The following is a 284,485-nucleotide window of genomic DNA, read 5'->3' on the forward strand; positions in this document are numbered from 1 at the left end:
TTTTTCTGAAAGCAAGGGCAAAAGAAGAACCACACTGTCTTCTTGTATGAAGAAACAAGGCTGGGGCTGATTTCTTTGTCGCCCACACTGTAGCTTCATGAAGCCTTTCAGTGACAGTTGTGCCAGGCGATGAAACAGGGTCATATACAACGACTTGGGTTAAACAATATAAACATTCATTTATATTGAAAGGGCGGCACGGTGGTGTAGTGGTTAGCGCTGTCGCCTCACAGCAAGAAGGTCCGGGTTCGAGCCCCGTGGCCGGCGAGGGCCTTTCTGTGTGGAGTTTGCATGTTCTCCCCGTGTCCGCGTGGGTTTCCTCCGGGTGCTCCGGTTTCCCCCACAGTCCAAAGACATGCAGGTTAGGTTAACTGGTGACTCTAAATTGACCGTAGGTGTGAATGTGAGTGTGAATGGTTGTCTGTGTCTATGTGTCAGCCCTGTGATGACCTGGCGACTCGTCCAGGGTGTACCCCGCCTTTCGCCCGTAGTCAGCTGGGATAGGCTCCAGCTTGCCTGCGACCCTGTAGAAGGATAAAGCGGCTAGAGATAATGAGATGAGATGAATTCCGGTACGGTGGTGTAGTAGTTAGCGCTGTCGCCTCACAGCAAGAAGATCCTGGGTTCGAGCCCAGCAACCGGCGAGGGTCTTTCTGTGTGGAATTTGCATGTTCTCCCCGTGTCTGCATGGGTTTCCTCTGAGTGCTTCAGTTTCCCCCATAGTCCAAAGACAACCCAGCAGAAGAACAAAGAACAACAGACTCAGGAGGAAGACCTCCAGAAGACTTTTTTCCTTTTTATCTTTAGTTTCCTGATGGGTTCGGTGGTCCTGTTTTCACAGCTTTGTTTCTTAGAAGATTAGGTCTCATTGTATTTAGTATGGAGGATACGCACCAGGTCCTAGGGCCTGTGATTAGTTGACCGGAGTACCTAATCTGCTTTTTGTTGCTACAGTAATGCTTTTATGGCTGATGACTACAGTTGACTTGCTAACTTTAGGACTGCACTCAAGTTTCCATCAATGAAACTGTCTTCATGTTAAACTGTTAATGTTAGTCATGCTGTCTGTTGTTGCCCAAATGAGGATGGGTTCCCTTTTGAGTCTGGTTCCTCTCGAGGTTTCTTCCTCATGTCGTCTGAGGGAGTTTTTCCTTGCCACCGTCGCTACAGGTTTGCTCATTGGGGATAGATTAGGGACAAAATTAGCTCATGTTTTAAGTCGTCCAAATTCTGTAAAGCTGCTTTGCGACAATGTTTGTTAAAAGTGCTATACAAATAGACTTGACTTGACGGTTAGGTTAATTGGTGGCTCTAAACTGACTGTAGGTGTGAATGGTTGTTTGTCTCTGTGTCAGACCTGCGATAACCTGGCGACTTGTCCAGGGTGTACCCCACCTCTCGCCCATAGTCAGCTGGGATAGGCTCCAGCTTGCCTGCGACCCTGTAGAACAGGATAAGCGGCTACAGATAATGGATGGATAGATGAAATTAATTCTTTAATTAAACAATAATTACATCTACCCATCCATTATCTGTAGCCGCTTATCCTGTGCAGGCTCGCGGGCAAGCTGGATCCTATCCCAGCTGACTATGGGCGAGAGGCAGGGTACACCCTGGACAAGTCGCCAGGTCATCGCAGGGCTGACACATAGAGACGCACAGCCATTCACACCCACAGTCAATTTAGAGCCACCAATTAGCCTAACCTGCATGTCTTTGGACTGTGGGGGGAAACTGGCGCACCCGGAGGAAACCCACGGGGAGAACATGCAAACTCCACACAGAAAAGCCCTTGTCGGCCGCTGGGCTTGAACCCAGGACCTTCTTGCTGTGAGGCGACAGTGCTAACCACTACACCACCGTGCCACCCCACAATAATTACAAGTTTTGTCCAATTTGCAGCTTGCCACAAACAATTCATATGAGCTGCTGCTATCGGATATGAACGATTGCGCAAAGATATGGAGTTTATCTTAGAGTGATGAATGTACAGTATATATCATGAGTGAGTGAAGTGAACGAGTGATATATTTTTCAACATGAGAAGATAAACTTCATATCTCCACGCCACTGTGTAATGTTCTTTCTATTATATGGATACATTCACAAAAAATACGCAAGTTAATCAAAAATAATTTTAAACCAGTTCACCATTTTGACAACACGCGTCCAGTCAGCAGGAAAACATTGGGAGTGATGTAATCGGAGTGAAATATCAGGAAATATGTCACTCAGATCTGGAATGTCTTTAATATGAAAAAATGCAACTTTTTCAATAGGAGAAGATAAAGTTCATGTCTTCAAACCAATGTATGAGTTTCTTTTTATTATATTGACACATTCACAAACAAAAAGGACCCAAATTTATCAAAACAATTCATTGATATCCTCACAAGTGACATATGGAGAAATATGTCATGGTTTTGGTTCTCCATGTCCTGGATGCTGTTTGTATGAAAAATACAAGTGGTGTATTTCCCAGTAAAACACTTGCGTCCATATAATATGGTAGTTATATTAGACCGCAGAATCACTTTGTTTCATGCTTGCAAATAGCTTCGTGTGCATTAAATTCTCAAAACTTTGCACTCTCTGTAAGTTACAAGCACATTCGCCAACACTGTTCCGTGTGCTTTTCTTTACTTTGCTTGGGATTGTATAACAGCTTCAAGGTTTGAATGCATGCATGGCTCTGAAATGAAGTATTCTCATTTTAAGCCATCCTGAAATACACAGTTCACTTGAAAGTAATGTTTATAATGACACAGGGATTACATCATTCCATATAGAGTTGTATGCAAAAGCATGGGCACCCCTGGTCAAATTACATATTTTGCTTATTTTTTGAAGTGAAAAGATTAAAAAATAACTGCTGCAGCAAACTATTTGTAAATACAGTTATTATATATTTAATGAGCTTTAAAATAGGAAAAAAATAGCAACTGGGGAATGTAAAAATATTTGCACGCCCTTCCAGTAAAGTCTTAGAATATGATAGGGCATTAGAATTGAGACATTAATTGACTCATGAGGACTCGTTTGGCAGGCCAAGAATTGTCATTAGTAATAACAATTCCAAAGCATAATAAATCTGACTCTTCAAACCTTGTGTTAACACTCAACAACTATGGGCTCCTCTAAGAAGCTGAGGATCTGAAATGAATCTATTTGATGGGAAGGCGATGGGAAGAGAACGTGATGAATCTTGATTTTGGCATTTAAATCCATTCAGCTACAAGAGCATCAGTGGGGTCAGGTACTGATGTTGGACGAGAACGCAGGGTACTCAGTTAATGTTCTAATTGATTCCAAAGTGTTCAGTTGAGATTAGGCCACTGAAAGTCTTCCACACCAATCATGACAAACCATATATCCATCCATCCATTATCCGTAACCGCTTATCCTGTGCAGGCTCGCGGGCAATCTGGAGCCTATCCCGGCTGACTATGGGCGAGAGGCGGGGTACACCCTGGACAAGTCGCCAGAAAGATATCAAAATCAAAGAACACCTTGCAAACTGTTAAGTAAGGGGGTGGGCCTATTATGCACAGGTAGATAGAAGAATGGTAAATATTAGCAAATTCTGGAAGCAAATGTGACAAGTCCATCAAAGATCCTGAAGCTGAAAAGACATTGGCTTCTACAACAAGCCAATGATCCAAAAACATACATCGAAATCCACCATGAAGTACACAATACAGCCAAAAGTATGTGAATATTTCACTATCACACTTGCATGTGCTTGTTTGGAACATCTTGTTCCAAAATCACGAGCATTAATATGGAATTGGCTGCTATAACAACCTCCAATCTTCTGGGGAGGCTTTCCACTATTTTGAAATGTGATGAATCTTGATTCTGGCATTTGAACCCATTCAGCTACAAGAGCATCAGTGAGGTCGGGTACTGACATTGGACGAGAACGCAGGGTGCTCAGTTAATGTTCTAATTGATTCCAAAGTGTTCAGTTGAGATTAGGCCACTGAAATTCTTCCACACCAATTGTGACAAATCATATATCCATCCATCCATCCATCCATCCATCCATCCATCCATCCATAACCGCTTATCCTGTGCAGGGTTGCGGACAAGCTGGAGCCTATCCCAGCTGATTATGGGCGAGAGGCGGGGTACACCCTGGACAAGTCTTCAAATCATCGCAGGGCTGACACATAGAGACAAACAACCATTCACACTCACACCTACGGTCAATTTAGAGCCACCAATTAGCCTAACCTGCATGTCTTTGGACTGTGGGGGAAACCGGAGCACCTGGAGGAAACCCATGCAGACATGGGGAGAACATGCAAACTCCAGACAGAAAGGCCCCTGTCAACCACTGGGCTCAAATCCAGAACCTTCTTGCTGTGAGATGACAGTGCTAACCACCGTCTCACCACAAACCATATATTTCTAGACTTGCTTTGTGCACAGGGGCATTGTCACGTTAAAACAGTTGCTTATTATTTCCAGTGAAGGAAACCTTAATTGCAGAAAATCCTAAACAATTCAATGCTATTTTTTGTTCCTAGCATTGTGGTAAGAGGAAGGCCCATATATGGATGTAATGGTCTTGTGTTCACATACATTTGGCCATTACTGAAGACAAGCAAAAGTTTTGGAATGGCCTTGATAGGCCCCTGAATTGTACATCATTAAAAATCTGTAGGTAGATCGTCAAGATAGCCCAAGAATATCACAGAAGTGTTCTTCAAGGAAAAGATAGAAAGACTCCTGACTGGTGACAAAGTGTTTGCAAGCTGTGGTACCTTCCAAAGGGCGTATTACTAAATACTGATTTAGTACGGTATCCAAAACTTTGCACTTTAGTTTTTTTCTTGATTTTTTAAAGTAATTGTGCATGAATATTTGAAGAAAGGGGCCTCAACATTTGCACACAACAGCAAAGATACTGGATTTAAAAAGCCTAAAAACACACAATAACCATTTACAAACTGCTGACTGATGTGATCAGGGAACACAAACAAACGCAAAGGGTCTTGTTAAACAAAAACTATTGAGATAATAATGTGTATCTACATTGGACCTGTGGAGACAGCAGTCAGCTTCTCTGCAGATAGCACAGTGTGTCTTTTGAAATTGTATGCAGTGCTTGCGTATTATTTACAGCCGTGTCATTCCAATAACGTCTCATTTCGTGCTATTACCTAATGCAACACAGTAGGGCACAAAGGTTTACTGTAAAAAGGATAGCTGGGGGAAAAAATAGCCTTATTCGTGGTGACAATATTCTTTTTTTTATTGGTAACATATTGATAACATCTTAACACATTTCCTTTAAGCTATACGGGAGAGATAGAGAGAAAACACTGGAAGAACAGATAAGAAGAATCATAAGAAGAATCAAGAGAAACATGGGACTCATAGTAAACTAATTTTCTAATAATAATCATCATATAAGTTTCACATAATCTCAGTTTACATTAAAGAGATTATATACAACATCCTCCAAAAACGAGACCTGAACGATAAATTTTTGAAGGCTCAGTGTTGTAGGAATAATTAAAAAAAAAAAAAAAAAAACCAGTTGACTATAACCAAAAAAGGGAAATTCTGAAAAAGCACTACAAATAGTTACTGGCTTGATGTTGTAAGAGCAGCAAGGTAGCACTGTATGTGAAACATAGAACCAATTCACTTGTGTTTCATTCACTCTTCCCTCCTCAGAACACACACACACACACACACAGACTTTTAGGCCATGAGGTTACGTCATTCATTCCTTAACAGACTCTTTTCTTAACACTGCTTTATCGGAATTGACTGCCTTTTTCAGGGAGTGAAATTGCAAGATTTGTAAATACCAAAAGTAATAGTTTTGATTAGCTGGTGAATTTCTTACACCCTACTGGGATACCATATTAGCCATGGCCTAATGGTTAGCGAAGTAGCTTTGGGACCAAAAGGTTGCTGGTTTGATACCCTGGACCAGCAGCAATGGCTGAAGTGCCCTTGAGCAAGGCACCTAAACCCCAACTGCTCCCCAGGCTGCTCTAGGTATGTTGTATGTTGTTCTGGATAACAGCATTGACTAAATACCTGTAATGTATGTACATAGGATGAATGATTTTATACTGCCACCTATGGGAAATTCTCAAATAGGCATTGCATGTGATTGGGGTGGAAAAACCACAATTTTAATTTGTTACTACACTCAAGTATGATTATTAACATTTATTATTATTATTATTATTATTATTATTATTATGGCTTGGTCGCCTAATCTCTTAATTCTAAGAAAAAGCATACTTTTTACTCCTTATACTTTATTTCGAGCTCAGAGGTCTCCTCTTCTTTCATCTAGTCAATACTCTATGTCAATAGAATGGACTCAGCTTTAGCAATCATTTCAGTTCAACGCATCAAGTCAAGGTCAATGTAGAAAAAAAGTCAATGTAGAAAAAAGTCAATGTCGAAAAAATTAACAATCGTGCCAATCTGTCATCCGCTCTGAGCTTCTCATGTTACACGATAAAAAATAAAGTATCTGTTAGTGCTATAGCTATGTGTGAACATGGGAAAGAGACCAGACTACATTGTTGAACTTGAAGATGAAACCCCTCCCCGGCCCTACCTCAGTAAAATGTTTCAGTATGCTGGAGTAGTATAAAAATACAACCTTATCTGGCTACATTTAACTAAGTTAGCCTGTTTTCTTCCCTAATGCCAGGTTAGACTAGCATCGAGTCTAGTCGCTAACGTAATTGGGAAGCACGTCAAATTCTAGCTAATGGTAAATGCTAGCTATTTACATGGTATTTTACTTCAGATTAATTCTATTACAAAGTACGTAGCGTTAGTTGTGCATATGACCAGCACACGTATAGAATGATGAATGATGTTTTCAGGCAAAATGGCGTTTTTATATCAAAAATTGTGTATAATAATTTTAGATCAGAAAGAAAAGTTAATTCTGATATGAAACCATGACATTACTTAATTTCATCGGTTAAAACATTTACGCTTTAGTTATTAATACTTAAGTACATTTCAAAGGAGGAAGGTTTTTTTTTTTTTTAGTTCTTGAGTACACTTTTGTCAAGATTTTGACGTTTTCGCTTAAGTATAATTTCTTGGTACTTTTTCACTCCTGGATTTCATCCATGCTGAATTATTCCCAGGTCCTATATCCATATGCACACAAATATGAAGAGGTTCCGATACTGCAAAAAGTACACCTAAAACGCGTACCTCATGGCGCACTTCAATTATGATCGGCCAACACTGCTCAGACAACACCAAAACCCTGTACAAAAGCATGCCATACAATCATCAGGACACGGTTTATTTACTGAGATAGTCAGAATCGATCATAATCATCATCTTTTAGAGACAAAAAATAGTCATACCGTATACACTTACAAAACTCTGAAAATCTGTAGCGGTAGCATAATTCACCAGCATTCAGTAGAAAAGAAACCAAGAATCAAATGAAAAATAAAATCACCAAAAAAAAAAACCTGATGCCAAAGTTCATGCAAGTTAATTGCCACCTATATTATATTATGAGCACTACATAGCAGTTTTACAAGATATCTATTTAGCGAAAATTGAACTCTGTTATAGATCGCGAGGATTCCTTGCAATACTAAACACGCAGAAGAAAGAAAGGAAGAACAACAATACATTACAGTACGCTGACATGCTGCTTTGACTGTTTTTGGGGGGGGTGGAGGTCTTGCACAGTTCACCATTTACAAAGAGGTCTTCTCTGAAGTGATGTGTAGGGTTTTGAAACATACAACAAAACCATATTCGCATTTCAGAACAAAATGTGAAAGAATAAAAGAGAAATCAATGAAATAAAAAATTAAATAAATAAATCGGCGGTCTTCCAGTGAATTTCCTTAACAGCTTGAGAATGAAGTGCTCCTCAGACAGGGAGATACCTTAAAAAATGCTATTTAAACTTAATAACAGTATTAAAAATAATCAGCTTCATGCACCCACACACCCACACTTGGTGTATCCCTGATACCCATGCAGTGGCTTTCATAATCTAGGGGAAAACAAATGGTGAATCATTCCTCTGCATATATATATATATATATATATATATATATATATATATATATATATATATATATATATATATATATATATATACACACACACACACACACTCACACACAAACATACACATACATACAGTACTGTGCAAAAGTCTTAGGCACATGTAAAGAAATGCTGTCGACCAAAAATAGCTTAAAAAATAATTAAATGAAATGTTTTAACATTAAAAAAAATACTATAAACAGTAAGCAGTCAGCCATAATAAATGAAACAAAGTCAATATTTGGTGTGAGACGACCCTTTGCTTTAAAAAAAAAATAGTAGTCTCAGGTACAGTGAGTGCAATTTTATAAGGAAAAATAATGAGCTGTAGGTTTTACTGAGCATCTTACAGAACCAGCCACAGTTCTTCTGGACGCTTTCTGTCACATTCGCTTCTTAATTTTGCACCAAAACCCAGTCGCCTTCATTATGTTTTCTTTTTGAATCTGAAAAGTGCTCTCTTGTGTAATATGCTGCTCAGATACAAACTTTTTTTTTTTCACATTTAATTTTGTGTTGGAAAACGAATGGTTTGGAACTCTAAAATGTTTTTGTACCGACTCGATAATGTAGAAGTCATAAAATAGAAATCTATAATAAAGTTTGTACTTTATTATAAAAAAAAATTGGGTGCCTAAGACTTTTGTACAGTACTATATAAATATATGGCGAAAGCGGTTTAGCTTCCCATTTGATTTCATAACTAGGTTCACATTCAAGAGGTCAAATAAAGACTGTTCATCCTCATATTAGTGAGGAACCCACAAAATATGGCCCCATCACACACTTTCTAAAAAGAATGATGAAAAAATCCTCTTATGCTCAAATAAATATAAAAAATGCAACCCCCCCCAATATTAATACCCTGTATATAGACAAATAAAACAAAAATATCGAATGACTAGATTTATATAAATTTCATACACTCTCTTTATCTTACCTGCTAACCTGATTATCTAAATCCATAATGTGCTTTAATAATTCTATCTCTATAAAATCTTCCTCTATGATTGTCCCATACTGTTTAGGCAAGAAATACAGCACACCCAACTCACCACTCTTCTTCCTTAACTTCCAGTAAGGATATGCTTCTATCCTCAATCATGACTTTAGTTTCTAATAAACTGTTTTAAATGTGGACTCAAAAAAAAAACAAAATAAACCTCGACTAAACAACTTTCAGCAGACCAAATAAAAACGCAGGGATATCGGTTAAGACGTACACTGTGACTACAGACGATAGTCACCTAGCTGCATGAACGTGAGACAGAGACGGTTAGCTTCTGTCTGAACGGTGTCGTCCTCTCGTGTTATGTATACGGTCATGGTACATAGTCACGCATCGCATTTATACCTGCACCATGCTGCTGAAGTAAACTTTGTTTGACTCAAATCGACAAATAAAACTCTAAGTAGATAAAACAAAGCATCCTTGCTTCCAGGATAACTCTTCAAATCAATTTACATCAATAATTTGACTATTTGTACATTAGTTTTTGACTATATAAACAATAGAACAACATCAATACTTAAAATTATAGTAATAATAATAATAAGTAGTAGCCATTACAACAATCATAATAATGCTGATATAATACTTTGTTAACACGTGATCTATTATAGTGAGGAGTGCCTGGGCACACAGGTCATAAGGCCAATGGAGACGAGAGTGAGGCAGGGACAAGGGGATTGTGGGGGTAAAAAGGCATTGCACAGGTTATAACACTGAACCTAGTGTCTGTGCTCGGTCTCCTGGACTGATGTATGTATCAATAACTCCAATCTTGGCATAAAAGTAAGTGAACAGTAGTATGTGTGCGCGTGTGTGTGTGTGTGTACTGCTGCCAATGTTGTGTTATGTATTGCAAAGGGTTGAGCTGGAAGGGAAGTATGGCGCGATGCAATTGTGGAAGAGCAGTCCAGTAGGTGGAGACACAGATTTAGGTTTTGCATGCAGGCGTGGACAGCGGTGACCAGAACTGGAAGGCTGAAAGCTCCTGAGCTCTCCAATGCTGGACTCTTCCTGCCGTCCCTGCTGATCCTCCCTCTCGTTCTTCTCCCCAAGTGTCAAACCACGTCCCGCTGCTGTCCCACTCTACAACATACACCCGAATGTCACAGATAATAATCAAAGCACATTATTAATGACGGAACCTAACCCTGGGATTGCGTTGAGTCTGCATAAGCAGTGCTACTACCTGGAGCTCTGCGTCCTAAGTGTGTGTTACCTTCACTGGAGTGGGGCGGCAGGAGCACCCGAGCAGTGGAAGTGCACATTCTGCCATTTGGAGTCGCGGCGATGCCACACACGAGTCTCCTCTGACTGGCTGCTGCGCGGCCGGCCCTGGCCATCCACAAACTGAGTAAGGCGGATGTAGGCGATGCAGGCGGCGTCCTCGCCGATCAGGTGCACGTGAGGGTTCAGGATGGTGGTGTGAATGGGCTTACTGTTCTTAGACAGCACTGGAATAGAAGTGCAAGTCTGTAGGTCATGGCATCATGAACATTCGCAGTACATGTTGGTGTACAGATCATTGCAACAGATTCTATGCAACAGGTTAAACCATAAAGTGTTTTTTTTTTCCTCTTGGGTAACCATTAAAAGTTTTATGTAGAATCCAACCAACCAACCAACCAACCAACCAACCAACCAACCAACCACAGAAGGTTTTACCATCAGAAAAAAAGAAGTTTCTACTTTGAAAACTAGAACCATAGAACAAATTCAGTGACTGAATTCAACAGTAACAGCAACGTGGTATTGTGCAAGGCTCTCATGGGCATTTGCTGGAGTGGGGCTAGTGGAGCGCCAGTGTTTGACTGGGTACTGCCATGGATGAAGGACGCTTGCTACAACTCCTCACAGTCAACCAACAGGCACCAACTTATGACCCCAGTATGCTCAAACCCCTTCCAGTCACTGTAACAACTCCAAAGGGAGCATTCAAGCTGATAAGATTGTAAGTAATGTCCTGGTACACCTTTAATCCTGTCTGTGTTTTTCCATTGCTCCTTCTCGTTCGTTAACCAATTACATTTCGTCAACCAGTACTGGTTGCTGCTAATACTACTACTTCTATGACATTTAGAAGAAAACTTCAGACAGTCCCCATCTTCACTGCCTTTTTTTCAGATGATATGCCTGCTGGCACAGCTGCTTCTACCTTCCATACTGCTCAATGTACATCCCTGGACACACTCTGCCATCTCGAATGATGCATTCCAGCAGCTGTCTGACATTCTCCAGTCTGAAAGAAGCGTATTTTATAGCACTGAGTGAAACTTGAGCAATTCCAACTTGAGATTCTGACACATATCAGGCAGTGTTGGCCTCCTTTATGCTTCTGTTGCCAACACAAAGAAGACCAAGTCTTCTTTCATTATAAGATCACCACATGAACCTTCTCTTCCTTGCTTAACCCCCCCAGAAGGTCACTGATATTCAGACATCCATCCATCTTGCCGAGGTGGAATAAACCCCCACTCAGAATGTGAGTCCAACTTTGCACAAATTCAATCTGTTGCATCGCCCAAGTTTGATGCCCTCTGTTTTCTGTCCTCATCCTCCATGACTGTCTGCTTGCCTTAGACACTGTGAATCACCAGTTCCTTATTATTTCCACCTGTGCTGATTTGGGAGCAAGGATTTGCAATATCACGTGGTTCTTGTTGTGTCTACAAGATCAATCCTGACACCTCTTGAACTTGTACAAACTACCTTTTATATCTTGTTTAGCTTATGAACTTTTTATGATTTCATGTTTTGTATAAGCCCTGCGATGACCTGGCGACTTGACCAGGGTGTACCCTGCCTCTCACCCATAGTCAGCTGGGATAGGCTCCAGCTTGCCTGCAACCCTGTACAGGATAAGCGGCTACAGATAATGGATGGATGTTCTCATAAAAGAAGAAGGACTGAAGGGTTGTCACTATTCAAACCCGCTGAACAGAGACCCAGAGAGAAATTAAGGCCTACCATTACATTTCAGGTGCTTATTTAAGTAGCTAGTCTCCTGTGGAATAAATGACTGTTTTGTCCTATTTCTTGAAAGGGCTGGGTAGCGATACCTACTGCCTGAGGGTAACAGTTCAAAGGCAGTAGAAAGTGGATGGTTTGAGTCTGCTAAAATTTTCTCTGCTTTATTAAGGAATCTGGAGCTATAGATATCTCATCTCATCATCTCATTATCTCTAGCCGCTTTATCCTTCTACAGGGTCGCAGGCAAGCTGGAGCCTATCCCAGCTGACTACGGGCGAAAGGCGGGGTACACCCTGGACAAGTCGCCAGGTCATCACAGGGCTGACACATAGACACAGACAACCATTCACACTCACATTCACACCTATGGTCAATTTAGAGTCACCAGTTAACCTAACCTGCATGTCTTTGGACTGTGGGGGAAACCGGAGCACCCGGAGGAAACCCACGTGGACACGGGGAGAACATGCAAACTCCACACAGAAAGGCCCTCACCGGCCCCGGGGCTCGAACCCAGGACCTTCTTGCTGTGAGGCAACAGCGCTAACCACTACACCACCGTGCCGCCCTAGCTATAGATATGTTTTAGGTTATTCAGCTTGATGCCTAGCAGTTTACTGGCAGTGGTTACTATTTTTATTAGTGTGCGCTTTTGTGCTTCTGTTGCACTGCCGAACCAACATATGATGCAAAATGTTAACATACATTTGTTGTTAAATGTTAACAACATGTAGTTAACATAACTATACAGCTAGGGTTACAATGGGGGCGGGTCCTCTGGTAACCACAAGAGTTTGACTCCCTACGTGCATCTGTATTGCAGTGTGCCTTGCCAGATGGCAATGGGTACCATTTTTATGATGATCTTTGGTATGACCCGACCGTGAGTAGAACTCACGGTCTCCCCATTGAGAGGCGGACACGCTAACCACTAGGCCAGCTGGTGGCAGGATGTCATACGCTACAGCATTAAGATTTCCCTTTACTGGAACTAAGGTGTCCAAGCCAAGCCAAAAAGCCTTTATTTGTCACACGTACACTCAAGCACAGACTTAAGCACACAGTGAAATTTAACTTCTGCATTTAACCCATCTGAAGCAGTGAACACACACAAGTCAGCAATGAGCACACACACATACCCAGAGCAGTAGGCAGCTATGCTACAGCACCCAGGGAGCAGTTGTGGGTTAGGTGCCCTTGCTCAAAGGCACTTCAGCCCAACCTCAGGCCATGGCTGCCCCATGTTAACCTAACCACCACATGTCTTTGAACTGTGGGGGAAACCTACACAGACATAGGGAGAACATGCAAACTCCACACCAAAAGGCCCCCGTTGGTCACTGGGCTCAAACCCAGAACCTTCTTGCTGTGAGGCGACAGTGCTAACCACTACACCACCGTGCCACCCAAGAGGTTGGGTATTTATGTTACATGATTAGGCCTGGTGTACAGCCATAGTCCCGATATAAAGTGAGCTCCATGAAGACATGGCTTGCCAAAGTTGGCATGGAAGAACCGAGAAACCTGCACACAAAACTCTGACCTCAACCCCTCTGAACCCCTTTGGGATGTGCACCAGGCTTCCTTGTGTAACATCAATGCCCAACCTCTTGCACTCTTGTGCCTGAATGGGAACAAATCCCCAAAGTCACCCATGGTCCAAATTCTAGTGGAAAGCCTTCTCAGAAGATTGAAGGCTGTTCCAACAGCACCTCACTATTAATGCCCATATTTTTGGAATGGGATGTTCAATATGCAGGTGTTCACAAACCTTTGGTCATGTTGTGCATGTAAAATGACTAAATGTAAATGTTTACAACATAGTGCCTGTTCTCTTGAACTCTAATTACCTTTACTGTTTGTCCTTTACCTGACTTCCTGCCTATTACCAATCAATAGTACAAACACTCACCTGTTCTATACAAATTCTATACAAGGTAAAGATGCATAAATTCACAGGATCATGGGTAGTGAGACAGCAATATGTGTACTTCATAACTTAACTTACAGTTCTCAAAGTAGAATCGATGGAAGTCCATGCCCTCTACTAGGTTGCCCAAGGCCTCGGGTTCAAACGAAGTCAGTCCAGGATCGCAGATCTTCCTGTTACAAGAAAATTATCATTTATATATTATTGTTGCACATATTCACAATATGACTATTTCTGCACATATTCACAGTATGACTCAGTGTTCCATGATCAGGTCTGAGAACAGGACACACTTTCAATAAGTTGTATCTAATATTGCAGGCTAATTATACCACGCTAGGAAGCAGTGACTCACGCGTAGGCCTCGAAGTCCCCATTGTTCACAGCCTCAATTAGCTGCTCTGTGATCTTAATGATCTCCTGTTTGCGTGCTGGACAGGAACACAAAAACACAGCACTCATAGTCACACAGGACATATATTACAACACCTAACCGCTATCTTTCTTACACTGGAAAAAAAAATCCAGACGGCATATTAGGAACACTTATTAAGTGCTCAGTAGTCTCATAAGCAGCATGGACTTTTATTTTCAGAGACAACGTGTGTTGGAAATTGTAAACAAACAAAAAAAAAATCATTGGTACAGTATCTTCGGTATCTTTCCTATAACGTTTTCAGAATATTATAGGCAGAGAAACAGTTGCAGAGAAACTATTTTAAAAGTATACAAGCTTTGTTTTAATAGGGCAGTGAACTAAAAAAAATAACTACAGTACATTTCCTATTTTTATAAAGCTTGGTAGATAACGCAGTTGCTGCAACCGTTCCAGTGAACAGCCACAGATCCGAAACAGTAAATCGTAGACTCGTGCACTCACCTGACTGCATCTCATGCAAAACACTTGATCCAGGTATTCAATCCTTGGCTCATTCCATCCTCCCCTCACTTCACTATCTTCTACTCATATTTATGCACACATGGTATTCATATATTAACTGTAAAAAAAAAATCTATGTGCCACTCCAGAACATCTGTGGAAATCAAATTCAATCCATAAACCACCTGTACTATAATATGAATGCCTCTTTTTGTGATAGTCCTCATCCATGAATACAGTGCATTCTCTCTCTCTCTCTCTCTCTCTCTCTCTCTCTCTCCTCTTTCTTGTTCCGGGTTTTACTTCCCTTTTAAAGATGAAGCTGCAAGAGCTCAGTGTGCTATTCCTGTCTCTTGCTTCTCAGATAAAGCTTAGGCCCTTTAGTCCTCTTTCCCTCTCTCTATCTCCCGCCCTCCTTTTGTAATTTCCTGTTCCGCAACAGAGGGCTTAGTGGCCGGGTTTCTTGACAAATCTTACTCTTTCTTCATCTCTAGTTGGCAAAGAAAGGGCAGGCTGGATGTTTTAGCAGCCTGTAAAGTCTACTTCACCACTATCAAAAACCAAAGTTGGCAACGACCAAGTGCACGCCCTGCATTTACCCCTGCAGCAGGGTTAAATATCATATCTAACCACTTCCAGCTATGGGAATACCACTCTAGACATTTAAGAAGGAACTGTGGTCTTATCTAGGTGAGTCTACCACTTTGGAAGGTCACTGAAAGAAAAGTGCAATGAAGAAATGGGACTGAGAAGAGGAAGATCGGGGAAACTCCAGGTTGGAGTTTGCAAACGTGCAAGGGAAGTATATAAGGCAACAGTGAAGAGGATGGACATGTGGATTTGGACACACAGAACAGGAAATCCAAAAGAAAAAAGAAAAGGAAAACAAAGGAGACAAGGTTTGGTCAGGGCCGCTGATCAGAAGGGTGTGCGTTCAAATCCCAGCTCAGCCAACATACCATTGTTGCATCCTTGAGCAAGTCCCTTAACCCTGAACTGCTCAGTTGCATCCTAATTCAATTGGAAGCTGCTCTAAAAGTATCATCCAAATTAGCAAAATGTAAACAGAATTTGAAGTAAATGAAGTTGTGGGATTTCTTTTAAACTTTTCTAAGAGATTGGAAGGTTGAATCACTGAGCATGTGCAGAACCTCAAGTCTGTACCTTGCTAGTGAGTAGCAGTGGGTAGGCTCTACTTGCTCCTTGCATAGTGACGGTGTGGAAGGGTGGGGCCAGACAGGGCTCCTCCTTCAGTGCTGGGTGAGGCTGCAGGTCTGGAGGCTCTACACACACAGCCCAAGATGTGGGCATGGAGGGAGTGAGTAGGGGGTTAGGAAGAAATATGTCTAGGCTGAAGGGAAAAGGACAGCAGAGATGCCTCGAAAATTTGATCACATGCTGGCCAAGGGATCCTCAGGCAGTTAAAAGGGCCAAAACACACGCAGCACAAGTACAGTTGGACCATCGTTGAGAGTGTACAGAAATGGAAAGTAGAATGGAAGCGCTCTCAATGTGGCTGGTTAACAAACCAACCTTCTGGCCTGCTGGCAGGCTTAGGATATAGCACAAGTGTTCCTCCAACGCTATGACTCAGTGGAAAACTCTAATCTAGCCCTCATTAAAGTATTCAGGAGCTTGATACTGCGCGAGCTAAAGTGTCATTACATGCTAAGCTGCCTAAGATTACCTAGATCCATCACAGCAAATTTGATCCAGTGACATTTCAGAGTAGGGTGACATGATTAAAACATCCAAAAATATACTATTTCTGAAGTTCAGAAAGGTCTTGTTACTTTTCACAATCCAAAAAAGTGATTGTAGGAGAAGGATGTCTACAAACCAAGCCAAACAGAGCTTACTGATGGAATGTACAGAAAACAGCAGGGCCTGGAGACGACTGGCTGCGTTCTGGGACAGCCTTATGTGAGCTGCTGTCTACATGCTTTATGCTATGGAGCGGCAGGGAATAAAGAATAAAGACAGAAAAAAGACAGCACTGATAAAAGATGACCCTGGAGTACAGGGGCTTGAGATAATTGGGGATGGAGATGGGATTCAGATGTTTAGCAAAAATGACAAAAATTTTGGGTTATGCAAGTCTTGCTATAGAAATGCTGGTCTACATAAGCAACCAGCTCTTCGGCTCGCTAAACACATATGCACTTGATGGGTGTACCAAAATGGGTGTGGCCTACAAAATTTATTTATTTATTTTTACTAAATATGAGCCATACCATACACTATGCCTCTGTAAACACTTGAATTTTTTTTTTTTTAAATTTCCATAAACGGTAGCACTGTTAGCATGGTGTGGGAATTCTGGCTCGGACAGTACCTCAACCTCAGCTACATCACTCGAGTTCATAACTGGTTTCAACTGAAGAGTGTTTTTTAATCATACTCATGCAGTTATACCTGATTCATACCAACAAATTTAGTTGGTTCTGTTTCCCAAAATAGAAACCATTATTAGCCTAATTTGAACCACCATGACCCTGACCAGGCAGTTACTACGGATGAATGAGTGAAAGCTGTAAATGTAGCACACAGTGCTGCACGTACATGTTAATGTATGCAGTCTTTCTTTGTCCCATGAGCTTCACATCTGACAGCTTGCTCAAGCCAACATGAAAGTTAAACCTCTTTTCATGGGATCCCAGTCCTGATACACACCTCTCGTCTCAATCAGATGCCCTGTGAATCTTTCTGGCATGCTTTCCAGAAAGCAAAACGAACGGTCCACCTCATATTCATTCATGTCTGTATTTTTTGTATTTGTTTAGAACACATGATCTGTTCATTATGAATACCGTATTCGTATTCAGTTGCATATATATGAACACATGTGCCTACTCTTACACAGCCTCTTAGTTTCCAAAATTGAAAGTATTACATTCAAGGTGACCTTGTAGTGTTCCTGACTGTCCCTCCTTGGAGAGCAATGTTCAGAGAGGGAGACAGAGGTTTAGCTAACTTTCTGTACTAAAACTGGTTCAATAGCCAGTAGATTTGATGCATTTTGCACTTTATGGCTCAGGACAAAATACCTAAAACTGTAATGTAAAGGCTACTGACATTATATAAGTTTATATGAGCACATTTAAATGGGCAATTTGTTATACAGACAGGCCACTGAAGCACTGTATGTCCAGCTGCAGTGTGATCTAGTTTCATATATTAGTTGCAAAATGTAATTTGTGCTTGCCTATAATTAGGTCCATTAAAGAAGATTCGAAATTACAAGATTGAGCAAGTACCAACGCCACTAAAAAAAAAAAAATTGCAAAATTGCAGGCGTACAAGTCTGTATGAGTATGACATGGTTATTGCTGCACGCTGTTTATTCCCTCATAATACGAGTATAACACTATGAACAGAAACCGAGAAGTATCTGGGCAAAACATTTTTTGTGATTTACCTACACTTTCAGAAAATAAAGTACCTTTAAAGGTACAAAGGCTTGTCACTGGGGCAGTACTCTCTAAGGTACTTATTTGTACCCTTTATATACTGTTTAGGAACATATATGTACCTTTTTGGCCCACACATAGTTACTTTGAGGTCCAATAATAAGCCCTAAGGGGTATATTAGTGTAGACTGTACCATGGGGTACTGAAATGGACTCCTACTGTACCCCTATTTCTAACAGTGTAGCTAATTGGATCTCATCTCATCTCATTATCTCTGGCCGCTTTATCCAGTTCTACAGGGTCGCAGGCAAGCTGGAGCCTATCCCAGCTGACTACGGGCGAAAGGCGGGGTACACCCTGGACAAGTCGCCAGGTCATCACAGGGCTGACACGTAGACACAGACAACCATTCACACTCACATTCACACCTACGGTCAATTTAGAGTCACCAGTTAACCTAACCTGCATGTCTTTGGACTGTGGGGGAAACCAGAGCACCTGGAGGAAACCCACGCGGACACGGGGAGAACATGCAAACTCCGCACAGAAAGGCCTTTGCCGGCCACGGGGCTCGAACCCGGACCTTCTTGCTGTGAGGCGACAGCGCTAACCACTACACCACCGTGCCGCCCGCTAATTGGATCAATTTGTGAATTAGCTAGGTAATTTCTAATTTAAGGGCGCATGCGTCAATATTTTTGCTGTTCTTTCTAGTACCAATATCATGATCAAGGTAATATGTTAAAAAAAAAAAAAAGGTCTATGCGAGACTCCTCGTGTTGTGTTTTTATCCCATCTGTCAATCAGGTTATAGACACACCCCTAACAGCCCTTCACTCCACCCACTACTAAACAGCAGTGTGACAATTTTTTTTTTTTTTTGCTTTTTCCCAGGTGGAGAAACCTGTTCAGCATAGGGATGATGCTTCAGAGTTCAGAGTTTCTGTGAAAAGATAAAGCCTACCTTTAACATCCTCATCCTCGATTGTGGTGTTGCTGCTGTCTGAGGACTCCTACAGGACAGACACACATCAGTGATTACCATCTGCTCCGTCCATTCATAAACACACACACACACACATACATAGACACAACTCAAAACACATGATGACCGATTTAGCACAAGTAATGCTGCTGTACAAATAAATGAGGACCGTCATCACCACAAATGGAGCTGTATACAGACAGCTTCGAGTGAACACGAGAACACCGCAAACATTGACAGTGCTGACAGTAGCAGCTGGAATTCAGTGACAGACGTATAGCTTTATTAAGTGAAGACAGTTATGACAGTTATCCCAAATCTAAATAAGCTCATGATACGTTTGAAAGCTTATTCTCCAGCTGACCATCTGGTGAAGCTTGAAATAAACCCTCTCGCTGTTCTGAAACACTTTCCCCAGATGGCAGCAGAGAACACACAGCTGTTTATCCCCCCACACACACACACCACCACCACCCCACCTCAATGCACCTACCCACCCACCCATTCACACACACACACACACACACACACACAAAACATTCCACGCAGTCTTAAGAGCTCGCATTAATCTTTGACACATACAGCATACTAATGCTTTTGAGCGTCCCCAACCCCAAGCTGGTATCATTATCTGAAAGTTCCTGTGTGTTGGTTATCTGCATCATGCACACACAGCGAAAAGGCTGGACAATACTCAGGCACATTGGCTATCAGGCTGAGGCAGGCGCACAGAGAAACTGAAACACTCCAAAAACCACACCGCTCCTGAAGAAAGCAGAGGCCATACACATGGAGGCCAGAGGGAGTGACATGGACTGTGAATATGGTGGTTATTATGTAGCAGTTAGTGCACTTGATTTGAGTGCGAATAAAGAAACAGCTGACGGTAAGAGGAAAAAGTTGAAAACTTTGGCAAACTCAGAGGCAAACAGATGGACAGAGGACAGTTTATATATTTATATACTTGCTGTGTCCGAAATCACTCACTACTCACTAGTGGACTATATAGTGAGTTCGGCATTTTGTAGTGCTGTTCGAACGTATAGTGAGAATTATTACACCCGATGGAGCACTTGCATGTGACGTCACAGCCGATCCAGATTGTGACAGACGCCATCGTGTCGGTCAAACGCCATATTCCGCCTTCTACTTCTACTTCTGCTTTTACTTCTACCTTTTCTTCTGGAAAACCCTACTATATACAATTCTACTACAACGGCTGCGGCTACAAGTTCTCCCTACCTGTGCAGGTTTTTTATGTTTTTGTGTGTATTTTTGTGTGTTGTTCGTCTGTACCGGACTTCAATATCCACTACAACCGTATGGACTTACTGGACATTGGTTTCCAGCAGAAAATGATGGTTTGTAGCGATTTCCATCGCATGCACAACATTCCGGACGAGAAAAAAAAAACATTCCGGACGAGATAGCGAGACCAGCGGGGTCTCCGGGGATTGTTATCGGAAGCAAAGCGAAGGAGGCGGCGCCGGGAGCGGAAGCAAAAGCGAGGCTGCAGGCAGAGCCGGCCTGTTGACTAAGCTCAGAAAACAGCCACTCAAATCTCCACTGCTAAGCCTCTACCTCTCCAACGCCAGATCCATGTAAACAAGATGGACGATTTGGAATTACCTTATTCTATTCTATAATCGGCTGGTCAGTGCTATACTCAATACTTAAGTGACTTACCCATCCAATGAGGATTCTTGTTTACAAGATGCCACATCTGAGTCGCTGACAAATCCTGAATTTCTGTAAAGATAACTGTCCAGAGATTTATAAGCATGCAGTGCTTCACCACTGAACAGCGAGGGAAAGTTAATGAGGTAATTATACACGTCCGGGTATTCCGCTGGCAGTTCAAAATCCGGTCGTGAAAACTCCGTCCGGTAAGCCATAAGGGTCACAAATCTGTAGATCGTTTATTTTAGACATATATCTAGTTATCTGTTCATTAGAAAAATGAGCCGTGTAGTCCGTCGGTTGAAATTGATCCATTCTGTACACGAGTGCAGCAGTATTCAGCGGTGTTTTTGACCGACAAGATGGCGGTTGTGTACTTTCCGGTCACGTGACTGCAAGATCTCTATATAGTGGACTCATAGTATCCCACAATGCACCGTGAAAAGTAGTGTACAACCGACGGCCACTCTGACCAAGCAATATATATCCCATCATGCATTGCGGTTGCACTGAAAGAAAAAATGGCAGACGACAGAGAGGAGCAATTACAAATAGTAAGAGACTAGAAGATAAGCTAAAATAGAATAAGACAGATAAAATACAAGAATAAAAGTGACAGTACAGCGCGAGGAATTCATCAAAAGCTTCAAATTTGATTTAATAAAAAGGCAGCGGCAAAGAAGAAAGTATTCAGCCTTGATTTTAAAAGAACTGAAAGATGCAGCAGACACAAAATACTTTGCATTTATTAATGTGGGAAATACGCTCAGTATTATATGCATTTATTCTTTTGAAAACCCACCAGCCGACTGATCTGGCACGTTTTAATTGTGCAACAGTAATGACGTAAATAACGGCACGGTGGAGTAATGTCCGAAAGAGTTTTTCATTTTACCAATGAGCTCACTATATAGTCCTATATATAGAATTCCTGAGATAATGAGTAGGGAGTAGTGAACAAGTGATTTCGGACGCAGCAACAGTGTACTGTAAACCCTGCCTATCGTTTAACCTAACATGAGAAGCAAAAGTTGAACCAAAAATGGAATCAGCTATGATATATTTGTCCCTGCTTATGTTTTCCACTGCATCTAATTTGGCTAACAGGCAGTGTGGTTTGCAGAAGTATTTACCCTCCTGTGACCTTTTCCACATTTTGTAGTGTTACGTACATCCTGGACCAGATGACCAGATGAAGTCCATTTCAGCTTTGACTACAAAATGTGGAAATGTTCCGGGTGGGGGGTGGGGGGGGATACTTATGTAAAGCCCTCTAATGGAAGCTTGTACCTATCTGTTTATCATTGTGCAAAATGTATGCCTAAATCACCACAAAAGTGTAAAAAAAAAATAATAACTATACCAATGACTTCTCTACTGTACAATTTCAACTTGGAAGCTGAAGCTTGCAACGAGTGATACCAAACCGTGCGAGAAAAAAGTGATTCCACTTCAAGTGAAAGTTTTTAGATAGATGTCTTTCTGATAGGCTTGTAGTCAAGACCACCACTGTGAAGTCGAAGACAAGTTCAAGTCCAAGACCAAGGCTAGCCAAGATTGCCGCAAGACAGAGTCTTAAGTGGGTTGAGGCCAAGTCAAGATCAAGTCCAAATAAATGCAAGACCAGACCAAGATTGAGACTGCAAAACTTTTCAGGGCCAAGCTTTTTCATCAACCAGTTGGCTTCATTTGTGGATTGTGCCAATGATTGGGTTATGTTTACTAGAAAAAGGAAGTGCTTCTTGTCAAAGTTGATGCATGTGAAAAGCATACATCAGCTTTATTTGTACAAACTATTGATTGAAACCAAGACTATATTTAGTGAGACCATATGCCACCAAGTTCAAAAAAAAAAAAAGGTCTCGAGACTGGTTCAAGAACCTATTGATAGCAAACAAGTCCACTTAGTTTGAAGCAAGTTGGTGATTTAGACATGCCATTTGCACAAGGCTACATTAACGAAAACATTACATCAGCTTTACAAATCCAAAAAAGTAAACCACTACCAAACACCACACATATCTTGGCAATTTGGCTACATATGAAATAAGGGGCAAATTGTTTGCATTTTATTCTAATTTCCACTGAAGCAATGAACAGAAATGAATAAAAGCATCTTGACTGTCTTGCATCTGTATTTTTAATGAAGAGATTACCCTGTTCGTATCTGAGAACAAGGACGATAAAACACTTTCCTACTCCAAAGAATGAACAACTGGCATCAGAAATGACAAAGATGAAAGTGAGACAGAAAAGGGTTAAAAAAACACAACAATCCCAATATAATTATGAATGGAGAGGGCGTGGGGAAGGATGTACCTTGATCCCATCCACTGGGTTATGGATAACAGTGGTCTGAGCCTCCTACAGAGAGAGAGTGAGAAGGAAAGGCAAAGGATGGCCAGACCAAGAGAAACAGAGACAGAGAGAAAAAGGAAGAGAAGAAAGCAAAAAAAAAAAGACACAAAGTGTATATGAGAGATGAAGAGAGTAAAAATAGTAGGTGTTAGCAGAGATAAAACAGTGAGAAAACGCAGAGGAATAGAAAAGCAGTCCGAGTTAGTGTGAGAGAACTTAAACTTAATGAATGAAAGTTATTAACTGGACATGAGGCTCTGGTTTATAATAGAAGAGAGTTACAGATTTAAAGCAGAAGAACGAAAGCCAGTCAGAAAAAAAACCCCAAAACAATGAGTTTCTAGTAAACTCTAGCCCATAAGCACATGACTGAGTGACATGACTAGACATCAAGAATTTCAGCATTACAGGGCCTTGGAAAATTACTCCAACATTTTGAGAGCCAACTATTAACCATGTCACCCAATATTCATAAATCCAAATGGCAAAGCATTTTATTTTATTTTATACCACAACACTGCTGAAGTCACAAATCAGATTACTTTTCTATAACAGCACAGCTCTGAAAAACGACAAACTGTTATCATTTTTATAGTAAAAGTTAAGCTTGTATGGCTATAAACATACATATACAAAGCCATATTGTTATTACACAAACACAATCACTGATATGATGAAGCTTTCTCTAAGGAGACGTCTATTTAACATTAATGCAATAGAGAGGTTTTCCACCACATGAAAGTCTTCAGGACAGAAGATATTGCACTTTGTGGTTTACCTGTAACAAGCTGCAATTTTTTTGTCTTAAAGGGATCCTCCAGCGGATTTATTCTCAAACTTATTTCAAGTAAAAGTAGTTGCAGATTTAAAAAATCAAACTTTCATGTTCGGAGACCAAATAGTGTTTGAGAAAATTTTATTTTCTTTGAAATTCCAGATGGGCTTCCTGCGGTGGTGACGTATGCGATGACGTCAGGTAGTGGTCACTTGGACCAACTCAGCTGTTTATATTCTCTGTTTACATCATAGTTTTGCTAGTTTTACAAGTATTTTACCGGATTTATCGGTTTTTAAATAAGTATGCCTCATTGTGTAGCATATTGATGCCACAATGATGCTAAAAAGAAAGCACAAGCTGGAACTAGACTGCATTTTCACAGAGAAAATGCAAAGTGTGCTTACTCAGTTGTAGCAGAGGGTCACCGACAGAAACTGGATCAGACGAGACCTCGCGCTGCAAAATCTTTTTTTCATATGATTTACAGAAAGTGTGTGTGGCAAAGTGCATGTATTGTGTAGTGTGTGTAGTCTGGCTAACGCGACTTCAAAGCTCTGCGAGCATTTGGTCTGGCAAAGATATTAAGCCCAACCGTTTCCCAAAGTGCGTGGTTGACCCGCCTCCCTGAAATACCTCAGTTTGCTACTGGTCGAAGCCAGAAAAGGCTGTGATGAAGCTTAAACCAATCACATCACTCTTTCCTCTGATGTATGTGACGCGACGGGGCTAACTGGTAGATTAAACTCTTACCGAAGCTGGTCGGGAGCAAGGCGAAAACGTCCTTCCCTTCAATAAATACCTCCAGGGCTGCTCTTTGCTCCGTTTTCAATGAGAACTTCCCGTTGAATGCTTTCAATACAGCATCTACCGCTGTGTCAAAGGCTTGCTGCTGCTCCATGTTCGTAATGTTTCTAGTGAATGAAGCGCTTCCGGCATAGATTCTGTAAACAATCTATGGCTTCCGGTCGCAGTTCTACTACGTCAGTGCCTTGAACACGCCTCTACCCAGGGCCGTTGGAGATGCTCAAAGTTGATTGGCTCCCGATTTTTCGGGAGCTTGGAAGAGCTGTAGATAGCTTGCCTTGCCAGACTAAGCTCGCAACAGGCCCTTGTATTGCGTCACACTTAGGATGGGTGGGCCCAGGCTAAGTGTGTGTGGCTGCGCACTCTAAAACCTTGGTTTAAAACGGCTCAACTCGCAGTGTGACATGATGCTTCGTGGTCTAAAATCTTTTTTTACATGATCTACTAGACTTGGGCGGTATCCATTTTTTCATACCCCGGTATATTGCTGACTAAATACCCCGGTATGCCGGTATTTACGTTTTTGTGTGTGTGTGTGTTTTTTATATATACTATTGTAGGCTTTATTTCATAGCTTCTTCACATTCTATAGTAATTTATGTTTCTTTGTTATTCTATTTTTTTGTTATCTATTCTGTTTTACATATTCTGTATTTGACATTATAAAACAAACAGTTGAAATGTTTAAAGACATCTATTTAAATTGCCAGGATGACATGTTTTTGAACTCAGTGCCAAGCAATCAAGTAGGCCTATATTAATGTTGGAAATAAAAACACACATTAATAAAAATAAGAAGTGCAAACGCCAACAAAGCCAGCAGAAAACAAAACATTGCATGTGAGTTCAAATCACATCTTTTGTAAATCAAAAGAAAATAATTTGCCTAATTCAAGCAATAACAGGTAGCTTTTTTTCCACTCAAACAGGCAAATAGGCTATACAAGTAATGAAATAAAGCTATTTCGGGCTGCTAGTAGGCTGTGCCCATTTAGAAGAAGATTAGGAATGCACTAAAAGCCTCTTTATGCAAAGCAAACGGGTTAGCATCCTTAACTGAGTGATTGGAGAGAACTCGGAACATAATGCAATTCAGGCAGAAACAACAAACATGAACAGAAACCATACATGGGGCCCCATGCTCCCAATAGCCTAAATGAAAATAATTTGCTAACTTAAATTTACATTTCTAGTAGTGGTAGGCCACAAGCAATTCTTAATTTCTATCAGACATTCTTTGCCAAGAACACCAGCATATTTACTTTATCTGGCTTCAGTTGGCAACGCTGTGGTGTTACCGTATTTCCTGCTGTACTGAATACGCGCTCAGATGCAGCGCTTGTCGCGCGTATGCAGAGGTATTTGCGGGCAACTTTTGACATAATTGGCAAACGTGTTTCATTCAGTTTCCACCATTCAAGCGGGTTTTCTTCAGCATGGATTGTGTCCTCTTGCGCATATACTGACAGTTCTGCCTGTGCACGCTCTGCTCGGCTCACCTTTATCATTCGGCAGAAAACCAAAATGTTCCCAGACAACGGCTGAGGCATTGGCCTTTTTGACTAATTCCGCACCGCCATCATTTGCAGTCGCCATCCTCACGCGCTGACTGGGCCTTATGACCGGGCCAATTGTCGCTGCTGACCAAAGATTCTAGAATCTTTGCTGCTGACCCGCAAACTGCCATCTAGTGGCGTGCGCGCGCTGTACCAGAGACGGTTGTACTATAATAAAATGACATTACAGTCGTTTCGAGTAAGTTGGATAAAAATACAAATATATTTATTTTTGACGGTATTAAAAATATATCGCCGGTATTTTGTCGTACCGCGGTACACGATATTTTCACCATACCGCCCAAGCCTATGATCTACATGGTGCTGGGTAAATTAACAAACAGAGTGTGTGACATGGTTTAAAACCGAGATTTTAGAGCGCACAGCCACACACACTATAAACAGCTGAGTTGCTCCAAGCGACCACTATCTGGCATCATCGCATACGTCACCGCCGCAGGAAGCCCATCTGACATTTTAAAGAAAACTACATTTTTCTCAAACGCTATTTGGCCTCCGAAAATGAAAGTTTAATCTTTGAAATCTGCGCCTACTTTTACTTAAAATAAGTTTGAGAATAACTCCGCTGGACGATCCCTTTAATCATGAAAAAACAGAAACTGGTCAAGGAATGGCTGTTTACAGCTGCTATAACAAAAGTGATAACAGGAACTGACCTCTTTCATGGACGTTCCATAACATTAAATGTAAATGTAATTTAAATGCATATATCTATAAAAAGTATGACACCTTATTCTTTAACAACTAACAATATGATAAATAAAAGTTGCTGCGGTATAAGAGGAATAAAACATCATGTTACAAGAAACCCGTTGTTGATTATTTTCCTATTAGAGCACACCCCATTGTGTTTTAATCCAGATATCTACAGCTTGTACTGTTAGATGCTTTAGTGTTACTACCTTAGAATTCAAGTCTAAATAATGCACGTTGTTATTTGGCACACCTACCCAAGCACAAGAACATCATTCTTGACACTGATATCAAATAAAAAATGCAAAACACCACAAAATACAGTACATAAACCTCTATATATAAATATGGAGATAAACATTCACGTCAACGTGATGATGAAGGGTTAACTATGGTGCATGTCGAAAAACCCAACAGCTCTATGGTCACAAAATTTGCAAACCCAACAATCCTGGAGAACACAAAAACGTTCTAGTTCTTCTTCATGCAAAAACAACACCACGTACAACCACACTGTAGAGCCAAAGGCGTTGTTAAGGTTTTCATATCAAACCTTTAAAGAAAAAATGCGATCGAATCAGAATGGAAAGTAGATAAATGTTTAAATATACTGTGCTACTTTGTGAGAGACACGTCATATAGAGACATGCGCAGGGACAGACCAGATGAAGAGAAAAAACAAAAAAACAAACCAGCGGGATTGTGAGAGGAAAAGAGAGAAATAAGGAGGTAAATACCAGAGCAGGAGAGGGGATGTTCCCTTTGGGACTGGTGACTATGCTGTTTTTCGTGCTGTTTGACTGTGGCTGTGCAGAAAACACAACAATGTTATTAAAAAACGGGCTGATGCCGATAGAGAGAGAGAGAGAGATATTCAGATGATCACGGACTTGGGACCACCCCATGCTTAGAGATGTCAAAATCCTATTTGAGTCTACTATAGCCTGGAAAACCTAACAACTCACACTAGGTATGCATCAATACCATTTTTTTTCAGACTGCGTATAAGTACATGTCGTTTGTACTCATCGATACCGAAATGATCGATCCTACTTTAGTATTAAGCAGTTGGGGCATTATGGGACATTTTATTTAGCTGTTTTTGCGCTTGCTGCTGTTTTCTGCTAGTAATGAACTCCTTGTACTGGTTTTAAAAACTGCGTGCGCAGAGCAGTACAGGTGAGCTTGATCGTTAAAATAAGTGCAACTCGAAAGCAAAGTGTAGACGCTGGAGAGCGAGGGGGAGGGGAAGCGGGTATGTCTCAGTACTCAGTGCTCGCAGAAATGAACTTCTCATGTACTACTCTCACAGCACCTTACACCCATTTTTAATATTTTTTAATCAACATGCTCGCTAATACTGCTCTGCATGTGCCGCCCTCACGCTCGCATATCAAAGATACAGGTTTAAATACCATAAGACGTTTTTATCAGGGTGCTTGTACTCAGGGTGCGATTTGTCAAAAAACCAGAAGGGGGGGATGTTGTTTTTTATCATGAAACGTCACAAAATTAAGGTAACAATAGGCTAACAGCTCAGTAACATCCGATGATATCAAATGAATAACACTAAATGAAAACGAACACTAAACCAGAGATAGTAAATTCATCTTCCTATCTCTCTGACTAAAGACACGAACACTAACACACAACAAAGTTCGCATTGCTTGTTGCGTTGCTGTGATGTTTCTTTCCCTCTGGATTAAATGGACAGTGACTCGAAAATCACTAAAATACATGAATACTAAATGAACAGTTTGCTCTGATGGCGCAGTTCACATTGTGCGCAGCTTTCCGATTTAAGCTGTTTTTTTCTCATCCTTATACTTCCTGTTTCATGGACTGTAACGGATTTGCTTATTTAGTAATTTTAATACAGAATTTACTTTGAAATTATAATCAGACACTCCAACGCCCCCCCTAAAAAAAAAATCGGATCTGCGCGATTCAGCCGTGAAAAAGGCGGCATCCGCCAAAAGGCGCGCTGTTTGCATCCCTGCATAGAACGCAAAGATATTGTTATTATCTACAATGTATCTATTTGCTGGGGACGTTCGTGAACATCAAAGCTGCCACTTCGGGTCATTTTGAAAGTGAATGCAATGTAGACCATAGAAAACTGTGTCACAACATGCCTGTCATGTCAACTTTTTTTTGGTTTGTTTGTTTTATTGACGGGGTTGTCCCCGAGGATTTTTTTTCAGCAGAGATAAAAACCAGAGGGGGGGGGGATGATCCCCCCCAGCAAATCGCACCCAGCTTGTACTGTATTTTGAAAAATGTTGGAGTACCCTCTACACAGTATCAGATCAATACCAGTATGAGTATCGATGCATCCCTACTGAGAACTGAGTTAAGATTAAGTAAGTTCTGTGCATGTAAACATTGTTCGAGAGAATATTATCCTTCAGCTAAATTAATATACAGACCCAGTAAAAGCATTCGGTTGAACTAAACCATGGAATGATAATCTGTATTAATATACACATCTGTCCAGAAAGATACAAACTAAGACAGTAGTTTGGGGTTGGACCATGCGTTCTCTAACATTCGAAATGAATTGAAAACTCTTTTTTAAGACACACAGACAGATGATTAAACCCAAAAGCACATGAAAGCGAAAAACAAGACATTGACGTTACAGTAAACGCACTGTGCAGTAAAAATGCTCAGACACACACATGAACACACAAACAACTCGCAGCACCTAACTCATTCTATGGATAAAGTTTTATGGAAGTGGATATATTGACAATTCCAGCATAATACACAAACTTTCCAAAGAAACTGGACATTTCCATTCATTCATCACCAGGGATACAAGTGCTTATACACAGCGCTATATACACCGATCAGTGACAAAATTAAAGAAGGACACCTTTCTGTTCTAGCCAGCAGTTTGTGCTACAGTAGCTTTTCCATGGGGTTGGATCATATGGGCTAGCCTTTGTGTCCCATGAGAATCAATGAGCCTTCGACACCCATGATCCTGTCGCCAGTTCACTGGTTGTCCTTCCTTGGACCACTTTTGGTAGGTACTAACCACTACATACCGGGAACACCCCACAAGATGCGCCATTTTGGAGATGCTCAGACCCAAACATCTAGCCATCACAATTTGACCCTTGTCAAAGTCACTCAGATCCTTATGCTTGCCCATTTTTCCTGCTTCCAACACATCAACTTCAAGAACTGACTGTTCTCTTGCTGCCTAATATATCCCACCCTTTGACAGGTGCCACTGTAATGAGACAATCAATGTTCTTCACTTCACCTGTCAGTGGTTTTTATTTTATGGCTGATCAGTGTATAGTATACATGGCATATTACCTCCCTTAGTCACAATTATAATTATAATCACACTCCTTTATAATTCACAATTATATTTCAATTAATGATCATTCAGTGTCATGAAAATGTTACATTGGCTTTTTAGGGCTGATTCAAAAAATACAAAAACAAGATTTCGGGAATAAAGTCGTAATTTTTCAAGAAAAATTACTAATAATATTACGAGAAAAAAAGTTGACAATATTTCAAGAAAATATTTTGACACCCCCCCCCCCCCCCCACCCCCCCCCAAAAAAAAGCCAAAATAGTCAATTATGGTCAATAGTCAAACTTTACGAGACAAGGCTTTTGTTTTTCATAGAAGTCCGTATAATGTAACACACTGGGACTAGCACAATAATTGTAATTATATCTCGTCAACACACTCTCCTTGAACTGCAGGTGACCATCGGCCCTAAACAGGTGACAGTGGCCCTAAAACACTGAGGTACAACGTTATACAAAATTGTAATGTTTTAAACTTTATTAACTTAATAAGAATTTCCTTTTTCACATAAATCCACCAACCTTAGCAGTGAAAATTTACGTGTTGTTGTAGCTACAGTGCTGTTTCAGAGCCTTATCAATGAATAAGATGTGACAGAAACCCCCCCAAAACTGGTTCATAGTGAACCTTGACAGGATATGAAGATAGATTAAACAGATATTTATTCTATTTTGAAGAGATCATGTTCAGCGACGAAGACGCTTTATTATTTCTCTTGAGGTTATCATTATGCTTACAGGTGTTACAGCTTAGCACGTGATGAGACATTATTCCGGCATTGTCCTAAATGTCCCGAGTCCACACTTTAGTGACGTAGGCGTAAGTCGTAAGCCAAAATATCTCCTGTTGATGTGCAAAAAGTATATTTGGGACACAATGTCGACTTATTGCTCAGCTGGGTGCAGAGTTATACCACTAACACTACAACAGTTTCATTTACTATCCTTAGAGATTAAATTGTGTGACGGCGTGAAAGTTTATGAGGCTAGCTAGCTATGACAGATACAGCTAACAAACTAATAAGCTACTGAATGAGAAGTTCCATTTCAATCCAGATTAAGCCTTGATTTTGTGGTAGCGTTCTCATCCTGTATATACTCAGCTTACCACATTCTTTAACCTTATTACTGGGAATGATTAGCCGCTGCTTCAGTAGAACTGGCTGAGGAAAAAAAACCAAAACAGTTGTGCTAATTGCCTATGAATTTAAATTGTAGTAGTGATGGTATTTCTAAAATGCCATTTTCGCCAAACTCAGCTATTAACAGCAATCAAAACAATATATTCAAGTCCATCACCGACTAATGTTTCGATAGGATTATTAACCAAAAAATTAACAGGGGGTGGCATGGTGGTGTAGTGGTTGGCGCTGTCGCCTCACAGCAAGAAGGTCCGGGTTTGAGCCCCGTGGCCGGCGAGGGCCTTTCTATGCGGAGTTTGCATGTTCTCCCCGTGTCCGCGTGGGTTTCCTCCGGGTGCTCCGGTTTCCCCCACAGTCCAAAGACATGCAGGTTAGGTTAACTGGTGACTCTAAATTGACCGTAGGTGTGAATGTGAGTGTGAATGGTTGTCTGTGTCTATGTGTCAGCCCTGTGATGACCTGGTGACTTGTCCGGGTGTACCCTGCCTTTCGCCCGTAGTCAGCTGGGATAGGCTCCAGCTTGCCTGCGACCCTGTAGAACAGGATAAAGCGGCTAGAGATAATGAGATGAGATGAAAATTAACAGGACTTAAAAAAACCCAAACAAACAAACAAACAAGGTTCTCTATCTCTCAAAGGATAGAAAACAATGACTGAATAAACCAGTTGTTGAATGAAGAGATGAAAAGTGACAAATGATAAACAGATTAAATAAGATCCTCACCATGTACTGAACGGTGGAGCTGGATTTCCGTTTCTGGTGCCGTTTTTTTGAAGGGGTAATGGCAGGACAACGGATGGCAGGATGAACACGGTGGAGGGAGAGAACGGGACAGTGAGTGTGAACATGAACACTGTGGATGGACTTCATGGACATGACTTGGACAAATATTGGTGGACAATAAAAGGATGAAGAACACAGGGAAAAACAATAAGCAGCTAGATTTTTTTTTTAACAGAAAAGCAATGTATTAGTGGCAATGCAAGCGATATCAGCCATAACATTATTACCACTGACAGGTGAAGTGAAGAACATTGATTATCTCATTACAGTGACACCCCATCAAGAGGTGGGCTATATTAAGCAGCAAGAGAACAGTCAGTTCTTGAAGTTGATGTGTTGAAAGCAGGAAAAACGGGCAAGCGTAAGGATCTGAGTGACTTTGATAAGGTCCAAATTGTGATGGCTAGATGACTGGGTCTGAGCATCTCCAAAATGGCACATCTTGTGGGGTGTTCCCGGTATGCAGTGATTAGTACCTACCAAAAGTGGTCCAAGGAAGGATAACCGGTGAACCAGCAACAGAGTCATGGGGATCGAAGGCTCTTTGATTTGCATGGGGCACGAAGGCTAGCCCATATGGTCCAATTTTAGCAAGCATTAACTTTTTCAGCAGTTTGTAGCTCTTCTGTGGGATTGGACCTTCGTGCCCCGTGCAAATCAATGAGCCTTCGACACTCATGACCCTGTCACCAGTTCACCGGTTGTCCGTCCTTGGACCACTTTTGGTAGCTGCATACCAGGAACTCCCTACAAGATGTGCCATTTTGGAGACGCTCAGACCCAATCATCTAGCCATCACAATTTAGCCCTTATCAAAGTCACTCAGATCCTTAAATTTGCCCATTTTAACTGCTTCCAACACATCAACTTCAAGAACTAACTGTTCTCTTGCTGCCTAATATAGCCCACCCCTTGACAGGTGCCACCGTAATGAGATAATCAGTATTCTTCATTTCACCTGTCAGTGGTCATAATGTTATAGCTGATCAGCGTATACTGTATGGTTATTTTCCTTATACATCACTGATGTGACCTTTCCCCCCCACGGAGTATTTTGTATGCTAATATGACACCAAGCTTGGTTACTTTGCCAGCTAGCATCATGCATAGCTTACGTAGGTTATAGCATGCACATAGTACAAGCTGTTGTTTTTCATATTACACATATTATCATATATCTGCCCCTGCCAGCACTCTCCTCAACATCTACACACCTAAAACACTTTTTCTCGAGGAAAATACTGAATACTATAGTGTTTATTATTTCGAGGCATTAGTAATGATCTGTGGCCTTTCAAACACTAGCACCTAAAGCTAATTTCGCAATTAGCACAATACTGTCTTGAATTCACTCTTAATTAGAGTGAATTGAATTTCTGACTGCTTTAAAAATTTCATACACCGGATCATTGATTATGTATTGTTTAGGAAACGTGATCTATTTGCAGGGATGGAAAAAGTACTAAGAAATTATACTTGTGTGAATGTGTTAAGACCTTAATTCAAAGTGGAAGATATCCAGCCACTAAGTAAAAAAGTTGCTACTTTTCAATTTACGTATCAAAAATGTAAAAACGAAATACTTTTAGATTACGAAATTGAATTATTCATGTTTCCTTGTGAAAAGCAACCGTTTGGCAATTTTTCTTTTAAAGCAACTGCTATTTTGACTGAAAACATCATTCAATCTACTTAAGCTTGCTTGTTATATGCATCACCAATGTTACGAAGTTTCCTAATCTATTCATCAGAAGTAAAACATCCTGTAAATAGTTAATATTTATCATTAGCTAGAATTTGACTTGCGATCTAGCCCAGTTATGTTAGCTCCTAGAACTGATGCTAGTTTAATCTGAAATTAGTAAAGAAATCAGGCTAAGTTGGTTAAATATAACCAGTAAACGTTGGGAAATCAGGAAAACGTTTGTTTTTTTGTTAGTTTTTTTAAAATTAGATTACGTTCATGCCTTCTATAGAGATAAACAAAACTCCTCATTTTGTATGAGTCTTTGCTTATTCATACATGTCAACCTATACGGAATGTCCGTATTTTATACGGATTTGATTCAATAAACGTAGTATACAGGCGTACAAATAAAGTTATACGGATTCTTTAAAAAAACTTCAATATTTATTTAGAGCTATAATCAATTCCCATGATGATAAAAGAGCGCATAACATTTACAAACGTACTGTACACCACAGAAAGCACAAACAGCCAGTAAAGAGTCTTATGAAATCGCACGTTATCTTGTGGTAGCGAGACTTCGTTCCACTTTTGATCATGCGCACACCGCATTGCGAGAATCCCGCCAACCCAGAAGTAACATTTTGTTTGAAACGCGTATTTAAAAGATTCTGAATGGGCACTCCGGCAAGATCAACACAGACACTTGCTGTGACATGCAGCCTAGTGAGGTATTGGTGCAGACTGCTAAAAAAAGCTGTCATGGAGTACAATTCAGAACATTAGAGTGACACTTTGTGTTTTTGTCGAACATTGGAGCTTTGTATTCATTCTGAAGGTTTATTGTTATTAATATTGAATAAAAAGTAACTTGGATATATCATTGTTAATTATCATTCAAATTTTAGGTAAATTATTTTAATTTGCATCTTATACGGATTTTATAAGGGAAATACGGATTTTGGAGGTTGGTTATACTGGTTTGATTGACCAAAGGTTGACATGTATGCTTATTCCAGAACAGTTTACTGAGGTAGGGCTAGAGGCACATATCCTCATGTTCAACACTCCAGTATGGTGGTTTATCATTATTTAGAGGCGCATGGATAGCTATAGTGCTAACTACATTGTGTGGAATGAGAAAAAGAAGTATTTTTCTTGGAGATGTAATTCAGTACAAGTACAAGTCTTCAATTTCAACAATACTCAAATATAAATACACCAAAATAATACTTATGTATTGTACAATTACTCAAGTATTTTCTAATTCTGTATGTTTGTTTGAATATTAGTACGGGTTATTGTTTTTTGTTTTGGTTTCATTTTCTCCATGTTCTAGTCATGATTTCAGGACAACATCCTGACTACGGAATAATGTTTCCTTGTGGCTAAGTCATGTATGAGGTATGAAGCTGATCTTCTCTTGACTGACAGAAATTCAGCCTTTTGCGTCAATGTGTGGTGCAACAATTATAATGTTAATAATTATTAAGCAATCAATGAAAAAGGCAAAGCCATATACTAGGAATGTAGTAGCAGCAGCACAAAGTAAAAGAGCAAGAGGGGGGGAGCAAAAAAATCCCAAAATGTCAGGATGAAGAAGTGTGGTGAGCCAGTTACTAAGCAATGAGTGAGGCGCAGTAGAGGTGTCTATTTCTGTCTCTCAGCTCCCAGGGTTCAGACCACCAGCTATTCCTGGAGCAGGAGCTGCATTTCACACCGTGGTGGCCGCACCCTTTGCTGCCTATCATTACACAGCAGCGCACGCACTTAAATCTCATAAGGTGAGCGATGGACTGAGATGGAGCAAGAACATGGAATGATTACAGCATGAAGGTGTAACGATAGGAGATGAGGGAGGTGAAGTGGACGAGGGAAGGCTAAAGAAAGCTAACAGGGAGTTCCTCTGAAAAAATCTCCAGGTCCTTCATGACTCATAGACCAGTTTGTAGGGGCTTCTCAAGTAAATATTTGGTCTCCAACATTTGAAGTTTCATTTTATGATATAAATAAGCATGGCCGTTTAAACATCAAGTATACATTGAATAAATAGGCATGAATATAATTATAAAGATTTAAATATTGCTTAAAAGTGCTGACTGCAAAGTTGAATTCTGGGCAAAATGTTCTATTTCGATTGCTGTTGGAGTTTCGAGATGTTTCGCTGCTGCACACACCGTGTATCCTATGCGTAAATATTTTGCCGAGATAAAATGCGTCACGCATTTTACGATTCCGGAGATTGCCAAAGCAAATGAGCAACAATATCACATGTCCACCGTGGGGCGTGTTTGACCTACTTTTAAACAAAACAAGTCGGCGTGGGCAAACATGGCGGACTCGGCTCTCCTGCCAGCTAAAAGCCAGCGGAAAAGCCTGCTTAGTGAGTGCAACTGCAAGACAGAGCAAGCTTAGATGATGTCATTTTTCTGAACAGATAACTAAACCATTCTAGCTAGCGCTTGGCTATCTTAGCCTAAGAATGAATGGTCTCGACTCCACAGTAGTGAGCATGGAGTTATACCCCTAATATTTTGATCTTACAAAGAAAGAAACGATAACACAAAAGCAGTAACAGAGAAAATATATATTCGTCTTTTGTTTCACGGATCTATTCGCGAATGTTAACCACAAATTACATCCCTGCGACTCAAAACTCTCCGAGATCGATGCAGAGTCACGATGTTTTCCGGGCATCGCCATCTTGGTTTGATGCAGTTCCTTAGTTATGCTAATTAGTTAAAGCTCTTTGAGTTCGGCTGTTTCCGTAGGGTCATACTGTTTACCTCAAGAGGTAGGAAAACGGTCCCAAAATGGAGAAAAGCAACCTTCAGCACATCAAAATGATCACATCTCGTCTGCAAGATATTGTTCTTGCGAGACATAGGAAAATGCCATGCACAATAAAATTTTTTTTGAAAATTTCAGATGACTTTGCAGTCAGGACCTTTAAACCATTTCATTTCTGCATGTATACTTCAGGTCGTCCCTGTATATTGAACTGATTACACAACACAAAATACAAGCCATTAGTCCCTCGCTGTTTTTTCGTGGTGTCACAGAGCAACGTAACACACTCAGAGGAAAGTGCTATTTACCCTCTTCCACATACATGACCTCACAGACACCTGTGATTGGCTAGTGTCACTGTGATTGACAGGGGTGAGAGAGCATGCCATCCCTCATACCCACAGATGGCTTTGGTTTGGTATCATCAGGATTCGACCTTGCGATCTCCTGACAACATGGTGAATGCTTTTTCGCTGCTCCAGGAAGCCCTCATACTGTATATGGATATGTTATTGATTGCGACTCTAGAAAAGTGTGTCGGCTATTCTGTAAACATAAATGAAAAAAAAGCACAATTTCTAGTTGAGTAGCACGGTGCACAAAAGCACAAAGGGAATTCTAGAAGGCTGTTTTGTTTGTTCATTTGTTAAAACAGTGTTGTGTTGGATGTCTCCAGGTACTGTATGTTACATTTTAAAAGGAATATCATTTTTTACTGGAACACAAAAAAACCCAAAACAACGCCCACAGGGGCATGAGGAGAACATGGACACCACAGATATAATTTATTTTGTCTATTTGGTGAAAAAAAAAATGGATTGTTTGATGCTACCTTTATTACTGGACTGACAAAGCTTTATATTGTTTTTATATTCATCTGACCATTTTCTACAGTAAACTAACACCACCTGAATGATTTCCTGAAGAGGTCGTGTACGGAATAATGTGCTGCCAGTGGTTTATGAAGTATGAAGATGCCGTCCTGTTGCTCTGCCTCTTGTACCCCTTATTTAAAGCGCCTATGCTCATGGTGGATGGAGAGTTAGATAGTGCAAGCAGGAAAAAAGAAAAATGAGAATGCAGGGCGAGACAGCACGGTGGGTCTGTAGGCGGAAAGCTCTGCTGAATGAGATACGGCTACAATCAGGCAGCCAAAGGCGTAACAGAGAGAGAGAGAGAGAGAGAGAGAGAGAGAGAGAGAGAGAGCTGTAGATGGGTAGGGAAGTAGAGATTAAAAAGAGAGAAAGGTAAAGACAGAGAGGGAGAATGGGCAAAGCAAACCCGACATGTGAAGCAAGGTATAAAAATGTGAGCTCTCGGTGGCATCTGAGCTCAGAACATTGAGCTCCAACTATTTGGAGCTGCATGTTACAGAAATAAGCCATGAGAGGGGGCAGGAGGGCCAAAATAATTAACTGCACAATTTTCCTCCCTATGTGCATTTCATCAGCGGCATGCTGCTAGATTATGTAAGGTATGAATAATGCTCCGAGTGAGGAATGCACGACTGGAGAGGATTATTTTACAGATTATTCTCCATCCAATCACTCAGAGAGAGCAGAGAAGAGGTTCATTTCTAATTCTGTAGCACAGGCTGATGTGAAAGCCTCGAATCACTTCAAGGGGGATTATGTGCTATCACACCAAATGAAGCCTTGCACAGTGCAGCATACTGTGTCCACATCTGCTCATATTTTATTCCTAAAAAATCCCCCAAAAAACTAAACACTAGCCATTTTAAAATATTAGACACAAAGATGAATGGATCACCTTGAAAATAAAGTTCCTTCGGATAATTCCACAGAAGAACCAGTTGCCTAAAGAATATGTTTGGTCAATGATTTGTGACCATAATAAATTAAATCCTTCCACGTAATGGGAACATTTACAGAGGACATTGTTGTTGTTTTTTCTGTGGCACAAGACCAAAGAATGACATTACTGGCACCTTTACTATAGTATTAAGTGTGTAGAAAATATTTGCCTCCTGCCCTCACAAATAAGTCTGACTGATAAACTAACTGAGTTTTTATATATATATATATATATATATATATATATATATATATATATATATATATATATATATATATATATATGAGTGATTCCACGCTTATGGGTACTGAAATGGGGACATGAACTTATTTACCTAAAACCATTTCTTTTTTTACCATCAGGTCACAAAACATGTAATCTTTAATGAATGATATGTTAAAAGATAACTTTAATTTTCTGAGATGTAATAAAAACATATTTATATGCCAAAGTCAAGCCTATGAGTTCCAAAATGATGTCTGTTACATTACTTCTGTTACGATTGTCCATCTCGCGTCTGTTACAAATTAATTACAATCTAGCTATATACCATGCTAATCTTATTGAAAGAATGTGTATGTTTATTCTACTACACATGTTTATTAATTATATTTGCTAAAACATCACCTTCCTATGTTTCAAAAAGTAATTCTACATTGTTAAAATTGAGAATATATATGTCCACAACACTTCTGTTACGTTCTGACTTTGGCATATAAATATGTTTTTATTACATCTCAGAAAATTAAAGTTATCTTTTAACATATCATTCATTAAAGATTACATGTTTTGTGACCTGATGGTAAAAAAAAAAGAAATGGTTTTAGGTGAATTTTTAAAAATAAGTTCATGTCCCCATTTCAGTACCCATAAGCATGGAATCACGGAATCACTCATATATATATATATATATATATATATATATATATATATATATATATATATATATATATATATATATATGATTCATCTAAATGCACCCCAAACTTAAAATACGTCATTTCAATCAAAATGATTTGTTTATCACTACTCGCTAGTTTTGCACACTGGTTCTCTGGAAAAAAGAAAAAAAAAGTCTTCAGGTACGCTCCTTGTATCTTTATAAAGTTACAAATAGATCTTATATCTCTTCGTATCTCTAATTAGTAAAATCTGACTGCTGCAATGTGCTAACATATTTATATATTTTTTTTTAAAAATTCATTTCCAAACTCATACGAGCGGAGTAAATTAAAAAGTCTGAAATTCTTCTAATATTCTTGAGTACATACTAGTTATGTAGACTGAAGAACCACGCGCTTTTCTGACACCCAAAAGCATTTGAATGAGAATTGAAATGAGGTCAAAAACAAGGTCAAATTGACTCATAAACTGTCTGAGACCTCATCAACCTGACAAGTGGCACCCAATCTATCCCAAGCATTCTTCACTCTAATCAGACGCAGACAGACACACACAGAGTCGTGAGACAAAACAAAAAAACAAACAAGCAAAAAAAAAAAAAAAGACAAAAACATAAGCACTAACTCAAAACTGTCCAACCCCCTCCCGTACAGCGACCGAGTGTCTTTAGCGAAAGGAAGGGACACTAGCCCATTACACTGAAAAAGGCTTGCTGCTAAAGAAAGAAAAAGAGAAAGAGATGTGTAGAGTAGTAGCAGTAGTCAAATCGACCTTACCTTGACATCAGCCTTCTTGTTGAGCAGGCTCTTGGCTGCTGCAGATGGAGAGAGAGGGAAGGAAAACATGGGTATGCAGAAAACAGAATCGCAGTCACCATAACCAGAGTCACAGCATGTATCTAATGCTTTCACGACCAAAATGCCGGGCAATGTCTTTCCTCCGAGAGGATTAACCGGCTTTTAAAATGCTATGTGGGGCAAGCGGAGCAAATCAAGGGCATAAGTATATAGGAGTGATAAAGTTACAACATACCGAAGGCAAAAATCCCTATATAACAGGTACATTATGAGCAGAAAGGGAGTATTGCCTCCTTGAACCAGGGGCATGCACAATGCGGGACGTGCATCGTGCACATGCAGGTACATACATACACCCATTCACTCAATCACTCATTCACACACACACACAGTGTAAAAGCAGGGAGTAGGAGGATCACATAGGCTCCATTTATACCTGGCATTAAAATTTGTATCTGGATACGTTATCAGGATTAGAAAAATGCATGCTAATTGGCAAACTGGGCTGCGATGAGAATAGGATCAGATCAGTAGCCTGCTTCATACTGTGATCGGATCTCAGGTGAGTGTAAATTATACTGTAGATATACATATTAGAGGCCTAGAAAGACAACAGTGTAGCAAGTATGTCCCACAGACATACCCTTATGTTCCTCAACTTTTAAAGGGTCTTTTCTATAAGTTACCGCCATCACATATTTGCACATAGATGTAGGGTAAAATTATATTGCATTACATTACAGGCATTTAGCAGACAACATACAACAAGAGCAAAAGTTAGGTATAAGAAGCGCTGAACTTCTAGACAAGAAAGTTCTAGTGCTAACTGAACAAGTGACAGAATAACACCTAGTGTAATATTCTGTTGAAGTAACAACAATCAGCAAACAGCCAAGGAAACAAGCCAACCATAAATATGAGTTGACAAAGTACAACTAAAAAGAGAAAAATAAAACCCCAAGTCATCACGACCAGGCTCAACAGTACTGTACATAGTCTGGGTTGGTCAAGACCGCTACGCGATTACACAGCAGACAATGAAGCAGGGGAGAGGTGCAGTCTGAAGAGGTGGGTCTTCAGTCTGTGCTTGAAGGTGTTCAGGGAGTCGGCAGTTCTGACCTTGATGGGAAGGTCATTCCACCAACAGGGAGCCAGGACAGACAGCAGTCTTGAGCGGGCTGGGCAGGAACAGAGAGGAGGAGGGGCCAGGTGACCAGTAGCGGCAGACTGTAGGCTGGCGTGTAGGGTCGGATCAGTCTCTGAAGGTATGCTGGACCCAACCTCTTGACTGCCTGGTACGCAAGCACCAACGTCTTAAATTTGACCACTGCGACAGGTAGCCAGTGATTCCCAGTAAAGCCTTACAGTCAACTACATTTGAAACCTGAACACACTTAAAACATTAAAATCTAAACACAATTAAAAATGATCCCCAGTAAGCCTTCCAGCTGATTGTTTATCACAGAAACACCCACAATTAAGATTTTTTTTCTCATCATTTTCAATACTGCCAAGATTAAACTTTAAACATGGGTCCAGAATAGATAACACACAGCAAAAATTCCAACTAAATTATAAACATAAATTTTTCATTTTCAATGAATGAATTCAAAAAAATTTATTTACAGTTATTAGAGTTAACTGATGCCATCATCATGAATAGCTGGATATGCTAGTTAACTAATATTTTGCATGCATTATTTCATATTCAGCGTGTTTCTGTTGCCATTATTTGCTTTTCAAAATGATTTAAAATTGTGAATAGATGAAAAAGTCAGAAACCTTTTATCACCAATAAATATCTAACTGTGTTTCTTGTTAATTTAGAGCTAATGCCATTAATACTGAGAATGACGAGTGTTTAGGTTTCAAATGTAGCTGACAGCGAGTTGGTATGCAGAGCTAAATGCTACTAGATAAGGAAGAACAAAGAGCTCTCCATTCATTTAAAACATAGCATAGTGAAGAGGAAGGAAAATCATCCGATAAGTCCAAAGAATCCTACAAACCTCTTAAGCCCTGAGACAGAAGCAACAACTCTGGGCTCTCCTTGGCTTGCAATGACAATATCAAGCAGTGATCACAAAGATCACCGAAATACAGGATGCAGATATTGCCATCCTGAGGAGCTTTTTCAATACTTCTTTTCTTCCTGTTACTCCATCCAGACTCTTCCTCTGCCTAGCCAGGATGGCACAACAGGAAGACACTGAAGTGTACTCAGACATATCTAAGAGCATGTGGCAGGCCAAAGAATGAATGAGGTCTTTTCATGCAGACTCTGCCGATAGGCAACTGGTGGCCATCCAAAAGCCAACTGAAATACTCCTTGGTGCAAAGAGTCATAGGCCAGGGAACAGTACCGCATTGCTCAGAGGATAGGCAGAGAAAAATAGACAAGGTGTCTTAAATTACCAAAAGCCTTATGTTTACCCCCTACAATCCCCCTAACCTTCTCCATGTGCCCATACCCTTGCAAGCATCCTCCTTTCAGAGGGGCATACTGACAACCAGTTCATACTCATTGGGTTTTAGTGATTTGGGCTGTGTGCAAACCTGTATACATTGTGGCCTGAGCCAATGCAAGGCAAGCTTAGATGTATTTAGTGACGTGAACCTACCTCCAACCTGGCAACTTGTCCAGGGTGTACCCCGCATCTCGCCCATAGTCAGCTGGGATAGGCTCCAGTTTGCCTGCAACCCTGTAGGACAGGATAAGCGGCTACAGATAATGGATGGATGGAACCTACCTCCTAATTCCAATGTCAATCAAATATAAAGAGAAAAATCATAAAATGATGGTGACAGTTTGTCCTCACATTAACCAGCCAGCAATTTTAGGCAAAGGCTTGCCAGGGTTTAATCAACTAGTTGGGTGGGTCTTGACCGGTAAAGCACTATGCAGTATGCACAGCCCTAGAGGTAAACACACTTCTGGAATATGCTTCACTCTGCAGTACATTACCACCCCATGGTCTCACTGGGGCAGTGGACTGGTCATCATGAGGTTTCTGCCTCATTTCAGTCCCCGTGGATTATGTAATTCAGTACCCCAATGCAGTGCCTCTGTGCACAACTTCCAAAGAACATGGCCAAGGCACTGTTTTGCATCTCCCAGGTTGGGATCCTGAAAGAGACCTTAACAGATCTCTTGGCATACATTTCATATATTCCTATATTCACACACTAGTCTCTCATAAGTCCAACCCCCTGTCCACATCATGAGAGATGGAAACAGGACAAAGTAGGGGCCTGCCGCAACAGGTGAAGTATGGTGTGAGTCTGGTCATGTCTCATGGGCTGTTTCGGTAGCCATGAAAGCTGTCACAGGTCACCCTGAAATGTTGCTGGCAAACGGCGTTCTGGTGAAGACAGCACTCGTGCTTTTGGGGCAGCGGTACTGCACAGCATCTGCAGACAGCTGTGGTCACTTTGACCTGCAAGAGCAGACCCCAGTAGGCTGCACCTTGACCTGCCAGGATGCATGTTATGGTCCCCGTACCTGCTTCCACAGGGAGGGCACGGGAAGAGAGTGTGGGTCAGGACAAGCACAAGCCTGCCTCACATTAATCCAATCGTTCGTGCTGGTACATGGACGAGGACTGACTAACTAAGACTGATTAACTGGTGCACATAAGTAGCCAGTCACTCTTCCAATGGTGAGATCTGCCTTCAGAGACAGCTCAATCCACCACCACCACCATAGTCACACACATTATATGAACTGCATAAATTATTGGGCATCAAGTCCATCCAGAGATACTGACAGTTCAGTTAAACATATTAATAAAACCTTTAAAACATGTAAGTTTATGCATAGTGACTTATAAAGAATTGTAAGAACTGCTGATAGAAATTACTGGAGAATCTAATAGTTTCATTTTGGGAAATGCCCAAAACCTCCACGGAGTGAGAAAGGCAAGCTGAGTGGACAATTCAATACCCAGCAAAAATAAGGTTCTATCTATATCATGGACCACAGAGCAAAATTCCATGCAATCACTTATTGCTCCAGACTCTATAATACAAAATTGCTCCCAACAGTTGTCACTGAGGGGCGGCACGGTGGTGTAGTGGTTAGCGCTGTCGCCTCACAGCAAGAAGGTCCTGGGTTCGAGCCCCGGGGCCGGCGAGGGCCTTTCTGTGTGGAGTTTGCATGTTCTCCCCGTGTCTGCGTGAGTTTCCTCCGGGTGCTCCGGTTTCCCCCACAGTCCAAAGACATGCAGGTTAGGTTAACTGGTGACTCTAAATTGAGCGTAGGTGTGAATGTGAGTGTGAATGGTTGTCTGTGTCTATGTGTCAGCCCTGTGATGACCTGGCGACTTGTCCAGGGTGTACCCCGCCTTTTGCCCCTAGTCAGCTGGGATAGGCTCCAGCTTGCCTGCGACCCTGTAGAAGGATAAAGCGGCTAGAGATAATGAGAATGAGTTGTCACTGAAAGATAAAGTCCTCTTATTACTTTCTGGATTCAGTTCACAATTACTCATCAAGTGACAAGGACCCTTTGAGGGCAAATGGTGACAGGTCTGAGAGATCAACTATGAGAGTGGAAACTTAAGGTGGATTTTCCCCCCTAAAATGGAGTGAGACAATGCCTTTTGAAGTGATGTTTTGTACTCCATGTTTAGTCACTCTGGCCTCATAGAACACCTCCACGTGGTTATGCACAGGCCATTGGATAGATTGACTGAACACAAAAGAAAAGCCAGTTTTGTGTGGATTTCTACAGGGTGAATACACATTTACAGCGTGACGCATTTTCAGTGATGCACACTGACGAGTGTATAAAAGATCGGGTTTGGCTTGCTTTGATTCATCGCCTGATTTAACCAAGGACGGATTCCTTGCCTCCTCAGTCCAAGAAAAAAAAAATACAGTTTTCTTCAACCTGTTTGGTTTGCACCAATTTATCACTTTTTTTTTGTTTGGGCTCTTTGGAGCACTGGTTATCTTTCAATGGCTTATCAACCAGATTTTGTGGCCCCACTGTATACATGTAGCAGCCTCATCCTTGAGATAGAAACATCAGGAGTACCACAGATAATACTGGTCTTGCTTTTCGGCTTATTTGATGGCAGCTAAAACATAAGCACACTGAAAGCTGTACATTTCTACAACAAACCTGTACATTGGGCAATCAGTTGCTGGGTATTACTATCAAAGTAACAAGTCCCAATCCCCATGAAGAAGTAAGTACAGGCTGTACAAGAAAACCATCGCTTGTCATCCTTCGCCTTTATTACTTGAATTTAGCTTAGTCATCTTTTTGAATGGCAGATTTGCATATTAAGTGGGAGAAATGAGATCCGATCACAAAGCAGACAAGAATGCACGTAAATTACGACTCATTATCCAGATAATTCTGTCCAGACACAAATTACACATTAATGCATGGTGTAGATGGGGCTGTACAGCGTACTCTCATAAAAGCTTCATAAAATATATCACTGGTAGTCAAAAATAACAAAGACACCTTCATTAAGCATGAATGTCATTGTATAGTAGCTGAAAAACAATTACGTGAAATGATCTTGCTGACAATGATTTCTTCACTGCCAGTGCAGTGGGGTAAAGAGAAAGTGACCATTCCGTATGTATCTAAGCTTCGTTCTTATTGAGACGGAGAGGGGGAGAGAATTAAAGAAAGAAGAACAGAAAGAGAGAGAGAGAGAGAGAGAGAGAGAGAGAGAGAGACTCCTTACCTTGGCACAGATTTTAGAGGCAGAGAAGGAAGGCAAGACAGAAAGGGAGAGATTGTAAGAGAATGGATTAAGACTGAGAGATAATAAAAGGCTCGCTCGGAAGACCTTTCGTCGTTGAAAGAGGGCAGGGGGTTCAAATGCACGTGGACTAGGGAAAGAAATCTAAACAGTGTGAATTTGCATATAATCCAAATTCTAAGTATAACACTAAGCTACTTAAAGGAATACGTTCACCAAAAATGCTAAAACAGGTAGCAAGGTGCGATGGCTAAAGGAGACCAGCTATCAGGATCTCATATTGCTTGCACTAATGAGGTTAGCAACATGAGCATTTCTGGTTATAAAAGCACAAGAAGTCTTTTCTAATCAAGTCCTTTCAAGCCCAGATCCTCATCATGCCTTAGTGGTACCTGGAGGTAATAAATTTAATACCTTGCCCAAATAAACATCTGACGACAAATAAATATACAGTGACAAATACATTGCACAGAAAAATCACCAAAAGCTAGAAAGGAAAGAAAGTCAGTCAGAGCTGAGAGCGAGAGAGAGAGCGAGAGAGAGAGCGCACCTAATCCTTGGTGCTACAGCAAGTTGAATAGAACAGACACACATGGCTTTACACAGGGCACGAGTAAAATACAAAACAGCAAGAATACAACCATATGGGAACATGTTCATTCACTGGAATCTAAGACTAATAAACAGTCATATTTTTGCCCATCAGGTCCATAAATATTTGGTCATCAACAACGTTATTGTTATTATTGTCACTGTTTAGCTGTCTACCTCAGTAAAAATGAATATAAAATCAAAATGCAGATTTTCAGCTTTAACTTGAGTATATTTACATTCAAATCAGGTAACTGGCCCAGGAATTCCATCACTTTTTATACAGTGGTGCTTGAAAGTTTGTGAACCCTTCAGAATTTTCTATATTTCTGCATAAATATGACCTAAAACATCATTGGATTTTCACACAAGTCTTAAATGTACATAAAGAGAACCCAGTTAAACAAATGAGACAAAAATATTATACTTTGTCATTTATTTATTGAGGAAGTATATGAACCTCTAGGATTAGCAGTTAATTTGAAGGTGAAATTAGAGTCAGGTGTTTTCAATCAATGGGATGACAATCAGGTGTGAGTGGGTGCCCTGTTTTATTTAAAGAACAGGGATCTATCAAAGTCTGATCAGGTTTGTGGAAGTGTATCATGGCACAAACAAAGGAGATTTCTGAGGACCTCAGAAAAAGCATCGTTGATGCTCATCAGGCTGGAAAAGGTTACAAAGCCATCTCTAAAGAGTTTGGACTCCACCAATCCACAGTCAGACAGATTGTGTACAAATGGAGGAAATTCAAGACCATTGTTACCCTCCCCAGGAGTGGTCGACCAACAAAGATCACTCCAAGAGCAAGGCGTGTAATAGTCGGCGAGGTCATAAAGGTCCCCAGGGTAACTTCTAAGCAACTGAAGGCCTGTCTCACATTGGCTAATGTTAATGTTCATGAGTCCACCATCAGAAGAACACCGAACAATAATGGTGTGCATGGCAGGGTTGCAAGGAGAAAGCCACTGCTCTCCAAAAAGCACATTGGTGCTCATCTGCAATTTGCTAAAGATCATGTGGACAAGCCAGAAGGCTGTTGGAAAAATGTTTTGTGGACGGATGAGACCAAAATAGAACTTTTTGGTTCAAATGAGAAGCGTTATGTTTGGAGAAAGGAAAACAGTGCATTCCAGCATAAGAACCTTATCCCATCTGTGAAACATGGTGGTGGTAGTATCATGGTTTGGGCCTGTTTTGCTGCATCTGGGCCAGGACGGCTTGCCATCATTGATGGAACAATGAATTCTGAATTATACCAGCGAATTCTAAAGGAAAATGTCAGGACATCTGACCATGAACTGAATCTCAAGAGAAGGTGGGTCATGCAGCAAGACAACAACCCTAAGCACACAAGTCATTCTCCCAAAGAATGGTTAAAGAAGAATAAAGTTAATGTTTTGGAATGGCCAAGTCAAAGTCCTGACCTTAATCCAATCGAAATGTTGTGGAAGGACCTGAAGCGAGCAGTTCATATGAGGAAACCCACCAACATCCCAGAGTTGAAGCTGTTCTGTACGGAGGAATGGGCTAAAATTCCTCCAAGCCGGTATGCAGGACTGATCAACAGTTACGGAAATGTTTAGTTGCAGTTATTGCTGCACAAGGGGGTCACACCAGATACTGAAAGCAAAGGTTCACATACTTTTGCCACTCACAGATATGCAATATTGGCTCATTTTCCTCAATAAATAAATGACCAAGTATAATATTTTTGTCTCATTTGTTTAACTGGGTTCTCTTTATCTACTTTTAGGACTTGTGTGAAAATCTGATGATGTTTTAGGTCATATTTATGCAGAAATATAGAAAATTCTAAAGGGTTCACAAACTTTCAAGCACCACTGTATGTTGTCCACCTATTTTTAAGGGACCAACAATAATTGGACAAACTAACAAAATCACAAATTAAATTATTTTAATACTTCCTTTGTAGTCAATGACTGCCTGAAATCTGGAACCCACAGATATCACCTGTTGTTTGGTTCTTCCCTGGTGATGCTCTGCCAGGCCTTTGCTAGAGTTGCCTTCCGTTCCTGCATGTTCTTGAGCTGTTTCGCCTTCAGCAAATGAAATGAAATGCATGTTCAGTTGGATTCAGGTCAGCTTGACTTGGCCATTGCAGAACGTTCCACTTTTCTGCTTTAAAAAAGCCTTGGGTTGCTTTCGAATTATGTCCATCTGCACTGTCAAGGATGAGTTTTGAAGGATTTGGGTGAATCTCAGCTGATAACATAGCCCTATACACTTCAGAAGCTTTTGAAAGCAGTCTCATTGTCAGTATGTATAAAGGAACGAGTTCCACTGAGAGCGATACACACCCACACCTACATGAGAAAATGAGGTGGTATGCTATGGATCACGAGCAGTTCCTTCCATTCTCCATACTTTTCATCATTCTGGTGCAAGTTGACATTTGTCTCATCTGTCCGTAGGATGTCGTTCCAGATATTGCACAGTATTTTTTTAGATGTATTAACTCTGACCAACTACTGTGAATGGGTTTTTGTTCACCAGGGAAAGAATTCTTCCGTCATCGACGACTGACGTTTTCCATGGTCTTCCGGGACTTTTGGGGTTCCAGAGGAAACCAGTGTGCTCTTTCTTTTTATGAATGTAGCAACTAGTTGGGCAGCACGGTGGTGTTATAGTTAGCACTGTCGCCTCATAGTAAGAAGGTTCCGGGTTTGAACCTCACGGCCGATGGGGGCCTTTCTGTGAGGCGTTTGCGTGCTCTCCCTGCGTCTGCGTGGGTTTGCTCCAGTTTCCTCCACTGTCCAAAGACGTGGTTAGAGTAACTGGCTACTCTAAATTCACACCCATAGGTGTGAATGGTTGAGAGGAAAAAAATCTATAATAATCCAGTAGAAGGCAATGGGAAACCACCACTACTGTAATTCTCCCCAAGAAATATTGATGGCAGTGACGTGCCAAATAGATAGATAGCAAATAGTTGATTTGGCCACATCAAATGTTTTGGTTATCTCTCTGGTGGGTTTGTATTGATTTTTCAGCTTCATTCACTCTTTGGACTTCATATTGAGAGTTAATAGCAACAGAAACCAAATGTAAACAAGTGTTGCCAGGCAAAACAAACCTCGCCCGGTACTTATGATCAATATGAAGGAAGATATCATGAAAAAAATAGGTACCCTATGGGTACATGTGGCTACTGCTTATAAATAAAATTGTTTTCTGATACCATGTCCATACAGTAAATACAGCATATATACAGTATTTACTCTATGAGGCAGTAGCCACAAAAAATGAATCGTAATCCAAAAATGAACAATTTAAAAATCACAGAAGTAAAATATCTCAAGTGTCTGTACTTTATATTATTCTACTCTTACCTCTTACAGTTTTCGAAACTGAAACTTCCAAACCGAGGCTGACATACACACGCTGTCGCCATGACCCAAACTCTTATTTCCTGGAAAAGGCCCGGCGCTAGAGCTCAGTGGAATGCACTTTCCCTCTGTAATAAGCATAAACATGTCTGAAGGCGATTTCTTTAGTCTAGTCCATTTATTTCGAATGTTGAACCGAATTGTATACACTCACCGGCCATTTTAATCGGAACACATGTATGCACATCCACAGCACGCGATCGTTACACTCTTACATTCTTACAGCATGATGGCATAATGGTTAGTGCCTCTATATGAGGCAGTAAGCACAACAAAAATGATTTTGACCTTTTTGGTGACCTTGACCGGATGACCCTCAAAATGTTGGAGGTTCTATTTGAGACCAGTGCCCGTCTATCCTGAAAATTTCATGAAGATTGATCCAGCTGTTTTCCCATAATATCATTAACAAAAAAACAAAGAAATAAAACAAACAAACAAACAAACAAACAAAGAAACCCGACCGAAAACAACACCTCGCCCCCTGGTGGACTCCATCCCGGGCGAGCTAATAAGCTCTAGACCTTTTATCTGCGTAGCTGTAAGTCAAACAATGAGGGAACAATTGCTGCAATTCCTAACTGTAATCGGTCACCTAATTTGGATGTAAATACCCTCAAAGTTTGCACTTTTGGTTCATATTCATTATTTAATTTCAATTCCAGTGTACTGTGGTAAACAGCTAAAATAATAACTTTCTCAGTATCGAAATACTTATTGACATGACTGTATAATGTTATCCTTTCGCATGGTGTCATTGCTTAAAACTGTACTTGCAGAACCTTCGAGATAGGGCATGCAATTTAAACTTCAAAAAGATAAAGGAAACTTAGCAGAGACTAAACTGCATGACTTGATCTTAAACCATGTGGCATTATGTACTGCCACCTTCACATTGAACCCCCTCTCCTTGATGCAAAGATTAAAGTCTTCTCGTTCATGCAACATGATCTGAGCCACCTTCTTCTGCACCACAAATGCATGCATGCGGCCCCGTGCAGCATTCAGCAAACCAGGCACAGGAGCACTGGCAGGGAAAAGAGACCTATCAGGAGAGAAGTGACAGGGAACCAGAGAGAGTGTGAGACAGGAAGAGAGAGAGAGAGAGAGAGAGAGAGAGAGAGAGAAAATGAGGGGGTGGAAAATGAGGGCAGAGAGAGAGAGAATGCATAGCTAGAAGATGGGTGAGCAGCTAAAGGACAGTGATGAAGGAACGTGGTGATGAGTGCAAGACGATGGAGCATGCTGACTAGTGACAGAGCACATTACAGAACAAGAAGATAAGGAAAGAGAGTGACAGTTTGTGGTGTGTGGTAAAGAAGAAGAAAAGGAATGAAAATGGGACAGAGATAGAAATGGGGGGTGGAGAGACGCAGACTAGGTTTACATGCTGCCTAATAATCCATTAATAATCCAAATAATAGCTACCTTGATGTAAAACGCAGAACAGAGTAAAGTGATTGAGGCAAATCAGAAGAAAATATATAGTTCTGAAAACTACAGACTTTCTATCGGCATCTTTTCCCTCCTCTGATCTCTGGTCAATAATCAGACAATGGAGAAATAATCAAATATATTTATGTTTATGCTGAAATAGAGTCGTTACTGTGTATTAGCAGGCGAAAACTAAAATTCTGGTCAAAACCTGATTGCTTGTCATTTTTCCATCAAGAATTTATTCTTTTACAATCAAAGTTTTCGAATGAATGGTTAAGGATTCTCAGCAAACCTTTGCATGACAATGCACAATGACTAACATGACAAGAAAATTGGTCCTGTTATAAAACGTTTTAAAAATGCAAGTTGGGATGGACGTCAAACTAATATTTTGAAGTAGAATTGTTAAGGTTATGAACAATTCTTCTCACTTTTGTTCTTTTGATCTTTTGTTCAACCGCTGCTTTTCAGTGAGTGTAAGGACTGCAAGTCTCAACTTGTCAATGAATCCTGTTAGTTTAATGTAAGTGATTTGTTATACAGTGACAGTACGATGGCGTATTAGGGGTTTGTAATATTCTGAGAACAATCTCAGAGTTTAAAGTTCTCAGTACATACTGTATATAGTTATCAGTACCAGGGCTTTGAACCAGAATTTTTTTCCTATTGGTTCGTTCTGAACAGAAACGGAATTTTAACGTTTCCGGTTTTGGGTTCCACCATTAAATAGACGTTCCCGAACCGGTTAGAACAAAAAAAATTTTCGTTTCTGGAACGGTTAATTACGTTCCCTGTCAGCTGTTTAACAAATGGCTATAAAATTATGTCTCTGTCTCATCCAGCTTAAGCCAAATGTAGGCTAATTCTATTACAACCTTCATTAAATAAGACAAGAAATAATTCAAAACAATTATTATTTCAAATGTTGGCGATTTGGATTCTCAGTATGTCTTCCCATCTACACAAACAGAAAAAGTGCCAAAAATGAAAGATAATTCGTTTAGTGTGTTACCAAAGGCTAGTCATTGATATGCATTGATAGGCTAACAGAGGTTAACGTCATTTAATGTTCGCGAGCCTCTCATTAACGTGGACAAATATATTGATATCGTGTTTGAAATTGACGTTTTTGAATAACGATATACTGCAATATTTACCTCTTATTTAACATGTGGAGACGTGATAGTAGTCCACCCTCCCGCTCTCTCCATTCAGTCAGCGAACGTCACACAGGAAGTGAACCCCAGCGGGTCATAGAAACTTGCGCAGGAGAAGAATGGCTTTTTTATTTGTAGGCTACGGAAACTTTGAGGAATGAAATAAAAACCTGTATTAACCGGTTACCATTATTTTTAATAAGCGTTTCTGTTCCGGAACATAAACAATAATAAAGTTTCTGGTTTCGTTTCTGTTCCATGTGAAATAGAAAAAGTTCCCGGTTTTCGTTTTCGTTCCTTGAACCGGTTCAAAGCCCTGATCAGTACATACTTAAGAGAATATGGTAATGCATTGACCTGACTTTTGATGGCTTTTGCAAACGTATGATGTCAGTCTGTAAGAACGATGAACACGTACTACCACAGGGAACCCGACCGTAAGTGCAAGGCAGCGTACCTCATAAACACTTGACCATTGGACAACGAAATTTGTATCTTAATTTACATAAGATAGATGGGTTTTTATCTGGGGCTTATTTTTAATTTCCTTTTTAAAAAATAACGTGGGATTATTTACTCACACATTTTATACTCATTGGGAGCTCCGCTTTTAGGCAGTGTCTAAATATATATTAAAGTCATAAATTTGCGAGGAAAAAAAAAAACCTTCAGAAATTCCAAGAAAAAAAACTCAAATTCCTAGATTAAAAAGTCACAAATAAACGAGAAAAAAAACTTCTTCCTGGCTGCAGTGCATTCATTAAAGTATTGTACTTCTTCCCACTCCTTTTTCGAACAATGTGCGGTGTATTGTAATGTATTAGCTCTTTATGTTATTTTATTTATTCTTTTTTTTGTCACTTTTTTCATTTTCTTTCTTTTGTATGTACAAATAGTTACATACATTTTTTATACATGTTCGAAATAAATAAATAAATTCAAAAATTCAAAAAATTCATTCTTAGAAATATATAAGAAAACCTCTTCGCGCTTTATTCTTTTATACTGTGCTATTAATGAGGAAAGATTGCATTTCCTATAACTCTCAAGTCAGCTGTTTCAAAGTAACAGAGATTTGGGCAGATGAGAAGAATCCGTGCACTGTAAGTAACAGGAAACTGTACATGTACAATAATTATTCATTTATAAATAGCTAAGACAAAAAAGGACACGGATAAACAAATCTGTGTGGTTTATACATTTGGCATGCATCTCCTTTTGCATCCAGGAAGCATAACAATCGATCATGTGCTTCCGGGCTGCAGTGCATTCTGAGAAATGCAGTCGAAAATCTCTTAGTGCTTTATTCTTTTATATTTCATGATCGAAGAGTAAAGGCTGCATTTCCTATAACTCTCGGCTCAGCCGTGGCGTCTGTGGTGTGATGATGTTGATCCAACCTCGCAAAGTGAAGCGATTTTTATTTCTCGTAAATTTGTGACTTTTTTGTGAGTTTTTTGACATTTCTGACTTTAATCTCAAAAATTCTCAGGAAGTTTTTTTTTCTTCCCCTGAATATTATCCCCACCCTCCTGAACACGCCGTCACAGTGACAGGACTCATTATATGCAGAAACATTTGATGTGCATTAAATGGAACTTACAGGTAACATACATGCCAACCTATACGGAATGTCCGTATTTTATACGGATTTGATTCAATAAACGTAGTATACGGGCGTACAAATAAAGTTATATGGATTCTTTAAAAAAACTTCAATATTTATTTAGAGCTATAATCAATTCCCACGATGATAAAAGCGCATAACATTTACAAACGTACTGTACACCACAGAAAGCACAAACAGGCAGTAAAGAGTCTTATGAAATCACGCGTTATCTTGGGGTAGCGAGACTTCGTTCCACTCCTGATCATGCGCACACCGCATTGCGAGAATCCCGCCAACCAGGAAGTAACATTTTGTCTGAAACGCGTATTTCCACCTGAGCGACTTTCACTAGCGACTGAAAAGATTCTGAATGGGCGCTCCGGCAAGATCAACACAGACACTTGCTGTGACATGCAGCCTCGTGAGGTATTGGTGCAGACTGCTAAAAAAGCTGTCATGGAGTACAATTCAGAACATTAGAGTGACACTTTGTGTTTTTGTCAAACATTGGAGCTTTGTATTCATTCTGAAGGTTTATTGTTATTAATATTGAATAAAAAGTAACTTGGATATATCATTGTTAATTATCATTCAAATTTTAGGTAAATTATTTTAATTTGCATCTTATACGGATTTTATAAGGGAAATACGGATTTTGGAGGTTGGTTATACTGGTTTGATTGACCAAAGGTTGACATGTATGAGGTAAATTTGGAGTTGACTGGGTAAAAAGCTCATTTGTAATTTAGATCGCCAAGAATCTTCACAAGTAAACACAACCATAAAGTGAGAGCACGTAGAAACAATGGAAAAAAGACGATGAAAAGAAAGACAGAAATGAGGGAAGTGAAACACAAGTTGATGAAGAAGAACAAAAATAACTGCACGCCATTCCAAGTGCTCAGCCACACGTTACAATTCACAGTGCAGGTGTCAATATAAGACAGCTGTGATCAGGACATGCTAACAGCTCCATGCTGAAGTGTGGCCTCTGAAACACCAAAGAAAGAGAAAGAAGAAAGAGAAGAGTGGAAGAAGAGAGAAGTAGGCTCCACTGAGGAAGGCTACCTTGTTCCACCAGGCCGGCGGCAGTGCCGGCTGCGGCAGCAGCAGCCACCGCCGAGACCGCGGCCGGAGCTGTAGTCTGCCGGCCCACTGCCAGAGCCACACACACCCACCGTAAACACACCGCACACGCAGTGTGTGAGAGAGAATGCAAGAGGAAGGAGACAAGATCACTGGGTTAACTTGCAGTTTGAACTGCATTAGAAACTGTCATCAGAAACACAGCCATGATTTTAAGGCACCGCTCCTCGGAGAGATCCCTGGTGCTTAACAGTAATTCATATCGCAGTAAGACAAAAAAGGGTTGAGTTTCTTGTCAGCGAACTCTTGGCTAGACCCAAATACTGTAGTATAAGACAAATGGTACAGTCATAACGCTGAGCATGGATTTCGGTACATCTACCGCATTCAAGCATACTCAAGTATATAAAACAAACATTACAACCCCAATGAATAACAATGTCATAATATAACAAGCTACCACATTAGATATTCAGTATAATTAAATTAAGACAGAATATATGAAATAAAACGAAGAAAAAATACTGATAGATCAGACAGATTTTTCAGAACAGCCACAATTCACGTTATTTCATTCAGACTTTCATCACGATATAAAGGCAGCCATTTTGTTTTCATCCAAACTACCAACGAAGCGACGACCATAATGTTAATAATATTTTCTTTTAAAAAAGTTGCTAAGTCATGTTTTAAATTCATCTTTCAGCCAACATGTTTGCTTTTAACATAATCAGACACAATTATTATACTGAATCAGATGTTAATCAGATCGTGCATTGATTTAATTGCACAATAACATCAATCCAGTGTTTTAAAGTTCATTGCAGGAAACAATACTGAAGAGAAAATGTGTTTTGCCTGGAACATTTTCTTTTTAATGCATTTTGATCCCTGGACTGCCGGATCTCTCTTTAATCTCGTATGTTTTAAAATGAATGATTTTGGACTATGGTATTCAAAAGTAACTCTGATGTATGATCTGTTAGCCAGGCGAGTTATTTCCACTACTAAAACGTTTGATGAAATCAAAATCTATTTATAGGTCATTATATGCTGTATTATTATATTACGTTACAGGCATTTAGCAGACGCTCTTATCCACAGCGACGTACAACATGCCCAGAGCAGCCTGGGGAGCAGTTGGGGGTTAGGTGCCTTGCTCAAGGGCATGCCAGCCAGTTCTGCTGGTCCAGGGAATCAAACCGGCAACCTTTTGGTCCCAAAGCTGCTTCTCTAACCATGAGGGCCTGGCTTCCATGCGTACTATGTACTCATTTCTTAACTCTTTACCTCTTAATGACGACATATGACGACCCCGTGTATATCCCATAATGACGACATATGACGCCTTGTCAAAACCTTGTCTTTAGACTTTTTTTTCTTGTAAATATGTTCTAAGGGTGAACAATATATACATATACAAGGGTGGCTGTAGCAACTGCTTTAAGGGGTAAAGCAGGGGTGTCAAACCTGATCCATAAAGGGCCGTGTGGCTGCAGGTTTTCATTCCAGCCATGCAGCAGCACCCTGATTTGGCTTATTCAATCAACTGACACACCCACCCTTTAATCAAGGGTGGGTGTGGCTGCTAGTATTTGACTGTGTGAAGACAGTTCAGTTGATTGAATGAGCCAAGTCAGGTGTGCTGCTGCATGGCTGGAATGAAAACCTGCAGCCACACGGCCCTTTATGGATCAGGTTTGACACCCCTGGGGTAAAGAGTTAAAAGGAATTTGACTGAATGGATGTCGTAGCAGCATAATTAACCATGGAAGCCCCACCCACTTTCTACCTGTTTCCAGCTGATTTTTTTGCCGCCATGATTATGAAAATAGAGCATGGTGGACGACTGGTTCTGTTTACTTCTTATCAAGCAAATGATCCAAAAATGTTCTCAAAATGGTGAACTTCCCCTTTAAGGTTGTGTGTGTATTTGAATGTGTGTGACTGATGTTTGGACACTCCTCCACCTCCTCTCCTGCTGACACACCCCGCAGGATGAGGTAATTACAGTAATGAGAGGACAGAGAGCAAGGAATCGAGACAACCGAGAGAGAGAGAGAGAGAGAGAGAGAGAGAGCGAGAGAGAGAGAGATCATCCAAAAGCTTCCTTAGAACACTGTCGCTGCCGCCCACCAACATGCTGTTTGAAGTGCGAGTGTCTGAAATGTGCGATTGTGTGTGCATGTGTGTGTTGCAGGAGTGTATGAGAGAGCAGATGCTTCCTAAGAGTAGACATAAATCACATGTTATTATAAATGCCAGTTACTGAACACACAAACGCACACGCCCAACAGCCCTGCTTCCCTCCACAACTGTTTTTCCAGACCCAGTGTATGTATGAGCCTACTAAACATCCTGGACACACTCACAAGGAACAAGAAGGAATGGAAAATGCAAAACCCTTGTTTTATGACGCTGCTTTGACTTTGGTCCTATATTCGAGTGATACGTTCCATGTCACATGACTGCCAATCAAACTAGCGCATCACGTCTCGGTCAGGAATCCTCAAGGCGGAGTTTTCATTGTGTTTTGAATTTTTGTGTGTGTGTGTGTGTGTGTGTGTGTGTGTGTGTGTGTGTGTGTGTGTGTGTGTGTGTGTGTGTGTTTTCTTTTCTTGGGGTTTCACATGAACGTTCTGTCGGTGAAGTTCATGCCTCAGGATTAACGTTTACTTACCAGAGAAGTTGCGTGAAACTAGCATGGTGGTGAGAATGGCTCCCTGAAAAGAAAGTTCACAGAGCAATAAGTTACAGAATAAAGGCAATGTGTGTATTAAAAAAAAGGTCTGCAGTCAGCGCTTTTCCACTGACGCAGTACTGGTGCTTAATGACAAATAAATCATTCTGCACTTTCCACTGCAAAACCTGCTCAGTTCCAGGCTTGAAGACGGTATTCATTTTGCCAACGAGCATCAGCTTGTTTTTATCATATCTTCAATTCAACCGAAACTCCAGAGTCGTGCTTTTGATAAGGGCAGATGTTGCCCTCTCATGAGAATATTGTTGCTAGGCAACTGGGAAATACTGTCACCAAGCTTATAATTTAGCTAGCTAGTGGAAGCAAGATGGAATGACTCCAAATGACGAAAAATAGCTTGGTGCTTGAGCGTTGTCTGAACTTTCATGGGCTCATGTGTGAGTTAGAGCTGACCTTTAACCCTTAGCCCTAATCTCTAACTCACACAACATTAACATACAAAGGAGCACATTAAATGCATTTAATACAGCCTGAAACACACTCCAGCCCTTGGACGTTTGGCTAAACTCCGCCCAGTTCTACCCAGGCAGAAGATGTTGGATCAGGTTCTTTTCGTCAGGGTATCCAAAGTGCCTGATGCGTCGATGTACAGCACCAGGCAAAAATTTGGACACACCTTCAAATTCAATCCGGATAATTATTTTAGAAGTCCAGAATTTTGACCTGTACAGGTTTATTACTGAACTTCCACAGCTCTCAGGCAGGTTCTCCAGAAAAGCTTTGGTGCTTCTCTGAACATCTGAACATCCTCCTCCTCCTCGTCATCATCATCATCATCATCATCATCATCATCATCATCATCATCATCTCCTGCACCAGGACCTGGTCAACGGAAAAGGAGAAATCAGGAAGGACACACACAGCCAGACCTTGAGTTTTCTCCTGGCGTTGAACTTCTTCAGGCACTCTACTGTCTCTTGTCTGTGCATCATGGAGGCCACGGTCGAGCGTTGCTGTGAAAGACGGACATGTCGTTAGACAAATGAGATAAGCTGCGTCTTAGTTTTGCAAAACCTTCATAATATCTCTGATGCACATCTTGGATATAATATATACTGGATGTGGTGATTGATTGATTTTGATTGATTGATTCCGAACAGTAAAGTAGATATAAAAACAAACAAAAAAACAAAAAATAAAAATAAAAAATGCAATCATCAAAACATCGTCATAAACAGAATAGCGTAGCCACAAGGCAATAACATAATAATGTTCGGAAAGGATTAGGAAGAAGTAAATAACTTATCAAATCCTAACCTTCTATACCACCGTTAATCAAACGTCATTTTCCACCATAATAAACTATATATACAAAAGAAAGCAAAATCAACAACAAAAACATACCAACATACCAAGACATACCAACATGGTGTGTCAGTTACTGACAACGTATGAGAGATCATTAACCTGTAGTCAGTTGTGTGTTTTTTTTAATGCAAGTCCTTACACACATTTTTAATATTTAACAGTTATTCCACGAAATCGAGTCGTACGTGAGCTGATAGCGCCGAGTTGTCTATAAGCCATATACGACGAGATTGAGTGGAATAACTGCTTTATTCTATCCACATTCACTGGATTTTGAGAAACAGAGCGCTTTTATTTTTATTTTTTGCAAATTCGATAAATAAAAACTTTATACAAAACGTCCAACAAAACCGGCAAAATGACAATAGCAACTTGTGAAAAATGTGATAATAATAATTCTTAAAAAATAAAAAAGATACGTTCTTACCATATTTTGTAGCTTTTTTTTTCCATTTTGGGGTTTTATTTTTGAGTAGAGTTTTTATTTCGTCCTCAGTTGGTTCAGCAGCACGCGACACCGTTTTGTTGTTCTTCTTTTTTAGTTTTTTTTTTGGCGGTTGGCAAACCAACTTAAAGATGCATTACCGCCACCGACTGGGCTGGAGTGTGGAACAGGCGATATTTGGGGGGGAAAACTATATTCTTTTAGCTATTTCTCTTTCTTTTAAATACTTGATAACAAAGCCGCCATTTTGTTTTTCTCTACTCACGGTATATGCGCTGATATCCTAGTAGTAGGGTAGCCAATCAGAAAGCGCGATTGCTCATATCCAGTGAATGTGGATAGAATAATATATAATATATGGTGCCCTTCAGAAATATTAGCACCCTTCATAAAAACGAGCAGCTCAGCCATTTGGCACTTGATCGTTTGTGATTTATGCTCTGAAGAATCTTTTTCTGTAATGTCTAACCGGATAAAACTGATTTAGATGTTATAAAGCACTGATTTTGTGTTCCTTTAAGCATTTCTGTTTGACTTATGATTGTATCTATGCCGAATTCTTACACTCCTGGCATACGCAATCAGGTTTTGGGCTGAAATATGCTGGTACATAACAGAATTCATGATGTCATTAATCTTCACAGGAGCCTCCAAACCACCTGCCACAAAAGAGCTCCAAAGAATTACTGATCCCCCGCTATATTTTGGTTTCATACTATCACATACTGTAATATATGCTGCCAAAGTTGGAGCTAATGACACTTGGTGCATTTTGTGAGATGCTCTCAGGAAAGACTAAAAAATAAAAAAATCTAACAGTGCTATTATCAGCGCCATCAGTGCTTTTATAATGATCAAGTATTTCTGACTGCTCATCTTGTTTGTGTCTGTGATGAGGAAGTAAATGTGTGTGCACTTGGATAACCGTAGACACTTACGCAGACCCATGGGTGTTTAAGAGCTTCCTGTGCAGTGATCCTCTTGGCTGGGTTGATGGTGAGCATCTGGTTAATGAGGTTCTTGGCTTCAGGGGTGACTGTGTCCCACTCTGGAGAAGGAAACTGCAGGACAGTAGACACACAAATGTGCAAGATTGACAGGCGTTGGAGTGGAAGATACAAATATGATATGGCACGTAATAATGTCCGACACTTACATCATAGGCTCCGGCTTTGATCTGCTGGTAGAGTTTGTGCTGGTCCTCATCCCAGAAAGGAGGGTAGCCAACAAGCAGAATATACAAGATAACACCTGTGTAGACATTTACAGCAAAAAAAAAAAAATGCTGTTATTTCTAGAATTACATAAAATTCCTTGCTTGCAAAACTCCAATGTTTTTTAAATACAGTAGTTGCGCTTAATGCTATTAATTTGAACTAGTGTCATGAACTCTGAACAGATGAGACACATGCTAAATGAAATAAAAAATGTACTTCAAAAAAATCCCCAAAAAAGTGAGCTTCCTTCGGCTTATACTTATACATACAGGACGCTTTCTCGATGGAATAAAAACATGTATTCTATTCCCTTCTAGCGGGGTTTACATACATGTCAACCTATATGGAATGTCCGTATTTTATACGGATTTGATTCAATAAACGTAGTATACAGGCGTATAAATAAAGTTATACGGATTCTTTAAAAAAACTTCAATATTTATTTAGAGCTATAATCAATTCCCACGATGATAAAAGAGCGCATAACATTTACAAACGTACTGTACACCACAGACAGCCAGTAAAGAGTCATATGAAATCGCGCGTTATCTTGTGGTAGCGAGACTTCGTTCCACTTTTGATCATGCGCACACCGCATTGTGAGAATCCCGCCAACTGTGAAGTCATAGACATATAAACATAGACGCCGCCTTCGGCGTAGAATCATACGTCATCCTCGCTGCCATATTGGATGTGGTAAAGTGGAGATTCTTCAACCGTCTCTGGTATAGCGTCTAGACAGTAGCCGAGAATAAAGATGCCTCATTCATGTGCTGCGTTTAACTGTACCAACAGGTTTACCATCCAAATGAGATCACATGGGATTACCTTTCACAGGTGAGACTGGAAAAATACTTTTCATTGTATTTGGTCATTATAACGTAATTTTACGAACAGATTTTCCTGACTTTGTGGCTAATGTGAAGTCTCGCGCATAATAGCCGCTCGGTGAAACCTGTCTCCAAACAACGAAGTATTTCCTTCGTAACTACGCTGATAACACTTTGTGTTTTTGTCAAACATTGGAGCTTTGTATTCATTCTGAAGGTTTATTGTTATTAATATTGAATAAAAAGTAATTGGGATACATCATTGTTAATTATCATTCAAATTTTAGGTAAATTATTTTAATTTGCATCTTATACGGATTTTATAAGGGAAATACGGATTTTGGAGGCTGGTTATACAGGTTTGATTGACCAAAGGTTGACATGTATGGGTTTGATAGTATGCAATATTGTTAGCATATCGCTTATCCTACATGTATTATGTCACTCTATCCAATGGAGAATGAGCGTTGAATATGGTTTACAATATTGCATGGTTGTCGAGTCAACATGACGTCACACGTCGGCAATGTAGCGAGCGACTGTGACAATTTGCAAACAAACATGGCCACCAGGTTTGCTTCGTTAAATACGGAAGATTTTGAGAGAATTTCGAAAGACAAAGACGTGTTGAACATCCGAAAGGAATGTGTATGTATAATAATAATAATAATATTGGCTGGCTTTTTTTGTGGTATTTCAAATATATTCCATTCAGCTAGCATGATACTGAACTCCTCTTTGACTCGTTCAGTATCATGCTAGCTGCATGGGATATATCTGATATACCATTCAGTGTCAGCCAATATTATTTAAATTGCATGTAACTGGATGAAAAGCAGCAGAGGATCTTCTACACAAGCCATACTGGTTAATTTTTTTTTTGGAAAAAAATTACCGTATCAGTTTTTTAAACTGCATTTTTTTTTCATAAGTTTGTCAACTCTGCTACAGTTCTTTTTCAGGCACACTGAAATACTTTGCTGAGTCTGTGGTCTGTTAGTGGTTTAAGACATGGGTGTTTTTGTGACTTTCAAAAGCAGGCAAAATTGAGCCAGTAACAGACAAAGTTTGGGTTTGGTGTGTCTTTCAGGCTTGTGTACTACAGTCGAGTCTGACTTGTGCCCTAATTTTAAGGACTCGTGACTTGACTTGGATTTGAGCACTGATGACTTGGACTCGTGCGTTAACTGCATTCGGACTCGTAAATTGGAGACGAGGACTTGGATTTTTTCTTTATTTTTTGTAACGTGCTATAATAACTAGGCATAAGATATTTATATCTACAGTAATTTTTATACTAATTTTGTGCATTCACCTGTTCATATGTCACGTTCAGGAACAAACTAACGTTAATTCACTAAAATGCCTGGAGAGAAGCCCTTAGGATTGTCCGCTTTGCTTATACAGACTTCTCATGCAGTGGAAAAAAATGCACTGCTATGTGTTCCATATGTAGAAGAACTATCGAGGAGACGACGGGGACGACCTCGAACCTCAATCGTCATTTGGCAAGACCACACCCAGAGAAGGAAGTGACACGCTATGTTCATTGCTCTGTTGATAGCGGGGCTTGCTTGCTGAGCGATGAACTAGCTAGTGTTCATGTTATTTGCCCTGTTGATAGTGGGCGGGGCTTGCTGAGCAATGAACAAGCTTTTTATCTGTAGCCTGTTAACTAAAATGGGGCGGTCGAGCAGGAACGTTAGTCCAACACAGCAGCAGAGACGCTTTCACATAAAGGCAGCAACAGCCACCGTCAAATGGTGCGGATGGAGTCTTGTTCTCGGACTCAACTCGAAATTTTCTTTAATGACTTGGACTTGAACACTGGGGACTCGAGACTAGACTCAAGGTTTAGTGACTCGACTACAACACTGGTGTCTATGAAAGAGATATGATGAGAGAGATGACAAAAGGAACATCTGACTCACCACAAGCCCAAATGTCCACAGGTTTCCCATAAGCCTCTTTCCTTAGCACCTCTGGAGACAGGTAACCTGGTGTACCTGCGAATCCTGCACATATGGGGGGAAAAAAGATGACAATCTTAAGACGGCTGAGACGCCGATCAGATATGGCTAGTTTCAATACAGGCTACATACCAAACCAGGCCTGCTGGTCCCCTTGCACTTCAATGGCAAGACCGAAATCGGCTAACTTCACCGCTGCGTTCTTGCATTTGCTGGCCAGGAGCAGGTTCTCTGGCTAAACAAGGACACCGAGGTCTCAGATTACTACTAGATAATAAACAACAACTTATCCACTCTACCTAATCACACACTCAATAGCCAATCCAGTCAACATATGTCCAACTTAGGAACATTTCATGATTATTAGTGTTAGTATGCACAATTGCATTAGTAAAGCCTTGTTTTCGCAGTTGCAATTCACAGTCCTCAGTGACTGGTTTGTTGTTGCACTGTACTGTTGCACTGTGAAGATCAGAGATCCAGCAGAACAGACCACATCAGTCCATCTCATCGGTCTGCGTTTACGCAGCATCACCTTGCTGCTGAGTTCAGAGGCTGCCTGTGGCTGTGAGCTCCGTCATCTTACTCCCACTCACACACTGATAAACACGCAACGGCACAGACCCTTACAGTCATGCATGCACAGATTTTACACTGATGCATAACGGCACGTGGTTTTGCAGACGTGGTAGAAGCTACTGCACATATGTACACACGGATTTTACAATCATCAAAGCTGCAATCTGATGTAAACCTTTAAGCGCAACGATGCACACGAGGCTTACACTACACAGCACTAGATGTTGGGATCTGAAGATGAAGCTAGACAATGAAATTTAATCTCCTTTATTTGTTTATTCAGAAATCTGACAGGAATTTATCAGAAATGATGTGTTGGGAGAAGATACAAGGGAGCATGGATGATAGAGAAACTAGGATATTTGCCATGTAAATTTGTCTTACAAGTGCGACCGAGGTAGTGGTGTGTGTCAGATGTAAAAAAAAAAAAAAAAGAATAAAATAAAATAATAATAATAATAAAAATAAATAAATAAAATAAAATCTTGAATTCTGTGTGACTTAAAAGAAGAGATGAGCGCGTCCCTGCTAGCAGGTTTCGTTATGATTCATAGTGATAGCTGTGAAAGCCTGTATAACAGTTTCAAATCTGATGTTTTTGCTTCCTTTCAGAAACACCAGATAACACTGACAGGTTTCAAAACATACAGGGACAGAAGTAACATATTTCCAGCCCCAGATAACATACGTGTACATGAGTTTGCGTGCGTGTGTTTGCAATGCTGCCGTCTCTCCCTGTATGCTTGGTACGGTGCTAAGTAGGTTAAGTTCCTTCCGCTCTGGTGGAAGCTGGTCTGGGTGAGAAAGTGGGTTAGAAGGCAGAGCAGAAGAACAGTGTGGGTGTTGGAGAGCGATTCCAGTTCTCTCCTGCTCCTCGCTGTCCAACTGCTGCTCCCAGAAGAAAGGAGAGCAGGAGAGGGGAACGTGTAACGCCGTAGCGATCTCCAATCACAGCTGCTATTCGGGGAAATAAGACGTGAGCGTTCAATGTCACGTTCGGGGAGCACGTTAGGGAATAGAAATGTGGAGCACAAGTCTGGGAGGTTAAAAGACCGTAATATTCAGCCTTGAAACCTTTTGTGTTCATGATCTCATTCTGAAATATGTCATAATGTGCTTAAATCCTGCGCTGAACTGACGGGAACGGTTTTTAATATCGCACAGACTGACTTGAGACTTATTAAAGCATTTATATTCGAATGCTGCGAAATCTCTTCTCATCTCATCTCATCTCGTCTCGTGATTACTGAATAAGCATAAGCCGATCACACTTAAACTGCTTGATGACACACTGCTCTAAACCATACTGCTGCAGATATTTTTCATTTTAAGATGTGCCAATGCTGCATTTTTGAAAAGTACACAATAGACCGAAGCCAATAATGTCAGAGGAAGTGCTGTCCCCTGTGACAGAATTAAACTAGTGTTTATAATTCTGAGAAACAGGAGCGGAAACTTACAATGATTTTATTCCACAGCACTGCTGAATTCTCGAATATAATTGGTTTCGAAGGTGAAATTAATTTTCTATAACAGCAGTCTTGACAGTCGTGTCAGCTGCAAGGCAAATCACATTATCGTTCCTACACTAACAACCAATTCACAGGTACTTGTATGCTGCACGCGTCACATAACAAAAGGGACGTGCCGTATAATTAATAGTTATTCCACGAAATCGAGTCGTACATGAGCTGATAGTGGCTATAAGCCATGTACGACGAGATTGAGTGGAATAACTGTTTTATTCTATCCACATTCACTGGATTTTGAGAAACAGAGCATTTTTATTGTTTTTTTTTTGCAAATCTATTAAATAAAAACTTTGTACAAAACGTCCGACAAACTCATTTCCGCTTAGAATGTAAACCAACCGGTGAAATGACAGTAACAATTTGTGAATAAAGCGATAATAATAATTCTTGACAAATAAAAAAGATACGTTTTTACCATCAAATATTTTTATTCCATATGTTGTTGCTTTTTTATTTTTTGAGGTTTTCTTCTTCAGGGTTTTTTTGGCGGTTGGCAAACCAACTTAAAGGAACAGTCCACCGTACTTCCATAATGAAATATGCTCTTATCTGAATTGAGACGAGCTGCTCCGTACCTGTCCGAGCTTTGCGCGACCTCCCAGTCAGTCAGACGCAGTCAGACGCGCTGTCACTCCTGTTAGCAATGTAGCTAGGCTCAGCATGGCCAATGGTATTTTTTGGGGCTGTAGTTAGATGCGACCAAACTCTTCCGCGTTTTTCCTGTTTACATAGGTTTATATGACCAATGATATGAAACGAGTTCAGTTACACAAATTGAAACGTGGCGATTTTCTATGCTATGGAAAGTGCGCACTATAATGACAGGCGTACTAACACCTTCTGCGCGCTTCGGCGCTCAGATATCAATGCGCTGCTGAAGCGCGCAGAAGGTGTTAGTACGCCTGTCATTATCGTGCGGACTTTCCATAGCATAGAAAATCGCTACGTTTCAATTTGTGTAACTGAACTTGTTTCATATCACTGGTCATATAAACCTATGTAAACAGGAAAAACGCGGAAGAGTTTGGTCGCATCTAACTACAGCCCCAAAAAATACCATTGGCCATACTGAGCCTAGCTACATTGCTAACAGGAGTGACAGCGCGTCTGACTGCGTCTGACTGACTGGGAGGTCGCGCAAAGCTCGGAGAGGTACGGAGCAGCTCGTCTCAATTCAGATAAGAGCATATTTCATTATGGAAGTACGGTGGACTGTTTCTTTAAAGGTGCATTTCCGCCACCGCCTAGGCTGAAGTGTAGAACAGGAGATATGGGGGGGGGGGGGGGGGGGGGACTATATTCTTTTAGCTATTTCTGTTTCTTTTCAATACTTGATCATTTTTGGGGTTTTCTTTTCGAGTAGAGTTTTTATTTCGTCCGCGGTTGGTTCAAAAACACTCTCCACCATTTTGTTTTTCTCTACTCACAGTATATGAGCTGATAGCCTAGTAGTAGAGTAGCCAATCAGAGCGTGTGACTGCTCATTTCCAGTGAACGTGGACAGAATAATTAACCATTATTCCACAAAATCAAGTTGTACATGAGCTGACAGCAGCTATAAGCCATGTATGACGAGATTGAGTGGAATAACTGTTTTATTATATCCACATTCACTGGATTTTGAGAAACAGCATTTTTATTTTTTGCAAATTCGATAAATAAAAACTTCATACAAAACGTCCGACAGAATCATTTCCGCTTATGCGGACTTCTTAAAAACCTATCGATGGCTGCACAAATTGACTTTAGTGTTGTTTTATTGTTGAAAGAACTGTCTTGCTGTCGTGCCAAGGTTTAGAATACATTTAGACATTTATCTAATTCTTCCTTGGACATTTCAGTGATCTCATCTCATTATCTCTAGCCGCTTTATCCTGTTCTACAGGGTCGCAGGCAAGCTGGAGCCTATCCCAGCTGACTACGGGCGAAAGGCGGGGTACACCCTGGACAAGTCGCCAGGTCATCACAGGGCTGACACATAGACACAGACAACCATTCACACTCACATTCACACCTACGGTCAATTTAGAGTCACCAGTTAACCTAACCTGCATGTCTTTGGACTGTGGGGGAAACCGGAGCACCCGGAGGAAACCCACGTGGACACGGGGAGAACATGCAAACTCCACACAGAAAGGCCCTCGCCGGCCACGGGGCTTGAACCCGGACCTTCTTGCTGTGAGGCGACAGCGCTAACCACTACACCACCGTGTCGCCCCATTTCAGTGATGTAATTTTCAAACTTTTTTGAGCTTTTGAACCAGTCTAAAAAAAAAATTCAACAAATTTTAATGCTTAGAGAGGAAGAATGGAAACAAACCGGCGAAATGACAGGAGCAATTTGTGAAAAAATGCTATAATAATAATTCTTGAAAAAAAAAAAGATACGTTCTTACCATCAAATACTTTTATTCCATATTTTGTTGCTTTTTGTATTTTTTGGGGGTTTGTTTTCGAGTAGAGTTTTTATTTCGTCCTCGGTTGGTTCAGCAACACGCTCTGCCATTTTGTTTTTCCCTACTCACGGTATATGAGCTGATATCCTAGTAGCAGAGTAGCCAATCAGAGTGCGTGATTGCTCATATCCAGTGAATGTGGATAGAATAATAGTCGATACAGTGAAGTTTTCTGTAAGGAATCATTTATGGAAAGAGTTTCTAATATCGGTGATTTGTAAAGGTCAGTAGGTTTTCCACCACTGGAAAGTCTTCAGGATAGAGGACTTCGCTTATTCCCGATTTCTCAGTAACACAATAAGCTGCATTGTTACCTTTAACTCAACAGTTAAAACGATTAAAAACACATCATATGTCTTTAATCAGTATACCAAAATTATAAATTTTGCAAATTGTTGTGGTATAAAAGGAATAAAACAGTGCTGTTATAGGAAACTTCGTGTTGTCATTACACCACCAGTGTATTGCTTATTTTCTTATAATAGCACACCCCAAAGTATAGTGTTTTATTCCTTACATATCTGGATACTAAAGCATGTAAATACTATCATGCTATCAGAACAATATCTTATTTGATATACTCTCACTGGCCACTTTATTATGAACACCTGTACTGTATGTACATCTACTCAATCAAGTCCAATTAGCAACAGAGTAATGTATAGAATCATCCAGATTATAGAGTTAATGCTCATATCAAACATCAGAATCGGGGAAACGTGATCCCGATAACTCTGACCATGGCATGGGCTGGTTTGAGTATTAAAAACTGCTGTTCTCCCAGGATTTTCACATAGAACAGTCTCTAGAATTTACATAGAATGGTGCAAAAAAAAAAAAAGCATCCAGTAAGCGCCTTGCTCCTGATTGGGCCCAACAGAAGAGAATGGCTAGACTGGCTTGAGCTGACAGGAAGGATTCAGTAACCCAAATAGCCATGTTTTACAACCATGATGAGCAGAAAAGCATCTCAGAACACAAAAGTTAAACTCTGAAGTGGATGAGATACCACACTGGGTTTCACTACTACTACCAGCAAGTACAGATATCTGAGACTCTCATGGACACGCCAAGAGGCTCACCAAAACTGAACAGTCGAAGTTTGGAAAAAACGTCACCTGGTCTGATGAATCTTGATTTGTGCTGCAACGTGGAGAATCTAGGATCAGAATTTGGTTTTAACAAAAAGTCGTCTCAGACTGGTTCCGTGACCATGACAATAGTGGGGGCTCGTCCACAGGGGAAGGTATGTATATCAAATTTCTCATTCTCTCTAGCTGCTTTATCCTGTTCTACAGGGTCGCAGGCAAGCTGGAGCCTATCCCAGCTGACTACGGGCAAAAGGCGGGGTACACCCTGGACAAGTCGCCAGGTCATCACAGGGCCGACACAGACAACCATTCACACTCACATTCACACCTACGGTCAATTTAGAGTCACCAGTTAACCTAACCTGCATGTCTTTGGACTGTGGGGGAAACCGGAGCACCCGGAGGAAACCCACGCGGACACGGGGAGAACATGCAAACTCCACACAGAAAGGCCCTCGCCGGCCACGAACCCGGACCTTCTTGCTGTGAGGCGACAGTGCTAACCACTACACCACCGTGTCGCCCTATATCAAATTTGCTATATATAAAATGTTGCTATTTGACAGATAGTATTTTTAGATGTTGAGTAATCATCTGGGTGGCACGGTGGTGTAGTGGTTAGCGCTGTCGCCTCACAGCAAGAAGGTCCTGGGTTCGAGCCCCGGGGCCGGCGAGGGCCTTTCTGTGTGGAGTTTGCATGTTCTCCCCGTGTCTGCGTGGGTTTCCTCCGGGTGCTCCGGTTTCCCCTACAGTCCAAAGACATGCAGGTTAGGTTAACTGGTGACTCTAAATTGACCGTAGGTGTGAATGTGAGTGTGAATGGTTGTCTGTGTCTATGTGTCAGCCCTGTGATGACCTGGCGACTTGTCCAGGGTGTACCCCGCCTTTCGCCCGTAGTCAGCTGGGATAGGCTCCAGCTTGCCTGCGACCCTGTAGAAGGATAAAGCGGCTAGAGATAATGAGATGAGATGAGATGAGATGAGATGAGATGAGATGAGTAATCATCTACAATGGGAGCTCACTGCCTCATGGCTATTATTACGTTTAGTGGTCAAAAATGGGAACTGCAACAAGTGCTAATAGAAAACCATTGGGGCAAGGATCACGTTGCACCATGGTCACTCTGTAAACGTTTTCAGTGGAGGAACAGCAGACAGCACAGTTAATGACAGGGTTGCCATTTTATGCCAAAGTTTTAACATGGCTGACAAGATCTAGCTTTATCGCAAATAACTGGAAGACATTTCTGCAAACAAAGGCATGATCTACAGATCCATTTCTATTGTAAGATGCAAGTTGCAAAGATTAGAAGAGGGCAAGAGAGAATTATGGAGTAGATAACGTCTGTACATCAGAACTCTATGTGCACCATGTTGACCTTGTATCGCATGCAAAGGCTGAGGAAAGGAAGAAAAATATCCCTCACTTTTCCAGTGCCCTTTTTTTTTTTTTTTAGCAAATTACCTCCGCCAGCTTTGTTGGAGGAGGTTATGTTTTCACCTCTGTTTGTTTGTTTGAGTTTTCCCAATATAACTCAAAAAGTAGTGAATGGATTCTGACGAAATTTGGTGTACAGCTTTCGTACGTTCAACGGATTTGATTTTGATGTTGATGCTTATACTATGTAGCTGGATGGAGGTATGCACTTTCCCGAGTGCCCTTCTAGTTACATGTGTGGTTTCAGGTCTTTTGTTCAGATGGGCTAAAATTTTTGATGAAACCTGTTATCCCTGGTTAATGATATTAGCTAGGGAAAAAAAAGGTACACCTAAAACCTTTCAAAATAAACTGCTATCCTGTATGCTGGATGGGAAAAAAAAATCACTGGATAGTCTATACTGCAAGTCAGACATGACAGTCTGTCGAATTAATTTTGTTTTGAGGTTATATCGTAATTAATCTCATCTCATTTCATTATCTGTAGCCGCTTTATCCTGTTCTACAGGGTCACAGGCGAGCCGGAGCCTATCCCAGCTGACTACGGGAGAAAGGCGGGGTACACCCTGGACAAGTTGCCAGGTCATCACAGGGCTGACACATAGACACAGACAACCATTCACACTCACATTCACACCTACGGTCAATTTAGAGTCACCAGTTAACCTAACCTGCATGTCTTTGGACTGTGGGGGAAACCGGAGCACCCGGAGGAAACCCACGCGTACAACATGCAGACTCCGCACAGAAAGGCCCTCGCCGGCCACGGGGCTCGAACCCGGACCTTCTTGCTGTGAACCGACAGCGCTAACCACTACACCACGGTGCCGCCCTCGTAATTAATCTATTTCCAAAACCGAAAACAAAATAATCATGATGATAAACACTGCTGCATGACTATAAGTTCAGCAGACTTCAACGGCTTCCACGGTCACCAGATCTGAATCCAATATTCAGCCTGGATCGGATTCCAGTGGATTTAGTCTGTAGTAGACCAGAAAATTCACAGCATGAATGTGCAGCTGAAAAGTCTACAGCAATTATGTGACGCAATCATGTCAACATGGACCAGAATCTGAAAACGTTTTTTTTTTTTTCTGACACCTTGTGGAACCCATGCCGTGAAAATTTGACGCAGTTCTAAGAGCAAAGTGGGATCTACCCAGTATTTGTATGATGTTCCTTATAAAGTAGCCAGTGCGTGTATATATAAATAACATCAGTCCCGGGGAAAAAAAGGCAACAATATTTAACCAGAGACAAATAAAATTATGACAGATAAGAAACCGTGTTACTTTATACTAGAAGCAAGCGTATTCCCACATGCAAACTCATGACATCAAAATCATGATTATACATTTTATAAATGAACTAATGGTACAATATAGTGATACTTCCAATGTATCACCTGCATTATACACCAGCAATATAATCTTCATGAGTTGTTCATCAGTATGTACATGGCGGAGGGACACAAACGCAATCAGGTGCACGGTCACGTGTGCAAGCATGCAACCGTGAGGAGGCGGAGCGAAGGGGAAAACAAAAACAAAAACAAGAGCCGTCACTCACCTTGAGATCTCGGTGCACCACGCCCATTTGGTGGCAGTGAAGCACCGCCTCCAGGATCTGCTGGATGCAATGACTGCATGCAAACACCAGGGGGCGTGTGTTAGTTGGAGCAGTGCTACATTCTCTCGTGCACAGGCACAGGCAGGGAATGAAATACTACAGCTGCATGTTAACAAACTTGTCCTATGCATCACACATACATAGTTTTCCTTTTTAAAGAAAAAAAAAGAATGAAGGATTGAATGAAGGAAGGAATGAAGGATTTGCATCTGTTTTTGCTTCACGGCTGCACATCCTGAAGAAATGCAGTGTATCACGCACAAGGATGTCAAAAAAAAAAGTTACAACTAGGGTTGATATGCTGAGCATTAACACTTCTACGTTGTGTTTCTGGCACAGGAAGCTTCAAATGACTCTATACCACTACAGCAAAAAGCCCTCCGACCGTTAGATTGTCACACCACCACCCACAAGAGAGAAAGAGAAAAAGACAGGGACAGGAAAAGAAAGAAAGAAAGAAAGAAAGAAAGAAAGAAAGAAAGAAAGAAAGAAAGAAAGAAAACAACAAAATAAAGCAGTTATAGAGAAAAAAAAGAAAGTCTTAGAGAAAGAGTATGTTTGAGACAGGGAAGGAGGAAACAGGAGACGAGCAATACGAGGAAGCAATGAAATAGACAGACAGAGAGAGAGAGAAAGAGAGAGATGGAGGGTGCAAACGTGGCAGGAGCTCCTGAAAAAATGGCGTCTGGAACTATGGCAATGTGTCAGAATCAGGATGTGGACAGCGTGAGTCAGGATGTGTAGGTGGAGGCTTCTGATTTGCTGATTATATCTCGATTGCTGATACTTATAATGTATATAAACACCTTCCTTCCAACTCTGTATCTAACAACTGTACAGAACACTGGTGCTCAATGATGTAACTGTTCAGACCACCCATGGGGCTGACGCGAAATTCCTCATATATTTATTTGTACTTGACAAATAAATATTCTGGTGTGTATACCGAGAGACACAGGATGTGTAAAGTGTTTCTGGAGCTGTAGGAGGTGAAACCGGCGGATATTCAAATATTCAAGCGTTCACTCTATGGGGTTGTTAAGCTCCGAGAGCGACGAGTTCTTTCTTCTTCAGTTTCCTCACTTCACTGCTGCCATAGCAACAACTAGTAATGCTAACGGAGACATCCATCATGTTATGTCCATTGCTGTTGAAGTGTCTCGCTATGGGAAATCCTTAATTCAGATAAAGGTGTTTGAGAGGGGCCAAATCTGATCCTGAGATATTTTTTCTCATGTTGACTCTACTTTGATTTTAATGGTTGTGTTGATAAATTTGTATATACAACATACAGTGCCTTGCATAAGTGTCCACCCCCCTGGAACTAGTGGTACAACCAGGACATACTGGAATTGGGATTACAAGTCATGAACCAACACAAACCAACACAAAATAGCTTATAGGTGTAGGGAAGGCTTCTGGAAATGTATCAGGTTATACAAATATCGCTTTAAACTTTGTCACAGAAACCCATTAAATTCATCATTGAAATAATAGAAAGAATATGGCACGGCTGTGAGTCTGCCTAGCGGAGGCCTTCCACCAAAAATTAGTGACTTGGTAAAGAGTGCATTAGTCAAAGAAGCAACCAAGAGGCCAAGGGTAACTCTGAAGGAGCTAGAGAGATTCACAGCTCAGACGGGAGAAAACTTTCGCTGATAACCCGACACTTCACAGAGACACTTCATATATGTGGGGGGGGGATTATCTGGTCCACTGAGACTAAAAATTGACCTTTTTGCCCGACATTTGACAAAAGCTCAACAGTACATCATTACCACCATGAAGCATGGTGGTGGTAGCATCGTGTTGCGCGTTACCTTTGGCCTCCTTGGTCAAAGGGTCTGGAGAATTATTCAAGGCACTGTAGCAAGGAAAGGAATGCGAAAAACATGTCTGGTTTCTGTATATTATATGGAAAACAGAAACGTTTGCTGATGCATTTCAGGGTGGACCTTTCCTTGAACATGAATATTCCCAAATGACATTTTTTTGGATAATGTATGCAATATATGAGGGTGATAGTATATCTGTGTGATAGGCAGTGGGATAGTGTAAATCCGAAGCTACCCTCAACAGTCTATACATGACACATTCATATGGCAAAGCAAGAGCCTCTAAATTCCAAAACAGTAAGGACAGACAGATTGGGCTTCCCTTTGCCCTGTCAGCAATGCCACATGTCCTATCAGATATCTCTCTAGTGAGCAAGGGGACGGTGTGGTCCTGCTCCTGCTTTTTCCCTTCTTAGAGACCAGACATGCTGCCAAATCCAGCGCGAGCACACACACACACACACACACACACACACACACACACACACACACACACACACACACACAGGGGCTATATATGAGTGTATGAACAATGGCAAATAAATAGCCATCACTAAATACTGGAAAGTCGAACATATATTAGGACAGGGTTGTGATCTGACTGGCCTCTCTTCTAACAGCAAATACATCTCCGATTGTAGTTCTGACAAACTACAAACTAAATGAATATGAGTGATATGTTGAACTTTTCGATGTGTTAAAGAAAAAGAGAGAAAGTGAGACTTTGCCTTTTAGGCTAGAAAACAAGATGCCTTGAGGAAACTTGAGGAAGTAGTCAGTTGTCCCAGTGCGTCGAATGCAGAAAAAAATAACCATCATCCATACAGGTTAGACAGACAGGCAGACAGACAATGCAGCAGGCATTACGAGTCTCATGCGGAGGCCAGTGCACTCGCTATACTGACCTTCAGGTCCCTGTGCACTATGTCATGTTGGTGAATGTGATTGACACTGTCTAGAATCTGATGGATACAGTGACTGCAAAGACAAGACAAGAAAGGGAAGGACAAAGAATAAAGTGGAGATAAGATGAAGCAGCTATAGAAGGGGACGGGGTTAGTAGTGGTGACAGGTGGAGATACTGGCGTGGAAGAACATTAAAAAAAAAAAGTAGCACTTTGTCATTTTTAGAGCTGACAATTATAACAATCCATCATTCTCCTTTCCTCTTTCAATTCCACTCCGTTTTGGCTGGGGTTGGAGCTTGTTTCTGGGCCAGAAAAATATATTCAGAAGCTGAAAATGAAAACGCGAGACAGGTCGACTGCACAGCTATATTGCAAAGCGCATTTTTCCTCAGGTATCATTGAAACAATGCATTGTATTATAGGCCAGGATATATGTTTAGATATTACAGACTGCAACTTTAAACGGCTTAAAACGTAAAGAGATAATCCAACGCCTAAATCATTAAATCATTGAAGAAGTAAGTTGTGTGTGTGTCTAGTTCTAAAGACAAAACATAACATCCTCCTTGGTGTTATCAGGTTAGATTGAGCTGTGCAATGCACACGTCAAACAAGTCAAAAATAATGATGCCAACCAGACAGATGCACAGCTTAACAGCTTTTGTCTGTGACGTTGGTCTGGTTGTTTAATTTATAATGACACTCCCTCTTATTTGGATTTCTAGAGCTCTTATCTGTTCAGACGAGAGGACTCCAAACAATAGCACTGATGCTTGAAATGGAGATCTATTGTGGCGACACTGCTGAGAAAGAAGCATCTATATGGGAATAAACGAGGTGAATGAAATGCGTGTGTGCATAAAGGTGGAAGCGTGCGCGTGAGCATGTGCATGGACTGAGCCGACGGTACTGGACGTGTGGCAGGGGCTTGAGTCAGAGCTGGCACACTAATTATCTGTGTTAATTAGAGGCCTACTTTCATGCCTCTCTAAGGAAGGCGAGGACGGGCCAGGGGACTCTAAAGCATGGCAGCGTGGACGAGGAGATGAGGCTACAGTATAATCGTACAACATTCTCTGCAGGGGAGTGAAAACTAGTGAGCAGTACAGCAAAGAATATTTGTGGAGGAAAAAAAGAAATGTATGTGATATGCAAATTCAAATCCTGACAATGCCAGAACTTAGGTGGGAGGGAACTTTTCAGCACCTGTCACCCCTGTCAATCACAGCAGCTGTGAGCTTATATGTACAGTTGTGGTCAGAAGTTTACATACAGCGACGTGAATGTCATCTTGGATATGAACGTCTTGGCAATATTTGAGCTTTCAGTAATTTCTTTGAACTGTTCTTTTTCTGTGGCAGAATGTACAGCATACATCTTTAATTTAAAAAAAAAACACTAGAATTTGGTGCACAAGTTTTAATTTTCTTTGGGTCAAAATTATACATACAGGGTCAAAAATATCCATACAGCACACCTAATATTTTAGTAAAATGTCTCTTCACCTTGACCAAACATTTTTGTTTACCATGAACAAGCTTCTGGCAGAATTCTGGTTGGATATTTCATAACTCTTCGTGGTAGAATTGGTACAGTTCAATTATATTTGTTTTTGTTGTTGTTGTTTTTCTTGGCATGGACTCGACTTATAAGCACGGGCCATATATTTTCAATAGGGCTGAAGTCAGAACTTGTTTTAATCCTAATATTAGCCTGCTTTATCCTCCACAACCAGCCCTGATTCGTGTTTGGGTTCATTGTCCTGTTGCGACTCCCAGTCATGTTCAAGTTTCCAATGGTTTGAGGTTATGCTGAAGAATTCTGAGGTAGTCCTCCTTCTTCATCATTCCATCCTCTTTGTGCAATGAACCAGTTCCACTGGCAGCAAAACAGCCCCAGAGCATGATGATCCTACCACCACCACCAGCTGGTACAGTGTCCCTCTGTACATGGTGGTCATTGTGGCCAAACAACTCAATCTTTGTCTCATCTGACCATACAGCTATCCTCCAGAAGGCTTTTTCTTTGTCTGTGTGGTCAGCTTCAAACTTTAGTTAAGTTTGAAGGTGTCGATTTTGGAGCAGGGGGTTATTTCTTGGATAGCAGCCTCTTAGTCCACGGTGAGCTGAACTGTAGACAGTGATCCATCAGCTTCCAGTTCATGTCAGGGCTGTGCCATGGTGGTTTCCAGGTTGTTCCTGACCATCCAAACCAATTTCCTTTCAGCTGAGGGTGACAGTTTGGGTTTTCTTGAAGCAAAGTGGCAAAATGACTACACCCCACAATAACTTGGATACAATTGTTTGAACTGATCTTGGAATTTGCAGTTGTTTAGAAATGGCTCCAAGAGACATTCCTGAGCTGTGTACATCTGCGATCCTCTTTCTCAGATTTGCACTGAGCTCCTTGGACTTTCCCATTTTACTCTGTGTTGGTCAATCCAATGAGTGCTGTAAACAAACCCTTTTTATGAAGGCACAGAGAAGCTACCAGCTGTAGTCAATCACGATCATTAACGGGAAGTTAAGAGACCTCGGCCTTGGCAAGATAAGAGACATTTTGAAAGTTTCAGCACCTCTGATTTAATAATCTAAGTGACTGTATGTAAATTTTTGACCCTGTATGTATAATTTTGACCCTGTGTTGATTTCAGAAAACCCAAAGAAAAGTGAAACTTGTGCACCAAATGCTAGTGAGTTTTTTTTTTTAATCAAAGATGTATGCTGTACAATCATTCTGCCACAGAAAAAGAACAGTTCAAAGAAATTACTGAAAGCCTAAATATTGCCATGACATTCATATCCAAGATGGCATTCACGACACTGTATGTAAACTTCTGGACACAACTGTATGTAGAAGACGGCGGATAACCCTTTCCTCAGAGTGTGTGACGCAGCATGATTGGAGGAAGCGTCTCAGAGGAAGCATGTGGTTGCCCCACCCTCTTTTGGTGAGTAGCTGTCATCTGAGCTAGTGCATGGGAGTAGGCAGGAGAGAAAACGGTGGGGGGAAAAAAACAACAAATCACATGTGACAGCTCTCCATAATGCTCAGAAATAACAAAAGCAGAAAGGTTTCGATCAAAGGTTAGATCAATTGTACAGGGTGTTGTGTGTATTTCCATGTTTTGAACCATGATAGGTATTGAGATTGTTGTAGGAATTGCACAAAGTTTAGTATTTAGTATTTTATAAAATATGATTTTCAGTTTATTATCATATTGACTAGTCTCTCCTCCTCCAAGGCTTCGCTCCTTCTCCTTTTCTAGCAGCAAGTCTTACACCCCCCGCAATACACCCACGCAGTCAAATTGATTAGAGTCCCTCTCCTGAAGGGGACTGCAGTGTGTGTGTGTGTGTGTGTGTGTGTAGCTGAGAAGAGAATACAGATTCTGAAAACAAAGGTGGGGGAGAAAGATGGAAAAAACAGAAGGGGGTACACAGGGAACTGCAGAAGCCGATATCTCCCGTGTGCGCGCGCGCTATGAGCTATGAGACACTGACACAGCTTGGCCGCCCACGCTGGCTTTTATGAGAGAATGGCTGAAAATTTATGAGCTATTTATGAGTCAAAATACTGCTTCAAAATGCCTAATGAGCCACACTACCCCCCCGCCCAAAAGAAATCATTCTTCCATATTAGCATACAAAGTTATGCATGCAGCCTTTAGCCAGAGAAACGCTATGGTGAGTAAGAATGAGAAGGACAGGACACGGGTTTGGGTCTGGGAGGAGTGAAATAGAAGATAGTGCAGAAAACACGTCCTGAGAGACACAGAGAGAGGAGGCAAAAATGCTGAAAGCCGTTTACCTGGCATCGGCTTCGCTGTAATATTCTCGCGCTACTATGTCTTCAAACAACTCGCCACCGGTGACCCTATAGGAAAGAGCAAGAAAAGCGTCACTAATTGCCAATAATTATGGATCATGAATAGCTTGCACATGTGCATTTAAGCATAGCGGTCATGCATCGGATGTACAACAATCCTTTTTTATTATACATAGGTATAATATTTTTTCTAGGTTGGTACAAATGTATGAGAGATAGGGAAAGATGGGGGAATCCTCTAGAAGAGTCATCCTGGGGCTTCAGGGGGGAAAGCCCCTGCTGCAGGATTTCTCTTTAGCTGGGCAGCCCGGCTCTGTTTCCATGGAAACTAGCTCTTCGGAATAGGAGACAGCGAGGGAAGCTGAGGATGGTGGGGTGGGGTGGGGGTGGGTATGGAGGGGGGTCGCTGGTGGGTGAGTACAGAACCAACGAGTAGGAGCCATGAAGCGTGTGGCGAATACAGACAGCAGAGAAAGGGACATATGGCGGCGCAGGCATTTTTAATGGCATACCGCATTATGAACATGCACTCACAAGTCAAACAGGAGGTAGTGGAAGCCTTCTTCTGATATACTGTCATGGAGTCGGACTGGAGAGGAGAAAAGAAAGAGTATTAAGCCTGCGCTCTTTCACGGCCGCCGCCGATCATGCGGTTTCCTTACTGCATAAATAGAAACGACGCTTTAATCAAAGCCCACTTTGATATTTCAGCCAAGTTCTCACCTGCCTGCTGAAAGCTGAAAGTACGCATGGGCTTATCTGCTTTCTTCACTTTCAAACCAAGTGCATTCTTTCTTATGATACGCTCATAAATGGTGCTGCAATCGTTTTCGATTTGAGGATTGCTTCAGGGTAAGAGACTAAAGGTTGACACGTCGTTCGCAAGGACAATACTCACCAATGTTGGGGTGCTTGAGAAGACGACAAATGCGAGCTTCACGTTCAAGCTTCTGGTGATCTGTAAGACAAGACAAAATAAAACCGAATTAAAATAAAAACAAATAACTCAATAAATAGAGACGCAGTCTTGGGAAACTCCTAGCTTACTTAGTTACTTATTCATCTTAAAACATAGCATTCAACAATTTTTGAGACTGTAAGGGACTAAGCTGCATTTACTACATCAGAGCTTATTTGTTGTCTATCATCAGAGGAGACATGAAATTTGCAAAAAAAAAAAACTGGTATAATTTCAAAAAGGTTCACAATCAGACCAACAGACCACCCACACACACACAAAAACACTTCTGAATTGCTGTAAATGCCATCCAAAGTATAATAATAATAATAATTAAAGCCGCAAGCGGCCTCGACGGGCCCTCGCGCCAGCGGCCAAGGGCGGCGGGGGCATGCGTCCCCGCGAAATACCTTCCACAGCTTCTTCGGCAAGAGACATTACTCCCAAAATGGCGTCAAAGCACAGAAATGGACACATGGCAACAATAGGGTCTCGCACTGAACGGTGCTCGGGGGGCGCTATAGAGGCCCTGAGGCCCGCCTGGATCTGGGCTTCTGGTTCTCAGTAGTGGTGGCAGTTGAAGAAAAAGGATCCAAATTTCGTGCGATGTCGACCATGGCAAGCGCCCCAATAAGGGTCTTGTAAAGAGTTTGCTTGCCAAGTTTGACAAATCAGAAGCTGCAATATCATTTTTGCCATAACCAGCACCCCCAGGGGCGAAAGTGCACAAAATTTGGCGTATATGTCAGGTGAGCTATGAAAAGTTTGCGTATGAAGTTTGATGACAATTGAGTAAATAGAAGATGAGATATAGATTTTTGAAGAATAAATTTTTTGGTTTTTCCCATGTCAGTAGGTGGCGCTATGCTGTACATGAGCGATTATGAGTTGGAAAAATAAGTGTCTACAACAGCAACGTACTATCACAAGGTAGTGGTGTGAAGGAAAAGCATTATGGAATTATTTACCAAAAACCCGTTTTGGAGCAATTGCGTCGGCCAAAAACAGCGCCCCCCCATGGACGAAAATTCCCAAAATGTGGTATACATGACATGGGAGGTAGTAAGAGGGTGGCCGTGAAGTTTGACCAAATTTGAGGAAAGATTGGATTTTTTGCCCCAAAATAGCGCCCCCAGTGGCGAAAGTGCACAAAATTTGGTGTGTATGTCAGGTGAGCTATGAAGAGTCTGCGTATGAAGTTTGATGACAATTAAGTAAATAGAAGATGAGATATAGATTTTTGAAAAATAAATTTTTTGGTTTTTCCCATGTCAGTAGGTGGCGCTATGCTGTACATGAGCGATTATGAGTTGGAAAAATAAGTGTCTACAACAGCAACGTACTATCACAAGGTAGTGGTGTGAAGGAAAAGCATAATGGAATTATTAACCAAAAACCCGTTTTGGAGCAATTGCGTCGGCCAAAAACAGCGCCCCCCATGGACGAAAATTCCCAAAATGTGGTATACATGACATGGGAGGTAGTAAGAGGGAGGCCGTGAAGTTTGACCGAATTTGAGGAAAGATTGGATTTTTTGCCCAAAAATAGCGCCCCCAGTGGCGAAATATCACAGAAATGGGGTAACATGTCAGAAGCCCAGTGAGTGATGTGCGTGTGAAGTATGAGCAGTTTTGAGCAATTAGAAGATTTGTTATGAATTTTTAAGCATGTAAAATTTTGCATTGAAAATTGATTGACGTATAACTTCTGAACGGTTTATCCAACATGAAACGTATTTAGTAACTTTTGTCAGCCATGTCTGTAGATGATGTGTATCAATTTTGGTGACATTCCTATGAACGGTCTAGGAGGAGTTGCGCCGTCTTCGTGGCCATGCATTTTGCACAAAAGTGAAATTACCTCACTTCCTGTTGGGCGTGGCTAATGCATTGGCATTACATTTTTGTCCGGCTTAGTGAGATACATATGCGTACCAAATTGCATGCCACGACTACAAACTACATGGCAACCAGGCACCTTAATGCGGGAGGCCAAAATCACAACGACTTAGGGGGCGCTATAGAGGCCCTGAGACACGGCCAAGTTTGGGCTTTTGGTTCTGAGTAGCGGTGGCAATTCTCGGAACTGGTGCCAAATTTCGTGCGTTTTCGCCCATGGCAAGCGCCCCGAAAATGGCCCAACAGCAAACAGCGCCCCCCATGGACGAAAATTCCCAAAATGTGGTATACATGACGTGGGAGGTAGTAAGAGGGTGGCCGTGAAGTTTGACCAAATTAGAGGAAAGATTGGATTTTTTGCCCCAAAATAGCGCCCCCAGTGGCGAAATATCACAGAAATTGGGTAACATGTCAGAAGCCCAATGCCTGATTAGCGTGTGAAGTATGAGCAGTTTTGAGCAATCAGAAGATTAGTTATGAATTTTTAAGCATGGAAAATTTTGCATCGAAAATTGATTGACGTATAACTTCTGAACGGTTTATCCGACGTGAAACATATTTAGTAACTTCTGTCAGCCATGTCTGTAGATGATGTGTATCAATTTTGGTGACATTCCTATGAACGGTCTAGGAGGAGTAGCGCCGTCTTCTTGGCCATGCATTTCGCACAAAAGTGAAATTACCTCACTTCCTGTTGGGCGTGGCTAATGCATTGGCATTACACTTTTGTCCGGCTTAGTGAGATACATATGCGTACCAAATGGCATGCCACTACTACAAACTACATGGCAACCAGGCACCTTAATGCGGGAGGACAAAATCACAACGAGTTAGGGGGCGCTATAGAGGCCCTGAGGCCCGCCTGGATCTGGGCTTCTGGTTCTCAGTAGCAGTGGCAGTCTAAGAAAAAGGAGCCAAATTTCGTGCGTTGTCGACCATGGCAAGCGCCCCAATAAGGGTCTTGTAAAGAGTTTGCTTGCCAAGTTTGACAAATCAGAAGCTGCAATATCATTTCCGCCATAACCAGCACCCCCAGGGGCGAAAGTGCACAAAATTTGGCGTACATGTCAGGTGAGCTATGAAGAGTTTGTGTATGAAGTTTCATGAGAATTGAGTAAATAGAAGATGAGATATAGATTTTTGAAGAATAAATTTTGTGGTTTTTCCCATGTCAGAAGGTGGCGCTATGCTGTACATGAGCGATTATGAGTTGGAAAAATAAGTGTCTACAACAGCAACGTACTATCACAAGGTAGTGGTGTGAAGGAAAAGCATTATGGAATTATTTACCAAAAACCCGTTTTGGAGCAATTGCGTCGGCCAAAAACAGCGCCCCCCATGGACGAAAATTCCCAAAATGTGGTATACATGACATGGGAGGTAGTAAGAGGGTGGCCGTGAAGTTTGACCAAATTTGAGGAAAGATTGGAATTTTTGCCCCAAAATAGCGCCCCCAGTGGCGAAATATCACAGAAATTGGGTAACATGTCAGAAGCCCAATGAGTGATTTGCGTGTGAAGTATGAGCAGTTTTGAGCAATCAGAAGATTTGTTATTAATTTTTAAGCATGTAAAATTTTGCATCGAAAATTGATTGACGTATAACTTCTGAACGGTTTATGCGACGTGAAACGTATTTAGTAACTTTTGTCAGCCATGTCTGTAGATGATGTGTATCAATTTTGGTGACATTCCTATGAACGGTCTAGGAGGAGTTGCGCCGTCTTCGTGGCCATGCATTTCGCACAAAAGTGAAATTACCTCACTTCCTGTTGGGCGTGGCTAATGCATTGGCATTACATTTTTGTCCGGCTTAGAGCGATACATATGCGTACCAAATTGCATGCCACTACTACAAACTACATGGCAACCAGGCACCTTAATGCGGGAGACCAAAATCACAACGACTTAGGGGGCGCTATAGAGGCCCTGAGCCCCGGCCAAGTTTGGGCTTTTGGTTCTGAGTAGCGGTGGCAATTCTCGGAAGTGGTGCCAAATTTCGTGCGTTTTCGCCCATGGCAAGCGCCCCGAAAATGGCCCAACAGCGGAGAAAAATAAAGAAGAAGAAGAAGAAGACGGAAGAATAATAATAGTGAACTCTTACAAGAACAATAGGGCCTTCGCCCATAGGGCTCGGGCCCTAATAATAATAATAATAATAATAGGGCAGCACGGTGGTGTAGTGGTTAGCGCTGTCGCCTCACAACAAGAAGGTCCTGGGTTCGAGCCCCGTGGCCAGCGAGGGCCTTTCTGTGCGGAGTTTGCATGTTCTTCCCGTGTCCGCGTGGGTTTCCTCTGGGTGCTCCGGTTTCCCCCACAGTCCAAAGACATGCAGGTTAGGTTAACTGGTGACTCTAAATTGAGCGTAGGTGTGAATGTGAGTGTGAATGGTTGTCTGTGTCTATGTGTCAGCCCTGTGATGACCTGGCGACTTGTCCAGGGTGTACCCCGCCTTTCGCCCGTAGTCAGCTGGGATAGGCTCCAGCTTGCCTGCGACCCTGTAGAACAGGATAAAGCAGCTACAGATAATGAGATGAAATAAGATGAGATCTCGTGTGACGTGTAATTCACCCCTCTCATTTAAATATGTCGAAAATTTTTCGGCATGCACTTTGCGCATCACGGACCTCTGTGATTTTAAAATGCTGCCTCCGGCCCTGCTCATCTCTGCCCCTTTTTTCCTGAGCAGCAGGGTTTGAAACTCCAGCTATATGCCGCCACATACAGTAGTGCGTTTGTCAGTCGTCAGCAACTTTGTTGCTTCGTTCATTAACCGCAGGTTACCGTATCATTGATTTTATCTGAGACGTTAACGAACGTTCTAAACAATTCTAACATGTTGTCAGAATGTTTATGCAGGTGCTCATGGGAGTTGTAGGCGTGTAATATTACATTGCAATGCGTTTATTATATCAGATGCCTTCAGAGAAAACTACAATTCAAATATATTGTTATACCACAGAATAAACCACCCGCCAAAGTGGCTAGTGGGACTAAAGTCATTACCCGCCAAAGCCGAATTTTACCCGCATTTGGCGGGTGGGCGGGTGCTAATGTAAAGCCCTGGTGTGAATGGTTGTCTGTGTCTATGTGTCAGCCCTGTGATAACCTGGCGACTTGTCCAGGGTGTACCCCGCCTTTCGCCTGTAGTCAGCTGGGATAGGCTCCAGCTTGCCTGTGACCCTGTAGAACAGGATAAGCGGCTAGAGATAATGAGATGAGATGAGATGAGATGAGATGAGATAATAATAACGCAAACCTGGGTTAACAAACAATGACAAATCATGTAACATGATGGTTATAACCCGTTCCAATCCTTCACTACATGAGACACGCAAATGTAATCTGTTAATCCCATACAAAACGATGTTAATACTTGTAGCAATGAATATAAGGTACTGTCATGTTGTGGGTTCGGTGGCATCAGGAAAACTAGCGACACTCATTTATGTGCATTGTTATGCACGTTAGTGTTGTTCAGCGATATGTCTTATCATACAACAGAACCAGTGAAGCCAGCAAGACAGTCGTAGCGGTATAGAGGTTATTGTGGTATAACGGCAGAGCAAGAAAACCACTGACACTGAAGTGTGACAAAACATTTCTGAACTCTGTTCTCTGTGTCGACTCTTTTATCTTTGTTTCTTCTCATGCGTGTGATTTTATTATGCTGACTTGTGATGCAAAATGATTTGAAAAGTTGAGGCAAAAGTTCATATTCTCTTAGAGCAAAAGGAAAATGTCATTTATACCAATAAAATATTTACTGTCTGTTTGCTTACAGATGCTCCTTTTCATCAGGAATGGTCAAAATGTGTATTTTATGCCTCAGAATGAGTTTCATTGAATGAATGAAGTGTTCTTTAACAACATGCATTTACACCTGCCCGAAATCCAAGGTTCAGAAATGGAATTAAAAAAAAAAAAATTCAGTTGATTCACTCCAATCACAAGCACTATTTTTACTTTCTTATCATTAACATTAGATGAGATTCAACTTTACCGTCACTGAACAAGTACAAATACTTAAACAACGAAATGCAGATTAGAGTAAAAGTTCAATGCATACAAAAGTATAACAGGCCTACTGTAATACGAGTATGAAATTAGAATATTAGGATAAATAAATACAGTGGATATAAAAAGTGTACACACCCCGTTAAAATTATCGGTTTTTCTGATGTAAAAAAAAAAAAGAGACCACGATAAATAATTTCAAAACTTTTCCCACCTATAATGTGACCTATAACCTGTACAATTCAATTGAAAAACAAACAAATTTGTTAGGGGGAAAAACATAAATAAAAAACGTACAATAAGCTGGTTGCATAAGTGTGCACAGCCTTAAACTAATACTTTGTTGAAGCACCTTTTAATTTAATTACAGCATTCAGTCTTTTTGGGGTCACACCTGCCGTAAATTAAAATGACTCTGATTAACCCCAAATAAAGTTCAGACATTTACTCAGTTGCATCCTCCGATCAGCCATAACATTAAAACCACTGAGAGGTGAAGTGAATAAATATATGTTATTTACCAGCTGGGAGGTCCGTATCGTCAAATACCGTGACCGAGGTCTTGAAAGTACTGAGCGAGGCCCTCTGGGCCGAGGTCAGTGTTCAAGGCCGAGGTCACAGTATTTCACCATACGGACCGACCTTAAGCTGGTAAATAATATATTTATTTTTTTCTTTACCAAATTCTAACAGAAAACGAGAGCGCCCGAAAGGGAAAACCGAGCCGAGCCGCCATTTTGAATCCTCATTCACGGCTGTAATGCAAATGGCTTCCTCCTCAGTATACAAGTGCACTTCCATGGCAGGAAAAAAACTACATTTTGCTGCCTATGTAGTCCCCTATTTATACAAAATTGAGTCATTCAGGATTCAGCCATGTTTTTGCTTGACGTTAGCAGCAGTTACAGGTTTTTATCTTTCTCCTGAAATGTTTTCTTTTATTTCTTCTTCCTCAGGGTAGTAAAACTCGCTTTCACTGTGAACACTGTCGTTATCGCTATCCATGCTGTAAAATTAATGCTATTCTCCTGAGAAATGCTGGCAAAAATGTATAAGATTTTTGATAATCTTATAAATAAATCTTATTAAAAAAGATAAATGTTGACAAAAAAATTCTACTATGTTTGTTGTTGTTGTGAACGAGCGAGTCGCCAGGGGTCCGTAACCGGGGTCCGTATCGTAGGATACGGACCCGCTCACCAGCCAATCAGAGCGCAGGATTTGGACTGCGAAAAAAATAATATTGATTATCTCATTACAGTGGCACCTGTCAAGGCATGGGATATATTACCCAGCAAGAGAACGGTTAGTTCCTGAAGTTGATGTGTTGGAAGCAGGAAAAATGGGCAAATGTAAGGATCTGAGTGACTTTGACAAGGGTCAGATTGTGATGGCTAGATAACTGGGTCTGAGCATCTCCAAAATGGCATATCTTGTGGGGTGTTCCCGGTATGCAGTGATTAGTACCTACTAAAATTGGTCCAAGGAAGGACAACCGGTGAACTGGCAACAGGGTCATGGGTGTCGAAGGCTCATTGATTCACATGGGGCATGAAGGCGAGCCCATATGGTCCAATCTCCCAGAAGAGCTACTGTAGCACAATCTGCTAAAAAGGTTAATGCTGATACCTTTATGTTTTAGCCAGCATTAACCTGGGAATACCAGGTCCTGGCACAGGAAACCCTTTGAATTTTTTTGAAAGTGGCCAAGGCAAAGTGCCGAGACTGAATGCTCTTGAGAATCTGTAGCACTGTTTGAAAATTGCATTCAGCAAACAACATCCAGCTGAATAACCTGGAGGAAATCTGGCAGGAAGAATGGGCAAAAATTCCTCCAAAACAGTGTGCAAAGCTGGTAGGAACTTACAGTGGCGCTTGAAAGTTTGTGAACCCTTTAGAATTTTCTATATTTCTGCATAAATATGACCTAAAACATCATCAGATTTTCACACAAGTCCTATAAGTAGATAAAGAGAAGCTAGTTAAACAAATGAGACAAAAATATTATACTTGGTCATTTATTTATTGAGGAAAATGATCCAATATTACATATTTGTGAGTGGCAAAAGTATGTGAACCTTTGCTTTCAGTATCTGGTGTGACCCCCTTGTGCAGCAATAACTGCAACTAAAAGTTTCTGGTAACTGTTGATCAGTCCTGCACACTGGCTTGGAGGAATTTTAGCCCATTCCTCCATACAGAACAGCATCAACTCTGGATTGTTGGTGGGTTTCCTCACATGAACTGCTCACTTCAGGTCCTTCCACAACATTTTGATTGGATTAAGGTCAGGACTTGACCATTCCAAAACATGAACTTTATTCTTCTTTAACCATTCTTTGGTAGAACGACTTGTATGCTTAGGGTCGTTGTCTTGCTGCATAACCCACCTTCTCTTGAGATTCAGTTCATGGACAGATGTCCTGACATTTTCCTTTAGAATTCGCTGGTATAATTCAGAATTCATTGTTCCATCAGTGATGGCAAGCCGTCTTGGCCCAGATGCAGCAAAACAGGCCCAAACCATGATACTACTACCAACATGTTTCACAGATGGGATAAGGTTCTTATGTTGGAATGCAGTGTTTTCCTTTCTCCAAACATAACGCTTCTCATTTAAACCAAAAAGTTCTATTTTGGTCTCATCTGTCCACAAAACATTTTTCCAATAGCCTTCTGGCTTGTCCATGTGATCTTTAGCAAACTGCAGACGAGCAGCAATGTTCTTTTTGGAGAGCGGTGGCTTTCTCCTTGCAACCCTGCCATGCACACCATTGTTGTTCAGTGTTCTCCTGATGGTGGACTCATGAACATTAACATTAGCTAATCTGAGAGAGGCCTTCAGTTGCTTACAAGTTACCTTGGGGTCCTTTGTGACCTCGCCGACTATTACATGCCTTGCTCTTGGAGTGATCTTTGTTGGTTGACCACTCCTGGGGAGGGTAACAATGGTCTTGAATTTCCTCCATTTGTACACAATCTGTCTGACTGTGGATTGGTGGAGTCCAAACTCTTTAGAGATGGTTTTGTAACCTTTTCTAGCCTGATGAGCATCAACAACACTTTTTCTGAGGTCCTCAGATATCTCCTATGTTTGTGCCATGATACACTTCCACAAACATGTGTTGTGAAGATCAGACTTTGATAGATCCCTGTTCTTTAAATAAAACAGGGTGCCCACTCATACCTGATTGTCATCCCATTGATTGAAAACACCTGACTCTAATTTCACCTTCAAATTAACTGCTAATCCTAGAGGTTCACATACTTTTGCCACTCACAGATATGTAATATTGGATCATTTTCCTCAAGAAATAAATTACCAAGTATAATATTTTTGTCTCATTTGTTTAACTGGGTTCTCTTTATCTACTTTTAGGACTTGTGTGAAAATCTGATGATGTTTTAGGTCATATTTATGCAGAAATATAGAAAATTCTAAAGGGTTCACAAACTTTCAAGCACCACTGTACCCTAACAGACTTAAAGCTGTTACTGCAGCAAAGGTGGTTCTACCAAGGGGTATTTCTGAAGGGACTGATTGAATTCTGATGCGAGCAGCATGTTTCAGTTTAAATTTTTTTTTTAATCCGTTTACAGATAAGAACTTTGCCTTTAAGAGCATATTGGTTTGCAATAAAATACTGGCTAGAACATTCTGTGTAAGTGTCATTTGTAATCCAGACGAATCTGATGAGGGGGTTGAATATTTTTTAAGGCCTTATATTTATACTGCACATACTGGGAAAGGGGGATTATGGAGTGGGGTAATGTCTATAGATCGGAAATGCGTGTGCACTACAGTGACCTTGTTTCCCACACAAGAAAAACATGGCAACCCTGGCAACCACTCTATGGTTAATGATATTAGCTCTGTTGTGTGGGGAACTCATCTGCTGTATCAAACACAGGCAAATAAAAGCAATAAAGGCAAAGCTGATTTTCACTCATTCTCACAAATGAGATTTTTTTTTTTTAATGTTTAATTGACCTTGTTTCTTCATCCGTGAACTGAAGCTATATAATGTTACAGCCTGTTCTGCATGGTGGGGATAAAATCTTGCAAAAAACATAATGATGTCAGCTTGGAGGTAAGACACAATCAAATACGTACCAGTCAAAAGTTTAATAATAATAAAGTAAGCTAGTTAGTTCCTTGCAAAATAACATTCGTTTACGTTTTCATTTTCGTTCCGCAAACTGCTTCAGAGCCCTGCTCAAATCTCTTTTGTACTCTCTGGACAACCTTTGGACCTTCTTGTAATATTTGTCCCATTTTCTTACTGACACATTTGTTCTAAGTCTGTCTGATTGCTTGTCCAATCTGCTTTTTTCTCTAGACACATCTGTTCTAACCCAGCCAGATGTCACACACGGACTTTATTTTTTAATCATGTCTGCAGAGTGACAGGGTCATGGAAAAACTATTTGCATTTGGTTATTATTATCAAATTGTTCTTCTGCCTATACACCCTAAAAATGCCTAAAAATGTTAACTTTTTGGAATTATTTTAGTTTATATAGTATTTTGTACAAAAACTGTTAAAGCGAGGTAAAGTTTTCTCGGGGGTTATAAACTTTTGCACCCCACTGTATCCAAGAATAAGAGAAAAGCACACAATGCTAGTTATTTACTTGTTTGTCACATTATTACCACTTTCTACACTGATCACTTTGCTTTATGCTTGTTTAATTTGCCTGGTTATTCCTATAACAAAAACATCTCATTATCTGTAGCCGCTTTATCCTGTTCTACAGGGTTGCAGGCAAGCTGGAGCCTATCCCAGCTGACTACGGGCGAAAGGCGGGGTACACCCTGGACAAGTCGCCAGGTCATCACAGGGCTGACACATAGACACAGACAACCATTCACACTCACATTCACACCTACGGTCAATTTAGAGTCACCAGTTAACCTAACCTGCATGTCTTTGGACTGTGGGGAAAACCGGAGCACCAGGAGGAAACCCACGCGGACACGGGGAGAACATGCAAACTCTGCACAGAAAGGCCCTCGCCGGCCACGGGGCTCGAACCCGGACCTTCTTGCTGTGAGGCGACAGTGCTAACCACTACACCACCGTGCCGCCCACAAAAACATCCGTTTATGATTATTATAAGGTACAGAAATGATAATGATGATGGGATGAGGAATATTTTGGGCAGTTGGAAAAAAAAATAGCATTCATAATTTATAATCCATGTCCTGCACAAGCCCCCTGAGGTTCTTTTTTTAAACCGGCTGTTCTGGTGTGACATGTTTCTTCCTCTAAAGCTTCCAGTGACATAAGCAGCTCCTGTCCTGTGCTGCAGGCTCATATTCACACTGGTACTCGATCAGCCTTACCTCAAACCTGCTATTAAATCGATATATGACAGAATGTAGACTTGGATGCATCATCATCATCATCATCACCATCATCATCAAGTCTCTCAGAGCAGGAAATTGATTATAACCGCTAGAAAATTCTGAAAGTGATGTCATTTGGCTGTAGGTTAATGCACACAAATTAAAGAAATCACAATTCCTAGTGAGTTAGAATAGAAGATGGGAAAACACCTGGAGTCTGACACAAAGCATGAATTTTTCCTAACAAAGATGCTTTGCATGGCATAAACAGTTAAAAAAAAAAAAAAGCAGTGATAACAATCTAACAGACACCAGCATTACAGCAACTCATATTATTCACACATTTACTTCCCAGGAAATAATAAACCATTAAAAAAAAGTAAGAATATGTGAATTAGAAACAACAAGCGAAAACGTGTCCTGTCATAATCAATATTTAAAATATGTACAATCATAAGACAAGGAAAAGACAAAATTGTTTTATTATTTTTAAAAAATGCAACGTTTTATTAAAAATAGTCCTAACACAAGTACAGAACATCTCCAAGGATACTTTTCACTGACTTTTTTTTTTTGGTCAAACCATTTTCTTTTGACTTCACTTGTATTACAATGGATGAATGACCTTGAATTCACCTCTGTAATTTCTCTCCAGGCGGCACGGTGGTGTAGTGGTTAGCGCTGTCGCCTCACAGCAAGAAGGTCCGGGTTCGAGCCCCAGGGCCGGCGAGGGCCTTTCTGTGCGGAGTTTGCATGTTCTCCCCGTGTCCGCGTGGGTTTCCCCACAGTCCAAAGACATGCAGGTTAGGTTAACTGGTGACTCTAAATTGACCGTAGGTGTGAATGTGAGTGTGAATGGTTGTCTGTGTCTCTATGTGTCAGCCCTGCGATGACCTGGCGACTTGTCCAGGGTGTACCCCGCCTTTCGCCCGTAGTCAGCTGGGATAGGCTCCAGCTTGCCTGCGACCCTGTAGAAGGATAAAGCGGCTAGAGATAATGAGATGAGATGAGATGAATTTCTCTCCATATTTTGGCCTTTAGAGGTGGTGTGACTCGACTGGATACGCTGCTAAATGATATTTTTTATGCTCATGGAAGTACTTCAACTTCTGCTTCAGAGAGATCCTCATTTTGGCTGTTTAGTGGCCTTTTTATGGATGTTTCAGAGTGTTGCCTTACGAAAATCCACTGTGGCGTGCACACGCCTTGGAAAGATTGTCGTTTATGAAAATATATATGCAAAAAACAAAGAAAATCAGCATTTACAAAACTCTTATAAATCCGTTCCAATGTGGCCCAATGTGTGTTCATTTGTCTGTGCAATGGGATTAATTGCAAGAAAGTTGGTATTATAGATGACTTACAAAGAATATTTGTGTAAATTTCATGATGTGTAAAGTAGAAGACAACATGTGCATTATTATATTAGTAGTGATTATACTGTCATCGGTTTACAACCCCGATTCCAAAAAAGTTGGGACAAAGTACAAATTGTAAATAAAAATGGAATGCAATGATGTGGAAGTTTCAAAATTCCATATTTTATTCAGAATAGAACATAGATGACATATCAAATGTTTAAACTGAGAAAATGTATCATTTAAAGAGAAAAATTAGGTGACTTTAAATTTCATGACAACAACGCATCTCAAAAAAGTTGGGACAAGGCCATGTTTACCACTGTGAGACATCCCCTTTTCTCTTTACAACAGTCTGTAAACGTCTGGGGACTGAGGAGACAAGTTGCTCAAGTTTAGGGATAGGAATGTTAACCCATTCTTGTCTAATGTAGGATTCTAGTTGCTCAACTGTCTTAGGTCTTTTTTGTCGTATCTTCCGTTTTATGATGCGCCAAATGTTTTCTATGGGTGAAAGATCTGGACTGCAGGCTGGCCAGTTCAGTACCCGGACCCTTCTTCTATGCAGCCATGATGCTGTAATTGATGCAGTATGTGGTTTGGCATTGTCATGTTGGAAAATGCAAGGTCTTCCCTGAAAGAGACGTCGTCTGGATGGGAGCATATGTTGCTCTAGAACCTGGATATACCTTTCAGCATTGATGGTGTCTTTCCAGATGTGTAAGCTGCCCATGCCACACGCACTAATGCAACCCCATACCATCAGAGATGCAGGCTTCTGAACTGAGCGCTGATAACAACTTGGGTCGTCCTTCTCCTCTTTAGTCCGAATGACACGGCGTCCCTGATTTCCATAAAGAACTTCAAATTTTGATTCGTCTGACTACAGAACAGCTTTCCACTTTGCCACAGTCCATTTTAAATGAGCCTTGGCCCAGAGAAGACGTCTGCGCTTCTGGATCATGTTTAGATACGGCTTCTTCTTTGAACTATAGAGTTTTAGCTGGCAACGGCGGATGGCACGGTGAATTGTGTTCACAGATAATGTTCTCTGGAAATATTCCTGAGCCCATTTTGTGATTTCCAATACAGAAGCATGCCTGTATGTGATGCAGTGCCATCTTAGGGCCTGAAGATCACGGGCACCCAGTATGGTTTACCGGCCTTGACCCTTACGCACAGAGATTCTTCCAGATTCTCTGAATCTTTTGATGATATTATGCACTGTAGATGATGATGATATCAAACTCTTTGCAATTTTACACTGTCGAACTCCTTTCTGATATTGCTCCACTATTTGTCGGCGCAGAATTAGGGGGATTGGTGATCCTCTTCCCATCTTTACTTTTGAGAGCTGCTGCCACTCCAAGATGCTCTTTTTATACCCAGTCATGTTAATGACCTATTGCCAATTGACCTAATGAGTTGCAATTTGGTCCTCCAGCTGTTCCTTTTTTGTACCTTTAACTTTTCCAGCCTCTTATTGCCCCTGTCCCAACTTTTTTGAGATGTGTTGCTGTAATGAAATTTCAAATGAGCCAATATTTGGCATGAAATTTCAAAATGTCTCACTTTCGACATTTGATATGTTGTCTATGTTCTATTGTGAATACAATATCAGTTTTTGAGATTTGTAAATTATTGCATTCCATTTTTATGTACAATTTGTACTTTGTCCCAACTTTTTTGGAATCGGGGTTGTAAGATAAAGAGGCATACTTGTGATTTGAATATAATTTTGGTAGAAGCCGAATTTTCACAAATTTAATGCGTTTCAATTTTGAGGTAATATGTGCAGATAGTAGGCTTATGTAAGGAATAAAACATTTTGGAGTGTGAAGTGACGTGGACTATTTTTAAATCACATTGCATGCCCAAATGTTTTATTCTTCACATACCACAGCGATTTGCCAATGATTCCAATTTTTATCAGAATCGTCATAGATATTATTTTTTTATCATATATAGTTACATTTAATGTTGTAGAAAGACTGGAAAACATCTTTTTTTCTCCCTTAAAACCCTTTGGTGACTGACCCCTTGAAAATGGTTCCTCCAGGAACGATGACGTTTCAGTTGTCAAGACAACGGAAAAACTAAAATACAAGAGCATTTTGTTTTGTGCACAAGAGCATTGTGACATATCTTTCTGTTTTTGTATTTTAGTTTTTCCGTTGTCTTGACAACTGAAAAGTCATCGTTCCTGGAGGAACCATTTTCAAGGGGTCAGTCACCAAAGGGTTAAAAAGACAAAAAAACGTTGCATGTTGGAAGGCGTGTTCTAGAGAAGTCAGAAAGCTGACACTGGAGACTCCTTCCATAAGTAAGGGATAATGTACAGCGAGCCAGTCTTGAATCATCCTGAAGGGGTGGTTATTTCACAGTAATGTCCGGCTCACTGTACAACCCCAAATCAGAAAAAGTTGGGACCGTATGGAAAAAGCAAATTTAAAACGAAAGCAGTGATTTCTAAATGTACTTTGGTTTGTATTTCATTGCACACAGTATGAACCTGAGATATTTCATGTTTTTTCTGGTCAACTTCATTTCATTTGATAATATACATCCATTTCTGCATTTCAGGCCTGCAACATGTTCCAAAAAAAGTTGAGATGGGGCAATTTAGGGCTAGTAATGAGGTAAAACAATTAAATAATGATGTGATTTGAAACAGCTGATTGTAGTCATGATTTGGTACAAAATCAGTGTCCAGGAAAGGCCTAGTCTTTAAGGTGCAAAGATGGGCCAAGTATCTCCAGTTTGTCAACAAATGCATGAGAAAATTATTGAAATGTTTAAAAGCAATGTTCCTCAAAGAAAAATACAAAAGGATTTGGATATTTCACCCTCTATGTTGCATAATATCATTAAACGATTCAAGGAATCTGGAGCAATTTCGGTACATAAAGGGCAAGGGCGCAAGCCTAAGTTGAACACCCGTGATCTCCAATCCCTCAGATGGTGCTGCATCAAGAACCGTCATTCATCTCTAGCTGATATAATCACATGGGCTCGGGATTACTTTGGTAAACCTTTGTCAAGTACGACAATACAGAGTTACATCTACAAATGGCAGTTAAAACTTTACTGTGCAAAAAGGAAGCCTTATGTTAACTGTGTCCAGAAGCACCGTCAACTTCTCTGGGCTCAGAAGCATCTGGGATGGACCATCACACAGTGGAAACGTGTACTGTGGTCAGACGAATCAGTATTCCAGGTCTGATTTGTAAGAAATGGACACTGTGTGCTTCTGACCAAAGACAAAAAGGACCATCCAGACTGTTATCAGCAGCAAGTCCAAAAGCCAGGGTGTGTCATGGTATGGGGTTGTGTCAGTGCCCTTGGCAAAGGTAACTTACACGTCTGTGATGGAGCATTAATGCAGAAAAGTACTAGTCTGGCTAATGCGACTTCAAAGCTCTGCGAGCATTTGGTCTGGCAAAGATATTAAGCCCAACCGTTTCCCAAAGTGCGTGGTTGACCCGCCTCCCTGAAATGCCTGTTTGCTACTGGTCGAAGCCAGAAAAGGCTGTGACGAAGCTTAAACCAATCACATCACTCTTTCCTCTGATGTATGTGACGCGACGGGGCTAACTGGTAGATTAAACTCTTACCGAAGCCGGTCGGGAGCAAGGCGAAAACGTCCTTCCTTTCAATAAATACCTCCAGGGCTGCTATTTGCTCCGTTTTCAATGAGAACTTGCTCCATGTTCGTAATGTTTCTAGTGAATGAAGCGCTTCCGGCATAGATTCTGTAAACAATCTATGGCTTCCGGTCGCAGTTCTACTACGTCAGTGCCTTGAACACGCCTCTACCCAGGGCCGTTGGAGATGCTCAAAGTTGATTGGCTCCCGATTTTTCAGGAGCTTGGAAGAGCTGTAGATAGCTTGCCTGGCCAGACTAAGCTCGCAACAGGCCCTCGTGTTTCGTCACGCTTAGGATGGGCGGGCCCAGGCTAGAAAAGTACACAGATTTTGGAGCAACATATGCTGCCTTCAAGACGACATCTTTTCCAGGGAGATTTCAACAAGACGATGCAAAACCACAAATTACACATTACAAAGACATGGCTATGGAAGAAGAGGGTGCCTGTCCCCTTTGTCCCCAAAAGAGAACGTGTGGAGAATTTTGAAACGAATAATATTACAACGATGACCCCGTACTGTTGCACACCTTAAGACCTGTTTGCAGGAGGAATGGGACAAAATAACGCCTGAAACACTTCATCACTTGGTGTCGTCAGTCCAGAAACATCTTTTACTTGTTGTGAGAAGGAACGGCAACATTATAAAGTGGTCCCACATTTTTTGAAATGTGTTGCAAGAATCAACATTGAAATGTGTTTATTTCAAAACAAAACAACAAAACGCATAAGATAAAACACAGAATAACATGCTGTTGTATTGTTTTGAGTGTAATACAGGTCAAAGATTATTTACAAATCGTTGTTTTCAATTTTAATTTCAATTTCAACATACTGTCACAACTTGTTCTGATTTGGGGTTGTACACTGTGAGTAATTTTGTTCCTAATAGCACTTTTGTCACAGTTATGATGAGTAATTCTGAGAGACTGGATGAATAAGGACCCAGGTCTGAGATCAGGGAGAAAAAAAAAAAAATCAGCAAATGCAACATGAATACAATAAATATGCTACAAATACAACTAATACTGGACAGTTCCTGTGTAGTTAGTATGTCAACAAAGTCAAATTACAAACTGGTTTAAACCCAAGCTACCAGCTTCGAAGGAAGTCTCATCTCATCTCTCATCTCATTATCTCTAGCCGCTTTATCCTGTTCTACAGGGTCACAGGCAAGCTGGAGCCTATCCCAGCTGACTACGGGCGAAAGGCGGGGTACACCCTGGACAAGTCGCCAGGTCATCACAGGGCTGACACATAGACACAGACAACCATTCACACTCACATTCACACCTACGGTCAATTTAGAGTCACCAGTTAACCTAACCTGCATGTCTTTGGACTGTGGAGGAAACCGGAGCACCCGGAGGAAACCCACGCGGACACGGGGAGAACATGCAAACTCCACACAGAAAGGCCCTCGCCGGCCACGGGGCTCGAACCCGGACCTTCTTGCTGTGAGGCGACAGCGCCAACCACTACACCACCGTGCCGCCCCTTCGAAAGAAGTGTTATACAATAATGTATGTATTTCTACTCATTCCAGGTATTAGAGATACGTAATAAATGTTACTAAATGTGACTGTTTAGGAAACAAGGATTAAATCTACAGGCTGTGTGTCTGTACTTCAGATCTAGGTTATAGAATCTAGAGCTTCAGTTCAGGCGGTGGCTAAGAATTTTTAGCACATTATCCCTAGTGCTCTAAATGTAATTGACCTAATATCTTCTCTTGATGCTTTAGAATTAGTAATCATAGAGGTTGTGATCTAAACTTAGCTCAGTCAGGAAGTTGGTGGTTAGCTCAAATCATTGTGTACTGACTCAGGGAGTACAAAAAATTGAGGGAAAAACAAAAGCAAAACAATAAATCCGCTGTGACAAACAGCAAAGTGTCGCTGATTGTATCTGTGACAGACCTAAATGTCATCACTTAACTCCTCAGTGACCTTTACAAACCACATCATGGACAAACATCAAACGCTGACGGTCTTTTTTGAACATGGAGCACTTGGGAAAGAAAAGGACGAGTGGAGTGTGGTTTGTGTGTCCGTTACAAATGAAATGTATTTCACTTTTGGGAATTTGTCCGTCAAATTCCCAAAAGTGGGGTGAAAAATGGTAAATTCATTAGCGAGAAAGTCAACGCGCACCAATGTGATGCCAAATCCGATATTACATTACTTTAATGGCATTTAGTAGACGCGCTTTTCCAGAGCAACATACAACAGATCCCAGAGCAGCCTGGGGCACAGTTGGGGGTTAGGTGCCTTGCTCAAGGGTACTTCAGCCATTTTTGCTAGTCCAGGGAATCAAACCGGTGACCTTTTAGTCCCAAAGCTGCTTCTCTAACCATTAAGCCATGGCTTGCCAAGAAAGCTAACTGACAAGGTTAAAGAGTGGTAGTTAATGTAATATATGACAAGCTAGTTAGTGAGTTAAGTGCAAGAAAGTTGCTCATGTTGCTCAGAACAAAAATTCAGCAATTCATTTGGCTATAAGATGTCATATTTAGTCTCCGCATTGCAGATAATATTTGTATTCGGGTAGCATCTTAATTTTCCCTCAACATTTTACATGTAACATGTTTTGTGAAAATCAATAGAGTATGCTTTGGTTCATTTTCTGTTTGTTGAACTTGACTACTGGTTTGTCCACCACTGTAACATTAGTCCATTGACTGTCCACATATTTTCGTCTATATCCCGATCTACACTCACCAGCCACTTTAATATGAACTCGTTCTTGATTCTAAGATCCCTGTTCTTGGCTGGCAGGACTGAAACCCAACGTGGTCGTCTGCTGTTGCATGCTGAGATGCTTTTCTGCTCACTACGGTTGTAAAGAGTTGCTATGGGTTGCTATATCCTTCCTGACAGCTCGAATCAATCTGGCCATTTTCCTCTGATCTCTCTTATCAACAAGGGGTTTGTTTCCACCCACAGAACTGTCGCTCGCTCAACGTTTTTTTGTTTTTTGCACCATTCTGTGTGAACTCTAGAGACTGTTGTGTGTGAAAACCCCAGGAGATCATCAGTTTCTGAAATACTCAAACCAGTCCATCTGACTCAAACCAACACCCATGCCACAGTGAAAGTCACAATTTGAGAGATCACAATTTTTCCCATTCTGAAGTTTGAAGTGAACGTTAACTGAAGCTCTTGATTTGTATCTGCATGATTTTATGCACCGTGCTACTGTCAAGACATCAGCTGATTAGAGAAGTGCATTAAATAGCACGTGTATGGGTGTTCCTAATAAAGTCACTGGTGAATGTACTATATTTATTCATAAATTAAAGAACTACATTTTTATCTCTTTAGTCATAGCTATGCATTGTTTTCTGCAATTTAATATTCTAGTATCATATGAATCCGTATCCCAGTCAGAAGTCCAGAACCCTCACCACTGAGCCGCCACTGTACTCACATGAGCCAAACGTTGATATATGTGTATTTATAGTCTCCAGTTTGGAATCCGTACAGATTCACAAAGGATCTGCTGTTTTATATATACAGTACTGTGCAAAAGTCTTAGGCAGATGTAAAGAAATGCTGTAGACCAACAATGGCTTAAAAATAATGAACTGAAGTGTTTCAACATTTTAAAAAATACTATAAACAGCAGTAAGCCATAATAAATGAAACAAAGTCAATATTTGCTGTGAGACCACCCTTTGCTTTAAAAATAAAAAATAAATAGTAGTCTCAGGTACAGTGAGTGCAGTTTTATAAGGAAATATAAGGAGCTGTAGGTTTTATTGAGCATCTTATACATACATGTCAACCTATACGGAATGTCCGTATTTTATACGGATTTGATTCAATAAACGTAGTACACGGGCGTACAAATAAAGTTATACGGATTCTTTAAAAAAACTTCAATATTTATTTAGAGCTATAATAAATTCCCATGATGATAAAAGAGCGCATAACATTTACAAACGTACTGTACACGACAGAAAGCACAGACAGCCTGTCACGGAGTGAGCCGTGACGCTCACGCGCACACACCTTCATACACACCTCTCACGCAAGCGCACAGCGCACAGGCAGCAATCTGCCGGCAACGTTCAAACATCTTGGCTGACCTGTCGCTGTGAGTTGCATTTCATTTCCATTACTGTTTTCTGTATGGGTATTACTGGTTTTCAAGCATTTCATACTCCACCGTTTGCCATAGTTCCTAACGAGAGCAGCATTTGTTGCGAGTGCAGGGAAAGGCCTACCGGCATTCTAGTAACACTTGTTTGGCTCCACTCATATGTAAAACGCATCACACATTACTAAGCATTTTTATCTCCCATCTGTTAAGCATTGTCTATGTAGCCTGGGCCTGCCCATCCTAAGCGTGACGCAACACGAGGGCCTGTTGCGAGCTTAGTCTGGCCAGGCAAGCTATCTACAGCTCTTCCAAGCTCCCGAAAAATCGGGAACCAATCAACTTTGAGCATCTCCAACGGCCCTGGGTAGAGGCGTGCTCAAGGCACTGACGTAGTAGAACTGCGACCGGAAGCCATAGATTGTTTACAGAATCTATGCCGGAAGCGCTTCATTCACATTACGAACATGGAGCAGCGGCAAGCCTTTAACACAGCGGTAGATGCTGTATTGAAAGCATTCAACGGGAAGTTCTCATTGAAAACGGAGCAAAGAGCAGCCCTGGAGGTATTTATTGAAAGGAAGGACGTTTTCGCCTTGCTCCCGACCGGCTTCGGTAAGAGTTTAATCTACCAGTTAGCCCCGTCGCGTCACATACGTCAGAGGAAAGAGTGATGTGATTGGTTTAAGCTTCGTCACAGCCTTTTCTGGCTTCGACCAGTAGCAAACAGGCATTTCAGGGAGGCGGGTCAACCACGCACTTTGGGAAACGGTTGGGCTTAATATCTTGGCCAGACCAATAGCTCGTAGAGCTTTGCAGTCGCGTTAGTCAGACTATTGTCTATGGTCTAGGAAACACACGTACAAACCGGTTATTTCTAACGTCAAGTTTATTTAGTTCTAGCATTTTTATAACACAAAACAGTTTTTAGTAACTCATCACGCGAACTCCACATACTTCCTGTTTGTTGTGAGAAACCGAGGGACTGTACCATTGGCTTGTTATGGAGGGGTTTTGCGGGTGTTTGGTAGAATGGACTATTTTAATGAGGGTGTTTTACTGGTGCTGGGGAAACATGTATTTTACTATGCACTGAAGGGTTTTTGGTTAATTAAAATTATTTTGGATGTTTGTATAGTTTGTGTTTTTCTTTAAATTGTTATTTTGTATTTAGGATGTCATTATTTAGTTGATTGATTAATTTTGCAATTTGGGCTCAACTGTGGGAGGGGCTGCGGGTATGTAAGCTCTGCAGTAGCTCCAGAGCCTCAGTTGTGGTTGGAACGTCTTGTTTGAAGGTACTGTAGTTTGGCTGACTAATAGTTTTGTTCAGGGTCTTTTTTAATTTAGTCTGGCAAACTTGAAGCCTCTTTATTTTTGTGTTTTCTTATTTTGCTTGTATAGTTTTCTTTTTGGCAATTTGAACCTTTGGTTGGTGCACTGTAAATATTTGCACTATTTTAAGAAAAGTTTTGAAAATAGAAAAAATAAAAAATATATTTTTGGAGGAAGAAGTTTTCCGGCTCTCTGTCTGCTCCACCGCCGTCCATCCTTGCAACACAGCCAGTAAAGAGTCTTATGAAATCGCGCGTTATCTTGTGGTAGCGAGACTTCGTTCCACTTCTGATCATGCGCACACCACATTGCGAGAATCCCGCCAACCATGAAGTAACATTTTGTTTGAAAAGCGTATTTCCACCTGAGTGACTTTCAATAGCAACTGAAAAGATTCTGAATGGGCACTCCGGCAAAGAAATTCAAAACACAATACAGCGGTAGGTTTCTCCCTGAATGGAAGGACCTTTTCAATGGCATAATCCAACTGGCAGCCTCCAAAAACGAAGAATACACACACTGCACACTGTGTGTGCGTGACATCAAAGTTGCAGCATCGGGAGTGTATGATGTGAAAGAACATTTCAAATCGAAACTACATCAGCGGAATGCAAGCCAAAGGCAAAATCAGCCACTGATGACAGTATTTGTGCGCTCAAAAACTGATATGCCAACAACTGGAAAAGACAGAAAACACAAGGTAGTGGGCGTTTTAGTTCAAGTTAGGCAGTGCTCTGTTTACCCCACAGTAATGCTGACTGTGAGAGAGTTTTCTCTCAAGTCAGGAAGATACACACAGAGAGCAGAAAGAACCTGAATGCAGACACACTGACCTGGCCGACTGCAGTGTAAGATCAACACAGACACTTGCTGTGACATGCAGCCTAGTGAGGTATTGGTGCAGAGTGCTAAAAAAGCTGTCATGGAGTACAATTCAGAACATTAGAGTGACATTTTGTGTTTTTGTCAAACATTGGAGCTTTGTATTCATTCTGAAGGTTTATTGTTATTAATATTGAATAAAAAGTAACTGGGATATATCATTGTTAATTATCATTCAAATTTTAGGTAAATTATTTTAATTTGCATCTTATAAGGATTTTATAAGGGAAATAAGGATTTTGGAGGTTGGTTATACAGGTTTGATTGACCAAAGGTTGACATGTATGCTTACAGAACCAGCCACAGTTCTTCTGGACGCTTTGACTGTCAGACTCGCCTCTTAATTTTGCACCAAAACCCAATAGCCTTTATTATGTTTTCTTTTTTAATCTGAAAAGTGGTCCCTTATATAATATGCTGCTCAGATACAAACTTTTCTTTTTTTTTCTGTAACGTTTAATTTTGTGCTGGGAAACGAACGTTTGGACTCTAAAATGTTTTTGTACTTGACTCGATAATGTAGAAGTCATAAAATATAAATCTATAACAAAGTTTGTATGAAAAAAAAGGTGCCTATGACTTTTGCACAGTACTGTATATAAAATTCACACCAATGTAATTATAAGGGATTTTGCAATCCCCAATCCTCTATGAGTGAAGAAATGAAAAAAAAAAACGCTACCTCTACTTTTCAATTTATCCATAAAAGTCCAAAAGAAGTAAAAATCTGTCATGACTTTCTCTCACTCTTATAGTTTATTATTAGAGAATATTTGGATCGCATTCAGAAAGAAAGATGACATGTACATATTATACTGATCGCAACTGAATTTCTCGTAGGATTAAGAGCTTAACATATACTATATTTAACCATTTTTATTACTAGAGGAACTGTGAAAAGCGCTAATTTGCTTATGCAAACTAACGAATTGTGTGTGCAGTTAAAAAGCTAATTTGTGGGTAATTTTTTCAAAGAATAATTGCGCAAACCATTCTGCCTAAAAAGCAGCCGAAATAAGGAAACACATCTGTAATTACATGTGAATTACAGTACTGAAACTGGTTTTTGAGGTTTCCAATGGAGCCACACCTTCCTTATTATTGTCCAATTAAATGCTCTATCATATGTCCCACCCCCAGAGGCGGGTCTTGCTCTGAAGTCGCAGTGTGTTTGCTGCAGTAGTAGGTCTGTTGGTGCGTTTTTGTCTGCGTGTCTTCCCGTACACTCTTCCTGTACCTTTTCCGAACGCCGAGTGATGCAGAAAGAAATGGTTGAAATTTATTTATTTTGAAAAGCAAGGAATTCGTACGAGGTCATTTTTAGAGGTGTTTTGTTTTACCAACGTAGCTGGAATGTGTCGCTTCATCAGATTGTTTCATCAGTTGCTTCTTCACTATTGGCTGTCGTGCAAATCAGTCAGGCAGTTCAACACGATGTCACTCTGCCTTTGTGTTTCGGAAGGAAATAAATTCATGTCATTTGAAATTGCAGCTCGGGTGCCATTTCTTACGCTACGTTCACACTGCAAGGCTTAATGCTCAATTCTGATTTTTTTGTGAGGTCGTTCACATTAACAAATATATGCGACTTGTATGTGATCCTCAGTATGAACGAAAAGCGACCTAAAAGTGTTCCGCATGCGCATTGCAGGATACGACGACGTCACACGCAGTGAGCATGGCCAGTGTTTACGGAAGTAAAACCGCCCGGTTGTGGTATGACCCATCCAATCTAGCTTGAATAGCTGCATCCCCCTAAATGGAAATCAGCTCCCTAACCTCTGCGTCCTTCCATTGAGAAGATTCAGAACCTTCACAGCCCGAAGCGTCCCTCGCATTGATGTCATGCGCAGGGGCGCAGATACGTTTTTTGAACTGGGGGGGACAAAAAACTGGGGGGGGGACAAAGCTGCCAGCAAACCAACCCCAACCCCGATATGCCTGTCAAACTTGTTGTGGGTTACCATAGCAACCAAGCTCGAGCTCGCAACCTGTGCAGTCTGCGCAGCTCAACCAACCGAATATCAGTCTTTGTTTTGTTTTATGAGAGTTGTTGCAACTATGTATGTACTGCTGTGCACCTCAATAAACCGAATGGTAATTAGTCTTTTGATTTTTCCGTGAGGTTTGCCTTATGCAAAGAAAAACAGCATAGACGTTTTTTCCTCCCTATAAGTGGGGGGGACCGAGCGAGGTGAATTTAAATCTGGGTGGGACGAGTCCCACCCTCTATCTGCGCCCGTGATTATGCGCCATGTTGTTGTAACTTTTTTTGAGAGACCCGCCGCCTACTTCAGCGCAGAATAGTGACGTTTGTGGCTTGTTGATGACGTGTAAGTCGGATGAATGCGACCTGGCGGTTCAGACTGAAGTCGCATATGAAAAGAGCGGATAGGAATCGTAATTAGGACCACATATCCAAACGGCCTGGGTCGGATTTGAAAAAATCGGATCTGTGTCGTTCATATTGTCAATAAAAGATCGGATACAGGTCACATATGGGCGAAAAGATCGGATTTGAGTCACTTCAGCCTGCAGTGTGAACGTAGCCTTAGAGAGTTGAAATGTTTAATGCTGGCACTGGTAGAGCAACTATCAAAAATAAAGCTTATCATGGTGATAAGCATTTCCTTATTTTCAGATACTAAGGCATAATTTCAAAAAACTTTCTAATTATTATATTAAGACTTGGCAAGTGGGTTTCTGAATTTTAAATACCTGCCCTTCGGTCATATTCATTAACACATTCCTCAGTTCTGTAAGTGATTTTCAGGCTGCACTAATTCACACTGTGGGTGGTAAATGAATATATTTTCTTCGATGCTATCCTGTGTTTTGCACCTTGAGACAGAAACACCCCAAATTGCATGCGCATTAAGCAAACACACAAGACCGACACTGACAAGTTCTACTTACTGTATGTAAGAGATGTAACACTCTGGGTGTTATCTACTTATACACAAAGCTTTACCAACATCATGTTTCTGTTGGTTCTTGCACTCATCTATGTACAACCCTAATTCCAAAAAAGTTGGGACGCTGTGTAAATTGTAAATAAAAACAGAATGCAATAATTTGCAAATCATGGAAATGCTATATTTCATTGAAAATAGTACAAAGACAACATATCAGATGTTGAAACTGAGAAATTGTATTGCTTTTTGAAAAATATATGCTTATTTTGAATTTGATGTCAGCAACATGTTTCAAAAAAGTTGGGACAGGGGCATGTTTACCACTGTTTTGCATCACCTCTACTTTTAACAACACACTGTAAACATTTGGGAACTGAGCAGACCCATTGCTGTAGTTTTGAAAGAGAAATCTCGTCCCATTCTTGCTTGATATACAATCTCCGTTGCTCAACAGTTCGGGGTCTCCTTTGTTGTATTTTGTGCTTCATAATGTGCCAAATGTTTCAAATGGGAGACAGGTCTGGACTGCAGGCAGGCCACTTTAGCACCCGGACTCTTTTACAACGGAGCCGTGCAGTCTTAATATGTGCAGAAAGTGGTTTGGCATTGTCTTGCTGAAAGAAGGAAGGACTTCCTTGAAAAAGATTTTGTCTGGATGGCAGCATATTGCTCTGAAACGTGTATACGTATCTCATTCAGCATTAATTATGTCTTCCCAGATGTACAAGCTACCCATGTCATGTGCACTAATGCACCCTCATACTATCACAGACGCTGGCTTTTGAACTGTGCACTGATAACAAGCCGGATGGTCCCTCTCCTCTTTAGCCTGGAGGACGTAGTGTCCATGATTTCCAAAAAGAATTTCTACTTTTGATTGGTCAGACCTCGGGACAATTTTCCATTTTGCCTCAATCCATCGTAAAAGAGTTCAGGCCCAGAGAAGGTGGTGGTGTTTCTGGATATTGTTTATATCTGGTTTTAACTTGCATTTGTGGATGCAGTAATGAACTGTTTTCACAGACAATGGTTTTCTGAAGTGTTCCTGAGCCCATACAGTGATTTCCACTACAGACACGTGTCTGCTTTTAATGCAGTGTCGCCTGAGGGCCTGAAGATCACAGGCATCCAATGTCAGTTTTCAGCCTTGTCTCTTGCATACAGAGATTTCTCCAGATTCTCTAAATCTTTTAATGATATTATGTCCCATAAATGATGTGATCCCCAAATTCTTTGCAATTTTACATTGAGGAACATTATTCTTAAATTGTTGCACTGTTTGCCCACGCAATCTTTCACAGAGCGGTGAACCCCTCCCCATCTTAATTCTGAGAGACTCCGCCTCTCTGGGATGCTCTTTTTATACCAAATCATGTTACTGACCTGCTGCTAATTCACCAAATTAGTTTTTTTAGGATTACACAATTTTTTCAGTCTTTTGCTGTTCCTGTCCCAACTTTTCTGAAACGTGTTGCTGACATCAAATTCAAAATGAGCGTATGTTTTTCAAAAAACAATAGAATTTCTCAGTTTCAACATTTGATATGTTGTCTTTGTACTACTTTCAATTAAATATAGGGTTTCTGTTTTTATTTATACTTTACACAGTGTCTCAACTTTTTGGAATTGGGATTGTATTACCTTATGTCATTCAGTTACAAATATAGCTCTGAATTATAGACGTGACGAAAACATACTGTAAGTGTGACTGCATCAGTAAGCATGGAAATGACCAAAGCATGCTGTACAATCTTATCCAGATCAGTTATTAAGTATTATGTTTAGTATTAACAGGGTCACACGAACAGGTCATGCAAACGTATAACTGCAAACGTTGTTCTTATAATTCACGTAACACGGAGCGCTTTGTGTGTCAAAAGCTTCAACGGCGCTTATCAAATCATCTGAGCGCACCAGAGCCCTTCCATACTTGTGCAAACTGTTTGGAAAGCCTTCTGGTCAAAACTATAAATCCGGCTTTAGAGGACTTAGTTTAGGCACGCAGTACTTTGGGGCGCGTAATACTCTGCATATGGATCTCTTGGCATTTGCACTTTAGATGGCAGCCTGTCCTATAAATACCCGTTAGGTTACTCGCTTGATGACAAGCTATCATCAGTCTCACACTGAGGAACAAATTAAGAAACTGAGCATCAAATGCCCCACACACACACACACACACACACAGGAATAGGTTTTACAAAAGAGCAATCAGAAGAGGAATTACTATGCAAGAGCATGGTGATGCAGTTTGTGAATTCTGATGAACTTCATGCACATGATCTGGTTTCTAATGGAACAGTATTCTACAGAACAGCTACAGGAGACTATAGAGACTAATCCCAACACAATCGACCATCACGTGGTAATTCTCGAATCTGATTGGTTAGAAGGTTAGAATGTGGTCATTCTAATGCTCTCTCTTCTATAGTAACAGATCATTTGGAATACTTCATTTAAGGCTAATAGCAAAATAGTACAATAATAAAATGGGCTTTTTCTTGTTAACAAAGAAAAAAACATAATTAACGTGGTTTCTGTTCGAAGATGTTTATTTAACTAATTTAATTCATTCAATTTTGACAGGAGTCTAGTGTCACTATAACATGAGCCAAAAAAAAGTTTTATTGGATATTCCAAATCTATAGTTAATTACCTTTAAGTATAATCAGTATAAATACAGAGGTGATGATAGGAAATCGCGTGCGCTGACTGGTCGAGAGATCCGGACTATTTCTCGATAATCACCTCGAGCGGCTCGGCAAAATGGCGGCCAATTGCTTCATCGCTGTAAGTGAGGAAGAATTACAATGTTGTTCCTAAAAGCACTAAAGATGCTACGAAGTTTGGTCTAAAACTATTCAAAGGGAAGGTGGAATTGTGATTTATTTTATCAATTTCAAGACAAAGCACTTTATGTGACTCAGCATAGAGAAGTGACGAGTCTGCGCTGCGCCATTATTACACTTGCATGCCGCTTTTGAAGTTTGAAATAATTTTTTTAATGTTTTTTTTTTTTAATAATCACCTGTGTATTTATACTAAAACAATTATCCACCTCAGTCTCGTGAATATCAGTGAATAATAACCTTGACTTCATCTCGGTTATTATTCAACGATATTCACTTCACCTTCGGCAAATAATTGTTAAATAAAGGGTCATTTGTTAAATTTGGTGCAGCCAGTCCAGGGAAATTAGTGAAAAGGTTGAAGGTATCATCATCTCATCTCATCTCATTATCTCTAGCCGCTTTATCCTTCTACAGGGTCGCAGGCAAGCTGGAGCCTATCCCAGCTGACTACGGGCGAAAGGCGGGGTACACCCTGGACAAGTCGCCAGGTCATCACAGGGCTGACACATAGACACAGACAACCATTCACACTCACATTCACACCTACGGTCAATTTAGAGTCACCAGTTAACCTAACCTGCATGTCTTTGGACTGTGGGGGAAACCGGAGCACCCGGAGGAAACCCACGTGGACACGGGGAGAACATGCAAACTCCACACAGAAAGGCCCTCGTCGGCCCCGGGGCTCGAACCTGGACCTTCTTGCTGTGAGGCGACAGCGCTAACCACTACACCACCGTGCCGCCCAGGTATCATCATCTTAACAGAAAATCAAGTTTGGAGAAAATCAGCTGTGAACTTCATGATGTGAATGTATTCAAATGGCTATATCTCGGAGTGAACTTTTGCAATGCTGGACTCGTTTTATTGTGACACGTCCCAAATTAAATAATATAGATCCTAGTTTGTAGTCTATTGTCTGTATTTGTTGCATAAGTTATATATTGCCCTTCAACTTTCTGTCACTTATCTGACACGAAACCATGTTAAATGTCAAACCATCAAGTCAAGTCAAAGTCCTTCCCGCGCCTACAGTACCTAGTATTCCTAGGCAGTCTCCCACTCAAGTACTAACCAGGCCCAACTCTGATGGTGGCGCATCGGGCGGCGCCGATCTCCGTTTCCGTAGCCCTCGGCCTCTCGCCTATTACATAGCTAGGGTTACAGTGGGGGGCTAGTCCTCTGGTAACCACGAGAGTTTAACTCCCCATGCACATCTGTATTGCAGCGTGCCTTGCCAGATGATAGTAGGTACCATTTTTATAATGGTCTTTGGTATGACCCGACCGTGAATAGAAATTCACGATCTCCCGATCGAGAGGCGGACACGCTACCACTAGTCGGTATGTCAAACCATGGCTCTGGCAAACAATTTCCTTTCATCTGTCTGTGATGAGAGAAAAGACAATTAAACGTATTTGACTCGACAAGGACGATGCATAGCTGAAAACTATACAGCGACCATTTTGAACCAAGGCCTCAGTTAGATTTTGGATTTTTTTTTTTCATTATACAGACTTATTTTACTGCTCTGAAACTGTTTCACAAAATAGCAAACGTCACTTAATGACTCCTGATTATGTCATTTTGTCTTTTCAAAGAGCACTGCATATAAACAGATAAGTACGTGAGTAAATAAGACAAAATTTTTAAAAACTGTGACGGATTCGTTCTGTTCAAATCGAGAACGCAGAGCGGAAATGATTGGCAAGGAACCACAAATTATGCACCCGGCGATCTGCGTGCAGAGAAATGACACACACTGTCATACACACATGAAGACACATGGAGGAGGCCTGGGCTTGGACTGTACGTGTCCCACTGTGGGGGCCTGCTGTCTAACACTCATGAGTCATAAGGAAAGGAGGACAGCTAAGGGAAGAGTAATGCCTGGCTTTCCTACTGACTGGTGAACAGGACTTGAGGCTTCAAAGCACCCTTGAAATCCAATTTGCTGAAACTGCACTTGAAATTGGTGTTTCGGAGTTTGTTTGTATCTGTTCCTTTGTGTTACTGATGCCAGTATGACACAAATACAGTACATCCTTCGGTTGAAAAGAGATGATTGGCGTTTATTGATTTCTAAAAGGACGAACGTTTATGTGGTTATGTGACAGGCATTTTTCAGAGGAGTGTTTTTACTAGTTTCGGGCTGTTCAATGCTAGAACATCTTGCTACCTTGCTACTAGATTGATCAAGAACATGCTTCTGCCTCGATACACTGCTCAGGCTTGTCTATCAGTAAGTCCGTAATATTTTATTTATTTTCCACTCGGATGCCTCCTGGTGACAATTCTGTGGCTCTCTGTCGCCATCAACACCTCTGATGATTGACCTCGGCTCAGACGTGTATGACCTAACTCATGGCATCTTGTCGTCCAGGATATCATCCTCGTTAAAGTTGACAGATGTGGGTGAAGGCGGCAGTGAGAAATCCTCCACGGCTGAAAAACAGCCAGTTCTCACAGTTCTTCATATTGAGCTATTTCACTGATCTATTTTGCTATACAGGTAAATGGGATAATTCAGCGCATTAGTAACATCGTTAACGAATATAAATAAATATATACACTTACCAGCCACTTTATTAGAAACACCCATCCACCTGCTGTTTGTTTTATGCGGTTCTCTAATCAGCCGATCCCTTGACAGCAGCACAATTATGCAGATACAAATCAAGACCTTCAGATAGTGTTCACGTCAAACATCAGAATGAGAAAAATCGCGATCTCTCAAATTGTGACTTTCACTGTGGCATGGGTGTTGGTATGAGCCAGATGGACTGGTTTGAGTATTTCAGAAACGGCTGACCTCCTGGGGTTTTCACACACAACAGTCTCTACACAGAATGGTATGAAAAACAAAAAACACTGAGTGAGTGAGCAACAGCTCTGTCAGCGGAAATGCCTTGTTGATAAGTGAGGTCAGAGGAAAATGGCTAAATTGGTTCGAGCTGCCAGGAAGGATATAGTAACTCATAGCAACTCTTTACAACCGTGGTGAGCAGAAAAGCATCTCAGCATGCAACAGCAGACGACCACATTGGGTTCCACTCCTGCCAGCCAAGAACAGGGATCTTAAAATCAAGAACAAGTTCCTATTAAAGAGGCCGATGAGCGTGCAAACATTATACACATTTTAGTCATACAGCTTAGGACATAGGGTTGAGCTAAAAAATATTCTGGGTTATTCATTCTAATTTCATTCTGGGTTTTTGTTCGTAGTGTAAAAATATTCTATTTTAAGTTGCGATTGTGATTTTGGTTTAAGGAAACCACAATCGCACTGTAAATCAGTTAGCAATTAGCAATGCTAAGACAGAAATCTAGCTTTCATCGACTAGCACCATATCAAGCTTTTATGCTTAAAATTAAACAGTATCATGGTTGTGTATTTATTTCATGCCGTGTGCTGTCTGAAATACATCTGCATGACGAAACACTGTGATTACGATAAACACAGCTCCCTCGGATTTGACACAAACTCAAAGTGACGAGCGCAGCAGGCTTCGCCGTTTCCCCCACAAGCCGCACACCACAGTCCTGTCAGAACCAATTGCTGATCAAACGATCGTTTTATTAGTATTTACTCAGCAGCAGTCACTATTATAATGAAACCATCACAGTAAACTGACTTCGGCTGGACTATTCTGCAGATAGAATGCTACAGAACACACTCTAGTGCTCCAGGATGGGTGATGCTTTGGAAAAATCCAAGTATCTTATATTTGGGCTGCACACAACATCTAATAAGCTGTCTTGATTATGTAAGAGGCGAAGCCTGAAATAATATCACGTTGTGGTGGTGATACTAGTGAATATACACTACCGTTCAAAAGTTTGGGGTCACTTTGAAATGTCCTTATTTTTGAAAGAAAAGCACTGTTCTTTTCAATGAAGATCACTTTAAACTAATCAGAAATCCACTCTATACATTGCTAATGTGGTAAACGACTATTCTAGCTGGTTTTTGGTGCAATATCTCCATAGGTGTATAGAGGCCCATTTCCAGCAACTATCGCTCCAGTGTTCTAATGGTACAATGTGTTTGCTCATTGCCTCAGAAGGCTAATGGAGGATTAGAAAACCCTTGTACAATCATGTTAGCACAGCTGAAAACAGTTGCGCTCTTTAGAGAAGCTATAAAACTGACCTTCCTTTGAGCAGATTGAGTTTCTGGAGCATCACATTATTTTGTGGGGTCGATTAAATGCTCAAAATGGCCAGAAAAATGTCTCGACTATATTTTCTATTCATTTTACAACTTATGGTGGTAAATAAAAGTGTGACTTTTCATGGAAAACACAAAATTGTCTGGGTGACCCCAAACTTTTGAACGGTAGTGTACTCCATACTGGATAGGCAAACACTTGTTACATTTGCTCCAGCTTTCTCTGTCTACACTTTGCCCTTAACGTCTTCATAGGGTTGTTACAGTGTCATGGCTTTGTGGTTGGTCATGGTGTACAATAAGCATGTAACGATATATTGTGCGGTGATAAATCACGATACAAATTTATGACGATTTGAATTGATGAAATAAAAAATGCACTGTGATTATTATCAGGCTGCGTGATCTCTTCGTTTCTCACAGCTGTAATTGAGTTGTTTCGATAGCAGACAGCGCAATAACGTACATTATTATACATATAAGGCACTTTTTCGATGGAACAAACTAGATAGCTTTATTAAACACAAGATCCACTCAGCTGACGCTGGTTTCCATTGGAGATGTGTATAAACTTTTGCTAATGATCCATAGCTACATTATAAAAGTCATAAAATATAACTAATAAAATAAGTAATATACAATATAGTGAGACAAACATATTATTATGATTAAAATGTATACTCCGTTTATAAAAATACATCTAAACACCAGAAAAGTATTACCAGTAGTTCATTCTAAATTTCATCGTAGTCTCAGAATTTTTAACACAGTCAAGCAGAGATTTATACAACATAGCAGCTGAAAAAGCAAACGTCCTGTGTCCTGATTTTGAGTTTATTTTCACGATATGAATATTGTTCTTTGCTCTTGTGTTATATTTATGGACATCAGAGTTTTTAACAAAAATTTTACACAGGTATTCTGGTAGAAGCCTGTTCATACATTTGTACACCATGTACAAATAGTGTACAAATGGAACAAAAACATGTGTTCTATTCCCTTCTAGCAGGTTTGATAGAATGCAATATTGTTAGCATATCACTTATCCTAAGTGTATTACATCACTCTATGCAATGGACAATGAGCGTTGAATATGGTTTACGATATCGCATGGTTGTCAAGACAACATGACGTCACACGTCGGAGCTGATGCGAATATTCAGTGAGAAAGTTTTCTGCTACGCATGCGCAGAAGCATTTCTTGGTTCACTGGCAGCGCCCGCAGTAAACTGTCACAGTGAATTAAAAATGCCATAAGATACAGTGGTGCTTGAAAGTTTGTGAACCCTTTAGAATTTTCTATATTTCTGCATAAATATGACCCAAAACATCATCAGATTTTCACACAAGTCCTAAAAGTAGATAAAGAGAACCCAGTTAAACAAATGAGACAAAAATATTATACTTGGTCATTTATTTATTGAGGAAAAGGATCCAATATTACATATCTGTGAGTGGCAAAAGTATGTGAACCTCTAGGATTAGCAGTTAATTTGAAGGTGAAATTAGAGTCAGGTGTTTTCAATCAGTGGGATGACAATCAGGTGTGAGTGGGCACCCTGTTTTATTTAAAGAACAGGGATCTATCAAAGTCTGATCTTCACAGCACATGTTTGTGGAAGTGTATCATGGCATGAACAAAGGAGATTTCTGAGGACCTCAGAAAAAGCGTTGTTGATGCTCATCAGGCTGAAAAAGGTTACAAAACCATCTCTAAAGAGTTTGGACTCCACCAATCCACAGTCAGACAGGTTGTGTACAAATGGAGGAGATTAAAGACCACTGTTACCCTCCCCAGGAGTGGTCAACCAACAAAGATCACTCCAAAAGCAAGGTGTGTAATAGTCGGCGAGGTCACAAAGGACCCCAGGGTAACTTCTAAGCAACTGAAGGCCTCTCTCACATTGGCTAAGGTTAATGTTCATGAGTCCATCATCAGGAGAACACTGAACAACAATGGTGTGCATGGCAGGGTTGCAAGGAGAAAGCCACTGCTCTCCAAAAGAACATTGCTGCTCATCTGCAGTTTGCTAAAGATCATGTGGACAAGCCAGAAGGCTATTAGAAAAATGTTTTGTGGATGGATGAGATCAAAATAGAAATTTTTGGTTTAAATGAGAAGCATTATATTTGGAGAAAGGAAAAACACTGCATTCCAGCATAAGAACCTTATCCCATCTGTGAAACATGGTGGTGGTAGTATCATGGTTTGGGCCTGTTTTGCTGCATCTGGGCCAGGACGGCTTGCCATCATTGATGGAACAATAAATTCTGAATTATACCAGCGAATTCTAAAGGAAAATGTCAGGACATCTGTCCATGAACTGAATCTCAAGAGAAGATGAGTCATGCAGCAAGACAATGACCCTAAGCACACAAGTCATAGGCTAAAATTCCTCCAAGCCGGTGTACAGGACTGATCGACAGTTACCGCAAACGTTGAGTTGCAGTTATTGCTGCACAAGAGGGTCACACCAGACACTGAAAGCAAAGGTTCACATACTTTTGCCACTCACAGATATGTAATATTGGATCATTTTTCTCAATAAATCAATGACCAAGTATAATATTTTTGTCTCATTTGTTTAACTGGGTTCTCTTTATCTACTTTTAGGACTTGTGTGAAAATCTGATGATGTTTTTGATCATATTTATGCAGAAATATAGAAAATTCTAAAGGGTTCACAAACTTTCAAGCACCACTGTACATATTACACGTAAAACTTCTGTGCTAGCAAGTGCATTGGATATTGGTAAGTAACCCCCCAATTCTTAACTTTTTGTAATATCTATAATTGTTCCATCGAATGTGTATTATAATAATAATAAGAAGAAGAATGGCTTTTTTCGTAATACATCAGATATATTCCATTCAGCTAGCATAATACTGAACTCGTCTTCAACTCGTTCAGTATCATGCAAGCTGAATGGAATATATCCGATATACCACTCAACGCCAACCAATATTATTTAAATCGAGGGAATGTACATGACTTCACTGTAGGCGGAAGTAACACAGCTCTAATATTGTCAAAACACACACAAAAAAAGCCAGATCTAAAATGGGAAAGAGCAGTTCTGTGATTGACTGTACAAACAGACGTAATAAGAAATCAGAGCTCTCTTTTTACAAACTGCTGAAAGCGAAAGAAAAGAGAAGCAAATAAAGGTAGTAGAAATGTTCATAAATTGTTATTTTAACCCTTTGATGCAAAACATATGCACACCCCTTCTAATGCACAACATGGGTCAAAAATGACCCGCATTCATTTTCCAGGTTATTTCATGCTGACTGAGTTTTTATTTGCTGTATCTTTTGAAATCAATTTATTTTATGATTTAATATTCCAAGTATTCTTTAAATATCTTGTTTTTAATTACCACAAATCATTAATTTAATTTTTTCTTTCCTACTTTATGAACAAAAATACTTTTTATATTACTACACATGGGTCATCCAAGTGTGATTTAAAATTAAATGTCTTAATACTATAATAATAATTTGTTTCAAGTCATTACTTTAGCAGTGAATGGGGCCAGTTATTTATTTATTAACTATGTAGTTAGCTAAGCCGACTACAATAAAATTAGCTAACTAAAGTAGAATATGTCAACAGCTAGGTAGCTAATAGTAATTACTTGTAACTTTCTGACAAGTAATCTACTCACTCTCAAGGTAACCTAAACATAATCAATTTTTTTCTAAGGTAATGTTAGAACAATTGAAAAACATTACTTACATGTATTAGATGGGCAAAGGGCGCTGTGCTGAGCTGTGAAATGTCTGACACAAGCACGATTCACAGTTCCCACCAAACGCTGGAGTAAATGCATGCGGGTCGGTTCTGACCCATGTGTGTAAACTTGATGTAGAATTACAAAAGCTGTGCTTGTTCATAACTTAAGAAAGGAAAAATAAAAATGATTTGTGCTAAACAAGATATTTACTGCACATTTGGAAAAGTAAATGACAAAATGAATTTATTTCAAAAGTATATCATAGAAACACTCAGCCATACATGAAATAACCTGGAAAATGAATGCAGGTCGTTTTTGACCCATGTTGTGCATTAGAAGGGTAGTGATACAAAAAGGGTTTTTATTCAAAAAGTAAGAAAGGAAAAAATAAAATAAGGATGTATGATGATCAAAAACAAGTTAATTGAGGAATACCTTGAACACTGAATGATGGAATTAATTTATTGCAAAGATATAGAAGATAAAAACTCAGCCGGGTCACTTTTGACCCATGTTTTGCATCAAAGGGTTAAGAGGCCTAGTTGTTATGAACTTTTTCCATTTTTAATAAAAGGAATATTTTAGTTAATAGGCTATTATAGTTTACTCCAACATTTCCAAACATACAGTGGGTACGGAAAGTATTCAGACCCCTTTAAATTTTTCACTCTTTGTTTCATTGCAGCCATTTGCTAAAATCAAAAAAAGTTCATTTTATTTCTTATTAATGTATACTCAGCACCCCATCTTGACAGAAAAAAACAGAAATGTAGAAATTTTTTGCAAATTTATTAAAAAAGAAAAACTGAAATATCACATGGTCATAAGTATTCAGACCCTTTGCTCAGTATTGAGTAGAAGCACCCTTTTGAGCTAGTACAGCCATGAGTCTTCTTGGGAATGATGCAACAAGTTTTTCACACCTGGATTTGGGGATCCTCTGCCATTCTTCCTTGCAGATCCTCTCCAGTTCCGTCAGGTTGGATGGTGAACGTTGGTGGACAGCCATTTTCAGGTCTCTCCAGAGATGCTCAATTGGGTTTAGGTCAGTCGGGTTCATAACAACTAGGCCTCTTAACCCTTTGATGCAAAACATGGGTCAAAAGTGACCCGGCTGGGCCAGTCAAGAATGGTCACAGAGTTGTTCCGAAGCCACTCCTTTGTTATTTTAGCTGTGTGCTTAGGGTCATTGTCTTGTTGGAAGGTGAACCTTCGGCCCAGTCTGAGGTCCTGAGCACTCTGGAAGAGGTTTTCTTCCAGGATATCTCTGTACTTGGCCGCGTTCATCTTTCCTTCAATTGCAACCAGTCGTCCTGTCCCTGCAGCTGAAAAACACCCCCATAGCATGATGCTGCCACCACCATGTTTCACTGTTGGGATTGTACTGGGCAGGTGATGAGCAGTGCCTGGTTTTCGCCACACATACCACTTAGAATTAACACCAAAAAGTTCAATCTTTGTCTCATCAGACCAGAGAATCTTATTTCTCATAGTCTGGGAGTCCTTCATGTGGTTTTTGGCAAACTCTATGCAGGCTTTCATATGTCTTGCACTGAGGAGAGGCTTCCGTCAGGCCACTCTGCCATAAAGCCCCGACTGCTGGAGGGCTGCAGTGATAGTTGACTTCGTGGAACTTTCTCCCATCTCCCTACTGCATCTCTGGAGCTCAGCCACAGTGATCTTTGGGTTCTTCTTTACCTCTCTCACCAAGGCTCTTCTCCCACGATTGCTCAGTTTGGCTGGATGGCCAGGTCTAGGAAGAGTTCTGGTTGTCCCAAACTTCTTCCATTTAAGGATTATGGAGGCCACTGTGCTCTTAGGAACCTTGAGTGCTGCAGAAATTCTTTTGTAACCTTGGCCAGATCTGTGCCTTGCCACAATTCTGTCTCTGAGCTCCTTGGGCAGTTCCTTCGACCTCATGATTCTCATTTGCTCTGACATGCACTGTGAGCTGTAAGGTCTTATATAGACAGGTGTGTGCCTTTCCTAATCAAGTCCAATCAGTTTAATTAAACACAGCTGGACTCCAATGAAGGAGTAGAACCATCTCAAGGAGGATCAGAAGAAATGGACAGCATGTGAGTTAAATATGAGTGTCACAGCAAAGGGTCTGAATACTTATGACCATGTGATATTTCAGTTTTTCTTTTTTAATAAATTTGCAAAAACTTCTACCGTACATTTCTGTCAAGATGGGGTGCTGAGTGTACATTAATGAGAAATAAAATGAACTTTTTTGATTTTAGCAAATGGCTGCAATGAAACAAAGAGTGAAAAATTTAAAGGGGTCTGAATACTTTCCGTACCAACTGTAGGTAAATAAAAATAATTATTGTTGGTTATCATGAAAATGAAATATAAGTTTTTTTTATTTAACAAAAGGAATATTTAAGTTCATAAAGAATGGGAAAATAAACAATGCATATTTTTTGTGATAAAATTTTCTTCACTTAATGGTTTGGTTTTCTCATCTCATTATCTCTAGCCGCTTTATCCTGTTCTACAGGGTCGCAGGCGAGCTGGAGCCTATCCCAGCTGACTACGGGCGAAAGGCGGGGTACACCCTGGACAAGTCGCCAGGTCATCACGGGGCTGACACATAGACACAGACAACCATTCACACTCACATTCACACCTACGGTCAATTTAGAGTCACCAGTTAACCTAACCTGCATGTCTTTGGACTGTGGGGGAAACCGGAGCACCCGGAGGAAACCCACGCGGACACGGAGAGAACATGCAAACTCTGCACAGAAAGGCCCTCGCCAGCCACGGGGCTCGAACCCGGACCTTCTTGCTGTGAGGCGACAGCGCTAACCACTACACCACCGTGCCGCCTGGTTTGGTTTTGTTTCTTTCAAAAATATCATGGGAAAATTGAAATCGTGAACCCAATATCGTGAATTGAACTGATTTGTTACGTGTCTAGTCTATGATCAGACACTTACCTCGTCACTGACATTTTCAAAATACTAATTTAAATATATTTCTGTCTATTAGTGTCTTTGCACACGAAAAAAAAAATCTTTTACCTCAGAGGTCCACTACTGTAGTAGCGACTAAGCAGCCATCCATTTTTTTGTCTCAGCATGTTGCTTTTCCTCACAGCCATTGTGTCTTATGACAACAACATGATGAATACTGACAGTTTAAAAGCCCTTTCAAAAAAAAATAAAAATGAAAAAAATATTGGATTTGATCCTTTAAAAAAATCTTTGGGGAAAATCGTTTCCTTCGATTTTCACCAGCAGCAACTTGTAAGTCTTTAAATGGAATTTTTCGATGTAAGTGTGATATTTTCACACACGGTTATCCGACTATGACAGACTTCAAAACGAAGCGTTTGTTCAATGTGGTGTCACTTTTTTTAAGGTTACATAATGATAACACATCTACTCTCAGATCACATTATAAATGGCCTGCGCGTAGGCGTGCTCACGCAGTCATGCGCTAAATCAAAACACGATCCATTTCTACGCCAAGATATTACATTGAAAAATGACAACTGAAGCACAGATGGCAATCGGTAGGAATCTGCCTCGGGACAAGACTGCGGTATTTTGACTTCCCTACGGCTTGTGGGGATTTTACAAGTGTATGTTTGTGTGTAATGCTGTACGCTATGCTCTTAATGTCCAGTTATGGTCACATTTGCAGAATATCCAGTGCTGAATTATGACCCTAAACTCCAGGGTGTGTGTGTTTCTATGCGTGTGTGTGTGATCTTGGTCCAGGCATGTTGGGTTCACAGACACACTATCTCTAGTGTGCCAAGGGCTCAAGCTGCCTCAGCAGCCTGCAAACCATCCTGCACCCTCACTCACAAACACACACAAACACACACACGACCAGCAGGACCCTTTAAGACGCTCTCTCAGCCAACACCTAAGTCACACGAATGCTGCCTTGTCATGATCGCAGCCTTGTTACAAAAAAAAAAAAGTTCAAATTACAAATTGTTTTACACCTACCTTGACATTTGCAAATGCAGCATTAGGCTTTGACAAATTATAAATGCATCAACTGACAGTGTGTTTAGTTCACGTTCTTTGAGAGGTTCCAGAAATCAGCTGAGCTGCTTTTCAAAGAATTCAAAGCATGTCTGTGAAGATTCGAAACAGTTGATTCAGCTGATTGCTATGTGAAACGGTATGAAATTCCTGTTTTAAACTTTTGGCGTGCATCAGTACCATTGTTTTTCAAGTGTACGTTTGAACAATACTGATGAGATACTAAAGAGAAAGAAAAACCACGTGTCTCAGTGCTCGCTGAAGTGAAGTGCTCACTTTATAAATACCTTAAATTCACAGCACCTTACGCTCATTTTTATTGACCACTGCCAGGCTTGTAGTACTTGAGACCAGAACTCGGACTCGAGTCCGACTCGTGCCCTAATTTTAAGGACTCGTGACTTGACTTGGACTTGAGCACTGATGACTCGGACTCGTGCATTAACTGCATTTGGACTCGTAAATTGGAGACGAGGACTCGGATTTTTTCTTTATTTTTGTAACATGCCATAATAGTTTGGCAGAAGATATTTATATTTATAGCTACATTAATTTGTATATTAATTTCGTGCAAGAGAATTCACATTCACCTGTTCATACGTCATGTTCAGGAACAAACTCATGTTAATGGCGCTAAAATGCCTGGAGAGGGGGTGTCGTGGCTCAGGTGGCTAAGGCGCCATACCATAAATCCGGGGACCCGGGTTTGATTCCAACCCGAGGTCATTTCCCGATCCCTCCCCGTCTCTCTCTCCCGCTCATTTCCTGTCCTGTCTCTACACCGTCCTATCCAATAAAGGTGAAAAAAGCCCCCCAAAAAATCTTTAAAAAAAAAAATGCCTGGAGAGAAGCCCCTAGGATTGTCCGCTTTGCTTATACAGACTTCTCGTGCAGTGGGAAAAAAATGCACTCCTATGTGTTCCATATGTAGAAGAACTATCGAGGAGACGACGGGGACAACCTCGAACTTCAATTATCATTTGGCAAGACTACACCCAGAGAAGTCAGTGACACGCTGTGTTCATTGCTCTGTTGATAGCGGGCTTGCTGATCGATGAACCAGCTAGTGTTAACCCTCTCTCATGTTATTTGCCCTGTTGATAGTGGGCAAGGCTTGTGTCGGACTCAACTCGGCTCAGTAGTGGACTCGACTCAAAATTTTCTTTAATGACTTGGACTTGAACACTGGGGACTTGAGACTGGACTCGAGGTTCAGTGACTCGACTACAACACTGACCACTGCTCCGCACTGTCAGGTCAAAGGCTCTTGCGCTCTGAATACCAATATCAGATAATAATGAGATTTCTTAAAGGTGACATATTGTACCCCTTTTCCACAAGTTGACACAGTTCCCTGAGGTCTTAATGAAATGTCTGTGATGTACTTTGGTCAAAATACCACAAGCACCACAACTCCTTTTTCACCCTGTCTAAACGGCCCTGTTCAAAATGACCGATTTGAGGAACGGCCTGTTCCTTTAAATGATAATGAGCCACTGCTCACCCCACCCCACCCCACCCCACCTCCTTCTTCCACCAGCCAATCAGACGGCACTTTCCTCATGAATGTTCATTCGCAAAGGCAGTTCTCAAGCTGTGAGTGGAAATATTCAAATGAAGGGGCGGGATCATGCTAATGAGCTCCCCTTGTGACATAGAATGAGGAGGCAAATCTGAACGGCTTGTTGAAAGACATGTTTTCTGAAACAGGAGCCTAAAAGAAACCGACCGGGTGTCTTATTTCAGAGTTTGTGTGTTGCTAGGCACTCCAGATACCCAAATGTATGTGCACAAGCAGTGAAAAAGTGACTTTTAGAATAGAATAGATTTCACTAAACTGCCCAAACCCAAATAAACACAGCTAGGCTTATAATCTTAAGGACCAGCTTCAAGAGGAGGACTACGCAGATCCCCACATCCTCATTTCTGAACGCAGTTTACTCACCCCTGGCTGAGAGCTTTTTGGTGTTGATTATTTTGGCAGCATATTCTTGGCCTGTGCACAGCTTGACACATCGTCGCACGACTGAAAAAGCTCCCCTGAAGGAAAAAAAAAAGATAAGATGAAGAAAAAAATCCCAATATGCACTCTGCAAAAATTCAAATCAAAATACCATCAGGGTTTGTTGCGCTGAGGTGATTTCGCTTCTGGTGTCATTTACTTAAGTGATAAATAACTTTCATATGAATATACTAACAGCTAAGCAAATCTATCGAAACCCAGCTGATGTCTGACATGTAGATCCTCGTTCTGTTGGTTTTCTGTCTACATATAACGTATGTCAGATAAACTGTTACAATCTGGGAATAAATCAGAAGAACAAACCCGTTTTGTCACACCAGAATCTCTTCGCTCCTTGAATCTTTTCAGAACAGCAGGCGTACGAAACCCTGTTGGGACATCAGCGCTAATGCCTGATGTCATCCTTTATGATGGCAGCTAATTTTAGCGCACCTTTCTTCTGTTATACAATACGCGTTGCGTGTCTTGAGTGCTATATCTGCTGACACTCTGGGGAAGAAGTGGCCAGGCATGGAATGTAAAACTAAACCCAAAAGCCCATTGGGCTCTCCGGGTTTGCCCTTTAAATTAGACCTGACCTTAGGATTCGGAAAAACAAATCTTTCAAGACATTATGATAAAACTGTGCTTGCTGGCTGACTTGATTTTGGGACTCGAAGGAGATTGTATACGCACGTTAAGCTTTATTAACCTCATAATACAGCCTTGCTAAAACAGTCCTGTCAGAGAGGCATGAAAATGTATTGTTATATTCAGTATAGTGCCATTGTAATAAATATAATAAAAACTTAACAGACAGGTTCTTTCAGATCTTTGGCCAAGCTCTGAAAAAGTCTGAATCCTATTTTGATAAAAATAAAGCCTTCACTAGCGCCTAAGCCAGGACAACCGGCCTCTGAGGAGACAGAGCCGAATTAGCACATTCTGCCTGTCAGGAGATGTTTGAAGAAGACCAGTCAGTCAGGCTCTGTCAAAGCGAGGCGTTCTGGTTTCACTGGCACAGGATGCCTCGAGGCAAGCGTGTACACTTCACATCCTGAAGAGCACCAACACTTGAGGACAACAAGGTCCACTTTTTCTTAAACTTGGAGCTCTCTGAACAAACAGCAAGTCCGACAGGGCTGCCTGCTTTTCAGCGCTGCTAATCATAATAAAAATCTCTCTCAAAATAAAAATTCAACTAAAACCTATAGTGCATCTAGTTCTACCTGACTACATCAAGTAATACGCTACATTTCGGTAGGACGCACTATTCCGCAGGATTACATGAGATGGGATGGGATTCAAGACATAATTACAACACATTGTAAGATATAATAATGATAACGTGATCAGAAATATTCATGAATGCTATGCTTCTTTTGTACATCCTTCATACTTGTGGAATTCTGGGACTGAGGATGAAGTATAGCTTCCTGGTACAGTATTTTATATTACAGTATACACACACACACACACACACACACACACACACACACACATACAGTACTGTACAAAAGTCTTAGGCACCCTATTTTTTTCACACAAACTTTCTATTTTATGACTTCGACATTATCGGGTTGGTACAAAAACATTTTCGAGTTCCAAACGTTCGTTTCCCAGCATAAAATTAAATGTTACAGAATTATTATTATTATTTTTTTTATATCTGAGCAGCATAACAAGAGAGCACTTTTCAGATTAAAAAAATAAAACATAATAAAGGCTACTGGGTTTTGGTGCAAAACTAAGAAGCGAGTGTGACAGTCAAAGTGTCCAGAAGAACTGTGGCTGGTTCTAGAAGATGCTCAGTAAAACCTACAGCTCCTTATATTTCTAAGAAGAAGAAACCTTTATTTGTCACATGCACACTTCAAGCACAGTGAAATTCATCCTCTGTATTTAACCCATCTGAAGCAGTGAACACACACACCCAGAGCAGTGGGCAGCCACACTAGAGCACCCGGGGAGTAGTCAGGGGTTAAGTACCTTGTTCAAGGGCACTTCAGCCCAAGGCCACCCTACATTAACCTAACTGCATGTCTTTGGACTGTGGGGGAAACCAGAGCACCTGGAGGAAACCCACGCAGACACTGGGAGAACATACAAACTCCACACAGAAAGGCCCTCACCGGCCGCTGGGTTCAAACCCAGAACCTTCTTGCTGTGAGGCGACAGTGCTAACCACTACACCACCGTGACGCCCAATATTTCCCAATTATATATTTCCCAATTATATATTTCCTTATAAAACTGCACTCACTGTACCTGAGGCTACTTTTTTATTTATTTTTTTTTAAGCAAAGGGTCATCTCACGCCAAATATTGACTTTGTTTCATTTATTATGGCATATTGCTTTCTGTTTATAGTGGCTTTTTAACGTTGAAACATACTTCATTATTTTTTAAGGTTTTTTTTGGTGTACAGCATTTCTTCTGCAAGACTTCTGCACAGTACTGTGTATGCACAAGTGTTAATCTGTCCAGTTGTAACTCAGAACAAACGTAAAAACATGTTTTTGTGTGAGAAATTGACTGGCCAGTACAATTTCATCTCATCTCATTATCTGTAGCCGCTTTATCCTGTTCTACAGGGTCGCAGGCAAGCTGGAGCCTATCCCAGCCGACTACGGGCGAAAGGCGGAGTACACCCTGGACAAGTCGCCAGGTCATCACAGGGCCCAGTACAGTTTAAAAAAAAAAAAAAGAAAATACCAAACCTCTCATCCAGGAAGGAGTTATTGCATCATAAAATACAAGAGCCTATCATGTTACGATATGCAAATGAAGTAATTTCATAGTAACCGTTTCCAAGAGAACAGGCCAAGTGTGTATAAGGTTTGGGGTGTTTCTGGATACCAAGGATGAAAAGAAAAGTTTGGTGATTTTAGTAGCTAATGACTAGCTTATATATACAGTATATTCAAATCAAAGACTCTTCACGCAGCCAATCAGAGAGCAGGATGTCCTGGCTTTACGTCTACATCCATGCAGACTTGCAGCTTGTGAACAGGCAAGCCAGGCAACTGCTTGGGGCCCCCTGGCCCAGGGGCCCCCCGAGAGTCGGGGCCCAAGGGCTTATTTATTTTGTTTTACCACTGTATTTTCACACTTGGAATTTAAAAAACTTTGGTTTCATACATTTTTCGTTGGTGTCAGATTATTTATAACATATTGGCGATGAACACTGGTCAGAAGGGCCCCCTGGACATTTTTGCTTGAGGTCACAACAGACTCTAGAATCGCCTCTGCGTCCATGTCGACACCACAGCAAGCGATGAAATGAAACGAACCTTAAGGTTATTACAGTGAGGGTTCTCATTCTGGATAAGAATTCAGGAACGAAACAGAGTGAAGAAACGCAATACTGAGAGAGGAGCGCAAAATAATTCCCTAACGTCAGGGGCCAGGCATGTTTCTCCTCCTCTCCATACTCAGATTATAGACAGCAAGCAGCCGCCTGAGGTTTGGGTTGGGTTTTTTTTTTTGCACAGCCACAAATGTCACTCTGCAGCTGTGTGTGTCTGTGTGTGTATGAAGAAATGATGAGTTCCTAAAATTTACCCTCAACAACTACAAACCCATATGAGCCCATGAGACAAATGTAACTTCATTGACTTTTACGTTATTTCACTTTACACTTAAATGAACCCCCAGAGCCCTTTTAAAGCAGCTCTAATGACTTTGATCATTAAATAATGGCACACAACATCTGCATTACAAACTCAAAACAGCACAGTCTTACTTTCCGAGTTCTTCATAAAGCTGGTATTCGTCGGTAAAGCGTGTACAGGTTGTCGTTGCCATCTCTCTCTCTCTCTCTGTCTCTCCTCCTTTTTGGCTTTGTAGATAAATCCGAGATGTTATTCCTCCACACTGCAGGACTGTCACAAAAGCGTCTGGGAGATTCTGGGCGTTGTGTTGATAACTTCTATGGTCTCTACAGTAAAAACAGAGGGGTGAGTGAGTGAGTGAGGGATGAGTAGAAGGATAAGGCTGAGTGATGAGTGAGTGAGTGAGTGAGTGAGCTCGAGCGCCTTCCAAACCCGCTCACTGAATGCGCCGCGCGACTGCAGTACACTTTGTTTTCCGCGGCGCTGTGTAGCACTGAGCTGGCATCACCGCTAGGGGGCGCAGGAGACAATCAAGACAGAAATCAACTTCACCTCACGCGACTTTTCTTTACATTTAGTGGATGTGTTCGTGTGGAAGAACATTTCCGTCAGCCCCCACAATTTCTCCCCCTTTTAGTTTTTCCTCATTCTTTATTATCTCGAAAGTTTTTTTAACCCTTTGATGCAAAACATATGCACACCCCTTCTGGCCCGGCGCCAGGAACAGTTTAGTACTAAGGGGGCAAAAGAGAAATCGCAAGGGGGCAAATATTTTTCATATAGTGTGTAGTAGTGATGGCGGTCTGACAGCGTGTTTCAAACAATTAACTGCGCCAACCACAAAACCACGGCCCCGAAGGTTGCTTTAGTACGGGAAAATCATGTGACATATTACCAGGGCAGTTGCGCTTTATCAACACCCGTGCCCACCTGTTACCCCTCCCCTCCAATTTTCTCACAGACACGTGTTACAACCGGAAAGATCTCATCTCATCTCATCTCATTATCTCTAGCCGCTTTATCCTTCTACAGGGTCGCAGGCAAGCTGGAGCCTATCCCAGCTGACTCCGGGCGAAAGGCGGGGTACACCCTGGACAAGTCGCCAGGTCATCACAGGGCTGACACATAGACACAGACAACCATTCACACTCACATTCACACCTACGCTCAATTTAGAGTCACCGGTTAACCTAACCTGCATGTCTTTGGACTGTGGGGGAAACCGGAGCACCCGGAGGAAACCCACGCGGACACGGGGAGAACATGCAAACTCCGCACAGAAAGGCCCTCGCCGGCCACGGGGCTCGAACCCGGACCTTCTTGCTGTGAGGCGACAGCGCTAACCACTACACCACCGTACCGCCCCTGTTCATAACTTAAGAAAGGAAAAATAAAAATGATGATTTGTGCTAAACAAGATATTTACTGCATATTTGGAAAAGTAAATGACAAAATGAATTTATTTCAAAAGTATATCATAGAAACACTCAGCCATACATGAAATAACCTGGAAAATGAATGCAGGTCGGTTTTGACCCATGTTGTGCATTAGAAGGGTAGTGATACAAAAAGGGTTTTTATTCAAAAAGTAAGAAAGGAAAAAATAAAATAAGGATGTATGATGATCAAAAACAAGTTAATTGAGGAATACCTTGAACACTGAATGATGGAATTAATTTATTGCAAAGATATAGAAGATAAAAACTCAGCCGGGTCACTTTTGACCCATGTTTTGCATCAAAGGGTTAAATCTCTTTATTTGTTATCTCAATATTTCGACTCATCTCCATTTTATTACCTCAGTCAATTCAAGTACCTGGGGTCAACTGCGCAGGAAAATGGGGTCTGCGATGGTGAGGTGAGAAAGAGAGAGAGTGAAGGATTTCGGGAGTCGTTTGTGATAGGAAAGTCCCAGCAAAAGTGAAAGGTAAGATGTATAAGACAGTAGTGAGACCAGCTGTGATGTATGGATTGGAGACCGTACCCTTAACGAAGAGACAGGGGGCAAAGTTGGAGGTGGCGGAGTTGAGGATGCTAAGGTTCACAATGGGAGGTTGGACAGGATAAGGAACGAGCACATCAGACGGACAGCACATGTGGAGAGCTTGGGAATTAAGCTAAGAGAAATGGTACGGGGACATCCTGAGAAGAAATGCAGAGCATGTTGGAAGGAGAATGTTGAGGATGGAGCTGCCAGGCACACGAAAACTAGGAAGGCCAAAGAGGAGATACATGGATGTGGTGAGAGAGGACATGAAAGTGGCAGGTGTGGTAGAGAAGGATGAGGAAGACAGGGAGCGATGGAGACGAAAGATCCGCTGTGGCAACCCCTAATCGGGAGCAGCCAAAAGAAGAAGATCTCCATTTTATTACCTCAAAAGTCTGACCTGTTTTCTCAAAACTTTGACTTATTACCTCAAAAATCTGGACTTATCTCCAAATTTTAACTTATCTCAAAATCTTGACTTGTTATCTTAGAATTCTGACATATTCTCTCAAAATGCTTACTTGCTACTTTAAATTTTTTTGACTCATTCAAAACTTTCAACTAAATATCTCAAAATTCTGACCTGCTATCTCAAAATGCTGACTGAGCACAAAAATATTTAGACTTATCTCTAAATTTTAACTTATGATCTCAAAATCTTGACTTATCTCAAGATTCTGACATATTCTTTCAAGATTTTGACTTGTTACCTTGAAATTTTGACTTCTCTCCAAATTTCAACTAAATGTCTCAAAACATTGATTTAGTATCTGGGAATTTTGACTCAGTTCTCAAAATCTTGATTAATCCTAAAACTCTGACCTCAAAATCATTGACATAATAACACAAAAAAAAAGACTGATTCCCTCAAAAATATGGACTTATCTCCAAATTTTAACTCATCTCAAAAATCATCTTGACTTATCTTAGAATTCTGACATATTCTCTCAAAGTGTTAACTTGTTACTTCACATTTTTTTACTTATCTCAAAACTTTCAACTAAATATCTCAAAATCCTAACCTATTATCTCAAAACGTTGACTTAGTATCTCAGAATTTTAACTCCTTTCTCAAAATCTTGATTAATCCTAAAATTCTGACCTATTATATCAAAATGTTGACTTATTAACTAAAAAAAAAACACAAAAAAACGACTGATTACCTCAAAAATCTGGACTTATCTCCAAATTTTAACTTATCTCAAAATCTTGACTTATTCTCTCAAGATGTTGTCTTGGTACCTTGAAAGTTTGACTTATCTCAAAATTTCAATGAAATATCTCAAATCCTGACCTATTATGTCCAAACATTGATTTAGTATCTCAAAATTTTGGCTTACATTCTCAAAATCTTGATCAATCTCAAAATTATTCTATAGTATCTCAAAAACTTGATTTATTATTTCAAGAGTCTCACCTATTATCTCAAAAATGTTAATGATAGCTCCATGATATGACATATCACAGTATATGATAGTGTTTTTTTTTTATCTTATCTAGTGCATGCCCCAAAACTGTTGCAAGTAGTTAACTAGTTTGATAAAGATAGCTGTTCAAATGTTTCAGAAGTCATGCTTATTTGATTTGTTATCTCAAAACTTTGACTTAGTATCTGAAAATTTTGTCTTTATCTCAAAATTTTGACGATAGCTCTGTGATGATAGGTCCATGCAAATAATGTCATTTAAAAAAAAAAAAAGCATGTCTAGCACGTAACCAAAAACTGCTATAGGTAGTTAGCTAGCTTGCTAGTTTACAATAGCTGTTCAAATAATGCAACATAAGTCGTATTTATAGTTCAAAATCCAGGCTGTTCCTGTTAAGCATAAACATTTTCTATACACTATCCAACAAAGTATTCAGTTAGCTACATGACTCCCATTCCCTGTATAAATGGAACGTAGACCAAAGTGATTATCTGAAAATGGGATCAAATATCAGGGGCTAGCTCCTTAACCAACTGCAAAATTTCTTTAAAGATTATTTGGCAGTTAGGAAAGTCTAAAAATGAAATACAAGTCATTGTTTTGGTATACCAAATTAACATCAAGTAGTAATAACTGCAAGAAAATAAGTACATATTTTGACACAAATTAAAAGTTTAAGATAAATCAACATTTTGAGGCTAAAAATCTAAATTTTAACATAATACATAAAACAAAATTGAGACGACTTTGTGAGATATAAAGAAAAAGTGTGTTATGCATTTTTTTTTCTTTTCTACCTGGTGGAAATGGGCTTCCATGTTATTCCTGTTCCCATCCCGGCATTCCTAGCTCTGTGCATGCACGCACATGTTACATTTTGGGCACCCATAAAATTTCAGGGTTCGTATATTTTAATGCTGGAGACATTTTCTGATCATTAGGACAGCTTATCAAAATAGGATACATATAGTTTTATGCTGGAGGCATTTTCTGATATTGTCACATATAGATAAAACAGAACACTTTCACACAGTATTGTTTTATGAAATCTTGGCCCTGGGTCACATTTCCTCTCAGAGAAAGGGAAAGTGAAGTATATTAGATGAGCATTTGTAGGTCTGCGGGATTAACTCACCCTGACTGTAGTTTCCGTGAGCAAAACCTGAAAAAAAAATGCTCAATTTGCTACCTTTTAATGGACTTTAATGTAGTCAGCGGATTTGACATGTACATGGCAGCCGATGGTCTCCTGGGAGATTCGCTATAATTTGATCGTTACTCATTCCCTTGTTCTTCAAATGGACACTCATATGACCTAATTAATATGCTCTTTCAAGTCGTGAGGGGATTTTTCAGGAACAGTACTGTAACACAAGATTTGCCTTTTGGAAACGTATAGAGTACAAAAACTGAAATTGGAGAGACAAAAACATTTAGAATACAACATTTAGTCAGTGACTTACAGTTTATTTCCTGATGTGTGTGATGTCATTGTCAGTTAAATAACGTTTTTTTCCCCCCCACCAAAACAGTATTTATATATCAGTATATGGAGGGCAGTGTGAAGGACGCATTATTTTGTAAAGTATTTTTATTGGGCACACAAAACCAGAACACTGAATGAAAAACAGAAAAAAAACCCTTGGTGAAATCTCAGAAAATGCATTAGTCATCAAATGTCTAAACCTGACAAAAATACTCAACAAGGCTCAAGAACATATAATAATGTGCAGAACTGCAGGATGCCACGTATACCCAACCCTTCTCTATCTTTCAGTGTTATGTTCACTTATTCTAGAAAATTCTGAAGTGGTTTATTAGATTTACTTCAGTCAATTATATTACAAAGAACCTATAGAAAAGGATGATCCATGGAGACGCCACGTGAACAGAAGATGCACTTGCAATATCACTGAAATAAAAAAGGTAATACCATGTATGTGTATACACACTCAGGTCTGACCGAATCCTCATACCATTTGCGGAACTGATCTGAGTATTTACAGCTTTAGCAATTCAAATTCTGCAGTGCCATCATGTTGTCCATCATACTGTAAACGCCGGAGTTGTCAGTGCTTGACGCTTCAGTGTATACGATTCAAACAGATTTCTGTCTTCTCTCTCCCAGCATTTACCAAAGATTCTTCAGTTCAGAATTGAACAGCGCTTGGCGGTATGTCGAACATGGATGGATCAAACTGCTGGCCTTTGAACGGCGATCCCTCAGCATCCCAGCCTTTCTTCAGCATTTCGTGTACTTTCTAAAACACACACACAAAACTGTCAGCAGTGCAGCCAATTCACTGGCTCTATTGATCTGTGGTCTTTGTAACATTACCATCTCATGGCTCTGGGGCTTTCCTTGCAGTTTCTGTTGGTAATCAAAGGTGAGTCGGTCCAACACGGCGTGCTCCTCTTCGCCCACCGTGGCCATGGAGCGCTCGCGGTTGATCTGATTTACGTCGATTTCTCGTTCGCCTTTCAGCACGGCGGTCCACCACACTTCCCCGCATTTACTCAGAGACAGCTAAAAGAAAATGTCACAAAATGACCAGCAGCAAGTCTTGTGTTCAACATCCTGAAGATGTTCCGCTCCTTATCAGAAGGGTTTCATCAGATCGGATTTAAATCACGGAGGATATTTTAAAGTCTTCATTAAAAGAAATGACGGGAATTTAGTCAGGAGTTGAATTAAGCCTGTGTAGTGAGGATTTAATACCAATATTGCACGACAGACCTCAGACGTAACTCCAGACTTAAGCGCTATTCACAAAGCGCGATATATCACACTGAAATTCATGCTTTAAGCCGTAAAGACAGCATCTTAATCGGAGGCATTGCTTATCTCCATTTAGAGCTGATTTTTTAACGGAAAATTATGAACTACACTTAGGTAAAATGACCAAAGCAGACAAGCATCGGCCACGTTATTTCTTCAAACCATGGACACTTTTTTTTTTAATAGAAACAGGAGAGTGAATCAAATCAACAAAAACATTGGCATTATTTAAAACAGAGAATTTCACATATTTCATGACCGTGATTTAATCTCATAGCTTTGCTTAGTCACGCACAATATATACTGCTGGAGTACAATATAAAAAAAATAATGTAAAATAGTAGGATGTGCTGGATCAAGTGCTATTTGAGAAGCTGACGAATAACGAGGGTTAAATTAAGCCTAAGGCTACGTTCACACTGCAGGCTGAAGTGACTCAAATCCGATCTTTTCGCCCATATGTGACCTGTATCCGATCTTTTATTGACAATATGAACGACACAGATCCGATTTTTTCAAATCCGACCCAGGCCGTTTGGATATGTGGTCCTAATTCCGATTCCTATCCGCTCTTTTCATATGCGACTTCAGTCTGAACCGCCAGGTCGCATTCATCCGACTTACACGTCATCAACAAGCCACAAACGTCACTATTCTGCGCTGAAGTAGGCGGCGGGTCTCTCAAAAAAAGTTACAACAACATGGCGCATGACATCAATGCGAAGGACGCTTCGGGCTGTGAAGGTTCTGAATGTTCTCAATGGAAGGACGCAGAGGTTAGGGAGCTGATTTCCATTTGGGGGGATGCAGCTATTCAAGCTAGATTGGATGAGTCATACCGCAACCGGGCGGTTTTACTTCCGTAAACACTGGCCATGCTCACTGCGTGTGACGTCGTCGTATCCTGCAATGCGCATGCGGAACACTTTTAGGTCGCATTTCGTTCATACTGAGGATCACATACAAGTCGCATATATTTGTTAATGTGAACGACCTCACAAAAAAATCGGAATTGAGCATCAAGCCTTGCAGTGTGAACGTAGCGCAAGTTGCAGTGGGATAATTACTGACTATTCATGGATATACAGTATATTGACAATATACTAGGCTATTATTAGATGCAGATTTCAGTGCCTGTCGGCTTTATTTGCACATATCAAGAAACTATATCGTATTAGTCTTTTTTATTTTTTTATTTTTATATTGCAGCAATGGAAAAATGCTTTCAAAATAGCTGAATTCTTTTAAAGGCTACTTGTATCTCGATGCTTTTAAAAGTGACCGAGTCCTGTCTCGGATCCTTCTACACAATAAAAATCTGGCGACCTCGGAGGAATGGACAACACACACATCATATTTGTATAATGGGGTGTTCAGAATATCTACCCAAGTACTTGTGTAACCCATTTGAATGGACATAATCTTCCCCAGATAAACACTGACAACTTTCGGACTTAAATCACCAACTTTGAGCAGTCATTTAACTTCTCCGATTGGCGACGGAGTAAAAGATCATGAACGTTGTCTAAAAATAATCCTCACCAGTACACAGCGGCCTGGTTCCAGACTCCACAGAGAATTCTCCGTGTTGATTTTGTGCGTGAACTCGCCTTCCATCAGAACCTTTTCCGACACGCCTTCCTTCGCTGCCACACGCACGCCACCAGACTGAAGACTGACGGACACCTGTGTGCACAAAGAGAACAGGTTTGAGCTGATGATGATGAGCAACAATGGCTCGATGCTGAAGAGGGGGAGTTCAATCGATCCCTTTGAGAGACTGAGAAATGAGCTAAGTGGGCTCAAGCGAATATGGGGCCATTATAAAATGTTGAATTGGGCTTTCTAACACAGATGGTCATTACCATATGAATTTCTGTATGAATAACCAAGGCTGTGAGCGATTCTCTTATGACTGTTAGTCTGAAATTAATGCGCAAAATCCAGGTGATGGCGCTTCACAATTTTTGAATTTTGGACAAAAATTGAACACTTTCAGCTGTAAATCTAATTTACAAGCACATCGTTAGCTATCTCACTGATCTCAGTTTTGCACAATTAATCACGTCAGTTTATCCTGGAAGTATATTAAATAACAAACTCAGGCTACGTTCACACTGCAGGCTGAAGTGACTCAAATCCGATCTTTTCGCCCATATGTGACCTGTATCCGATCTTTTATTGACAATATGAACGACACAGATCCGATTTTTTCAAATCCGACCCAGGCCGTTTGGATATGTGGTCCTAATTCCGATTCCTATCCGCTCTTTTCATATGCGACTTCAGTCTGAACCGCCAGGTCGCATTCATCCGACTTGCACGTCATCAACAAGCCACAAACGTCACTATTCTGCGCTGAAGTAGGCGGCGGGTCTCTCAAAAAAAGTTACAACAACATGGCGCATAATCACGGGCGCAGATAGGGGGGGACTCGTCCCACCCAGATTTAAATTCACCTCGTTCGGTCCCCCCCACTTATAGGGAGGAAAAAACGTCTATGCTGTCTTTCTTTGCATAAGGCAAACCTCACGGAAAAATCAAAAGACTAATTACCATTCGGTTTATTGAGGTGCACGGGAGTGTATACATAGTTGCAACAACTCGCATAAAACAAAACAAAGACTGATATTCGGTTGGTTGAGCTGCGCAGACTGCACAGGTTGCGAGCTCGAGCTTGGTTGCTATGGTTACTAACAACAAGTTTGACAGGCATATCGGGATTGGGGTTGGTTTGCTGGCAGCTTTGTCCCCCCAGTTTTTTGTCCCTCCCAGTTCAAAAAACGTATCTGCGCCCCTGCGCATGACATCAATGCGAGGGACGCTTCGGGCTGTGAAGGTTCTGAATCTTCTCAATGGAAGGACGCAGAGGTTAGGGAGCTGATTTCCATTTGGGGGGATGCAGCTATTCAAGCTAGACTGGATGGGTCATACCGCAACCGGGCGGTTTTACTTCCGTAAACACTGGCCATGCTCACTGCGTGTGACGTCGTCGTATCCTGCAATGCGCATGCGGAACACTTTTAGGTCGCATTTCGTTCATACTGAGGATCACATACAAGTCGCATATATTTGTTAATGTGAACGACCTCACAAAAAAATCGGATTTCACAAAAAAATCGGAATTGAGCATTAAGCCTCGCAGTGTGAACGTAGCGAAAAGTACTTACTATATGAATATATATGACTATATGAATAGTCCTAGTTTATTGAGTGGTGCAAAAGCACTATAATAGTCCTATGTTACTAAAACTGTAGCCAGACGATGGCGCCATACACCGTTACACCGCACCGTGGACCTTGCAGCTCGAGATTTACACTTGCTAATATGAGAACAACAAAAATGCTGCTAGAAGGTACCTGTCTGCCCTTGACGATGTTCGGTGGGACAAGAACTCGCACTTCCACATCAGAGTAGTCCTGTGACCAGCTGTAGTTTTCTCTGACAGCACCGTTGTAGCTGTCTGGGTTTGCCTGGAAACTGGCCTGGCCACTGCAAAACAAACCACATTTCAATTAGCGACAGGTTTAAAGGCGACGACACAACCACTGAACTGTGTGCTTAGTGTCCTGTAAGTCAAGCTACATAATTATGTTCGTGTATAATACGGCTACATTTCTGTACAACTCTTATACATCTGCAATCTCTTACACACGTCATACAAACCACCAGGTCCAAAGATCTCCTACCATGGAATGCCATTTCATCATTCATCAAACAGGAATGCAAAATTACACCCTGTTCATATGTATTATTTCAGAATATGTGATAAAGATTTACTTTATGAAGGCTATTTCACTTAAACTCTGTGGTGATCTGGGATAACTTCTTGAAAACAAGGGGAAAATATGATGAAAAATATTTTTAGGATGTCCGAAAAGCCTGTCGATCGACATAGGTGTTTTTTTTTAAACACAAACACACACACAATGCTGTCTACCCCCTTGTCAAGATTAGCAAAAAGGATTAGAAAAAAAAGCCACTTTTTGGTGAAGATGCTTCATCTCCCTCTGAAAAAATGACAAAAATCCAACCTTTAATTGAAATAAACATATTCAAGAAAAAACTAGTACAAATACAGATACAAAAAACAAGCAGTGTGTTAGTTTAGTTTACTTTGGAAAAGCTTTGTTTTTCAAGGCCTGGGATCCCACCATATGAAACAAAATTGTGCGTGCAACCCTATTTTCACACCAAACTCAGTGAGAGCATCTAAACAACTGGAAGTCATTCGTTTTCTAAGAGAGCTGGCGTGTCTCGGCGGCGAGACCATTGACGTCACATCTTGGGAGGTTGGGGCGTCAGAATAAATTTGAAGTCCGGACAACTTTACGGTAATGAACTATGATAAGGTTCGGCAGCAACCAATTGGAATTTTGAAGTGCTCCGGTCCAGAGAATACGGTGGTGTAAATTTTGGTTCTGTTTAAACAGTTTCCAAGCACAACGGAGGAGAAATTAATAATTATGGTGATGGGTTTCCCCATCATTTATGTATATGGTTTATATCACCATCACAACATGTAAATATGAGAACTCAGATTCCCGCTGGAGCCGTTAAAAGGATTTCTGTAAATGTTACTAGGTCACCAGGAGCTACAGTGGTGCTTGAAAGTTTGTGAACCCTTTAGAATTTTCCATATTTCTGCATAAATATGGCCTAAAACATCATCAGATTTTCACACAAGTCCTAAAAGTAGATAAAGAGAACCCAGTTAAACAAATGAGACAAAAATATTATACTTGGTCATTTATTTATTGAGGAAAATGACCCAATATTACATACCTTTGAGTGGCAAAAGTATGTGAACCTTTGCTTTCAGTATCTGGTGTGACCCCCTTGTGCAGCAATAACTGCAACTAAACGTTTCCGGTAACTGTTGATCAGTCCTGCACACCGGCTTGGAGGAATTTTAGCCCATTCCTCCGTACAGAACAGCTTCAACTCTGGGATGTTGGTGGGTTTCTTCACATGAACTGCTCGCTTCAGGTCCTTCCACAACATTTCGATTGGATTAAGGTCAGGACTTTGACTTGGCCATTCCAAAACATTAACTTTATTCTTCTTTAACCATTCTTTGGTAGAACGACTTGTGTGCTTAGGGTCGTTGTCTTGCTGCATGACCCACCTTCTCTTGAGATTCAGTTCATGGACAGATGTCCTGACATTTTCCTTTAGAATTCGCTGGTATAATTCAGAATTCATTGTTCCATCAATGATGGCAAGCCGTCCTGGCCCAGATGCAGCAAAACAGGCCCAAACCATGATACTACCACCACCATGTTTCACAGATGGGATAAGGTTTTTATGCTGGAATGCAGTGTTTCCCTTTCTCCAAATATAACGCTTCTCATTTAAACCAAAAAGTTCTATTTTAGTCTCATCCTTCCACAAAACATTTATCCAATAGCCTTCTGGCTTGTCCACGTGATCTTTAGCAAACTGCAGACGAGCAGCAATGTCCTTTTTGGAGAGCAGTGGCTTTCTCCTTGCAACCCTGCCATGCACACCATTGTTGTTCAGTGTTCTCCTGATGGTGGACTCATGAACATTAACAGTAGCCAACGTGAGAGAGGCCTTCAGTTGCTTAGAAGTTACCCTGGGGTCCTTTGTGACCTCGCCGACTATTACACGCCTTGCTCTTTGAGTGATCTTTGTTGGTCAACCACTCCTGGGGAGGGTGACAATGGTCTTGAATTTCCTCCATTTGTACACAGTCTGTCTGACTGTGGATTGGTGGAGTCCAAACTCTTTAGAGATGGTTTTGTAACCTTTTCCAGCCTGATGAGCATCAACAACGCTTTTTCTGAGGTCCTCAGGAATCTCCTTTGTTTGTGCCATGATACACTTCCACAAACATGTGCTGTGAAGATCAGACTTTGATAGATCCCTGTTCTTTAAATAAAACAGGGTGCCCAGTCACATCTGATTGTCATCCCATTGATTGAAAACACCTGACTCTAATTTCACCTTCAAATTAACTGCTGATTCTAGAGGTTCACATACTTTTGCCACTCACGGATATGTAATATTGGATCATTTTCCTTGGTAAATAAATGACCAAGTATAATATTTTTGTCTCATTTGTTTAACTGGGTTCTCTTTATCTACTTTTAGGACTTGTGTGAAAGTCTGATGTTGTTTTAGGGTCATATTTATGCAGAAATATAGAAAATTCTAAAAGGTTTACAGACTTTCAAGCATCACTGTAGATTAACGGTTCAACTTTGCCATTTTACTCCCATTCCCACAGGACATCAGAATCAAGTTTATTGCCAAGTATGTTCTCACATACAAGGAATTTGCTTTAGTAGTTGGTGTTTGAACAGTTACGACAGAAGAATTGAGCAAAGACAAAAAGTAGCTATATACGCAGAAAAATCTGAAATATACACATTTGAAAAGTGGACATATTTAAGGGGTATGTGCATGAGTTGTTGGACTCCAAGCCCTCCAGCATGTCCAGAATGTGCAAAAATAGGTCACACGATGATGATGATGATGGAGAAGAGACATGATAAGAGTGCGTGAGAGGAAGAGAATGTGTGTATGGGCGACGTCAGTAACCAAGCTGTACAGTCCGAGCTGGAACGTGCAATAAAGGTTCACAGAATGGAGATGCATAACGTGCAAAACTGCAGTTCAGAGACAAAGTGCATTCAAGTCACAGATTGGAAGTGTGAGGTTGGAGTCAGTCACTACGTTTACATGCACATAGAGAGAATCGAATTTCTGCCGTTGCTCGACTGAAATCGAAGTTCAAAATGCCATGTATACACCTTAATTCGGCTGAAATTGAACCGAACTTGATTTCTCGGAATCGAGCTACACGACCTAGTTTATGCGATTTCTGCCGAGCTACTTTGTGCATGTAAACCCTATCGAGCTAGTTGTCGAGCTGCTTCCGGAAGTGACGAGTGACGAGACCACAAGCGGGAAACACAACAGCCTCGGTCGGCATGACAACGAATCATGACAACGGCATGAATCTTTTCTTTTTGTGGCATTGTTTGCACTGTTAAAATTTAGCTCACTTACTGTATCACCAAATACATCTGTACAGCTGTTGCATAGCTGTGAATTGTGTACATAAACAAGTCATTGTATTTGTGTGTGTGTGTGTGTGTGTGTGTGTATATATATGTCCAACATCTGAAGAATGTCAATAAAAACAAAACAACTGAACTTTGTGTGTGTTTATTAAGACATAAGTTAAATTGTAAGCAAAAAAAAATTTTTTTTTGTAAGCAAACAATGGACTTTAGAAAAATATTATTGTGCAAAATAAGTTGTCTTACAAAACAGTGGTCTGCGCCGGACAGTTTGTAGCCATAGTCTGTTAGAGCAAGCCTAACAGCTTGAACACGGAACTGCTAGTGTTGCCAGATTGGGTGTTTTACGTGCATTTTAGCGGATTTGCACATGTTTTGGGCTGGAATACGTCAGCAGTATCTGGCAACACTATAGCTCTTCTTCATGACGACAACCGGAAGTGTACCAACACGATGGGGCGTGTAGCGCCACATGTGGCTCGGGTGCACAATGCACCTTGCACAATAGCCCGATTTCACTTGTGCACGTAGGATTGGATTTCTCTGGCACCCCTGCTGGGACCCTTTGCTCGATTACCAACAGCAGCTCGATTTGGACGTGCATGTAAACGTAGTCAGTTGAGGGTCTCTGACTTTATCGATGAGGCAGCTGCAGTGGGGAAACAGCTGGCCTTATGGCATGAGGTTTTGGTTCTAATGGACCTCAACCTCCTACCAGATGGGAGTGATTAGAAAAGTTTGCATCCGGGGTGAAAGGGGTTGGCCACAATCCTTTCTGCTCTCCTCAGGGTCCTGGACTCGTCCAAGTCCTGAAGAGACGGAAGGTTGCAGCCAATCATCCTCTCAGCAGAAGGAATGATGCGCTGCAGTCTGCCCTCGTTCCTGGCAGTGGCAGCGGCATACCAGGCCATGATGATGGACTCAATAGTGGTGGTGTAAAAGCGCACCATCATTGTCTTTGGCAGATCGAACTTCTTCAGCTGCCGCAGGAAGTGCATCCTCTGCTGTGCTTTACTACATCCTCTGTAGTAAGTATATCCTCTGCTGTGCCTTAGGACACACTAAGGATGTATTAAGTACACCCTCTGCTGTGCATTACCGTATAACAACAGAAATGCAGAATACAAAAATAACAGAAGCGTTCACTGAGAGTGGGAATAGGGTGCGAGTTAGAAGACAAAGATTTTTAGAAATTTCCTTGGAGAGTCTGGTTCAGAAGTTGAATAAAGTTATGGTCTGTAAATTACTATTTGCATCCTGTTAAAAAAAAAAAAAAAAGATTTTGAGCTTTTTGACCAGATATTGTGATGAATATCTAAAGGCAGTTATTATATAATCAGTGTCTTTCAGTGGAACTGGAATAAAATCTCATCTCATCTCATTATCTCTAGCCGCTTTATCCTGTTCTACAGGGTCGCAGGCAAGCTGGAGCCTATCCCAGCTGACTACGGGCGAAAGGTGGGGTACACCCTGGACAAGTCGCCAGGTCATCACAGGGCTGGCACATGGACACAGACAACCATTCACACTCTCATTCACACCTACGGTCAATTTAGAGTCACCAGTTAACCTAACCTGCGTGTCTTTGGACTGTGGGGGAAACCGGAGCACCCGGAGGAAACCCACGCGGACACGGGGAGAACATGCAAACTCCGCACAGAAAGGCCCTCGCCGGCCACGGGGCTCGAACCCAGGACCTTCTTGCTGTGAGGCGACAGCGCTAACCACTACACCACCGTGCCGCCCTGGAATAAAATCTTGAAATGTAATTATTTTACTTTTGGGCGTAACCAGACTTTCAATTGCGAAAACTTTACCTCTAATCTGTATGCTATATGTGCAAATAAGACCCTCGGGAAAGCTGGTAGTTTTCAAAAACTTTTTATTGTAGAAAATGTCAACACTGCACTAGAGGTCTGCACGGGACAGAATTTTCAGTCCTGCTCCCGCAAAGAATTATGATTTTCAGTCCCGCTCCCGCCCGCCATATTTTGTCCTGCTCCCGCCCGCAAATCCCGCATGATGCAGACGTTCGCGTTATTTCTCACAAAAGTTCTTGTCATTGGCTTGGGGAATTAAACATGCTGAGCTTAGTTGAGCTCTCCACTGACCGATCCTTCATTTATTGTAAGTTTATTGTTTAGACTCTGACATTCTGCTGACACATTCCAAGTTGAGCGCTGCATGCGCTCATTATTGACAGCTCTCGCTTTGATTGACAGGTCTCGCTTTGCGCACTCGCACTCCCACTTCCGAGTCTGTGGCGTTATGATTCCAACCGCGATTTCATTCTCCTCTCATATGAAGTGCTGCGCAACCACAACCAGCTCCTCAGATTATACAATGTCTATTTCTAGCATTAAATTTAACAATCAGTGAGATACACAGTCCTTTTTAATACTAGTTAATACTTTTTATTAAATACTTTTTAATACTTAGGACTAATACTCTTGACTTTTTAAACGGTAAATGTACCTCTTTTTAAAGCAGCACTTACTTCTGAAGCACTGTGAGCTTCACTAGAGGAGCTCTGCTCTTCTGCCATGATCGGAGATCTCAAACACGGAAGAGCGGAAAGGAATCGGAAACATACGCGAGATTAGACCACGTCCGCAAATTTAGGCATCTTAAAATGTTTTTATTAATGCCAAATAAAATATCCAGCACAAATTATATACGATAGACATAAATTAATAATTTATAAATTTTATTTTAAACACGTTTTTAGTTAGCGGGACTGCAGCTCATCACCTCTCCCGCCCGCATTGTGCACTCCCCCTCCCACCCACGCCCGCAATGAGCTTTCAAAATTTGTCCTGCGCTGCACTGCTTTGCGTCGGGTCCCGCGGGACTCCCGCGGGAGTGCAGGGCTCTACACTGCACCATGTGAAGGGTTTTCCCAGGCCACTGCATTCTACTGTGCTCTTAACAACCTGATATTCAATTAGTTCAATACCGTACTGCAGTGTTTCTCAACCACTGCGCCGCGATTGATTGATTGATTCTTCAAATTGAAGCTAATTTTTACTCATAGTAGGGTACAATTACTGGGTTGCATCTGACGTCACATCCGCCTCATTAAACTACGGTCACACTACAGCTCGCGATGCTCTGCGATGGGTTATTGATGAAAATGAGGCAGTTTGGTGGCGATGCGTGGTGATTATGGCGATATACACGTGTGCTAAAAGTTGTGGTCATTCAACATGCGAAGACTTGCCTGTCACGCCCTCGTGCACTTAAGTCTGGCGCAGCTCGAGCGGGGCTCGGTCATTATGGGAGACATCTGATACTGATTTGAGCGCAATCAGTACGTGCAGATACGGAAGCTGTTTTCACAAAGGCTTTGCGAAGGATCATCATTATCACGTTTGTTTCTAGCCATGTTTATAATGCTGTTTAAATACTCTGCTTTGTGATTCTGTTTTGCTTTTATAAATATCAGGCCTGCTAACAAACACTCTTCCTGCACTTAGATCCGTCTACCGCTGTCTATCTTGTAGTGTCCTGATCCACAGACCTTTAACCCAGCCACATATAAAAAGTTGTACTCGTCCATGCTCTTCCAGGTTTTCATCTCTGTGTCCGTATAGAACGATGTCTGCAGCAGCAGGTAGTTTGAGATGTCAGGGAACTTGACGGATGGATAATTTTCCAACTTGTAGGAAAAATCCTTCATTGTTAGCGTGTAAGGATCTAATCCTATTGAGTGGTTTCTATATCCGCTTCTTTTGAGTGTACTTCTTGGTTTTAATAGCTTGACTGTTTGTTGTACTCAAACATGCCAATAAGTTCTTGTGTTAATGGACCAGACTCCACTTTTGAATCATTAATCCCTTTTGACTGAGAATGCCCTGCATGCATGGTTTGGCTTCTGGCACATCCATACAGTTTTCAATACAATACCAACAATTAAAAACAGTTTGTTTTTACTGCATTTATTTAACTCCTGGGCTCCCATCTGTAACACAGAGGGTGATGTTGCATCCCATTATTCGACTTTACAATAGCTTATTAGATTCTAATAGAATAGATGAACCAAAATAATTGGAGAGCTTCTTTAATGGGCCCTGGCTCATTACAAGTATGAATAGGTGGGCCTTAGAGTAGAAAAGGCTGAGAACTCCTGCTGTACTGGATATTTTGCGTTGTTGTTGCAGACAAAACTGCTCAGTCTTTCTCCAGAAAGTTCTATCTACCTAGATTACATCCTAAACTGCATATTACTGCTCTAAATAGTGCACCAATAACTGAAAAAACACAATTTAACGCGCATTTAAAATGGTCAGACAAAATTTAGGATGCAACTCAAGTGTTTTCATGATTGCGTTTGACGAATCAACGGTGTGCACTATATTTAACTCCACGCACAGCTCTATTTAGTGGTCTTACCAAATGCATAGTTATGATACTTGGCAATGGAACTGGATCATGAGCCAAGCTGTACAATGGATCTCTTCGAACATCTCTGACTAGACAGACAGACAGACAGACAGACATGGCTGCACTTACTCTTTAAAACAAACAAAACACTTACGATGCAGCTGCAGAAGAATCCGAACTGGCCGCCGGCGCAGATGCAGGTACTGCAGATGCAGATACTGCAGATGCAGATGGTGCAGACGCGGGAGCTGCTGTTGGCTGTTCGCTCTCTGCAGGCTGCACTTTGGCGTCATTTCCATCTGCGGATGCTGCACCTGCAGGTACTGGTTCTGTGGAGGACACTTCAGCGGACGTGGATTCCTGTGCAGGTTCTGGCTGTGACTGAACTTCAATTTCCTCCACTACAGCAGGAACGGCTCGGGCTTCTTCAGCCAGCTTCATCGCCTTCTCTCGGTCCTGCACTGCCAGCTTCTCAAACAACTTAAAGGTCTGGAGAAATGGGTGAAAGAGGGAGTGTTTACATTTATATACATTCAGTAACAATAATACCAACAGGATGGAACTTACAACCAAATATAATATTTTATAGCAACTTTTACGAGGTTTCAAACTAACGGAGTCGATTCTGATCATCACATCTCTCAGAGTAACGTGGTAAAGCGTTCTGTAAGGAGGCGCTTATTAATGGAGGTTTTTGTTTTTCTGCTTGTATGGTTTGATGTTGGTTCTTTGTTTGAATGTTTTGTCCGCTGGTTGTGGCGTAGCTCCAGACCCACTTTTGGGCGTCCGTTTCCTTCAGGCCTTGGTCCACCATAGGTGATGCCTGTGCTGCTTGCTGTGCACTGCGGCGAGTTTGTTTCTCTTTTGAACATCGGGGTTGTCCAGTGCTCTGGGACTGCACAATGTGGCGGTGTTTCTGTGCTCGCTTCATGGATCCATGGTGCGGTGTTCTGAACAATGTTACCTGGTTGCATCGCAGCAGCTGTGCGGGACATACCTGTGTGCACTTTTTGGTGGGATTGTGGGTAGCTATGCCACTGGAATGACATCCTGACCCTCTTTTGGTGGACTTTTTTTTGAAATTGTAAATTACTATAATGTTTATGGAAGGAGTCTCCAGTGTTAGGAAGTTTTCCACCACGAAAAAAAACCTCTTCAAGACAAAAACAACTTTTGTTGTTGTTTGTTTCTTGGCAACTCGACAAGCAGCATTTTGTTGTCCTAAATTTAAGTGAGAAAAAGCAGAAGCTCTTAATAGAAGGACTCTTTTGTTATAGCTGCTGTAAGGTAAGTGAGAACAGGTACAACATTCAAAGGAACTATAAAGAGATAAAAACTATGACTGGTCCAGTAATAAACTGGATTAAAAGTGGAATGATTTTCATATTGCTGTGGTAGAAGAAGTGAAAACCAGAAATCAGCAAAGAAACAACATCAGATATCCCATGACAGACGACAGTAAACAAAGCAGAAAAAAAGTTTCTCTCTGCAGAGTTAATCAGCTGCTCAGAGCCAGGAGTGATTACCTTTAGGACCATTTTTTCTGCCACTCCAGGTGGGAACCCCATTTTGTCATTGGGGCTGGTCAGAAGGCGATAAAAGTCTGTTTTTCTGTACAAAAAGCCGAAATAGATCTGCAGAAAATTCTGGATGTTTCCAACATGCTGCAAAATTCCCAGTAAGGCGTTATCATACAGCTCTGTCATTTCCATCGGCGAAGACATTGTAAAGCAAAAAACAAAAAAATTAACTAACCAATAAAATTATTTTTAAAAATCCTAAAAGAACGCTGTGACTGTTTTGTTTACTGCGACAAACAATAACACACAGACGAGCTCAAAGAAAATACGAGACCATCAAGCGGACATCCAAACTACTTCCGGTTTCGCCAAAACAAAATAAAAGCCTCCTAATAACACACAGCCGTGTAGACATGTTGATATCAAAGTTTGAGCCTTATTATTTTAGGGGGAAAATGTTACCTAACCAATAAAACTATTTAAAACTAATCCTAAAAGAATGCTGTGACTGTTTTGTTTACTGCGACAAACAATAACACACGGACGAGCTCAAAGAAAATACGAGACCATCAAGCGGACATGGGATTCCAAACTACTTCCGGTTTCGCCAAAACAAAATAAAAGCCTCCTAATAACACACAGCCGTGTAGACATGTTGATATCAAAGTTTGAGCCTTATTATTTTAGGGGAAAAAATGTTACCGAACCAATAAAACTATTTAAAACTAATCCTAAAAGAATACTGTGACTGTTTTGTTTACTGCGACAAACAATAACACACGGACGAGCTCAAAGAAAATACGAGACCATCAAGCGGACATGGGATTCCAAACTACTTCCGGTTTCGCCAAAACAAAATAAAAGCCTCCTAATAACACAGCTGTGTAGACATGTTGATATCAAAGTTTGAGCCTTATTATTTTAGGGGGAAAAAATGTTACCTAACCAATAAAACTATTTAAAACTAATCCTAAAAGAATGCTGTGACTGTTTTGTTTACTGCGACAAACAATAACACACTGACAAGCTCAAAGAAAATACAAGACCATCAAGCAGACACGGGATTCCCGACTACTTCCGGCTTCGCCAAAACAAAATAAAAGCCTCCTAACGTGTTGACATCAAAGTTTGAGCCTTATTATTTTAGGGGGAAAATGTTGCCTAACCAATAAAACTATTTAAAACTAATCCTAAAAGAATGCTGTGACTGTTTTGTTTACTGAAATAAACAATAACACACTGACAACCTCAAAGAAAATACAAGACCATCAAGCAGACATAGGGTTCGCCAAAACAAAATAAAAGTCTCCTTATAACGTGTAGACATGTTGATATCAAAGTTTGAGCCTTATTATTTTAGGGCAAAATTTTTACCTAACTAATAAAAATATTTAAAACTAATCCTAAAAGAATGCTGTGACTGTTTTGTTTACTGCGACAAACAATAACACACTGACAAGCTCAAAGAAAGACGTGTAGACATGTTGATCTCAAAGTTTGAGCCTTATTATTTTAGGGGGGGAAATTATGACATGATTTGTTGTGATAGAAAAATAGTCAACAAGTGTTGTATTCCTCTTATAACACATCAATTTGCCAATTCCTTCCATTTTAAATTTACAAAATAACACGGTGTGCTTTTTAACCATTTAATGTTGTGCAACGTTAGAGACAAGATAGTTCCAGTTATCACTTGTGTTACAGCAGCTATGAAGAATTATTCTCTCACCAGCCACTGTTTTCCCCCTCTGTCTGGTATATCAGATAAGCTGCAGTTTGTACCTACAATGTGCATCTTTGTTGTAGGTGTACGTGATAAAAATGGCCAGGGAAATGTATCTATGTAGTATAAACATGGAGTATAACTTGCATGGGATTTGTAATGTCTGTAATATCACAGAAGCTCCAAAACAAAACTCCAAATTAGATAAAGAAACGAACATTTATGCATTTTGCCTTACAAATGTACAATCCGGTAGATGGCAGTAATGAGCTTCTTCAACCGGCCGCACTCAGAGAGAACGTATGCAAATTAGACATGGGTACGTTTGTGTGATGTCATCACGCTAGCTCGTGACTTCTGATAGAGAAAAATATACGGAAATGTAAACGAAACCAAAATGGCGGCGTCCTTGAGCAGACAGAGAATAATATTTTCTGTAAGCACGGTTTCATTTTATAGTTTGGATATTTTAATTTTGTGTTTAATGATTTCTTTTTTTGTTTGTTTAATTATCTGGTTAGTGTTAAAGTGTGAGGCCTCGTGTGTGTTTTTGTTTCTGAACTGAAATGAAAACGTGTAGCCTGGTAACGAGGGTCGACTCCTAAATGTCTCTCTAATTTCTATATAAGTGCACTACATGTTACTAGGAAGTAATGGATTTTTAAACTCTATATAGTGCACTCGAGCTTCAGTAGGCAGTCATTTGGGATACGGCCGCTGTATTACCAAACTCTTAATTCAGGCTTAATAATTTGCACATATTTATTTCGTCATATTAATACACTTTTTCTACATTTTTATAAATATTTATTTAGATTGTTTATAGCCAGCTGAATTCTGCAGCTTCTCTCAGCGCTGGCTCAAGGTGCATAAACACCAGTGCAGTTTGCTATAAGGTGGGTAATTATGTCTCATTATGACAGAACTCCATAATTATTGGCACCCATGATGAAAAATGAGCAACAATAACATGAAACATTTCTACTTCAAGTTTAAACTAAAATATATGTGGATGCTAAAGTTTTATGAACGTAATGCCTTTTTCTTAAGACATGCAATTTCTTTCTGTTTTCAAAATTATCAGCAGCCCTACAGTGAATAATTTGTGAAGCCTTCTCTGCAGAGAAATACAGCAATGTGAATCACCTTATTAGGGATCCAAGCACCAAAGGTGTTGGAAACCTATTGTTTTTTTTTTTTAATAACTATGCAGCCGGGGCGGCATGGTGGTGTAGTGGTTAGCGCTGTCGCCTCACAGCAAGAAGGTCCGGGTTCGAGCCCCGTGGCCGGCGAGGGCCTTTCTGTGTGGAGTTTGCATGTTCTCCCCGTGTCCGCGTGGGTTTCCTCCGGGTGCTCCGGTTTCCCCCACAGTCCAAAGACATGCAGGTTAGGTTAACTGGTGACTCTAAATTGACCGTAGGTGTGAGTGTGAATGGTTGTCTGTGTCAGCCCTGTGATGACCTGGCGACTTGTCCAGGGTGTACCCCGCCTTTCGCCCGTAGTCAGCTGGGATAGGCTCCAGCTTGCCTGCGACCCTGTAGAACAGGATAAAGCGGCTAGAGATAATGAGATGAGATGAGAACTATGCAGCCAAGTTGTAACCTCCTGCCAGAAGCAACCAGGTTTTGTGCTATATCTTGGAATTTTACAAAATTCATGTCTTCACAAGACACCCCTGAAGCATTATTACAGGTTATATGTAGTATGTGCATCAATCCAATTCTTGACAAAGGTTTAATTTTTTCTGTTATGACCCTGATTGTGGTTAATTAAATTTTTTGTACATGTGTATTTTCATAGCCATCTCCTAAATTGTGTAGCTCAAAAATAGTCATCTTTTGTGCTACAAGCTTTTTGCTTTCCGATTTCATGATTTGATAACAGAATGAACCGTACATGCATGCAGATTCATATTTGGTTAGAAGCAGGAATCAAGTCGTTCAAATTCTAAATTCACATTCGAGAGCAGTGGTTCTCAAACATTTTGTAGCCAGGGACCTCTTCAACCTTAATAAATTCCACGAACCCCCACAGTAGAGTATACAAATATTGAGAGATTTTTGTTGCCAGAGAACTTTCTGTTCCTGAAATTTACACTGATAGAATAGATTAGGTCTGAGATGACTTTGGTGCTTGGATCCCAGAGTAGAATAACTTTTGATAATGTGACATCGTGATGAACACCGATGCAACAAAATAATAATAATTAAAGCCGGGCGGCACGGTGGTGTAGTGGTTAGCGCTGTTGCCTCACAGCAAGAAGGTCCGGATTCGAGCCCCGTGGCCGGCGAGGGCCTTTCTGTGCGGAGTTTGCATGTTCTCCCCATGTCCGCGTGGGTTTCCTCCAGGTGCTTCGGTTTCCCCCACAGTCCAAAGACATGCAGGTTAGGTTAACTGGTGACTCTAAATTGACCGTAGGTGTGAATGTGAGTGTGAATGGTTGTCTGTGTCTATGTGTCAGCCCTGTGATGACCTGGCGACTTGTCCAGGGTGTACCCTGCCTTTCGCCCGTAGTCAGCTGGGATAGGCTCCAGCTTGCCTGCGACCCTGTAGGACAGGATAAAGTGGCTAGAGATAATGAGATGAGAATAATTAAAGCCACTAGCAGCCTTGACGGGCCCTCGCATGCGTGGTTCCACAACCCAGGACGTTCCGCCACCCAACAAAACAGTCATGTCATATATTCATCAAATGTTCAAAGGTGATGTGCATGTTGCAAATGCCATGACTACTTGACGGATGAGAGATAGACAAAGACTGTAAGTGTGTGTTTCTGTGGTGTGAAAATGTACATTTATATATATATGTGTGTATATATGTATATATATGTGTATATATGTATATATGTATGTGTACAAAACTATACATCAGTGTTTTCCCCAGAAAAAAATTAAAGCACTAAATTCTGGCATGATAATGCACAGACAATTGAGTGGCAATGGTGTGAAAGCAAGCGCCAAAGGCGCGAAGCGAAACTAGGGGGGTCCGGGGGCATGCTCCCCCGGAAAATTTTTTGAAAATAGATGCTCTAAGGTGCATTTTCAGGGTCTCTGAGAGATTTTAGATCCATGATTATAGGATAGATTTTACCAGTGTTTCAATGATTTCTGACCTAAATACTATTAATGTATACACATTTGAAATTTCACCTTAAAGTTCAACATGCAAGTTAAACTGTTTTGTTATAGATTACTTAGGTATATGATCGATTGAAAATCTACGGGGATCCCTTAATTACCTATGATCAAGTAGTGTTGTAACAAAAATGTGCATGAAAATATGACCAGTGGTTTGCTCCATCTTATGCAATCCAATGAAGAGAATCGATCATCATGACCTCCTGTTGATCACAAAGGGATCTGAACCTAAGACCTGCCACCTTAAAATAAGTTGCTGTATTACTATAACTGTAATGATTTAGAATGTTTTGGATGCAATTACCGTAATACACTGACAGTCAATGAAAATGTCCAGGTGACATTTATGAAAATAATTTTATTCATAACCTATGAAATCATGTACTAGAAGCTTACAGATCAATATACTGACATTTAACTCGAGATGAATAAACAAAAAATCACAATTGTTGTGAGCTTTGATAATGTACAGTCCGAACAAAATGGATACCCTGTAATTGGAAAGTTGCAGCTTCAGTACCGAGTATTGTCCCCACCAACAGCAATACAAGCCGTCAGTCTGCGACGCATACTGCGTATCAAACGGCGAATCCTGTCTTGTGGAATGGCCTGCCACTCCTCTTGAAGAGCCTGGATCAGTTGACCTCTGTTCATGGGACGAGGAACACGGTTCTGGATCTGAACACCAAGGTGATCCCATAAATGCTCAATGGGATTGAGATCAGGTGAATACGCAGGCCATGGCAGGGTTTGGACATTCAATCGACGCCCAACTTCTGAAAAACTTAGGCTGGCTTGCACCATGCCGAGGGCCTGCCATCTGTCATCTGGATTTAACCGTGGCATCTTGGACATAAGGAATACAAAAGTCGGCTTTTTCATGGCCTTAATAAAGGCTATCCAACCCATCCTTTCAACCGTGTACAAATTTTTGTTTTTCTCCAAAACAGCACTTTGAGCTGATTCCTAAAGACCACTCCCTGAAGACTATTGAAAAATGTTTGGATTGAGTAGAACTCATTAATGACTTCTGTGCACGCTATTCAATAGAAACATCTCAAAACAAACATTTCCCCAACTCCGTATTGCATAATATGTTGAATTATTGACCTGGACTTTTTCATTGACTGCCAGTGTATATGTATAACTAAGATGCACTGAAAAGAAAAGTAAGGCAACTGCATATTATAAAGTTTAAATTTTGGCACTTTATTAAATGGACTAGATTAAGATTAAAACATATATATTTAAAGGAAAAGAAAACTTAATTTCTGCAGTTTAAGTTTGCAGAAAGATTATGCACTTTTAAACACATTTCATGAAGGGAATTTGTCAAATGTAGCATAATTTTGAATAATAATGATAAGCATATTTGGCAGTGTGATGTCACTGTGAGCCTTTAACAAAAGAATAATCCAGAGCCTTCTTTTGTTAACTGGATCCCAGTGACATTATACTGCCAAAAATGCTTATGATTTATTATTTGAAATTATGCTATATTTGACACATTTGGACAACTTCACTTTGTGAGAAAGTGTTTATAAGTACATAATCTTTCTGCAAACCCAAACTAATGAATTAAGTTTTCTACTCCTTTAAAGCAGATTAATTCTCCTTGGCTTTTGCTTTGCCCAATGTTGGGCAACCCTCTCATAGTCCATCTCGCTGTCATCCATGCTGATGTGGATTAATTTGTCCAGCGAGTCTTCTAGCTTATTAAAGTCAGTCGGCTTTGTCCGTCTGGTGGGGGACAACATCGGCAGCCCAATGAGATCGCTTATAATGAATCGGAAACTTCTGGGATGTCTGATGTTTTCTTTCGATGTTTTTATTGGACGGTTTGAACACGTGATCTTGACATAGCCAACAGATTAGTTTGTTTACATCATACCACGCGGACACATTACTTTGACAGAATCAACACAAATGTTGGAAAAAAAGACCGCTTGTTTAAAAGGATAGTTCGGGATTTTTGACATGAATCTGTATGGCATCCCCATTAATAGTGTCGTGCAAACACACTGACTTACCCCTGACAGCATCCTGTGAGTCCAGTTCTTGTCCAGTTTTGGTCCAGACGAAAGTAGTCCGGCAAGTTTGTTGGGGTCACGAAAGTAAAACGTTTTTCGTCTCAAAACAGTATGTGTTCAAAAGAGTGATATATTTGCATCACAAAACCGTTGTCACATAAAAAGTCAGACCTCGAAATCGCTTGCCACTATTTTCTCTCCCTTCTTATCACTGCGCGCTGCCGCCAGGTGACAGCCACGGCTGTTTCATTCATTGTTTAGTGATGGGAATTTCGGCTCTTTTTCGGGAGCCGGCTCTTTTGGCTCTTCTTACTATAAGGAGCCGGCTCTTTCGGCTCCCAAACGGCTCCTGAGATTTTATTTTTGATTTAATTGCTGCAATTAACTAGTTAATTAATTACATTATTTATATTTTATCAATAGGATGTTTTCCATTTTATTTTTTAGTTTTTGTAGCCATTGTAAAGCTTTGTAAAGTATAGCAGTGTAACAATGTTCTAGCTATAGAAATAAAACTTACTTACCAATTAATAAATTATTTTCTCACAAACATAATGCAAAACTGTGTTATATTACCAATATAAAATACACAGAAGACATCAACTGTTTATCCTTTATGGCTTTATTTCACACTCGACCTTGAACAAAATGCCACAAAATAAATTATAAAGTATAAATCAGGCCTAAGAAACTATGAAGCAAAGTTAGAAATTATTTTAACAAAACACAGAACAATGTGCAACAAAATATGTGGCACCTTGAGCGCATGTAAAAAGAGAAAAAAGTGCCGCACTCTGCTCCACCAGTAATGAGAAGCCGCTGGAACAGCAAATATGCTCCTGTTATAATGACTGCTGTCTCGTTGTATACCGCAGATTAATCTGGCCATGCCAAGGCGGTTGCCGACCGAACCTGTCAATTTATGAGTGACAATTTATATCATGAGCTTTAGGAATTCACGGCAACAAAACAATGATCATGGTTGTCAAACAGACAATCATCCTTCAGCTGAGCTGAACTCTCTCTCTCTCTCTCTCTCTCTCTCTCTCTGAGGCACCTAAGGACAAAAAACTGATTCGGTTCCCCAACTCGGCTCCCACTGAAGAGCCGGCTCCCGTCGTTCACTTCAAAGAGCCGGCTCTTTGAACCGGATCGTTCGCGACCGACACATCACTACATTGTTTACTGCTAGCAAAGTTAGCGACAACATGTCTGACTACGACGGTGAAATGTGTGCGGAGATTCAGCCACATCTTTGTTGCTACAGCCTGGATAGTCGCAAGTGCGCACCATTTTCACAAATATATTATTGTATAGGTTATAGAAGGTGATAAATTTGTCACTGTTCTTGCTCTCAAATTAGCTTGTTAGCGCCGCTGATCTGAACTCCTAATCACTGCCAAACAATGGGAAAGGTGTTGATTCCTGCGCAGATGTCAACATGACAGCGCGCAGTGATACCGAGGGAGACACAATAGTACCAAGCGATTTCGAGGTCTGACTTTTTATTTGGCAACGGTTTTATGATGCAAATATATCACTCTTTTGAACACATACTGTTTTGAGACGAAAAATGTTTTACTTTCGTGACCCCAACAAACTTGCCGGACTACTTTCGTCTGGACCAAAACTGGACAAGAACTGGACTCACAGGATGCTGTCAGGGATAAGTCAGTGTGTTTGCACTACACTATTGATGGGGATGCCATACAGATTCATGTCAAAAATCCCGAACTATCCCTTTAACACAAATATCAATCAGTGTGTAAATGGATCTGTTATTTGCTCTCCTATGTATCTAGTTACTTGTGGGTAGGAAATTTAACGTATCGGTATAAATCTAAGCGTATCGGATTTTAACTAAAGCGACTAAGCGTATCGGCAGGCAGAGCAAGCGTTTCGGGCCCGATACGCTAAAACGCTTTGGGGAAAACCATGTACGTGTCTCCTCCTTATCTCTATCTCACGCTGTAACCTTAAGTCATCTTAGCTTTCCTGTGTCTGCAGTGTGTGTGTGTGTGTGTGTACATGCAGTGTTATGTCTGCAACAAAATGCACAATGATGGTAGGTCACTAATATATAGATTTAGGCACTGCCTAAAAGCGGAGCTCCCATCTGTTTCTGGGTTGTAGAATTTTCTTATATCCTAGCCAGTCTCTTTTTTGTTTTATTTCTTTACTGGCTAGCACTGGCCACTAGGCGGTGTATGACTGGTAATTACTAGCACTGGCCACTAGGCGGTGTGTATGACTGGTGATTACTAACACTGGCCACTAGGTGGTGTGTATGACTGGTAATTACTAACACTGGCCACTAGGCGGTGTGTATGACTGGTGATTATTAGCATTGGCCACTAGGCGGTGTGTATGACTGGTGATTATTAGCATTGGCCACTAGGCGGTGTGTATGACTGGTGATTACTAAGACTGGCCACGAGGCGGTGTGTATGACTGGTGATTACTAAGACTGGCCACGAGGCGGTGTGTATGACTGGTGATTACTAACACTGACCACGAGGCGGTGTGTATGACTGGTGATTACTAACACTGGCCACGAGGCGGTGTGTATGACTGGTGATTACTAACACTGGCCACGAGGCGGTGTGTATGACTGGTGATTACTAACACTGGCCACGAGGCGGTGTGTATGACTGGTGATTACTAACACTGGCCACGAGGCGGTGTGTATGACTGGTGATTACTAACACTGGCCACGAGGCGGTGTGTATGACTGGTGATTACTAACACTGGCCACGAGGCGGTGTGTATGACTGGTGATTACTAACACTGGCCACGAGGCGGTGTGTATGACTGGTGATTACTAACACTGGCCACGAGGCGGTGTGTATGACTGGTGATTACTAACACTGGCCACGAGGCGGTGTGTATGACTGGTGATTACTAACACTGGCCACGAGGCGGTGTGTATGACTGGTGATTACTAACACTGGCCACGAGGCGGTGTGTATGACTGGTGGTACACAGACAAACCACAAAAAATCGACTCGATGGGTTTACCATTTTTTCTTAGGTATGGTGCTCTGCTGGAGCTCTGCTATTGTTGTGTGTGTGTGTGTGTGTGTGTGTCTGTTTGTCAGAGGGAGATAGAGAGAATGTGTGTGTGAAAGAGAGTGTGCTCATAGATGTTGCATGTGCATGTGAGTGCATACTTGTGAGAGAGTGTGTGTATGCATAAATATGCATATGACTGTGTATGAGTGTGCACAGAATTGTATATGTTATATCATCAGACTCACGATATCCAATATTTTTGTAAAGTTTCAGATCAATCCATCAATGAATTGAACATTTTTTCCCCATTTCCTGTTTGGCCAGATGGTGGCGCTGTGCTAGGCATCTGAATTACATGTGAATATCATCACAAGCATAATACACAATATTTTGTAAAGTGTCAGATCGATCAGTTAAGGCATTGCCAATTTCTGGCACATTTCCTGCTTGGCCAGGTGGTGGCGCTATAACAGGCAGGCCCATTGGGCGTCAGGTTATCATAATAATCATTATATCTATTGAAGTAAGAAGTGTCCGACTATACAGTCAATGCACTGTGGCTTTCTGACACGTTTTCTGTTTATGTGGCAAGATATTAAAATCATAAGGCCATTTCAACATATTACAAGATATCAATAATCCCCTCACAATTTAACATCAGCAACATCTTGGCATCACGTATAACAAATTTCACATGAATCTCATGAACCGTCTAGCAGGAGCGTGTTAAAATTCATCATGTGTCAAAACACACACATTCAAAACCCTATTCTTTCCTTGGCCAGTTGGTGGCACTATACCAGACAGGCATATTGGGCATCTAGATGTCATAATAATCACGTTCTCTAATAACCTGAAAGGTTTCAGCCAAATCATTAAATGTATTATGACTTCATGACACATTTCCTGTTTATGTGGTGAGTATTAAAATTCATAATATTACCATTTCAACATATTACAACATATCAAAAATCCCTTCGCAATTCAACATCAGCAATATCTTGGCATCGTGTTTGCCAGGTTTGACATGAATCTGATGAACCGTCTAGGAGGAGTACGTTAAAAATGACCATGTATCCAAACGCATATAAGCCCAATTACCTCACTTCCTGTTGGGCGTGCCTAATGCAATGTATATACGAAAGTTGTTTGTCTTGGGACGAACTACATATGTACCGAATTTGGTATGCATAGCTGAAACTATATGCCAATCCAAGGACTCCATGACATTCGGGGGCGCTATGAAGTCCCTGGCCCACGCCCGGGGCCAAACGCCTGTGGCTGAGAAGCGGTTCCAATGACTGATGTGTGTATCAAATTTCATGAGTTTTCGTGCATGGGAAATGCCTCAAAAAAAGCCAAACGCGACAGAAAAATAATAATAATAATAATAATCTTTTGAAAAACAATGGGGTCTTCGCACCGAACGGTGCTCGGGCCTTAATAATTCATGGACCCTCTGGCCATGCTGGAGAACCACTGTTCTAGAGCACAAGTAGAATATTTATTTGCATTTATATGAAATGTCCTTTAGCTGTGTCAGTAGTCTCATCTCATTATCTCTAGCCGCTTTATCCTTCTACAGGGTCGCAGGCAAGCCGGAGCCCATCCCAGCTGACTACGGGTGAAAGGCGGGGCACACCCCGGACAAGTCGCCAGGTCATCACAGGGCCGACACATAGACACAGACAACCATTCACACTCGCATTCACACCTACGGTCAATTTAGAGTCACCAGTTAACCTAACCTGCATGTCTTTGGACTGTGGGGGAAACCGGAGCACCCGGAGGAAACCCACGCGGACACGGGGAGAACATGCAAACTCCGCACAGAAAGGCCCTCGCCGGCCACAGGGCTCGAACCCAGGACCTTCTTGCTGTGAGGCGACAGCGCTAACCACTACACCACCGTGCCGCCCTGTGTCAGTAGTGTTGAAACTTATTTTTGAGACTAAATACTAATGTTTAACAAGAAAATTTATTCAAATTATTTTGGTGCTTTGAAGAACATTTCTTTGAGTGGAAAGTGTTTTATTTTATACAGTCGGTTTTATTTGAGATTTTAGCCTGACTGGAAGTTATTTCTTTTTGCAGTAATAAGATTCAGTGGCTTCTGTGTTAAACTGTGTAAATCGTATATAGTGGAACAATGTGACTCTCGTTTTGAGACAAAGGTTTCAGAGCAGCTGTTGCTCATTGTGAGTTCGTGTCTAAAACCCCATGCCAAGCTTCTGCTTTCGTAATCCGTTTTTTTCTGAATTTGCAGAACCGTGCAGCCCGCATTCGAGTGGGTAAAGGAGACAGGCCAGTGACTTATGAACAGGCTCTGCACCCGCACCACATAGCTCATAGGAAGGGATGGCTCTCCCAACACCCAAGTAAGTCACACTTCTTCAGTCAAGCCTGCTTTCCGTCCTGAATTTCATGTCATGGGTGTGCATCATTTCCATACCACAAGTTGGGACATGCGGTGCGAGGATGAAGAAAAAGAAGATTGAGTAATAGCCACATGGTCTTGGAAGCAAATCATTTTCTCATGATTCATACGTTTTCGGTTCGTTGCGCTTCAGAAAGTAAACAAATGAAACGGCCTTTAAGACTATGGTGAGGATTCTCCTGGAAACAAGAAAGAAGTTACTGATGGCACAAGAACAAACACATGACACAAAACACTATGCCTTATCGTAAGGGGTGTGTATTTAAAAAAAATTATGACTATATAGACACAAGTTTTTTACTGGGAAATACGCCGCTCGTATTTTTCAGACGAACTGCATCCAGGACACTGAGTGACATAAACCTCTGTTACCCCTTTTCCACCAAATCAGTTCCAGGGCTGGTTCGGGGCCAGTGCTGGTGCTGATTCACAACTCGTTCAACTTGCGAGCCAGCTGAGAACCAGTTTGCTTTTCCATAGCTTGGGGTGCTAAGGGGAGCCACGTCATTACGTCACTGTATACGTCAGTTACGTCGCTGCATTTGCATAAACTTTGGCGGGAACATCAAAGCAACAACAACACGGAGAAGAAGCAGCAGCAGCAACAATAACAATAATGGATGACTGCTGCTTTACTGCATCCATGATATCTCATCGCTTATTTAAAAATGGCGACCTTTCACGGTCTTGCTATTGTTGTTGGTCTTAACAACTCTGCCCCCGCTGACGTAAGCGGTTCTTTCCTCTGGCCCAGCAAAGAGCTGGTGCTAGCCTGGAACCGGTTTTTCTGGCCCCAGAGCCAGTTCTTTGTCAGTGGAAACAGAAAACCCGGTTCCAAGCTAAGCACTGGCTCCAAACGAGCCCTGGAACTGATTTGGTGGAAAAGGGGCGTGTGTGTCACTCATGAGGAAATCGATGAATTGTTTTGATAAATTTGGGGACTTTTTGTTTGTATTTATATAATAAAAAGAATATCACACATTGGTTTGAAGATATGAAGTTTATCTTCTCATGTTGGAAAAACTCGCATTTTTTCAGACGAAATACATTGTGGATCTGAGTGACATATTTAAATAATATATTGGTTGACTTCTTTTTTTTTTTTTTGTGATGTATCAGATATATTCCATTCAGCTAGCATGATATTGAGCAAGTCGAAGACGAGTAGCTGAATGGAATATATCTGATATACCACGGAAAAAAAGCCATTATTATTATTATCATTATTATTATTATTATTATTAAATACATACACATTCGTTTCAGGTCTTTAACACGTCTTTTTCTTTCAAAATTCTCTCTCAATCTTCCGTATTTAACGAAGCAAACCTGTTTGTTTACAAATTGTTACGGTCGCTCACTAGTGTGGAAGTTTTACATCTCCGACATGACTCTTTTCCAGTTTTTCGATGTCCGTTGGTATGTTTTTCTCTTGTAAATATGCGTGAAGACTATCTAATGAAGTTTTGGTAGCCTTCAACACGTCTTTCTTTTTCCTGGCAAACAAACAAATGCTTCTGTGCATGCGCAGCAGAAAACTTTCTCATTGAATCTTCGCATCAGCTCCGATGTGTGATGTCATGTTGTCTTGACAACCATGCAATATCGTAAGCCATATTCAACACTGATTCTCCGTTGGGTAGAGTGATGTAATACACATAGGATAAGCGATACGATAACAATATTGCATGCTATCAAAGCAAATGAATGAAACCTGCTAGAAGGGAATAGAACACGTTTTTATTCCATTGAAAAAGTGTCCTGTATGTATAATGATTCCTGATATTTCACGCCAATGATGTCACTCCCAGTGTTTTCCTGCTGACTTGACGCACATTGTCAAAATTAAAATTCTTTTGATTAACTTGCGTATTTTTTTGTGGATGTGTCCATATAATACATGGATTAAAGTTTTCCGTCGCTACGACGGATTTCTGTCAACTGGGAGCGCTAAAGGTCAATAATGAGAGTGATGCAGATCCGAGGAAGGAAAAAAAAGGGAGGGGGGTAGGCCTATAGGTCTGACACCGATGTGATTTAGAACTTCACTAAGATGCTGTGATTGCCTGTTGTTGAACCCTTTCTTGTGCTATGTTTGAGTATATGTAAAGGAATAAGTTGTTGTGCTAGATAGGAATAAATAAATAAATACAGCCTCCGCTACTGTCTAGTCCCGGGGAGGCTCGGCGTAGGCCACTGATGAAACTATTTGGCTGTCCGACTACTAGGCAACTAGGTTACTTGTCTACTACTAATACGAGGCCTTTTGTAGTAGTAATAATGATATTTGCCTATTGAAAGGTGATCAGGTGAAAAAGTTGAAGCTGCAGCAAGACCTATGCTATTAAGCCTTTTGTAGGTTAAACAGGCTTCGGCAGACAACGTTCTGGAAAGGCTGTGTTTTTCTTTGGTTTGATTAGCCTACGATTTAATCTTTAAACATTATGGTTTCAGCAGTTCGCTTAAACATTGGAGGCTGTAGAGTCGGGCTGCAAGATTTCCCGACACTTGTTTAAGATGCCAAGCTTCATAGTGGAGAAAATAATTCCACAGTATTTAGTGCCTCGTCAGTCTCAGAAATTAATAGTGAAGGACCAACGCGAATTAAGTCCCAAAAACCATCTCGTAGGCCTATATTTTACATTCTCAAAAAAGTCCGGAATTGGAAGTCAGTCAGTGGAGTGTAATGAAGTGTCTCATTCACTAAGCACAAAAGGTCGGAAAACAGTGGAGAAAACAGCTATTGCTTAAATAGGCTACTAATGGTTTACATTAGTAATTTAATGTATGTGACAAATAAATTCATTGATTAAATAGATAAAGAAGCGAATACTCCGAAGCTCAAAATTCAGGAAAGTGGCTCCGGTGTCGCAAGTGCACAAGAACAGTTATTTGAAAGTTAACCTAATGAATTTGTGTGTGCACGTGCGATTTCATGAAGAACCGGGACAATTGGCATTCGGTGAAAGATTCATTATATTCGCGCGCGCCCTCTCGCCCACTGTTGCATCGTTTTCCCGATTTACACAAGTGTCTGAAGATGGAGTTTTCAGAAATCTCCACTCTGCCCAGAGTTTGCGAAAGTAGCTGTTTTCAGTGACTGAAACCTCCATATAGGTGTGAATGAGAGGTGCAACCGAATAAATAAATATGCGTCTTTTTTATCCGGCTACATGTAGGCTATCACTGAGCAAAGCCTCTAATGTTGAAATGGTAGTAATATTTGTTAAAATAATAGTAGGCTAATTTCCACATTAATTGGTAAAATGGCCCAAAGGATGTGATGGGGGGATGGCCGTTTTATAAGGGGGATTATTTGAGATTTTTATTTCAGAAGGGGGATGCCTCCCCCCCAACTCGAGTACTGCGTATTGAGGTATTTCACCCATGTGACCAAGTCATGTGATGCTGCCATTTTGGACGGCACGGCTCGAATCAGTTTGAATGCGAGGAAGGCGACAAACGAAAAACATAAAAGAAAAAGGAGCGAGATGCAGAAAACACCTTCACTATCCAGCGACGTAGGGCATTTACAGGGCGAGCAGAGGGAGAGGTATTTGCAAAAATTGAGGTTAGCAGGCTTAGAGAACGACGTTTACCTGCTTCCACCAGGATTGTTCACTGACGTACGGAAGTACACGAAGCCCTCGTCTTTACCTGACTTCGGCCCACATGATCTGTATACCTATGTTGTTAAAAACCCGCTGATGTAGGCATGTTACCCAGCCTGACACAAAATATTTTTAGGCATCCAAACACGTATACACTTTCAGATCAATACCTGTGTATGGCGATATACACAGGTATTGATCTGAAAGCGTATACGTGTTTGGATGCCTAAAAATATTTTGTGTCAGGCTGGGTAACATGCCTACATCAGCGGGTCGTCCCTGGAGCCGGTGGTCGCCATCTTATTACAGCTAAGGTTTGTTCACATTTTCATTTATACTTTCGGTCCTCAGGATAAACAAAATGTTATTAAATGTCATTGAAATAACTTCTTAGTCTGTTGAGACATGGCCCGTTGTAAATTTGCTGTTACCAGGCAATGACCAAGAACTGGTATTATTAGGGTCGATGTAGTTGTAGCAGTGCACTAGCAGCTAGCTGTTAGCACTAACTAATGTCAACAACAGTAGCTGGTATGTTACTGTAGCAATGTTTACGTTCAGTCATTTGGATGACTGTTAAAACCTTTCAGTCTCAAGTTTTTCCTTTACTGGATTTACTAGTTTACTGAGCTAGCGCACTCGGGCAAGCTGCGAGCTAGCGCGCGCTAGCTCGCCGGCGGCCGGCGCGCGCTAGCTCAGTAAACTAATAAATCCAGTAAAGGAAAAACTTGAGACTGAAAGGTTTTAACAGTCATCCAAATGACTGAACGTAAACATTGCTACAGTAACATACCAGCTACTGTTGTTGACATTAGCTAGCTTGACGTTCAAAATGGCGGACACCGGGGCGTCACGTGACCCTGTGACGTCAGGTGAAATACCTCAATAAGGCCACCGGATATAGGCCCTTTGATTTCCATCACTAGAGTGCGTCAAATTACTTTCGGTTTTGCCAGCATGGACGTGCTTCTTTTAAATGAAGGCAGAGATGTGTCAGACATCGACAAAACGGTAAAGAATAAGTGGAGATGGGCTTGGCTAAATGAAATGGGCGATAATGGCAAGCCATTTAAATTTTAGTTCATGGTGCAAAACGATGAAAATGGCAGGTGTGTGCTTTTGTGTAGTTTGCCATAAAAAAAAGTCTATGGAAGCAATGGCAAAAAACTAGATGCCTTTGGCTTCACTGCGAAGAAGCAGAAAAAGTGAACTTTCACTTTTACTTTTCTTGTTTCCTGGTTTTATGTCAACAGATTTTCTTATTTTTCTTTCTGTTCCACTCTTTTGAAAGCATGGTTCAAGTTCGACTGCACTTGCACTTTTCTCTTAACCACTGTTGTGCATTACTAAAGTATTGTTGAAATAAATTTGCATTTTGCGCTGAAAACTTGATGTTTCATCATTTATAGCCAGTAATGACAATGGTAAAGTCTTGCCTTAGCTTTAGTCATTGTTAAAATTATGTAAATGTACTATAAGTAGGGGCTGAGGGGATAATGGACAACACGGCGTTTAAAATTTGATGCATCGCTGACGTGGTGGGGCCAACGACATGGAGCTTTTTTTTCAGTCAGATGATTTTTTTTTTGCTTTAATCCATGATAATATAAAGAACGTTACACGGTGGTGCGAGGATATGAAGTTTATCTTCCCGTGTTGAAAATATTTTCACTCATTTGCTTCACTCACTCGTGAAATATACATTCACCACTCGAAGATAAACTTCATATCTTCGCACCACCATGTAATAATCATACGTATATTATATCCCTCGTCAAAAAATTCCCGTGCAGGGATTGGCCAAGGATGGCTCATGTGATATAAAATAGTTCCACCATTGATTAAGCAATGTATCTCGTGATGTTTAAAAAAAAAAAAAAAAGGATATGGTGTGAGTCAGTCATGGTATATTCTGGATATACCATGAACTGACATCACAATTTCAAGCTATACGGCTGACTCGAGTCACAGCTGTGGCTTCACGAGCATTTCTGTGTGTGTAAATCTACATATGGTCATCCCTTGCGAGGCAGGCGCAGGTCGAAGGTCACTCCGATGTAAACAACAAACATGGTTGCCTCCAGTGAGCTTATACCAAGATTCAATCTTAACACTTTCAGTTTGGAATTTTTTGATGATGGATATAAATCAAATATACCATGCACTGAGAGGGACTGGTAATTATAGATTCTCTTCAGTGACTGGCGTGGTATTATTTTCTTCAGGACTGAGCCGCTCACAAAACAGTCCTGTACCAGTCACCTCAGATAATCCATCATTTCAACCAGAGCCTCTCAGTGCATGGTATATTAGATTTATAAGACAAAATCACAAGATGGATGTCCTGCAAAATCCCCAGATCAGTTTGATATGACGTTTAAAAATCTACAAGTAGCATTTGATTTTTCCGAAAAACACAAGGAGCACTGGAATCTCAGCGTACAGTCTTTACCTGGTGTCTTTTAACGACATTTAATTGCAAGTCTTGCAGAAAAGATGAGGAATCTGGACGGTACAGGAAACTTATCATCCATCATGATATATGGTAACATCTTAATGTGTTCCTGTAGTGTTTAGGGGGAAAATTGCCCATAAGTCTGTGAGAGTCAGATTATGATTTGCATATCCATGTACAGTAGAATTACGTGAGAATCGTGAATCATTTTCTCTCACACACGTTTAGTCCGTATGAAGAGAACCCTGGTGCGTTTCCTCTTGGTGTGGTTTGCTTAGGCAGGTCAGAACACAGCAATCCGGTTCATAGAAAACTCCAGAACAGTTCATTCCCAGTGAGAAAGTGAATCAACTCTGAATCGAACTGCAGGAAGTGAACCAAACATACAGTGTGTTTTGGGTTGCTGGTGATTTTTTTTTTTTTTGGTAGATGTAAGCTGCTAAAATGAGCCAAAGGGCTGTGCTGGAACACTGCAGAAATGCATTAATGTTCTGCACTGACGGAAAAAAAAAAAAGACCAAAATTGTTGGATGCAATACAGTGTTCTAAACAATGTGTTCTCTGTGCTTGGGTGACTGATTTCTACACTGCACTCTACAAAAGTTTTCCCATCACTGTATTGATGAACTAACGAATACGTGTTTTTACAAAAACATTTTCAGCTCTACGCACGCCGCAGTTTTTCGTTTTGTTTAATTCTGTAATGTATGAATCAAACGTATCAATTTTCAAATTCGTCACATGGACTAATCAGTATAAAAGCACTCGAACCGATTTGTTTAATGAGCTTTACTGCTGAATTTCTTTTTTTTTTTTTTTAAACCACGTAGGTAACCTCCAGGGAGAAGGAGGTGCTGCAGAACGGGCTGTAGAAGACATGTTCATCCGCCGTTTCATCTTTGGCACGTTTCACGGATGTCTTGCTAACGAACTGGTTATCAAGCGCAGAGGCAACATGTTGATCATCTGTGCTTTGATGCTGCAGAAACTCCAGCCTAATAAATATTATTTCCTGATCGGCTACACAGAGGAGCTGCTCTCACACTTCTACAAGTGTCCTGTAAAGATGGAGATACAGACGCTGGAAGATAAAACTGTCTACAAATATCTCTAAGACCCTGGAGGGAGAATTGGAACAGCAGCAATGAATATTCTTTGGTATAAAGCTAAATATCGTGTGTGTAATGTATGTAATAAAAAGTTTCCGTGCTATTACTTGCCTCAGTGTCGTGTAACGTATATCTGTTATGATGAGCTTTACAGCTACAACAGCTCTTAATGAGAATAAAGGAAAAATACAAAGAGTATCTTGGGAACTGGTACATTTTTCCAAAAAAAAGACAATTTTAACAGTTCATGAATTGCTCTGTTGAATATCAGATGTGGTAATGTAAAACACAGAAAGAAAAACAATACCTTGCATAAATATCCCCCCATATAAAACTGCAATATTCAGGGAAATCAATATACAGTACCTGTGAAAATTTGACACTCATTATGTACTGTCCCCCCAAACTTTTGACTGGTACTATAGTTTCCAAATAATAATAAATTTGTTGTGTGTGTGTGTGTGTATATATATATATATTCACCCCCATTTCTATTAAACTCCTAAATTAGCTCATAAGTTGTCACATAATTAGTTGACTTAGCGTCAGCTTGTGTGCAGTTAGTGTCACATGATCTTAATATAAAGATACTTGAGACTGGGACAGAGATGCACCTTCCAGCAGGACATCAACACTAAGTATTGTACCCAAGCAAGCTACACTGTCTGCTGCCGTCCTCATAGTCGAGGGTTGGCGATTCTCTTGGGTGATTTTAGCACACCAGAGGGACCCAAATGTCTTTGGACTGTGGGAGGAAATCCACACGGGCATAAGTAGAACATGCAAACTCCATGCACAAAAACCCCAGTCGGCCACTAGGCTCAAACCCAGAACCTTCTTGCTGTGAGGTGACAGTGCTAACCACTACACCATCGTACTGCCCAAGTAGTTAAAAACCAAGAACCTCAATGTGTTGAAATGACCAAATCAAATCCCAGACCTCAGTCTGATTGAGAATCTTTACCAAGACTTGACAAAAATTGCTTTTCACAGAGTCTCAGTCTGTCCTGTCTGACCAACTTGAGAGGAATGAGCAAAAACGTCAAGATCTAAATGTGCAATGCTGAGAAAAAAAAAATCCTTGCAGGTGAAGTCGAAAGAAAGATGGTTTTTACCAAAGTAGTTGAGATGTTTTTTTTTTACCGATATGGACTTGGCTCGGCGGCACGGTGGTGTAGTGGTTAGCGCTGTCGCCTCACAGCAAGAAGGTCCTGGGTTCGAGCCCCGGGGCCGGCAAGGGCCTTTCTGTGCGGAGTTTGCATGTTCTCCCCGTGTCCGCGTGGGTTTCCTCCGGGTGCTCCGGTTTCCCCCACAGTCCAAAGACATGCAGGTTAGGTTAACTGGTGACTCTAAATTGACCGTAGGTGTGAATGTGAGTGTGAATGGTTGTCTGTGTCTATGTGTCAGCCCTGTGATGACCTGGCGACTTGTCCAGGGTGTACCCCGCCTTTCGCCCGTAGTCAGCTGGGATAGGCTCCAGCTTGCCTGCGACCCTGTAGAAGGATAAAGCGGCTAGAGATAACGAGATGAGATGAGATGGACTTGGCTCATTATTGGCATTTGTACTTGGACAATCTTGGGCATTGGTCTCATCGGAGAGTTTGTTAAAAAGAATGCTGCCTTGTTTTTCTTGAAAACCTAGCCTGATTGGTACAATACACAAATTAAACCAACTATTTGAAGTAAAAGCTTCGCTTCAAAAAGGATTTGATGGTTTTCAGTTTCAATCTTGACTCAGTCTTGCTTTCATTTTGACTCGAGCTCAACTAATCATGGTCTTGGACTTACTACAGCCTTGGCCTTATTAAACATAAAATGGTACAAAAAGAAAACCCCTCCTTTAAAATTCCATTTCAGTTACAGATTATATAGCACTATAGAATTTGGGAAAGTTCAATGGGGGTTAATACAAATCACTAGTTCAATTGTACCTTTATATAACCTTAAAAAAAAAAGGATTGCAATATTACCATGGGTCAAGTAATACACTTTTTAAAAAATAACCACTTTATGCCATTAGTTAAAAACAATCCTCAAGTGCAATATACTCCATTCTCTTAATACTCTTCAAATTTAGAGAATTTTTCACTTGTGATAAAGGCAGACATTCCTTTAATGGCCTCTTGCAGACACTCTTATCCAGAACAATGTACAACATACCCAGAGCAGCCTGGGGAGCAGTTGGGGGGTTAGGTGCCTTGCTCAAGGGCACTTCAGCCATTCCTGCTGGTCCAGAGACTTGAACCGGTAACCTTTTGGTCCCAAATCTGCTCCTCTAACCTTTAGGCCATGGCTTCCCCAGATAAATGTACTCAGACTTGCTTTGCATGTTCAAAACTAATAATTGAAGGTCACCAAAATCCTCAAAGTATACTTTTTCCTGTTAATATACAGTATTTCCACAAAACCATGCTGTATATTGGCTGATTGACTACATTCAGGTGAAGTTAAAAAAAAAAAAAAACACACTCAGACACATTCATGTCTCATTCATTTATTATGAATTGTAGAATATTAGCAATTCATTAACAAATGATGTGTTTCTGATAACCCCAGAAGAAACAATGTAGACTGTAAACAATTTATTGGTTGAATATTTTGATTTTTTTTTTCCTCCCGTAAACACAGCTTGACACATAGAAAGCATGACCAAGATAACCTTAAACTACCTGCAAACAAAAGCTGTTTTCCAAAAGACATACATCATTTCAGTGTGTAACTAATAATTATTAGAAGTGACAACAGTTAATAGTTGACATTCAACTTTCCTCCTATTAAAAAAAAAAAAGTGCTACGGCCCTAGTGCATCACCTCAGATATCTGTCCGATTATCAACGGTTTTATCAAACAAAAAGAAGAATTATACATAGATATATGATCAGTGTGTATAGTGACGTACCAGGAAGGGAAAAAAAAATAAGAGAAATGAATAACCTACATCTCCAGGCCTGTGATATGAATACATTCACATTTAAGGGAGTGATTTTAATACATGTCCTATCTAGAGCTGTACAGTATAAAGGCAGGGGTTGGATGAGAATACAATGAAGTGGAGCCCATTTCATTACATGTTTTCTGTAATACATAAAGTTCATACCGTTCTGTAATGCGACTACAGGCCTAGAAAAGGACCGGAGGTATTTTATTTGGACTTAGTGATGTAGGCATTATCAGTTATAGTCATAAACCGATAACGCAGTTAACCCCTTAAATTACCAGGCCCCATCAGCGGCTCTTTTAACTACACACCTTATATTAGTTTCACTGTAGTAACTGATTAACTGAAGATGACAAATAGACAAGTTTAAAAAGTGAACAATTGTACAATTCATCACACTGTGCAGTATTCTTATTTGCAGTCAGTCAATGTAGTGATGTATGCAAGTGTAAAAATGTATACAAAGGGATGTAAATCCCACACTCCATTCCTCCACTACATAAAATCAAATTGACATGAAATATAGCAGCAAGGGCTGAGTGTAAATAAATTATTTTTGGTGTCATGAATAATAAATCCTGGCCCATGAAATTAATCCTTAAAGTACTTGATTCACTAAAAAAAACAACAACAAAAAACACATTCTTTGGTTACCACTTTGGCCTGAGCAGAACTGTTGGAGCACGACTTGAGCTGTTAATAATGTCGACAGCTGTCACCCTTGCATGACTGAAGCTTGATGAGCCTTTGGTTCATGATCTGCAGGAGCGCAGGGTCCACCTTCTTCACAATGTTCTCCAGCTGATGAGGATCAGCCGTTATGTTGTACACCTCCACAAATGCCTGGAGGGAGGGAGGGAGGGAGGGAAAAAAGAGAAAAAAAAAATCGAAGGAAGGGAAAAAGAAAGAAAAGAAGGCATCGTTTTCACTTGCAAGTCTCACCCACATCACTGACTCCATAAAAATAAGAATCTGCAGTATTTGGTCAGACAAGAAAGGTTACTACAACTGCCGTACTAAAAAGTTGAATCAAATTTGGGGGGGGGGGGAGAGACGCTAGCTTGTGCCTGTTAGTCCCTTATTTGCAGGTCATATGCATACCACACATCAATGCTCCAAAGCATGAGCTGGTAATGGCTGACCTGCAGATCTAACTCATCTCTTTACAATGGCAAGATTTCTTTTTTTTAAATATATGGGTCATTCTAGAATTCGGGGTACATGTCACATCTTTGAGATAAACCTTTTATTTTCCACTAAAGAAACCTTTACTGAATCAGTTTTGAACAATAATGCAAATTATGACAAACTTTCACCAATAGCAATGCTTGATAATGTACATTTTAGGCCCAATTTATCCATAAAACATTAACTAATGCCGCTTTTCCACTACCAATGCGGCTGAGTTGGGCTGAGCCGTGCCGTGCTGAGTTGGGCTGAGTCGAGCTGAGTGGGGCTGTTGGAGTTGCATTTCGACTACAACCGTGCTGAACCGTGCTGGCTGGGAGTGGGTGGACACATTGGGTGGAGTTAGCGAAAGTGGGTGGACGTCACGTGATGCCGTTAGGCGGCGCAAACAGTGACATCAGTGACCTTTTAAGCGGTAGTCTCACGACCCGGATAGTAAACAATAAACATGGAGGACATGGAGTCGATAGTGTTGCTGGTCTTGGTGCTGTGGCTTGTTGTCACCGACAACGCCAACAGATACTGGCAAGAGCGTATAGATGAGGTGAGGCGCATAAGGCTTCAGAAATTCTCGTAATTCGTAATTCTTCTTCTTCCGGGTTTACGGTGTTTACAGATCCCAGCGTGCTCGCGGGGCGTGTGTGGGCATGTGAGGACACTCCTCCTCACCAATCAGTGCACAGGGGAGCGTCTCCTCACGCCCCTAGCCCCACTCGGCTCGGTTTGGCTCGCTTCAGCCCTACTCCAAAACTGTGCGAGTTTTGGGTGCTGAGTAGGGCTGAAGCGAGCTGAGTCGTGCTGCTCTGAGGTAGTCGAAACGCGAGCCGTGTCGGGCTGAAGTGAGCTGAAAAAGGGTAGTGGAAAAGGGCCATAAATGACTCCCACCCCTCCCCCCACATTACTGGCAGTCTTCAACTGCTGATTCAGATATTTAACTTGAATAAACATGAAGTGTTTCAGTCTAACAATCTGTTTTTTGGGGAACTTATTCTATTAACTGTTATAAAATCAAGTGTATAGAAAGCCTATTTTCTGTATTATGTGAAATTTCAGTAATTAAAAAAAATAAAATAAAAAATATTTATTTATTATCCATCCCAATGTTCTCGTCAGCTCTGTTAACGCTGTTATAAAACCGCATAAAATCCACAAAGACTTAATAATACGCGCAACACCTGCACCGAGAGAGGTCACTTCCTCTGGCGGGAAACTTCAGAAAGGCACTGAGGTATGCTATGTTTCTTCTTTCATTAATTTGAACAAAATGTTAAGAATACACCAACAGTAGAATAATTATTCATCAACTCTGTTACTGTGATATTGGGGTGAATCCCTCACTCATTTTTTAAAAAACAATAAGATGATTAAAATCCATACAATTCTGTTTTTATACATGCCATGTGGTAGCAAGTTTGAGGTGAGCATGTGGAGTTAAGACACAAAATGGTGGAAAATGTCAACCATGTGATCATCAATTCTGTTAATGGATTGCCCAATTCAGCGATAGAGTTGACGATGACGGAGTCGACACTTGGAATGTACCCGCAATTATAGATTGGGCCACATACACTATCAATTTCATGAATATTTACATTAATACAGCATATGGAGAGACCTGTTATTTGTAGATCATTTTAGACCCCAACATCATCTGTGTAATCATGGGAGTCAGGGGTCATGAAGCGCACAAAAATGACACACTTCCTTCTCTAGGAATGACTAGAACAGATACCACATCCCTTTCACCAGATGTGATGAACACAGAGATCTAATCAGTAATAATTACTAGCCTCAACTTTGAATCAGTGCATCCATAAATATTAAAATAGGTGCACATATTTTTACACCTCCAATAAAGATAGAGAATAATTTGCAAGCAATATAGCAATCAAGAACTCACCTCATCATCAGCAAATTCACAGTACTGCAAATCGTTGTCCTTGAACATCCTAACGCAGGCATACGTGTTGTTGAAGGCGTCCTCACAAACACAATCTGGAAAGCATTGCTGTGGAACCAAAGCGACAAAGTCACAGTTGAAGAAATTATCCTATTTAGTTTTGAGAAATTAAGAAGCCATGAAAGGACACTTACAGCGACTCCAGGGCCAAGTTGTGGGCACTTAGGATCTTTACTCAAGTTGCCCTCACCAGTGTACTCCACCAAGAAGTAGGGACGTGACGTGCCGTTGCGTAATGATGGTGCCTTGCATACAGAATGAGATCACGTTCATAAATCAACATTAAATAAAATTTAAAAAATACAGCCTCTGACCAAACAGCTTTTAAAAAATGAAATCAATATGCTACACCACTTTATTAAAAAAAAAAAAAAAAAACACCACACAACTCAACAACGGTAACTGCTCTAAAACAGAAAAGAGAAATGAGAAAGACAAAACCTCAACCACCCTATTAAGGAAGAAATGTGGTAAAGCTGCTCTGACATCACACCACAAATGCAAACCAGAGAGGGGACAAATGAACCAAAAGAGCACATCGGGGAAAGTAAGCAAGTAAATACGTCAACGTATCTAATGTGTTCAGATGTGGAATACTCGTTTACTCAGAACAGGTAGTTTGATAATATATCTGATGTTCTGGCACAGTTTAATTTGTGTAAATTAGATGTTATGACTTGGACAGGTGTGGTGGATTCTTCCCCAGTTTAGCAATCATCGTTGAGTGTAACAGCAGGGTCAGATCTGAAATCTACAAGACCCTAATCTCCTCTGATACAACAAACACACTCAAACCTTGATGACCAATGAATCACTGAGCAAAAACGTAACAAGCCAAAACACAGTGTGACACCTAAAGTTCCCACACTTCAAAAGAAATGCAATGGCTGGGTTGAGGCATGGACTCTCCAAGACCTCTGAAGAAGGTATGCTGTGGTATCTGTTACCAAGATCTTAGCAGCAGATCCTTTCATTGCTCCAAGTTGCAAAATGGGGTCTCAATGGATCGGACTTATTTGTCCAGCACATCCCATAGATGCTTGAGCAGATTGAGATCTGGAGAATTTGCAAGCCAAATCTACTCCGTCATGTTCCTCAGACTATTCCTGAACTATTTTTGCAGTGTGGCACGGCGCATTATCCTGCTGAAGGAAGCCAGTGCCATTAGGGAATACCATTTTCATAAAGGGGCGTACTTGGCCTGCAACAATGTTTCAGTAGGTGGTACATGTCAAAGTACTATCAACATGAATGCCAGGATCCAAAGTTTCCTAGCAGAACATTGCCCAGGGCATCACACGGTTTCCTCCAACATACCATAGTGCATCCTGGTGCCATTTCTTCCCCAGGTAAGCGACACTCACACCTGGCTGTCGACATGATGTAAAAGAAAACGTGATTCATCAGACCAGGCCACTTTCTTCCATTGCTCCATGGTCCAGTTCTGATGCTCACATGCCCAGTGTAAGTGCTTTCAGCAGTGGATAACGGTCAGCATGGATATTTTGAATGGTTTGCGACTACACAGTCCCACATCCAGCAAGCTGCGATGCACTACATTCTCATAGCTAGTATTAACTTTTTCAGCTATATGTGCTTCAATAGCTCTTTTGTGGGATCAGACCCAACAACCCACATGCATCAATGAACCTGGGCACCCATGACCCTGTCACCGGTCTACCAGTTGTCCTTCCTCACCATTTTGGAGATGAGCAGACCGAGTCGTCAGTCCATCACAAGTTAGCCCTTGTCAAAGTCACTCGGATCCTTACGCTTGCCCATTTTTCCCGCTTCCAACACATCAACTTCAAGAACTGATTGTTCACTTGCTGTCTAATATATCCCGCCCCTTGACAGGTGCCATCGTAATGCGATAATCAGCGTCCTTAACTTCACCAGTCAGTGTTTTGTTTTTTTTTTTTGTTATGGCTGATCGGATCGGAAAATTTATTCAGTATAGGATTTTAGTGCATGTTTCTGTCAAATATCCAAAGATTGCTACATTTACTGAATATAGAATATAAGCCAAAAATGCAAGCTTAGAAAATGTACTCCATACAGAATTATAGTGCAATGTAATGCTTCTGAAACATATTTGATATAAAACTCTTACGTATGAAAAAACGGAAAAAAATTTGTACATTTACTGAGGACTTTGTGGTGTACAATGCTGTCAAAAATGGTGCATATATCAGCCATATATTTAAAGACTGCTACGTTTATTCGATGTAAATCTATGGTGCATAATTCTCTCAAAAATTAAAACGCTACTAAATTCACTGAGTATAGAATTATGGTGTAAGATTCAGTCAAATGTGTAGTATACAATCTATGAGGAATAGAACTGTGGTGTATGTATGCATCTGTCAAAATTATACAGACTGTATTCAGTCTAGAACTATGGTGTATAATGCTATAAAAAAATGTAAAGATTCCTAAAAAGACCAAATTCATTGAGGATGTTGTGGTGTATAATGGTGCCAAACGTATCCAAGTCTATGGCATATACAGCTGTGGTGCGTAATTCTGTCAAACAATTTAAATATTACTACACTTATTTGGTCTAGAACTATGCCGTATTATGCGGTGACAAATTAAAAGATTATACTCAATAAATTCAGTAGTGTAAAAATATCATCACTCACAATCTGTGGTAGAAAAGACTGTCCATCCATATCCAAAGTAGAGATATTAACTCCTGCAATGTCAAGGATGGTCATGGCAAGATCTATATTCAATACTGGGTCCTAGAAGACATTAAGACAAATGTTCTCAATCCTTGCGCATACACATGTTGATGAGAATGTGTCTGAATTTTCAGAACTAACCGGAAGCGTTTGGTTGGGCTTAATCCCGGGCCCACGTACCAAAAGTGGCACACGGATATCAAATTCATACAGTTGTCTCTTGTCAATAGGGAGGGAGAACTGACCTGGAATTAAAAATGGACGTAGTGTAGAGTGTAAAAGTCAAATATGATCATGAGGAGCAGGGAAAGAGTGTGTGTACCTGTGTGGTAACCGTTGTCAGAAGTGAAGAAAATGTACGTGTTATCCAGCTCCTTTATGTCTTCCAGTTTCTTTACCAGCTTCTCCACCATGTCGTCTACAGACAGAAGGGTCTGCCACCTTTAATGAAACCAGACAGCACAGTAAACACACTAATCATGCCAAGTAAGTACTAATGACACTCAACAATACTTTTCAAAACATTTCTCGTTGGCAGCTGTCCATCGCTAGTGATGATGACTGCTTCATTAGGATGCACAGAAATCACCTTTCCTAATGAAGTGCCTTGCACAGTAAGGTAAGACAAACAATGTCGTGCCCCCATCGTGTTGTCTCTCTGGACTTCCAGACCTGATGCCAAGTGGCGCACAAAAGTGCTACAGACCTGACGGATATGGAAGTTGCCCCGCAGTAACAACTGACTTGCCATCCGTTGGCCATTTGAGTGGCTCTTCCGCATGCCATCTGGTGGTGTGCTATTGACCCTGTTGGGTTCATCTGCCACATTGCACCAAAAAGCACCCTGCTGCGAGCACCTTATTGGTGATGTACTATTTAACCAATAGCTGGAACTCAGGCAGGTGCTACCACTCTGGGCCAGAGCGGACCTGGGAGCAATGGTGATTAAGGGCTAACTCCACTTTCCCCAATACTCAAGTCCTCCGGGACCTGAGACTCACTACTGGTTGAAATTTAAAGTCATACCCAGGAGGGTGCATTTGTGCACATGACATGGGTAGCTTGTACATCTGGGAAGGCATCATTAATGCTGAATGATATATATACACATTTCAGAGCAATATGCTGCCATCCAGACAAAATCTTTTTCAGGGAAGGCCTTCCTTCTTTCAGCAAGACAATACCAAACCGCTTTCTGCACAAATTAAAACTTCATGGCTTCGTAGTAAAAGAGTCCAGGTGCTAAACTGGCCTGCCTGCTGTCCAGATCTTCTCCCATTTAAAACATTTGACACATTCAAAACATTTCTATACCTTTTACGAAAAGCATTGTCGAGATAATCAATGGAGCTGTTTGGCATCGGGTTAACAGGCTGACGCAGCAACCAGTGCTTGTCCTGAAGAAAGAAACAAAAAACACGCAGACTGTTCACAAAGCCCACAATATGAAAAAGGAAATATGAACCATGCTAGCAGATAATGCTTTAATTCAGATACATGTCCAGGTTTGTTAAAACTGCCATCACGTGGAGCCTTGACATCACTGAAGCTGTTCCTATATGCAGGAGCTGCAGTCCAGGGAGAGTGAGGGGCTGGAGGGGACAGCATCACAAAAAATGGATGTTGAGGGCTTCGCGAGTCCAGGAAAGTCAGTGATCTATTCAACTAAGACAACAAAACATTGAAACAAGTTACCAAGTGAGTTTTCAAACAATGTTTCTTACATCTACACTCTACAATTTCCACCACACTCATAACATGCATACCTACAGCCCACTACATGATTTATACTCACCATTTAAATTTGATTTCGCACATGTTAAGTGCTAGGCTGAAGCAGATTAGCAAAACAACCAAAATGTACTCGCTATGCATAGTCAATAGTGTCAACCTTCCTTCTGAGCTTCATTTTTCTTCATAACTGCAGGTAGGAACTAAAAGTTATCACCACCAAAGGTTGGTTCAAGGAATCAGCAGCTCGATGACACCCAGTAGGAAATTAATGATCAGCTGTTGCTTTGTCACTTGCTAGTTTGAAACTACAGTAAGCAAAGCACCAATAAAAACTATTTTATTCTACACATGTATTAATAATAGGCTGACACAAATCTACAGCTTCCTCGCTTCGATACTCGACTTGGGCTGTATGGCGTTTCACATGTTCTCCCCATGTGCACGTGGGTTTCCTCAGGGTTCTCCAGTTTCCTCCTACCTTCCAAAAACATGCCAGAAGGTGGATTGTTAACTCAAAATTGTCCCTAGGTGTGAATGAGTATGAACATGCACAGTGTATTCCCAGAATAGGCTTCAGATTCACAACAACCCTGACTAGGATAAAGCGGTTACAGGAGATGAATAAATGAAGAGAGAGACATGTTTTGGTGTGCCCATGGTTGGTAATATGGTACCAAGATTTAGAAAGCACGGCATCATAAGATTACGTGATAACCGAACAGAAGAGAATACGGTCGTCATGGAAAGATATAGCAGGCCCTTTCATGTACAGAGGTTAAAAACCAGACTATACATAGTGCAGAAACAAAGCTCAGCAGTTGTGCAAGTGATTAAAGATGTGCAACACTCTGACCATGACAGAGAAGCCTGCAAAGAAAATAGCTGCACAGGCATGTTTAGTGCAGTTTCAGATTCACTTAAAAGGACAACACCCTTATATCAACATTTATATATTATCACTATCACTACTAAGTCACCCGCTTTAGACGTGCATTACGGAGCACGGACTACTAAAAACGTATACACCAGTATATAAGATTTAGGTTTTTTTTTTTAATCGGTTCATCATCAAGAACTTACAATAAGGTCTGTGAGGTAGTCCTTTCCATAGTCGTCTTTGTGAACCTCTGCTTTCCCGTTGACAGACAGTGTATAATTGTAGTATTGAGAGTTTCCCACCTGCAGAAGAGGGGAAAAAATAAATAAATAAAAAATAACCAAAAATGTAATTCTTTGGAATCTGAAAGACATGTGACAAACATTTAAAAAAAAAAAAAGAAGTTCCCTTTACTGGGGGTATGTAGTTTCGAATGATAACACTGCTTGATTGAGGAAGGAAGTGGGTTATCATGTGTTGAAGATTTTAGCTGCTGAAGGAAGAAAAAAAAAAGGGGGGAGAGTGTGTCTGATGATTAACCATATGACCCACCAGTGCATGCCACTGGTCCCATCCAGGAGGAACATGACCCACACCTCCTGTCTCATTCATCCCATACTGAAAAAAACCCCAGCACAAAAAAATGTACTTATTATAAATCACAGGTAGAAACAAACACATAGAACAAAAAACGTAGAACAAAAGCGCAGACCTGATTAAGGTATTTCCCTCCATAAAAGGTCTGATAATACTTCTTGTTAAGATAGACAGGAAAGGCTTGCATCTCAGGACCAGCTTGCCAGGCTTTGCTACTGCAGTTGCCTGACAAGGAATTGTTGTGGACCATGTGATTGTGTGGATATTTCCCGGACAGGATGCTGCTCCGGCTGGGACAGCACAGGGGTGTCACTGTGTACTGGACACCACGAAAAGAATATAATGGTTAATATTTCAGACAACAAAGAGGCAAACATTAACATTTGTTTGGTATTTTTAGTCACCAAGCATGCCTGACTGAGTTCTTCAACGTTCACATGAAAGGGTGTTTGACTTTATATAAAGCCTAATAATGAGCCAAGCTGAATAAAAGTCCTATCCGATCAAATGTTGCGGGTAAACCTTTTAATAATCTGTTAAATAGAAGAATCTTTTTAACCTCCGTGTCTGATTATTCTACTATCGGATCTGTACAAGTGCTCCTCGTGCAATAAAATAGTCCAGAAAGAAAACTGGGGCACACTTGCTCCACTCTTGGTAGTACATTTTGACTGGGTTACAATACGTGTAAACAAGGGATGTCTGATCTGATCTAATCTAATCTAATCCAGAAAAGGCTGGTGTGGATGCAGGGTTTCATTTCAACCAAGAAACAAGCCAAGGACAACTGACTAAACTGGTGGAATCAGCTGTGGAATAAAAACATGTCCTTTGCAGAGAAGATGAGACACCTCTCATGTAAACAGTTCATTAAGAAAGCAAGAACAATTAATTCTTGCTTACTTACCACTAACTGTTTTTTTTTTTTTTATGAGATGAGATAAAACTCTGCAATGACTTCTAAAGCCAACACTGTGTGAACTTTTTTCAATCCAGTAACTATATGTTGGTCTGAAAAAGCTCTTTGTGTAACAGTGGGTATACACTGGAGCACCAATTCAACTGCAATCTTCAGGATTCTAAAGCACATGGCCAGAAAAGCATACAAACGTTATCAGGTGCTCCATGAGCTACAAGTGGAATGTCTGAGACTGAGATCACCATTTGGCTAACCATTTGCAAAAACATTGCAGCACTCTCAGAAAAAAAGGAGTATGTTTCTTGTCACTGGTCATCTTTTATCTTTAGTATGTGTCTTTTTTTAACCAGAAAAGTTAAAGCTTTACTTTAAAGGCATTACAGCCCGTTTACCTGAAATCATTTTTAAAAAGGTAGGACTATACATTCACTGGCCACTGTAATAGGAACTTGCTCTTGCTTCTAAGATTCCTGTTCTTGGCTGCAGGAGTGGAACCTAATGTGATGATCTGCTGTTGCATACTGAGATGCTTTTCTGCTCACCACGGTTGTAAAGAGTTGCTATGAATTACTATATCCTTCCGGGCTGCTCAAACCAATCTGACCATTTTCCTCTGACCTCTCTTATCAACAAGGTGTTTGTTTCCACCCACAGAACGGTCGCTCACTCAACTCAATGTTTTTCGTACCATCCTGTGTAAACTCTAGAGACTGTTGTGTGTGAAAACCCCAGGAGATCAGCAGTTTCTGAAATACTCAAACCAGTCCATCTGGCACCAACACCCATGCCAGAGTGAAAGTCACACTTTTCCCCGTTCTGATGTTTGACGTGAACGTTAACCGAAGCTCTTGATTTATACCTGTATGATTGTGCTGCTGTGATAACGCCATAAAACAGAAGGTGGATGGGTGGTCCTAATAAAGTGGCTGGTGAACGTATATCTACATTTCCAAGTCACATTTTGCATTTACTCACTGCATGGGAGAAGATGACACCAGCATCACCAACCAGGGCTTTGGTCTTCTTTAATGGTGTCTGTAGTGAAATTCCACATAGAAGTATATTTGGTCAGATATATTTTGGTCACGGTTACGTCCTTATCATAAACTCTCATCTTCGAAATGCTTATTTCTACAGATTACACATTATTTAAAAAAAAAAAAAAAAAGACATGAAAATAAATATCAAACTCACCATTCCACCAAGCTCCACGTCCAGATCATCTGCAACAATGAGAATCATGTTTTTGGCTTTGACACATTCTGAACACCTCAGCAGGCATGTGAATAAGGTGAGGAAAACAAGCAGGAGACCAGGAGCTCCTGTGGTCTCTCTTCTAAGACGGTTTCTGTTTGTTTTTGTGGATAGACTTGAACTTGCCATGACAGTGAGCTTCCAGTCTGGTAGTCCTGTAGAGGTTAGTCTGAGAGCAGTTTTAGTAGCAGAGCTGCACTCACTCACAGTGTAGTGGGATGGTGTGTGTCAAGTTTGAGGAAGTGGAACTTGATGGTCATGTGACTTTCATGTTGTTTGGACAGGGACTTTAACCTGACGTATTGGTTTTGCTGGAAATAAACAGACAGGAATTAAACCTGTAAACACACACACACACACACACACACACAGGTATTTCTTTTAAATATGGAACAGAAACACTTCAAAATATTCATTCTTCCTCTGAGGTGATACATCACTTCCTGTGGCTAAAGTTGACTAGACTTTTTACAGTTTAGTAAGTGTGACAGGTTTGGAGGGATAAATTAAATCCAGTGTGAGGGGAATTAAAATCATAATTTTACTTCTTTTTTTTGAAAATAAGTTTGTAGCATTCTGCTGTCAGGAAAAACCTGTTGTCAGCATGAGTCACAGTAGAACTACGCAGAATCAGGACTTAACCCCCAAAACGGTAGCATTTGCCTTCATGACAAAACAGTCTGAATAAAACAGGAAGTAAACAATTTACTCATTTTCCCCCAACTGGGTTAGACAGCTACCTAATTATTGTAGCTAAGTAAACCCCGCTCATGCTCGAATCACTTGGGACTTCCGTTGGCATCAGGGTTGCCAGATGCAGCAAAAGTGGAATAAAAACCAAGCCAAAAAGCTTTTATTTGTCACACGTACACTCAAGCACAGACACAGGGCTCAATCCTGGGACCATTACTATTCAACCTTTATGTGCTCCCACTTGGACAAATTATTAAGAATAACTCAATAAACTTCCATAGCTATGCAGATGACACTCAGCTTTACTTAGCTATATCACCTAATGACTATGCCCCTCTTGAGTCTCTTCATAGATGCATTGACCAAATTAACAAATGGATGTCTCACAATTTTCTTCAGCTGAACGCAGATAAAACTGAAGCAATTATATTTGGCAAAAAGGAGGAAAGGCTTAGGATTGCCACTGTTCTTGAAACTCATCTCATTATCTCTAGCCGCTTTATCCTGTTCTACAGGGTCGCAGGCAAGCTGGAGCCTATCCCAGCTGACTACAGGCGAAAGGTGGGGTACATCCTGGACAAGTCGCCAGGTCATCGCAGGGCTGACACATAGACACAGACAACCATTCACACTCACATTCACACCTACGGTCAATTTAGAGTCACCAGTTAACCTAACCTGCATGTCTTTGGACTGTGGGGGAAACCGGAGCACCCGGAGGAAACCCACGCGGACACGGGGAGAACATGCAAACTCCGCACAGAAAGGCCCTTGCCGGCCCCGGGGCTCGAACCCAGGACCTTCTTGCTGTGAGGCGACAGCGCTAACCACTACACCACCGTGCCGCCTGTTCTTGAAACTAAGGGGCTTAAAGCAAAGGATACTGTCAAAAACCTTGGTGTCCTTATTGACAGCGAACTTAACTTCAACAGTCATATGAAAGTGGTAAAAAAAGTCTGCATTCTATCACCTAAAAAACATTTCTAAACTCAGGGGTCTCATGTCAAAACATGATCTAGAAAAACTTATTCATGCTTTCATCTCCAGTAGGGTTGATTACTGCAATAGCCTTTTCACAGGTCTTCCAAAAAAGACCATCAAAGAGCTTCAACTAATCCAAAATGCAGCAGCAAGGGTTCTTACAAGAACAAAAAGGGTAGTCCATATCACTCCAATCCTAAGGTCTCTGCACTGGCTCCCAGTGAGCTATAGAATTGACTTTAAAGCATTACTTCTTCTATTTAAAACATTAAATGGGATGGGACCCAGGTACCTACTGGATATGTTTCAATTATATGTACCAACTAGGTCTCTAAGATCACAAGAGAAAAACTTGCTAGTAATACCAGCTGTCAAAACGAAGTGTGGTGAAGCAGCCTTTAGTTGCTATGCTGCTAAGCTTTGGAACCAACTTCCAGATGATATTAAAAATGCTCCTACTGTTGTTAGTTTTAAATCCAGGCTCAAGACAAAGCTGTTTTCAGATGCTTTCACTTGATTAATTTTTACCTAAAGTGTAATTAATTTCCTTTAATATAATTTCTTTTAATTTTGATTTTAATGATTTTACTTTCGGGCGGCACGGTGGTGTAGTGGTTAGCGCTGTCGCCTCACAGCAAGAAGGTTCTGGGTTCGAGCCCCGTGGCCGGCGAGGGCCTTTCTGTGCGGAGTTTGCATGTTCTCCCCGTGTCTGCATGGGTTTCCTCCGGGTGCTCCGGTTTCCCCCACAGTCCAAAGACATGCAGGTTAGGTTAACTGGTGACTCTAAATTGACCGTAGGTGTGAATGTGAGTGTGAATGGTTGTCTGTGTCTATGTGTCGGCCCTGCGATGACCTGGCGACTTGTCCAGGGTGTACCCCGCCTTTCGCCCATAGTCAGCTGGGATAGGCTCCAGCTTGCCTGCGACCCTGTAGAACAGGATAAAGCGGCTAGAGATAATGAGATGAGATGAGATTTTACTTTCTTTATTTTAATTTCTTTTTAATCTTGGATTTTAATGATTTTACTTTTACTTCAATTCTTTGTTACTGTTCTTATGCTTTTATTTTTTGTGAAGCACATTGAATTGCCTGTGTGTATGAAATGCGCTATGCAAATAAACTTGCCTTGCCTTGCCTTGCCTTGCCTTAAGCACATAGTGAAATTTAAAGTCTGCATTTAACCCATCTGAAGCAGTGAACACACACATACTCAGAGCAGTACAGCACCCGGGGAGCAGTTGTGGGTTAGGTGCCCTTAATCAAGGGCACTTCAGCCCAACCTCAGGCCATGGCTGCCTCATGTTAACCTAACCGCATGTCTTTGAACTGTGGGGGAAACTGGAGCACCTGGACGTAACCCACACAGACACGGGGAGAACACAGAAACTCGGCACAGAAAGGTCTCAGTCGGCCGCTGGGCTCAAACCCAGAACCTTCTTGTTGTGATGCGACAGTGCTAACCACTACACCACCGTGCTGCCCACCAGAATATTAAAACCATCCTGTCTTGAATTTAAACAAACAATCAATTTACATTATTAATCTTCTTTCATGTATGTGCTGGCTTGGTTTAAAAATTTCCAACATTACCCACCATGCCATTTGGGGGAAGCTATGGCCTGAAGGTTAGAGAAGCAGCCTTGGGTCCAAAGGGTCACTGGAAAAATGTGAGTGGAGTTGAGTGAATGAACAGCACTTTCCCTCCCTCTGTTTCATGGCTGAAGTGCCCTTGAGCAAGGCACGTAACCGCCAACTGCTCCCTGAGCATTGTAGCATAGCTGGCCACTGGTCTGGGTATGTGCGTGTGCTCATTGCTCACTTGTGTGTGTGTATGTGTGTGTTCACTGCTTCAGATGGGTTAAATGCAGAGGAGGAATTTCGCTGCGCTTGAGTGTAGGTGTGACAAAAATAAAGGAAGAAGAAGCCTTTATTTGTCACATGCACACTCAAGCACAGTGAAATTCATCCTCTGGATTTAACCCATCTGAAGCAGTAAACACATGCATGCACACATACAAGTGAGCAATGAGCACAAACACATACCCAGAGTAGTAGGCAGCTATGCTACAGCAGCTGGGGATTAGGTGTCTTGCTCAAGGGCACTTCAGCCCAAGGCCATCCCATGTTAACCAAACCGCATGTCTTTGAACTGTGGGGGAAACCAGAGCACCCAGAGGAAGCCCACTCAGACATGGGGAGAACATGCAAACTCCACACAGCTGGGCTCAAACCCAGAACCTTCTTGCTGTGAGGCGGCAGTGCTAACCACTACACCACCCATCCATCCATTATCTGTAGCCGCTTATCCTGTTCTACAGGGTCGCAGGCAAGCTGGAGTCTATCCCAGTTGACTATGGGCGAAAGGCGGGGTACACCCTGGACAAATCGCCAGGTCATCGCAGGGTTGACACAGAGACAAACAACCATTCACACTCACATTCACACCTACGGTCAATTTAGAGCCACCGATTAGCCTAACCTGCATGTCTTTGGGAAACCACAGCACCTGGAGGAAACCCACGCAGACACGGGGAGAACATGCAAACTCCACACAGAAAGGCCCTCACCGGCCGCTGGGCTCAAACCCAGGACCTTCTTGCTGTGAGGCGACAGTGCTAACCACTATCCCACCATGCCGCTTTAATTTGAATATGCAAAATGTCCAAAGCAGCATGGTGGTGCTTCCTCACAACTCCAGGGTCCTGATCTTGGGTTTCTGCATGGGTTTCCTCTCGGTTCTCAGATTTCTTCCTGCTTCCTCCTGCTGGCCTAATGGCTAGAGAAGTAGTTTTGGGACCAAAAGGTCGCCGGGTCGATTCCTTGTACTAGGAGGAATGGCTGAAGTGCTCTGGAGCAAGGCACCTAACTTCCAACTGCTCTGGGTATGTTGTCATTTCATCTCATCATCTCTAGCCACTTTATCATGTTCTACAGGGTCGCAGGCAAGCTGGAGCCTATCCCAGCTGACTACGGGCGAGAAGCGGGGTACACCCTGAACAAGTCGCCAGGTCATCACAGGGCTGACACACAGCCCATGTTTACATTAGACCGTATCAGCGGATCATCAGATTAACGTTTTTAAAACGATTAGTGTGCACACAGCAACACCATTACACGATTTGCGTGCACACAGCAACACCAATACACGGATACGCTCGGCTCCGCAGGCATCCTGCGCTCCAAATCACTCCGGCCTGAACAGCGAGTGCCCTCTGGAGGGTGCGCACTCCGGCCGTGCGCAGCTCACAGAGCGCGCGAGTGAAGTGAACAAGCTGTGATTCGGGACTGAGCCGCTGTGCGCAAGTCACTTACCACTTGCAAGTGGAAGGATGGCAAGCCTAAAGACAATCATAACTACACAATGGGCAGTATTTGCATCAGTATTTGCAGTATTTTCATACTTTTATACTCTTTAATGAAAGGTGATACAAGGCGGAAGTCCACGCCGTTTTTCAGCAGTCGCGTCACATGACCAACGCCAGCGAATCAGGAAGGTGGATGTCACAGTGACGTTGTCCAATGACGACACCAGCTAGAGCTCAGCACAGCGTATCCGCGTATTCTCAATGTTTACACAGCACCGGACCAGACACGATCTGGATTGAATATGTGGATCCTGGCGGATTCCCGTTTCCCAGCGTTTCCAGGCGGTTTAATGTAAACGGACAGTGCATCCGCGAAGAAAACGAGACAGATACGGTCTAATGTAAACTTGGCCATAGACACAGACAACCATTCACACTCACATTCACATCTACGGTCAATTTAGAGTCACCAGTTAACCTAACCTGCATGTCTTTGGACTGTGTGGGAAACCGGAGCACCTGGAGGAAACCCACGTGGACACGGGGAGAACATGCAAACTCCACACAGAAAGGCCCTCGCCGGCCACGGGGCTCGAACCCGGACCTTCTTGCTGTGAGGCAACAGCGCTAACCACTACACCACCGTGCCGCCCTGGGTATGTTGTATGTCTGCTAAATGCCATGAATGAATGCTTCTGGAAGCTACTGTATTGGCTACTCTAAAATGCTTCTTGGTATGAACGTGTATGCGACTCTGGCACCACTGGTCAGGAGTGAAATGCTGAGTGAGAAAGGTGGTAAACGCCTGAGGCTGTTCTGGTGGCTTGTGGTGGACAAATTCCTTACTACGGTATATGCCAAACGTGTACAACAGTCGTCAGAGGTTCAGCTGTCCAAGCCATGCTTAAAAAACATGGATCTGGCAACACAGGTCGGAACTGTCTCGAGGTTTCTGACGTCACTGGGCTGCACTTCTGCAACCTCTGCTTTCACAACTGGCCGGTTTGTTGTGACGCTGCAGTGATTAGTGAACTCTAAACCAAAGAAATAACAGATAACAATGCATATGTATCATCTGTATAACTTCCTGTCATGACCCGGAAAGTGTTGCTTTTTTGATTCCACTAATAAGGTGTATGTGTTTTTAGTTAGCAGTGTCACACAGATAATGGTTCCCCTGAAACGCAGGAAAGTGACAACAGAGCAAACTACAAGTCATGACACTAAAGCGTGTAAATATCCTGATATTGCAATATTTATTGTGGAAAGGAAGATGGGTGCGTCCAGAAAATCCTTCCTGACACGTCTTGGAAGGAGTAAAGGATTCCTGATTGAAGAGTCTTTCAGGTAGATATCAAGAAATTGTCTTACTGTCAGTGAACCATCCTTAAAATGGCATTTTGGTTTTTTTAAAGTCAAATAATACTGACTATATTGTTTGCTTTTGCAGCTCTTCCACCACGCATGTAGTGTCAGAAAACAACACTGGAGATGAAATTGACATTTGGCTGAAGAAACAGGAGATCGAAGGAAAAGACTCAACCAGCTCGGTCAATCTGTTGGACATCAGTTGGTTGACTGAGAGCTTGGCAAGTGGAAATCCTGTCCCCATTCAGGACAGACACAGGTTAAAGGTAATACAGTAGTTCGTAGCATTGTATTGCATCAGTATCTTTTAAGAAACATCGCTATGTTGAAACTTCAGAGGAGTTATGTCTTTTACAGAGCAGCCCGAAGCCCTCTGAGATCACTCCTGCGATTCTAATGAAGAGTTACGCCTGTCAGAGGAGAACGCCACTGAAACACCACAACTCATTGCTTACAGTGAGTCCTTTACATCCTGGACTTTCTTGTTCACTTTGGCTGCATTGTACACGCTCTGTCCTGTTATCTGAATGAAAGTGTTTTGGAAATGGTTTGGTGAAAAAAAACAACCATGCACAATTTCATCTCATTCCCAAATATTTTTTTTCATTCATCTCATCTCATTATCTGTAGCCGCTTTATCCTTCTACAGGGTCGCAGGCAAGCTGGAGCCTATCCCAGCTGACTACGGGCGAAAGGCGGGGTACACCCTGGACAAGTCGCCAGGTCATCACAGGGCTGACACATAGACACAGACAACCATTCACACTCACATTCACACCTACGGTCAATTTAGAGTCACCAGTCAACCTAACCTGCATGTCTTTGGACTGTGGGGGAAACCAGAGCACCCGGAGGAAACCCACGCGGACACGGGGAGAACATGCAAACTCCACACAGAAAGGCCCTCGCCGGCCCCGGGTCTCGAACCCAGGACCTTCTTGCTGTGAGGCGACAGCGCTAACCACTACACCACCGTGCCGCCCAAATATATTTTTTTTAAGCTTAAATTACTTCCTTACTTTTGACAAAGGGACATTAAAGTGAAACTTTTGTAATGAATAGCAAAACTACATCAGCAAATCTCTCTCTCTCTCTTGCTTTCTGGGGATTTTTAAAAAATATATTCTTCAAGTGTTTATTATTATTATTATTAGAATTTGCCCCACAAACCCTTCAAGACGTTTTATTCTCTGACATTAGTTTCTTTTCTTTTGCACTTGCATGGCTCAAGTCCAAACCTGAGTGCGATTTTTTTTTTTCATCTTCTCGCCATGTCCTCTTGGGTTTCTTCTGGGTTCTCTGGTTTCCTCCGATTATCCATAAACACAACCATTGCTGGATCCCGGCCAGCATTCCTGGGATTTTTCCACTTAATTTACGAAATGCGTGCAGTGAAAACGCAACACAATGCTGCTCAATTTGTTTGTTTCTCAGGAAGCTTTGGAAATCTTAGCCGAGAATGCAGAGTTTGGTGAGAATGAAGGCAGGAGCGTAGCCTTCCGAAGGTCGGCGTCTGTCTTGAAGGCGCTTCCTTATGCCGTGCGTACAGTGGACGAATTGAAGAACTTGCCCTGCTTGGGTGAGCATTCACTGAGAGTTATAAAGGTCCGAGATATTTCAGGTTGAGCTTCACGTTCATGTAAAGTGCTCTGTTGCTGATATGAACACGTCACTCTTTTAGGAGATTTTAGAAGACGGCACATCAAGTGAAGTGGAGTCAACAAGACAATCGGAGCAGTTTCAAGCTATGAAGGTTAGCAGTTGCCACATTTCAGCGTAGAGCATCGCATGCTTGCTTGTGTAATTCTGATAAAAATCTTTTGTTCTCTGTCTTCAGGCGCTGACTGGTGTTTTTGGGGTGGGAGTAAAAACTGCGGATCGGTGGTTTAGGGAAGGCCTACGGGGCCCGTTAGACCTCATGCACACAGGAAAAACGCTGAACCGTGCACAGCAAGCAGGTACAGGGCTAATTCTGTTCAGGAGTTAAATACATTACAGTTAATCATTCAGTTTATCAGTAGCCTTGTGTTTTTCATTATACATACCTACCCAGGCTTGGAAATGTGTAATGTGTACTGAATGCTCTCTTTCTGACTGTTACGGTAGGAGTGCAGTATTATAACAATCTGAACACACCTGTCACTAAAAAGGAGGCTATGGCTATCAGCGACATCGTAGAGAAGGCAGTAAAAGCTGTGCTGCCCAGGGCAATTATTACACTCACAGGAGGATTCAGAAGGTAGAAACATGTTCGTACAGCATATAGCATCAGGTACAGCTGCATAATGGATAAATAATGATAATTTGCTCACTATTTAAATCATGATGATCACAGGTATTTGACTGATTTAGAAACAGATTTTCCATTTTATTGTACTTGCTGTCAGAACTGCTGTTCTAGAAAATTTATCAACAGCTTCTGACCAATGAGAGTTGAAAAGTTCCACTTAGCTCCACTTTTAATTAAGCTCAGCAATATTCTGATTACCGTAATTAGCTTTCATTACTTGAAGAAATCCTTCAAACACATTTCTACAACCCTAATACATAAATATGGTGTGTATATTTTTAATGTTTTTTTTTTTTCCTTTCCTAGGGGTAAGGAGGTGGGTCATGATGTGGACTTCCTGATCACACACCCAGAGGAGGGGTCTGAGGAAAGATTAATGCCCAAACTTGTGAATTGGTTGGAGGATCAGGTAGTGTCGTGGAAACTCTCCCAAACAAGAATAATTCGAAGTCGAAGAGTTTACAGGAAAGTTTAGACTTTTATTAAATCAATTGACAAAAGCCGAGTCCGTCTGCGGAGTGATCGGACTCCAAAAGTGCATTCATTTTTATAATGTTCTAACATAGTTTGATACGATTTACCAAGTATAATGAATTCTGATTGGTCCACACATCTCACCATACAAGACCTCGTTTCCACCAGTATTTTCTATTGGGCCATATAAACTCTTTCAGTTTCAAGTTTGTCTCCACCAATATTTCCAGTGTGGCACTGATGCAGGCTTGTAGTACTCGAGTCCGACTCATGACTTGACTTGGACTCGTGCATTAACTGCATTTTGACTCGTAAATTGGAGACGAAGACCTGGATTTTTTCTTTATTTTTTTGTATCATGCCATAATAATTTGGCATAAGATATTTATATCTGCATTCATTTTTGTACTAATTTCGTGCAAGAGTGTCACACCTGCATGCCTTGGCGTGTGCATCAGACGGACTCTCTGGTGTGCTCCAGACAGCGTGCACGCCAAGCGGACTCTCGGGCCGTAAACAACTTGCAAAGGATTAAGGTGCAGTCAGCACGCCTATATAAAAACTGTGAAAACACACTTACTTTGCGAAGTATTGAGTTGTGTTGCTGACACATTACCGAGCCTTATTTCCTTGTTTGGTTTCCTAAGCCCTGATTTCTTGTTTCTTGTCTTTGATTCTGCCGAGTCTATGATAGCCTGTTTGTGCCTCGCTCAACCTATTGCCTGTTTCGCTGTTTTATGATTTTGCCTGCCGTTCTGGATCGTTTACCTGTCTTCACTTGCATTAATAAACACCTTCTGCACTTACACCCGTCTCCCAACCATCTCTAAAAGAATACTTCACACTCCCTGACAACGAGAATGCACATTCATCTGTTCATACGTCATGTTCAGGAACAAACTAATGTTAATGGCGCTAAAACAGCCACCGTCAAATGGTGCGGTTGGAGTCTTGTTCTCGGACTCGACTTGGATCAATAGTAGACTTGACTTGAAATTTTCTTTAATGACTTGACTTGGACTTGGGGACTCAAGGTTGGACTCGTAGTCGAGGTTTAGTGATTCGACTACAATGCTGCACTGATGTCGTTTTTTAATAAGATGCATCCAGGTCTCGCTCTACGAATATTTCCAAGGCCACACTGAACTAACTAAAAAATAATCATCCAAACAAGACTTCATTCTGATTTAATACATGATTCAAAGTTATTTCAAAATATAATACAACCCCGATTCCAAAAAAGTTGGGACAGAGTCTCGTCTCGTCTTCTTCCGCTTTATCCGGGACCGGGTCATGGAGGCAGCAGTCTAAGCATGGAAGCCCAAACTTCCCTTTCCCCAGACACCTCAGCCAGCTCCTCGGCCAGCTCCTCGGGAAGAACACTGAGGTGTTCCCAGGCCAGCCGAGAGACATAGTCCCTCCAGCGTGTCCTGGGTCTTCCTCCCGGGGGGACATGCCTGGAACACCTCCCCAGGGAGGCGTCCAGGAGGCATCCAAAAAAGATGCCCGAGCCACCTCAGCTGATTCCTCTCGATGTGGAGGAGCAGCGGCTCTACTCCGAGCTCCTCCCGAGTGACTGTGCTTCTCACCCTATCTCTAAGGGAGCGCCCAGTCACCCTGCGAAGGAAACTCATTTTGGCCGCTTGTATCTGCGATCTTGTTCTTTCGGTCGTTACCCAAAGCTCATGACCATAGGTGAGAGTTGGAACGTAGATCGACCAGTAAATTGAGAGCTTCGCCTTTTGGCTCAGCTCCTTCTTCACCACGACGGACCGGTAAAGCGACTGCATCACTGCGGAGGCTGCACCAATCCGCCTGTCGATCTCACGCTCCATCCTTCCCTCACTCGTGAACAAGATCCCGAGATACTTAAACTCTTCCACTTGAGGCAGGACTTCTCCACCAATCTGGAGAGGGCAAGCCACCCTTTTCCGGTCGAGAACCATGGCCTCGGACTTGGAGGTGCTGATTCTCATCCCAGCTGCTTCACACTCGACTGCAAACCGCCCCAGTGCATGCTGAAGGTCCTGGTTTGAAGAAGCCAACAGGACAACATCATCCGCAAAAAGCAGAGATGAAATCCTGTGGTTCCCAAACAGGATTCCTTCCGGCCCCTGGCTGCGCCTAGAAATTCTGTCCATAAAAATTATGAACAGAACCGGTGACAAAGGGCAGCCCTGCCAGAGTCCAACATGCACTGGGAACAGGTCTGACTTACTGCCGGCAATGCGAACCAGACTCCTGCTCCGTTCGTACAGGGACCGGACAGCCCTTAGCAAAGAGCCCCGAACCCCATACTCCCGAAGCACCCCCCACAGAATACCACGGGGGACACGGTCAAATGCCTTCTCCAGATCCACAAAGCACATGTGGACTGGTTGGGCAAACTCCCATGAACCCTCGAGCACCCTATGAAGGGTATAGAGCTGGTCCAGTGTTCCGCGACCAGGACGAAAACCGCATTGTTCCTCCTGGATCCAAGGTTCGACTATTGGTCGAATTCTCCTCTCCAGTACCCTGGAGTAAACCTTCCCCGGGAGGCTGAGAAGTGTGATTCCCCTATAATTGGAGCACACTCTCCAGTCCCCTTTCTTAAAAAGATGGACCACCACCCCAGTCTGCCACTCCAGAGGCACTGTCCCTGACAGCCATGCGATGTTGCAGAGGCGTGTCAACCAAGACAGCCCCACAACATCCAGAGACTTGAGATACTCAGGGCGGATCTCATCCACCCCCGGTGCCTTGCCACCGAGGAGCTTGCAAACCACCTCAGTGACTTCGGCTTGGGTAATGGATGAGTCCACCTCTGAGTCATCAGCCTCAGTCTCCTCAATGGAAGACATGACGGTGGGATTGAGGAGATCCTCAAAGTATTCCTTCCACTGCCCGACAATGTCCCCAGTCGAGGTCAACAGCTCCCCACCCGCACTGTAAACAGTGTTGGCAGAGTACTGCTTCCCCCTCCTGAGGCGCCGGATGGTTTGCCAGAATTTCTTCAAGGCCGACCGATAGTCCTTCTCCATGGCCTCCCCGAACTCCTCCCAGTTCCGAGTTTTTGCCTCCGCAACTGCCCGAGCTGCAGCACGCCTGGCCTGCCGATACCCGTCAGCTGCCTCAGGAGTCCCGGAGGTCAACATGGCCCGATAGGACTCCTTCTTCAGCTTGACGGCATCCCTTACTTCTGGTGTCCACCACCGGGTTCGGGCATTGCCGCCACGACAGGCACCAGAGACCTTGCGGCCACAGCTCCGAACAGCTGCGTCCACAATGGAGGTAGAGAACATGGTCCACTCAGACTCAATGTCCCCCACCTCCCTCGGAAGCTGGGAAAAGCTTTCCCGGAGGTGGGAGTTAAAGACCTCCCCAACAGAGTGCTCGGCCAGACGTTCCCAGCAGACCCTCACCATACATTTGGGCCTGCCAGGTCTGTCCAGCTTCCTCCTCTGCCAGCGGATCCAACTCACCACCAGGTGGTGATCAGTTGACAGCTCAGCCCCTCTCTTCACCTGAGTGTCCAAGACATAGGGCCGGAGATCAGATGAAACGACTACAAAGTCTATCATCGACCTCCGACCTAAGGTGTCCTGGTGCCACGTGCACTTATGGACACCCCTATGCTCGAACATGGTGTTTGTTATGGACAAACCGTGACTAGCACAGAAGTCCAATAACAAAACACCACTCGGGTTCAGATCAGGGAGGCCGTTCCTCCCAACCACGCCCCTCCAGGTGTCACTGTCGTCGCCCACGTGAGCATTGAAGTCCCCCAGTAGCACAATGGAGTCCCCAGTCTGAGCACCCCTCAGTACCTCTCCCAGGGACTCCAAGAAGGCCGGATACTCTATACTGCTATTCGGCCCGTAGGCACAAACAACAGCAAGAGCCCTCTCCCCAATCCGAAGGCGCAGAGAGGCGACCCTCTCGTTCACTGGGGTAAACTCCAACACATGGCGGCTGAGCTGGGGAGCTATAAGCAAGCCCACACCAGCCCACCGCCGCTCACCATGGGCAACTCCAGAGAAGTGGAGAGTCCAGCCCCTCTCAAGGAGCTGGGTTCCAGAGCCCAAGCTGTGCATGGAGGTGAGCCCGACTATCTCTAGCCGGTACCTCTCAACCTCCCGCACAAGCTCAGGCTCTTTCCCCCCCAGCGAAGTGACATTCCATGTCCCAACAGCTAGCCGCTGTGTCTGGGGATCAGGTCGTCGAGGCCCCTGCCTTTGACTGCCACCCAATCCACACTGCACCAGTCCCCTACTGCTACCTCTGTGGGTGGTGAACCCACAGGAGGTCGGGCCCACATGACCTCTTCGGGCTGAGCCCGGCCGGGCCCCATGGGCAAAGGCCTGGCTACCAAGCGCTCGCATATGAGCCCCAACCCCAGGCCTGGCTCCAGGGTGGGGCCCCGGCTGCGCCATACCGGGCGACGTTATGGTCCTCGATGGTTTCTCCATAAGGGTTTTGGTGAACTGCTCTTGGTCTGGCCTGTCACCTAGGACCTGTCTGCCTTGGGAAACCCTGACAGGGGCATAATGCCCCCGACAACATAGCTCCTAGGATCATTCAAGCACACAAACCCCTCCACCACAATAAGATGGCAGTTCTAGGAGGGGACAAAGTACAAATTGTAAACAAAAACGGAATGCAATGTTGTGGAAGTTTCAAAATTCCATATTTTATTCAGAATAGAACATAGATGGCATATCAAATGTTTAAACTGAGAAAATGTATCATTTAAATAGAAAAATTAGGTGATTTTTAAATTTCATGACAAGAACACATCTCAAAAAAGTTGGGACAAGGCCATGTTTACCACTGTGAGACATCCCCTTTTCTCTTTACAACAGTCTGTAAACGTCTGGGGACTGAGGAGACAAGTTGCTCAAGTTTAGGGATATGAATGTTAACCCATTCTTGTCTAATGTAGGATTCTAGTTGCTCAACTGTCTTAGGTCTTTTTTGTCGTATCTTTCGTTTTATGATGCGCCAAATGTTTTCTATGGGTGAAAGATCTGGACTGCAGGCTGGCCAGTTCAGTACCCGGACCCTTCTATGCAGTTATGATGCTATAGTTGATGCAGTATGTGGTTTGGCATTGTCATGTTGGAAAATGCAAGGTCTTCCCTGAAAGAGACGTCGTCTGGATGGGAGCATACCCGTATGTTGCTCTAGAACCTGGATATACCTTTCAGCATTGATGGTGTCTTTCCAGATGTGTAAGCTGCCCATGCCACACGCACTAATGCAACCCCATACCATCAGAGATGCAGGCTTCTGAACTGAGCGCTGATAACAACTTGGGTCGTCCTTCTCCTCTTTAGTCCGAATGACATGGCGTCCCTGATTTCCATAAAGAACTTCAAATTTTGATTCGCCTGACCACAGAACAGTTTTCCACTTTGCCACAGTCCATTTTAAATGAGCCTTGGCCCAGAGAAGACGTCTGCGCTTCTGGATCATGTTTAGATACGGCTTCTTCTTTGAACTATAGAGTTTTAGCTGGCAACAGCGGATGGCACGGTGAATTGTGTTCACAGATAATGTTCTCTGGAAATATTCCTGAGCCCATTTTGTGATTTCCAATACAGAAGCATGCCTGTATGTGATGCTGTGCCGTCTAAGAGCCCGAAGATCACGGGCACCCAGTATGGTTTTCCGGCCTTGACCCTTACGCACAGAGATTCTTCCAGATTCTCTGAATCTTTTGATGATATTATGCACTGTAGATGATGATATGTTCAAACTCTTTGCAATTTTACACTGTCAAACTCCTTTCTGATATTGCTCCACTATTTGTTGGCGCAGAATTAGGGGGATTGGTGATCCTCTTCCCATCTTTACTTCTGAGAGCCGGTGCCACTCCGAGATGCTCTTTTTATACCCAGTCATGTTAATGACCTATTGCCAATTGACCTAATGAGTTGCAATTTGGTCCTCCAGCTGTTCCTTTTTTGTACCTTTAACTTTTCCAGCCTCTTATTGCCCCTGTCCCAACTTTTTTGAGATGTGTTGCTGTCATGAAATTTCAAATGAGCCAATATTTGGCATGAAATTTCAAAATGTCTCACTTTCGACATTTGATATGTTGTCTATGTTCTATTGTGAATACAATATCAGTTTTTGAGATTTGTAAATTATTGCATTCCGTTTTTATTTACAATTTGTACTTTGTCCCAACTTTTTTGGAATCGGGGTTGTATTTAAACAACTCTATTTGTAATTTCTTCTTAAGTAGAATCACCTTCCTTTACTCTTTACTGGAAATTGACATAATTGGCTTTAAATCAAAATACAATCAACATAAAACAAATTACTGTGTGTGATTATATTAAGGTGTGTGTGTGTAGTTACATATGCATAAAATCACCACAGTGATCAGTGATGTTTAAATTTTATTGAACACATGGATTTTATGCTGAAGGTTCACTGATATGTAATGAGTGTAACTGTATCTAATCTGAAATACAGTTGCACTGTATAGCATTATCATAATGCTATCGTGGTATAGATAAATATAGACATCTCATCTCATTATCTCTAGCCGCTTTATCCTGTTCTACAGGGTCGCAGGCAAGCTGTTGAACATCACGTAAAGGAGTGGTTTAGGCACTTTCGGACCGGAGGAACTTTTTAATAGTTCTTAGAACTATTGGAGGAAGTTATTCCTTTTTGTGTGTCCACACTGCAGGAACTGAGAATGATTAGTTTTTAAAACACTGTTTTGAGGGACATATTTAGCTTTTACTTCAGGTTAGGTACTGTACTTTTCCAACACAAGAGGACCCATGAGTGATGTAAGTGTATGGTGATTGGTCCAGATGTAGATCTATGTTGATTGGTTAAACATGAACAATGTAACACCAGCAAGTAGTGTTTATAGTCAACACCATCAAAACCGAGACCAAGTCATGACCAAGACCAAAGTGTGTTGAGATCAAGTCAAGACCAAGGCAGGGCGAGACCGAGTCAGAACCAGACCAGTGGGTGTGAAGGGGGCAGGGAGGGAGGGGTGACAGCTGTTAACAGGAGGAAAAATTTCAAATTGGCAATGAGTCACGTTATTGGTCGCATTTGAAGCAGGAAATTTTACATCCAATCACAGTAATGATGATAAACAAATAAATCAGACAATGCACAGGCAATTTAGTGAAATCCTCGCAGTTGTGATCTTGACCGTTCTTGAAATAAAATCCAGGGTCTTCTTTTGCCGAGACCAAGACAAGACCGAGTAAAACTGCAGTGGATTCTGAGACGAGACCTTCAAAAAGTGGTCTTGAGACCGGTCTTAAGTACTACAACACTACCAGCAACCACCATTTTTAAAAATATGTGTAAAACATTTGCTGTGTATACAGGTCTTAACATTAGTGTTAAAAAAAAGACAAACGGACCAACAGTGAAGTAGTAAAATGAAATGCACTTCTCTCAGTCGTCATATGCGATGGAGGAAATACAACACGAGTGAAATATAAAAATCTTAATTAAACTAAATGCTTGTCCATGGGCACGAACAATCACCAACAATTTTCCACCACAGCTTTACTCTTTATAATGCAAAATAAAGAATTTACTGTTAGGACGTAACACTTCATGGTCACAGCGCAGTAGAATGATCTGTTTCCATAGAAACGTGACTAAAAAGACAATACACGAAAGTGGATGAATTTAAGCCCTAATGTTGCTAGTTTGCTGTTTTCACAGCAAAACAAGAACGTTGGCGGACAAGATGTACATTCGTATAAAAACCAACATCACTTCAGTGTTCCTACTGGCGGTGCAAATGCAAACAGAAAAAAAACCCACTTGAAGTTATGTAGTTTTTAGGGGAGATGTCAAATGTGTAGTTCCTATGGACGAATACTACGTTTTTGGAGAGCGACTTTTCCAGACTGCTTCACTCTTCCTTCTCTGAAGTCCTTTTCAAAGCTTAAGGGCACCTTCTTATTAAAGATTAATTCTGGCACTGCCATTAAAAATAAGAGGACATAAGCAGATACCAAAATGTAGTTTGTTGTAAAGTTGTTATTATTAAGTGATTTTTTTTAATTATCTTTGCCATTATGCTATTCTAGCTGTAATTTTAATACCACAAACATGGTTGGAATTGTTTAGCTAAATCTGTCTATTTTCATTCCCAGGGTTTGCTGTTGTACCAGAAAACAACTAGGAATTCCTACTTGGAGGGTAAAGATGGACCTGCTCGTCCTCCTAGTAACATGGACCGATTTGAGAGATGCTTCTCAATATTCAAGCTTGAACAATCGAAAGTAGATAGTGACACACAAGTGGAAACTTCTTCGTATAGCTCCAGCACGACAGACGGAGCAGAGGATCATCACTTGGGGTCTTCATGGAGAGCTGTTCGAGTTGATCTTGTAGTCAGTCCTTATAGTCAGTTTGCTTTTGCTACACTTGGCTGGACAGGATCCAAGGTAAGGTATATTACTATATTAATGAAATTATCCATTAATCATCAGATGTGATGATGATTAAAAATTGTTTCACTACTGAAAGTGTTTTCGTAATGCTAAATATAATCCTGCTGATTTCATACTGCAATAGTAGCAGCGTCAATGTTTATAGGTGAAATGCTCCATTAAATGAATGTACTAATCCCAATGAAACACCACATGACTCCTTGTGCAGCTCTTTGAGAGGGAATTGAGGCGCTGGGCAGGACAGGAGAAAGGGATGTCCTTAAGCAGTCATGCACTCTACGACAGCAAACAAGTAAGTCCATGAACGCAGCCCTATGTGTTTGAAAGATAATTAGTACAGGTTTTTTTTCGGACACAAATTATGGTTGAAACAGGATTAGGACGAGGATATTTTAGTCCAAGGCTAGTCCAAATAGCATATTTTCCACTGAAGTGTAGTCCCTGAAATAGGCCATTTGCAGGAATTGGTCACGTGTCAATTTTCCCCATAGCAACAAGCCCGTGGTGGGCAAGCTAACTTGACATTCCTTGACAACCATAAGAGTTTAACTGGCGATGTGAAGCAATCCATTTCTATAATAGCTGTTTTTACCTTTTCTGCTGTCTTTTTTGACCTGAATTTTCATGTGTACTTGGAAAAAGTTTGTGGTTTTACCTTTTATCATCAGTTAAAGCGAATCACTGGCCGTAAAAGAGAGTTTTTTGGACTCAAGTTGGTCGCCGCCGAAAGAAATTCATCTCATCTCATCTCATTATCTGTAGCCGCTTTATCCTGTTCTACAGGGTCGCAGGCAAGCTGGAGCCTATCCCAGCTGACTACGGGCGAAAGGCGGGGTACACCCTGGACAAGTCGCCAGGTCATCACAGGGCTGACACATAGACACAGACAACCATTCACACTCACATTCACACCTACGGTCAATTTAGAGTCACCAGTTAACCTAACCTGCATGTCTTTGGACTGTGGGGGAAACCGGAGCACCTGGAGGAAACCCACGCGGACACGGGGAGAACATGCAAACTCCACACAGAAAGGCCCTCGCCGGCCACGGGGATCGAACCCAGGACCTTCTTGCTGTGAGGCGACAGCGCTAACCACTACACCACCGTGCCGCCCCGCCGAAAGAAATTCACGTGCGAAATGGCGGATTTCTCAGGCATGTTTATAACTTATAATTTCTCCTTTTCTACCTTTTATCATTCGCTTACTGTAGTTTGCACCCTGTCCAGGTTTTTTGACCATGAGATCCTGCACTTTTGGCAGCGACCAACTTGAGTCCAAAAAAACTCTCTTTTACGGCCAATAATTCACTTTAACTTACGACAGAAGTTAAAACCACAAACTTTTTCCAAGTACACACGAAAATTCGGGTAAAAAAAAGACAGTAGAAAAGGTAAAAACAGCTATTATAGAAATGGATTGCTTCGCATCGTCAGTCAAACTCTTGTGGTTGTCAAGGTGGGGTTTAAATTAGACCGTATCAGCGGATCATCAGATTAACGTTTTTAAAAACGATTAGCGTGCACACAGCAACGCCAATACACGATTAGCGTGCACACAGCAACGCCAATACACGGATACGCTAATCACATGACTAATTTGGCACGTAAGTTGAAATGTGTCAGTGCGGCTCATCGCTTCCTCCTCAGCGGCTGCGCTCCAAATCACTCCGCCCTGAACAGCGACTGCCCTCTGGAGGGTGCGCACTCCGGCCCTGCGCAGCTCACAGACCGTGCGAGTTAAGCGCACGAGCAGTGATTCGGGACTGAGCCTCTGTGCGCAAGTCACTTACCACTTGCAAGTGGAAGGATGGCAAGCCTAAAGACCATCATAACTACACAATGGGTGGTATTTGCATCAGTATTTGCAGTATTTTCATACTTTTATACTCTTTAATGAAAGTTGATACAAGGCGGAAGTCCGTGCCGTTTTTCAGCAGTCGCGTCACATGACCAACGCCAGCGAATCAGGAAGGTGGATGTCACAGTGACGTTGTCCAATGACGACGTCAGCTAGAGCTCAGCACAGCGTATCCGCGTATTCTCAATGTTTACACAGCACCGGACCAGACACGATCTGGATTGAATACGTGGACCCTGGCGGATTCCCGTTTCCCGGCGTTTCCAGGCGTTTTAATGTAAATGGATAGTGCATCCGCGAAGAAAATGAGACCGATACGGTCTAATGTAAACTTGGCCTTAAAAGTTAGCTTGCCCACTACGGGCTTGTTGCTATGGGGAAAATTGACATGTAACCAATTCCTGCAAATGGCCTATTGTGTTATGTTGAAGCAAATAGGATTTGAATGGAAGCTTAAGAGCACCAATTTTGTCCCAAAGACATTGTTTGGCTAAATAACTTCGTTTGAGACAAAAGAAGGTGAACCCGTCTGGAAAATTTTGAACTTTTACATAGAAGTTCCAAACAACTACAAACTACTAGTTCCAGTTTTAAAATGGCTGCCACTACAGGTTTCAAATATGAAGTTACTACTTTTTTTTTCTTTCTTTTTATAACTTGAGGTATTAGTGTACATCTTTAAAATTTGAGATACTGAACAACTTGAGTTTGAGGTGTGTAGGGAGAAGCTTTGTAGCTCCAGAACTGAAGAAGCAAATATTTGAGATTGGTGGAAAATTTGTGAACATTTGATTGTTCTGTTAATCCCATGTCTGTAGATGGTTATGAGTTGAGAAGTGGGCTTAGAACTTTTACCTGTTGTTTATTCAGCATTTCTTCTTGCATACTTAGATCTTTGAAGTTTAAAGCTCAATGCTAAAACCAGCATTGTGGTGATAATATCATTAAAAACAGCCACAGTTTTCTTGCATATGCATGTCTGCTAGTAATCCTCATTTCAAACTCTTCCTCGCATGCTCTGTAGCAGCGTTATCTTCAGGCAAACTCCGAAGAGGAAATTTTCGCCCATTTGGGTTTGGAGTACATTCCACCTTCGGAGAGGAACGCGTGATGCACTTCAGTCCCACTCGGGTTACTCACTACAGCAGTTGATGAATCCTGTGCCATGCTTTGTGAGAAACTACCGGTATGAATCTGTGTCACGTACTAAAACTTATTTTAGCTATCGTGTAGAAAGGCAAATTGACAAGTGTGTATTTATTTTTTATCTTCTGTATCATTATGTCCCCAAAGCATGAAATAAAATAAAATATTTTAACATTTTAAAATATTTTCCCGAATCTCGCACTGGTTTTTTGTTTGTTTGTTAAATTAAAAGTACATCATCTGTTGTCTTATGAAGTTCAGATATTCTGTTCTGTGTAATATTCCAGACTTTAGTGATGAACTGGATTGTAGCTGCTGTTTATTTGGAAGCTTTTGTGTTATGTACATTTTGCCGATTGTGCAGTATGCATTTGCAGTGAAGCCACATATGTCAGTTTGTACTTTCTGTATAAGTGCACCTGGCACGTCTTGGCCTCATTTTTCTAACTGCCATTTCTGACAACATCTTTAAATCGTTGCTTCCTCCACCATCACATGCTTTTCATGGTCACCTTAAGATGGTTATTTATCAAACAGTAAATAACTGTTATAATTGCTGATATATTCATAATACGCTTATCACGGTTACATCCATTTATATTGTAGGTAATAGTAGTTTTGTTCTGTTTAATGTGTGCCATATGAGCCGGAGGGTTTTTTTAAACGTTGAATCCCTGGTTTAGGGAGCCCAAAACTGTCCTGTATTTTCCTCATTTCAATTAGAGAAAACATTCCCTTTTTATCATGACTTGTTTTGTGTGTTTGTGGATTTTGTTGATCCTCACTTATTCATGAAACCAGTCCGAATGGTTAAAATGGTCATAAACTTCCATCCACCTTTCGCAAGCGACCTAACTGACGTCCTTTGAACTTCAAAAGCCAATCTGACACCTTGTACTGTTCATTACACCACCCTTTAACAGGAAAAGGAAAGCCCCAAATGTAGCTAGCCCCCCCCCAGTATAGTCTGTCCCGACACTCTTTTCATACCCCATTCACAAACATGTCAGCAGTTCCTCGGCTCCTCCACAACCTGTACTGGGAGTTTCAAATGTGGATCCGTGTGAAGGGTGGGTGGGAGATCAGTGATGCTCCATGAAGCTTAATCCCTTCTTGACACTTTTTTTTTCCTTTCCCAGACCATAAGTGTGAAAGCAAAAGTCTTGTGAATAGGAGACGACAAGGGTGTGATGTCTTTGTAATCCAGTAGGGACAGGCAGAATTCGTCTGTAGTACAGGGGACGCAGGTCTGAGTGGATTCTACCTCCTTTCACCACCTCTTTTTTTGTTGTTGTTGTTGTTGAATAACCATATCTTTTTTTTTTCTTTTTTTTTTTTTAATGAGACCACCTCCTCCACTGGTTACGTCTTTAAAGAGGTTCCTGCTGATTAGAATCAATAGGGGAGGGTTAATGAGGGTATTGTAGTCAAAATGATGTGATTATAAGATGAGTTGAGAATTGGAGGAAAAAGGTCCAAGGAGACCGGCTCTATGGGCTGCTTTTAATTAACCCAACAAAATATATCAAATTAAGTACTTCCAATATAAACGAGCTCTCGTTTGCATACAGTCAGATTCAAAATGGCCCCAAACCAGTATTTTAAGCGATATGCACCATGTCAGAGATGTGCCAAATAATAAATATTTCCAACATTCACAACTCTGGTTTTGCTGGACAGTACAGAACAAACATTTTATTTACTGCTCAAGAAATTCTGTAAAGCAAAGCTGATGTTGTCTATACAATATCAGAATCAGGTTTACTGGCCAAATATGTTCACACACACACAAGGAATTTGGTTCCAGCAGTTGGTGTCTCTCTAGCGATACAGGAGGGAAAAAAAAATGTGAATATATGTCTATGTAATTTTTGTATATGTAATTTAAGAAAAATTGTATATATGTAATGTACAATATGGATAATATAGACACACAATATAATATGCAACCTACAATAACTATTATATACAATATATTATGCATAAAAATCTATAATACAGTATATAATATAAATATAATATAGTATAGGATATAGTGTAATAAGCGTGTACTAAAAGATAGTATTTACTAATCTATAATTTTGACACATTACTATATATGAGCATTAACAGGAAAGAAAACTTTAGCTCTCCAAGCCACAAACAGCTGTGATGTGGATGCAATCACACCCTGTGCAACTCTCTATGGCAGAACATAACCCTGATTACCTTCTTGCATCTAATAAAGCGAGACGGAGGTGTTCCCATCCTGTGTGAAATATGACGGCTCCGGGTTGCTTGACAGAAACTCAGGTGTCTTCGGTTACAACAGTACTTTCAGGACTGGCCAGGCAGGGAAGGGATGATACATTTTGCGTCCCTAACTGAGCAGCAAACAGCACCCATTAGAGATGAAAGGGGATTAGTGAAGGCAATCAAAGGCAATCACGGCTGGAGCCCATTTACTTTGAGAGACTGTCGTCTGTACTGGCTCTAAAGACTGACTGGGAAGGAGGGGTCACCTTTTGAGTGACACTTTTATAACACTGACAGGGTCAAATACTAACAGAGTTGCATTAAGTAATAGATTTACAGAAATAGAGACACAAAAGCAACTCGTGAGTGGTCAAATTTCAACTTGATTACAAATACAGTACTATATATTCTTGCGAAAGGTAGTACCGTACATCGTGATATTTGTAGGCATACTTTCTGATAGTAGCCTTCCAAGTATAGAGTTTGAATCAGTTGGGATAAAACATTAGATGCGCCCTAAAAACACCTGTTTTCTTCATTAAATTAGTCAGACACCTGCTTAGCAGCCTCATTATCCTGACCATACAATATCAACCCAGTAGCAGACAACACACACAGACTGTAATCTTCACTTTGATGGCTAGATCACGGGGACAGGAGATGGACCTGGCGTCTCCTGCTCCTCCCGTCTGTGTGCCATAAAACCAAGCTGCTGTCTGTACTGTATCCCCGTCTCTCTGTATTTCTCCGTATCTCTCTGTGCGACCACTCACATCAAAGTCATTCCACCTCTTTATCACATCTGACGACCTGAGGAAGCAGGAACCGAGCTGGGGACTGTCCCCCTCACTACGCATTCCACTTGGGAGGATAGAAACTCCCCTGCAGCGTCCAGGCGAGATCAGCAGCAGATACAGACAGGCATGAGATCTGGGTTTTGTTGAGGCCTTTAACTGAAAAAGCAGGAGTGAGATAGCAGCGTTAGATATGGTGAGAGAGAGAGTTAACATGTTATCTACCCTTTGAAGTTATAAATAGGGTGTTCATTTGCATGATGGAGCAATCTGGAGCCTTGTTTTGTAGATTAACCTGGAAGAGCAAATCATTTCGCAATAAAGGAAATAATTGTTTGCCTTTTTATTTCAGAACAGGGCTTTTTATAGAACGAGGACTTGATATCAGGGGTTCTTAAACTTTTTGCAGACAATGTTTATAGACCCTTTTAACTGCAAAATAAATGCCACATGACATTATTTTCAATGAGAATAGTCCAAGTAAACAAATATTATTAAAATATGTACCGTAATTTGTTGTCTGTTTATTAGACCCATAGAGCTTTTTATTTCTGGAGGTCCACCAACAAAACTCAATAGATTCAAGCTGATTTGTTTGAAAATTAAAGCCATTACTGGTTTGAATTAAAGCCATTCACTTCAAGAAACTAGTCAAACTGACTAATAACTACTTAACTTAATGACTAATACAATAACAGGAAAAATAATGAGCTGCGATTTCCACCAGTGGACCTTGGACTCTGCTTCACAAACCGCACTTTAAGAATTACTGACATATTACAGTATTAAGGTCTTTTATGAAGAGGTTTCTAAATACTAGAATGACCTAATAATATAGTTGTTAGCATTCTTTCTAATACAGTTTAATGGCTAAAACAAGAGCTTCACAACTTTCATTTGTAAAAGCATAAATACACGATATGGTCAAAATGTTGTGAACAGCTTACCATTACATCCCTACGTAGGCCTTCCTGAAACTTCCTGAAATCACAAAGTTCGAAGCACACAATTATATATTTAGGATGTCTTTGTATGCTGTAGAACTACAATTTCCTTTCACAGAAATTAAGAGTCCCGACCATGTTCCAGCACGACAATGCGCCTGTGCATAAAGCAAAGCCCATGAAGGCAGAGCTCTCACCTCAACCCATTGAACACTTTTGGGATGAACTGGAACACCAACTGCACCCCAGGCCGCCTTGCTTGACATCACTGCCTGACCTCACGAAGGCACAAATCCCCACAACCACACTCCAAAATCTAGTGGAAGGTCTTCTCAGAAGAGTGGAGGCTATTATAACAATAAATGGGGACTAAATCTGGAATCGGATCTTCAACACGGACATGTTTGATGTTTGTGGATAGCTGTCCGCAAACTCGAGGCCATATTCTTTGTTCGTGACGTCATAGCTAATTACTGTATGCATGAGGCTTTGAACTGGAAGTTGGCCATGTTGGAGGATATACAAACTCACGCAGCGCACATTTACTATAGAAGATGTGCTTGAGACGTTGTTACGCTTAAGAATTCCTTTTGTTTCTTCGCCATGCCGAATCTTTGGGCTGTAAATGGATGCGGGCAGAACTCTATTTGAGACAAGGGGACTTATAAGTTCTTTAAAATTCCAGCAATTATAAATAATCAATGAGAAAAGAGAGAGTGTGGTTCACGGAGCGTAGACGTCAATGGCTGTCCAACATAAACCGGGCTGATCTAAGCAATGAGGAGGCAAAAACCACACAAGTCTGCAGTGAGTGAACATTTTATCAACAGTAAGTGCTACAAACTAGTTATTAATAAAAGATTGCAATATATATATATATATATATATATATATATATATATATATATAAGAAACATTGGATCGTTTAATAGCCTGGTTGTGCAGAAACCCGCTGCTGTCAAATGTGACAAAGCCATGATCACCGAGTCTGTGATCCGACAATCAAAGGCTTCTGCGATTATTTCATTTTAAAAAGACCTGTACATAATTTTTGATGACGCTGCTTTTATTTTGCTTTTTCTTTCCATTAGGGAAACCAGCTGATCTCAACAATCTTATGGATTCAGACTGGGCTCCAAGACAAAATATGGGCCACAACAAAATCAAAGATGGTACTAAAGCAGTAGCTCGAAATGCTAGGCTTACAGAGCGCAGAAAGAAATGAAAATTATTGAAGAATCTTCCCAAACGATCACAGAGTCAATTGAACAAGATTCATGTCAATCTACTACCTCAAATACTGCAGCCTCCTCACTCGGTGAGTGCTCTTTTGTAACTAAATATGTTATATAGTGTGTTAGATACCGATCTTTTGAAGCAGTCAAAATGATTGTTTTTAAAATAGATTTGAGAAATCACTACAAGCTTTTAAATGTCACTCCTCTTTACCTTCCAGTCTGTATTACCACTGCACCAGATATAGAGATGGCTGATACTGTAGTTCAGAATGATACAGATAAATGCTTACAGAAGCTGTTTACCGACACTATATTGTTTGATTGTATATCCTCCAACATGGCGGCGGTCAGTGATACAAGCAGTTTTGGTCATGTGGTTGCAAACGAAGAATAGTGTCTGATGTAGGTGTCTCTGAAGAAGTGGAACATTTAAAAATCTGGCATTGCATCCAATACATGAACCATATTATCATAAAACATTATACAGTACTGTGCAAAAGTCTTGGCACCATTAAAAAAAAATTTAAGTACAAACTTTGTTACACATTTTTATTTAATTGAGTCAGTACAAAACATTTTACATTTCCAGATATTTGTGCGTTTTTTTTTAAATAAGAGACCACTTTTCAGATAAATAACACAATGAAGTCTGCTGTGAAAATAAGAAGAAAGTGTGACAGTTAAAATCTCCAGAAGAACTGCGTCTGGTTCTGCAAGGATGCTCAGTAAACCCTACCAGATAATTTCCTTATAAAACTGCACACATTGTACATGAGACTACAGATATTGACTTTATTTCATGTATCACTGTTTAATACTCTTTATAGTGTTTTAAATGTAAGGTAGAAACATTTAATTTCATTAGTTTTGAAAGCATGTTTGCTCTACAGCATGTGCCTAAGACTTTTGCACAGTACTGTATATCAGTGTATAACGTTAAAAACATTAAAAAATGTCACTACGTGGAGACGAACACACTGCAAAAGTGCATGGTCTCTATGGGGCTCTGGTTTACACCTCAAATCTCCACCCATGGCGCCATCTTTTCTCTCCTTTGTATTTTTCTGTCGGATTTTAAAAGGATCAAATCAAGTCAATCAATCAGTCCCAAACAGTGATGGAGCTTGGAATTTGCAATCAGACCTGTACTTGACTTTGTGCTGATGAATTGATCATTTTAATCCTATGATAAACATTTGAGGGAGATAGTGAGGATTAGTGACATATACTCATTTTGTTAGCCACAGTGGCTATGGTCCATTCACTTTGGGCTAGGGAATAGGGCTGTGTTTATCTGGATGAAAGGTCAGATTGAGCCAGACTGCTGTCTCGGCACTACGTGTAGTGTTTCTGTAATCGGCCGTTAACTACTTACTGGCACTTCAAAGGAAGAGTGGGCTTTGATACCAATACCGACTTAAAGAGCGCATAAAGCAGGGGCCAACATTTATAGCTACTCACTGTGTGTGTGATCTGGGTTGTGTATTTCTCTCTTTGTGGAAGTACATGATGATCCCCATTATTATAAAAAATACTTAATGATCTTGATCTTGCAGCTAAGACCCAGCTTATATTTTGAGGTTTTGTAAGGTAATATCACTATACCGGTAACAGGTTATACAAAGTTAATGTAATTACTTCAAATATAGTATTACATTTGGACCCAGTGGAAGTAAGTCATAGCACACATGTGTATGTCCATTATTATGGGCATTCTTTTTTTTAATGGAATTCAGATTAATTGTCATTCTATCATCATCATCATATCCTTTTTTTTAAATATTCCATTTGAGATGAGAAGCAAAGGGCATGAATAAAGAAGACAGAAAAGGAGGGAGGGGATGGATGGATAGACAAATAAATAAATAAATCAAATCAAATCAAATCAAGTTTATTTGTACAGCGCTTTTAACAATAAACATTGTCGCAAAGCAGCTTTACAGAATTTGAACGACTTAAAACATGAGCTAATTTTATCCCTAATCTATCCCCAGTGAGCAAGCCTGTGGCGACGGTGGCAAGGAAAAACTCCCTCAGACGACATGAGGAAGAAACCTCGAGAGGAACCAGACTCAAAAGGGAACCCATCCTCATTTGGGCAACAACAGACAGCCTGACTATAATATTAACAGTTTTAACAGATATAACCCTCAACTGTCCTCATGGGGCCGTCCTTCACAGGAGTGGGGCGATAAAACTCCGACCAGACACAGGGCACCAGGATGGATCAAGCAGGTCCGAGGGGCAGAAGAGGCCAGCATCTCAATCCCAGGATCAACATGTAACTCAGAGGGACAGATGGGGGGGGGGAAGAGAGAGAGAGAAAGAAAACACGTTGTTAGGTATGCCCTAAAAATGACAAGTATTAAATCTGTGTGGTAGGCTCGCAGAGACGAGAGTCTTTACATCAGGCATAACACACAATGGCATGTTAATATGGTAAAAAATATTAAAATAAATGGCACATGCTGTGGCGTAAAGATGCCTACAAAAAATAGTGAAATTAAACGTTTCTACGTTTAAAAAAATAAGTAAATATTTAATGTGGTAACCCTTTCCTTTAAAAATATAGTACTTTCATGTACTTTTTGTGCTGGTAGGTATTACTAAACATTTTGCAAAACCAGACACAGTTCTTCTGGAGGTTTTGGCTGTCAAGAAGAAAAAGAAAGAAAAGAAAGCACAACTTCATTCATCACACACTTGTGAAATTTCCTCTCTGCATTTAACCCATCTGAAGCAGTGAACACACACATACGTGAGCAATGAGCACACACACATACCCAGAGCGGTGGGCAGCCATGCTAACAGCAACCGGGAAGCAGTTGGGAGTTAGGTGCCTCGCTCAAGGGCACCTCAGCCCAAGGCCGTCCCATTTTAACCTAGCCTGCATGTCTTTGGACTGTGGGGGAAACCGGAGCACCCGAAAGAAACCCACGCAGACACGGGGAGAACATGCAAACTCCACACAGAAAGGCCCTTGCCAGCCGCTGGGTTCGAACCCAGAACCTTCTTGCTGTGAGGCGACCGTGCTAACCACTACACCACCGTGCCGCCCAATTTTAATTTTTTTTATTTTTGCAGCAGCATTCATTATGTTTTTTTTTTTTTTTGGTCTGAAAAGTGTCTCTTACCTAACCCTTGTGTTGTCCTCATATTCTGTATACACTCCTTGTCCTCCGGTTCAAAATGACCCGCCTTGACGAAACTCCCAAAATAAAGCAGCTTAATTGAATTTTAAACAAAAAATCTATTTTTGCCTGAAGAAACATGTCATTCACCACAAATTGTGTGAATACCTGAGTTTTCCCTCTTCACGTGGCAGAAAGATTGCATTTATTCAGGAGACACCACTCGTGACACTGTCAAATGTATTATTTTTTACTGTATAGGTGGCAAGCAAGGGCAGCACGGTGGTGTAGTGGTTAGCGCTGTCGCCTCACAGCAAGAAGGTCCGGGTTCGAGCCCCGTGGCCGGCGAGGGCCTTTCTGTGCGGAGTTTGCATGTTCTCCCCGTGTCCGCGTGGGTTTCCTCCGGGTGCTCCGGTTTCCCCCACAGTCCAAAGACATGCAGGTTAGGTTAACTGGTGACTCTAAATTGACCGTAGGTGTGAATGTGAGTGTGAATGGTTGTCTGTGTCTATGTGTCAGCCCTGTGATGACCTGGCGACTTGTCCAGGGTGTACCCCGCCTTTCGCCCGTAGTCAGCTGGGATAGGCTCCAGCTTGCCTGCGACCCTGTAGAAGGATAAAGAGGCTAGAGATAATGAGATGAGATGAGGTGGCAAGCAATATTTGTATAGTATTTCTATAGCCTAAGAAAGTAGCGGAAATGTGCAAAAAGTTGTTTTGAATGCATTTTATTCATTCCAGTAAGTCAGTTTTTTTTGTTTTGTTTTTGCCAGTGAACAGTGTAATGAAATATACAAAACAGAAATGTGAACATGTGAATCAAACAACATAACTCAGGCAATTACAGTAGCACATGTAGGGCAGTATGCAAGTGCACAGCCTTTGCAGATATATTTCTTACACCTGCAGCACACAGTATGTGTTTTACAGTCCTTCTTTGGTGGGCAGAATTGACACCTCTTCCTCTTACTTGCCCCAGCTGGGACAGTGGCTGGGGCAGCTGGATCTTCAGGTTGATCACAAGATCCAGTCATCTGAACTGCTTTCACAACTGCTGCAGAGGCTTCAGTATGGGGGAGATGCTCCCTTCTTTCGATGAATGGAGTTACCTTTGAGAGCCTTTCCCAGCTGCTCCAGGAACACCCTCCTCTTGTTGTGCTTATGAGGCATCCAAGTAGGGTTGATCTCTCTCCATATCACAAAGGCATTGTAGGAGGAAACATCAATGATGTTGTGGAAGATGACCAGGGGCCAACGGGCAGTCTTCCTTCTGCAGCTGTATGTTCCAATTACCTTATCTAGGTTGTCCACACCTCTTTTGTTGCAGTTGTAGTCTAGGATGATGGCTGGCTTCCTGTCCTCATGATCGCTAATGTCAGCCTCTGTGTGCAGTGTGCTCAGAAGTACCACATTCTTGTTTTTCTTTGGGAGGTAGGAAACCAGAGGGGTGGTGGGTGTGAAGGCAAACTTTGATGAGAATACCTCTCTCTCCTTTGATACAAGCAGTGCAGGTGGGAGCTCAGGCTTGTTCTTTCGAACTGTGCCAACCATGGTGATCTTCCTCTTCACGAGCTGCTGTCCCAGTTCATAAGAGGTGAAGAAATCGTTACATGTGACATCAGTCCCTCTGTCACATCAAGCACAACCTGCATCCCCTGGTTCTTCTCTGGGCCTCCACTGGTTGGCTTCCTGGTGTAGACTTGCATCTTCCAACCGTAGCTGGATTTGGCGTCGCTGGCCACCCATATCTTGATCCCATATTTTGCTGGCTTGCTGGGCATATACTGCTGGAAAGGACAACAACGTTTTGACAGAAGAGATTAGCATCAGTAATTAGTTTCAGTGTCACAGGAAACAGTCACATAAATCAATAGGGGAAATCACTTTTATTACAGAAATGAAAATAAACATTTACCTCTGAATGGAACCAGTTGCTCATCCACCGTTATGTCAGGCCCAGGGTTGTAGAGGTATGGCAGCTGCTCCACCCACTTGTTCCAGACCTCTCTTATGGCTGCCAGTTTATCTGTCACACATCTTGCAGGCCTTGACTCACGGTTATCAAATCGTAGCAGTCTTGAGTAAATGTGAAAAAGTTTGAGTGGCATTGTGGCACGGAAAATTGCCCTTCCACTCTCTGCATCCCATAGACTAGCTGCAGCCTCAACTCGGGACCTGTAAACACCTGCTAAGATTAGCAGCCCTATGTAGGCATGCAGGTTAGTCTCATCCATCCTTTTCCAGCTGTCTCAATATTTTCAAAAACCCTCCAGATTTGTCATCTCCAGGATTATTTTTTCCATTGCTGGTGTGATGAACAGGAAAAATGTTGAGGTAATGTCATGGGCGTGGGAAACGGCATACCTTGTGGGTCCTGGGGTCATCTTCAAGACATTTTGTGCTGCCATCCTGCCCTGTTTGTCATATGCTGCTGAGGACCAAGCTATTTTGCTGTTTTTTGACAGGAAAGTCTCTCTTTCAGCTTGAAGGATTTCTTCTTCTTCTGAAGATCATGAATCATGCTCTGGATTGTATTCCTCCCCATCTTCTTCTTCTGATACCTCCTCCACTTCCTCTTCTGAATCAGAGTTGTCTTGCTGGACATCTGAAAAAAATCAGTTCTTGAGCCTCTTCGGCAGCGTAACGCGCACTCATGGCTTCAGCACAGAGAGAATTTGGGGTGCTGTCATCTGCAGCACCTTTATAGCCTCTGAAAGGCCACACAATATTGTTACCTTTTGATCATGAGAGCCTGTCTGTTCCCACACCTGCTTTCCTACACTTTTTACCTTTTTAGGGTTTGAAAGTTTGTCTGTTCCCGCATGCCAAGACACTCTATAGTTCCACCCCCTTGGGTTAGATCTGGTCACAGGCAGTGCACTCTGCTGGAAAAGACTTTGATTTTAGACAGAACTAAAGCATTCTCACATTTTTGGGGTGTGTACCTGACAGAGGTGGACAGTAACGAAGTACATTTACTTGAGTATTGTACTTAAGTACACTTTTTGAGTATCTGTACTTTACTCAAGCATTACTTTACCTAGAACCCATGTTTCAGTTTTCTGTACAGATTAAAGAGTCGTTTCATTTTAATTGTTCGTTTTGTTTGCCTAAAACAAACCACATCACAGCCTACAAAAGCTCGCTGCTCAACCTGTGGAAGCACATTGATCTATATACACGTTTTATTCCAAGAGAAAGCTTGTAATGAAGTTGTCTGTGCTTTTAGAGCTAACGATAACATTGCAATAGCTATGCAGTCTGGTTAGTCAAATGACTTTCTATGGATTTGCCCACCAAGTTGCCATCGCCTTGTCCACGGCTAACATTAACACATAGCTAGTTAACTTGGACCCTGTTAAGCCTAGGTCACAACCGGACGTACGATTTTTTTTTGGCTGTGCGGTTTTTGGTGTTTCCCAAATCGCTGCATTTTTTTTGTTCGTGGAGAAAGACGCATGTTGGCCGTAAGTTTGTCTTGCAACCTGAAAAAAACGTAAGCGCCTGTAGAATTTGTTTGACATGACAAAGAACCTCTGTGGCCGGTCTGCGGCCAGTCTACAGCTCGAAAATCAGCACGTCACAAACGCGCCCTCCGTGCGTTTCTTGCGTTTTTTGCACGTAGACTGGCCGTAGGAGCACGTACGGCCAGTTGTGACTGAGGCTTTAGTTAGCATGTAAAAATGGAGTTATGCTAATATGAATAACGTTAACATATCTGAAGTCCTTTCAGAAATATGTTTTAGCATAATCTTGCCAAATAAACAGAAAGTAGAAATCTGTGTCTAAAGGTGTTTATTCTACAGGTTCTACAAGCTAGTCAGTAAATCTAGTCGATTGCTTCAGAGGCGTTAGGTTTTGTAAGCGTTGTGGCAATAATACAACAACGCAGTGAAGAAAATGTACTTCTAATACTTAAGTATTTTTAAAAGCAAGTACTTCGGCACTTTAACTTAAGTCAAAATTTGACCGTACAACTTTCACTTGTATCAGAGGAACATTTGACCAGTGGGATCTGTACTTTGACTTAAGTAATGAAGTTGGGTACTTTGTCCACCTCTGGTATCTGACTCTGTGACAGTCAGTGCGTTTACATGCACATAGAGAGAATCGAATTTCTGCCGTTGCTCGACTGAAATCGAAGTTCAAAATGCCATGTATACACCTTAATTCGGCTGAAATTGAACCAAACTTGATTTCTCAGAATCGAGCTACACGACCTAGATTATGCGATTTCTGCCGAGCTACTTAGTGCATGTAAACCCTATTGAGCTACGTAGTCGGGCTACTTACTTCAGCACTGCCCCTTCCGGAAGTGACGAGTGACGAGACCACAAGCGGGAAACACAACAGCCTCGGTCGGCATGACAACGGCATGAATCTTTTCTTTTTGTGGCATTGTTTGCACTGTTAAAATTTAGCTCACTTACTGTATCACCAAATACATCTGTACAGCTGTTGCATAGCTGTGAATTGTGTACATAAACAAGTCATTGTATTTGTGTGTGTGTGTGTGTGTGTGTGTGTGTGTGTGTGTATATAGATGTCCAACATCTGAAGAATGTCAATAAAAACAAAAACAATTGAACTTTTTGTGTGTTTATTAAGACATAAGTTAAATTGTAAGCATAAAATGGACTTTAGAAAAATATTTTTTGTAAGCAAAAAAAAAATTTTTGTAAGCAAAAAATGGACTTTAGAAAAATATACAATTGTGCAAAATAAGTTGTCTTACAGGGCGGCACGGTGGTGTAGTGGTTAGCGCTGTCGCCTCACAGCAAGAAGGTCCTGGGTTCGAGCCCCGGGGCCGGCGAGGGCCTTTCTGTGCGGAGTTTGCATGTTCTCCCCGTGTCCGCGTGGGTTTCCTCCGGGTGCTCCGGTTTCCCCCACAGTCCAAAGACATGCAGGTTAGGTTAACTGGTGACTCTAAATTGACCGTAGGTGTGAATGTGAGTGTGAATGGTTGTCTGTGTCTATGTGTCAGCCCTGTGATGACCTGGCGACTTGTCCAGGGTGTACCCCGCCTTTCGCCCATAGTCAGCTGGGATAGGCTCCAGCTTGCCTGCGACCCTGTAGAAGGATAAAGCGGCTAGAGATAATGAGATGAGATGAGAAGTTGTCTTACAAAACAGTGGTCTGCGCAGGACAGTTTGTAGCCATACAGTCTGTTAGAGCAAGCCTAACAGCTTGAGCACGGAACTTGTGAACACAGAACTGATAACTTTGTTTATACTCTTGAATAGCTTTTCTTCATGACGACAACCGGAAGTATACCAACACGATGGGGCGTGTAGCGCCACCTGTGGCTCAGGTGCACAATGTACCTTACACAATAGCTCGATTAACCTGTGTGCATGTAGGATTGGATTTCTCTGGCACCCCTGCTGGGACCCTTAGTTCGATTACCGACAGTAGCTCGATTTGGATGTGCATGTAAACGCACTGTGTGATTTCAACTCAGTTTGACTGTTGGGATATTTCGACCCAAAGACAATATTAGTATACAGCTTACATGGAAATGTGAATAAAGGCAACATTTCACTTTTTCTAATGTTGGGGTCAATCTAGGAAAAGTCATCAAATTTCAAGTTGAAAAAATATCATTTAGGGGATTTTTCACGGCTGTTAAACACAGTAGTGGGTCATTTTGACCCGAGGACAATACAAGGGCTAATATGCTGCTTTCTTTACTGACATACAAACATTTTTTGTAACATTTAATTTTGTGCTGGAAGACTGTTTGGAAATCTAAAAATGGTTTAATACTGACTTGATAATATAGAAATCATAAAATAATAAAATAAAATCTATAACACAGTTTGGACTAAGAAAAAAAATAGGGTGGCTAAAACTTTTGCACAGTACTGTATCTATCTTGAAGGATCAGGTAGGTTGCTTCTATGTAACATAAGACACAGAACATGCAAACACAACCCCCCCCACCCCCCCACACACACACAACACACACACAAAACACAAGAGCTTAAGTTAAAACAATTGTAATTATTAATAGCATACAATAAGTACAATATGAATGCAATATACAAAATACAATATATATTGTAGTGTATGTAAGTGGGGGGAAAAGAGTTGAGTAATGTGAACAAGACATACGTAGTATTGCACCGTGTTAATGTAAAGTGTAAAATGACCAAAGAATTATCGGAATTAATTATCATTTTGGTCTTTGGATGTTTATTTAGGTTTACGTTAAGGTTGTAGGGTTTTTCAGTTATAGTCAAATACAAGTCAATTAAATTATTTCCAAATTAGTGTTGCATGACTTCTACGAGTCAGAACACATCATCCAAGTGTATATTATTTATAAGCCTCGTCCTTTTTGAGTTATTGACATTTGGATAAATTCAAGTGACCGCAGTACTAGCAGCTTCGATCATGGAGTTTTATGACTTTCACTAATGTAATAAACAAATTGTCACAGACTCCGTTTAGAAAACCTGGTGCTGTATGCTATTGAATATATTATGCAGTATGTTAGTTAGCCATTTTTTCCTGTTAAACTACAGATGTTAGTATTTGTTGATGAACTATATAACCTACTGCATAGTAGTTTAGATTTATTTACCAGAAGGATCTTAGAATGACTTTAATCTGAATAAAAATCAACAATTTTGAGCTTTTTTTGGGAAAAACACATGTATATCAAGCTACTATGTATATAATATTTAACAGTGGAGCTCAACTGAAAATTTGAGTATACATAAACACAGACAGACGTTCTACCATCAGAGAGGAGACAGGATCAGAGATGGTTTTGGAAGTTGGGAGGGGGATCTTGGTGCATCACCAGACTTACTGGAGCCAGGAATTAATGGGCTCATTCAGAGGCGATTGAGACGTCTTAATTACCACACTTGTGAAAACTCAAGGGGTGGGGACCAGAGTAGGGAGGATGTTTCCTTTGATCCTGGCCTACAGTCAATTGTAAATGAGCCAGGATTAGCCCTATAAATACCCCAAGACCTGCACTAGAGGTGGTTATCACCTATCTGAAGACAAACAGAACTCTACCTCATTCACTCAGTCTCAGGGCTCCATCTTCTTGCCTGCAGATCCAGACCCAGGACCATCAGGAATCTTAGAAGACAAAAAGCATTTTTACCCATTTTTGTTTCTTGGATTTTTTTTTTGGCTGGACTACAAGTTGGGATGATGAAGGGACACTTTTCTGTCGAATGGCTCTCTCAAAGTAGCCAGAGCAATGCTAGGAGTGCATCAAGTCCTAGTGCAATGAGCCATTCCATTTCCTGCATCTCCATGGCCTCTAATAGAGCCAGCACCTCTGGGACTGTTCCAGAAACTCTCCCTGGTTTCTACAGCAGGAGAGCGGATAGCACGGAAACCCAGCAGATCCAGTCTGAGCCAATGGGACCAGCACAAAGCTTTATTACTGTGCCGAAGAAAGAGCCTGTCACAAACAACACTGAGAGCCTCGAGCATGGTAAGCTCTTAATTCATCACATCTATAGTAAAATTGCTAGCTATTGCTATTGTAAGCAGGTCAGGGGTCCTTTTTTAAAACTTTTAGACATTTTCTTTCATTCACCCTAACCTATATCAGCATTAAATCAAGGATTTGGTTTCAATCTGTGTTTGAAGTTAAAGATAACATTCAAAGCTTCTTAAATTTTATTAAATCTTAAGAACTAAAAATATATGACTATATTAGTAGGAGATTATGCATCATTGCAAATGTGTAAGTTAGTTGGATTTTATGTTACCTTAATTTTCATGACCTGTTGATCTCTATTTCTTAAATGTTGGTCAATAATATTGATCCAACTAAAAAAAAAAAAGATTAAAATCACATTCCTTTGTACATTTTCTCCATTCCAGCACCAGAGTTAGGCTTTAGCAGTGGGACGGAGGAGGAGGAGACGTCCGGGTATGAGAGCGAAGGCGGACGTTCTCTCTCACCCATGGCCTCCAAGGAGCCAGCAGCTTCAACCTCCCCTGGCACGGGGCGGCGAGCTAGAACAGCCTTCACAGCAGAGCAAATCGACAGTTTAGAGAGAGCGTTCAAGAGGAATGCTTATCTGGGAGCCCAGGACAAAGCTGAGCTGTGCAAGAAGCTCAATCTCTCTGATAAACAGGTGAGTAGATTTGCCTGAAAGGAGTAGTTCCACTATCCAGGCAGATATGCTAGTATGGTGGTATAAGAGGAATAAAACACTTCTGTTATTAGAAAATCACAGCTCTGATACATGAGCCATTATGATGAACAAAATAGTATGAACCTAATAATTATTATATTGTATTTCCACACAGATCAGGAACTGGTTTCAGAACAGACGAATGAAGCTAAAGAGGACGGTACAAGACGCCATAGCACATGCCTGCCAGGCCAATGTGGCATCACAGCTCATGCATTACCCTGAGCTGCAGTCCTTCAGACCAGCACCGTATCCAAGCTATTACCCAGGACAAGAGAGCCCGAGTCCCTACATGTGTCCCCCTAACATCCATTACACCCCTTCTGTCGTGCCTACCTTGCCTGCCAATACTCTCTACCAGTACAGATGTCCTCAAGGTCTTCCTGTTGCCCCTAGCAACCCGGCTCTTATGCAGCCATACCAGCCGTACTCTCACCAGTACTTCAGCTCACAATGAACATGGCCAGATCGTGCCACGTGGGCTGCTCGTTGATCTTAACGAAGCATCTCTCAATTTTGTAATGCATTTCCAAACACAGGGTGAAGTGCAATAATGAATGTATTGTTCCTTTTTCATACTGTTGAGTATTTAAAGACACATTTGTAAATGCTTAAATGTGTAAAGCTATATTTTGTTCAACTTTATACGTACCAGAGAACTGTATAATAAATGTTTACGTTTATTTGGATTTCAGTTTTTTCATTAGACAACGTGTTTCACTGCTTTATAGTAGTACAAAAATGCTCCAAGAGCAAATTGAACTGTTAATATAGAATCTGCATGCAGTACAAAGTAAAATATATACTTACTCGCACCCACAATATACATGAAGTGCTGCTGAATTCCTGAATCAGAATTTTCTATAACTTATTTCTAGAATGACATAAAAATCTGTGTGTTAAGCCTGAAAGTTGTACATGCTCAGAATTCTGTAATATTTGTATATCAGTGACTGAAAGAAGTAGCTTTGGGACCAAAAGGTTGCTGGTTCAATTCTCTAGACCAGCAGGAATGGCTGAAGTGCCCTTGAGCAAGGCACCTAACCCCTAACTGCTCCCCAGGCTGCTCTGGGTGTGTTGTACATCGCTCTGGATAAGAGCATCTGCTAAATGGCATTAATCAATGCAATGTATTGAATTCACAGCCAAAGTAGGAGTACTAGGATGAGTAAAAATCATAATTACTCAGCCTATTTAAATCCTAATATTCTTAATATGAGTATAAAGGCAATAAAAGCCAGTGTTCGTGTGTATCAAATAACTTCAGAAACACAATATTTAAGAAAAGTCTTTATGTATAAAATAGATGGAAGGCACATGGAGATATACACCGAGAAGCCCCCTCATGTCCCTTCATTTAAAAAAGATTAACTATCCCATTATTCCCCTCCCACTCCAAGAATAGTACATGAAAATATGGATAAAATAGTTGTGTTCATTCTATGCTTATAAAAAAATAAAATAAAAAAAAACAGAAAAAAGGATACAACATAAAACAACTGCTCTCTCTCTATATACTGACTGACAAAATGGCTTTCTATGCAGTTTTCTGCTGGCCCTTCTTTCCAATCAGGGATTTGTGAATGTGAGGAATCACACCTGTCAAGACACAAGAAAACAGACGTTAAGAAATCCATGATGTGCATGAAATGGATTAACATCATCACTTTTAATGTATCTTTCAAGTGGCTGTAGCATTATGCAGAACTGCTTTATTAAACTGACCTCCACCAGCAATTGTGGCTTTGATAAGTGAATCCAGCTCTTCATCACCACGAATGGCCAGCTGTAAATGCCTGGGAGTGATGCGTTTCACCTTCAAGTCCTTTGAAGCATTACCAGCCAACTCCAACACCTATTCACACACACATGCATGGGAAAGCTGACATGAGATCAATGTAATATAATATATACAGTGTACTGTACATTATATTTAAAAAAAAAAAAAAAAACACCCATGTGTAAGTAGGAACACAGTCAGCGGCTCACAAAGATAAGGAATTACCTCAGCAGTGAGGTACTCCAGGATGGCTGCGCTGTACACTGCCGCTGTGGCACCGACACGTCCGTGGCTAGTTGTCCGCGTTTTTAAATGTCTGTGGATACGACCTACAGGGAACTTCAAAAACAAACCACAACCATCACAACACACGCTTTCAAACGAGTCATAGCACATAGTGCAGCAGTGCGGGTTTTAATCGTGTGTTAGACACACACTCACCTGAAGACCAGCCCTCTGAGACCGGGACACCGCCTTAGCCTTGGCTTTGCCACTGTCTTTCCCAGCCTTTCCTCCTGCCTAATGATCAGGGAATTTAAAAAGAGTTTAAAAAAAATAAAAAAAAAAGACATCTGATTACAATTTCTCACATTACAACACTATGAGGTTTCCCAGTTGAACTGTAAAATGTTTAGCAACTTTACAATACAAGCTCTATCTCTCTACAAACTTTCAGCTGTCATTATGATTGTTGTCATGAGCTGCATCTCAAATCGAAACCTATGCCCTTACATTCAAAAACATTAACTAATATACAGTGGTGCTTGAAAGTTTGTGAACCCCTTAGAATTTTCTATATTTCTGTATAAATATGACCCAAAACATCATCAGATTTTCACACAAGTCCTAAAAGTAGATAAAGAGAACCCATTTAAACAAATGAGACAAAAATATTATACTTGGTCATTTATTTATTGAGGAAAATTATCCAATATTACATATCTGTGAGTGGCAAAAGTATGTGAACCTCTAGGATTAGCAGTTAATTTTAAGGTGAAATTAGAGTCTGGTGTTTTCAATCAATGGGATGATAATCAGGTGTGAGTGGGCACCCTGTTTTATTTAAAGAACAGGGATCTATCAAAGTCTGATCTTCACAACACATGTTTGTGGAAGTGTATCATGGCATGAACAAAGGAGATTTCTGAGGACTTCAGAAAAAGCGTTGTTGATGCTCATCAGGCTGGAAAAGGTTACAAAACCATCTCTAAAGAGTTTGGACTCCACCAATCCACAGTCAGACAGATTGTGTACAATTGGAGGAGATTAAAGACCATTGTTACCCTCCCCAGGAGTGGTCAACCAACACAGATCACTCCAAGAGCAAGGTGTGTAATAGTCGGCGAGGTCACAAAGGACCCCAGGGTAACTTCTAAGCAACTGAAGGCCTTTCTCACATTGGCTAATGTTAATGTTCATGAGTCCATCATCAGGAGAACACTGAACAACAATGGTGTGCATGGCAGGGTTGCAAGGAGAAAGCCACTGCTCTCCAAAAGAACATTGCTGCTCATCTGCAGTTTGCTAAAGATCATGTGGACAAGCCAGAAGGCTATTAGAAAAATGTTTTGTGGATGGATGAGATCAAAATAGAAATTTTTGGTTTAAATGAGAAGCATTATATTTGGAGAAAGGAAAACACTGCATTCCAGCATAAGAACCTTATTCCATCTGTGAAACATGGTGGTGGTAGCATCATGGTTTGGGCCTGTTTTGCTGCATCTGGGCCAGGACAGCTTGCCATCATTGATGGAACAATGAATTCTGAATTATACCAGCGAATTCTAAAGGAAAATGTCAGGACATCTGTCCATGAACTGAATCTCAAAAGAAGGTGAGTCATGCAGCAAGACAATGACCCTAAGCACACAAGTCGTTCTACCAAAGAATGGTTAAAGAAGAATAAAGTTAATGTTTTGGAATGGCCAAGTCAAAGTCCTGACCTTAATCCAATGGAAATGTTGTGGAAGGACCTGAAGCGAGCAGTTCATGTGAGGAAACCCACCAACATCCCAGAGTTGAAGCTGTTCTGTACGGAGGAACGGGCTAAAATTCCTCCAAGCCGGTGTGCAGGACTGATCAACAGTTACCGGGAACACTGAGTTGCAGTTATTGCTGCACAAGGGGGTCACACCAGATACTGAAAGCAAAGGTTCACATACTTTTGCCACTCACAGATATGTAATACTGGATCATTTTCCTCAATAAATAAATGACCAAGTATAATATTTTTGTCTCATTTGTTTAACTGGGTTCTCTTTATCTACTTTTAGGACTTGTGTGAAAATCTGATGTTTTAGATCATATTTATGCAGAAATATAGAAAATTCTAAAGGGTTCACAAACTTTCAAGCACCACTGTAGAAAATTCAGATGATGACCGGTACAGAAAACGGACCATTCGTTAGATTGGAAGGCTACAGTAAAATACAAACACTAATCGTAATTGGAAAGCCAGTCTGTATTATTACTCAATAACAGTATAGATTATTATATAAATAACGTGTTCTGAGACAATATATAGAGGATATTACATGGTTGCGGTTGATCTTCAAGTGATATATTTTCCAACACAAGAAGATAAACTTTATATCTTTGTGCCACCATGTCATGTTCTTTATATGAACAGAGCCACAAAAAAAAAATGCAAGTTAATCAAAAGAATTTTAATTTTGAACTGGTTCGCCATTTTGACAACACGTATCTAGTCAGTGGGAAAAAGGGAAAACACTGGGAGTGACATCACTGGAGTGAAATATTGGGAATTGTTATACATACATACAGGACACTTTTTTGATGGAATAAAAACATGTATTCTATTTCCTTCTAGCAGGTTTCATTCATTTGGTTTAATAGCATGAAATATTGTTAGCATAATCGCTTATCCTACTTGTATTACGTCACTCTACCCAATGGAGAATACAGTAAGTGTTGAATATGGTTTACGATATTACATGGTTGTCAAGGCAACATGATGTCATACGTCGGAGCTGATGCAAATATGCCGGTGGTAACTAACCCCCCTGTTCTTAACTTTTTGTAAAATCTATAATTGTTCCATCAAATATGTATGCATAATAATAATATTGGCTGTCTTTTTCTCATAATATATCAGATATATTCCATCCACTCGTCTTTGACTCGTTCAATATCATGCTAGCTGAATGGAATAGATCTGATATACCACTCAACGCCAGCCAATATTATTTAAATATGTCACTCAGATGCGTGATTTATTTTGCATGAAAAATGGGAGTTTTTCAACAAGAGAAGATAAACTTCATATCTTCAAGCCATGTGATGTTCTTTTTATTATATAGACACAGTCACAAACAAAAAGTACTCAAATCTATCAAAACAATTAATCAATTTCCTCACGAGTGACGTATAGAGATTTATATCTCGTATGAAAAATATGAGTGGTGTATTTCCCAGTAAAATGCTTGTGTCCATCTCATCTCATTATCTCTAGCCGCTTTATCCTGTTCTACAGGGTTGCAGACAAGCTGGAGCCTATCCCAGCTGACTACGGGCGAAAGGCGGGGTACACCCTGGACAAGTCGCCAGGCCATCACAGGGCTGACACATAGACACAGACAACCATTCACACTCACATTCACACCTACGGTCAATTTAGAGTCACCAGTTAACCTAACCTGCATGTCTTTGGACTGTGGGGGAAACCGGAGCACCCGGAGGAAACCCACGCGGACACGGGGAGAACATGCAAACTCCGCACAGAAAGGCCCTCGCCGGCCCCGGGGCTTGAACCCGGACCTTCTTGCTGTGAGGCGACAGCGCTAACCACTACACCACCGTGCCGCCGCTTGTGTCCATATAATATACATAAATACATGATTTGTTTAGCAGCGGCACAGTGGTGCAGCAGTGGTGCAAACCTCTGGGGCCTTTCTGTGTGGAGTTTGCATGTTCTCCCCATGCCTACGTGGATTTCTTCCCACAGTCCAAAGACATACAGATTAGGTCAAGTGGGTACTCTAAATTGCTCACAGGTATGAATGTTGGTAGCTGGTAGAGCAGAGGACTGTAGGTACTTACACTGGCCATCATTTGTTGGGGAAGCCATGGCCTGATGATTAGAGAAGCAGCTTTGGGACAAAGACATTGCTGGTTCAATTCCCTGAACCAACAGGAATGGCTGATATGCCCTTGAGCAAGGCACATAACCGCCAACTGTTCCCCAGGCTGCTCTGGGTATGTTGTACGTCGCTCCGGATAAGAGCGTCTGCTAAATGCCATTAATGTAATACAATACAACGTGAGTGTGCATGGTTGTTCGTCTCTGTGTACCCAGGGTGTACCCAGCCTCTCACAGTTGAAACTGGTTCCAGCTCACCCACGACCCTGACAGATAAGCAGCATAGATAATAGCCGGAGGGATGGATGTGTTTCGTGGAGACAGATGGACAGGAAAACGTGTCCATTTTTTCACTGCTGAACTACACTTCTGCAGCATGTCAGGGCAGTGAAAACGACTAAAACAACATGTCTAAATTTTAATCATGGCTTGTCTGAATGCGACTCCCAGGAACATTTAAAAAATATTAGCACACAATATCCACCTTTGATATTTCTAACATTAAATTCTGTAAAATAAATGAAACAAAAAAGAAGAATGTGAGTTTCTCCCGAGGTACAACTTCTAGTTTGGGAGCTTTTGTTCTAACTTGTCTCATGGACGTTCCACAATGTGTAGCTATAAATGGATAAAAAAAAATGTGTTGTTTGTTATTAAACTATTCATTATAATTGCAATCACTGGGAAATAGTTGTACTATAAAGGAAATAAAAAAAAAACACTGAGAGGTGTTTTATCATACAGGACAAATATCACATTTGATACACCTTTTGATTAAGCCATTTACAACCATAAATGCTTTTACAGGCAAATTATCCTGACTTTCTGACAGACAATAAATAAATAAACAAACAAACAAACAAACAAACTGTATTTACTAGCTACAGGTCGAAGAGTAGAGCTCATAAATGAATGAGGTTCAGCTTGTAATAACCAAATAACAGCAAACACTAAACACACATCTGGAAAGTCCACTGTTAACCAGTTAGCTAACTAGTTGTGACGGCAGTTCACTGAGCTCAAAAAGTTTAATTAGCCAGAAAATAAATAATTAAACAAAAATAATCAAAGTATGAATGCTTTGGGTAAATAATAGCGAATTCGGCGAATATGATTAACCATGCATCTAGTTTAGTTGGTTAATTAACCAGGTAAACTCGGTTAAAAAGGCGAATTGATTTCTGCTTAGCAGGCTAGCTAGCTAACATATAAGATAGCTGTTAGCCAGAATTTTAGTTGGAGATTACCATATATGGTAAGTAGGGGGGAAAATGCAATAATGGACAGTTCTGGTGTAATATGCATAACAAAATATAAATATAAAAACTGTTTTACAACTCTTACCATGACACCAACAGAGAGTTAGAGAATCGGAAAATAACACATACATAAACATACATACACGTTGTGCATGGCGACACCTGCTGGTAAACTATTGCACTACATGGGGTACAGAAAAAAAAATTCTATGTATTTTTCTTTCCTTCCTTCCTTCCTTTCTATCTATCTATCTATCTATCTATCTATCTATCTATCTATCTATCTATCTAAGTTGCAGGGTTTTTTAAATAGCACAGGTTAAAATTGAGTGTACAATCAAACCACAAACATACAAACATCAGTTTACATACAAAGAGGGGAAAGAAAGAAAGAAAGAAAGAAAGAAAGAAAGAAAGAAAGAAAGAAAGAAAGAAGGCGCATTGGGTAATAACTTTTCATACACTATATGACCAAACATTTGTAATCACAGCCATGTGGGTCTCCAAACTGTTGCCACAAGAAGAAGAAACCCTTATTATTCATCACATGCACACTTCAAGCACAGTGAAATTCATCCTCTGCATTTAACCCATCTGAAGCAGTGAACACACAGTGAGCAGTCAGAGGTCAGATACCTTGCTCAAGGCCACCCCACATCAACCTAACTGCATGTCTTTGGATTGTGGGGGAAACCAGAGCACCCAGAGGAAACCCACACAGACACGGGGAGAACATGCAAACTCCACACAGAAAAGCCCTCGCCAGCCGCTGGGTTCAAACCCGGAACCTTCTTGCTGTGAGGCGACCGTGCTAACCACTACACCACCGTGCTGCCCCAAAGTTGGAAGCACACAACGGTCTTTGTACGGTATGCTGTAGCATTACTGTTAGGTTTTGATCTGTGTGTACCGAAGGAAGTTGAATTGACAAAGTATGATCTAGGAATGTAGACCTCTGCCACCTAAGAGATTCTGACTCACGGATCGATCCGGGAGCAAACAGTTACTGATACAGACACAGCTCTTCTGAGATGTTTCTCGGTTTATTGTAGAACAAACATGAGTATACAGTATATTCATATTCAAGAGTGTGTTGTAGCTATGTGATTGGTTGATGATGGTGATGATGATGTGATTGATGAAATTAAGTTATCTATGTATGACAGGGTAATGTAAATGAGTGATGAAGCATTACATCACTGGTTTAGACTACACTACTGTATGAAAGAAGAGAGACATTATGTACCATTACATCACCTGTCAGGATCATAATCTGATGAAAAGAAGAAAGACATTACTGGTCAGCATAACCTTCATTAAGCAGAGAGCAGAATGTGCGAGCGAAGATAAAGCTCAAGGATTTACATAACCAAAACAAGTAGCAATCAGAACAGTCTGTACCAGTTTCAAGCATGTCAAACATATATTTCTATCAATTACAAATGTACAATTTCCCTGCATTGGAACCAAGGGGTCCAAACCTGTTCCTCCATGACAGTGCCCTGTGCACAAAGCAAGAGTGCACAAAGACATGGTTTGCTGAGGCTGCACGGATCCCTGACCTCAACCCCACTGAACATCTTTGGGATGAATGGTGACTATGTGCCAGGTCGCCTCACCCACCATCCGTGCCTGACCTCACTAATGCTCTTGTGGCTGAATGGGCAAAGCCTACAGCCACACTGTACTGTGAATGTGCTGAAGCCAGCCCTGTGCCTACTGAGGTCTCTCAACCGTTATGTGGGACTGATTGCTGGCCCTTGCATTTATGGCTGTGTGTTTTTGGGAGCACTGTAAGTAGTTTCACTAATTTCACAAGTTGCTTATTGGGTAAAGGAATTTATTGCACAGGTTACTTGAACCCATATAAAAAAAATCTCCAGAGAAACAAAAAATAGCCAAAGGCAACAGCATAGTTCATGCACATAAATAGATACAAATATACCAGTTTGTTTGTATTTATTTAATATTTCTTGGTGCTGATAATTTCGCACATATATTTTTGAGAGAAAAGTTCAAAAGAGAGTGAAATTTCTTAGAAGAAAGATAGGTAGCGTTCCTATATTGTGTGAGTGGAAAATCAGAATTATTCATAATGTGTAATGATTTATATATTCGTTTCCCTATTATTGTGTAGGCTGGCAAAAAAGTTTTACATTTTCTGTATTTTTCTGCTGTTAGAACTCATTCATCTCATCTCATTATCTCTAGCCGCTTTATCCTTCTACAGGGTCGCAGGCAAGCTGGAGCCTATCCCAGCTGACTACGGGCGAAAGGCGGGGTACACCCTGGACAAGTCGCCAGGTCATCACAGGGCTGACACAGACAACCATTCACACCTACGGTCAATTTAGAGTCACCAGTTAACCTAACCTGCATGTCTTTGGACTGTGGGGAAACCCACGCGGACACGGGGAGAACATGCAAACTCCGCACAGAAAGGCCCTCGCCAGCCCCAGGGCTCGAACCCAGGACCTTCTTGCTGTGAGGCAACAGCGCTAACCACTACACCACCGTGCCGCCCGCTGTTAGAACTATATAAAAAAAAAATCAATGCATGTGGCAAAGTGCAGAATTAATAAATATAAATTATATAAATCCAAATCAGAAAAAGTTGGGATGCTAAATTGAAATTAAAACTGAAAAACAATTTATAATGCATGCACTTTTATAATGTTGCCATTCCTTCTCACAACACTTAAAAGAGGTTTAGGGACTGAAGACCCGAAATGATTAAATGTTTCAGGTGTTATTTTGTCCCATAATGTGTGCAACAGTACAAGATCATTGTTGTTATATTTTTATTTCAAAATTCTCCACACATTCTCTATTGGGGACAGAGGGGACAGGCGCCCTCTTCTTCCACAGCCATACCTTTGTAATGTGTGCAGAATGTGGTTTTGCATTGTCTTGTTGAAATCTCCCTGGAAAAGATGTCGTCTTGAAGGCAGCATATGTTGCTCCAAAATCTCAATGTACTTTTCTGCATTAATGCTGCCATCACAGAAGTGTAAGTTACTTCTGCCAAGGGCACTGACACAACCCCATACCATGACACACCCTGGATTTTGGACTTGTTGTTGGTAACAGTCTGGATGGTCCTTTTCGTCTTAATTCCAGAGCACACAGTATCTATTTCTTACAAAACAGACCTGGAATACTGATTCGTCTGACCACAATATACATTTCCACTGTATGATGATCCATCCCAGATGCCTCTGAGCCCAGAGAAGTTGACGGTGCTTCTGGACACATTTAACATAAGACTTCCTTTTTGCACAGTAAAGTTTTAACTGGCATTTGTAGACGTAACTCTGTATTGTAGCTTGACAAAAGTTTGCCAAAGTAATCCCGAGCCCATGTGGTTATATCAGCTATAGATGAATGACGGTTCTTGATGCAGTGCCATCTAAGGGATCAGAGATCACGGATGTTCAGCTTAGGCTTGAGCCCTTTCCCTTTACGCACCAAAATTCCTCCAGATTCCTTGAATTGTTTAATGATATTATGCAACATAGAGGGTGAAATATCCAAATCCCATCATATCTTTCCTTGCAGAACATTGTTTTTAAACATTTCAATATTTTTTCCCACACATTTGTTGACAAACTGGAGATCCTCGGCACATGTTTGCTCTATAAAGACTTGGCCTTTCCTGGATACTGATTCTGTACCAAATCATAACTACAATCACCACAAGAATAAGAATTCATAAGAATAAAGAAAAACTACTGAATTAGAAGGCGTGTTCAAACTTTTGACTGGTACTGTACATTTTTAACATTCGTACCCATGAACTTGATATCTTACCACACAGTAAAAATGTATAATTTAACCCTACTCTTCTTAACAAACCCTCCTTCTTTACTGATCTATTTATTACAATCAAGTAATCACTTATGCATATTTTTAACTCCGATACATGAGTTTAGAAAACAGGTTCGCTTGACACACCATCAGTGTGTAGTGCCTGTGTTGCACTTGTGACCAACCAGGCTTTTATTGGTCTTTGTAAAAAACATTTACATTCACTTAAACTTTTCTTTTTGTAAAAGATGATGTGTTTGAAATGATACACAACGAACAACTTGCATTTGGTCTTGTTTTTAGTTCTCAATTTTATTTCATAGACTGAGGAATAAAAAAAAAAAAGAATTCAAGTATCAATATAAATCCAGGGTCCGTTATAATGGTAGGATAGAAAAGAAGAGCACAGAGCGTGAAATACAATGTACATTTTAGTAAATCAGAAATGAATATGGACTGAAAATTTACACAATACTTCGCAATTTGATTTGAAACCAAATGCAATCCAGTCATTAACTAATTACAGCTATGAAATGTAAAAAAACAAGGAAATATTGTATTCATGACACAAAGCTTTTTTTAAACATTTAACAGCTTCCTCTATCCATCCATAACAATTAGCATTCTTTTCCCCCACCTTTGATTATATCTTGATTATATTTTGATGATTCCTCATCCAGATGATTAAAAATCCTGTTATTGTAAAAATCCCAGCCAATTTCTTTTTGATGAATCAGATGAATGGTTTTACACAGAGGGTGTTTTCATTAATAAAGTGGGCAGTGTTATATGACAAATGTTGCTGGTTTTTCGTAATCATTTATAACAGTACTTAGCTGCTGTGGGATGATATTCATGAAGGTAACATTTGGATTTTATGATAAGAGTTATAATGTAGTAGCGCCCATCTCTTAATTAATTTAATTTTTTAAGGATTTTGAAGTTGTAGATATTGTGTCACAATACTATAGATGATACGGACGATGTAACAGAACCATTTACAAGACACCTCAAATCAAAATACAGTATGCATTTCTAATTATCACATTTCTAATTCTAACAACTCAGTACCACGCCCAGGTTATTCACACCGCCCAGTTATGGCTTGGTGGCAAATGATTACCAATGCAGCATGTTGCAAATACTCACACTATTGAGGTATTCATCACTCATGGATTTAGAAATACCTACGTTTGTACAGTATATGTATACACATACAGAGTATAACCACTACTTTATGAAATCTGTTTCTCCTAAAGAGTTTAAAGAATGCAGAGAAATTCCTGTATTCATAAGACACAATTTGGTATGCAGTATTGTTCCACTTATTGACGTTTTTGTGGTCCCGATTTCAAAAATTTGCAATACAAACTTATAAACAAGACACTAAAATCATACGTTAAATGTTTCTCCTTTAGGTGATTCACAGAATAACACTTTCATATACAAATACTGTATTATCATAATAGCCTAATACTTAATATTACATGAAATACCTAATAGTACCATCCGTTAAGGCAGGACAAATGTTACTAGACAAAATGAAAGGTATTGTAAAATTCATTGATCATTTTTACCTCCTTTTGATTAAAAAACGAATTACCAGAAATGGACGTAGAAACTGATGCTTCATTGATGTTCCTGCAGATCTGTTATATTGCATGAACTCATACAAAAGGGGCCAAATCACTGCTACATGAAGAGTCGCCTAACACGAGTTGGCTGTATAAATTCTGTGTAAATACAAGAGGTCATGATTTAATAAATACTAACCCTATTATAAAAAACTAAATAATAATTGTGAAAAGCAGCTTTGAAAAAGCAGCTTATAATCAGATATGTCGCAACAATCTTTCTAACATTGTGGCTCCATATCTCTTTACTGTTTGTATCTCTTTGAATACAGTTATAATTTAACCCTTTCTGGCTGCGAGCCTCACACTGATAACCAGCCAAAAATTGGAAGCTTGTTTTTCCAAAATACACCATCGAACTATAGCTGGATGTGCACCAAAAATTCATTCACTGTTTCTTGTTTGCTTTGGAATTTGACTTAGAGTGGCTTGTATAAATATTCACCTTCTTTGAAATTCTATACACCACTTGTTGCTTCAACCGCGAGTTGGACTAGTAGTTAGCATGTCCGCCTCTCGATCAGGAGACTGCAAGTTCTACTCGCGGTCGGGTCATACCAAAGACCATCATAAAAATGGTACCTACTGCCATCTGGCAAGGCACACTGCAATACAGATGCGCGTGGGGAAGTCAAACTCTCGCGGTTACCAGAGGACTAGCCTCCCACTGTAACCCTAGCTGTATAGGTGAGAGGCTGAGGGCTATCGAAACGGAGCTCGGCGCCACACCCATACGCCTCAAGGAGCTGGTTAGTACTGGGACAGGAGACTGCCTGGGTAGACCAGATTCTGGTGTGAGAGGGACTTTGACTTGTTGCTTCTCTGACTAATCCCCTCCTTACCCACTCACAGACTTTTGGTGAGCGGCCTCCTCTAGAGCCCTCTAGAGTCATGACTATGCCATATTCTACATATAACCAAATCCTGATTAATTCTTTTCAAGAATTTTGTCTTGCAATTTTTTGATAGTTCCTTGGTCTTCATGATGTTCTTTGATTAGGATCACTCTCTAGAAAACTTTGGGAGCTTCCAGGAATTGAGATCCTGTGACGCTTTAATTGTACACAGGTCAACTCCATACAACTAATTGTGTTACTCCTGATGGCAACTGGTTTCACAGCAGTGAGGTGAATATTTATGCAATCCCAACCTTTACACCTTTTATGAATCACATTGATTCTTTTTCAACTTACGATAATCTCAATTTCGTTCATTTCGTTTCCAGGTTGTAACACTGTGGAGAATTTCAATGGGGTGAATACTTATGCAAGTCCACTTCAAGAAAAGTGAAACCAAACTGGTTAATGAAGTTCAGTGAGCTGGTCATTTGAACGAAATGTCAGGGTTAATGCTGAATAAGGCAGTATGCACACTTCAAGAGGTCTTAATGTAGTAAGGCATTTCTACTGATCACAGAACAACAGTGTGAATGATGGTACTACATGTACACACATTGGCCAAGGCAATGGGTTTGGACTGGGAGTTCAGAGTTTACTAGTGGTTTCAGGTTGTCTTTCGACTGGTGCGAAGAATGCTATCTAGGCCACTGAGCTGCCGGAGGAAGCCTCGGTTGGGGGTGACACCTCGGTGGTCCTTGACTGTCTTAATGGCTTCTACTAGGGTCATGTTCTGCCGAATCATAAGGTAGGCCAGCACCAGAGTAGCTGAGCGACTCACCCCTACTGCACAATGCACAAGCACCGTCCCTATAAAGCCAAAAATAGACTATATAAACAGAAGAACACCTTACTCCATACTGTAGGTTCTCAACCTTGGGGTCATGACTCCCACATGGGGTTGCTGGAAATGTTGACAGGATCGGAGGAGATTTACTAGCTGTTATTGATAATGTATTTGTATCCAACATGTTGTCATGTTAATCAAAGTTTGGCCTTACCTCCCATGCTGAGAGCTTTGTGAATGAATTCTGCAGCAGGGTAAAAGTTGACACTCATGTCAAAGGAAGGAGAGTCATGGGCCTCGATGCCATGATAGGTGATGTTCATTCCCTCGTAGTACTCTGCACCACCCCGCCATTTGCTCTGCGCACAGTTGAGGATATGAGTGATCCCAAGCTTGATAAGTTCCTGGCGGTTTGAAGCAATGTCTCTGAAAGATTTTTTTGGTAAAACAGATGGATGTGTAAAATGGTGTTATTCAGCATGGCATTCTATGATATTCTATAATGTTACTTTATGATATTATCCATATCTGCAAATGTGTAGCCACAGTGTCTGAAGTGAGGTACACAAGTTCATATCTAAAACATTTACTTTCTAAAAGTTGGAAAGAATAAACTACTCACTGGTCACCGATGTAGAGTCTCGGCCAAACCTCATCAGCATGATTACAAGCTGTTTTTCCAGTGTACAGTAGACGCTCAAGTTCAGCAATGCTTAACACAGGTGACCCTTTTTCTGAATCCCTTCTGCTAGGAGACCTGGAATTGCTCCGTGATCGGGAGAATCTGGACATAAACGCCATCTGCACTGATTGTTAGTGGGGTTCTGTGGAAAGATAAAGAAAAGAAAATATGATAAAAATAGAAATACTTGTTTCCTCGACTTGTTAAAAAGACGATCTCAGTGTCAGTAATTCGTTCTGCCCTGTAATGATTTGGCGACTTGTCCAGGGTGTACCCCGCCTCTCACTCACAGTCAGCTGGGATAGGCTCCAGCTTGCCCGCGACCCTGCACAAGATAAGCGGTTATGGATAATGGATGGATGGGTGGATTAATTCGTTCTCCTAGCACATGGTCCAGCTGTCGGTGCCACAGACACTGCTTTCATGTCATGTCCGTTTGTTTACATTGCCATCTGTCTTTGCTACTGTTATGGTCCTGTCTCCACCTCTGTCCAGTAATTGGTTAGTTACCCTACTGTGTTCACCTGTTCTGTGTTTAATTCTTGATTGTGTTTTCTATTTATACCCTGTTTTGTTATAGCATTTTTGTGAAGCCTTTATCGTCCCTCTCTTGTCTTAAGTGTACCAAGTTTTTTTTTTCTATTGCTTCTTTCTTTGACCTTTGCTTATTTCTCCTGTCTTATGATTATGGTTTATTGTTGTCTGTCTGTGCTCTGACCCCCACTTTCTCTGACACAAATTGAGTTTACACACTTCTATCTTGCACTTCATCACACACTACATGTTACTGTACATCCACAGAAAGGCATTCACTGTGTTTTAAAATAAACTGAAATCAAGCATAAAAAAATGTAAAATCAACTCAGGCACATGCTTATCCTCCTCCACCTATCACGTCATCTTGATTAAATGTCATCAACTGAAAAAAATTCAGCTGATTTGTGTGTCATTCAACAACTAGTTTTCATGTGTATGTAAGAGCAGATCTGAATTTAGATCAAAGATGAAGATTATCCTGTGTGTACTGTAGGTGCTCTTATATCCGACGGTTTACATGATATACTAGTATTTAATGCACTTCCAGGAAATAATAATTTGGAGATGAGTGAGTTTGCAAAGTGCATCTCTCGCAACAATCAAATCAGCATTGAGCAGTTAAGTAGTCCCAGATGAGTTATAAGATTACATTCTTTCTGCTCATTTAGTCGAGTGGAAATGGAAAGAATGTAGTTTCATATATCAATATAGGCTACTGTATGTACAGTAAACACAGCTCTTATTAGAACCAATCCTGTTATCTTATAGTAATATGTTACAGTGTTTTTTCCCCTTCTGTAAGGCAATGCTTTGAAATATTAAAAATAAATATTAAAATGAGCAAAATATGTTTTTTTTTTTTTGTTGTGAAATGTTGAACTTTTCATTTAGGGGTCCTTATGGGCATTCATGTGCATGCATGAGGGGGAAAATATAATTCATGAGCTATATTTCAGAAAATCTAAGAACATAACAAGCATGAGTACACGGTGTATGTCAGGAGCACAGGAAATGGTTCCATATTGAAATAGATAGAATAAATAAACAGTGGCTTATAATTGCCCTCGGTTATAATCAGACGGATTCCAACATCTGGCCAGGGAAATAATCGGATTGAATAAAATGATCATAGGACACATGCAATATAACGCGTTTTGTTTGTTGCATGAGGTGGACAGACAATGCCTGAAATGCATCTTACCTTCCATTAAACGTTCCCAAACACACGACTAGACTAAATATCGCCTGTCTTGCTAGTCTCTTCTGATTCTGAAGATCCTCTATGAAGAAATGGATCGGACATATTTTAGTGACTCATATTGGACTGCGTAATGAGTGTCATTGCAGCCTGGAGAGGAGAAGGAGCACGGAACGCCCACCTCTTGCACACTTACATCCGACTTAAAGCAACCACACGGGGCACAGTGCACTTGCACGTACAGCACGCGCACTGAGGATGTCTGATATTACGCCTATTTTATATCCGGTTCCAGATTACAGACGCCTTTCAGCTCAGATTTATGAATTCTGGGTACATTTCCCAAATGCATGGACCCTCCATGAAACATCCACCATGAACCATCAATATCTACAATCAGCATATGATCTATTCTACAATTTACCATACAATTCTGAGATTATTATTATTATTATTATTATTATTATTATTGACCACAATGCCCGCTATAGCAGTGTTGCCAATGCTGCATCTCTGTAGAGAGAGTGATGCAGCAGCGCTTTAGTCCTTTTTTCTCACGCTACTCAAACAGATCAGCTGTCAAAGCTGTCTTTATCTTTGATACAAACAACACAGTCAACACCATTGTGATTGTCATCTTGTCAGCTGCTTCCTGTAGAAACATTATGTCTTTTTGGATTTCTTATTAATATAACTTCGAACGGGGGCGGCATGGTGGTGTAGTGGTTAGCACTCGGTTCTGGGTTTGAGCCCAGCGGTCGACAGGGGCCTTTCTGTATGGAGTTTGTATGTTCTTCCTGTGTCTGCGTGGGTTTCCTCCGGGTGCTCTGGTTTCCTCCAAAGACATGCAGGTGGCTTTAAATTGAGTGTGAATGGTCGTTTGTCTCTATGTGATGACCTGGCGACTTGTCCAGGGTGTACCCTGCCTCTCGCCCATAGTCAGCTGGGATAGGCTCCAGCTTGCCTGTGACCCTCTACAGGATAATGGATGATTTTGAACGTTGCTGGTAAGTGGTGAGTGAGAAACGAAGCTCTGCACAGCCCTGTAAATTGTCATGCGTTTGGTCACAAGTGCATGAATAACCTGGTGCAAATTGCATCTGCACTGGTTTTATTCCATCCAATGAATACAATTCTGTTGTCCTGTCTAGTTAGTACAGAGCCCCTAAAGGCATGAAAGTTGATTTTTTAAAAACATCTTGTCCTCACAAGTTAATAACAAGATAATAACTTGTGTGCACAAGGTAAAAAAAAAAAAAAAAAATCCATTATCTGTTGCCGCTTATCCTGTTCTACAGGGTCGCAGGCAAGCTGGAGCCTATCCCAGATGACTATGGGTGAGAGGCAGGGTACAACCTGGACAAATCGCCAGGTTATTGCAGGGCTGACACACAGAGACAAACAACCATTCACACTCACATTCACACCTACGGTCAATTTAGAGCCACCAATTAGCCTAACCTGCATGTCTTTGGACTGTGGGGGAAACTGGAGGAAACCCACGCAGACACAGGGAGCTCATGCTCCACACAGAAAGGCCCTCGCCAACCGCTGGGCTCGAACCCAGGACCTTCTTGCTGTGAGGTGACAGTGCTAACCACTACACCACTGTGCCGCCCAATAATAATAATAATAATAATCATCATCATCATCATCAGGGCGGCACGGTGGTGTAGTGGTTAGCGGTGTCACCTCACAGCAAGAAGGTCCTGGGTTCGAGCCCAGCGGTTGGCGAGGGCCTTTCTGTGTGGAGCATGATCTCCCTGTGTCTGCGTGGGTTTCCTCCAGTTTCCTCCACAGTCCAAAGACATGCAGGTTAGGCTAATTGGTGGCTCTAAACTGACCGTAGGTGTGAATGTGAGTGTGAATGGTTGTCTGTGTCTATGTGTCAGCCCTGTGATGACCTGGCGACTTGTCCAGGGTGTACCCCGCCTTTCACCCGTAGTCAGCTGGGATAGGCTCCAGCTTGCCTGCGACCCTGTAGAACAGGATAAAGCGACTAGAGATAATAAGATGAGATCATCATCAGGATTTAAAAGGTTTTGTAAGTTAGTATGCTCTGTCTGTCCTATGTATTTATTGTATGTTTTGTCTCACACTGCCATGCAGTCCCGTGTATCAGGCTACTGCATAATGTGTTGCATCATTGTCCTGAAGAAACAGCATTTCATTCTAATGTGTATAAGTTACAATGGAGGATGACAGTAAAAGCCACTTGACTTGACTTGACTTGACTTGGGATGACTGCAACAGGGGCCAGAGGGGGCCTGGACAATGAAAATGATCCATTATGCTTTCGGATGGGAATATCTCTTTTGGATGGGAGATACACTGGTAATAATGACATTATTTCACCTCCAGTCCAAATACGACTGGAGTCCACAGGAGGCCTTAAATCCTTCTGTAGATGACACTTTATTTATTCATTTATTTTTTGCACCGCTAGAGGCAGCCAGTGACCACGGATTTCCACCTACATGTCACGTAAATGTTTTTGGCTTTCTTAAAACGAGTCATCTTATGAAATAAGTTTGTAGATGTTGTATTGAAGCTGAACACAGATGCATGCAGGAGCATTACACACTCCCTCTTGGTCGCGGTATCCAGTCTCGTGCAGGTGGCTCGCCAGTTGCCATAGCGACGCAAAGGCATGCCTCGCGCTGGCTGATGTTATTCATCATCATGCTAGGCAGCTACAGCTAGCTGGATAACAGTTTCATCACAGAGCGGTATATTTCAGTGAGTAGACAGGCGTTGTGTATTGTTTGTAAAAAGTAAATAAATAAATAAATAAATAGGTAAAGCCGTTATGGCTTGGTTTGTTTTATGAAATATACTTAATTTAGGTCTTTGTAACAAAGTTACTGCGCCATATTGTGCTAGTTAGCCGGGTTTGGGCGTGAGAAAGGATGGAGCTGGTTTGCTAGCTTGCCTGCTAAGTGCTAATGTTGCTAGTCTCATACATAGCGTCTGTTACCAACCGAGTGTGCGTGCACGCGCGTGCGCGTGTGTGAGAGAAAACTAACGGAACAAACCCCTGGGATGCGGCTTATAACATTCCTTCACTTCTTGGGGTGGAGCGGTGCTTGATTTAGGAGGTAAGATATTAGCTATTCTTTTATTTTTATTCAGAGTAGCTCGCTAGCTAATGTGTTATGAATGTAAAAATATCGAGGATATATATTATATATATTTCGCGGCTAGCGAACTTGCGCTGTATTTTCTTAGCCGTTTTCTCAAAGACTTGGGTTGTGTAGGCAGCTAATTTTTTTTTGTGTGTGTGATGCGCTGCTTACGCGGATAGCTAGCAAAGTTCCAACAGGAAAGGAGTTTATTTTTTTCATGATTAAAAAGCAAAAAATGTCACAGGGTGTAATGTATTTTATCCAAGAGCCGAAAAGTAGAAGTGGCTACCAGGAAGCTTATAATGTCAGCTGTTTGGGAGTCGATCATCCCGGAGACGCTATTTACGTGTCTCTTTCTTCTATGCTGCTAGACTTAGTAGCGTTTAGATTCAAGCCCTAAATAAGTCTATAGAATATAGTACCTGTCAAAAGTTTGAACACACCTTCTAATTCAATAGTTTTTCTTTATTTTTATTAATTAACCTAAGGCCCAAGCTGTTTTTTTACATGCATTTTTTATTTCTCTTTGCTATTTGGGCTTATTAGAACCTCATTCTCATCTCATCTCATTATGTCTAGCCGCTTTATCCTTCTACAGGGTCGCAGGCAAGCTGGAGCCTATCCCAGCTGACTACGGGCGAAAGGCGGGGTACACCCTGGACAAGTCGCCAGGTCATCACAGGCCTGACACATAGACACAGACAACCATTCACACTCACATTCACACCTACGGTCAATTTAGAGTCACCGGTTAACCTAACCTGCATGTCTTTGGACTGTGGGGGAAACCGGAGCACCCGGAGGAAACCCATGCGGTCATGGGGAGAACATGCAAACTCCACACAGAAAGGCCCTCGCTGGCCCCGGGGCTCGAACCCAGGACCTTCTTGCTGTGAGGCGACAGCGCTAACCACTACACCACCGTGCCGCCCCTTATTAGAACCTGATTAGAATAAAAACTAAGCATCATCTTTTGATAAGATGTACTTTTAGAGAAAAAGTATGTCCACATATGTGGATTCTTGTTCCGAATTTCTAAAAAGTGCTGTCCACGCATGTGAAGCCCTAGGAGGTTAAAACTGCTGCAAAATTAAGAAGCAAGTGTGATCAAGTCTCCAGAAGAACTGCATTTGTTCTGCATTTCCTTCTTCTTCTTCTTCTCATAGCCAGCAAGGGCTGTAAGGGAACCACTGATTACAGTCCATCATTGGTGTGTCTAAACTTATCGGAGCCCATCCCTCACCAAGCTTGATCATTGGACAATTTAGAGTAGCCAGTTAATCTAACTGCATGTCTTTGGACTGTAGAGGAAACCCGCACAGATATGGGAATAACATGAAAGCTCTATAAAGAAAGGCCCCTCATCGGCTGTGAGGTTCAAATCCGGAACCTTCTTGCTACGAGGCAACAGTGCTAACCACTGTTGCCACCCTTCTTGCTTACTTGCTTATGGCAGTCCGTCGTGGTTGACGATGACGTTTCATCTTCCTCCCCTCCGACGTCCATGCCCTCGATGCCTTCCATGTGAGAAAGGAAATCAATGCGGGACCCATAAATCCAGGGGCAGATGGTGCAAGGAAAGACACTGGCTGGGGCAGTTGGGTGGAGTCTTCGGGCTGCTCGCTTCTCCTCCCGGTCTCTTGTGCACTTCTCTTCAAAGTGCTGGACTCCATTCTTGACTATGCTCCTCCAAGTGGTCTGGTTGGAGGCAAGTGTCTCAAGGTCTCCGGGAAGGATGCCGCATGTGTTCAGGGACGACTTCAGGTGATCCTTCCATCTCTTCTTTGGGCGCCCACAGGGGCGCTTGCCTTCAGCGAGTTCGCCGTAGAGGACCAGACGAGGAGTGCCACCCTTCATTTCCTTATAAAACTATAGAAAATGTACCTAAGACTATTTTTTTAAGCAAAAGGTCCTCACACCAAATATTGACTTTGTTGCATTTATTATTGTTTACTTCTTCTTATAGTAAGAAGATAATTAACTGTTGACATACATCCGTCTCGGGAGACGATGGTATAGCGCTAGGAGTTGGAAGAGCAACTCCTAGCGCTAAAGTGGCTGTGTAGACCCAGTCTAGAGTGACAGTCTCTTACGCACTGTCTGCGGACAAAAGTAGATAGTGCTCTTACAGAGGCTGCGCTTGCATTCCTTCTGGTTCTGTTCTCAGCGAACTGGACGTTTCTGTGGTTCTCTGCACTCCATTTCTGACTAGAGCTCTCCATTCGTCATGACTGTCTGTGATGTATTCCCAGTTGTTAGTGTTGAAGTCAGTTAGCCGCATGTCCTTTTTGCCGACATCTTTGTATTGGAGTTTTGGACACCCAACTGAGCGAGATTCTGCGCACAACTCCCTGTAAAGTATGTCCCTTGGAATTTGACCTGGATCCATCCGTTGAACATGACCAAGCCACCTGAGGCATCTTGCAGCCACACTTGAACACTGCATTGGGCCTGTTTTTCAAAACTGTCTGAGTAAACTCATTTCATATTCAAGAACAATATAGTGTAGAGCAGCGTTTCTCAACATTTTTTCATTCACGGCACCCTTCAGAAGTATGCAAATTCTCAAGGCACCCCCATATAAAATATATGCAGTCACGCTGACCATACGCTGACCCCGGCAGTGACGTTGTGACCTGGGAAAGGGGGCCGTGAGACAGATTTTGATGATGCATGAGGCGGCGATGATCTGCATTAGTGTAACTATCGTTTTTTGGAATTTTAATTAATTTTATTTATTTCAACGTTAGAATATATAATTTTTGACGGCACCCCTAACGAAGCCAGACGGCACCCCAGTTGAGAGAGGCTGGTGTAGACATCTTACTATTACTAATTCATCTATTTTATCTAGTTTATCTAGATCTGAGATGTTTATTGTTATGTATACTTTATGTACATAAAGTGATTGAATTGCAATTGAAAAAAACCCAACCTTCTTGAGAATATTGAAACTTTCATTGATGACTGAGCTTTATAAAAATGTTACAATGCCTGTAAAATATTGTAGGCTTATATAACAGTGGCACTAGTGCACTGTTACAACTCACTTTATGTCCTCAAGTAATTCCCATGAAGTCTTTCCCCAATTTTACATGTGGATTATCAGTATGTTATAAATAATAATGCATTTTATTTAGAAGCGCCTTTCAAAACACTCAAGGACACTATACAAACAGTAAAAACAAGAATAAAAAACAACAGTAAAAACAGTAAAACAAGACACAATAAAAGCACAGAGAATTTAGAAATGGTAAAAGTCACAATGAATATGCTAACTGAAACAAGTGAGTTTTCAGTCTGGATTTGAATAGAGGTAGAGAGTCGATATTACGTATGTCGGGGGGGGGTGAATTCCAGAGTTGGGGAGCAGAGCGACTGAAAGCTCTACTCCCCATAGTACTGAGGCGGGCAGAGGGGACAGTGAGGAAGATGGAGGAGGAGGATCGGAGGGAACGAGAGGGGGTAGCAATGTGGAGAAGATTGGACAAATATGGAGGGGCAAGATTATGGATGGCCTTGAATGTGTGGAGGAGAATTTTGAAATTGATCCTGTATTTGATAGGGAGCCAGTGGAGAGTCTGTAGTGTTGGGGTGATGTGATGAAAAGAGGGCAAATTGGTGATGATACGGGCAGCTGAATTCTGGACCAATTGGAGCTTATGAAGGGATTTTTGAGGGAGACCAAAGAGGAGAGAATTACAGTAGTCAGTGCGGGACGTGACAAGACTGTGTACAAGAATGGAGGTGGTGTGGGAGGTGAGGGAGGGGCGAAGACGATTTATGTTACGTAAGTGAAAATAAGCAGACCGTGTAATGTTATTGATATGAGAGAGGAAGGATAGAGAGCTGTCTAGGATGACACCCAAGCTCTTGACCTGAGGGGAGGGGAAGACTATGGAACCGTCAATTGAAAAGAAGATACTGTCAACTTTGGAGAGGGTGGATTTGGTGCCTACAAGGAGGACTTCAGTTTTGTCGCTGTTCAGTTTCAGGAAGTTAGAGGTGAACCAGGATTTGATTTCAGCTAAGCAGGTGGTAAGGGAAGGGGAAGGGAGGGTGGAAGAGGGTTTTCCAGACAGGTAGAGCTGGGTGTCATCCGCATAGCAATGAAAGTTGATAATAAATTTACGAAATATATTGCAGAGGGGAAGGAGGTAGGTGATGAAGAGGATGGGCCCCAGGACAGAGCCCTGGGGCACGCCAGAGGTGACGGGGGAGGGTTGAGATCTGAAGGACTTGAGTTGAATGAACTGAGTGCGGCCAGAGAGATAGGAGTGAAACCAGTCGAGGGGGGTGTGAGTGATACTGATGGAGGAGAGTCTATGGAGGAGGATGGAGTGAGAGATGGTGTCAGAGGCTGCACTTAAATCGAGGAGGATGAGAATGGAGAGTAGACCAGAATCAGCTGCCATGAGAAGGTCATTGGTGATCTTTAAGAGAGCAGTTTCTGTACTATGGCGGGGGCGGAATCCAGACTGGAAGTGCTCATATAAGGGGTTGTGAGATAGGTTACAATAAAGAACATACCATACAAAGTGGTTATCACAGGTGTTAGCACGTTAAATATTTCCAAATGGTAAAGCCATTTTAATGCAAACGCTTTTAAAATATTACATTTTTTTCTGTATTATTCTAATTATGGCTATTATCTCTCAATTTAGGAGAAAGGGTTAACTTCCCTCATTTCCCTGCAAGGTTAACACCTTTACATGCACAGAGCAGGGAAACATGAGTACTGGGAAGCCAAGTGGTCTCAAGCCACCTACTAAGATCAGTAGGCCTAGCTCTGTACCAACCAAGACCTCCCCTCCTTCAGGTAAGAATATATTACTGGTAGCATTAATAACGTAAGCAATTTCCTCCAGGATCAGTAATGTTTTCTGATTCTGATGCTGATAACTGATCTGATCTAAGATATAGAGTCAGTCCTAAACTAATGTGTTGTATATTTATTGCAGCCACTGCAAAAACTTTAACTTCTCCAGGTCCTGGCGCTTCAGTTGTTAATGACTCAGTGGCAGAGTTTATTGTCGGCGAACGCGTATGGGTGAACGGAAATAAACCAGGATATGTTCAGTTTATCGGTGGTACCCAGTTTGCGCCAGGCCAATGGGCAGGCATTGTTTTGGACGAGCCTATAGGAAAGAACGATGGCTCTGTCGCTGGAGTGCGCTACTTCCAGTGCGAGGACTTGCGAGGCATCTTCACCCGGCCTTCCAAACTGTCCCGGACTCCTCTTCCAGAGTGTGAGGCCAATGGTGCGCCATCTTCCATCAGCCAGGCGTCATCTGCTCCTGTTCCTACTGCTGCTGCTGATGAAGGCCAAGCCACCGCTGCTACTAAGCCCTCAACAAACCTGGCCACAGCAGCCAGCGGTTCTGTCTCCAACCTGTCTGAGACAGATTCGACCATGAAGGGAAAACGGGAGCTGAAGCTGGGTGATCGTGTGCTGGTGAGCATTTATATAACATTAATATAAGGGCTTAACCATATTGTATCTCAGAAATAAATATTGAGGGAATTTTTAAACCATCCAGAAATATTCTTGAGGAACAGGATGTCTTAGATGAACAGCTGTGCAAGCAAAATGTTCAGTCCACCAACACATCCTGTTTCTGTACTTTTCAGGAATGTTTGGCACCTTACATCACCATAGTGAGAATGACAGGGTTTGAGAGTTTAGTTTTATGTGGTAGACTGTAGGCTGAAAAAGAATTTCAAGTGACAAATCTCCAAGAATTCCTTTCTTTCAATTCTTTCCTTCCTGTCAAATTGAAACACTCGCTGGTGTCAGCAAGCAGGCTTTCACTGCTGTGTTTGTGCTGGTGCCTACCTCTGCAGTTGTGATTCATCATGACATTTTTAAAGTTTAGGAAACATAAAATGCTTTTGTGTGGGTGACAAAGGACCTGTTCTTGTCAAATGATAGAGTGAGATGGAGACTACTGGTCTCTGTCTTTCTCTGCTCATTGTTGGTTTAATTTATTTCTGTATTTTAAAAAATTATAAATGCAGGTAGTCGTCGACTTACGACTGCGTTTGGTTACGACTGACCGGTCGTAAACCGATCTGGTCGTAAGTCGGCCTATGTTAAATGAACGTAAGTATATTGTGATGTGTAATGATATTGTAATCATCTTAAAGTCTTATTTTATCAACATTTTCTTATTTCATTACCTTGGCTCATTATTTGGTTTAAGTCAAACACTGCATTCTACACTGCGTACAGTACAATTCGTTTAATATGTGCAAAACAAAAAATACGAAATACAGGTGTGAAAAATAGAAAACATTTTAGTTTGAAACATACCAAAATACAAATGTAAAACATAGCAAAATACAAAATTTAGTGACCGCTGGCATCACTGGTGCTTGGCTGTGGGTCGTCTACGTCGTCATCAGCTGTTGCAGCACTCGGGCTGGCGGGAGCATTTGCTCGTTTCATAAACCAGGAGCTGGGGCGGAAACTGTATGACGGAGTGCGCGAGGGCGCGCGAGAGAGACTGCGCATGTGCCTGGAGCGGAAACTGTTGTACACGGCGAGAGGCGCTGCCGGGAGTTGGGGCGGAAACTGTCGTACGCTCAGCTGGGAAACACTTGCCAGTCATAACCAGATGGTCTTAAAGTCGATCGGTCATAAGTCGCATAGGTCGTAAGTCAACGACTATCTGTATTCATGGCTGATTTAAAAGTTGGAAGAGGCTCGTGACGATCTTAGCTAGTTAAACCACTTTGGGTTCTCCCACAAAGCTCTGAGTTTCCGAGTGATATCAGTGCCATTTGTAGTCAGATGGGAAATTTGGCACCATTCCTCTCACACTGTAGCAATAGAGTGATGCAAGCCATTTGGAAAAGCTCTAAGCTGTCGTTTGGGAAATTACAAGCGAAAATGTGCATCGCTATTTTTTACTTACTAATTCCAACAAATCATTCTTAAGGTATTTGGATACATACCATATCTGTTGCATTTCTAATCACAGATTGGGGGAACGAAGGCAGGCGTTGTGCGCTTCTTGGGCGAAACGGATTTTGCTAAAGGGGAATGGTGTGGGGTGGAGCTTGATGAGCCACTTGGCAAGAATGATGGAGCAGTGGCTGGTGCCAGGTATGACAGCATACTAACTGACTTAAGTGTATTTTACTTCTCTATATTTTCTACATTTCTATAACACATTATGTTTTTATTATTATTATTATTTTAATTTCTTTTAGGTATTTTCAGTGTCTGCCAAAGTATGGTCTGTTTGCACCAACACATAAAGTGACTCGCATCGGTTTCCCTTCCACCACCAAAGCCAAAAGCTCAAGACGCAGGTCCACTCTGCAGCATAGCCCCAGCGCCTCTTCAGTCAGCTCACTGAGCTCAGTCACCTCTTCTGTAGGAGGAAAACCCAGTCGCGCAGGCCTGGTAAATCCTTCTACCTTACACATACTAGAGATTGAAATGTTGGTTAAAATGAAAGTACAATGAGATCTGTATTGGACTTACGTCTTGCCATTCAAACATCTTGTTTTTTTTGTTTTGGTCTTCCTCCTCATCGCCTAGCTGACAGAGACCTCATCCCGCTATGCACGAAAGATCTCAGGGACTACGGCCCTGCTGGAGGCTCTGAAGGAGAAACAGCAGCACATCGAGCAACTCTTGGCTGAGAGGGATCTAGAGAGAACAGAAGTGGCCAAGGCAACCTGTCACGCCGGAGAGGTGCAGCAGGAGCTGGCCTTGCTCAGAAAAGGCCAGGAACAGGTCAGCTGAGTGTTCATGTTCTTGGTGATGATGCATTGTGGCACAAATTATATATATGTACAGTCTTGTGCAAAAGTCTTAGGCAGATGTAAAGAAATGCTGTAGATCAAAAATGGCTTAAAATAATGAAATGAAATGTTTCGACATTAAAAAAAATACTATAAACAGCAGTAAGCCATAATAAATGAAACAAAGTCAATATGTGGTGTGAAACGACCCTTTGCTTTAAAACAAAATTGTAGTCTCAGGTACAATGAGTGCAGTTTTATAAGGAAATGAGCTGTAGGTTTTACTGAGCATCTTGCAGAACCAGCCACAGTTCTTCTGGACACTTTGACTGTCACACTCGCTTCTTAATTTTGCACCAAAACCCAGCAGCCTTCATTATGTTTTCCTTTTGAATCTGAAAAGTGGTTTCTTATCTAATACACTGTTCAGATACAAACTTTTTTTCTGTAAAAAAAAAAAACAAACGTTTGGAACTCTAAAATGTTTTTGTACTGACTCAGTAATGTAGAAGTCATAAAATAGAAATCTAGCCGTTTTTGTTTGTATAAAAAAGAATAGAGTGCCTAAGACTTTTGCACAGTATTGCAGCAGTCTCAAAAGTAGCCGGTCACCGGCGGCAAATCGCCGGCTATGGCTTGTTATGCCGCCGGCTATTGTCAGTCGAGTCACAAAATTTAATATTAAATATTTCTGACGGCAAAAAAAGTTGTGAACGTAAATTACATCCACTATGTCATGTATGTCCGTTGCCGCGTCAACTGTGTTTACATCCTCAACACGAGTGCAGCCATTACTGCCGCCTGTGTTGCCAGATTGCGCGTTTCCCCGCCCAATTTGGGCGGTTTTACGTGCATTTTGGCGGGTTTTGAACATATTTTGGGCTGTAAAACGTCAGCAGTATCTGGCAACATATTTTTTTTACTTAATACAAGAAATTAATGGATGCCAACGTTTTTGCCAAAATGATATTTTATTTTCCATTGTTTAGGCAGCTTCAGCATCATACTGTGAGATTCTGTTCAAATTGTTTTTTTCTTTTATGAAGCCTGAGCCATTTATTTTATTAGTTTATAATTATTGTTTAATTTAGACTTCAGGAGAGACTGCCTGCACACAGCACTAGTATTAAAAGTTTTTTTTCTTGCATGAAAGCTGAGGCATTTATATTATATTTTAAGGTAACTTCATGTTGTGCTGTGAGGTTCTATGCACTTTAACTTTTGAACCAACAGGATCATTTGGATAAGTAAAGCCTATTTTTCTGCATTTTTGTAGTCCTGGTAATCTTTTATATTGGTAAAGTTGTTTATAGGACCATTTCTCAGTGTCTGTTTTTTAATCAATAGTTTTTCAGTAATAACTTAATATTTAACATATCACTCAATTTTAAACAACCCCTGCGCCTCCCCCATAGTCTCCAAAATTTCTGTGGGAAACACTGGCATGTGTAACAACGCTAATCAAGCTTAAGCTAGACGACCCGCCTCAAATACCCGTCCCGGGTAAATGTTATCCCAATTTTAGATGGCCTGTTCCAAACCATCCCGCCCCATGAAAAATTCGTACTTGCATATCTATCTATCTATCTATCTATCTATCTATCTATCTATCTATCTATCTATCTATCTATCTATCTATCTATCTATCTATCTATCTATCTATCTATCTATCTATCTATCTATCTATCTATCTATCTCCCTGCACGCTTTGCGTGCATTATGTCTGCTTTACCATTTTGCACCCTGCTGTAAATTATTTGTACCCTGCTATTCTCCCAAACTTTGAAGCCCCTGGTATTGTGTGTGTGTGTATATATATAAATACATTTGTATTTATTGTGAACATGCCTGTGTGTGCTTGTGTTACAAGTATGTTCTTGAGATGGAGGCTAAACTCGACCAATTACGCAGGCTTGTAGAAACTGCAGACAGGGAAAAAGTGGAGTTGTTAAATCAGCTTGAAGAAGAAAAAAGGTAACGTTTACCATACTAAATGAGTGACATATAAGAGTTTGAGTTGGATAAAATCCATTTGATATGTTTTTTGAGTAACAAATAAATGCTAATAGAAAGTTCTTTGGTCTGTTGTGCAGGAAGGTGGAAGATCTTCAGTTCCGTGTGGAGGAAGCTTACATTACCAAAGGTGACTTAGAGGTAAAATGATACTCTCATCTCCATTTACATACTAGGAACAAGCAACTCTTCTAAACATTACATACAGTATATAAAACAAGTATTTCATTTATTACATGCAGCTGATACTTATTGTCAAGAATACATCAGTGCTATTAAGTAATGTTTGATAATAGATGAAATCTTACCAGTGTTTAATCACATTTTGCAGTCACTGCTTTAGATCCTGCTATGAGCATGTTCAGGTTCTTATCATGACTTCCTTTTGTATTCATGTATCTAAAAACATGTATTTTTGCTTTTACTTTAGTTTTTTTTTTCTTTCTTATTTTTGCTTGCATACCCTAATGAAAATTCTTCACATACTAATATTTATTCATTATGAGATGACATAACTGAGCTTTCTATTGATGCTCACAGATGTAATATTTTATATTAAAATGACTTTACATTGTTGTGGATTAATTTAATGTTATTTTATGGAAATGTGCACTTGTTTCATTCACTTCTCATTCATGCTTTTATTCGTCCATTCATTCATTTGCTCCCATGAGATTCGTACTCATTCTTGAATTTGTTGTGTTTTGGTTGTGTTTCTGATCCTTGGTTTTTCTCTGCAAACCCCTTGCTGCCATTCTAGTCTTCTTCCATTGTGTCCAGTTACCACACACAGCTCTTGTGCCACTACTCTCTTTGTCCTCATTCATAGACATTGGATGATGTCAAGGCTTGCGTGAGGCTTTTCGTACTTGGCGTTAGGCTTGCATGTGACTGCAGCACTGCTGTTCTCTTTCTCCTCTCCTCTTTCTACTAACAGACGCAGACCAAACTGGAGCATGCCCACATTAAGGAGCTCGAACAGAGCCTTCTCTTTGAAAAGACCAAAGCTGATAAACTCCAGAGGGAGTTAGAGGATACTAGGGTAATTCAGTCTCACATTATCAAATAAGGCAGGCGTCTCGATGAGTGAGATTGCATGAGCGGTCTCTCGGGGCTTGAGTCAGTGCCGCGTGTTTGTGACACTTTTGCCTTTTTTGCATGATGGAGCGAGGTAGGTTTGGAGTTTTCACTAACAGGATGATGCAACATCAACAGCATTTTCAGAAATACTAGATATCCGTTCACAGCCTTTCAGACAGTAGTGACTGAAAATCAATTAAGCATGCAAATAAAGGTGACTCCTCTGTTATGATGTGTGTGTGTGTGTGTGTTATGGCTTGAAGTATCTAATGGCAGTGAGTCTCATGTTATAGGTGGCCACAGTGTCTGAAAGGTCCCGGATCATGGAGCTAGAGAAGGAAGTATCAGAGCTGCAGCTACGCCTTCGATCTCAGCGAGCAGAAGCTGGATCAGGCTCACCTCCATTACAGGACAAAAAGGTCCGCACCTTTATTCCAGAGCGCCTGCAGATTCTTGAAAAGTTATATAACTTTTAAATTATATAGGAAATGTTATAGGCGGGGCGGCACGGTGGTGTAGTGGTTAGCGCTGTCGCCTCACAGCAAGAAGGTCCTGGGTTCGAGCCCCGGGGCCGGCGAGGGCCTTTCTGTGTGGAGTTTGCATGTTCTCCCCGTGTCCGCGTGGGTTTCCTCCGGGTGCTCCGGTTTCCCCCACAGTCCAAAGACATGCAGGTTAGGTTAACTGGTGACTCTAAATTGACCGTAGGTGTGAATGTGAGTGTGAATGGTTGTCTGTGTCTATGTGTCAGCCCTGTGATGACCTGGCGACTTGTCCAGGGTGTACCCCGCCTTTCGCCTGAAGCCAGCTGGGATAGGCTCCAGCTTGCCTGCGGCCCTGTAGAAGGATAAAGCGGCTAGAGATAATGAGATGAGATGAGATGAGGAAATGTTATACCATATTAAAAAGTATTACATTTAACTTTGGGTTACTGTTTTGCATGCTTCGTAAATACATTGGATGAACTACTATACATTATCACTCAGTGTGAATCAGGAACATTTCTTAACTGATACTTTAGTTTATATTTAGACATATACAGTGCTTTGACAGCATGAACAGATTGTGTGCTCTTTATTCTCATAGGTTAGGGAGCTGAGCAATGAGCTGGAGGCCAGACACAAGGAGGTGCTGCTCCTCCAACAGAGACTCAGCTCCTCTCATCAGGAGAACACTTCCCTTCAGCATCAGCTTGATGATTTGGTATGATGTTTATTCACTCTAAAGAACATATAACTACAGACCAAACTTTCATAACTAACATGTCATAGCTAATTTTACACTTATTTCTATAACTATAAATTTCACTGCTTCATTCGAGAAAAACCATGCTACTGTTATTCATAGTTTGGCTTCAAATGTTATTCTGATTTCTTGTCACTTATACTGTGATGTATGTGACAAGTATGTGTGATTTCTTGCCACATCTGTTGTTAGGAAAATAATCCATGATGGGGTGGTGTGATATGGCCTGATGCAAAGCGAGTGGATTGTTTGCCTATAACAGCATGCACTGAAGAGTTTTATTCCTCTTATACCACAGCGGATTTGCAGTTTTTTAAATTTATTAATGATAAATAAATAAATAAATCAGCATGATAGACAAGTTAGTTTATCACTTATGTTATTGCAGCTATAAAGAGCCATAGCAGCAAAAGTGTCATTCGTTCACCAACCTCTTATAGTTTGTAAGAAAATCCTGTCCTGTAGACTCTCCTATGGTGGAAAACTTTCTGAGTTACAAAATGCTGCCACTAGAGACTCTTTCCATAAATATTAAACAAATATCTCCTTATAGAAAGATTTACCATATCAACAATTACACATTTTTATACCACTTATTATTAGCCTTAGATCATGTGTCAGTGAGCTGTTACTATAGAAACAAGAACATACCGTATAACCACAAGCCTATCATGTGTATTATAGCTGGCACTATTTTCAGAGCTGCTGTTCTAGAAAATTAATCAGCACCTGCTGACCAATCAGATTTGAGAATTTAACAGCGCTGTGGTATAAATTGCATTAATGAGTGTGTTTTTGTTGCTGATATGAACATAAATTGCAGGCACATTTTTAGCAGTGCTTGTGTTGAAATGCACGGCTAAAGGTTTATAACGTATTTTACTGTGTGAAGTGATGAACAGTCAAGCACACAAATCCTAAATGACTCCATTAGCTCATTTGTGTTTCATTATCACAGAAGAAAAAGCTTGATACAGAAGCTGAAGAAAGTAAAAAAATTGCACTCTCCATACAAGGTAAAAAATTCCCATCCATGGCTTGTATGCACATCTGGACGTTGTTGAACCTTTGTATCATTCTTTTTGCATTGCTGCATATACATAGCAAGGTGAAGAACTCCCTAGTTTTGCACAATAGTGCAGTAACATAATGTTAAGATTCCAAGCATCCCATTAATCTGTATTTACAGTTTTAAATGTTTGTTTGAATAAAGTGTGAATGTTGCGATGAGTGATTATTCTTGTGTTTGTAGAGCTGCAGAGTAACATGCAGGCAGACAAGGAACAACTGGAGCAGCTACGCAGCGAAAAGCAGAAGCTGGAGGAGGAAACAGCCTCGAGGAAACAGCTGGACCAACAACGGAATGAGGAGCACAAGCAACAGGAGAAGGAGCTGCAGGAGAAACTAGACCAAGTGGAGCAGGAGTTGAGCAAAGTGCAGCAAAGGAGCACTGAGCTGGAGCAGAAGGTGGTTGAGCTGCAGATGTTCAAGGACAAAACCCAGGTGAGGGCCGGACTTCAAAAGTAGTGCAGAAAACATTTATTTAGCTACTTAGTGCTGAGCGAGATGAGGATTTAGTACTTGTGTCATATTTTATAAGGGATTAGTGGAGGTAATAAAGGATAAGTTTGTTTAGCTTGTCTTTGTTTGTTAAGTTTATTAAGGATTAAGTTTGTTTGGATTGGCTGGTGCATGGGCAAACAAGCACAAAGGTATCAGTGATGCATCCTGATTCAGTACAGTATATTTTGCAAATGAGCTTGACACATTCTGATGTTTATGAGATGAGCATGGAAGGAAAATTCCTGTGAAACTGTGTTAACGTTCCCCAGGGATCAGGTGTACAGTATTACATTGATTGCATTTCCTGCTTGGTGGTGTGGCATACCTCACTCGGAAGGAATCTACAATGCTTTGTAGCTCCATCTCTCCATTCTGCAGGCATGAAAGAATCAGTAGGGGGAAAAAGGGTTTTCTGAGCAAATCATAATATTTGGCTTATCATTTTAAACAGCTACGCAAGGCAAAAAACATTATACATCAAGAAATAGCTTTTGTTTTTGTTTTTTTTACTTGGAAACACCAACTTAATAATGAACGCTGGGTTTAGACTAGAAGCAGTCCTTAGGGTTCTTACCACAATGAAATGATTATTATAGACATACCATTTGCATCCATTTAACTCCCATTGTTTCACCAAGCCTTTCATTCTTGTGGAATGTGACATGCAGAGGGCTCAAAAGTGCTAAAATGGCACAAACAAGTGACAAAAATAGCAATACAGGTATTTGCAGGACTGCATGTTGCAGCTCTGGTGCTCTCACAAAAATACGACTTTTAAAATTCAATACAGAGGATAATTACATGCATTTTATGACAATAAAATTCAAATGCAAGGTGAACAGAGACTAAGAGCTTGTTAATAACTGTTGTAAAATGTACATCATGTTTCCTGACAACAGAACCTTGGTAATAATTTTAACCTAAATGTTCTTATTCCCAGAGTATCCAGTCTGCAGACACTCTCAAACAACTAAAAGAAAGAAATCAAGAGCTGCACCAGGAGGTGAGGAAGTGTGACTTTTTCTGACTGGGCTTGATGTGAGATTGACCTTCTGAGAAATAAGTGCTTTTTTGTTTTCATGACCTTAAATTCAGTTATTAATCGTTCTTGCAGAGGGTGGAGCTTTGGAGTGGTGTATGATGCTGTCTAGTTTCTATGCTGCAGTTTTAATTTTTCAGTTTCAGTTGCCCCCTGACAGCTCCAGGGTCCCTGGTCTGATCCTAATTAATCCGATCTGGATTACTGTCTGTGTAAAGTTTTGCATATTTTCCTTGCTTGCATGTGATTTTTCCTCTGGGATCTCTGGTTTCCTTCTGCCTCCCCAAAATATAGACCCCTTCGCATGTTTGTAAACAAACCGACCGTTGCCAGGATGCGCGCGCAGCCTGGACTCAGAAACAATGGCGCTGCCCATAGACCGGTATTATGAGCTGTCAGATTATGCAAAACAATTGTCGTTAGAAGATCGAGAATGCTACATAAATAAGTTAACTCTAACAAGTGGACATCGCCTACCGGATCCGTATTTAATTAAAGAGTGGACGGACGATGTTAGTAAGTTCCCTCCTCATTTTCCTCTGATACCTGAAGGCAGTCATACCATTTACAAAAAATGTCAAACTCAAAAAAAAAAAAAAAAACTATTTACAAAAGTAGCCTGCCATCAACATTCTGGTTACAGCGAGACTACAACTTGATTAACAATGGGACATTCATATTCATTTTGTTTTAATCAAATTATGCCAGTGATGTGATGGCAATGTGGCTTTAGCTACAACAGCAAATACCAACACTAAACAGCAATTTGCAGGAGGTAATGGCATGAAAGGAATGATAGTGTAAAGAGTGCAGCTAAGAGAAATCAGAGCTGCGTAAAAAGCGAGAGGCAGAGGCCAGAAATGAAACTGAACGGGGCGGGAGCTAGGTTAGAGCAGTCAACGTAAGTTGGCATTTAGAGTGAGGGCACACAATTTTACCTTTCCATCCTTGCTTTAAAATTGTGATTTTCGGCATACACAGATAATGATGGCACAAAATCTGGACTGCTTGAGTCAAGCGAGACCTCTCCTACAAACAAAATTGCATGCAAAGGTAAGTTAACATGCTAACAATATTCATTACATTGTGTAACTATGACCCAGCTAATCAGACAAACGTTACCAAAGTATTTTGCTACATCAATAAACGAAGACTAGAAAGAATAAAAAAGAAAGATTTAATAAATAGCCTGATCTTACCTGTGATGAAGTGGGCGCTGCAAACCTGCGCATTTTTGATGGTGCTTTCATCCCAGTCTACACGTTTGATGGCTTGTAGCCATAGACGTTGGCGATTTTTTTGGAATGGGTGAGATCCTGCTGGAATTCTGTACATTTTAACCCCATCACTGCTACGATTCTGACACCCGAAAACACAACAACTAGGCATTTCTTCCAAATATTTCTTCTCGTCTCTACCGTCGCTGAATCTTTTTTGGGTCCAGGCTGCGCGCGCAATTTCCTCTTACGTATGAATGACGTTTACTGCGAAGGGGTCTATACTAGTAGGTAAATCAGTGACTCGAAATTGGCTCTAGATATGAAGTATGCACATGTGCATGTTCCAGGATCCAGGATAAAGTAGTGAAGGTGAATAAAGGAATGAACCTTAAAAATATGACAGATTGGCATCATGTTGCAGCTGTTACCCAACTTGGGTATAGTGTGCCTTACAGCTTTATACACAGTATATGGAAGCATGTGTGCTTATGCACTAAAAGGATGTGGCCTGTCTAGGCCACTATCAAACTAATAGACACAAAATAAATCTTAACCAAAGGTTTTACTGTGAGGCCAACTGTACCTTCTTTTGTTCCTGACCACCAGGGCAGGTTCCTTGCTGAATCAGTGGGCTAGTATTCCTTTTTGCTTGCTTCCCTGCTGAATATCAATAGCAAAGTCATCATGTAGCAGCATGGGTACTGTATCAAGTCTCATAGCTTGCTATGAATTGTTGAACAACAGTGCACTGAAGTACAGAGTTCAGAAGACCTTGCTACAGCATAAAAATTTTTGCACTGTGAACAGTGTTTTCAATTTTTTTTCTATATAACTTAAAATAAAAAAAGGTGTATGTGGCAGCATTCATTGCGCACTGGGGCTAAACTGATGCTTTGCCATTGGGCTAGTCAAACTAGTCATAACCTTTCTTAAAGGTGCCAGACATCTATAACCTTCACACAACACAATGGTTCTGCAGTTTGGCCTGGGCTTCAGGTGGAAGGGACTGAAGATGATGAAAAAAATGAGGGTGCCAGCTGTTTGTGTGCTTTGGGGAGAACAGTAAAGGGGCTCCACTGCCTAAAGGCAGATCAGGTCATTGGGTAAAGGAACTGAATGCATAAGCGTATTTGAATGCAACTTAAAGTGCCATTCCACCATTGGATGTATTTTTTTGGCATAAAATACAATATATTTTATGACAACATGACTAGACAGAGAAATATTTTAGCTTCAAAATGATATATCAAACATAATTTTTTGACAACGACAAGTATATTAATTTTGCGACCAAAGTCAGCTACCCTTTTAATTTCCGCGCGGTAGTGAAACGTGATGTCATCGGCAGGTTCCCCTTCTTGTGTACCACGTCACATGTGACGTGGCACAGATTATCAGCAATGGCGGATAGAACGCGATTGTCAGCTTCGGAAAAGAAGCGAAAGAAAATAGCAAGTGATGCCCAAAGGAGACGGTCGATGGTGAATATCGGCACAGCAATCGACAAGTGGAAATCGCGTTCTATCCGCCATTGCTGATAATCTGTGCCACGTCACACGTGACGTGGTACACAAGAAGGGGAACCTGCCGATGACATCACGTTTCACTACCGCGCGGAAATTAAAAGGGTAGGTGACTTTGGTCGCAAAATTAATATACTTGTCGTTGTCAAAAAATTATGTTTGATATATCATTTTGAAGCTAAAAGATTTCTCTGTCTAGTCATGTTGTTATTGTATTTTATGCCAAAGAATACATCCAATGGTGGAATGGCACTTTAAGAGGTGTCTTCTTACATTAAATACAATTTCACTTGAGCTAGGGCTACACTAAAGGTGCAAATATAATTCACTTTCACCACACATACGCGAGCAACATTGTTCACATATTCACTTGGGTGTCTTATGTATCGGTCTCGGATAGTACATAAATATGTGATTTGGGACATAACTTTAATTTGTTTATTCAGTTGGGACACAGTGTCACATGCTGCAACTCTGCCACCACTATTTCTGTTGATATTGCACCACGCAGACTCACTGCATTAATTTTAGGAAGACGTGCACAAGCGACGTGACAAATGACTGAAGGATATGCGTGATGGCCATCTTGTGTATGTGCAGTTAGCATCATATAAATCAAGTGTAAATCAGCTTTATAAGTATAAAGCAGCCACTGTCATTCAGTATTCAGTAAAATCCTTACATAGTACAGTATTTGATACAGGGCCTCAATACAAAATCAGAATTTTGAGAACAGTCTCAGAAAGATGTGATTTAAATCTTCAGTACAGGGCAGTATCAACAGTTTGTCATTCTCGGCATCGGCACATGTCCCATGTGGGGAATTCCGTGACCACAAGATGACTTCTTTGGTGTTGGTACTCGGCAAGAAATAAGCAAATGGTAATATTCCTAAGGAAACCAAATCACCCTCGTGACCCTTGAGTCGGCTGTAGAACTTCATTTACATAAGGACACATCTCTAGGTCTCCTTCACCCAGTGCAAAGAACCTAGGGGTTGCGTTCGACGACAAACTCTCCTCCTCAGCGAACATTGCTTCAGTGACCTGGACGTGTGGATTCCTCCTCTACAATATCCAAAAGATCCGCCCTGTTCTTACCACCTGCTCTATTCAGTTCCTGGTCCAAGCACTGATCCTCTCCCGCTTGGACTGCTGCAACTCTTTCCTTGCTGGCCCTCCAGCTTCTGCCATCAGACCCCTGGAGCTCGCCTGGTCTACAACGTCCCTCGTTTTTCCCATGTCATCCCTCTGCTTGCTGACCTGCACTGACTACCTATCGCAGCTCGCATCAAATTTAAGACATTGGTGCTAGCTTACCCAGGCTCTCAAGGGGTTAGGGCCAGCATACCTCCAGTGTCTGTTCCGCCCCTACATGCCAGCCAGATCCATACACTCCACTACTACTAGTCGCCTGGCCCCTCCTCCTCTCCGCTCCTTCCAAGCCCGCTCAAGACTACTGTTTGTTCTGGTTCCCCGTTGATGGAATGACCTTCCCATTGAGGTCAGAACTGCTGACTCCCTGACCACCTTCAAGCACAGACTGAAGACTCACCTCTTCAGGCTGCACCTCTCCCCTTCTTCCCTGCCCACTGTGTAACTGCGTTTCGGTCTACACCAACCCAGGCTGTATACTGTCTCGCCTGGGGTTAGCCATTTTGAGTTTTCTATTTAGTTGTACTTTATATGGTTGGTTTGTTTCCTTGGCTGTTTGAGTATTGGTACTTCAGCAGCATATTACACTAGGTATTGCTGTCACTTGTTCAGCTGGCACTAGAACTTTTTTGTCTAGAAGTTCAGCACTTCGTGTACCTGAATTTTGCACTTGTTGTACGTCGCTCTGGATAAGAGCGTCTGCTAAATGCCATGTAATGTAATAAGTGACCTTCTGTTTTTAAATGACAGAATTTACATGTGTTTGAATGTTATTGTCAAGACTCACAACTTGTAGTCTGGCTTCGGAATGGTTTCAGCTCAATCCATTCTTGGAGAGCAGTGCAGCAGTGATTGTTAATTTGACACCAACACTGCTGAAGCTGAGCTTTGGAATCATAGCTCTAGCTGTCTTACTTTCACACCCTGTCAGTCTGTGCCAGTGCTTTCCACACATGATGTAATCATGCACACGTTATTGTGAGCCTGGTGGCTGGCTGCCTTGTTCCGCTTGGCTGGGCAGAACATCAGGGGTTGAAAGCGGCGATCACTTATCTGTGCAGTGTTAGTCGGCAAACAAATTTTTGCCCTGAATTTTGATTATTCCCTCCTGTTTATAATTTTCTTGAATAGAAATAAAAAGGCAATTTTATATCTCAAACTGGCCAGACCTTTTTGCCTGACAAATCCTATGAATATCCTACATTCTGTTAGACTGGGCCGACTGTGGGATGAAGAAGCGTTGTGATGCTAAATGTGCGTAATGTGACAGATTTTGTGAATCAGTATCTACAGTCAGACGATTGGCAGAGCTGAGGAAAACATGGAGGCAGAGAGAACAGGTGGAGGATGCAGGATACCCAGCGACATGGACTTGAAGGTGGGGAGTGGATAAATAGACCAGATTGGTGGGGAGAGTGGGATGGAAATGAGGAGCAAATCTGAAGGTGGAGGGGGAAGTGCTGGGAGAGAGACAGAAAGACACAAAGAGAGAGGGAGAGGGAGGAGCTTGGCAGTGCTTACGTACTGAAGCTGTCTTGTGAAACGTGTCCGAGAGGGTGTGAATGTGAGTGGTTGGGACAGCAGCAGCTCGAAAACGTGTGCATGCTGTGTGAGCTCCTCTCGCATGCTCTTTCGCTGTCACTCAGCAGGGGGTCGGTGGCAATGCATTATTGATCTTGCTGGTTTGTCTGCATAAAGAGGATTCAAGGCTACACAGACATGGATGTAGCAGCCTTGCAGCAAAGCTACTCAGGAAGCATGTATACGTCTCACTTCCAGGTACTGCACTCTCAATCTCAGCATAGAGTAAACCTTTTCTCAGTGGAGCATGGTGTGTCTCGGTTCTGAAGTTTTAAAGGCTAGTAAATGAGACTAAATGTGGCTGTATGTTTGACCTGCTGGCAGTTTTAATTGTACATTTTTGTTAATGGTGTTGAATTTGGTTATACTGATTTTGTATTGGCTGCATAAAATGTAGGGCTATAAAATAATGAATTGTGTTGTGTATTGTTTTGGACTGTATAAATTATGCTTTGTATAATAATAATGCTTGTATAAATAATGTTATATACAGTATGTATATATACGTGTGTGGTCTGATTTTTGGGATGCAGTCTCGGATGAGTTTTCTGTAGCAGAATGATTGTACAACATGCATCTTTAATAGGAAGAAAATAAGAAGTTGGTGCACAAATTTTAATTTATTTTTGGTTTTTTGAAATCAACAGAGTCAAAATTATAAATAAAATTTTTTAAAAATATATATACAACCCCGATTCCGAAAAAGTTGGGACAAAGTACAAATTGTAAATAAAAACGGAATGCAATGATGTGGAAGTTTCAAAATTCCATATTTTATTCAGAATAGAACATAGAGGACATATCAAATGTTTAAACTGAGAAAATGTATCATTTAAAGAGAAAAATTAGGTGATTTTAAATTTCATGACAACAACACATTTCAAAAAAGTTGGGACAAGGCCATGTTTACCACTTTGAGACATCCCCTTTTCTCTTTACAACAGTCTGTAAACGTCTGGGGACTGAGGAGACAAGTTGCTCAAGTTTAGGGATAGGAATGTTAACCCATTCTTGTCTAATGTAGGATTCTAGTTGCTCAACTGTCTTAGGTCTTTTTTGTCGTATCTTCCGTTTTACGATGCGCCAAATGTTTTCTATGGGTGAAAGATCTGGACTGCAGACTGGCCAGTTCAGTACCCGGACCCTTCTTCTACGCAGCCATGATGCTGTAATTGATGCAGTATGTGGTTTGGCATTGTCATGTTGGAAAAAGCAAGGTCTTCCCTGAAAGAGACGTCGTCTGGATGGGAGCATATGTTGCTCTAGAACCTGGATATACCTTTCAGCATTGATGGTGTCTTTCTAGATGTGTAAGCTGCCCATGCCACATGCACTAATGCAACCCCATACCATCAGAGATGCAGGCTTCTGAACCGAGCGCTGATAACAACTTGGGTCGTCCTTCTCCTCTTTAGTCCAAATGACACAGCATCCCTGATTTCCATAAAGAACTTCAAATTTTGATTCGTCTGACCACAGAACAGTTTTCCACTTTGCCACAGTTCATTTTAAATGAGCCTTGGCCCAGAGAAGACGTCTGCGCTTCTGGATCATGTTTAGATACGGCTTCTTCTTTGAACTATAGAGTTTTAGCTGGCAACGGCGGATGGCACGGTGAATTGTGTTCACAGATAATGTTCTCTGGAAATATTCCTGAGCCCATTTTGTGATTTCCAATACAGAAGCATGCCTGTATGTGATGCAGTGCCGTCTAAGGGCCCGAAGATCACGGGCACCCAGTATGGTTTTCCGGCCTTGACCCTTACGCACAGAGATTCTTCCAGATTCTCTGAATCTTTTGATGATATTATGCACTGTAGATGATGATATGTTCAAACTCTTTGCAATTTTACACTGTCGAACTCCTTTCTGATATTGCTCCACTATTTGTCGCCGCAGAATTAGGGGGATTGGTGATCCTCTTCCCATCTTTACTTCTGAGAGCCGCTGCCACTCCAAGATGCTCTTTTTATACCCAGTCATGTTAATGACCTATTGCCAGTTGACTTAATGAGTTGCAATTTGGTCCTCCAGCTGTTCCTTTTTTGTACCTTTAACTTTTCCAGCCTCTTATTGCCCCTGTCCCAACTTTTTTGAGATGTGTTGCTGTCATGAAATTTCAAATGAGCCAATATTTGGCATGAAATTTCAAAATGTCTCACTTTCGACATTTGATATGTTGTCTATGTTCTATTGTGAATACAATATCAGTTTTTGAGATTTGTAAATTATTGCATTCCGTTTTTATTTACAATTTGTACTTTGTCCCAACTTTTTTGGAATCGGGGTTGTACATACAGCACACCTAATGTTTGGTTAAAGCTAGACGGCCTTTCAATTTAATAAAATTGGTGAAATTTAGTTCTCTCTGAAATCTGAAACAACTCAATCTTTGTCTCACCTGACCATAAAACATTCCTCCATAAGGCTTTTTCTTTGTCTATGTGGTCAGCTGCAAACTTTAGTTGAGCATGAAGGTGTCGAATTTGAAGAAGGGGCTTCTTTCCCTGATGGCAGCTTCTCAGTCCATGGAGATGTAAAACTTGCTTGACTGTACATAGCGTTCCATCAACTTCCAGTTCATGGCAGGCCTGTGCCTTGGGGGTTCTTGGGGTGTTCTTGACCAGCCAAACCGATTTCCTCTCATCTCTGGGTGACAATTTAGTCTTCTTCAAGCAAAGTGGCTACACCTCCCAATAACTTGCACTTACAAATAGTTGTTTGAACTGATGATCTTGGAATCTGCAGTTGTTTAGAAATGGCTCCAAAAGACTTTCCTGAGATGTGTAAATCTATTTTCTCTTTCTCAGATCTGCACTGAGCATTGCACTACTGTCCAAGAAACCCTTTTTATGTTGGCACAGAGAAGCTGTCAGCTGTAGTCAAACATTATCACAAACAGGAAATTAATTATTACCACAGAAATAATAATCTAAGTGGGTGTACATATATTTTGGCCCTGTATCAGACCTGCCAACCTTTACGCATTTTGCGTAGCAGATACGCATTTAGACATCAAACTACGCTGCTACGATTTAACACTTCAAAATACACAAAAAGCCACTGATGGCTTTGAGTTCAAAGATCTTTAATATTCCGGTTCAACTGTCTGTGCATTCACGCACTAGGTAACTCGTCTATGGGTGTAACCGCATTGACCAGCAACCTGTAGAGAAAAGAAGACTTCGACCAATCACAGCGCTAGTTTTAAACTCTTCAAATAGGCCTAGGCTATGAGGCTAAGCGGAGAGCCGAGGAGCCGTCAAAACGAAAGTAACGAAATTGATTTTCATCCCTCTCGGTCGATCTTCATACTGTGACTGGTTTTACAAGGGAGGACGGTGCTAAACACCGTTTCGAAGGTAAATGGGCAGGGCAAGGGTATTGTGAATAAAGCAAGGACAACTGTCCTAACGTCATAGTTCAAAGCACAGTGTTCCGCCTTATCTGAAGGAAATATTTGTTCCAGCTTGTTTTGATATTTGACCCAGGCTTCTCAATCCAAAAAATATTGCATAGCCTAAAGTGAAAATATACTGTAGTAGCCTACTGACGTTTCCATCCAGTCAACAGATAGACGCGTTAAAATCTTCTGAACTAGGCTACTCGTGCATGTGAGATTCAATGAGCAGCGCACCAAGTGTTTTCACGTACCGTAAGTGCGTGTGGTGGATGATGATGTGTGTTTGTGTATGTGTGTGCCTTGCAGTTAATAATACACATGACGTCAGATGAAGATACTGACAGAGAGAGAGGGAAGCAAATCTAAAAAGAAGCGAGTCTATCCCCCTCAGAAGTTCCTAACGAAGTATCAAGATCAATGGCCATGCCTCCGCCCCTAAACTGCCTAATCATGCGTTTTGCACACTGTGCAATTATGATTTTGACATTAGCCATCAAGGAAATACAGGTAATAATATTGCTAACAGGCGGCACGGTGGTGTAGTGGTTAGCGCTGTCGCCTCACAGCAAGAAGGTCCTGGGTTCGAGCCCCGTGGCCGGCGAGGGCCTTTTTGTGTGGAGTTTGCATGTTCTCCCCGTGTCCGCGTGGGTTTCCTCCGGGTGCTCCGGTTTCCCCCACAGTCCAAAGACATGCAGGTTAGGTTAACTGGTGACTCTAAATTGACCATAGGTGTGAATGTGAGTGTGAATGGTTGTCTGTGTCTATGTGTCAGCCCTGTGATGACCTGGCGACTTGTCCAGGGTGTACCCCGCCTTTCGCCCGTAGTCAGCTGGGATAGGCTCCAGCTTGCCTGCGACCCTGTAGAAGGATAAAGCGGCTACAGATAATGAGATGAGATGAGATGAATATTGCTAACATAGAAATGCTTGCATTTATATACATGGGCCATTATTTTTTCCAAATTAGGCCAGGTCAGTGAATATGAATATTATAAAGGCTATGTTATTGGATAGGCCAGAGTAGCCTATAATTTATTTTCAGTAAATTTTTCTCTAAGTGTGGTTATCAGTTTGCATTTACTCATCTCATCTCATTATCTCTAGCCGCTTTATCCTTCTACAGGGTCGCAGGCAAGCTGGAGCCTATCCCAGCTGACTATGGGTGAAAGGCGGGGTACACCCTGGACAAGTCGCCAGGTCATCACAGGGCTGACACATAGACATAGACAACCATTCACACTCACATTCACACCTACGCTCAATTTAGAGTCACCAGTTAACCTAACCTGCATGTCTTTGGACTGTGGGGGAAACCGGAGCACCCGGAGGAAACCCACGCGGACACGGGGAGAACATGCAAACTCCACACAGAAAGGCCCTCGCTGGTCCCGGGGCTCGAACCCAGGACCTTCTTGCTGTGAGGCGACAGCGCTAACCACTACACCACCGTGCCGCCTTTTGCATTTACTAAATATTAATATTGAAAAATATATATTTATATAGGGGCAGCACGGTGGTGTAGTGGTTAGCGCTGTCGCCTCACAGCAAGAAGGTCCTGGGTTCGAGCCCCATGGCCGGTGAGGGCCTTTCTGTGCGGAGTTTGCATGTTCTCCCCGTGTCCGCGTGGGTTTCCTCCGGGTGCTCCGGGTTCCCCCACAGTCCAAAGACATGCAGGTTAGGTTAACTGGTGACTCTAAATTGACCGTAGGTGTGAATGTGAGTGTGAATGGTTGTCTGTGTCTATGTGTCAGCCCTGTGATGACCTGGCAACTCGTACAGGGTGTACCCTGCCTTTCGCCTGTAGTCAGCTGGGATAGGCTCCAGCTTGCCTGCGACCCTGTAGAAGGATAAAGCGGCTAGAGATAATGAGATGAGATGAGATATTTATATAGGTACTCTGGAATATTCACTTTCGATGTTTAGTGTAGCCTAGTTCAAAGTGTAGCAAGGAGCAACAGAATCTCTTTTACGGTCAAAACTAAATTTATGAAAAAAGGATTTAGAGTGTGTGTGTGTATTTTGCAGACTGCCGGCGTCTGTTTTAAAAGACATAGGCTATAGCCCTTTGGTTTTTCTGTTATCTATACAATATAATGCTAAATGTCAAAAGGGACATAGCATGCTATTTGGGATTCTTTGTTGTTTATAATTCCCAATGTATTTAAGACACAATATGCCAAAGGCAGGACATTTATCCCTTATCTTTAAGTTTAAGGTCTGTATAAAGGACATATTTTTCGGGCACGGTTGCCTTGTGCCAAATGTCTTGGTGAAAGCATTGGAAACATATTCATGCCTTTTCATTAAAAGAGTTCTTGTTTTCTTCATAGTCTACTTGTATGTTGAATAACTAGATATGGTGGTGAGTGGGAACTCTGTGCTTAGTAATACATTGTTCACATGCTCACTCATTACAATCAATACTGATCAGCAAATGTGCCTGACCTCACACCATGCTGCGCTGCACCGCCACGATAAGTTGCTACTCAAAATTTTTTTCCAAGGTTGGCAGGTATGCTGTATGTATAATTTTGACCATGATTTCAGAAAACCCAAAATAAATTATAATTTGTGCACCAAAATCTTGTTTATTTCTATTAAAGATGTATATTGTGCAGTCATTCTGCCACAGAAAAAGAAATCAATGAAAGCCCAATATTGCCATGACATTCATGTCCCTGTATGTAAACTTCTGAAAACAATTGTGTATGTGTGTGTGTGTATATATATATATATATATATATATATATATATATATATATATATACACACACACACACACACACACACACAAAATGCCTTTGGTTAATTATAATGTTTTATCGGCGGTCAATGAGATTGATGCATATAATCTGTTTTTATCACCTTTTTTCCAGCTTGAAGCCCTGAAGCAGCAAAACTCCAAATATCATGAGGAGCTTACCGTATGCAAAGAGCAGCTCACTTCTGAGAACCAGCGCATTGGAAGCCTGTGCAAAGAAATGTGAGTAGTTTTCATCCGGTCACCCCGTGTTGGACTATCAGAGACCCACTCACGGCAATCTTTATGGGTCCTTAATTTTGACTCAGTGTTTCCGTGAGCCATTGATTTTAAAAAGTGAGGTAAGAAGGCAGGTGGCCACGGCATCTTTCATTTATTATAGCACACTGAATCAAACAAAGTCTTAATCATGCAGTTTACTTTTAAAGCACTTTCAGGTAGGTTTTGTGGGAATTTACCCACAAGCCGTTTTCCATTGAGTCAAGACTAAATGCATGAAATCTAATGCATCTTTAAAAGGCACAGAGCCACATTCCAGCTGCTTTTCCCAAGATGCATTACATAATTACCTCTCTCGTTTTTCTCCAGAAACTTTTCCTCAGCAGGTCTGTGCGAGACTAGACTAGAAGAGAGCTCCTCTAGCAAGATATCTCCATATCTGTCAGACAGGAAACTGACTTGTTGCGTTTTATTTGGTTTAATTGATGCTTTACGTTACAGTTCATCATAATGCATTCTCTATGATTCTTGTGGTATGCCTTCAACTTATTCTTGCGGTATGCAACCAGAAAAATGATTTTCTGGTTGCATTTGAACTTGATAATCCGTTTAAGTGTGATAAATTGGATTTAACAGTGCTCAACTAGATCAGGCTCAGCAGATGGTAAAAATAAAATGGCACATTTGATGCACTTGCGGAGGGCAATAATGACTATGCATGTGATGATTCAGTTGGAATCGCTTCCAGGTCTTCTTAATAGCATTCTGTAAAGGAAAAAAAAGGCTTTTGGTTGCTTGTTAATTCATTTAATTATTCACATCCCACCAAGAGTCAGGTACAATCGATCACAATTAATACCAGTCAGGAGAGACTAGAACAAATATATAGAATGAAAATATAAATATGTATCACATCACAAGTCTGAACAGTGAGCAGAGTAAAATATTAACCACTGTTATTGTAAATAAATGTCAGGAAGATGAAAAGATTGCATGGGTTTTTAGGTATTACTATGATATGCGCATGGCCACATATCAAGGAAAAAAACAACAAAGTGTCAACTCTAGAGCTGTACTGAAGCAATGAACATTATTCTTCCAAAAGATATTCCTTCAGTTGGTGTTTTGATTATGGTGGTGGAGAGAGAGCTCTCTAGCACGTCGCTCCAAAATTGGCCATATGTATTTAACTGGGTTGTCATCTAGTGACTGAATGCATTAGCATATGATTGACGTCATTTTCATCCCCCTCAAACCATCGACTAAGCCCTCATGTAGTGTGGATGGGGTTGAGTCATCCTGGAAGAGACCACGCTCATCAAGATAAAAGGGCTCATTCAGAAGAACTTTGTATGGATTTGTAATGACTGTTGACTCTAAGGCTACATCCACATGACAACGGCAATGAGATGTTATTTAAAAAAATATCGCGTCCACATGGGCAACGATCAGTAAGATATCAGGTCCATATGGCAACGCAACGCTTGCTGAAAACGATGCAATACACATGCCACACCTCTAGGGGAGCTGTAAGACGGTCCCTTCGGAGACACCAGAACAATAGAAGAAGTAAGGACGCATGCGCATAAACTATTATGCACGAGACTTCATATTAGCCACAAAGTCAGGAAAATCTGTTCGTAAAATTACATTATAGTGACCAAATACAATGAAAAGTATTTTTCCAGTCTCACCTGTGAAAGGTAATCCCATGTGATCTCGTTTGGACGGTAAACCTGTTGGTACAGTTAAACGCAGCACATGAATGAGGCATCTTTATTCTCCGCTTTGACCTATCCAATATGGCGGCGAGGATGACGTATGATTCTACGCGGAAGGCGGCGTCTTTAATGGTCCGGAATAAATTGAATGCTACACGTTGATGGATTAATTTGTTCTTCTACGCCCTTTTTGAGGAATGTATTGTAGGACTTAAACCAACATCTGAAGAGGTGAGATCGCTCCTTTTTTTCCCTATTTTTGCTGGCGGGATTGACTCTGCCCTAAGGGCTATTTTCTTTCTCTCTGTCTCTCTCACTTTGCACCATTACACAATAAATATCTCATCTCATCTCATCTCATTATCTCTAGCCGCTTTATCCTTCTACAGGGTCGCAGGCAAGCTGGAGCCTATCCCAGCTGACTACGGGCGAAAGGCGGGGTACACCCTGGACAAGTCGCCAGGTCATCACAGGGCTGACACATAGACACAGACAACCATTCACACTCACATTCACACCTACGGTCAATTTAGAGTCACCAGTTAACCTAACCTGCATGTCTTTGGACTGTGGGGGAAACCGGAGCACCCGGAGGAAACCCACGCGGACACGGGGAGAACATGCAAACTCCACACAGAAAGGCCCTCGCCGGCCCCAGGGCTCGAACCCAGGACCTTCTTGCTGTGAGGCGACAGCGCTAACCACTACACCACTGTGCCGCCACAATAAATATTCACAGTGAAAATATTTTGTAAGCGCATTTCATGAACCAAGTTATAGGATTTGTTGACAACTCGCATCAAGTTCGTTACACTTCTACCCGGCGTGAAGCACTGACAGTCATGTGGTTGTGACGTCATCGTAAACAAATCCGTTCTACTCATCCAGACGACTTCGCAACGGCAACGTTGCCAGATCTTTCCACTCTGGAACCCGTTCTCAAAAGATTGCGTTTTGGGCACCCAAAACGCCGGTGCCATGTGGACGCCAGGCCTAAACGATAAACAATTGTATCGGCTTCACCTGAATCCGTTGCCGTGTGGACAGGGCCTAAGTGTACATGTGGACCCAAGCCATGCGGGAAAAATAGTGTGAAATTCAGAACCACGTATTTAAAGATTAGCTTGATAAGCTAAAGGAGGTGAAAGAGGTCCAAAATTTCAAAGTTGGCTTTATAGCAGCCACTTCAATGGATAGAAAGAGACCAATGTGATGTAGATGCCTTAATACTGGCAAAAAAAGAAGATAAATATCGAATTCACATCAAGATCTTGTCTGTTAAAAAAAGCCCTTGTTTGTGTCACAAATTTGCAGTAAGAAAATAGCCGTTGTGTTTATGAGGGTACTATGAAAGTACTCTTTCTCACCTTGCAGTGAGGAGCTGAAGCTCTCAGCCAATCAGAAGTCATTGAGGCTTGTAACACTCCAGGAAGAAAATGGGAAGTTGTCTCAGAAGCTGGACAGCAGTCGACAGGTGAGCTTTAAGCAGTATCGCTTACACAGTTTTACAGTACTAATCAGGATTTTGAATAGAGAAATTTTTTTTGGACAACAAGAAGTCATCTACAGAGATTTATAAGTGGGCTTTGTTTTTGTTTTGCAGTTCAAGGGTGATCATCTGCCTCCGGACAACCAGTCGGAGATTAGGGAGAGGTGAGAGTCGCTCTAAGACAGTTTCACTCCACCCATCTGTAATTACACTGCCTTCAAATTACTGTTATTTCCTGAGACTGACGTTTTAAAAGTGCCTTCAGCGTTAGGTTGAAAGCCAGAATAAAGACTTTACATTTCTAGTGAGGTTCTCTAAAGGAGTTAGATTATATATTTTAGATATCTATAACCTTCATGTTAAACACATTTATTTCAGTCTGTCATACAGGCAAACATGTTTTACAGTTCAAATGAGACTGCACAATATTGCATCACATTTTTTAACGAATTGTACCACACAGCATTTTACAAAATCGAAACAGCACTTAAATTATATTAGATCTCCTTGAGGTTTTCCTATTTCTGTGTAATCAGATATCACATATTGTCATTCTGGAAGGTACAGAGATACACGCACCAAGTCAGAAGTGGTTAAAAATGCCAGAACAGGAACCGAGAGCCGCTTTTTAAAGGCATGTTAGGAAATGAGGGCCAGTGAAGGAGAAGCTAAAAACACTCTACTGTATTCCTTGGAGAGATCACCTAAAATAAGCTCTGTGCTATTTAAGGATTCACAGTATGTTCTGGAGAACATGCAGGTTGTTGGAACGTTTCTCTCTGCATGGTTCTGTTTGCAGAAAATAATCCTAGTGAAGATTACTACTACTTTTTTCGTGCGTATTTAAGCACACCGTAATTTTAGCTCGTACACTTGGACCATTTCAGCACCTAAGCTTTTTCAATTTGTTTTGCTGGAACTGTGTGCTCTTTCAGGGAAAACTTCAACACTTTAATATCCGAGAAAGACAAAGAATTAGAAGCATTAAGAAATGAGGTAAGAGCTTTGAGTACCGATTCAAACTCCACAAAGCCTATGACTACATCTATACACAGCTGTTGCTGCATGTTGTCATAGCCGGTGTAGTGGAGGTTTGAACTAAGAATACTGATACGTCAGATTGCAGTGTTGCGTGGAGAGAATGCCGTGGCTAAAACACTGCAGGCAGCGGTGGAGTCTCTGGAACGGGACAAGGTGAAGCTGCAGAGCAGAGTGCACAGCCTCGAACAGAAGCTGGAGGGCGGACAGAGTGATATCCAGGAGGTGAATTCCTCAGGTGAGCTTGTGTTCTAAAGCCGCACCTATAATGCTTTATAATTACTGTGGTTTGGATTGTAACATGTATTGTTTCTCTACATAGATGCTGCCGCTATAAGCCAGCTCAGAGAAGAGAAGGAGTTTGCTGAGGGACAGGTAAACAAGAAAAAGTGTTAATAAAAGTTGTTCTGCTTTTATTAGCAAATTTATAAAGTAACAAAGTATCATGGTAACGGAAGGTTCTGCTTTTAGGGTACTGACAGCTCTGGGTCTGTAATGGAAGAAACTTGCTGTAGCTGTAGGCATTTGGTTAATGAGCGCAGTAAATCTTTGTTGTCATTAGGATGACAAAATGTGTATAATATTAAAAAGAGATTTAGACTCAATGTACCTTAAGCTGCTCTGACTGAGTTAACGAAACAGTTGTACTGCAATGGCAACAGGATCAAATGTAGCTTGTGATCACAAAGGATGGGTTTCAGTTTTTATCCCCCGCGGACCGAAAGGCCCGATGGAGGATTATGTCGTGGTGACGTCCGTCCGTCTGTCTGTCCGTCTGTCCCAGGAAGGGTGCTCACTTTCTGAAATCAACTCCTCTTACAGTTTGTGGAGGAATTTCACGAAACTTGACAGGATTCTTTGTTATATGTCGGTAATACGTATATTGCAGTTTCGTTCAATTCAGTCGCATTTTACCAGAGTTATGGCCCTTGATTACCAGACTTGTACTTTGACATTTTCATGAGGCTCTATTAAGCACTTATAGCATAGATATAGTTGCCAGCTGGGGATATTATGCTCTCAGAGCACTGTTGTTCAGTTTAGAAACAGGCGAACTGTGAGCCATGCGTTTTTCAGAGTGTGCTGATGTAGCTTCATTCCAGATTCCTCTTTTTTAAAAGGGCCAGCTCACCCTTCCTATAAGCCTCTGCACTAAGTAGCGAGGAACCATTTTCGATGCCACCGATATTCCACTGTGTTACGTTTGAAAAACAATCCACAACAATGCAGCAAAATCCAATCCTTAGATCATAAATTGTAACATGAAATTGAAGATATTTTGTCAAAGTAGTTATATTTTAAATTCTTTTCCCTTACGAAAATTAACCATGGTTTTACTATGAAAACTAACCATGGTTTTACCATGGTTTATAGTTATTCATGGTTTTCATGTTTTTTTTGGGTAACCATGAAAACCATGGTGCATTTTACCTCAATGTTCACTTAAATTTTTAGGTTCTAAGTAAATGTTAATGTATCTGGGCTGTTAATCGAGATCCTTCTCTACAGCATTGACTGTTGGACGAAAGCATGGTAATACTACAGTTAGTGCATCCTTTTAAAAACCATACTATCCCTTTTTAAACTAATTTCGTAGTTACTATGACCTATTACACATACAACTATGATGCTACCACAGCTACTGCAGTACTATGGATAAACCACAGTAATGCTATGGTTGGTTCATAGTACTTAGAATCACCATGAAATACCATAGTAGATCCATGGTTACTACCATGGATAAACCATAGTAATACTATGGTTGGTTCATAGTACTTAGAATCATCATGAAATACCATAGTAGAACCATGGTTACTACCATGGATAAACCACAGTAATGCTATGGTTGGTTCATAGTACTTAGAATCACCATGAAATACCATAGTAGATCCATGGTTACTACCATGGATAAACCATAGTAATACTATGGTTGGTTCATAGTACTTAGGCCCAATCCCAATTCTAATTTCTACCCCTACCCCTCCCCCTTCCCCTCTCCCTTCCCCTTGGCCCTTCTCCTTGAAACTGAGCTACAAGGGATAGGGCTTGAAATTCAACCCTTACGTATTGGGATAGCCCTTCAACGATCGCATACGTCATCGCGTACCTCCGTCAGCGTTTACGTTAGCAAAACGCGACCAAATGCGTCATTGGCTGCGACCAGCCGCTACAGTCAGAGGCAGAAATCTCTGCTGGCAGGGTGTGATTTGTTAACTAACACCACTGAATGGGATATCTTTGGCGCTTCGTGCACCACATCCGACAGAATGAGGTGTCAGAACACTCATGTAAACAATAAAAATGAGAATAACAGAACAAAACGTACGCAGTCAAGCAACCGAAAACAATACTCACTCCCAAAGCTTTTTAGCAGCAGCTTGGATTTCAGAAATCGCTGCTCATTCTCAGCTCGAAAGCGAATCAAGCGGCGTGTTTCCTCTGGATAACAACTTAAAACACGTAAATAATGGAGAAAATACATTTATGACAATCTTTCGCCGCGGGAACCGCCATCTTTCTGAAATCCGCATGAAATCTCGCTGAAATCCGCATGGCATTGTGGGAAATCACTCAAACCCCTTCGTTCGGAGTCAGCTCCAGGAAAATCTCCGTTTGGAGGGGTACAGAAGCCCTACCCCTTCCCCTACCCCTCCGCGTTAACTGGGATTGGGATACCCCTACCCCTTCACGTGAACGCGCAAAATGGAGGGGAAGGGCCAAGGGGTTGGTCCAAGGGGTGAAATGGGATTCGGCCTTAGAATCATCATGAAATACCATGGTAGAATCATGGTTACTACATAAAAACCATGGTAAAACCATAGTAAACCATGGTAGATTTTCGTAACCATTCTGTGTTTTTTTTTTTTTTATGGTTACTCTGTCGTAATGGACCAGAACTGGCCTCAGTCGTCTCATGGAGGAAAGAATATAACAGGCATATGAGTTCAAAACGTTCACATCTGAGACGTGGATGGATAAAAAGTTCAAGATGAGTTTCGAAGAGATCACTCAGAGTGAATTTGTGGAGGTGCTAGATGAGCACGTATGAAGAGAGCTAGCAGAGTAGCACTCACATGCTTTCAAAACATAGTGGCCTGTATGTAAGCAAAAACAACAAATTGGATTCTGGGAAGGGTGAGCCCCTTTAACAATTATGGATTCAAAGCTAATTGATTATCAGCTAGCCGTTGTGTAGAATTTTCCACTGAGTGAGCCAGGTCCGTGAGATGCTTCATATTGATGCTTCATTTTTTTGGACAACTTTGTCATATATTCAGCTGTTTTTGTGTTTTGTTTTTTTGCTCAACAGATCAACTTCCTCAACTCAGTCATCGTAGATCTTCAGAGGAAGAACGAGGAACTGAAGGTGAAGCTGAAGAAAATGGTCTTGGCTGAGTTCACTGGGAATGACGAGAACAATGGGTGGGTCGACTTCATGAGTGATCCACGTGCAGAGTATGAAGTATATGAACAATAACAATAGTGTCGATCACTTTCCTCTTACTTTCTTATTTAGTTTGGGTGATGTCAAGAAGAAGAAGAAAGCCCCACCACGTGTCTTCTGTGACATCTGTGACTGTTTTGACCTGCACGATACAGAAGACTGTCCCACCCAAACGCAGTCTCCCGATTCGCCTCCTCACAGCACGCATCATGGCAACCGCAGAGGAGAACGGCCCTACTGCGACATCTGCGAGGCGTTTGGTCACTGGACAGACTCCTGTAACGATGACCAAACCTTTTAAACCTTTGTTCTGAAAAACAGGCAAAGCACAAAATATTTTGACGTAGGTAAGCTCTTATTTTTGTATGCTCTATGTGTGATCTAAAGCATTCCTGTCAACTGAAGGCAACGTGATGCTACTTTATCGGAAGGTAAAGGTGAGACGTCCTGCTTGTGCTTCATTAATATCATTTTGTGTGTAGCGTAGATCATATTTTGACAGTGATCTGACCTCCTTGTGATAAATGAACACTTATCCACGGGCTCATGAAAGTTTTTGCGCCAAAAGACGTTTAAGCTGACCAATAGTAAATTATTGCACTGCTCACTTTAAATGCATTCCTTGTTACATAATGAGAACATATTTTTAGCTGCCAGTTGTCTAAGTTATTCTTTTATATTCAATGTCAAAAAGAGGTAGAGACTCTGTCTTATGAATGGCTTTTTAAGTGTTTTTACATTGTGTACTAAAATGAGTAAAACACAACTTTGCATCACTCTGTATAGCTGTAATATTTATATTAAAGACAGCATTTACAAATTAACTTGTTAAACTCCAAAAAAACAAAACGAAACAAAGATTTTCGGGTTTCTGCAATTTCATATTATGCAAAGATAACTGTATGTTTTGGGGCATTTTTCCTTTGTTTAAATGACATTATATACACGGCAGGCCAAAAGTACCGAAGCAGATTGAAGAAATTGAAACCAGAACCATACCAGCATAAACCTCATGAAAAGACGCCTTGAATATATCACTGTTATTAGAGCTAAAGAAGAAGATATTGATGATTATAATGTTGAATTGAAGTAACGTCTGTAAAAATCGGATGTAGTGTACTGATGTACAGTAATGCTGCAGACATTTCTGTCTTTTGTTACTGTAAATATTTATATTTGTGTCAGTTACCTCTATTCGTTTATACACCGACTTCCATACTTGTGGCCTGTGGTGTCTTTCATCGGACAGTTGCAGACTGTCCAATGATCCAAATGTTTCTAAAAACAGCAAAATATAATTCACTAATATTCTAACGTTACAAGAGTCTGTAATTATTGTACTGTTCAGGAAGTGTATACACACTAATTCTATATAAATCATAATGAACAAAGTTTTTGGTTGTTGTATGGGTGTTTTTTCCCCCCACACACAGCATTTTTGTTTTGGTGGGAGATTTTTAGACCAAGCAGCGTAATTTCTGCTTACGAAGTAGATTTTCTTACTTATCTACTTACAATTTTGCATCTTCAAACAGGATACTGTTAAATGACATATTGCACTACTACTGCGACTGAACAGTTTTGTCCACCGATTATCCGTAACCACTTATCCTATGCAGGGTCACAGGCAAGCTGGAGCCTATCCTAGCTGACTATGGGCAAGAGGCCGGGTACACCCTGGACAAATCGCCAAATCATCGCTGGGCTGACACACAACCATTCACACTCACATTCACACCTACGGTCACTTTAGAGCCACCAGTTAGCCTAACCTGCATGTCTTTGGACTGTGGGGCACGGGCGATTGCTCTAAGACAACGAGGGAGGCTCAGCCTCCTCTAAAAATGACGAACATCGTGTAGGATGAATTGCGCTAGGCTTATGTTATAGCCGACCTTATAACATTGCTATTTCAGATCCAGAATCATAGAAATATATGTGCTCAACCCAACTACAGTGCGAAATCATTCCCTTATAACTTTAATGTGTGCGTGAGTTTTTCCCCCTCGTGACAGCGCGATGCAGCGCAGCCTCAGTGCACTTCAATGGCATTTGGGAGGTCTGCGCTTTTCAATCTCAAAATGCAAGACGATTATTGGACAAATACTGCGAAAACGCCCGCCCACGGAGTCTCACGGACTCCCAGCCTCAGTGGACTTCAATGGCATTTGGGAGCTCTGCGCTTTTCAATCTCAAAATGCAAGACGGTTATTGGACAAATACTGCGAAAACGCCCGCCCACGGACTCCGAGCCTCACAGTGGGAGGGACATGGCAGTTTCCACGAGGAGACTGGTGATTGGTGAAACCGGCCGGATATTTTCTTTGATTGACAGCTCGTTTCAACTATAGACAGGCAGCGGTGAATTTCAGTTCAGTCCCATGCGGATTCGCAAGTGCTGTGGTGTATTGTAAGAGATCAGCTTACATTTCGATTTCATTCATTACCTACGGTTTCTACCAGCTTTTTTAGTTTGTATATATTTTCATTGTAAATATAGTGTTGTCAAGTTTGCTATCTTAGTTCCAGAAATTTCGTTTATTTGAGTGACTGAACTTGAACTTGAGGGGGCTAGTCAGCTAGCAAGAAAGCTGCGCACGGATGCCAAGCATTGCTGATTTAATTTTGGCGAAGCCATTTGCCAGTCTTCCTTTCGAGGAAAAAATGAAAATTAAAGAGCAGGGTAGACCAACGCCTCAAATTGACTTGGTGAAAAAGGTAGGGAATAATACTCGTTCCTTTCAGCTCTCCTGGTACGAGAAAGTGAATTGGCTAACAGCAAGTGACCCACATCAACAACAGTAAATAGGCTACTTTAGTAATATGTCATGGATGGACCAAAAATATAGAATCTATTTAAAATGTTTATGCTGAGTATATTATATTGGAATATATATTTTTCTGGATATGAATTAAACACAGCTACAATTTGGAAAACATTTTTAAACAAAAACACAGCCGAGAACATTTCACACTACAGACCTGGATTAAAAGTGAAGGGTTATCAAAATTGTCAATAAAACATTTCTCAGTCAAAATAAGTAAAATATAGGGAAAGTGTCATTGAATGAAATGTGTGGCACCCAGCTCTACTGCTGAGGTTCCTGACAAAGAGCTGCTTTCAATAATGATCAATTTTTAAACAACATGCCACAATTTTAAAATATAAAATGTTAAAATATACACCCCCCCCCCCCCCCCCCATCATGTATATTGGACAGTAGGCTAATGGGCCAAAAGAACCTGTTATTTCAGTTTGTGACGCTGCCAACAATCAGCCAGATCAGAGGCAAGAGTATGGGCAAAATTGATGTTTTTTCTTTTAAAATCTGGAAATATTGTAACCGACCAGCCTCCCCTGTTTGAAAGGCTACCAGCCGCCACTGCTGTGGGGGGAAACCGGAGCACCCGGAGGAAACCCACGCAGACACGGGGAGAACATGCAAACTCCACACAGAAAGGTCCCCTGTCAGCCACTGGGCTTGAACCCAGAACCTTCTTGTCGTGAAGCGACAGTGCTAACCACTACACCACCGTGACGCTCTACTGGAGCAGTGAAATTATTTATTTATTTGATTATGGAAAAGAAATATTATTTGAATAAATTTAGTCTGTAGTTTCTTTTCGTTTTTCTCATATTGCATCAACTTCAGAATTATTGCTGCACTCTATGAAAATGAGTATATAAAATTCCATACATACAACTGATGATATTTAAAAATGATATATTGAGATGCTATGCAGAATAAGGATCCTTATTCTATGATCAAAATAATCAGTACTCTTCCTGTAGAAAATAGCAACAGTGAGCCTCCTCCTCAAATGTCTAACAAGGTTGGAGACATTTATCGAGGATCATGTTCCACTCCTTCATGCAGAATATTATCAAGCTCATTTATGATTTGTGCGTATGGATTGTCCTCTTCTTTTCAGACCACAGGTTTGGAATGTGTGATGCTTTTACATCCTCTTCATGGCAAATATTCAGATGCTCCTATGAACCTGAGTGTGCTTCATGCTTAAAAGCAGTAAGAGTTTCTACATACTTGAAGCAATTTTAAAATGAGATTTTTTCCATTTGTTTGCATCCATCCATTATCTGTAGCCGCTTATCCTGGTCTACAGGGTCGCAGGCAAGCTGGAGCCTATCCCAGCTGACTATGGGCGAGAGGCGGGGTACACCCTGGACAAGTCGCCAGGTCATCACAGGGCTGACACAGAGACAACCAACCATTCACACTCACATTCACACCTACGGTCAATTTAAAGCCACCAATTAGCCTAACCTGCATATCTTTGGGGAAAACCAGAGTACCCGGAGGAAACCCACGCAGACACGGGAAAAACATGCAAACTACACACAGAAAGGCCCTCGCCAGCCACTAGGCTCAAACCCAGGACCTTCTTGCTGTGAGGCGACAGTGCTAACCACTACACCACTGTGCTGCCCCAAAGCAATCTAGAAATGCATATGAATGCAGACCAGAAGTTTCCAGACTCAGCTGTCTTCATGTGGTTGATTTGGAGCAGGGCTTTGAACCGGTTCAAGGAACGAAAACGAAAACTGGGAACTTTTTCTATTTCACATGGAACAGAAACGAAACCAGAAACTTTATTATTTTTATGCTCCGGAACAGAAACGCTTATTAAAAATAATGGTAACCGGTTAATACCGGTTTTTATTTCGTTCCTCAAAGTTTCCGTAGCCTACAAATAAAAAAGTCATTCTTCTCCTGCGCAAGTTTCTATGACCCGCTGGGGTTCACTTCCTGTGTGACGTTCGCTGACTGAATGGAGAGGGCGGGAGGGTGGACTACTATCACGTCTCCACATCTTAAATAAGAGGTAAATATTGCAGTCTATCGTTATTCAAAAACGTCAATTTCAAACACGATATCAATATATTTGTCCACGTTAATGAGAGGCTCGCGAACATTAAATGACGTTAACCTCTGTTAGCCTATCAATGCATAGGGCCTGACTAGCCTTTGGTAACACACTAAACGAATTATCTTTCATTTTTGGCACTTTTTCTGTTTGTGTAGATGGGAAGACATACTGAGAATCCAAATCGCCAACATTTGAAATAATAATTGTTTTGAATTATTTCTTATCTTATTTAATGAAGGTTGTAATAGAATTAACCTACATTTGGCTTAAGCTGGATGAGACAGAGACATAATTTTATAGCCATTTGTTAAACAGCTGACAGGGAACGTAATTAACCGTTCCGGGAATGAAATTTTTTTTGTTCTAACCGGTTCGGGAACGTCTATTTAATGGTGGAACCCAAAACCGGAAACGTTAAAATTCTGTTTCTGTTCGGAACGAACCAATAGGAAAAAAATTCTGGTTCAAAGCCCTGATTTGGAGAGAAAGTGTACTGTTTTGTCTAAAATGGCAAATTTTTTCTTTATTTTTGAAATGGTTCAAAAACGTGCTTGGGTAGCTGTCTGTATTGCTGCGCACACCAACAGATAGCCATCAACATATCCAGTGGACATTTTGTGTTCATCATCCTCAAGCTCTTCATTAGTGTCTGCTTCTAATAGGACTGCTGTTGGCTGAAGATTTGAGATTGGTGTAAAGTTCTCAGGCTGTTTAAAAACCCCAGCAAGGCGCTTGTGCCTGATACACTCGTACTACAGTAAAACGCCGTTCTCAGAAAGATTCACCATGCAACAGAAGGGGTACAATCAGTAATTATGTATATATGCAAATAAACTGGCAGCTGAGTGTGGATGGATAGAGATTACCTTACTGCGCAAAGAGGAGGAGTCATAAGCATGATGGCCATTGGGAGAATAAATCTCCTGTGGTATATATGATACACTTTATTTAATAACAAGATTTTCCATAACTTTCTATAGTAACTTATTGGTTTAGTCATTCCTTTGTGTTTATCAGTTTGAAAATTACATCATTACTTCACAATAAAAATAATCAATGGAAATGACTGTGCATATTCGCCCATCCAGTACTGACTGTGGATTGAAAAGAATTCTAAACAGGCTTCATTACTACCTGATGTTAAACTGTGTTACATTCTATACATTTATTCCACTTCTAAAACTTAACCTTGCTGAAGCATACAGTTTTATATGTGTTATTTATATATTTATAGCAAAATGTTAAACAGTATTCCACAATGTGATCTTTCAGCTATTGACTAATTATTTAAGAGAACTGAAATATGAAAAGCTGAAATATAGTGCCTAATAGAGTATATACATTATGTGCTAAGTGATGTATGAAATAGTTTAGAACTTGATTATCACCTTTTCACGCATTTCTTTTCTCAGTTTACTTTAATCACTCATTACTGTAGCCACATTAGTGTCTACTTTCTTCCCTCTGAGTTTCAAAAAAAGGTTCTGTAAGGTCCCACTGAATGCTGGAGTGGAGAAATAGTACACCAGAGGGTTGAGGACGCTGTTGAAATAGGTGAAGCAGACTGAAGTGTAAAAAGCCAGATTCGCCTCACTGAAGTACGAACACTCGTTGTACCAGACCTTGAGTATCCAGACGGCGACCCGTGAAGCAGTACTTGGAAAGAAGCAGATGATGAAGACCATAGCAACGATGAAAATGAACTGAACGGCCCTCTTGATTTTGCCCGAGGTGTCCATCGTCTTGTTTTTCAGCTGCCATGTAATGCAGGCTGTGCAGAAGAGGACAATCATTGTGGGCAAGCAGAACTGGATCACATAGAAGGCGTTGTGCCAGTTTGAAAGTGGGTTGTTGCCCATGCATATGTTGAAGCTCTCACATTGGGTGCGGTTGTCGATATAGAAGAAGTGTGGCGCCCCAAGCAGGTAACCCGTCATGGCTACTATCATTGCCCACATGCCTGCAGAGACCCACATGGCGTACCTCAGATCCATCCGATTGATACGGTTGAGCGGATGCACGATCTTCAGGTAGCGGTCCACAGCCACCGCCGTGAGAAAGAAAATACCTGCTGCCCTGTTGGCTGCAAGGAGGAAGAGCAGGATGCGGCAGAAAACGTCCCCGTGAATCCAGTCCTTGCGCCTGCGGTAGTAGTCTGCTCTAAAGGGCAAGCAGAACAGCACCACCGAGTCGGCTATAGCCAGGTGTGCCAGGTAGATGGAGTTGGGCTTCCAGCTGTCCATGTGAAAGGCGAACATGCAGAGGGCTAAAATGTTCCCCGTGAGGCCGAAAATGAATTCTAGGAAAAGGACAGGGGGAAGGAGTTGGTCCAGGATGGGGGACTCGAAAGCGCAACAAACCGTGGCGTTCGACATGTGGGAAGCACTGATGAAAAATGAGCTTCAGAATTCAGAGGTCTGAGAACTTTACCTCCTGGAGCTGTTTTATTCTGTGTCCCATGAGGCAGCGCACCACAGGGTGTCCTTATGTTTCCACTCATGCAAATCATGTTGCTGGAAGCTAGTTCCCAGATAACAAACCCAGGTGTTGTGTGAAAATGATCTCAAAAGGGACCTAACTAGGCAAATAAAACGTCCCACTGCTCACCACCTTGCGCTCTTATAAATAATTAAAAATGATTATGACCATGATACAATGCCCTCTTCCTCAGGGGACAGTGTTATCATTAAAACACTAACATAAACATAAACAGAAGCAAAACATGGTTTGCATTTGTGCTAAATTTATTATCCAACTTCATGGTCCATGTTTTTTATTTGCATTTGTTTATACCTGAACAACCAATTTAATGCAAAGAGCAACAGGAAAAAACAAGCTGGATGCTGTGCAGCAAAATAAACATGTGCCCCAGGTACCAGACATAATAAATGAATAATTTACATGAGCAAGAGGAAGCATACTTCCTGCACTAGATATCTTTTCACACTATGCTGTCCATGTGTATCTGAAGATGAATAAACCAACAGACTCAAGTGTGGAACTTGAGGATGAGCATCCCTGGCCCTACCTCAATAAAATCTCCTTTGTCTTCCTAGAATGCATGAACTTTGCTAACGTTAAGTGGCTATATCTAACTAAGATGTCCTGGGTTTTTTTTCCCACACTAATCCTCCTAACAGTATGTTTTCAGGAGGACATTGGGAGAACATGGCAAACTCCACTCAGACAGAAGAACTCAGAGCTCAGGATTGAACTGGAAACTTTCCACAGAAAAAGAAATCTTACCTTCTTCCTGGTTCTCTAGTTTCCTCCCACCTCCCAGAATATGCTTGTAGATGAATTGGCTAAGATAAATTGCCAATGTACAGTGGATATAAAAAAAAGTGTACACACCCCATTAAAATGATAGGTTTTTCTGATGTAAAAAAAAAAGAGACCATGATAAATCATTTAAAAATTTTTCCCACCTTTAATATGACCTATAACCTGTATAATTCAATTGAAAAACATAAAAAATAAAAAAATGTACAATAAGCTGGTTGCATAAGTGTGCACACCCTTAAACTAATACTTTGCTGAAGCACCTTTTGATTTAATTACAGCATTCAGTCTTTTTTGGGTACAAACCTACCATCAATTAAAATGACTCCGATTAACCCCAAATAAAGTTCAGACATTTACTCAGTTGCATCCTCCAGCAAAAGCCAGGGTTCACAGAGAGCTTACAAAGCATCAAAGGGACCTCATTGTTGAAAGGTATCAGTAAGGAGAAGGGTACAAGGGACAACAGTGACGTTACCGAGAACTGGACGTCCCTCCAAAATTGATGAAAAGACAAGACGAAAACTGGTCAGGGAGGCTGCCAAGAGGCCTACAGCAACACTGAAGGAGCTGCAGGAATTTCTGGCAAGTACTGGTTGTGTACTACATGTGACAACAATCTCCCGTATTCTCCATATGTCTGGACTATGAGGTAGGGTCACAGAAAAACATCCAGGCCTGGCTAAATTTTGCAAAAAAAAAAATACATCAACTCTCCTAAAAGCATGTGGGAAAATGTGTTATGGTTTGATGAAACCAAGGTTGAACTTTTTGGCCACAATTCTAAAAGGCATGTTGGGCGCAAAAACAACACTGCACATCACCAAAAGAACACCATATCCATGGTGAAGGCAGCATCATGTTTTGGGGTTGTTTTTCTTCAGCTAGAACAGGGGCTTTAGTCAAAGTCCTTCCCGCACCATTCATGGTGCGTTTGATGGCACAGATCTCTGTTTCGTAGCCCTCGGCCTCTATTACATACGGTGTAGTTAGGGTTACAGTGTGTGTGTGTAGTCCTCTGGTAACCACGAGAGTTTGACTCCCCACTCACATCTGTATTACAGCATGCTTCGCCAGATGACAGTAGACACCATTTTTATGATGGTCTTTGGTATGACCTAACCGTGAGTAGAACTTGTGCTCTCCCAATCAAGAGGCAGACACACTAACCACTAGGCCACTCGCCGGTTGGTTTACAGCCGTACCACTCTGGCAATGTCTGATCTTTAGTTAAAGGAACAGTCCACCGTACTTCCATAATGAAATATGCTCTTATCTGAATTGAGACGAGCTGCTCCGTACCTGTCCGAGCTTTGCGCGACCTCCCAGTCAGTCAGACGCAGTCAGACGCGCTGTCACTCTTGTTAGCAATGTAGCTAGGCTCAGCATGGCCAATGGTATTTTTTGGGGCTGTAGTTAGATGCGACCAAACTCTTCCACGTTTTTCCTGTTTACAGAGGTTTATATGACCAGTGATATGAAACAAGTTCAGTTACACAAATTGAAACGTAGCGATTTTCTATGCTATGGAAAGTCTGCACTATAATGACAGGCATACTAACACCTTCTGCGCGCTTCGACAGCGCATTGATACGGAGCTCAGATATCAATGCGCTGCCGAAGCGCGCAGAAGGTGTTAGTACGCCTGTCATTATAGTGCGGACTTTCCATCTCATCTCATCTCATTATCTCTAGCCGCTTTATCCTTCTACAGGGTCGCAGGCAAGCTGGAGCCTATCCCAGCTGACTACGGGCGAAAGGCGGGGTACACCCTGGACAAGTCGCCAGATCATCACAGGGCTGACACATAGACACAGACAACCATTCACACCTACGGTCAATTTAGAGTCACCAGTTAACCTAACCTGCATGTCTTTGGACTGTGGGGGAAACCGGAGCACCCGGAGGAAACCCACGCGGACACGGGGAGAACATGTAAACTCCACACAGAAAGGCCCTCGCCGGCCCCGGGGCTTGAACCCAGGACCTTCTTGCTGTGAGGCAAGAAGGTCTCCTTGCTCCTCCTACTCAAGCGAGTAGGACGCTTCTTTGCTTTGCTCATCTCATCTCATCTCATTATCTCTAGCCGCTTTATCCTTCTACAGGGTCGCAGGCAAGCTGGAGCCTATCCCAGCTGACTACGGGCGAAAGGCGGGGTACACCCTGGACAAGTCGCCAGGTCATCACAGGGCTGACACATAGACACAGACAACCATTCACACTCACATTCACACCTACGGTCAATTTAGAGTCACCAGTTAACCTAACCTGCATGTCTTTGGACTGTGGGGGAAACCGGAGCACCCGGAGGAAACCCACGCGGACACGGGGAGAACATGTAAACTCCACACAGAAAGGCCCTCGCCGGCCCCGGGGCTTGAACCCAGGACCTTCTTGCTGTGAGGCAAGAAGGTCTCCTTGCTCCTCCTACTCAAGCGAGTAGGACGCTTCTTTGCTTTGCTCCTGCTTTCTTAATCTTTATTTCTATACTTTACTTTCTCATTGAATTTCCACCTTTTTTTTCTCTTTTCTTCATCTTTATAAGCTTTTAATTTTAATTTCCACTTTTTTTTTTTAAATGCCAGGAAGCAAAAAATCCTGCAGAAAATGCATGGAATTAGAACAGAGGATTTCTATTCTGGAATCAAAGATTAATGCTCTGCCAAAGACGGACGAATTAAAAGCGATATCTCAGGAAAGGAGTACAGAAACAGTGGCTGAGAATGCAGAGATTGCGCTCCGACAGACTGAGGACATTGCAGACCAAGTGGAAGAATTCATAACTCAAGCTGTACAAAATGTGAGTACTGAAAACTGGCAAATGATGGGTGCTAAGCCCAAAAACAAAAACAGAAGAGTAATTACTTCAACACCAGCTCGTTCTACAAATTACAATAGGATCTACAATCCTATGGAAAATCCACAGCCCATAAAGCTTCAGAACAAATTTGAATGCCTCAGGGATGTGGAAGAGGATTTGTCAAGTGGACAAACACATAGTAAAAAGAGATCGCACCAAGATCGAAGAGCTGTGAGAAGAGGCAAAAAGCAGCTCGTAACACCACCTGATCCCACAACCCTTGTTCTTGGTGATTCCACTGTAAGACAATTAAAAGGTTATGAGATGATTATTTGTTGTCTTCCAAATGCATCCATCTCTGACACCAAAGACAGCATTTTGAAACTCATGTCCGAGCATAAAACGATTAAGCGTATTGTTGTACATGTGGGAGCAAACGATGTTTTCAGAGAACAGCTGTTTGTCCAAGATGATTTCAGAAAACTTTTTTCTGAGCTCTATAAGACTGGAATTCAATCTTTTATCAGTGGCCCACTCCCAGCGAGAGGAAGTTTTGCTTTTTCTCGACTCTTCAGTCTTAACACCTGGCTTGGAAAAACTTGTTCTTCATTTGGTATGAATTTCATAGACAATTTTAATCTTTTTTGGAATCGCAAAGAATTCTACAAGCCAAATAGCACTGAACTCAGCTGGATTGGAGCCAAAGTCTTAGCAGACCACTACAAACTTGCAATCTTTTCTCAGCCAGCACCGAGGAAAACAGTTGATAAGATGTCGCAGACTGACATAGTTACAAAGCCTAAACAATCATCTTTGCAAGTCGTCATCAAGGACACACAAACATCTGACTTGCAGGCCTCCCAACATTCAAGGACAGACGACTCCACTTCTCCTCGGATGGATTTCCCAAATAGCATGAAAAAATTGCTTCCTATGGCTACACTCTCTTTTTCCAGCCCAAATTTGTCGCGACAAGCAGTGTACCCAGTTCATCAAAATTGTGTTCGTCCAGGACTTTCAGCTGGCTACAAATCTTTTTCACCATCCAAAAGATACATGTCATCTCCAGTCCTTTCACCCTCAAACCAAATGGAACATTTAGAAAGTCTTGTTTGATGTACTCTGGGTCCCTGCAAATGGATGTAGAAAAAAGCAGGGATCCGATGTTGACACTATTCCTGTGTTGATAAGAAACAGAAAACATAGAGCACATTTAACCCTGGGGGTGAACCAATCTAATCTCCTTCCTGTTTTAAAACAGCATCAGAGTGCACAACCAAATATTACTGTAAAACTAGCCCTTCTGAACATTAGATCACTTTTAAACAAGTCATTTTTAATTAATGATCTTATTTGTAAACACAATCTTGATTTTTTGCTTCTAACTGAAACCTGGCTGGATCAAGCAAATAGTGCTACCACCCTTATCGAAGCAGCTCCCCCAAATTTTAATTTTTTGAATGTTACCCGACAAGGGAAAGGTGGAGGGATCGCAAATATATTCAAAGTCTCTTTTCAATGTAAACAATCCTCACTTGGTGATTTTATGTCCTTTGAACACTTATGTGCACTTGTTACATGCTCTCCTAACATATTATTATTAACTATTTACAGGCTTCCGAGACATTCAGCCAAAGTCTTTCTTGAAGAGTTTGGTGAATTGTTATCAGTCATTTGCTTAGAGTTTGATTGTCTTATTATATCTGGGGATTTTAACTTGCATGTAGATAATACTGATAACATTTATGCCAAAGAACTATTTGCAATTATTGATAACTTTAACCTAGTACAACATGTACAGGGACCGACCCACTCTCGTGGTCATACTCTTGACCTCGTCATCACAAAGGGTCTTACTGTTTCTTATACTGTTGTTGACCTGGCCTTATCTGATCATTTCTGTGTTTTCTTTGAAGTTTCTATGTCTCCTCACATTCAGAATAGCTCAACGACTATAGGCAGGAGAGTCATAAACGACAACACATGTGCTCTTTTTAAGCAAGCTCTCTCTCAGAACTCAACCAAAATGTCAGACTCTGTAGATGATTTACTGGAATTTTTTAATTTAAATATGACCCAAATTATGGATGATATTGCTCCATTCAAAATAAAAAGAGTCAATGATAAGCAGAAAGCACCATGGAAGCAGTACCCGGCTGTTAAACTGCTAAAGAGAGAATGTAGAAAGACTGAAAGAAAATGGCGCAAATCTAAACTTCACATCCATTATCAAATCCATAAAGAGATGCTTTGTAATTATAATTATGAAATTCATAAAGCAAGACAGTCTTTCTTCTCCAATATCATCAGCAGGAATATGAACAATGCCCGTGTGCTATTTTCAACAGTAGAGAAGCTAACTAATCCCCCACCACAATTAGCACCTGAACTTCTCTCAGTTAATAAATGCAATGAGTTTGCATCCTTCTTCAAAGGTAAAATTGATAAAATACGGCAGAATATTTCTCATAATATATCTCAGTTGCAAAAAATTGAAAAACTGCAATCACCAATGACACAGATAGATAACTTTAACACAATGTCAGAATTTTGTTTAATTGATTATGAGACTCTTGAAAAAACTGTACAAAATCTCAGTTCCTCAACATCTGAACTGGACATTCTGCCCACCAACTTTTTTAAGTCTGTTCTTCATCTTATAATTACAGATGTGCTTCAAATTATAAATACATCCTTGGAGACTGGTGTTGTTCCTGTGTCCCTAAAAAAAAGCTGTTGTAAAGCCCCTTCTTAAAAAAAATAATCTGGATCCTTCAGTGTTAAATAATTACAGGCCAATATCAAATCTACCATTTATCAGGAAAATCCTGGAAAAAATTGTCTTCAATCAATTAACTGCCTTCTTGATATCAAACAGCCGTTTTGATAATTTTCAGTCAGGATTTCGTGCCAATCATAGCACTGAAACAGCGCTGATTAAAGTTATAAATGACATACGTCTTAATACTGATGCAGGCAAAACATCGGTCCTGGTATTACTGGACCTCAGTGCAGCTTTTGATACTGTTGATCACAACATACTGCTATATCGACTTGAACACTGGGTTGGATTGACTGGTAAAGTTATCAATTGGTTAAAATCATACTTAAAAGATAGAAGCTTCTTTGTTACCCTGGGAAATTGTTCCTCAACGTCAATGCCCTTGACCTGTGGTGTCCCCCAGGGGTCGATTCTTGGACCATTACTTTTCAACCTTTATATGCTCCCACTTGGGCAAATTATCAATAAAAATTCAATTTTGTATCACTGCTATGCAGATGATACCCAAATTTATTTTGCTCTATCACCTAATGATTATGCCCCCCTTGAATGTCTCTACCAGTGTATTGATCAAATCAATAGCTGGATGTCACAAAATTTTCTTCAGCTGAACACAGATAAAACAGAAGTAATTCTATTTGGAAAAAAAGATGAAAGACTCAGGATTACCACTATTCTTGACACAAAAGGGATTAAAACTAAAGAAATG

The 284,485-nt window shown here is 41.2% G+C and overlaps 10 protein-coding genes across 21 annotated transcripts; 4 read left to right on the forward strand and 6 right to left on the reverse strand.

Moving 5' to 3' along the window:
* Positions 1 to 5,281: 5,281 nt before the first annotated feature.
* LOC132873113 (calcium/calmodulin-dependent protein kinase type II subunit beta) lies at positions 5,282 to 126,527 on the reverse strand. Of its 7 annotated transcripts, XM_060908368.1 has the most exons (22): positions 126,220 to 126,527; positions 122,418 to 122,512; positions 80,143 to 80,202; positions 79,779 to 79,833; positions 79,227 to 79,292; positions 72,614 to 72,686; positions 64,079 to 64,181; positions 63,908 to 63,991; positions 61,086 to 61,180; positions 60,868 to 60,990; positions 59,046 to 59,129; positions 58,096 to 58,138; positions 55,398 to 55,484; positions 40,385 to 40,422; positions 32,354 to 32,386; positions 27,889 to 27,957; positions 23,261 to 23,305; positions 19,241 to 19,289; positions 14,341 to 14,416; positions 14,064 to 14,158; positions 10,305 to 10,539; positions 5,282 to 10,171 (listed from the first exon to the last, which is right to left on the reverse strand). In XM_060908368.1, the coding sequence occupies exons 1-21, from the start codon at positions 126,279 to 126,281 to the stop codon at positions 10,307 to 10,309; spliced, it is 1,668 nt and encodes a 555-aa protein (XP_060764351.1). In that variant the 5' UTR covers positions 126,282 to 126,527; the 3' UTR covers positions 5,282 to 10,171; positions 10,305 to 10,306. The 7 variants fall into 7 exon arrangements, with proteins under 7 accessions (XP_060764351.1, XP_060764345.1, XP_060764346.1 ...); XM_060908362.1 differs by lacking the exon at positions 55,398 to 55,484; XM_060908363.1 differs by lacking the exons at positions 32,354 to 32,386; positions 55,398 to 55,484.
* A 4,548-nt stretch (positions 126,528 to 131,075) lies between these two features.
* Positions 131,076 to 145,831, reverse strand: nudcd3 (NudC domain containing 3). The gene is made up of 6 exons (XM_060908391.1): positions 145,244 to 145,831; positions 143,872 to 144,206; positions 135,642 to 135,774; positions 133,824 to 133,967; positions 131,841 to 132,029; positions 131,076 to 131,763 (listed from the first exon to the last, which is right to left on the reverse strand). Exons 1-6 carry the CDS (start codon positions 145,439 to 145,441, stop codon positions 131,653 to 131,655), a joined length of 1,110 nt encoding a protein of 369 aa, XP_060764374.1. The 5' UTR covers positions 145,442 to 145,831; the 3' UTR covers positions 131,076 to 131,652.
* A 1,498-nt stretch (positions 145,832 to 147,329) lies between these two features.
* Positions 147,330 to 164,854, forward strand: mrps24 (mitochondrial ribosomal protein S24). The gene is made up of 4 exons (XM_060908281.1): positions 147,330 to 147,396; positions 147,776 to 147,856; positions 157,406 to 157,517; positions 164,473 to 164,854. The coding sequence occupies exons 1-4, from the start codon at positions 147,358 to 147,360 to the stop codon at positions 164,754 to 164,756; spliced, it is 516 nt and encodes a 171-aa protein (XP_060764264.1). The 5' UTR covers positions 147,330 to 147,357; the 3' UTR covers positions 164,757 to 164,854.
* Positions 164,855 to 167,229: 2,375 nt separating this feature from the next.
* gnsb (glucosamine (N-acetyl)-6-sulfatase (Sanfilippo disease IIID), b) lies at positions 167,230 to 179,684 on the reverse strand. The gene is made up of 14 exons (XM_060909481.1): positions 179,646 to 179,684; positions 178,846 to 179,216; positions 178,627 to 178,686; positions 176,848 to 177,051; positions 176,688 to 176,753; positions 176,339 to 176,437; positions 175,022 to 175,189; positions 174,839 to 174,921; positions 173,847 to 173,965; positions 173,666 to 173,769; positions 173,483 to 173,584; positions 170,972 to 171,082; positions 170,778 to 170,885; positions 167,230 to 168,532 (listed from the first exon to the last, which is right to left on the reverse strand). Exons 2-14 carry the CDS (start codon positions 179,032 to 179,034, stop codon positions 168,386 to 168,388), a joined length of 1,560 nt encoding a protein of 519 aa, XP_060765464.1. The 5' UTR covers positions 179,035 to 179,216; positions 179,646 to 179,684; the 3' UTR covers positions 167,230 to 168,385.
* Positions 179,685 to 184,872: 5,188 nt separating this feature from the next.
* Positions 184,873 to 199,642, forward strand: polm (polymerase (DNA directed), mu). 2 transcript variants are annotated; one of them, XM_060909475.1, is made up of 11 exons: positions 184,873 to 185,231; positions 185,335 to 185,518; positions 185,610 to 185,708; positions 186,687 to 186,857; positions 186,934 to 187,005; positions 187,090 to 187,210; positions 187,359 to 187,491; positions 187,849 to 187,951; positions 196,152 to 196,445; positions 196,660 to 196,743; positions 199,337 to 199,642. In XM_060909475.1, exons 1-11 carry the CDS (start codon positions 185,053 to 185,055, stop codon positions 199,421 to 199,423), a joined length of 1,527 nt encoding a protein of 508 aa, XP_060765458.1. In that variant the 5' UTR covers positions 184,873 to 185,052; the 3' UTR covers positions 199,424 to 199,642. The 2 variants fall into 2 exon arrangements, with proteins under 2 accessions (XP_060765458.1, XP_060765459.1); XM_060909476.1 differs by having other exon boundaries at positions 199,340 to 199,642.
* Positions 199,643 to 214,972: 15,330 nt separating this feature from the next.
* On the forward strand, positions 214,973 to 216,476 carry ved (ventrally expressed dharma/bozozok antagonist). The gene is made up of 3 exons (XM_060909066.1): positions 214,973 to 215,261; positions 215,657 to 215,913; positions 216,089 to 216,476. The coding sequence occupies exons 1-3, from the start codon at positions 214,973 to 214,975 to the stop codon at positions 216,428 to 216,430; spliced, it is 888 nt and encodes a 295-aa protein (XP_060765049.1). The 3' UTR covers positions 216,431 to 216,476.
* Positions 216,477 to 217,250: 774 nt separating this feature from the next.
* Positions 217,251 to 223,285, reverse strand: LOC132873602 (histone H2A.V). Its single transcript, XM_060909319.1, has 5 exons — positions 223,197 to 223,285; positions 218,195 to 218,272; positions 217,979 to 218,092; positions 217,699 to 217,828; positions 217,251 to 217,572 (listed from the first exon to the last, which is right to left on the reverse strand). Exons 1-5 carry the CDS (start codon positions 223,197 to 223,199, stop codon positions 217,511 to 217,513), a joined length of 387 nt encoding a protein of 128 aa, XP_060765302.1. The 5' UTR covers positions 223,200 to 223,285; the 3' UTR covers positions 217,251 to 217,510.
* A 4,063-nt stretch (positions 223,286 to 227,348) lies between these two features.
* LOC132873554 (dual specificity protein phosphatase 26-like) lies at positions 227,349 to 232,791 on the reverse strand. The gene is made up of 4 exons (XM_060909241.1): positions 232,656 to 232,791; positions 230,858 to 231,059; positions 230,450 to 230,661; positions 227,349 to 230,258 (listed from the first exon to the last, which is right to left on the reverse strand). The coding sequence occupies exons 2-4, from the start codon at positions 231,034 to 231,036 to the stop codon at positions 230,056 to 230,058; spliced, it is 594 nt and encodes a 197-aa protein (XP_060765224.1). The 5' UTR covers positions 231,037 to 231,059; positions 232,656 to 232,791; the 3' UTR covers positions 227,349 to 230,055.
* A 2,339-nt stretch (positions 232,792 to 235,130) lies between these two features.
* On the forward strand, positions 235,131 to 271,413 carry LOC132873692 (CAP-Gly domain-containing linker protein 1-like). 5 transcript variants are annotated; one of them, XM_060909464.1, is made up of 22 exons: positions 235,131 to 235,391; positions 240,442 to 240,596; positions 240,739 to 241,232; positions 242,761 to 242,885; positions 242,993 to 243,188; positions 243,327 to 243,524; positions 245,403 to 245,506; positions 245,626 to 245,686; positions 246,919 to 247,044; positions 247,709 to 247,825; positions 248,802 to 248,883; positions 249,120 to 249,370; positions 250,371 to 250,433; positions 251,451 to 251,522; positions 262,226 to 262,332; positions 265,425 to 265,524; positions 265,654 to 265,703; positions 266,475 to 266,535; positions 266,659 to 266,815; positions 266,900 to 266,952; positions 269,888 to 270,000; positions 270,095 to 271,413. In XM_060909464.1, exons 2-22 carry the CDS (start codon positions 240,509 to 240,511, stop codon positions 270,321 to 270,323), a joined length of 2,847 nt encoding a protein of 948 aa, XP_060765447.1. In that variant the 5' UTR covers positions 235,131 to 235,391; positions 240,442 to 240,508; the 3' UTR covers positions 270,324 to 271,413. The 5 variants fall into 5 exon arrangements, 4 of the variants coding, with proteins under 4 accessions (XP_060765447.1, XP_060765446.1, XP_060765448.1 ...); XM_060909463.1 differs by lacking the exon at positions 235,131 to 235,391 and adding an exon at positions 235,399 to 235,750; XM_060909465.1 differs by lacking the exon at positions 235,131 to 235,391 and adding an exon at positions 235,399 to 235,750 and having other exon boundaries at positions 248,826 to 248,883.
* A 4,420-nt stretch (positions 271,414 to 275,833) lies between these two features.
* hcar1-2 (hydroxycarboxylic acid receptor 1-2) lies at positions 275,834 to 277,331 on the reverse strand. Its single transcript, XM_060908120.1, has one exon. The coding sequence runs from the start codon at positions 277,285 to 277,287 to the stop codon at positions 276,331 to 276,333; it is 957 nt and encodes a 318-aa protein (XP_060764103.1). The 5' UTR covers positions 277,288 to 277,331; the 3' UTR covers positions 275,834 to 276,330.
* Positions 277,332 to 284,485: the final 7,154 nt, after the last annotated feature.

This window comes from Neoarius graeffei, chromosome 25 (assembly GCF_027579695.1).
Source record: "Neoarius graeffei isolate fNeoGra1 chromosome 25, fNeoGra1.pri, whole genome shotgun sequence".
NCBI lineage: Eukaryota > Metazoa > Chordata > Actinopteri > Siluriformes > Ariidae > Neoarius > Neoarius graeffei.

Bases quoted from the DNA above. Each gene is read 5' to 3' on its own strand.
- ved (XM_060909066.1), top strand. From the start codon at position 214,973: ATGAAGGGACACTTTTCTGTCGAATGGCTCTCTCAAAGTAGCCAGAGC. The intron at 215,262-215,656 runs GTAAGCTCTTAA...TCTCCATTCCAG, and splicing joins CACTGAGAGCCTCGAGCATG to CACCAGAGTTAGGCTTTAGC. The intron at 215,914-216,088 runs GTGAGTAGATTT...ATTTCCACACAG, and splicing joins TCAATCTCTCTGATAAACAG to ATCAGGAACTGGTTTCAGAA.
- mrps24 (XM_060908281.1), top strand. From the start codon at position 147,358: ATGGCGGCGTCCTTGAGCAGACAGAGAATAATATTTTCT. The intron at 147,857-157,405 runs GTGGGTAATTAT...CTGAATTTGCAG, and splicing joins CCAGTGCAGTTTGCTATAAG to AACCGTGCAGCCCGCATTCG. The intron at 157,518-164,472 runs GTAAGTCACACT...TAAACCACGTAG, and splicing joins ATGGCTCTCCCAACACCCAA to GTAACCTCCAGGGAGAAGGA.
- gnsb (XM_060909481.1), bottom strand. From the start codon at position 179,034: ATGGCAAGTTCAAGTCTATCCACAAAAACAAACAGAAACCGTCTTAGA. The intron at 176,438-176,687 runs GTGGGTCATATG...CCTCTTCTGCAG, and splicing joins GGGACCAGTGGCATGCACTG to GTGGGAAACTCTCAATACTA. The intron at 168,533-170,777 runs GTGAGTTCTTGA...CCCTCCCTCCAG, and splicing joins GTGAATTTGCTGATGATGAG to GCATTTGTGGAGGTGTACAA.
- LOC132873113 (XM_060908368.1), bottom strand. From the start codon at position 126,281: ATGGCAACGACAACCTGTACACGCTTTACCGACGAATACCAGCTTTAT. The intron at 80,203-122,417 runs GTGAGTAAACTG...CTTGTCTTACAG, and splicing joins CAAAAAGCTCTCAGCCAGGG to ATCACCAGAAGCTTGAACGT. The intron at 60,991-61,085 runs GTAAGTGTCGGA...ACTGTCCTGCAG, and splicing joins TCAAAGCCGGAGCCTATGAT to TTTCCTTCTCCAGAGTGGGA.
- polm (XM_060909475.1), top strand. From the start codon at position 185,053: ATGGTTCCCCTGAAACGCAGGAAAGTGACAACAGAGCAAACTACAAGT. The intron at 187,211-187,358 runs GTACAGGGCTAA...CTGTTACGGTAG, and splicing joins GAACCGTGCACAGCAAGCAG to GAGTGCAGTATTATAACAAT. The intron at 187,492-187,848 runs GTAGAAACATGT...TTCCTTTCCTAG, and splicing joins CTCACAGGAGGATTCAGAAG to GGGTAAGGAGGTGGGTCATG.
- LOC132873554 (XM_060909241.1), bottom strand. From the start codon at position 231,036: ATGGCGTTTATGTCCAGATTCTCCCGATCACGGAGCAATTCCAGGTCT. The intron at 230,662-230,857 runs GTGAGTAGTTTA...AAAATCTTTCAG, and splicing joins AGACTCTACATCGGTGACCA to AGACATTGCTTCAAACCGCC. The intron at 230,259-230,449 runs GTAAGGCCAAAC...TTGGCTTTATAG, and splicing joins CAAAGCTCTCAGCATGGGAG to GGACGGTGCTTGTGCATTGT.
- hcar1-2 (XM_060908120.1), bottom strand. From the start codon at position 277,287: ATGTCGAACGCCACGGTTTGTTGCGCTTTCGAGTCCCCCATCCTGGAC.
- nudcd3 (XM_060908391.1), bottom strand. From the start codon at position 145,441: ATGTCTTCGCCGATGGAAATGACAGAGCTGTATGATAACGCCTTACTG. The intron at 133,968-135,641 runs GTACCTTCTAGC...TTGTGCACACAG, and splicing joins ACATCGTCAAGGGCAGACAG to GTGTCCGTCAGTCTTCAGTC. The intron at 132,030-133,823 runs GTGAGGATTATT...ATTTTCTTTTAG, and splicing joins AACCAGGCCGCTGTGTACTG to CTGTCTCTGAGTAAATGCGG.
- LOC132873692 (XM_060909464.1), top strand. From the start codon at position 240,509: ATGAGTACTGGGAAGCCAAGTGGTCTCAAGCCACCTACTAAGATCAGT. The intron at 243,189-243,326 runs GTAAATCCTTCT...CTCATCGCCTAG, and splicing joins AACCCAGTCGCGCAGGCCTG to CTGACAGAGACCTCATCCCG. The intron at 245,507-245,625 runs GTAACGTTTACC...TCTGTTGTGCAG, and splicing joins CAGCTTGAAGAAGAAAAAAG to GAAGGTGGAAGATCTTCAGT.
- LOC132873602 (XM_060909319.1), bottom strand. The intron at 218,093-218,194 runs GTGAGTGTGTGT...TTGTTTTTGAAG, and splicing joins CTCAGAGGGCTGGTCTTCAG to TTCCCTGTAGGTCGTATCCA. The intron at 217,829-217,978 runs GTAATTCCTTAT...GTGTGTGAATAG, and splicing joins TGGAGTACCTCACTGCTGAG to GTGTTGGAGTTGGCTGGTAA.